This window comes from Dermochelys coriacea, chromosome 24 (genome assembly GCF_009764565.3).
Source record: "Dermochelys coriacea isolate rDerCor1 chromosome 24, rDerCor1.pri.v4, whole genome shotgun sequence".
Taxonomy (NCBI): domain Eukaryota; kingdom Metazoa; phylum Chordata; order Testudines; family Dermochelyidae; genus Dermochelys; species Dermochelys coriacea.
In genome coordinates this window covers 822,997-1,044,643 of record NC_050091.1, presented here as the reverse complement: position 1 = coordinate 1,044,643, position 221,647 = coordinate 822,997, and the positions used below count along the sequence as shown (strand labels likewise).

General features: G+C 56.6%; 9 protein-coding genes and 1 long non-coding RNA gene across 23 annotated transcripts; 4 read left to right on the top strand and 6 right to left on the bottom strand.

Moving 5' to 3' along the window:
• The first annotated feature begins 6,448 nt into the window (after positions 1-6,448).
• Positions 6,449-26,785, top strand: CHRNB2 (cholinergic receptor nicotinic beta 2 subunit). 2 transcript variants are annotated; one of them, XM_038383543.2, is made up of 7 exons: positions 6,449-6,731; positions 15,072-15,217; positions 15,786-15,830; positions 17,728-17,837; positions 18,230-19,226; positions 19,469-19,524; positions 22,429-22,557. In XM_038383543.2, the coding sequence occupies exons 1-7, from the start codon at positions 6,647-6,649 to the stop codon at positions 22,430-22,432; spliced, it is 1,443 nt and encodes a 480-aa protein (XP_038239471.1). In that variant the 5' UTR covers positions 6,449-6,646; the 3' UTR covers positions 22,433-22,557. The 2 variants fall into 2 exon arrangements, with proteins under 2 accessions (XP_038239471.1, XP_038239468.1); XM_038383540.2 differs by lacking the exon at positions 19,469-19,524 and having other exon boundaries at positions 6,450-6,731; positions 22,429-26,785.
• Positions 25,777-55,284, bottom strand: ADAR (adenosine deaminase RNA specific). Of its 5 annotated transcripts, none has more exons than XM_038383187.2 (15): positions 55,096-55,284; positions 43,019-44,385; positions 37,444-37,630; positions 36,670-36,827; positions 36,092-36,233; positions 35,719-35,936; positions 35,334-35,490; positions 34,084-34,255; positions 33,326-33,419; positions 31,396-31,524; positions 30,804-30,937; positions 29,783-29,965; positions 29,185-29,297; positions 28,415-28,542; positions 25,777-27,919 (listed from the first exon to the last, which is right to left on the bottom strand). In XM_038383187.2, the coding sequence occupies exons 2-15, from the start codon at positions 43,744-43,746 to the stop codon at positions 27,679-27,681; spliced, it is 2,784 nt and encodes a 927-aa protein (XP_038239115.1). In that variant the 5' UTR covers positions 43,747-44,385; positions 55,096-55,284; the 3' UTR covers positions 25,777-27,678. The 5 variants fall into 5 exon arrangements, with proteins under 5 accessions (XP_038239115.1, XP_038239114.1, XP_038239112.1 ...); XM_038383186.2 differs by having other exon boundaries at positions 43,019-44,589; positions 55,096-55,274; XM_038383184.2 differs by lacking the exon at positions 55,096-55,284 and adding an exon at positions 50,626-50,693 and having other exon boundaries at positions 43,019-44,589.
• LOC119848017 (basic proline-rich protein-like) lies at positions 54,396-55,232 on the top strand. Its single transcript, XM_038383377.1, has one exon. The coding sequence runs from the start codon at positions 54,396-54,398 to the stop codon at positions 55,230-55,232; it is 837 nt and encodes a 278-aa protein (XP_038239305.1).
• An 8,707-nt stretch (positions 55,285-63,991) lies between the features above and the next one.
• On the top strand, positions 63,992-105,040 carry LOC122457346. The gene is made up of 3 exons (XR_006276849.1): positions 63,992-64,587; positions 67,054-67,132; positions 104,471-105,040. It is a non-coding gene; the product is annotated as an uncharacterized LOC122457346 (long non-coding RNA).
• Positions 89,729-163,045, bottom strand: KCNN3 (potassium calcium-activated channel subfamily N member 3). Of its 9 annotated transcripts, XR_006276848.1 has the most exons (8): positions 162,563-163,042; positions 146,240-146,335; positions 125,573-125,991; positions 110,429-110,570; positions 103,327-103,379; positions 102,428-102,538; positions 99,798-99,956; positions 96,698-97,916 (listed from the first exon to the last, which is right to left on the bottom strand). XR_006276848.1 is itself a non-coding variant. In XM_043501838.1 (7 exons), exons 1-7 carry the CDS (start codon positions 143,733-143,735, stop codon positions 91,884-91,886), a joined length of 1,431 nt encoding a protein of 476 aa, XP_043357773.1. In that variant the 5' UTR covers positions 143,736-144,121; the 3' UTR covers positions 89,729-91,883. The 9 variants fall into 9 exon arrangements, 6 of the variants coding, with proteins under 6 accessions (XP_043357773.1, XP_043357778.1, XP_043357777.1 ...); XM_043501838.1 differs by lacking the exons at positions 96,698-97,916; positions 99,798-99,956; positions 103,327-103,379; positions 146,240-146,335; positions 162,563-163,042 and adding exons at positions 89,729-92,180; positions 95,130-95,199; positions 95,482-95,609; positions 143,472-144,121; XM_043501839.1 differs by lacking the exons at positions 96,698-97,916; positions 99,798-99,956; positions 103,327-103,379 and adding exons at positions 92,008-92,180; positions 95,482-95,609 and having other exon boundaries at positions 162,563-163,035.
• A 9,123-nt stretch (positions 163,046-172,168) lies between these two features.
• Positions 172,169-175,260, bottom strand: PMVK (phosphomevalonate kinase). The gene is given in 6 exon segments (XM_038383203.2): positions 172,169-173,262; positions 173,832-173,961; positions 174,051-174,203; positions 174,290-174,353; positions 175,104-175,197; positions 175,200-175,260. Coding segments are annotated over 6 exon segments (624 nt in total). The 5' UTR covers positions 175,246-175,260; the 3' UTR covers positions 172,169-173,125.
• Positions 175,261-176,948: 1,688 nt separating this feature from the next.
• PBXIP1 (PBX homeobox interacting protein 1) lies at positions 176,949-186,957 on the bottom strand. The gene is given in 14 exon segments (XM_043501834.1): positions 176,949-177,851; positions 178,132-179,243; positions 179,731-179,856; positions 180,218-180,289; positions 180,495-180,518; positions 180,599-180,741; positions 180,744-180,803; positions 181,250-181,367; positions 181,369-181,422; positions 182,492-182,523; positions 182,526-182,567; positions 183,202-183,307; positions 183,837-183,930; positions 186,816-186,957. Coding segments are annotated over 13 exon segments (2,076 nt in total). The 5' UTR covers positions 183,897-183,930; positions 186,816-186,957; the 3' UTR covers positions 176,949-177,724.
• Positions 185,095-187,473, top strand: LOC119848015 (proline-rich protein 2-like). The gene is made up of 2 exons (XM_038383375.1): positions 185,095-185,266; positions 186,485-187,473. The coding sequence occupies exons 1-2, from the start codon at positions 185,095-185,097 to the stop codon at positions 187,471-187,473; spliced, it is 1,161 nt and encodes a 386-aa protein (XP_038239303.1).
• A 672-nt stretch (positions 187,474-188,145) lies between these two features.
• On the bottom strand, positions 188,146-194,178 carry PYGO2 (pygopus family PHD finger 2). Its single transcript, XM_038383201.2, is given in 5 exon segments — positions 188,146-191,201; positions 191,204-191,483; positions 191,485-191,847; positions 192,520-192,569; positions 193,995-194,178. Coding segments are annotated over 5 exon segments (1,278 nt in total). The 5' UTR covers positions 194,161-194,178; the 3' UTR covers positions 188,146-190,782.
• Positions 194,179-195,128: 950 nt separating this feature from the next.
• On the bottom strand, positions 195,129-211,990 carry SHC1 (SHC adaptor protein 1). Its single transcript, XM_038383207.2, is given in 15 exon segments — positions 195,129-197,008; positions 197,516-197,753; positions 197,755-197,776; positions 197,936-198,088; positions 198,091-198,099; positions 198,566-198,626; positions 199,022-199,152; positions 199,155-199,204; positions 199,447-199,596; positions 199,881-199,918; positions 200,280-200,333; positions 200,738-200,857; positions 202,530-202,593; positions 203,331-203,401; positions 208,791-211,990. Coding segments are annotated over 15 exon segments (2,343 nt in total). The 5' UTR covers positions 209,337-211,990; the 3' UTR covers positions 195,129-196,372.
• Positions 211,991-221,647: the final 9,657 nt, after the last annotated feature.

Sequence of the window (221,647 nt, the reverse complement as noted above, 5' to 3'; positions counted from 1 at the left end):
TCCACCATGCAAAGGCTGAACCCAGGCCCGCTGGAGTCCTGGGATGTTTGTCATTGACACCCGTAGGACCATGATCAGAGTTCAGATAGCCACAGGCCACAGTTCTCCATCTGCAGAATGCAGCTACAACCCTTTCTTCCTCTGTTTTGGCTCCTTGGGGCCGGGAGTGCCTCTCACTTGGTGTCCACACAGCTGATGGGTGGGTGCTATGTGATAGAAACAGGTCTGAGAACGACATCGTGGCTAATACTTCTAGGAGCCGAAAGGGTCTTAAAAGAGAAAAAGTCTTAAGCAGGTTAGCCAGCCTTCACGGGAACTGAGCCAGGATTCCACTGAGGGCAACAGGGATGGTGGAGGAAAGTCAGAGCCATACGAGGAAGAACAGTCCGGTAACTCACAGCATGGGCAGGGCAGAGCTGAAGCAGTGGCAGATGAGAGAATCTTACCCTGGCCAGCTGAGACCTGCATTCGGGGGGCAGGGGAGAAGCTGCAGTGGGAAGCAGTGACCTTTGCAATCTAGGGGTGGCACCTCTGCCAAGGAGGAGCTTGGAGAGTGATTGACCTCAGCTGCAGCAGGGTGGAGCTGTGAAGTCACAGGAACCATCCTGGTCACTTTCTTTCTGGGGTCACACAGCCCCCTCAGTCTGAAATCCAGCCCCATTCCAGAAAATACCAGGGGCCAGGGCTCATCACTCCAAGAACATTCACAGAGTTGTGCCAGATCACTGTTGTGAATATCTGCATTGTGGTAGCATCCAAAGACCCATTCGCACCTCACTGTGCTGGGTGCTGCAGTGACAGAAGAGAGGCAGAGGGCTAATGATCCAAAATAGCATCTTTCACCCACACATCCCACGGCACCAAGGCCCAGGTTATATAGCTTCTCTATCCCCTGACATGCAGCTGCCTCTGGGGTGGGGTGTGGCAGCTGTTTAACAGCCACACTGCACAGCAGTTTAGAATATGAGCAAGTGAGGCACACTGCATGCACATGAAGCTACCTGGGATTTCAGGGAGGTAGGAAGCTGCTGTTCTGGTTGGAGTTTATCCAGGACACTGGGGTTTATGCCGAACCCTTGTGAAAAGCATCAGGGGATTTTTAAGACGGAGCAGTCAGGACCTGCCTTTCCTGTCCCAGCCCAAAGACGAAGCCTCTCCCAGCACAGCAGCCCCTTGCCCCATGCTGGGGAGATGGAGCTGTGCTCAGAGCACCCTGCTCAGGTTCTGATGAATGGACCATGTGACGGGTTGGATCACAGAAACCCCCTGGGGGCTGCCACCTGATGTGTCAAGACTACTTCTTCTCCTGCTTTCCTGCCCTAGCAGCTTAGAATTTCAGTGCCCTGCCTGGTTTGAGCCAGACCAGCTAGCCTGCTGCAAACCCAGACCCAGGTCTGAACCATGTCCCCTTACAGCTGTAGGCTAAATTGAAAGCAACTTAAGAAGTGTTCCTGTCTTTAGCACTCAGATGCCCAACTCCCAATGGGGTCCAAATCCTACATAAATCCGTTTTACCCTGTATAAAGCTTATAGAGGGTAAGCTCATAGATTGTTCGCCCTCTATAACACTGATAGAGAGATCTGCACAGCTGTTTGCCCCCCCCCCAGTATTAATACATACTCTGGGTTAATTAATAAGTAAAAAGCGATTTCATTGAATACAGAAAGTAGGATTTCAGTGGTTCCATGTAGTAACAGACAGAACAAAGTGAATTACCCAGCAAAATAAAATATGCAAGTCTAAGTCTAGTAAATGAAACTGAATACAGGTAAAATCCTCACCCAGTAAGCTTCCTTTTACGGACTAAACTCCTTCTAGACTGGGTCCAGCAATCACTCACACCCCCTGTAGTTACTGTCCTTTGTTCCAGTTTCTTTCAGGTATCCTTAGGGGTGGGGAGGCTTTCTCTTTAGCCAGCTGAAGACAAAATGGAGGGGTCTCCCAGGGGTTTAAATAGACTTTCTCTTGTGGGTGGAGACCCCCTCCTCTCTCCTATGCAAAGCCCAGCTACAAAATGGAGTTTTGGAGTCACCTGGGCAAGACACATGTCCATGCCCTGAGTTCCTCACCAGTCAAGCCACATTCCTGGGAAAGCTCAGATGTGGATTGGCTTCTTCAAGTTCATTGTTGGTTTAAGGGCTTCTTGATTGGGCACTTACTGAGAATAGTCTTTTCTCAGGAAGCTGACCAACTGCTTCACTAAAACCTACTTAGAATCAGACCAGTATACAGCAAACATTCATAACTTCAAATACAAAAATGATACATGCATACAAATATGATTAATAGATTCAGTAGATCATAACCTCTATAGAGATATGTTACATGGCATATTTAGCACAAAACACATTCCATTATGTCACATATACATTCATAAGCATATTTCCATAAAGACTTAAGGGGGACACCATCACAGACCACAAGTGCTGAGATGACCTACCATGGTGACAGGGTGACATCTGGTCCAAAATTACCCCCACACTAGCACCAGGGTTCAGCTAGTGTAGCAGAGGGTGCTAACCTCTCACACCCCAGCTAAATAGCATCTGGACCCAGCAATGGGGGCCCTATCCACAAACACCCCTCTCCAGCCCTGCCGCTGAGCAGGTGAATTTCAGTCTCATTCAGCCAAGGCAGCAGGCAGATGCAGGCAAGAGAACAGATGATGTGAATTAGCAGGAAACCAGGCTTCTAAACTGCAGGGCTGATTAATCATTAAATAGTAACTACACCTGTAAACAGAGGTCTGAGCTCCTCCTGGCAGGTTCTGTCCTGTGTCCCAGCTGGGTGTTGGCAGGGCTGAGGGACAGATGGAAAGGCCCTGGGGAGCAGTGGGAGGGCTCACTTGTCCCACCCGAGACTGGGAGACATGGGGAGCTTGCTGGGGTCTCTTCACTGCGAGCACCTTCCCCAGAAAGCAATGCATTTCCATGAGGAACACCCCCCCCACACACACACACCTGTGGCTTATCCCCTCCCCCTGGAACAGCCACCTCCCAGCTCCTCTCTGTGAGAACCGCCAGGGCCTTGGGCTGTTTTTTTCTCCTCAGGACCAGGGAAAATACCGTCACTAGCTCCTTGGGCAGGTCTGCAGTGGGAGCAGATCAGCAGAACTCCTCTGGAGTCAGTGGGGCTTGGCTGGTTTCCAGCCACGGGGGGAGCTGGCCCATGGTCTCCCCTGCGGGGCCAGGTGGCCAGTCCCCTTGCACCCATGTGACGCGGGAAGAAAAAGGCAGGGGGCATCCAGCCGCAGCCAGGGGTTCTAAGGCCGGCAGAGCTGTCTGTGACCACCAGCTCTGACCTCCTGTATAGCATAGGCTGCAGGACTTCCCTGAATTAACTCTGCCTCCAGGCCAAGCGCTGGGCCTGCACTAGGACGTATCGTGTGGGAAAACAGACCAGCTCCATTGAAACCTGCCAGTGACGGAGAATCCCCCTGGCCCTTGGGCTGCTGGGCCGATGGCCAATCACCCTCCCTGGTACAAAACTGCACCGGAATCCAGCCAGCTCCAGCTTCCAGCCATTGGATTGTTCTATGGGCGCCCCCTTACCCAGCTGTATGTCAACACGATTGCAGGTCACATGGTCTCTAGCAACCACCACCGACATGCTTGGTGCTACATGGAGCGTGTGTGTGTGTGTGTGGATGATATTCCATCCCCCAGCTGCGCCACCCGCACGCTTGCTAAAACGAGGTCACAAAGCAGTGGGAGAAAGGGAGGCAACGACTTTGCAGGGTTCAGGGCGAGATTAGTGATGAGGACTGCAGCCACTGGTGAGTGGGGAGGAATGTGCTGCTGTTATTATTGACTGGTGTGGGGGTGTTCAGAGTCAGGGGGCCCTTAGTACAAATGTGGTGGAAGCACCAGTCCCATCCCTATCTACTCTAGAGGTTTCAGGCAGCTTAGCTCAGTGGCTGGGACATTGCACAGAGAAGCAGGGGGCTGGGGTTCTTCCCTGCCCTGTTGGGTGACCTTGGACAAGTTACTTCCCTACTCTGTGCCTCAGTTTCTCCTGTTCCCCCTTCATCGGTTTTGTCTATTTAGATTGTGAGCTCTTTGGTGCAAGGTCTCCATGCCTGGCACTACAGGGCCCTGATCCCAGCTGGGGCCTCTAGATACCACTGAGCAAACCACCCATAGAGACATCCCCCCCCATAGGCTGGTAAGGGAAGCCTGGCCTACAAGGGGTTTGTGCTGGCCCCTGCACAGAGACAAAGCCTGCCCGATGGGCATGAACCCAGATTGGCTCTGCTATTCTGCCTCCCGCACCTTGGCCTGCCTCTCCTCCAGCTCTGCCTCAGTGTCCATCCCCCCAGTATCTGAGCGCTCCCCAGCTGACCAGCCCAGCAGGCTGTTCTCCAGGGGAAATGCTGTAAGATTTGGCTGCACTGTTTCATATGTTGCTTTCAAAGCAGGGAGCATCTCCTGCCCCCATCGCCGTAGCCAGAGCCCTGCGGAGCCCCCCTGTGCTAGGTCCAGAATTACCCTGGGAGGAGGAATGTGACAAAGGGCCAACGAGCTCCATGAGTTACTGCCTCATAAACACACCTCTCGCACCAGAGCGTGCAGCAAACCTCCCCTCCCCCATACACACTCATATTCACACCCACACAATCAGTGATCACACACATAGTAATTGTATGCACCCCCTCATGCAGTGATCACAGGCACAGAGAGTGATCTCACACACGCACACACACATGCAGTGATCTCTCTCTCACATGCAGTGATCACACACACACACACACTGATCTCTCTCTCACACACATGCACAGTGATTTGCACAAATCCATGCAGTGATCACATGCACACACAAACACACATAGTGATCACACACACACACTGATCTCTCACACACTGACACAGTGATCTCACACACACTGATCTCTCTCTCTCTCACACACACACACAGTGATCACACACACACACTGATCTCTTTTCAGAGTAGCAGCCGTGTTAGTCTGTATTCGCAAAAAGAAAAGGAGTACTTGTGGCACCTTAGAGACTAACATTGATCTCTGTCTCTCTCACACACACACACAGTGATCACACACACACACACTGATCTCTCTCTCACATACACACAGAGTGATCACACACACTGATCTCTGTCTCTCTCACACACACACACAGTGATCACACATACACACTGATCTCTGTCTCTCTCACACACACACACAGTGATCACACATACACACTGATCTCTGTCTCTCTCACACACACAGTGATCACACACACACACTGATCTCTCTTTCACACACACACAGTGATCACACACACACTGATCTCTCTCTCTCTCTCACACACACACACACACACAGTGATCACACACACTGATCTCTCTCTCACACACACACAGTGATCACACACACTGATCTCGAGCTCTCTCACACACAGTGATCACACACACACACTGATCTCTGTCTCTCTCACACACACACACAGTGATCACACATACACACTGATCTCTGTCTCTCTCACACACACACAGTGATCACACATACACACTGATCTCTGTCTCTCTCACACACACAGTGATCACACACACACACACTGATCTCTCTTTCACACACACACAGTCATCACACACACTGATCTCTCTCTCTCACACACACACTGATCACACACACACTGATCTCTCTCTCTCTCTCTCACACACACACACAGTGATCACACACACACTGATCTCTCTCTCTCTCTCTCACACACACACACACAGTGATCACACACACACTGATCTCTCTCTCTCACACACACACACAGTGATCACACACACACTGATCTCTCTCTCACACACACACAGAGTGATCACACACACTGATCTCTGTCTCTCTCACACACACACTGATCACACACACACTGATCTCTCTCTCTCTCTCTCACACACACACAGTGATCACACACACTGATCTCTCTCTCTCACACACACACACAGTGATCACACACACACTGATCTCTCTCTCACACACACACACACAGTGATCACACACACACTGATCTCTCTCTCTCACACACACACTGATCACACACACACTGATCTCTCTCTCTCTCTCTCTCACACACACACACACACACTGATCACACACACACTGATCTCTCTCTCACACACACACACACAGTGATCACACACACACTGATCTCTCTCTCTCACACACACAGAGTGATCACACACACTGATCTCGAGCTCTCTCACACACAGTGATCACACACACACACGCGCGCGCATCCCCGTGTGCTCAGCCCCCTGCCAGCCGGGGCGGGGGCCGCCCGTTCCATCGCTGCTCCGCGCGGCTAGCGGGGCGCTCGGTCCCCAGCACCGGGCAGGGCCGGTCCCCGCCCCGCCGCAGGCGCCCTGCGCGGGGAGCCGCTGGCCCGGGCAGCCCCGCTCGGCGGCCGCGCAGCGCGGGGAGGGGAGCCCGAGCGGCTGCGGCGCGCAGAGGGCGGCGCACGGGGGCGGCGCAGGCAGCCGGGCTCTGAGCCGCGCCCGCGGCCCCGCCGACTTCAGCACCCGGGACAGAGCCGCGCAGGGGCGGCGCAGCAGCTTCAGCACCGGGGACAGCGGCCGCTTCGCGCCGGTCTGCAGCCGGGGCCGCCCCTCTGCAGCCCGCGGCCGGGTCCCCGCCGCCCCGCTCGGCCCGGGGCCATGTCCCGCCGCCACTCGAGGATGCAGCCGCCGTCCGCCCCCCTGGCTTCGCTCCTGTGTCTCTGCCTGCTCGGGCTCCTGCGAAGTAAGTGCCCGGCGGGCCCCTGCGAGCCCGGCCGGGCGTGGGGGGCCGGCCGGGCGGTGCAGCCCTGGGCTGGGCGGGGCCCCGTTTGTGCCCGGGCTGGCGCAGGGTGACCGGAGAGCAAGTGGGGGAAATCGGGAGACTTTTCGGGGAGCGGGGAGCGTTGTGTATCTAAGACAAAGCCCCTAATAACAGCCCAGCCCGGTGGGTACAACGGGCCCCTGGGAGCTCCCATTCACCGGCTCCACCGGGGCTGGGGCTTTCGGGCCTTTCCTTCTCTGCGTGCCCCCAAAGGCGGAAGCTCATCTGCCCCCACCAGGCCTCTTCGCCTGCTTCAGTTGTCAAAGTCCGGTTCGTCTACCGGGTTAGTCCCAATTCTGCTGCCCCCAATGCGGGGTGGGCGCGTGTTCTCAGCGGGTGTAAAGGGCCGTCGCTCCAGGGATCTCCCCTGGGCTCAGATCTGTGCACCCCCAAACCGCTGGTCTTGGTTAGCTGCCTGCCTGTGGCTAAAGAGAATGGTGGCCCACGAGCGGCCTTGAATTCTCCAAATCTCCTCAGTCCAGAAGAATTGATTGTCAGGGAATATTTCCAGTTCTAGAGTGTGTGTGTCTAGCGGGTGCACACACACGCCCACCGATACACACGCACGCCGGGGCAATGTTCTATGCCTTTGACTCCACGCAGCAGCCGGCCGTCTCTGTTCAGTTAGGCGGGAGATCATATTAATTCCAGTGGAACAAGGGAGACTAGAAAAAGTCAGATCTCCCTTATTAGCCAGGCTCTTTCAAAGCCCCCCTCCCCCCCTTCAGTAGAAACAGGTCTCAGATCCCACAGCACTGGCTGCTAGACGGACAGACAGAGGCAGGGGTGCATGGAGATTTGAGAGAGACAGACAGACAGACAGTGTTTGGGCCTATGCACTGGGCCAGATGCAGACTCCAGCTGTAGTTCTTGTAGTGCAGGGTGGTGCTTAGCTCCAGACATGTCCCACCAGCTCCTTGCCCTTCCCCCAGCTTTTCTGCGTGATTTATTGCCCTGACTCCCATTAGTCGCAGAGCCTGGGCACCCCGGCATCAACAGTGGGGTTTTGTGTCAACAGCTGTAACACATCGCAGGCATCCGGCTGTCAAGCCACACAAAAAGACAAAGTTACTGACAAGCCCTGCTGGGCCCAGGCTGCTGGGGAACTCTCCCATACGGTGCCGACTTCAAATTCAATTATTTCCCAACCTGAGTCATCCCTGGCTGCCTTGTGCTCCAGCAGACACAGAGGTTTGGTTACACTCCCAGAGGCAGTTATAGCTAAACACGCTCTTCTGGCTGTACATCAATTGTGTGTGTGCATCTTTATTATCTGTCCAGATTCCCCAAAGGTGGCCAACACCCAGCACTCCCCAGCTGTGACCAAAGCAGCTGCTGGATGCTGAACACCTCTGGAAATCTGAGCCCCAGGTGTGTGGGGGTAGGTGCGTACACACACATGCATTTGTAATTGAAAGGCCAGAAATGTAAAACTGAGAAAAGAAATTTTCACAATGCATGTATAGCCTGTGGAACTCCTTGCCACAAGATATAACCAAGCCTGAATGTTTAACAGGATTGCACACTGAGTTGGATGATGACAGCAGCTGCCATTACATTAGACAGGATAAAAATACTGCGTAAGGGCCCTAAATTCTTTTGCATGAGCCACACACTCACTGACGGGGGGCAGGGAAAACATACTTCGCCTTTGGGAAATTCCCCCCCCTGGGGGGGCATGTCTTGCACACTGGGACTCAGCACTGTGGTTGTCTGGTGAGTGAGCTAGGCTGGTTGGGGATGGCAATTCCTAGGTGTGTTGGGTGGTCAGACAGAGCCCATCAGAGTGACAAGCCACTTCCTTCCACCCCAGGCCTGCTCGCTCTGGGTCCCAGAGCTGGGGGCTCCTTGCTCTGTTGCTGGAGGCTGGATTCTTGCCTGGCTCAGTGGGTCTGATCCAAAGTCCACTGCAGTCCATGAAAAGGCCCACAGTGGCTTCCATGTGCTTTAGCGTAGTGCTGGTTGAAGAGCACAGACTGGTGCTACAAACAGCTCCGTCTGATACAGGGCCCCGGGAGCTGCTGAGTTGTTACCCCTCAGCCTGCTGGGGGCTCCTTCCCCCTCGGGAAAGTGGAGCTCTCCTGGGTGTACATTTCCAAGAGCTGCACTGGCTGGCAGTGCTAAGTAGAACTGTTCTCCGAGAAGCAGCTGCACTTGCAGCTTGTTTCTGGAGTGAGACGATGGATGTAGAATCGACCTTCAACCCACTGCACCTCTGCAAAACGTGAGGTCCTCCAGCATCACAGCCAAAAGGGTCTCCAAGAACGTTACAACCCACTAAAATGCGGCTGTGTCTGGGGCAGAAACCAGCGGCCAACTAGCACCACAGTGCAGAAGGGAGGGACATTTGGTCTGAGGCTGCTGCTGCAAACCATGTGCTTACAGAAGTGTGCTGCAGGGACCAGAGTGGATCTGGGGGTTATGTTCTCACTCAATATGCAGTAGAGTGGAAGGAACACAATTTGCCTTGGAGGCGTGAAGTGCTGCGAGGCAGCTGGGCCAGGGTCTGCAGCTGGGACTCTTGAGTGATTAGATATTTCACACCTTGGACATTCAGAACACACCATGCAGGGAGATTCTCCTTGCTCTGAGCTGCAGCTGACGCAGACTAGGGGGATGCCAGGCCCTTTCTTAACAAATGAAAATTTTAGCTTAGCTGCAGCAGGCAGCATCCAGGAGCTCTGGGGTCCTGGGGACCCCCTGGAGATGCCCCTGGCTGAAATACATCCAGTCTTACACTGTGCCCTTCCTGCTTGGCCCTGGACCATGGCAGCCCAGGAGCAGAACCCTTCTGCTCTGCCCTTTTCCTCCTCAAACCCACATTTGCTTCTCAAGCAATTTGCAGGCTAGCCACAGCAAGGGCAGGGTTGAGCAATATTGACCTCCCTGCTGAACTCCACCGGCAAGGCCCACCCAGCTCTGCTGAGGTTTCTGTTTCTTCCTTGGATCAATAGGAGCTTTTGGGGAAGTTTATCGCCTGGTGTTTGACACTTGAGACCAAGGCCTTGGCTTGGGAAGAAGCTCCCAGATGCACTCGGGAGAGGGGGGGCCTAGGAAAAGTGGCCCCTTGCTGCTGGAGGGGGCAAAGCTCAGCGGGCATTCATTCTGCACCTACTGCTTCCCTCTGTGAGCCCCATCCTGCAGCCCTGGCTCACACCACCCGCTTTGGTGGAACCAGCTGGCTCGCAGGATTGGGCCCTTCGTGTTACACAACATGGCCCCATGCAGGAGAAGCCAACTCACTCAGGAAGGGCCCAGCTGAGATGCTGGGGGTGGGAGGCAGGGCTCCCTTGTCCCCCAGGTACCACTGTCCCTCATTTACCCTCTCTTCTGCCCCAGCTGGCAACACTTGGGTGGGGCGGGGTGCTGGAACAGGGCCAGGCCCTCAGGCAGCCTCTGGGTATTTGGCTGTGTCCTCTTAGCCTCTCACAGTCTCGCACCCTTTCCCGGGTTTACCTTCCACCCCTCAGCCTGGGGCTTGAGTGTCTCCGACAGCGTCTCCTCCTCGGCGGGCCTCCCCCTGTTACCCTCAGTCCTAGGCAGGGCAGCCTTCCTCCTGTAGCACGGCCCCATCCCCGTGAAACTTTCCCCTGTTCAGCTCCTCCAGGCTCCGCAAGCCTTGCAGGTGTGCCTCGTTAGTGCATGCAGGCCAAGAGGAGCTCGTTAGCCTCCTCCCTCCCAGCGTGAGGGCAGGTCCCTTCCCAGATGTCCAGATTCCCTCCTTTCCCTCCACTGCCCGGCCCATCCCCCTCCCGGGTAGCCTTGCAGGCTGGCAGGGCATTAGCCAGGGCCAGGCAGGCCAGAGGCTCCCAGATGAAGCCCAAGGGCTTAATTCTCAGTGTTCCTGTCCCTATGCAGGGGGCAGGGCAGGGCGGCAGGTGGCTTCAGGCATAAGTAAGAGCAGCCTCAAGGCTCTTCTGCTCGGCTTTCCCTATGGGTCCCTGGAAGCAGAGAATACCCAGAGTGCAGTGCGCTCAGCAAAGCCCCGATCCATCCCTCTGCTAGGGGCCTGGCTGGGGAGGTGCAGAGCCCCACATGGGGGAGTATGATTCTGAGGGGGGCATTCCCACCCACTTTATGATTTGGAGCCAATGCCCCCTACAGGGGAAAGGCCCCATGTCCCAGTCCCGGTGCTCAGCCTCTCACGGACCACCCCCTTGTGTACATATTCCTGAGCTCCGGTCAGAGCTGGCAGCGAAAATGGGTCTGAGGAATGCAGCTTGTTTCTGTGCCCCTCCCCCCGTCTCTGTCTGGAAAATGCATTTTCGGGGTTGGCATTGTTCCTGGATTGATATTTCAGAGCTCTCGGTACCAAGCCCTCGCTGCACTTTGTGGCCTGCCTGAGCACCGGCCCAGAGACACAGTTACACTGTCAGGAAACGTTTGTTGTGTCCTGGCTTCAGAGCAGAGCGTGATGGATCGTTAGCGATTGGAGCGGGGGCCAGCTGAGCAGAGATTTACCAAGGCTTGTACCAGGGGCATCAGCTGGAAGGGGAGCAGCCATGTGGTTCACTGGCCTAGCCCTCTGGACCGGTACTCAGGCGACACCGGTTCCAGGCCTGGCTCTGTTGGGCAAGTCACTTACTATCTCTGTGCCTCAGTTTCCCCACTTATAAAATGATACTGGCCTCCTGTGCCAAGTGCTTTGAGAGCTACATGTGGGGCAGCCATTCCCTCCAGCACCAAGCACGCAGCCCCAACCAGAGCTGCATCCCTCCCTGCCACTGCTCCTCTCCTGGGCCCTGGAGCTCTCCCAGCTCCCCCTGCTGAGCTGCCCATGTCCTCTGGGGCAGGAGGGGCGGAGGCGTCGCTAGTGCAGCGGGTGCTGGGTCTTACTGAGTGGGGCGGATTGACCTGGGGATGTGGCAGGGGAGTTTACTGGGACTGTCGGATGGGTGATGAGATAGCACTGAACAAAGGCTGGAGGAGGAGCTGGGGGGAGGCTGGGTGAGTCGGCTGGAGGGAGTTTCATTTTTTGGGGTGGGCTGGGGAAGCAGAGAGAGCCCCAGAGCAGGGGTCTAAGCTCTCCACCCCTGAGAAGGGCCTGACTGAGGGGTCCTGTTGATGCCTGCAAGCTCAGGTCTGGACTGTGTTCCCATCGTCTCTAATAAACCTTCTGTTCTACTGGCTGGCTGAGAGTCACAGTGAATGGCAGGAAATGGGGGTGCAGGGCCCCGACCTCCCCAAGCTCCGTGAAACCTGCAGCCCTGCGCTCACCCTCCAACCCCCACAGGGCCAGCCCCGGGGCGAGCTCTGCGCCTGGCAGGCCCCGGGCCAGCTGCCCCCCCTGGCTGAGAGGGGTCATTTTGCCACTGTAGCCTTTGCAGCCTGGCAGGGAGGCAGTAGGGATCCAGCTGCAGCAGCAGCTGGGGCAGATCCTGGTGGGGTGGGGCAGGCTGGAAGGCCTGGTGGGGTGGGGAGGCTGATTGACACTGACAAGCAGCGAGTCTGGAACAAGGGGGGTGGGGGATGCAGAGTGACCGGCACCAAGGGAGGGCGGCGCTGGGCCCCTGGCTGGGGCAGCCCCTTGCTCTGCCTCCCTCTCTCCCTCCCTGGTTGGGCTGCTGAGATTGGCCCCCTCAGCCCCACGTGGGGCAGGATGGAGCGGCTGCTGATGCTGTGGGGGGAGGATGAAGGCTGGGCCCCTTCAGCTATTGAGCCCCATCCCCAGGGTTCTCCCCTCACGCCTGCTGGGGCTCCCGGAGCCGACGACATGGCTGGGCTCCTGCAGAACAGGAGGAGTGACCGGGGGAGGCGCATGGATGGACGGATGGACACACCCCTGCATCAGGCCAGGGAGGAGTCCAGGGTTGTAGAGCAGCCTGCCCTGGACATGGGAACAAGGGAATGAAACCCATAGGCCCAGGGAAGGCGGGAGGGTGAGGCTGGCATGAGGCTGAGTGCAGGGCAGCCTCCGGACCAGAGCCAGCACCTGGACCAAGCACCCCTGCAGCTGGACCCCCCCAGGCACTCACCCTGCTGCCCACTCCCCTCCCCCGGCAGGCCCTAGGCCCCACTCGCTGAGGCTCAGAACTGGGGGGGAGGCCTCCTCCCTGCCTGGCGCCCAGCCTGAGCTTCTGCACTCACTGGGCCAAATCCCCCTGGGCGTAACCCTGCTCCAGGCTGGGTTTGGCTCCTGGGTGATTAGTGATAAGGACGGAGCCGGCTGCGTGGGCTGGCTACAAAGGCAGCGCGTAATGGGGGGCAAAGGGCCGGTGAGCACAGTGCTATCAGTGGCGCCCAGGAGGAGACAAGATGAGACGGTGCCCGAGCGTCAGCCCCAGAATCCACCGCAGGCCCTGACCCCGCGGGGGAGACTCATTACAGGGCCTTTGAAGTGCCTGTCAGTCACCAGCGCCTTCATTCCCAAGGACGGGCGGGCGCCTCGCGCCTCCGGGGACAAACACCCCAAGAAGCCAGGGCTCCGGCTTGGCTCACACAGGAGGATGGGGGCTGATGGGATGGGATCTGTGTACACATGTGGGAGGGCATTCCCAGTCGGGGGGCTCTGAGCACAGGGCACTGGGGTATGTGGGACTGGAGGGGGCAAAGTTGGGGGGCTGTATAATAAGCTGGCTCTCTGTCTAGGTCTGCTTCCTCTCTGTCTGTCTTAGCTGCAGAACCCACTACTGCAGTTATATTAATGGGTCACATTTCTAACTCCCCTTGCATCCCAAACTGCTTTACAGACTGACAGAGGGAACTGGTCACCCAGCACTGAGATGCAGCTGCCTCTGGGGTGGGGCGCACGGGCTGGTTATACAGGGATCCCTCGCCTGGCTCCGAGATGCAGCTGCCTCTGGGCTGGGGCGGGGGGACTGTTTCACAGCCACACAGCAACGCTGCCAAGAGTTTGACAGGAAGTGGCAAATCCTGTATCTAGAACCTGTTGGGGCAGTTTAGGGAGGGCGAAGGGCACACCCCTCACTGAGATTTGGCCGGGACACAAAGGTTCATACCCTGCCGCTCCCTAAAAAACTGCTCGGACTATTGGACCCCTCCACGCCCGGCCCTCCCTGACAGGGGCTGGTGATGAGGGGGCTGTGTCCCAAGACGGGCTGAAGGGCCCCCATAGCTGGAACAAACCATCCAGGGGAACAGCCTGCTGCTCCCCACCCTCACCCCTGCCCAGCCAGAGCTTCTGCCCACAGCACAGGGAGGAGTGTGTATGGTGGGGGTCAGGGAGAGCTGGGGGACTTGGGGGTAGGAATTGCGGGGTGCTGGGGGGCCGGTTCCAAGCTCTCGGCTCAGCCGCTTTCTGCAGCTTTGTTTAGAGCTTTACAGACCATGCTTTGTCCAGCACTCTTGGCGCAGAGGGAGCGGGGTGGGGCAGACAGGTGTCACCTCTTCACCCCCATTTAGCAACCAGACCCCTTGAAAGGCCACTCAGCCCCCTCTCTCCTTCTAGAGGGTTGAGCCCCGGGGGGGGCATGGTTAGCCGAGAGGGGCCAGCATAGCCCCCTCTCTCCTGGCACCAGTGGGGCTAGCAAAGCTGCCTGGGGAGGTTCCTTCACACACACATTGGCCCACCCTGGTCAGGGCATCTTGGCATCGGCAGCAGGGGTCAGGGCCTGGGTACAAGGCCATTGTAAATACCGAGAGAGATGGGCGGCTGCCCTTGTCCCTGCCCCAGCCATGCCATGGTCCAGAGTGTGCTGCTGCCAGGCTCGGAGTTGTCCCTCCTCTCCCCCTGCAGCCCTCGGGGGCTGCCCCATGGCTGGTGCATCTTGCAGGCTCAGCGGTGCGGGTTGTGCTCCTGGCCGATGAACGGTATCAGGTCAGTGTTATTGTCTGGCCTGCCCGTCGGTCTGGGCTCTTCCTGCCAGGGGCCCAAGTGCAGTGCCAAGCACTTGGCTGGGGTTCCGTCCCTCGGGGCAGCGGGGGTAAGGCTGCCATACTTGGACTGAGCTGGGATCCCCCCGCAGTGCTGGGCTGGGCGAGCCGTGTGCTAGGCCCCCCAGGGCACCCGAACGAGCCCTTCCCGGAGCTGGTGGCTGGCATTCCAGCAGCCGCTGCCTAGCTGCCGTCTCCCACCAGCTGACCCTTCTCCAGACACTGCAGCAGGGATCCCCGCCCCCCCCCCGGCCCACAGCGGGGACCTGGGGAGGGAGGAATATTTGGGGACAGACCAGCAGCTCAGCTCCCATTGGCAGGACCCGGCCAGTGGGGGGCTGCGGGCCAGGCCAGGCTGGAAGGGGTGCTATGTGGGGACAAGGAGGCTGGGTACTAGGGGTCTCACCCCTTTATCCCCCCGGTCCTCAGGAAGCCTGGGCACTGACACAGAGGAGCGGCTGGTTGAGTACCTCCTGGACCCGTCCCGCTACAACAAGCTGATCCGTCCGGCCACCAACGGCTCAGAGCTGGTGACGGTGCAGCTCATGGTGTCGTTGGCCCAGCTCATCAGTGTGGTGAGTTTGCTGGGTCTGTGGCACAGTGCGGGCCCTGGGCAGAGACCGGGCGCTGGAGGGGTGGAGGCACTTGGCATGGGGGAGCCGGGCACAAGGGGCTTCCTGGGCTGTGCTGAGCGTCAGTCTCTCGTGCCAGTCACAGGCCGCAAACACCCCCGTCCAGGCACCTGCGTGTGTAGACCCACCACATGGGGACACCCCCGTGTGCAGGGAGACGCTGTCTCGCTGTGCACACTCCTGCATGTGCCCGCGGGGGGGGAGACACGCACGCACACACTCAATGGCCTGCGGCCGGAGCACCCCTCGCACAAATCCCCTCCCAGTGCCGTCTCTGCCAGGTGCTCCCCTGCCCAGCCCGCAAAGGAGGCCAGGCTGCATGGGTGGCTGAGCTGCCCACGTGGGGGAGGATGCGGTTTGACCTCTCCGAGCTCTCTCTCCTGGCTGCCCCTACCCATAGCGGCCAGCCCCAGCCCTGCCTCCTGCTCCCTGCCCCCACGCCATGGTGAGGCCTGGACCTGCCTCCCCATTGCTCCCGACCCTGCTAACGCCGCCTCGGTTCTGTTTGCAGCACGAGCGGGAGCAGATCATGACGACCAATGTGTGGCTGACACAGGTGAGATACCTGGCAGAGCCGGGCAGGGCGGGGATCACCCCTTCCCCCTGGACAGCTCACTCTGCCCCCACCAAACTGCATCCCCTATCTGCCCTCCTCCCCAGCCTCCTGCCTGCTCCAGGAACAAAGTGGGGGAGGGTCCCAACCCTACGCCAAGCAGAGCGCTCCCCAGCCAGTGCCCTGGCCTCAGGCCCCAGCCCCTGGGGGGTGGGGTGCAGGCACTCAGGTGGAGGGAGCCCCAGCCTGGGGTCCCTCCCATTGCCCCAGAGCTGGAGCTGCGGAACCTGGACCGGTTGGGTGGTAGGGGCAGGGCCGGACTTGGCCAGTTGGGCGGCAGGGGCAGGGCAGGGGCAGGGCCGGGCCAGTTGGGCGGCAGGGGCAGTTGGGCAGCAGGGGCAGGGGCAGCAGGGGCAGGGCCGGACTTGGCCGGTTGGGTGGCAGGGGCAGTTGGGCAGCAGGGGCAGGGCAGGGCCGGACTTGGCTGGTGGGGCGGCAGGGGCAGTTGGGCAGCAGGGGCAGGGCAGGGCCGGACTTGGCCGGTGGGGCGGCAGGGGCAGTTGGGCAGCAGAGGCAGGCCAGGGCCGGACTTGGCCGGTTGGGCGGCAGGGGCAGTTGGGCAGCAGGGGCAGGGGCAGCAGGGGCAGGGCCGGACTTGGCCGGTTGGGCGGCAGGGGCAGTTGGGCAGCAGAGGCAGGCCAGGGCCGGACTTGGCCGGTTGGGCGGCAGGGGCAGTTGGGCAGCAGGGGCAGGGCAGGGCCGGACTTGGCCGGTGGGGCGGCAGGGGCAGTTGGGCAGCAGGGGCAGGGCAGGGCCGGACTGGCCGGTGGGGCGGCAGGGGCAGTTGGGCAGCGGCAGGGGCAGGGCCGGGCCGGTGGGGCGGCAGGGGCAGTTGGGCAGCAGGGGCAGGGCAGGGGCAGGGGCAGGGCTGGGCCGGACTTGGCCGGTGGGGCGGCAGGGGCAGTTGGGCAGCAGGGGCAGGGCAGGGGCAGGGCCGGGCCGGTTGGGCAGCAGGGGCAGGGCAGGGCCGGACTTGGCCGGTGGGGCGGCAGGGGCAGTTGGGCAGCAGGGGCAGGGCAGGGGCAGGGCCGGTGGGGTGGCAGGGGCAGTTGGGCAGCAGGGGCAGGGCAGGGGCAGGGCCGGGCCGGTGGGGCGGCAGGGGCAGTTGGGCAGCAGGGGCAGGGCAGGGGCAGGGCCGGGCCAGTGGGGCGGCAGGGGCAGTTGGGCAGCAGGGGCAGGGCAGGGCCGGACTTGGCCGGTGGGGCGGCAGGGGCAGTTGGGCAGCAGGGGCAGGGCAGGGGCAGGGCCGGTGGGGTGGCAGGGGCAGTTGGGCAGCAGGGGCAGGGCAGGGGCAGGGCCGGTGGGGCGGCAGGGGCAGTTGGGCAGCAGGGGCAGGGCCGGGCCGGACTTGGCCGGTGGGGCGGCAGGGGCAGTTGGGCAGCAGGGGCAGGGCAGGGGCAGGGGCAGGGCTGGGCCGGACTTGGCCGGTGGGGCGGCAGGGGCAGTTGGGCAGCAGGGGCAGGGCAGGGGCAGGGCCGGGCCGGTTGGGCAGCAGGGGCAGTTGGGCAGCAGGGGCAGGGCCGGGCCGGACTTGGCCGGTGGGGCGGCAGGGGCAGTTGGGCAGCAGGGGCAGGGCAGGGGCAGGGGCAGGGCTGGGCCGGACTTGGCCGGTGGGGCGGCAGGGGCAGTTGGGCAGCAGGGGCAGGGCAGGGGCAGGGCCGGGCCGGTTGGGCAGCAGGGGCAGTTGGGCAGCAGGGGCAGGGCAGGGCCGGACTTGGCCGGTGGGGCGGCAGGGGCAGTTGGGCAGCAGGGGCAGGGCAGGGGCAGGGCCGGTGGGGCGGCAGGGGCAGTTGTGCAGCAGGGCCAAGCCCGTGCTGAGGTTGTGCCGTGCTCTCCGCAGGAGTGGGAGGATTACCGCCTCACCTGGAAGCCAGGGGACTTCGACAACATGCGGAAGGTGCGCCTGCCCTCCAAGCACATCTGGCTGCCGGATGTCATCCTCTACAACAAGTAGGTCCCACCCCCCAGGGTCCCACCCCCAGCGGCTCCAGACTCTATCCCAGCCTCTGGGCCCACTCACTTTGGCTGAGGGTTCTGCCGAGGGCAGACTTGGCCTGATTTGTGGGGGAGCCTCAGGGGTGGGACACAGGTCCCCTGTGGGAAGAGGCAGCATCTTGTTCCTCCGCTTCCAGCCATCCCAGATCTCAGGAGCTCCACCCAGGCCCACAGAGGAGGTGTAACTGCCCCCCAGGAGCTGGGAACCCAGTTGGGTGTTTCCCACCCCTAACCCCAGGTCCCTGGTGGCTGTTGCCTGGAGAGACGGAGCCCGGCTCCACTGGGCAGAACAGACCTGGTGGGGCGTGAGATCCCTGCTGCCTCACGGCCCTTCTCCTGCTCCCCAGTGCCGACGGGATGTACGAGGTCTCCTTCTACTCCAACGCGGTGGTCTCCTATGATGGCAGCATCTTCTGGCTGCCCCCGGCCATCTACAAGAGCGCCTGCAAAATCGAGGTCAAGCACTTCCCCTTCGACCAGCAGAACTGCACCATGAAGTTCCGCTCGTGGACCTACGACCGGACGGAGATCGACCTGGTGTTGAAGAGCGATGTGGCCAGCCTGGATGACTTCACGCCTAGCGGCGAGTGGGACATCATCGCTCTGCCGGGGCGGCGGAACGAGAACCCTGACGACTCCACCTATGTGGACATCACCTACGACTTCATCATCCGCCGCAAGCCGCTCTTCTACACCATCAACCTCATCATCCCCTGCATCCTCATCACCTCACTGGCCATCCTGGTCTTCTACCTGCCCTCCGACTGCGGCGAGAAGATGACGCTCTGCATCTCCGTACTGCTGGCCCTCACCGTCTTCCTGCTGCTCATCTCCAAGATCGTGCCACCCACCTCGCTGGACGTGCCGCTGGTGGGCAAGTACCTGATGTTCACCATGGTGCTGGTGACCTTCTCCATTGTCACCAGCGTGTGCGTGCTCAATGTGCACCACCGCTCGCCCACCACGCACACCATGCCGCCCTGGGTCAAGGTGGTCTTCCTGGACAAGCTGCCCACAGTCCTCTTCATGAAGCAGCCGCGCCAGAACTGTGCCCACCAGTGGCTGCGCCAGCGCCGGCAGAACCAGGAGCGGGCCAGCAGCAGCTGCTTCCTGCGGGAGAGCGCCCGCTCCTGCACCTGCTTTGCCAACCAGGCCACCATCAAGAAGCTCGGCGTTGGGGACGGCCGGCAGGTCACCGAGGCGGCTGACAGCACCAATGGCTACCGGGAGCGGCCGGGGCAGGCCTCGGCACCCAGCCAGAGGTGCTGCTGCAGGGTGGAAGAGGCAGTGGATGGGGTGCGCTTCATCGCAGACCACATGAGGAGCGAGGACGACCACCAGAGCGTGAGTCGGGGGAGCTGGCAGAGGCAGAGAGGGAAGGGGGGGGCGTGTGTGTGAAAGGGGGAATGGACGCATCTGTGCACGAGGCTGTATATGTGCACAAGCACCCATGGAAGGCTGCGTGGGTGTGCATGGCTGCACACACAGAAGGGTTTGTGTGCCAGCCCGTGTGTGTATATGTACAAAAGCACACGTGTCCCTGGCACTGCCCGCACCAATCCTGTGCATGTCGGTTTCTTTTGCAGGCCCCGCTGCTCTGGAGCTGCTGGTCAGGGCCTCTGCGCCGTGAAGTGATACCTGGGTACGCGCGTGGCCAAGCAGGGTGGGCTCAAGCCTGGGCATGGAGCAGTCCTGCCCCAGACGAGCTGGGCTCCCCCTGCCCCCTTTGCTGCCAAGCCTCGGGCAGAGACAGGGTGGCAAACCCGCCTGCTCGGAGCAGGTCTCTGCACGGACCTCTCCCCAACTGTGATGGGCAAAGTTCATCCCTGGAGTCAGTCAGGGGCCCCCAGGGAGGTGTGAAAGCATTGCACCCCCTGCGCATCACGGTACCCCAGGCAGTACAACAGCCTCCTTCGACTCCCGCAACCGTGGGGTGGACCCTGTGCCCTGGGGTACTGCCCCCTCAGGCCCAGCTCCTGAGTAACTGCAGGGGAGACCCCCCAACTTCCACCCCTCTGTGGGGGAGGGGGTGTTGACCATAATTCACCTAAATGTTTGCACAGGAGCACTGCCAAATTCCCACGATCCCTGCAGGGATAAGCAGCGAGGTGCGCCCACGCCCCGTTACCCCGCTGTGCTGTGCTTGGAGGCCTGGAGGGAGGCGACCCACGAAGGGTGCAGCTTTAGTGCCAATGGGGCGGCAGGCAGAGCTTCTCTCTCCTCCAAGCCCGGCCTGCAGGGCTGGTGGGAAGGAGCCGGCCCTGAGCTCTCAAAACAAATGGCAAGGTCCAAAATCAATATCCTCCTTCTGCTCCGCTGGGTCCCCATGTCGAAGGCCCATGAAATATTCATGGGAGATGCAGGCAGGGGAGGGGGCAGGGAAGCTGGCTGTGTCTCCTTTGCAGAGGGGGAGCCGGAGCCAGCTGGTGGGGGATTTCTGCCAACACACAGAGGGTGGGGGCTTCTGAAATGCAAATGTGCAAAGTGCCGGGGTAACCCTGCGGCTGGATTCCAGCAGGCCCAGCCCCCCGGCCCCCATCCCTTCTTCCTGGGCCTTGCCAGACCATCCGCACCTGCCCCAGTGAGTCACTCCCACACGCAGCTGGAGCGGGTCAGGCCCTGGTTTAGGAGTTGCTATAGTAACCAGAACGGTCTCATTTGAGAGCAGCCTAGCCCACGTCAGGACTGGGGCAGCACCATGAGGCTGCAGGTTTTGGATGAGGGGTGGGTGAGGGCGGGACAGATCCGGGGAGGGAGGCAGCCGCTGCTGTAGGCCCAGCTCAGAGGGGCACCAGCACATGTCACAGCATGGTGCCTAGTCTGAGATTCTGGGATTTGGGGGAGACGCGGGCAGGCCTGGCCTGGCAGGGGAGCTCTAGGCACCTGCGGCTTTGCAATGGGAGGTGGGATTGAGGCACCTCAGCAGAGCCGCGTGTACAAGGGTAGCCCAGGGCGCGTGCACTGCGGGTGGGGAGCATGGGGCGTTGGCAGAGCGGTGGGGGGCCAGTGCAGCCCTTGCTGTGTAGCCCATGGGTTGAGTTCCTCGTCCCTGGAACGATCCCGACTTTAGAGAGGGGAACCAAGAGGCCTCACCAGGGGAAGTCACTTCCCAGAAGTCAGGTGGCAGGTCCAGGGCAGAGGTGGCACTGCCCAGAGCTACACAGGGCCAGAGCCAGGCCTAGAGCTGAGGCTGCTCCTGCCACTTAGCTGCACTCCCCCTGCCTGGACCTGGTTCGCGTTAGCCTGGGCATGCAGCTCTGCCTCCCTGAGCACCAAATCCAGCCCTGGGGAGGAAGCTGCTGGTCCCAGGGCCTGGGGGAAGCGAAGGTGAATCCCGGTTACCGGCCTCCTCTTGTCCCTGCCTGCCTCCAGCCCATGCTGACTTTTGGGTCTTGCTGCGACCTCTCGGCAGCGGGATTAATTCGTTCCCTGCCTGTCCCTCTTCTGAGCTGTGCTGAGGTCCCATCTGTCGCGTCTCAGCCATGCTCCCTGCGAAGCCGAGGCTGTTGGCCAGGGATAGAAATGAGAGCACAACTCAGGCATGAAATTGCTCCCTCCCAGACCCATAGCAAGAGGGGAAAGCGGCACCAAACAGGCGCGCCTGGCCAGGCCTAAATGCTGCTGTACGGGCAGGGGTGAGACAGCAGCTGCTGCAGCTTGCACGGAGTGGGAGGGAGCTGATTTCAGATCCGCCTGTGGGGCAGCACCGAACCCCCACCAGATGGAGAGGTGCCCAGGTACCACGACGATGGGGGCACCAGAAGGGCCCTGGATCCACGGGCTGCCGTGCGAGCTTCCTGAGAGAGGGGTGGATGACAGCTGCACGAAGCCCGGGGCAGGCAGACCCAGCAGGGAGAGCACAGAGCTCTCGGGGCCATTCCCCGCTCTCCTGCCCACCACTCCCTGCCGAAAGCGGAATCACTTCCCACGGGCAGGGCAGTGACACAGACAAATGGCTCATTAGGTCCCATTTCACTTCTCCCAGGTGTTCTGATGCCCAGGTCCACATGCTGGCCTGGTCCCACTCCCGGCCTGGGCTTCGTGGGAGCAATTCTGCGACAGCACCTGCCAGGTCCTCCCAGAGCGAGTCTCTCCTTATCTCGTTTAACCTGTTCCTGGCCGTGCAGGGCTGCCTTCTGTGCCTGCTCCTGGGGGGGCGGGGTGGGGGGTCTGTCCCACAGTCTCTGGGTTGAGAACCCATCTGTGGTCCTAGGCCTGCCGGTCAGAGTCTGAGGCCATCACTGCACCCGCTGGCTCGGAAGCAGAGGGGACAAGCCAGCTGGGGGGCAGCAGGCCTGGTCCTGGTGCTGCTGCTGGGCTCGTGGGCCCAGGTGGGTTGATGGGGAAGGAGGTTGGGCAGGAGCGATGGTGGAGGCTGGACTGGCGCCCTGTAGCCACCCTGTCCTTGAGTCTCTGCCTTTGCTGGGATTGAAGCTCCTCAGCCACACACAGCTCGGCCATGGCCCCATTTCCTCGCCCCACCTAGGTTCAGTGTGTGGGGTGGGGTGGCCGTGCCCTGGATTCTGAACGCGGCGTCTCCTTCCAGGTAAGCGAGGACTGGAAGTATGTGGCCATGGTGATTGACCGCCTCTTCCTGTGGATCTTCGTCTTCGTCTGCGTCTTCGGGACCATCGGCATGTTCCTCCAGCCGCTCTTCCAGAACTACGCCACCAACTCCCTGCTGCAGCTCAACCACGGCCTGCCTAGCTCCAAATAGGGCTGGGGGAAGGCAGGCGGCCCTGCCCTGTGCGTGCGGAGCCATCACCCCCGGGAACGTTCGCAGCCACATGGCAAAGACAGCGGCCTGGTGCATGTTGCTGGAGCATACCGGCCTGGGGGGTTCCCTGGGGCTGGGCCCGGGGCAGTCTTGGGATGGGGGTCTCAGGGCCTTGCTGCTGTTTTCAGTGCTGCCTCCGCCCAAATGCATCCTGGCTCCCGCTGCTGGGGCAGCTCCACGTCCGCCCCATTGAGAGCAAAGCCTCAGGAGCTGACGGAGGAGACCGGCCACGAGCTCTAGACCCAGATCCAGGCAGGGCGCAGCTCAAGGTACCCCAGCCCTTCCTGGGAGGGATGGGACTGCTCCAGCAACTGCACTTGAGGGTCAAGGAGGGCTCCCCTCCCCCCAGAGATTAGTGAGGTCAAACAATCCCCACAGTAGCAAGGCATGAGTGGAGCAGGGTGGTTGATCTCTGCAGTGAAGCCTGCTGCCAGTGTGGCTGGGTGCCATCCAGTCACATGCAGCAGGGGCAGGGCTGGCTGGGGATGCTCCAGCTCAGCATGGCAGGGCACAGGCAACATCAGGGGGTGAACGGGCCCCAGGCTGCATTGAACTGTATCCATGAAAGCTCGATTAGATCATTATAAATTGTGTCCAGGCCCTTGCCTGGTGCCCTGGAGCTACTGAGGACTGGAGTAGGGTGGAGGGAGATGGACAGTGCATGTGCAGAATGGAAACCCAAGGCCAGTGCCATGGTTCCTGGGCAGGCAAGAATTAGTCTCCTGGGGGGAAATTTTAAATCAAGCACCTCCTATAAATAGCGTGAATCCTCCAGGCTGCTTGGAAGGGCACCATGGAGCAGAGGGACAGGCTAAGCACATCATTGTGCTGCAAGTCTTGCTCTGTAAACAATTGCAGCCAGGAATTTCTCAGCTTACCCCCAGCCAGGTGTAAAGGGTCCCGGCCTGCTCCCGAACATCTGACTGCTAGTAGACTGCCACTTCCCCTGGGGGGCAAAGCTGGGTGCAGTGGAAGTGGGACTAGATTTTAGTGATATTTCAAATCAAAAGATGTTTGAGTACAAAGCAGCCATGACAGAAGAGCCCCCGCGGGCCAAAGAACGCTGTCCTGGCTGGTCAGCTGCCCACGGAGCGCTCAGGATCACTGTCCCACCTGCCTGACATCTTCCCCGGGCTCTGCTGTAGAGAGGCTCGGGGACAAGCCCTCTCCCTGCTTTGCACAATGGCAGAATCCAAAGTCCTGGAGACCAGTCGGAGCAGAGCTCTGCAATGCCAGGCTAGCATTCGGGAGCGGGATGGCTCAGAGAGGGAATCCAGCCCAACCTTGCACGCAGCACCTTGGCCCACGCCTGGAGAGAGAAGGCAGCAGCCCTGGGCAGCCAGATGGGATGCTGCCTCCACGTGCCCTAGGCTGTCTCAGTCAGATTGGATGCAGGAAGACAGCTCCCGTTCTCTGCCTATTCCCACCCCTTCGCTTTAAACAGCGGCTCAGTCACGCTTTTGGGTTCTGCTTTTAACTCCCCACTCCCAGACACGGGAGGGGGCAGTACCAGGCCTATACTCACCAGGAACGTAACACAGTCCCTTTATGGCGTAAGCAGCACCACACCACGGGTGGCGGGCAGGGCGAGCTCTGCTTGGGCACTGGCTGGCCGCTTTGAAGGAGTCTCTTTAGCCCCTTTCAGACGTTGTTTATTTTTTGCATCATGTTTTCACTGAGCCATTGACAAGTCCCCCTTTGCTTAGCTTTGAAGGCACCAGGTTTCCCAGTGGTTACAGTGGGACCCTGTGCAGCCACGAGGTATAACCCTACCCTGGAGCAATAGCCAGGGGCCCTGCATGCGCCTTCTGCTCCAGCTGGCTGCAGCCAGGAGCTCCAGGCCTTGGCAGAGTTTTGCTGTTTTCCTCGGTTTTCAAAGTGGCCTAAGCGCCCATCACTGGCACTACACCTCGCAGGCCTGGTCCCCAGAGCCTTCTACTGCTCCGAGCAAAGCGAGAACCAGCAGTGCTCCAGGAAGGGGCTGTACTGTTCTGACATGTAATAAAACTGCTCTTGGGCAGGACAGTCTTTGCCTGAAATAAGCTTGAGCTCAAATGTAACAGCAGCAGCCTGTACTGTGGGGCCCACTGTGGGCAGATGCTGCCCTCCCAGCACTCCCACGGCCCTCCCAGCCTCTCTCCAGTCACCCTGTTAACCAGGAAGGTAAGTCACAGCCACGGCACCGTGTGGATACGTCCTTTGAGTGGTGCACATTAGCAGCACACCCGGCCCTTTGAACCCACAGGGCTGCGACTCACTCGATCAGAGCTGTCTGGCCAAAGGGGCTCCTTCAAGTCTAGCTGGGAGGCTGCATGACAAGGCTCCATGCCCCCAGGGCTCTGGGCTTGCCCACTCTGGCACTGCTCTGGGAGCTAGAAAATTACTCCCCTCCTCACCGGGAGGGGGAAGCCCAACTCCTCAGCCAATCCCCAAGGCAGCCAGGCAAGTTTAGGGGCAGATTGTTAATGTGGAGGATGATTAGCCACTGGAACCAACTACCAAGGGGAGTGGTGGAGCTGATCTGCGGTGGGCTTCAGATCCAGTTTGACATGCATTAGCCAGACACAAGTCACTGGGCGCAATATGGGAGCACTAGGGTGACATTGCCTGGCCTGTGTCACCCAAGAGGTCAGAGTGGATGATCTGATGGTCCCTTCTGGCCTTTAAATCTATGAATCGCCAACTCTCTCTCCTTTGAGGAGGGGGGTTATTCCCTTGCTTCAGCACAGCTGGAGTTACGCAGTTAAGTGCCCAGGGATGGACAGAAGGGTGCCCCAGCTCCAGTGACGGCAGAGCAAGCCTGGGGCCAGGGATAGCATCACTTCAGAATTCACTCGAGAGCTTTGAGAGGGGGAGAGATTTAACCTGCCCCTGCAGAGCTGCTACTCAGCACAGACCCCCCCCCCCCCGTCCGGGGAGCAGACCCCCACCTGGTTACGAAATCAGTGCGGGACATGGTTCAGCTGTCAGCACTTTGTCCAGCTGACGATCAAATAACTCCATCGTTTCCCTTCTGAGCGACTCCATCTCCATGCTTGCTGCCATTTAAATTAACACCAGCTTTGGCCCCACTTTTCATCTCCCAGGAATTAAAACAACCCACAGAATGGAGCTGTCTAACAATACAGATTTTTTTTTTAATTTTTATGCGGAATGTTAGGACTTAAAATCATCAGTATCGAGGGGCCCTTAAAAGCAGACTTACAAAAATTAAAATAAAATAAAAAGGAGGGTTACAGTTCTCCCATGAATAAATGTACATTTGTGTACACTCAGCTCTCCAGAGCCAGTGTGGCAAGAGAAGGAATCTAACATTACAGAAATGAAAGGGGGTGTGGGTAGGACGAGTTTGCAGGAGACAGTCCCCAAATGATGCATACCAGGAAGTGCTCCGACCCTCTGACAGGGCAACTAATTACAAATAAAATAAATGGGGGCAGGGTGGAGACGGCACAAGTCGATGCCAGAACTGTGGAGTAAAAACAGGTCTGGGTCTCTTCAATTACTTCAGAGGGGCAGGCTGCCCTCGGCCTCACCCCCAGCCTCCCGCACTGCAACCCACGCAGCACTTGACCATTCAATTCCAGAGCAATCAATTCGCCCCTTCTCCCAGGGCCAGGCTAAATCAGACTAGCTTCTGACAAAGCCCAGGCCAGCTCAGGTCAAATGCAGCCAACATCTGGAGCAAACTGACCCCATGACCTGGGGCCTCGGATTCTAGGTCTAGCAGGGCAGGCAGGCTGGATGGGACTGGGTCCATTAGCTGGGAGGCCTGTGCTTCTTCCAAGAAAGAAGAAGAAATTTGCTGGCCCTGCTAGCACAGCACCAGCAGGCAGCCCCATGGCCCCCAACCCCCAGGGCAGGCTGGAGCACAGCCACCATTCAGCGTTCCCAACACAGACAGAACCTGCCTTAGAGCCCATCACCCAAGACAGCGGCTTAGATTCCTGCAAACAACAAAGAGGAGAGGTTGGCTGGGCCGGAGTCCTGTAGACAAGACAAAATTCATGACCGTTTCAAGGCACGGTTTGAAAACAAAGAGGCCAGGCTCTAAAAGATCCCTGGTCCCGTTTTGATGCCTAACCAGCCACGGGCTAGTCATGGAACTGGTCTGAAGGGATGTTTGGGGAAAGAAGGAAAAGCTCCACTTCACTGACGTGCGTCTTAAAGTGGTGCCACCTTGCCTGGCAAGTCTCGGTCACCCAACCCACGGGTGTCACTCATCCCACCTCACAGGGGAAACTGCCAGGCAGGGTTTTAGAATGGCCCGTCTCAGCGGGACTCCAGAAACCAAGACCCAACCCTCATAATCAACAGGGTATGTCAGGCGAGGCTACCACACCCAACCCAGGAACACTCCTGCTAATTACAGAGATCTAGATCCGGTAGTACATGCAATCTGCCACTAGCCCTGAGCCACACATGGCTCGTGCTATGCACCCTATAGGCAGATCCCAGAATTAAATAGCAGCTGCAAGAGATCACCTTGTCTTCAAACTGATTTGTGCCCACCCGGCAGGATTGCTGGGAAGGAAAAGTCCCAGGGAGTTTTGCCAATAACTGCAGGAATCATCTTGCAAATCAGAGGGAAGTGTTCTGGGAGAGGATAAGACGCTGGGAAGTACACACATACTATTTAAAATGATCCAATCGAGACAATGCATCTGACAAGCGAAAAGCTGAGTTCCCCCCAACGGCTGTGATGAAGGGATACATGGGAGCGGGATCGCCTGTGGTTTCATTTAAATGCGTGGACAGTGTGGATTCTCTTGTACAAACACTCTCACACACATGCTCGCGTCTCCTCACCACCATGTGCCGATTGTTCACCCACATCGAGAGAATGCAGTATGAACGCCAGAGTCCCTCCCAGCAGAATCAAGATGTGCTGCCAAGATAACCCAAAAGGAAGAGAGACCCAGGGGAATCCACAACCCTAGTCAACATTCCTGGCTCCAGTTAAAAAACAAAAAAAGAAAACAAAAGGAACACACAAACACACACACAGAGGGCAGCTCGTTACGCATCAGAGAGAGAGAAGTTCTCCTCTTCCTGGGGTTTGCAGATCCAGCTCCCATAGCTCATCTCCTCCAGCACCCTGAAGAAATGCCGCTTGGCTCCCTGGTAGGCCACGGCTGCCTCCTTTGCATCCGAGTACAGCGCAAGGCTCTGCACGTCTTTGCGGCCAGCCTTGGCACAGAGCTGCTGGAACAGGGTGAACATGCTCCTCTTGGACACGCGGGACACCTCCAGCTTTGGTCTGGAAAGGCGAAGAACACGAACAGAATGAGAACCCCAGAGAATGGAGGTAGGCCAAGGGGGCAAACAGCAGCTGGGGATGTAGGACATGGCCCTGCAACTGGATCCATGCGGGCAGAGCCCAGTGCTTGGACAGAGTCTCATGGCAGGATCAGGGCTGTAAACCGTACCTGCGGGCAACAACGAGCAAAGCGATGCAGCAACCAGGATCTCAAAATGCTACACACATAGCAGCTACGCCTTGAAGCCCCCTGGAGGCCTCACTGGCAGGACTGCTCCATGCATGGGAGCGATTGGAGCAGCATGCCCAGCGAGTGAGAACAGCTAGCGGATATTCTGTTCTGATTGAGATGAATCCCCGTTTTAGCTGGAGTTGGGGCTCCAGTCCCCCAAGTCCTCCCACACAGCAGGGCACAGCTTGACAACATGGAGAACCGCCCCTTCACAAACTCCCCTAATGCCAGCCTCTGGCAAGGCTTCACAGCTCTTTGCTCACCCGTCCACTTTGCCTTTTGTGCCATCCAGGACTTCCACCTCGCTTTCGTCGGCAAGACACCAGTTCACGCTCGACTCCTTGGTCTTGCCTGTCTGCCTGGCGGAATCGTACACGCTAACTCTCCCCACCTAGATGGCCAGAGGGAGACAAGAGAGTTGGCTCAGCAGAGTGGGGCACATGCACACAGCTGGGAGGGGTGTGTGGTTCTCAGAACTGGTAGACGGGTAATGCAGCTGTGGCCCCCACTAAGCGACCTGCCAGCTGGAGTGCCCAGCAATTGCTTTGCATTCTAGCTTGCCCCATCAGCAAAGCATTTATTTTGTTTCTTAATCTCAGCTACGCCACACACACCCAATTCAAAGACCGCCCAACGACAGCCCCTGGAGAGAGACGGATCATGAGGCTCTGGTTAGATCTGGCATGCATGGAATCTGGAGAGTTTACTGAGTCTTGCCCAGTTACCGTCGTATGCACAAAGGTCTCATTAACCACTCACACCTGGCCAGATGTGGCAGTGGGCTGAAAGATAGGAAAGCACAGAACCAGCCACTATGATTTCTCTGTCCTGAACCCAGTCTCTGGTCCGACAAATACCAGAAAGAACTTAAACTTTCCTGCTATAGCTGGAAGGTGGCAGGGTCACTGAGCATGAACCTTCCAGCAGGTAGTCTGCCGAGTCCCACTAATACAGAATGCACCAGTGCAGATGGCTGGAACCTTGTGCTAAGAGGAGAGAATGGAAACATTAAGAGCTACCAAGCCTACAGTACCTCAGGATGTTTAACACGATATGGAGCCTGGAGACCTGCTTCAAATGTGCTCCCGTCTCTCGACATGCGGCAGCAGATTGCACGTGTCAGGTGACCCTGGCTGTATAGGTAACCTGGGAAAAGACACATGCAGGCATTAGGAAACAGAGCAGCTGCATTGTTAATGGACAGGCAGAAATCTAAGAAGATGCACCGCTCAGCTCAGAAAGCCAGAGTCCGAAAAGGATCAGGACAGCAATTTTCCTATCACTAGACACTTCCTTGGTCATTAACACGTGAAGGGTTCAGTTTTACAGATTGCAACATTTGTGGCCATAAAACATTTACAGGCAACTTTGATCTCCCCCTTGTCTGCACACATCCAAACCAAGAGCCAAGGAGAAAATCCCCATGTATCCCCAAGGTTAAAATCCACAAGGTCCCATGTGTTTCCTAATGGTGCAGCTCTGCTGGAATTAACATTTTAGCCTTCGGTTCCCATGCCCCCTGATGAATTTCTTTCCCATTACTGCAGTAAGGAGGTTACTGGCACTTAGCATACAGAGCCCAGCTGAGAGCACAGTGCGCTCAGCACTGGAAGGGGCTAAGAGTTTCGTACCGAGCGTGACAGAGCTGAGGTACACTGGCTGCATAAAATGCGACAGCAATGCCCCTTGCAGGCCCAGCACATTCCAGCGCAGGATTTTGTCGCTGCAGGACATGGTGCGCAGCCTCTCCCCATGCTGGATCCCATCCCACGTAGGCACAATGTCACTCGACTCCACGGGAATGGTGCCTTCCCCTGCGGGAGAGGAAAGGAAAGGGAATTTGCAAAGAGCCAGCCAGCCCATTCGGCTACAAAACCCCCTTCCACCGAGGGCGCATGCCGGGCCGGCACGCTCCACGAGCTCCCTGAAGTGAGCACGCACACCTCCGAGATGGCATGGCCCCATCCAGACTGAGGACACCACACTCCTGCACCCAGTGCCCTGCGGCCAGGTCCCGCTGCGCAAGCTCTCGCGCCAAGCCGAGGGAGAGATGGTTAGACTAGAGAGAGGCAAGTTGTCACACGGCTGAAGCTCAATTAGCTTGCGCTTGAGAAGGAGGTCAGAGCCACATGAGCATCGGTGCTGGATTCAGACAAAAGCCGAAGCGTGACTTTCCACCTACACAGCCCCTTATCCGTCCCCTTCACCCATCCTCTAACCCTCTCTGCCTTTGCTCACTTGAGCCTAAGGCAGCAACAAGCACAGAGGGGAGAAAGGCCTGTAGGACATCACCTCTCCAGCGCCTAACCCTGCGGGTGCTCAGACTCATGGGGATACATACTAGCCCCCTCCCCATGCCAGATCCACTCTCCCAACTCCTGCAGCTCTCTGTCTGACACAGGGGAGCGGAGGGTCCTTTCCTAGAGAGGTAGCTGTGAAACTCCTAGCCTTTGGCCCCAGGGCTCTGATTCTCCAGATCACGTTACCATGTGGAAGAGCTTAATGGATCTAAGCCCCCAACCTGGCCAGGGGTTACTAGCAGGGAGCACTTCCTGCAGCCGATCCTCAGGGTGACTGGAAGATACAGACGCCAGCATTCTCGGCACTGCAGCATGCTCGGAGCGAGGGCTCTTGAGGCTTTGCAAGACTCACCATTCTCCACCTTGGTGCGCAGTTTACCCTGCTTGGGATTCTCAAAGAGAGGCTGATGCTGGCTCTCCCCCACTGTGCTTGCCTGGTCACTGCAGGATTTATCGAAGAGGGCCCCATCTCCACAAGGCGCCGTGCTAGAAATACACCAACAGCCCCTGCTGAGTTAGCGTAAACCCAAAGGACACGGAAATAACGCGGGCTATGCCGGACTCCTACGCTGGCACAGCACAACAGTTGCTGCACCAGGAGACTTTGTTATCGAGGTTTGCTCAAGTCATTTCCACTCCAGGCCTGCCTAAACATGTGGCTTTATCTTTACTTCCCTAGCTCCTGGGGGCATGGGAGGAGAAATACATTAAAGATTTAAAGTCCTTTGAATGCTATAGAAGAGTGAGGTATCATCAGTATCATCCAGCACTCTCAGAAAGGCATTGCAACTCCTGCTATCCAGCCCCCAAACCTATTGGTACATGGGGTTTGGGAAGGTCAGGGGAGAGCCTGGGGCTCATGCCCATTAGAGGACACAGATCAGCTGGGGTAGAGTAATGGGGCAGCCTCAGTAAAGGTTAGCAGTGCTATGTGCCGTGCAGACCTGACATAGAGGTGAAAGGTCACGTCATCTTTTATTTTCAGCCTGTTTTCTCCTGCTGACTCAAATATGCTCTGTTCTGTGGAGGAGGGATCAGCAGGATTATACTTCATCAGCTCGCTGTAGAGAAACCTGGAAACAAACACAATGGGTCAGAAGATGGCCTTGTTCCAGAGATCAGAACCATCCCAACCCCCACACGTGACTAGAACAGGCAGTGCCCCAACTTCAGTCTCTGATGAAGGTGGAAAAGAGCTTCAGTGAAACACATGATGTGGTTAGCTGTGTCTATTGGTCTGGGTGCATGAGGGCGGGACACCCAGGAGAGGTGACTCTGCGGAGAGTACTTTGGAGCCTGGGAGTGGATACCTGTATTGGCAGCCCCAGCCCAGAAGCCAAGAGCTGAACAGGTAACAGAGATCAAAATCCCCCCAGGTCAGTGGAGAGGGATACTTGTAGGAGAATATGGGGCGCTTACCCGGTTGCTGCTTGCACGTACTCAGCCTGCGGGGAAGATGACGCCAAGACTGCCAACCTAGCAGCTTTCATCAGCATGAAGTTCACGTAAGCCGACAGTCCCAGAGAGGGCTGTGCGCTGGCTGTATCATTAGCACGGCCACAGGAATGGGTTACAATCACCAGCTCTTTTACAGCTACTTTTCTCCAAGCGCAGGGGAAACCTTGAGGTTTCTTACACACTGCCAAGGACTAATGGGAAACTGCAGCTCCGGCACAGTCTGTGTCGAGACCGTCCCAACTTTATATGGTAAGGCAAAGTTCAGCTTGAACCACTTCCCCTGCTCTCACCTTGAAGGGCGTGTGCCGTACCAGAGCTGGTAGAACAGCCTGCCCACCACAGCCCCAGGGGTTAATGGGAATGACAAAGCTGCAGATCACAAGCACACAGTTGCGCTAACTCACTGATCTGCTGGGGACTTGCTCCCCTTGTCCCCAGGGTGGAGGAACACACCAAGTGTGGTGAAAAGCACAGACACAGGTGCAGGCTGTCAGTGAGGGGCTGGCATTGTTTTCAACGGCTGGATGGGGTACAGCTAGGGACTGGAACTAGTCCAGATTCTCTCTCTCGCTATTTAAAAGGTGCAATGCTAAATGCATGAGGGAGGAGAGAGCAATTGGTGTCGTGGGACTTAGCCTGGGCAAGCCTTGCCCAGCAGCCTGGGCTGGGTTTGTTACCCCCTATGGCAAGATCACACCGATAAGGTTTGATGGAGCAATTAGAACTGGAAGAGCCCAAGTGTGTGGGTTGGATCTGAAGAGATGCTCTGACTCAGAAGACAGTGCTCCATCTTTAGAGCCCTGCGCAGATCTGTGGATATAAATCTGTATCTGCGGAACTGCAGGGCTCTCCTGGGAACCACAGTGGCAAAAGGAGCAGAATGTGGGGCCACCGTTGCCAGGAGTCAGCGCCCCACGCCGGCAGCTCCTCTGGCATGGCTGTACCAGATATAAATATATAAATTTGTATCCGCACAAGGCTCTATCCACCTTGGGCGGAGCAGCGCTGAGCTTGGATTGAGATGGTGCATGGCACCGTGGGGCGTGCAGCTTCTGCATGGCTCTCCTTTGCATTGCACATGAGTGTGGCTGCAATCTGATCCCTCCTAGGGACAGTAAGTACTGCCTGGGTGTCCTGACAAATTGCCAACATGCAGTAATGTGGGCAACAGTCATGCTCGACCCTTCCCAGCATCGCTGTGCTTCACAGCCAGATAGATAAACAGCAAGTGTTGGAAACCACAGCTCCTACGCACCAGAGCATTCTCTGCAGAAACTGACACTGGCTGTGCTCCTGGAGAGGGGTTTGCCAGCTAGGCAGAAGTCCCGGGACAATATGGGCAGCTAGGTGTTCCCTTTCATGCCTTTCTCCCGAGACTCCCTCCAAACAGAGAACAAAGATTCCCCCATCCCTCACCTCACAAAGCCTCGTCGGGAAATGATTTCTGCATGGCAGTCATTCACAGTCTCTCCCTTCAGGCTCAGCTCCTCCCCCTTCACGCAGCGATTACCTAGAGGATGAGGGAGGGAAGAGTCTCACAATGCCAACGCACGGGCTCCTCTGAAAAGGCAGTGTTTTATCTCACCAAGTCTTACTGCTCTGGGCTCCTGAGCAGCATGGCCCCAGTTACCAGGGATCATTATCCCGGCCAAGTCAGTTAGAAATGAACAGGACAGAGTTCCACTCCACACAGAAATCGCTTGCCTCTTTTTATGAGCAGCACAAATCTAGATCTACCCAGCTTGATGCGAGGGTCCCTTCAAACCTGGAGGCCTCATTTGCCCATCCTCTGAGAAGCAAAGCAGTGCCAACCACCTAAGGAGAGGGCGATTTAAGAATCTAAAGCTGAGGGAAGCCGTAGGACCTTGTGCTGTTTGACACCAGCAGCGAAAATCCAGGCGCTGATGCACAGGCTAGCACGTAGCAGTGCAAGCAAAGATTATGAGCGATATAGCTGAAGGCACGTTCGCTTTGTTTTGTCCTTTTGTAACTAGATTACTGGTGACAACGTGTGAACCCTGGGAATGTTCTTTAACCCTGTGGGATGCTGAACGGGGACTGTGTCCCACTCTCCCTGAAGGACCCCATAGGACTGGCCAGTGCCTACTTCTAGTAAGAAATGTATCTAGCTAAGGAGTCTGAGTTCAATGCATGCTGGAAGTAGTGGCTCATACCTGTGCCAATGCTGACCACAACTCCCAGGCCCTCTTCTCCTCGCCTCATGATGATTGCAGCCAGGATCTTCCGTCCGAGCAGGCTGTGCTGGATGCGAGCAGTGAGGGCGTTGAAGCGCTGGTGGCTTAGCATAGCTATCTGATCATGCAGAGTACTGCCGCTCACAGGAAGCTGGAAGGGGGACACAACACCAGCATAGCTAAGAGATCACACGCAGGTCATTCATTTACGTAAACAAAGAATCAAGAAGGAAGCCAATCGTACGCAGTTATTCAGTGGGAGGATAGAATCCAGAGCCTAAGGAAAGAGCAGGCGAGTATATAGAGGTGAGTTTGCCATGGGCTAGAACAGCACAAAAGGCCAATGCAGTTTTGGGCTACAAACGCAGAGATTACCACGGCGTGGAGGGGACACCTCCTTAGAGAACTCTGCTGTACACATGCTCCAAATCTCACGCTCAGCTCTGAGCCCAACATCAGTGGATAGTCTTGCTTCCTGACAGCAAGATGGACTGGGGTGAGGAACAGTCTCCCCAGGAAAAGAATGGAAACCCCATCACTGAGAAAGTTTAAAACTGATCAGCAAGAAACAATTCTGATCCAGCTCCCCAGGACTTAGCTAGTAAGACTTCGTCTGTTATTAGCACCTAAGGAATTCTTCCTCTGGGTGCTTGTGGGGAGAGTGTATGGTGTGCACCTGGCTGTCTTCTCTGGCACTGCTCTGAATCCCCTTTTACTAGGCAAGATCTCATCTGCCAGGATCAGCTCTGCAGCAGTAAACACACATCTTAGGAGACTGCAGAGCTCAAAGCAGGACTCAGAACGGCACAGAACTGGGACAGCAATTCTGCCAGAATTAGAGCTTTGTTCACAACTGATGTGCTGTTTTGGAGCTGCCGTGCGATATCTGAAGGTGCCACAAGGCGGTGTAAGAATGATTGAACTTGGAAAGCGGAATCACATTGTGTGCTTACTCTTACCCAAGGGACCATGCTTCAGCTGCTCATGGATCAGAGTTTGGGGTTAGCTCAGTCCAGCACCAGATGCTGGCAGGAGGCAGGGTCAGAGTATGTGTGTGTCCTACTGGGAGCAGCTCTAGCACATGCCAGGAAAGGATGAGAAAGTCAGCCACAAGGATAACAGACCCAGATTGGCTCTACCTTTACAAGTCACTGATCAGCACAGCGCTCCCACCAGACTGAACAGCAGGATGACAAATGACAGCCTAGCTCTGACGAGACACAAATTACCTCTGTGATGTTCAGTCCTTCGGTGTGCTCAGCCTTCTCCGTTTCCCCAATCAGGACTCTGAGCGCTGCATCGGCTGCTTCCTGCTTGCCTTGCTTTTTGTTGTGTGCAGTCACGGCTGGGAACCAACGACCTCCAACCTTGGCTTGGTAGACAAACCTACAGAGGTAGCAGCAGCATGTCACTGGGAGAGCAATGTTTAAAAACGAAGTGGTTTTTATTTGTACCGGCCAACTGTAAGGAGACAGAATGAAGCTCTGACAGTACCTAGCTCTGTTACCAGCTTGCAGCTTCACCAGGAATTTGCTATGCTAGGCAGGAGTCTGTGTCTATTTCAGGACAGCACAGACAGTGTCAGTTTTGTCATGGAGATTCACAGCAACTTACTTCGGATCGTGAGGAGGTCCCGTCTGATCGATCATTTTGAACTCTGCTGCAAACCCGTTGGAACGGGCATATTCCAGCAGGCCACTGACAGGATTGGCATTGAGGTATTTGATCAGCTCCCCAATGCCTTTGGCTGTTGCTGCTTTTGACTCATCCGGATTCAGGGGCTGAGCAACAGGCAGATCCAGGGACGGCTCGCTTGGGACCTCTCCGGAGGGCTAAAGAAGAGTTAGACAAGAGAAGCCAGTTAAATATGTAGGAGTACGTACTACGGCAGGGTAACTGCACACAGCCAGCCTTGGCTACTGCCGGCTGACCCACCTGGGGTAAAATCCTACTGGAAGAAGGAGTAAAGGTGCAAGGGTCTCTCTACCTGTTCTGGGAAGAACTGCCCCCCAGCCTCCCCGCGGAGGATCTTCACAGCAACCTCAGCTGCCATCTGCTTTGCTCCCTTCTTGCTGTTGGCTATCACCGCGGGGAAAGTCTGCTCACCCACCTTCACGCAGTATTTGAACCTGACAGGATGTTACACCATGAGAAGAATGTTAAACCCAGAAGCTTCAGTCTGTTCTTTGCACCAAGTCCCAGTTCAAGTCGGGCTAAAGATGCACGAGGAACATTTCCAAGTTATCAGCAGTTTAAGAGCATCAGGATGACTGGACGCTCCAAAAGCACTGGCATGGCACTGCCATGCACGGTATTCAGAACTGGCCCCTGAGCTCTGAGCCTGTCCTTGGGTTGGAGACACCCAGCCTCCCAGGAGGAAGGCATTCCTTGACCTCTTTCTGGGGTTCACAGGACCTCGAGGGAGCCAGGTCCAGTCGTCCTTGAGCAAGATGAGCACTTAGATAACACAGTGAAGTGTATGGGAACCTGGACAGATGGGGCAACCTGGCTGGTTCCTCTGATTGAAGAATACCCCTCCCCCGCAAGTAACATGATGTGCCATACTTGGGGTCATGGGGTGGTCCCTCCTGGGACAGCAGCTGGAATTCGCACGTGCTCCCTGACTTCTGTCCATATTCCATTAATATGCTGATGGGGTTCTTTCCAGAGGACAAGTGTAGCTGTGCCGCAGCAGATGGAGGCTCTGGTTCTGGGCGTGCAGGCTACGGCAAGAAGCGGAGAGGAGACCAGAGCACAGATCTCAGCCTCTGACAGGTTGCTGCTGTCCGGCACTAGACCAGGGGCTGCAACTTTCTGTCAACTCAGTGATGCTAACTACTGGGCAAAGCCAACCCAGCCAAGAGAATGAGCACCAGACTGCATCAAGAGCATGTCAGCTTCGCATAGCTGGTTCTGCTGCTGCACCCCTTTTTATACTCCTAAGAAGCCACTTTTGCTACAAGCAAGAGAAGCGTGGGGCTCTTGGTGGAACGTTCAGGCCATTCTGGGCAATACCCAAATAGCACCTGAGAGCGCTAATTCCAAAAAGAGAAAGGTGGTGGAGCCCTTATACAGGCTTGAAATAGTTTCCCCACACACAGTTTGGAATCATTTCCTTTTGGGAAGGGACAATCTCTAGCTTGTTTACATCACCCTCCCCTGCCAGCTAGTGCTGGGCCAGCCCGTCCCAAATACTGTCTGCTTTGCGCTTCGTCTGTGAATGGGAAAACTCGGCAGCAGTGGAGGACAGCTCTTTTGGGAGAGCAGGGCTGAGAACACGGGCATCAAGACACTGATTTTAGCCTGAATGTCGCCCAGAACAAACAGCATGGGACTCACCAACTCTGCTTCGGAGCTGTCTGGGACGAATGACTCCTCCCCTTCCATGCCATCCTCCCCTTCGTTCTCAGCTTCGCGCATCAGGATTTTCATGGCGTTGGTAGCTGCCTCCTGCTTGGCCAGTTTTTTGCTACCTGCTTCCGCTGGTGGGAACCGGCGCCCGTTTATAACGGCCTGGAACTTAAATCTTTGTAGAGGAAGAGAGAAGGACAAACATGTGACTGGTCACTCTGGATACCAACCTGCCCCTCCTGCACTACACCTCTAGCACAGCTCTTGGAACTCTAGTGGGAAGGAGCTGCTGGTCCCCACGGTGCAGAAGCAAACAAGCCACGGATGCAGAAGGGCCAGACACACCAAAGATGCAATCTGACTTTGGTGCAAGCCTTCAGAGGCTTCATTTAGAAGTTTACACAGCCTTCCACCGCAGATGTGGTGTCAGAGATCCCAGTGAGTTTAGCCCTAAAGCTGCAGAATGCAGCTGTAGCTCACGAAAGCTTATGCTCAAATAAATTTGTTAGTCTCTAAGGTGCCACAAGTACTCCTTTTCTTTTTGCGAATACAGACTAACACGGCCGCTACTCTGAAAGCTGCAGAATGAGTCTCCTTGGTCCAGAGGCACCAGAGGCCGCATGAGTCATTAACTCATTGGCTGCTCTCACTGCACAGAGTGCAAATCCAAGACAGACTCCTGCATGGGGGAAAGAAAGGTTGAAAGCTGGTCTAGCGGCAGCCTGAATCACCACATCTGTGCCTAGTCACTTTGGGTCAGTTTGTCCCTCAGGCAGGATCTGCCCTGCATGCCTAGAGGGCATTTAAGAGCTGCCAGCCAACTCTCTGCACAGCATCTTTGCCAGGCACTTCCTTGTTTACATCTTTTATCTTTGACAGATGTGTCTGCCTCTCTCTCAGGGGCAGACCCCAATGACAGCTTACGCCAGCTAGATTCCTTTTTGGTACCCAGGCTTTTCAGAGGCGGACTCCTCTTAGGAAAAAGCAGGTTGAACTGCATCTAGGGACAGGTCGTTGGGGCTAAATCCATTCAGACCTTTCCCTAAAGAGAAAGCTTGGATTTTGTCTTTGGGAAATAGGCCGATTTTCCCGTCTAGTAAGCCTATTGACATATTCCAGTGTGGCATAAACGGTGCCTTTCACTGTCACATCAGTGCCCAGGAATGGCCACAATATCAGAAAGTATCCTCAACAGACTAACCGTAAAAGCCCAGAAAAAAATCCCATTCTGTGACTGCAAGTGACGTGCTACGCGCCAAACTGCCACACCAATGAGACACTTGCAGCTAATGACATTCTGCAGAGTAGCTAACAATAGGTTCCAGGAGTTTAAATTCCAGCAGTGCAAATGGTGTTGGGATCAGAAAACAGACTCAATAGCACGAAACCATAGGAAACCTAGAGGACATTTCTCCCCCTCCCCCAGTAAGTTGCTGCTGAGAATTTCCCACTCCTGCACAGAGACTTCAGCTTCTGTTCATCTGTTTTCAGGGGGAACTCTCTCTCTAGAAGTTATCTTCCTCTATTTCCCCTGCCTTTACTGATTTCCCCTCATTTTACTCTTATTCCAGTCCTTCTAGAGGCAACTCTGAAGTCAGTGGGAGTTGCCACTGCGTAAGTGAGAGAATTGGGCCGTTTAGACTCTCAGCTGCTTTTGGTTTCCTTTCCAGCTTAACAATTCAGCAGTGTAAAATACCAGGAAGGTCAGCACTGTGTGTTCCTTTTCTGTCCTGCTCACTGGTGGCTATGGGGTTTCGGAGGGAAAGAGCTGGTTGTTTTGGTAAATGGTCTTTCCTATTTCCTAGTTAAGGGGCCTTGAGTCCTTTGGGTGAGGCACATGAACCTTGGAGGTGATTAGACTAGTTGTCACAGAAGGAAGCATAGCAAATATTGACACACTGGCCCTGCAAATCTAGGATGAGGCAATTAGATTGGAAGTTAATTGAGGCCAAACAGAATCACAGGAATGTGGTGCTGACAGGGACCTCGACAAGTCATCAAGTCCAGCCCCCTGCTCTGTGGCAGGGCCAAGTAAACCTAGACCATCCCTGACAGGGGTTGGTCCAACTTAGTTTTAAAAGTTTCCAGTGACAGGGACTCCATGGCCTCCCTTGAAGCCTATTCCAGAGCTTAACTCCCCTTAGAGTTAGAAAGTTTTTCCTAATATCTAACCTAAGGCTCCCTTGAAGATGAAACCCATTGCTTCTGGTCTTACCTTCAGTGGACATGGAGAACAATTGATCACCAGCCTCATTATATCAGTCTCCACAAGACTGAACATTCCCAGGGTTTTTAACCTTTCCGCATAGGTCAGGTTCTCTAAACCTTTGATAACTGTTGTTGCTCTCCTCTGGACTCTCTCCAATTTGTCCCCATCTTTCTTAAATTGTGGTGCCCAAAACTGGACACAAGACTCCACCTAGAGCCTAACCAGTGCCAAGTAGAGCAGGATAATCAACTCCTGTGTCTTACGTACAACACGCCTGTTAATACACCCCAGAACCATATTAGCCTTTTTGCAGCTGCATCCCATTGATGATTCATATTCAGTTTGTGATCTACTATAACCCCCTGATCCTTTCTAGCAGTACAACCACTCACACAGTTATTCCCCATTTCATAGACATGTGTTTGATTTTTCCTTCTTAAGTGAAGTACGTGGCACTTGTCTTACTTGAATTTCATCTTGTTGAATTCAGACCAATTCTCCAATTTGTCAAGGTCATTTTGAATTCTAATCCTGTCCTCCAAAGTGCTTACAACTCCTCCCAGCTTGGAGTCAACTGCGAATTTTATAAGCATGCTCTCCACTTGATTATCCAAGTCATTAATTAAAATATTGACTAGTATCAGACCCAGGACTTACCAGTGCAGAAACCCCCTAGATGTGTTCTCCCAATGTGACAGCAAACCAGTGATAATGACTCCTTGAGTTCGGTCTTTTAACCAGCTATGCACCCACCTTATAGTTATGTCATCTAGACCACATTTTCCTAGTTTGCTTATGAGACTATCATCAGGGACTGTGTCAAAAGCCTGAATAAAATCAAGGTACATCACATCTACTGCTTCCCCCCCTCCACTGGGCCAGTAACCCTGTCAAAGAAGGAAATTAAGTTGGTTTGGCATGATTTGTTCTTGACAAATCCATGCTGACTATTCCTTACAACCCCTTTATCCTCCAGGTGCACACAAACTGATTGTTTAATAATTTGCTCTAGTATCTTTTCAGGTACTGATGTTAGGCTGACTGTTCTTATTATTCTCCACATCTTATTCCTTCCCCTGTTTACAGAAAGGTATTACATTTGCCCGTCTCTAGTCTTCTGGAACCCCTTCCATCCTCCAGGAGTTCTCAAAAATAATTGCTTATTATTATATTGCTGCAGCTAGTTCCTGAACTACCCTAGGATGAGTCTGATCAGGCCCTGATGACGTGAATACATCTAACTTATCTAAATATTCTTTAAACCGTTCTTTCCCTATTTTGACATGCTTTCCTTCCCCCCAGTTGTTAATCGTATTTGTGTTGAGTATCTGCTCACAATTAACTTTTTTAGTGAAGATTGAAGCAAAATAGGCATGAAGCACCTCAGCTTTCTTGATGCCATCAGTTATTAGCTCTTCTTTCCCAAGTGAAAACAGCGAGGAGTCCTTGTGGCACCTTAAAGACTAACACATTTATTTGTGCATAAGCTTTCATGGGCTAAAACCCACTTCATCAGATGCATGGAGTGGGAAAAAAACAGTAGGCAGGTATATATACACAGTACATGAAAGGATGGGAGTTGCCTTACCAAGTGGGGGGTCAGTGCTAATGAGACAATTCAGTTAAAGTGGAAGTGGGCTAATCTCAACAGTAGAATACCAAGGGAGGAAAAGTTTCAGAGTAGCAGCCGTGTTAGTCTGTATCCGCAAAAAGAAAAGGAGGACTTGTGACACCTTAGAGACTAAAATTTATTTGAGCATAAGCTTTCGTGAGCTACAGCTCACTTCATCCGATGAAGGGAAGAAAAATCACTTTTGAAGTGGTAATGAGGCCAATGTAAACAGGGTGGCCCGTTTAAAACAACTGACAAGAAGGTGTGAGTAACAGTAGTAACACCTGAGTAACACCTTCTTGTCAATTGTTTGAAATGAGCCACCCTGTTTACATTGGCCTCATTACCACTTCAAAAGTGATTTTTCCTCCCTTGGTATTCTACTGTTGAGATTAGCCCACTTCCACTTTAACTGAATTGTCTCATTAGCACTGACCCCCCCACTTGGTAAGGCAACTCCCATCCTTTCATGTACTGTGTATATATATCTGCCTACTGTTTTTTTTCCACTCCATGCATCTGATGAAGTGGGTTTTAGCCCATGAAAGCTTATGCCCAAACAAATTTGTTAGTCTCTAAGGTGCCACAAAGACTCCTTGTTGTTTTTGCTAATACAGACTAACACGGCTACTACTCTGAAACCTTTCCCAAGTAGAGGATCTAAACTTTCCTTCATCTTTCTCTTGCTCCTAATGTATTTAAAGAATCTCTTCTTATTGCCTTTGATGTTTCTTGCCAGGTGACATTCATTTTGTGCCTCTGCCTTTCTGATTTTGTCCCTTCACAAATGTTCTGATTTTGTGCTGTTCTTTTGTACCCCTCAGCAATGTAACCATGTTTCCACTATTTGTAGGATTCCCTTTTGATTTCCAGGTCATTAAAGAGCTCCTGATGGAGCCATGTTGACCTCTTAATGTTCTTCTTATCTTTCCTTTGCATTGGAATAGTTTGCAGTGGAGCCTTTAATATTGTCTCCTTGAGGAACTGCCAGCTCTCCTGAACTCCTTTTTCCCTTAGATTTTCTTCTCACGGGATCCTATCTACCAGTTCTCAGAGTTGCTTAAAGTTGGCTTTTTGGAAGTCCAACAGCCTTATTCTGCTGCTCTCCCTCCTTCCTTTTCCTAGACTCATGAAATCTGTCATTTCATAATCACTGTTATACACATCACCTTTCACCTTCCAAATTCACTACCAATTCCTCCCTGTTGGTCAGAATCCAGTCTAAAATGGGTGTCCCCCTGGTTACTTCCTCACTTTCTGGAACAAAAAATTGTCTCCGAGAACTTATTGGAAATGTTGTGTTTTGCCATATTATATTCCTAACAGAAGTCTGCCTTGTTAAAGTTCCCCATTACTACTAGGTCCTATGTTTTGGATATTTCTGTTATTTGCTGTAGAAATACCTCATCTACCTCTGCTCCTGATTGGGTGGTCTATAGCAGACCCGACTAAGACATCATCCCTATTTTTTAAACCTTTTATCTTTACTTAGAGACTCTCAACTGGTCTGCCTCCCACCTCCTTCTGGACCTCAGAACAAGTGTCTATATCCTTTATGTATAATGTAACCCCCTCCTCCCTTTTCTCCCTGACTGTCTTCTCTGATCAAGCTATGACCCCTATATTCCAGCCATGAGACTTATCTCACCAAGTCTCTGTGATACCAATTAAATCATAATTTAGATTGTACATCTCTTTAATCAGAAAATAATAGCAAAGGAAACCCATGTTCTCTTTCTTACCTTGGTTCATGTGAAGGTCCGCTCTGCTCCAAAAGGGCAAATTCACAGCGCTGGTAAGTGTACTGGCTATATTCGATGAGGCCGCTGACTGGGTTTTTCTCCTGACAGGCAATCAGCTTTTCTAAGGGCGTACACTGGAAAGCAGTATCAAACTGGGCAGCATAGCTGGGAGATGAGGGGGATTCCATGATGCATCTCCACTCATCCGCCTGCTTATTGATGGCATTCAAGTCATCTGGAATGTCATCTGTGGCCCATTTGCCATTTTCAGAGTTGTCATAGTTCATGAAGCGGTATCTGGGCTTCCGAGCTCGCAGGCCTGGGTCAGGAACACTGGTGTCAGTCTGTTCTGTTTGCTCAGAGGCTTGCTGTCCATTCTTTACATTTTCTTCTTCTTCCATCTTTACCTCTGTGAAAGGCAACACACTCTCCTGCAGATCTGGCTCTACGCAGGCAGCTGGAAACTCTGGCTCTGGGGCGGGAGGTGCCATTTCTGTTACTTCACTGGCTTTTACCTTGATCTGCATCCGCTCCCGTTTCTTGTCAGTGAGGGACCATTTTGGGGGGTTTGTGTTCTCCTTGTGGACCTCTCCCAGTTTTTCCAGGGCACTGAGAGTAGCATTAACATCTTTGGCCTTTGAAAAACCAATGTTTTTTGCAAGGTTGTATGCTGTGGAGTCTGTGACATTGAACAAATAGTTACAGATTTTCTCCTTGACTTCAGCCATGATGGGAGATTCGGTACCGTCTTCTGAGCCAACCGTGGAGCTTTCCTTTTCTTGACTCTCAGAAGCTGTGTCTTTGCAATGATTCCCGTCGGCGGTGGCACCTCCTTCGTGCGCGGCCCCTACAGAGCCAGATCTGTCCGCGATCCGCCACAACGGGGGGGTCTCTCCTTCTTTATGCAATTTACCTTCCTGGAGAAGTTTGTACAGATAATGATTGACTTCTTTCTTTCGGGTTTTAAGTTTATGGGCGAGTTCATGAACTGTACAGGACTCCCCCTGCCTAAGCTGCCCTAAAATTGTCAAAATATCTTGCTCCCTGTCTTGCCCAGCAACAGTCAGTCTCTGGAAACTCAGGTTGAAGTGGTCAAATTCCCTTTCTGATTTTCTGTAGTTGTACTGAGTTGGGGGATAAGACGGTAAACTTTGCGTTTGCTGACTTATATACGGGGGTCTAAATCTCCCAGCTGTGCCCCAGCTGTTGTGCCTACTCCCTCTAGGAATTGGTACAGCAGCTCGCGGACCCCTGATGTGTTGCTCTACTTGTGCCCTTTGTTCGCAAAATGGGTACAGGGGAGCTTCAGTGATTTGCCCCAATAGGAACTGTATCTGCTGGTTTCTGAATCTGTCGAGATTACCTCCCTGTGGGACGAGAGAGTTATTAAAAAAGGCTGGATTAGGACTGCAGTAGTTATGTTTTGGGGGTGTTTGATAAGAGCCTTTGCCTCGACCAAAACCTGTGTTCATAGCGTGCTGCTGGAATGCAAGTGTGAATCTGGGCTCTTGCACACCAGAAGAGAGGCAGCTGTGGTTCACTTTCCACTTGCACAATTGCTGCACAGCGGCCTGCCAAAAGGAAAGAACAAGGGTTCAAAACTCAATTACACTCCAAGAGGAGCCCAGAACTACAGTATGACCAACCTCTCCACTCCAAGACAATGTATAACCATCTTCTTGTCTAAGCTTGTCTACAAACCCTGTTGCTATGCTACTCATGCATGCCAGGTAAATGAAACTGACAAAGTGTTTGTCCAAGCCCCTGCCCCAAACACAAAATTGACCTGAAAGGAATTCTGAATGAGCCTAACAATGAGAAACAACTTCATTCTTAAGACTCAGGACTCTCACTGGTTGTTGGATATTTCAGGCTGGCTCAATCATGATCATATTTTGCCCTTCCATTGTGCCCTACATCTAAGGATCTCAGTGCGCTTTCCCAGCACAATTCTCCCATTTCACATATGGGAAAACTAAGTCCCAGAGAGGTCAAGTGGCTTGCCAAGCATTACACAGTGAGTCTGCAGAGCTGGAAATAGAACACAAACTCCTAACTTGTGGCTCAGTCCACAAGAACATCCCTTCCTCCCTTGATAGAGTGTGACCTATTCAGCTCATTCTCTCACTTCACGGTGCTTTAAAGAAATAAGATACATGGGAACCAGATTCCATAGAGGGTTGGTAATAGGATGCAGAGCTTTTTAGGGCTGCAGTTCAAATCCAGCTCACACCAGTCACAAATGTGGCACCATCATTTGATTACAAGTGAATTTTGGTCTGAGTGGTCAGGCTGGAACCAATGATGCACTCGATTTTTTAAAATTAAAGAAAAAGCTAGCCACTATTATTGATGGGATGCTCTAATCCTACCCAAGTGTGACAGTAGCCGAATGTGAACATAAAGGGACAGAAACCATATCCCCAACAGAACGTTTATGCCCCAGATCTTTTTAAGGGAACCCGTGCAGGATTAGAACTAATTACTTACACCCCCACAGAGAAAGCGACCAAATGGGGGATGTAAGTGGATAGATAATTATATCACTTTAAAAATAGGGAGAAAAACACAGGACACTGCAAGTGAGCTAATTAGTAAGTGCTTGCACAACAACTCAGCTCAAGAGTACCCCAGACACCAGCCATATCACTTAGCATCAGCCTTATTGCGCAGAATCAAAGGCCATGTCTACACGTGCAGGCTTACAGCAACACAGCTGTACCGATCCAGAGAGAGAGCTCGCTCATCGATATAATAAAACCAGCTCAACGAGCGGTGGGATGACAGCGCTGTCCACACGACCGCTTATGCTGGCAAAACTTATGTTGTTCAGGGGTGTGTTTTTTCACACCCCTGAGCGACATTGTCGACATAAGTGCTAGTATAGACATGGCCAAAAACGTTCTAAGGCCATTTGAAATTTCACTTGCATTAAACAGTGTCACAAACAGCCCCCGCTTGCATTTTTTCCTGGTCCAACCTATACTGATACCAAGTGATGTGCTCCAGATTTTGAGTGCAGCAGGTAGGAGTGCTACATCTCCTTCTTGTTACCCAAGGGTAGCGAGTATCCCTTTTCCTGCACATGGCAATCACGGTCCTATTAGTTACTAGGACACACATATCTGTTCCACTGGCCAAGTTTAAAAAGAAATCCTTAGAACACACAACACCCCTGGAGGAGGAAGGGAGGGTTTAGAAGTTGCTCTTACCTTGTTGTTGCACAAGCTGACAAGTACAATTCATTTAACTGATCAGAAGGTAAAGACCTGTTCCCAAACTGTAAACTATCGCCACTTCACCTTGAATGGTCCCTTAGAATATGTGCTAATTACTTATGCTAAACTATCTGTCCGATCTTGTACTTAGCTGTGACACTCTTACTGATGAAGTGAGCTGTAGCTCACAAAAGCTCGTGCTCAAATAAATTTGTTAGTCTCTAAGGTGCCACAAGTCCTCCTTTTCTTTTTGCGAATGAAGACTAACAGTGCTGCTACTCTGAAACTCTTAGTGCCATTCCCAGACCTGAAAAAGAGATCTATGTATCTCAAAAGCGTTGTCTCTCTCCCCAACAGTAGTTGGTCCAACAGAAGATATCGCCTGCCCCACCTTGTCTCTCTAACCACAGACACACACTGCTAGGAGGAGTTGAAAGACAACTGAAACACTGACGGGAGCAGCTCTTCCCTGTGCCAGCCAAACAGTCGAAGGCAGAGCTCACAAACGACTGGTAGATACAGAAAAGCTCAGTACCTCTGTACTTTTTACAAACGACAGAAACAGGCTAGTCACCCCTTCCCCTCTGCCCAGCATGGAGCTAACAATGTAATCAGCCACTCGGTCAACTTAAAATGGCTCCAAGTTAAGTTTCAGTTTCATTTTCTTCCAGCTAACTCTCACTTCTCTGTTTTGCCTGGTGTCCTGTTTCACTGAGGGTTGGGCAGCCCTTAGCACCCAGGGCACCGTCTGTTCCATAATCACTACAGGGGAGAAAGGGAAGCTTTCATGCAGAGCCCTCACTTACACCCCCATCTACCCATCTCCTGCTGCAGCTGGCTCTGGTTTAAAACAGTGGCTTACAAACTTTTTACCAAACTGTACTATGCAAAAACAATGAGGAGTCTGGTGGCATTTTGAAGACTAACAGATTTATTGGGCATGAGCTTTTTTTGTTTTAGTGGATACAGACTAACACGGTTACCCGTCTGTACTCCGCAATGACTCCGCAGTCGGGAACCGTCCCTCATTCCTGGGCGCATTCCTGGCCCTCAAAACAGGTGGTTCTAGTTTCCCTTTTGTTAGAACCCGGTGAAGGAAGGGTATGCATTTCTCCACTCCACTTCCAAGTGACAGGAGTGGGGGAGACTTGAAAAGGGCTCTTTGGTGGAAGATTTTGTTTTGCAGGAATTTAAAGCCATAAATCAGATTACTGAGAACATTCCTCTCTCTGTTCCCAGGACATTCGCACCTGTGTTCCTGAACTGTGGTGTGAAGCTGACTAAAGTCTGGCAGGGGTGCTAGGGGCTGAACCGCTCTGACTTCCTCTGTGGCCTTGAGGAAATCGCTTCTCAAGCTATGTCTACACTACATCATTTACAACTGCGCTGCTGTAGCACTTCTGGTGAAGACACTCTAAACTGATCGGAGCCAGCTCTCCCGTCAGCTTAATACCTCCTGCTTCCGTGAGAGGCGGTAGCTAAGTTGGTGGGAGAAGCTCTCCCGCTGACACAGCACAGTCTACACCGGAGCTTAGGTCAGTGTAACTTACGGTGCTCAGGGGTGTTGATTATCCACATCCCTGAGCAACTTAAATTATACCAAGGTAATTTGTAGTGTAGAGAAGGGCTCAGAGCTTGATTCCCTGGCTGTATAAAAGGGTTACATGATTCCCCTAGCTGACAGGAGCGTTGTGAGGATTCATTATGTATTGTACAATGCTTTGAAGATAATGAGTGCCAAGACCGTTAATTACATTTGTAGTTTTTAAGGGCATGTCTACCCATACAGCACTGCAGCACGTCTGTTGAAGTCACAATAAAGCTACTTCTTGTCCCTGATGCTTTCCCTGGATTGCCAGCAATTTCAAGAGCCTGAGATTCTGCCAGCCTTTCCTTTGAAGAGGCAGCGGATCAAGTGGACAGAGCAGTGGGACGTGAGTCCAGAGAACCACTGACCTGCTCTGTGACCCTGGGCAAGTCACTTCCCCTGTCTGAGCCGTCTTTCTCCCATCCCCCACACCCTTTGTCTTGTCTATTTGGACCGTAAGATGTTTGGGACAGGGATTGTCTCTTACTGTCTGTATGCACAGTGTTGGCTCTGATCTGAACTGAGGCCCCGAGACACTACTGTCGGCAGCCTCTATGGCAGAGATCCCCTAGGGGGGTGCAGAGGAATGTTTGGAGGGAGCATGGCGGAAGCACCACCCAGCTCTGCTCCTGGCCCAGCCCCGGCCCCAGCCCCTCGCCCAGGGCACCGGCTGCAAGTCTGCACTCAGGGCATTAGCTGTCAGTCCCGCTCCTAGGTCTCCGGTTCCAGATGTGGCTGCTGGTCCTGGCCCTGTACTGCCCCAGCCCCCAACAGTGGCCCCAGCCTTGGCCCCCTTACCAGGTCCACATGCCTCTCCCAGAACCCGGGGGGGGGCGTGCACTGGAGTAAGGGGGGACATGAGGTAAGAAGTTTGGGGACCACAGCCCTATTGGCAACTGTGGGGGTGCAGAAGAGTGAGTTTTATTTTCCCTCTACAATTTATTCATTCTTTCCCCTTCTAGTGAGCAAACAGAATGGCAGATGATTTTTTCTCTTAAATTATTGAGAGATGGCAGGCACAGAGGGACTGTCGCACCAGATCTGTGGTCCATCCGTTTTGTATCCTGTGTGACATCAGCCTAACCCTGCTCTCAGTAAACCTTATCAGTTAAACAATGGTTGAAATTTCATCCTGACCACAGTTTATGCTCTGAAGCAAGATCAATGGCCCTGGTAACTTTATCTTAGCTAGTATAATGTTAAGTGTTTGATATTCATATAAATATCTAATCTTGTTTTAATCCTGCTAAACTATCTGAATAAATATTGTCCCAACAAGTTCTGCAATTTAATATTGATGTAAAAAAGATGTTCTTTTACCAATTGTAAGGTATGTTGCTTTTTAATTGCATTGAATTTTTCCTTGTTGTGTTAAGGAACCAAGTGAAAACCTAAAGCCTTGCAACAGATATTTATAAATTACTCTTGGGGTGGAAAGCAGCTACATCTCCCTCTCTGGATTAGGAAAGGGCTCTCTTTCACAGTGGAATGATGATGTCTAGGGCTCTCCATCTATCTCCACTCCACTCCCTTCTGACAGCTGACCCAGCCAATCCCTAACCTGCCACCTGCTCAAGTGCACATCATTCTATTCCCTCAGCAACCTGGGGGAACTGTTCATCTCTCCTGCATCATCCTGCCTCTGAGCTGATGTGTTTGGTGCTGAGGGAGGATATGCTAGTGAACGAATGTGGTCACATGGCAGTTCCTCATGGGGCATTTCATAAGGAAAGAGCATGAATTTCTTCAAATCAAAGCCTTTTCCCAGCCTTGATCCCACACCACCATTCTTAATTACTTGACCTGCTTCTTTAGGCACACCCTGGTGACATTAAATGTATCTGCCCCACTTAAACTGATCTGTGCGCCCCACTGTGGGGCAGTGCATGTGTGAAAACCCAGGAACCTGCTCCTTCCATCATAGGTAAGTATATCTGGGTTCCCGCAGATCACTGTGGGGTGGAGGGAGGGAAATGAGCAGGGGAGGGGTGCCATGCACCAGGGAGGGAGGAGAATGAGCAAGGGGAGGGGCAACTGAGCAAGAGGAAGGGTGCAATGCACTGGGGGGAATGAGCAAAGGGAGGGGTGCAATGCACCCTGGGGTGGGGGGAATGAACAAAGGGAGTGGGAAGCAAGAGCAAGCAAGGGGAGGGGTGCCATGCACCTGGGGAGGGGGAGGCAAGAGCGAGCACGGGGCGGGGTGCCCGGCGGGGGGAGGGGGAGGCAAGAGCGAGCACGGGGCGGGGTGCCCGGCGGGGGGAGGGAAGGGGGAGGCGAAGAGCGAGCACGGGGCGGGGTGCCCGGCGGGGGGAGGGGAGGGGGAGGGAAGAGCGAGCACGGGGCGGGGTGCCCGGCGGGGGGGGGAGGGGAGGGGAAGAGCGAGCACGGGGCGGGGTGCCCGGCGGGGGGGGAGGGAAGAGCGAGCACGGGGCGGGGTGCCCGGCGGGGGAGGGGAGGGGGAGGGAAGAGCGAGCACGGGGCGGGGTGCCCGGCGGGGGGAGGGGAGGGGGAGGGAAGAGCGAGCACGGGGCGGGGTGCCCGGCGGAGGGAGGGGAGGGGGAGGGAAGAGCGAGCACGGGGCGGGGTGCCCGGCGGGGGGAGGGAAGAGCGAGCACGGAGCGGGGTGCCCGGCGGGAGGGGGAGGGAAGAGCGAGCACGGGGCGGGGTGCCCGGAGGGGGAGGGGGAGGGGGAGGCAAGAGCGAGCACGGGGCGGGGGCTCCAACGCCCCGGTGCTGCCCCCCGCAGAGCCTGGGATTACGATGGGGCCAGGGCTCCCCGCCCCTCCCAGCGGCCTCCTTACCCCCCTCGGCCGCCGCCGCCGAAGCCGCCTCTATTGTGCGGAGCGAGACCCGGCCAGGAGTGATGACGCGCAATGCGCGCGACCCCCCCGGCGACTGAGCGGAGCCACGTGGGGAGCCCAAACGCAGCCCTGGGGGTGCTGCCGCTGCTCTCGCTCCTGCTCCTGCTCCTGCTCCGCCCAGCGGGGCCTTCGGTTCAGAGCCTGCCCCAACCTGCGAGGCTCCTCTTCATGCAACCCGGCCGCATGGACCGCTGGGTTTCCCCTCCTCGTTAACAAGGAGAGTCGGGCTGGGAGAACATTCTAGCCAGCAGCACCCCTCAGTAAGACCCATGTGACTTGGAAGACTCCCCCTGCAATAGAGCTCCTCTACCCACCCTCCCCACAGTCACCGTAATTCTATTAATGACAGACACACAGGCCCTTCCAGCTAGATACGCTTTGGGGAAAATCCCTGTTTAAGTCAAGACCAAAAAGTCATCCTCACTGGGAGAAACAAACCTCACAGCTGCAGGCTAAGTCTCTCACTAAAAGAGAGGTTTCAGAGTAGCAGCCGTGTTAGTCTGTATTCGCAAAAAAGAACAGGAGGACTTGTGGCACCTTAGAGACTAACAAATTTATTAGAGCATAAGCTTTGTTAGTCTCTAAGGTGCCACAAGTCCTCCTTTTCTTTTTGCGAATACAGACTAACACGGCTGCTACTCTGAAACATTTATTTGAGCATCAGCTTTCGTGAGCTACAGCTCACTTCATCGGATGCAACCAATCAATGCATCGGATGCATCCGACGAAGTGAGCTGTAGCTCACGAAAGCTGATGCTCAGATACATTTGTAAGTCTCTAAGATGCCACAAGTACTCCTTTTCTTTTTTACTAAAAGAGAGAGGGACGATGCAGAAGTGCCAGCAGATTTCACTATCCCATTCCCAAACCAATTTAACATGCCCTTTACAAAGAGCAGGAATAAATCCCCTTCTGTGTCCAGCTCAGCCTCCTTTAGCTGTGGTTCAGATTCCTTTTTGTTTCCCCAGCTTGCTTTTACTCTCACTTCAATCCCACAGCTCAGTTGTTGTTTTTTTTTCCACAGAAGAAGTGGAGCTTGGGAGGCAAGCGACACTACAGATGTCTTAGTTACCACAAATTACTGTCTGTATTGGGCCACTCTCATTACCACTTCAAAAGTTATTTTTCTTCCCTTGGTATCCTGCTGTTAATTGATTTATCTCCTTAGACTGACCTCACACTTGGTAAGGCAACCCCCATCCTTTCATGTATTATATCTGCTCCTGTATTTTCCACTCCATGCATCTGATGAAATGGGTTCTAGCCCACAAAAGCTTATGCCCAAATACATTTGTTATTCTCTAAAGTGCCACAAGGACTCCTCTTTGTTTTTGATAATATAGAAGTTAGAGATGGACAAACTCTCAAGACGCATCTTGTCTTCCCCCAGTCCCACCACCAGCCCTGGGTCAGTGCAGCAGTTTCCCTGTTCTCTGACATGCTGAGCACCAGTGCTCAGCTATGTATTTTAGGAAGCCCATTGTGTTTTATTCTACGTATCCAGTAATTTAAGAATTATCAAGTTACATGAATAATAAAAATATGTGTAGTGTATACTACTACACACAACTTCTATTTATGGTCACCAACAATTACTAGCCTTGGAAATAACTGCTGATCTAGGCCTCAATCAACATATACCTATATTCATCCTCGAAAGGAGTCAATATCTGATTGAGCATAAGCTTTCGTGAGCTACAGCTCACTTCGTCGGATGCATTTGGTGGAAAATCCACCAAATGCATCCGACGAAGTGAGCTGTAGCTCACGAAAGCTTATGCTCTAATAAATTTGTTAGTCTCTAAGGTGCCACAAGTACTCCTTTTCTTTTTGCGAATACAGACTAACACAGCTGCTACTCTGAAAAATATCTGATTATTTCACTATGAACAGATGTGTTCTTCTAATTACAAACCGTTTTCATGCTACAGAAGCTAACGGATTCACCAAAGAACTCATCTGTCTTTCGGACCAGCCATCTTTACTGAGGATAATAATGCTTTACAGGCTCACAGAGGTGTTGTGAGGAGAATTCTTCAGTACCTGAGTGCCACACAAACATGAAAAAAAGAAAAGGAGTACTTGTGGCACCTTAGAAACTAACAAATTTATTAGAGCATAAGCTTTCGTGAGCTACAGCTCACTTCATCATGTCACGAACATGACAGTGATGGAGGCCACAACACTATCTAGATAGGAAAAACATTTTAGCCCTTTTAAAAAGCACATGCCATATAATCAGTCCTATACTGCCACCATCTGTTCATTTTGTAATTTAAAACAAAAAACAAAAAAAACAACACAATCTGAACTTTAAAAGGACAATATTTCATTGCAACAGGTAACATTTAGCTAATGTGTCTCCAAAAGGTCCACTTGAAGAGAGAGGTCCTGGTTTCCTAGCCAAACACTGTGCTTGCTTCCTGAAAGCTTCCACATCAAGTAGAAAGTGACAGCATCTCCCAGTTCTCTCAGATCAAACTAACTGTGTTGGTGTCTACGAGTTTCCATTACTTGGATACATATCCTAACAATAAGATATGATAGACAGCACATTTCCAGGTGGTTACCGCTCACCTAGAAATGCACTACTTGGATCATCTTGTATGGCTATCATGAAACAAAATTTTGTAAAATTGGATATGTAAGTTTACCTGACCTTTCTAACACTGAAAATCAGGCCCTGGATCTTCCTGACAACCAGAAATGTTGAGCATCCAACATCAGCAGTCAAAGTCAGTGAGAGCTATAGGTGTTCAATACTTCTGCCCCAAAACTCTGTTTGAGTTCCCCATATCCTCTTAGCATTCATAAATTATAGGTCTATTACATTCATGAAACCAAAAATAACTCTGAACAAATCAAAACAGTTATGTACATTCAGGAAGATGGACATCCTCTGCTCCCATCTCATAAATCAAACTCTCCCCCAGGGCTTTAAACTCCAGGCCTTCCTTTCTATCCCAACCAAGCAAAAGATCCACTAATGCCCTTGCCTGCTAAGTTCACTTGTATACCCCCAATGGAAAAAAATCACTAGTCTTCCATTCGTCCTTTCAAGATGCTGAGACCTTCGAGACAAAAAGTGTCACTTCCTCCCTCGAAGTCTCTCTGAAAAGCATCCTCTTACACTGTGTAAAAGGGTACTACACAACAGATACGGCAGCTCTGACAGTCATTCTGATAGCAGACAGGCCTCTTCTTCCCCTAAAAGTTAGTATAAAAGTGTGGCAGTTGAACATTTAGGTCTGCCTGGTAGGTTACGTAACAGTCACGCTCTGAAGTAGGCAGCATCTGACTCAGACATTTCAAATATCATTTTAAGTTTCCTCATTCCTAGCAGAGAAGGAAGACCTTTTAATGGTACCAGAAGATTCCCAGGAGGTATTTAGCCATCCACTCCTCCACCCCACCCATCTTTTAGCAGAAACGGGAACATTAGAGTAGTGAATGTAGATTCCCCATCACTGCCCAAGAATGGTCAGATCTAACTCCATAATTTGGCAACAACACTTCCAGTAAGATGAGAGATTTGACAATGTTGCAGGCCTGCAGCAATGGTGAGCATGAAGAACGAACGCAGCGGAGGGTAGAAAAAGGAGCATTAGTCAAACCATAGGCACTTTCACAGGCAAAGCAGTTACAGTAGCCAGGAAGTACCGAACTTCAAAAGCAAGCAGCTAAGAGAAGCGTGTAGGCGCAGTTTGTAGATGTCGGTTTTAGCGGGAAGCAGCGAGGGGCAGAAGAAGGTACTGGCAGCGAAGGAAGAGTCCACACAGCGAGCTGGTAGGAAGCGCAAGTGCGGTGAGCAGCGACGGGACCCCGGGCAAAGGACAGGCTCGGAAGGCAAGAGCTGCCCTGCGGGAGGCAGGGTGTCCGCGGCGCAGGGTCTAGCCCGGGCGCGGCGGGAAGAGAAACGCCGGATCGGGCCGCTGGACCGTCCACAGTCGAGACCGTTCGCGTCTCTCGCGGGCCTCACGGTCCCCGCTCAAGGCAGGTTTCGCAGGCGCTGGGAACGGGACCGCCCCGGACCGACCGGCGGCGCTGGGCGTTTGGGGACGATCCTGAGCGGGGCGGGGGGAGCCGAGCCCGGCCGGGCGGCGCTCAGGCCCTTCGCACGGGGGGGCGCGGCGTGGGGACGAGCCCCCCCCGCCGGCGCGGATCTGCAGGGCCCCAGCAGCCAGGGGCCGGGGATCGAACCCCGCCGCGCGCGCTGCCAAGCCCGGGGCACCGGACGGGGGGGGGAACGAGCCCCCTCCCTGGATATGACCCCTCGCTGGCCACACCGCGCATGCGCCCCCCCCGTGCAGCTTCACTGCGCACGCGCTGCCTCGAGGCGCTTCCCGCTTCTCTCTCTCCCCCCCCCACCCCCGCCGCGTCTCGCCCCCGGCCCGCCCCGCGGCTCCTCACCGCTGCGCCGCTGCCGTCCCGGGACGCGGGAGCCGAGTGGCGCCGCCTGCCCGCCGGGGCTCGCGCCTGCTCCGCCTTCCCCTCCCCCCTCCGGAGACCCCGCTCTCCACAGCGCGGCGGTGCCTGGCGCGGCCTGATGGCGTCACAGCGCGACGGGGGCGGGGGCGGGCGCCGGGATAAAGCACGTGACCCCGCACGCGCTAGGTGATCGGCCGAGAGCTGGACGGGCTGCCCCGCAGGGACCCCGCCCCCTGGGCACCCCGACACCCCACCCCTCAGGAATAGACCCCGCCCCCGGGACACCCCCCGACACCCGCTCCCCTCAGGAATAGACCCCGCCCCCCGGGACACCCCCCGACACCCGCTCCCCTCAGGAATAGACCCCGCCCCCGGGACACCCCCCGACACCCGCTCCCCTCAGGAATAGACCCCGCCCCCCTGGGCACCCCCCGACACTCCCTCCCCTCAGGAATAGACCCCGCCCCCCGGGACACCCCCCGACACCCGCTCCCCTCAGGAATAGACCCCGCCCCCCTGGGCACCCCCCGACACTCCCTCCCCTCAGGAATAGACCCCGCCCCCCGGGACACCCCCCGACACCCGCTCCCCTCAGGAATAGACCCCGCCCCCCGGGACACCCCCCGACACCCCCTCCCCTCAGGAATAGACCCCGCCCCCCTGGGCACCCCCCGACACCCCACCCCTCAGGAATAGACCCCGCCCCCCGGGACACCCCCCGACACCCCCTCCCCTCAGGAATAGACCCCGCCCCCCGGGACACCCCCCGACACTCCCTCCCCTCAGGAATAGACCCCGCCCCCCTGGGCACCCCCCGACACTCCCTCCCCTCAGGAATAGACCCCGCCCCCCGGGACACCCCCCGACACCCGCTCCCCTCAGGAATAGACCCCGCCCCCCGGGACACCCCCCGACACCCGCTCCCCTCAGGAATAGACCCCGCCCCCCTGGGCACCCCCCGACACTCCCTCCCCTCAGGAATAGACCCCGCCCCCCGGGACACCCCCCGACACCCGCTCCCCTCAGGAATAGACCCCGCCCCCGGGACACCCCCCGACACCCGCTCCCCTCAGGAATAGACCCCGCCCCCCGGGACACCCCCCGACACCCGCTCCCCTCAGGAATAGACCCCGCCCCCCGGGACACCCCCCGACACCCCCTCCCCTCAGGAATAGACCCCGCCCCCCGGGACACCCCCCGACACCCGCTCCCCTCAGGAATAGACCCCGCCCCCCGGGACACCCCCCGACACCCCCTCCCCTCAGGAATAGACCCCGCCCCCCTGGGCACCCCCCGACACTCCCTCCCCTCAGGAATAGACCCCGCCCCCCGGGACACCCCCCGACACCCGCTCCCCTCAGGAATAGACCCCGCCCCCCGGGACACCCCCCGACACCCCCTCCCCTCAGGAATAGACCCCGCCCCCCTGGGCACCCCCCGACACTCCCTCCCCTCAGGAATAGACCCCGCCCCCCGGGACACCCCCCGACACCCGCTCCCCTCAGGAATAGACCCCGCCCCCCGGGACACCCCCCGACACCCCCCTCCCCTCAGGAATAGACCCCGCCCCCCGGGACACCCCCCGACACCCGCTCCCCTCAGGAATAGACCCCGCCCCCCGGGACACCCCCCGACACCCGCTCCCCTCAGGAATAGACCCCGCCCCCCTGGGCACCCCCCGACACTCCCTCCCCTCAGGAATAGACCCCGCCCCCCGGGACACCCCCCGACACCCCCTCCCCTCAGGAATAGACCCCGCCCCCCGGGCACCCCCACACCCCACCCCTCAGGAATAGACCCCGCCCCCCGGGACACCCCCCGACACCCGCTCCCCTCAGGAATAGACCCCGCCCCCCTGGGCACCCCCCGACACTCCCTCCCCTCAGGAATAGACCCCGCCCCCCGGGACACCCCCCGACACTCCCTCCCCTCAGGAATAGACCCCGCCCCCCTGGGCACCCCCCGACACCCCACCCCTCAGGAATAGACCCCGCCCCCCGGGACACCCCCCGACACCCGCTCCCCTCAGGAATAGACCCCGCCCCCCTGGGCACCCCCCGACACCCCACCCCTCAGGAATAGACCCCGCCCCCCGGGACACCCCCCGACACCCGCTCCCCTCAGGAATAGACCCCGCCCCCCGTGACACCCCCCGACACCCGCTCCCCTCAGGAATAGACCCCGCCCCCCTGGGCACCCCCCGACACCCCCTCCCCTCAGGAATAGACCCCGCCCCCCGGGACACCCCCCGACACCCGCTCCCCTCAGGAATAGACCCCGCCCCCCGGGACACCCCCCGACACCCGCTCCCCTCAGGAATAGACCCCGCCCCCCGGGACACCCCCCGACACCCGCTCCCCTCAGGAATAGACCCCGCCCCCCTGGGCACCCCCCGACACTCCCTCCCCTCAGGAATAGACCCCGCCCCCCGGGACACCCCCCGACACCCGCTCCCCTCAGGAATAGACCCCGCCCCCCGGGACACCCCCCGACACCCCCTCCCCTCAGGAATAGACCCCGCCCCCCTGGGCACCCCCCGACACTCCCTCCCCTCAGGAATAGACCCCGCCCCCCGGGACACCCCCCGACACCCCCTCCCCTCAGGAATAGACCCCGCCCCCCGGGCACCCCCACACCCCACCCCTCAGGAATAGACCCCGCCCCCCGGGACACCCCCCGACACCCGCTCCCCTCAGGAATAGACCCCGCCCCCCTGGGCACCCCCCGACACTCCCTCCCCTCAGGAATAGACCCCGCCCCCCGGGACACCCCCCGACACTCCCTCCCCTCAGGAATAGACCCCGCCCCCCTGGGCACCCCCCGACACCCCACCCCTCAGGAACAGACCCCGCCCCCCGGGACACCCCCCGACACCCCCTCCCCTCAGGAATAGACCCCGCCCCCCGGGACACCCCCCGACACTCCCTCCCCTCAGGAATAGACCCCGCCCCCCTGGGCACCCCCCGACACTCCCTCCCCTCAGGAATAGACCCCGCCCCCCGGGACACCCCCCGACACCCGCTCCCCTCAGGAATAGACCCCGCCCCCCGGGACACCCCCCGACACCCGCTCCCCTCAGGAATAGACCCCGCCCCCCTGGGCACCCCCCGACACTCCCTCCCCTCAGGAATAGACCCCGCCCCCCGGGACACCCCCCGACACCCGCTCCCCTCAGGAATAGACCCCGCCCCCGACACCCCCCTACCACCCCTCCCCTCAGAATCACCCCTCCCCCAGACCCCCCGCACCCCCCTCCCCTCAGGAATAGACCCCGCCCCTGGCGGCACCCCGACAGCTAATCCTCCCCTCAGGAATAGACCCCGGCCCCCCGGACACCCCCCGACACCCGCGTCCCCTCAGAATAGACCCCGCCCCCCCGGTACCCCCCCGACACCCGCTCCCCCTCGAATAACCCCGCCCCCCGGGACACCCCCCCCGACACCCCCTCCCCTCAGGAATAGACCCCGCCCCCCTGGGCACCCCCCGACACTCCCTCCCCTCAGGAATAGACCCCGCCCCCCGGGACACCCCCCGACACCCGCTCCCCTCAGGAATAGACCCCGCCCCCCGGGACACCCCCCGACACCCCCTCCCCTCAGGAATAGACCCCGCCCCCCGGGACACCCCCCGACACCCGCTCCCCTCAGGAATAGACCCCGCCCCCGGGACACCCCCCGACACCCGCTCCCCTCAGGAATAGACCCCGCCCCCCTGGGCACCCCCCGACACTCCCTCCCCTCAGGAATAGACCCCGCCCCCCGGGACACCCCCCGACACCCGCTCCCCTCAGGAATAGACCCCGCCCCCCGGGACACCCCCCGACACCCCCTCCCCTCAGGAATAGACCCCGCCCCCCTGGGCACCCCCCGCCACTCCCTCCCCTCAGGAATAGACCCCGCCCCCCGGGACACCCCCCGACACCCCCTCCCCTCAGGAATAGACCCCGCCCCCCGGGCACCCCCACACCCCACCCCTCAGGAATAGACCCCGCCCCCCGGGCACCCCCACACCCCACCCCTCAGGAATAGACCCCGCCCCCCGGTACACCCCCCGACACCCGCTCCCCTCAGGAATAGACCCCGCCCCCCTGGGCACCCCCCGACACTCCCTCCCCTCAGGAATAGACCCCGCCCCCCGGGACACCCCCCGACACTCCCTCCCCTCTGGAATAGACCCCGCCCCCCTTGGCACCCCCCGACACCCCACCCCTCAGGAATAGACCCCGCCCCCCGGGACACCCCCCGACACCCCCTCCCCTCAGGAATAGACCCCGCCCCCCGGGACACCCCCCGACACTCCCTCCCCTCAGGAATAGACCCCGCCCCCCTGGGCACCCCCCGACACTCCCTCCCCTCAGGAATAGACCCCGCCCCCCGGGACACCCCCCGACACCCGCTCCCCTCAGGAATAGACCCCGCCCCCCGGGACACCCCCCGACACCCGCTCCCCTCAGGAATAGACCCCGCCCCCCGGGCACCCCCCGACACTCCCTCCCCTCAGGAATAGACCCCGCCCCCCGGGACACCCCCCGACACCCGCTCCCCTCAGGAATAGACCCCGCCCCCGGGACACCCCCCGACACCCGCTCCCCTCAGGAATAGACCCCGCCCCCCGGGACACCCCCCGACACCCGCTCCCCTCAGGAATAGACCCCGCCCCCCGGGACACCCCCCGACACTCCCTCCCCTCAGGAATAGACCCCGCCCCCCGGGACACCCCCCGACACCCCCTCCCCTCAGGAATAGACCCCGCCCCCCGGGCACCCCCACACCCCACCCCTCAGGAATAGACCCCGCCCCCCGGGACACCCCCCGACACCCGCTCCCCTCAGGAATAGACCCCGCCCCCCTGGGCACCCCCCGACACTCCCTCCCCTCAGGAATAGACCCCGCCCCCCGGGACACCCCCCGACACTCCCTCCCCTCAGGAATAGACCCCGCCCCCCTGGGCACCCCCCGACACCCCCTCCCCTCAGGAATAGACCCCGCCCCCGGGACACCCCCCACACCCCCTCCCCTCAGGAATAGACCCCGCCCCCCGGACACCCCCGACACTCCCTCCCCTCAGGAATAGACCCCCCCCCCTGTGCACCCCCCGACACTCCCCCCCTCAGGAATAGACCCCGCCCCCCTGACACCCCCCGACACCCGCTCCCTCATGAATAGACCCCGCCCCCGGACACCCCCCGAACCCGCTCCCCTCAGGAATAGACCCCCGCCCCCTGGGCACCCCCGACACTCCCTCCCCTCAGGAAGACCCCGCCCCCCGGTACAAACCCCCCGACACCCCCTCCCTCAGGAATAGACCCCGCCCCCCGGACACCCCCCGACACCCCCTCCCCTCAGGAATAGACCCCGCCCCCGGGGCACCCCCCGACACCCCCTCCCCTCAGGAATAGACCCCGCCCCCCGGGACACCCCCCGACACCCCCTCCCCTCAGGAATAGACCCCGCCCCCCGGGACACCCCCGACACCCCCTCCCCTCAGGAATAGACCCCGCCCCCCGGGGCACCCCCCGACACCCCCTCCCCTCAGGAATAGACCCCGCCCCCCCGGGGCACCCCCCGACACCCCCTCCCCTCAGGAATAGACCCCGCCCCCCGGGACACCCCCCGACACCCCCTCCCCTCAGGAATAGACCCCGCCCCCTGGGCACCCCCCGACACCCCCTCCCCTCAGGAATAGACCCCGCCCCCCGGGGCACCCCCACACCCCTCCCCTCAGGAATAGACCCCGCCCCCCGGGACACCCCCCGACACCCCCTCCCCTCAGGAATAGACCCCGCCCCCCGGGACACCCCCCGACACTCCCTCCCCTCAGGAATAGACCCCGCCCCCCTGGGCACCCCCCGACACCCCCTCCCCTCAGGAATAGACCCCGCCCCCCGGGACACCCCCCGACACCCCCTCCCCTCAGGAATAGACCCCGCCCCCTGGGCACCCCCACACCCCTCCCCTCAGGAATAGACCCCGCCCCCCTGGGCACCCCCACACCCCTCCCCTCAGGAATAGACCCCGCCCCCCGGGACACCCCCCGACACCCCCTCCCCTCAGGAATAGACCCCGCCCCCTGGGCACCCCCCGACACCCCCTCCCCTCAGGAATAGACCCCGCCCCCTGGGCACCCCCACACCCCTCCCCTCAGGAATAGACCCCGCCCCCCGGGACACCCCCCGACACCCCCTCCCCTCAGGAATAGACCCCGCCCCCGGGACACCCCCCGACACCCCCTCCCCTCAGGAATAGACCCCGCCCCCCGGGACCACCCCCGACACCCCCTCCCCTCAGTAATAGACCCCGCCCCCCGGGGCACCCCCCGACACCCCCTCCCCTCAGGAATAGACCCCCCCCCCCGGGGGCACCCCCCGACACCCCCCCCCCCAGGATATACCCCCCGCCCCCCGGGGCACCCCCCGACACCCACCCCCTCCCCTCAGAATAACCCCGCCCTCCGGACACCCCCCGACACCCTCTCCCCTCAGGAATAGACCCCGCCCCCCCGGGACACCCCCGACACCCCCTCCCCTCAGGAATAGACCCCGCCCCCCTGGGACACCCCCGACACCCGCTCCCCTCAGGAATAGACCCTGCCCCCGGGACACCCCCCGACACCCGCTCCCCTCAGGAATAGACCCCGCCCCCCGGGACACCCCCCGACACCCCCTCCCCTCAGGAATAGACCCCGCCCCCTGGGCACCCCCACACCCCACCCCTCAGGAATAGACCCCGCCCCCCGGGACACCCCCCGACACCCGCTCCCCTCAGGAATAGACCCCGCCCCCCGGGACACCCCCCGACACCCCCTCCCCTCAGGAATAGACCCTGCCCCCTGGGCACCCCCACACCCCACCCCTCAGGAATAGACCCCGCCCCCCGGGACACCCCCCGACACCCCCTCCCCTCAGGAATAGACCCCGCCCCCCGGGACACCCCCCGACAGACCCCGCCCCCCTGGGCACCCCCCGACACCCCCTCCCCTCAGGAATAGACCCCGCCCCCCGGGGCACCCCCGACACCCCCTCCCCTCAGGAATAGACCCCGCCCCCTGGGCACCCCCACACCCCACCCCTCAGGAATAGACCCCGCCCCCCGGGACACCCCCCGACACCCCCTCCCCTCAGGAATAGACCCCGCCCCCCTGGGCACCCCCCGACACCCCCTCCCCTCAGGAATAGACCCCGCCCCCCGGGACACCCCCCGACACCCCCTCCCCTCAGGAATAGACCCCGCCCCCTGGGCACCCCCACACCCCTCCCCTCAGGAATAGACCCCGCCCCCTGGGCACCCCCACACCCCTCCCCTCAGGAATAGACCCCGCCCCCCGGGACACCCCCCGACACCCGCTCCCCTCAGGAATAGACCCCGCCCCCCGGGACACCCCCCGACACCCGCTCCCCTCAGGAATAGACCCCGCCCCCCGGGACACCCTCCGACACCCCCTCCCCTCAGGAATAGACCCCGCCCCCTGGGCACCCCCACACCCCACCCCTCAGGAATAGACCCCGCCCCCCGGGACACCCCCCGACACCCCCTCCCCTCAGGAATAGACCCTGCCCCCCGGGACACCCCCCGACAGACCCCGCCCCCCTGGGCACCCCCCGACACCCCCTCCCCTCAGGAATAGACCCCGCCCCCCGGGGCACCCCCCGACACCCCCTCCCCTCAGGAATAGACCCCGCCCCCTGGGCACCCCCACACCCCACCCCTCAGGAATAGACCCCGCCCCCCGGGACACCCCCCGACACCCCCTCCCCTCAGGAATAGACCCCGCCCCCCTGGGCACCCCCCGACACCCCCTCCCCTCAGGAATAGACCCCGCCCCCCTGGGCACCCCCCGACACCCCCTCCCCTCAGGAATAGACCCCGCCCCCTGGGACATCCCCCGACACCCCCTCCCCTCAGGAATAGACCCCGCCCCCTGGGCACCCCCACACCCCTCCCCTCAGGAATAGACCCCGCCCCCCGGGACACCCCCCGACACCCCCTCCCCTCAGGAATAGACCCCGCCCCCCGGGGCACCCCCCGACACCCCCTCCCCTCAGGAATAGACCCCGCCCCCCGGGGCACCCCCCGACACCCCCTTCCCTCAGGAATAGACCCCGCCCTCCGGGACACCCCCCGACACCCCCTCCCCTCAGGAATAGACCCTGCCCCCGGGGCACCCCCTGACACCCCCTCCCCTCAGGAATAGACCCCGCCCCCTGGGCACCCCGACACCCCACCCCTCAGGGACCCCTCAGGAACAGACCCCGCCCCCCGGGGCACCCCCCGACACCCCCTCCCCTCAGGAATAGACCCCGCGCCTGGGAGCACCCCCCGACACCCCCTCCCCTCAGGGACCCCTCAGGAACAGACCCCGCCCCCCAGGGCACCCCCCGACACCCCCTCCCCTCAGGAACCCCTCAGGAACAGACCCCGCCCCCCAGGGCACCCCCGACACCCCCTCCCCTCAGGAACCACCACAGACCCCCCTGACACCCCCTCCCCTCAGGAACCCCCCAGGAACAGACCCCGCCCCCGGGGCATCCCCCGACACCCCCTCCCCTCAGGGACCTCTCAGGAACAGACCCCGCCCCCCGGGGCACCCCCCGACACTCCCTCCCCTCAGGGACCCCTCAGGAACAGACCCTGCGCCCGGGGGCACCCCCCGACACCCCCTCTCCTCAGGGACCCCTCAGGAAGAGACCCTGCCCCCAGGGGCACCCCCGACACCCCTTCCCCTCAGGGACCCCCAGGAACAGACCCCACTCCCTGCCCCCTTCCCCTCAGGGACCCCCCCAGGAATAGACCCCACCCCGTGGGGCACCCACTGACACCCCTTCCCCTAAGGGGCCCCCCACCCTGGGAACAGACCCCATTCCCTGGGGCACCCCCTGATACCTCCTTCCCCTCAGGGACCCCCCAAAACTGACCCCACCCCCCAGGACACTCTCTGTTGGAATGCCCCTGGGATATTTCCCCTTACCTTCAGGCCCCCACCACCCCCGGTGGATATCCCCGTTCCCTGCAGGGATCCCCCCCGGAAAAAATCCCAACCCCTGGGATATTTTCCCTTTTCTTATAGATCCCCCCACAGGAACAGACCTCCCCAGGATACCCCATCTTTCCCTGTACCTCATGAGACATCCGTCCGTTGATGACGGGCTTCCCCCCATTGTTGGGTGCCATCTCTGAGGTACCGAAAAAGGGTCATGCGAGATGATGCTGAGCCCATAAAATTGGCCTCTGGGAGTGTGTAGTGAGCGTCCTGACAGATTTCCCAGGACAGTGACTTCAAAAAAGGGATGATCCTGGGCCAACCTGGATAGATAGCAACCCTACGCTCCGCACTCCCACAATCCGGCACTCTTCTACCCTCCCTCAGCCCCCAGGGAATGCGCTTGCCTCCCACCCAAGTGGAGCCTGCCTGGGGTTGCATCCCCCCCCACCTCAGAGGTGTGCTTCTAGCCTTCCCCTGCTTCCTGCAACATGACAGGTTGATGGCAGCTTAACAAGCTTTTAAACTGTCAGATGTTTCTTGGTCTTTCTCTGGAGTCTCAGAAGTGAGGGGTCATCAGCGACACTGAATGCACTAAGGATGCAGATAGGGATCAGACATTTGCGTGAGTAAGAACATCCACAGTTACATCAGATAGGATCGATGTGTCTAAGGAATAGAATACCTCTTGGGGCAGGGTCTAAGCTACACAGATTACTATTTCAGAGTAGCAGCTGTGTTAGTCTGTATTCGCAAAAAGAAAAGGAGTACTTGTGGCACCTTAGAGACTAACAAGTTTATTAGAGCATAAGTTTTCGTGAGCTACAGCTCACTTCATCGGATGCATCCGATAAAGTGAGCTGTAGCTCACGAAAGCTTATGCTCTAATAAATTTGTTAGTCTCTAAGGTGCCACAAGTACTCCTTTTCTTTTTACAGATTACTATATTACATATTTTCCACCGAATGCATCTGATGAAGTGAGCTGTAGCTCACGAAAGCTTATGCTCAAATAAATTTTAGTCTCTAAGGTGCCACAAGTCCTCCTTTTTTTTTAAAACTACACAATGGGCTTCTTTGCCCTGTGTTATGCTGGAGGTCAGACTAGATGACTGTAATGCAGCGTTTCTCAAACCTTTGTATGGCGACCCCTTTCACATAGCCAGCCTCTGAGTGCGACCCACCCTTATACATTAAAAACACTTTTTTTTATATTTAACACCATTATAAATGCTGGAGGCAAAGCAAGGTTTGGGGTGGAGGCTGACAGCTCGCAACCCCCCATGTAATAACTTCATGACCCCCTGAGGGGTCCCAACTCCCAGTTTGAGAACCCCTGCTGTAATGGGCCTCCCTCGCCTTAAACTCTGTAAAAGCCAGTTGCTGTGGCCTATGAGGAAGTCTACGAACAGACTATGTTTGTAATTATCTGCTACGTGGTTTCTTGCTGCTGATCCAGAGTTCTGCAGAACAGGAACTTATATCTCCTCTGGCCCCTACCCTCTGTAATCTGGATGTTTCCTCCTTTATTGAGGTCCTGGCTGGGAAATGTTGCAGTCTATTCTCCTCCCCAGTCCCTGTTTAAAAGGCAACTTCCATCCTCCCTTCCCTGAACTTCTGCCGGTAGATGACCCAGTTTGGGATGTGCCTCTCTCCCTAGCCTTCCTCTTCTGTGAGACCGATACCTCTTCTCCCAATGTACAGAGTCACACACTGGACCTTTGACTTTTCAGGGGCAGATGGGATGAATAAATGTCTTTATGGAGGATAGGGGGCCAGCATCTTCTCATGAACCATCCCTGGGATTCAGAGAGAGTGTCATGAAATTTCAAAATCTCATCACACAAAGCACATTCTGATGTTTTGGCATCAATGTGTCATAATGTTTCTTCAAAATGTTATGAAATAGCCAGAAGAAATGTAGGCCTGTAAACTGGGCCTGTACTCAGCCTGAGGAATCAGACAGGGAGCAGCCTTGGATCTAGTGCCGGATACGAGGTTCAGTCCAGCCTCATGTATTAAATAGCGGAATAGCCCTGGGTATTAGAGTGGTTGCTCTCAGGTTCATCCTTCTCTGTGGGAGCCTGCTTTACTGAAAGTGATAATGTTAGACTGGAAAACTGGGTTATCTCTTGAGTGTTTTTTGAAGAGGGCCATGGGAATGTTCAATATTCCGGAGAGCCTAGCTCTTCCTAAAATAGAGTCATTTAGACAATAAGTGTGTTTTACTTATAGGTGTCATCCATTAGGGCGAGAAATAGGCATCTTGGCAAGGGGCCATTTCACTTGTGAGTAGCACGCACTCCTCTCTTTAATAGCGCACACTGGCTACAAGATGGCTTTAGGAAGAATGCACTTTCATGAATATTTTATTTACTGCTGAATTGAGTGAATCCTAATATTGAGGGACAGCCCAGAGGAAAATGGCATCTGGGCCTGACCTGCCTTACTCCTCAATAGACAAAGAAGCAAGATTAAAGTTTTGTGATTACCCAACTGCCTATAACTTCCAGCCAGACATCTGCTACAGAAGGGAAGAAGGGACCCCACTTCAACATCTCCACTGGAAGGGTTGCGTAATGGTCAGTCTGGGAGAGGGAAAAAGTAATAAGTGCGGCAGCTAATGAGGATTCTCCCTTGAATCAGCTGGTTGAGTTGCTAGTTTTGGATTCAAGGGCCCTCTGACCTTGCATTGCATTGCCAGCGTTGTTAGTAGTCTTCAAAGTTCAGAATGCCCCCAGCTCCAGCTTCAGTATGAGTAAAGGCTGCTCATGGCCTAGGTTAGAGGCAACAAAGAGGTGCTAATGAACTTTCGGCTATCTCTAATTTCTATGGTTCCCCCTCCGCACTGAGCAGAGAACAGCTGATGCTGCTGATTTCAGTTCTTAATAAAATTTCTATTTGGAAAAACAAAGCAAAATTAACCACCCTATCATTCTTTTTTTTTCCCCACATCACTTTCCAGGAACATGGAGGCGGACTCATCCATCCTGATTAAAAAACAGCTTCATCCCTTAAATACTGCGGATTCTCCATCTCATAAGGTGAAACCCCTTTTAATTGTATTAGTATGAAAACTAGGGGCATAGAACAGATTGTTCGTGTCTGTTGCATTGTTTCTTTCCTGTAAATAGTTGTATGTAATTTACCATCTGGCAAGGAGATCAAAATATCTAGACAGCAACTACTTTGAATACAGTATGAGTAGCATAAAGTGTAATGGTGTAAGGTATTGTTTTTCCACCTGAAGGGTAAGGTGGTCAGTGTAATGTTTTTGACACCATGTCATGTTGTTGGTTTACATGGGTATAACTGGTAGGCAGTAGTTGCCCCTCACAAGTAATTCAGACAGAGAAGGTAAAGCCGCAGTTCTGCATTGTGTGTGGCTGGACCCCCCACTGGGATTGCTCGGCAGCTCAGGAATCCACTGCGTGGAGCTCATTGTAGGACTGGGGCCTGAGGCAGTAAGCAGACTTTACTGGTAGCTTCAAAAAAGAATTGCATTACAGCTAACTGTGAGCATTTTCCTAAGTACTGACAGCATTTTCATTCACAGGTTTCAGAGTAGCAGCCGTGTTAGTCTGTATTCGCAAAAAGAAAAGGAGTACTTGTGGCACCTTAGAGAATAACAAATTTGTTAGTCTCTAAGGTGCCACAAGTACTCATTTTCATTCAGTTTAATAGAACTTGTCTGACTAGCCGTAGGAGCTCTGTTTGGGGATCCTGGTAAATTGCAGTCAGCACCCTCTGGGCAAGTCATTAATGTGTCCTTGGTATGACTGTAAAAAAAACAGTCATATAGAAACGTAAATGTAATGAACCCCTCATTTTTAGACTTTGTAACTCATAAGTGCACATTGATGCCCCAATGCTGCGAACTCTTATGTATGTATTTAACTTTGCCACCAGGAGTAGTTCCACTGATTTAATTTGGGACCATGCACAGTAGTAATGCTAAGCAGGTGCATTAGTCTTTGCAGGATCGGGACCTTGTGCTTTAGACCCAATGGAACTTATTCTCTTCCTTGGCATAAGAAAAGGAAAATGAAGATTCTCATGTTTCAGAGTAGCAGCCGTGTTAGTCTGTATTCGCAAAAAGAAAAGGAGGACTTGTGGCACCTTAGAGACTAACACATTTATTTGAGCATAAGCTTTCGTGAGCTACAGCTCACTTCATCGGATGCATTCAGTGGAAAATACAGTGGGGAGATTTATATACACACACAGAGAACATGAAACAATGGGTTTTATCATACACACTGTAAGGAGAGTAATCACTTAAGATGAGCCATCACCAGCAGGTAGGGAGGGTGGGGGGAAGGAAGAAAACCTTTCATGGTGATAATCAAGGTGGGCCATTTCCAGCAGTTGACAAGAATGTCTGAGGAACAGTGGGGGGTGGGTGGGGGGAATAAACATGAGGAAATAGTTTTACTTTGTGTAATGACCCATCCACTCCCAGTCTCTATTCAAGCCTAAGTTAATTGTATCCAGTTTGCAAATTAATTCCAATTCAGCAGTCTCTCGTTGGAGTCTGTTTTTGAAGTTTTTTGTTGAAGAACAGCCTCTCTCAGGTCTGTAATTGAGTGACCAGAGAGATTGAAGTGTTCTCCGACTGGTTTTTGAATGTTATAATTCTTGGCGTCTGATTTGTGTCCATTTATTCTTTTACGTAGAGACTGTCCAGTTTGGCCAATGTACATGGCAGAGGGGCATTGCTGGCACATGATGGCATATATCACATTGGTAGATGCGCAGGTGAATGAGCCTCTGATAGTGAGGCTGATGTGATTAGGCCCTATGATGGTGTCCCCTGAAGAGATATGTGGACAGAGGTGGCAACGGGCTTTGTTGCAAGGATAGGTTCCTGGGTTAGTGGTTCTGTTGTGTGGTGTGTGGTTGCTGGTGAGTATTTGCTTCAGACTGGGGGGCTGTCTGTAAGCAAGGCCTGGCCTGTCTCCCAAGATCTGTGAGAGTGATGGGTCGTCCTTCAGGATAGGTTGTAGATCCTTGATGATGCGTTGGAGAGGTTTTAGTTGGGGGCTGAAGGTGATGGCTAGTGGCGTTCTGTTATTTTCTTTGTTGGGCCTGTCCTGTAGTCGGTGACTTCTGGGTACTCTTCTGGTTCTGTCAATCTGTTTCTTCACTTCAGCTCAGGGCTGGGGATCTGAGACAGACACCACGTATCATGAGACTTATGATAAAATTACAAGAAATGACAACACTGGCAAGTGAGGGGTAAGATGCTCCCTTTCTGATGCGGGGGGAGGGGTAGACGGAGCACTTCACACCCACTTTGCACTGGTGTAAGTCACTCCACAGGATGCAGGGCATGGAAGTCTCAAGCCCTAGATCTGTTCAGTTTTTTATTGCTCGTGATCATTCTGTAAATTGAAACAATCTTGATTAATTTAGTGCTTATTTGTTATTCTTAAACCCAACAGAGCCTCTCTTTCCTGCACAGGAATGATCTATAGTCTGCCTTGAAATAATCTATGCTAGGAATTATGGGGCTATAGATCATTATGCAATGTAGACATTTACATGCAATGAGTTTCAGCTAATCAATGGGAGCTCATCCTTAGGTCTCCTTATTTATGGAAAATTGGCTGGATTCCAAACTCCCTTCAATAGGAATGTGGCTCACTGCTCTGCAGATTGCAAGTTGCCAAAGTCACATCTTTAATAACTGCAGTTTTATCTATTTAATTTTAAAAGAAACCTTAATACCCTGTCTGCATTCTGGAGTTATAACGACAAACACTCACTTCTTGTTTGGGAACGGGCTGGGCGAGTGAGTTTATACTGGAGATAAGGAGCTTGCCTGGGGCCAGTGTTTAATAACTGATTAATGGGTCGGAGTACAGAAAAATGTGGGCACGGTGTAGTCATTGAGTCAGTAATTATGGTGGGCTGTTTGGCAGCCCCCACAAACTGGTGGACATTGTTGAAGCACAGGAAGATGACGTGCTTTCATTTCATGCTCTGCATTATCTGCTGAGATTCAGCAAGTGCACCCGGCTGAGGGGGACATGGGCTCAGTCAGCTCTTGGCTCTGTGAGGGTGGGGGATCTGGGGCTGGTTTGTTATAGCTCTATGAAGTGCTTCTTTTTCTTCTTAGTCCTTCCTCCTGGGAGATGGAGAGGTGGGTCCAAGTGGTTTGCTCTCCTAAAAGGTTGCAGAGAGCTCTCCAGAGGCCACACGGTGGCAGCATTTGCTCAAGAAGCAGCTAGGCAAGGAGATTCTGGAACCTGCAGCTAGGGTCTGATTGTGATGTATTGCTTTTAAATCACAGGTTTCAGAGTAGCAGCCGTGTTAGTCTGTATTCGCAAAAAGAAAAGGAGTACTTGTGGCACCTTAGAGACTAACAAATTTATTAGAGCATAAGCTTTCGTGAGCTACAGCTCACTTCATCGGATGCATTTGGTGGAAAAAACAGAGGAGAGATTTATATACACACACACAGAGAACATGAAACAATGGGTTTATCATACACACTGTAAGGAGAGTGATCACTTAAGATAAGCCATCACCAACAGCAGGGGGGGGAAAGGAGGAAAACCTTTCATGGTGACAAGCAGGTAGGCTAATTCCAGCAGTTAACAAGAATATCAGAGGAACAGTGGGGGGTGGGGTGGGAGGGAGAAATACCATGGGGAAATAGTTTTACTTTGTGTAATGACTCATCCATTCCCAGTCTCTATTCAAGCCTAAGTTAATTGTATCCAGTTTGCAAATTAATTCCAATTCAGCAGTCTCTCGTTGGAGTCTGGTTTTGAAGCTTTTTTGTTGAAGGATAGCCACTCTTAGGTCTGTGATCGAGTGACCAGAGAGATTGAAGTGTTCTCCAACTGGTTTTTGAATGTTATAATTCTTGACGTCTGATTTGTGTCCATTCATTCTTTTACGTAGAGACTGTCCAGTTTGGCCAATGTACATGGCAGAGGGGCATTGCTGGCACATGATGGCATATATCACATTGGTAGATGCGCAGGTGAACGAGCCTCTGATAGTGTGGCTGATGTGATTAGGCCCTATGATGGTATCCCCTGAATAGATATGTGGACAGAGTTGGCAACGGGCTTTGTTGCAAGGATAGGTTCCTGGGTTAGTGGTTCTGTTGTGTGGTGTGTGGTTGCTGGTGAGTATTTGCTTCAGATTGGGGGGCTGTCTGTAAGCAAGGACTGGTCTGTCTCCCAAGATCTGAGAGAGCGATGGCTCGTCCTTCAGGATAGGTTGTAGATCCTTGATGATGCGTTGGAGAGGTTTTAGTTGGGGGCTGAAGGTGATGGCTAGTTGCGTTCTGTTGTTTTCTTTGTTGGGCCTGTCCTGTAGTAGGTGACTTCTGGGTACCCTTCTGGCTCTGTCAATCTGTTTCTTCACTTCAGCAGGTGGGTATTGTAGTTGTAGGATTCAGAGTAGCAGCCGTGTTAGTCTGTATTCGCAAAAAGAAAAGGAGTACTTGTGGCACCTTAGAGACTAACAAATTTATTAGAGCATAAGCTTTCGTGAGCTACAGCTCACTTCATCGGATGCATTAATGCATGATAGAGATCTTGTAGGTGTTTGTCTCTGTCTGAGGGGTTGGAGCAAATGCGGTTATATCGTAGCGCTTGGCTGTAGACAATGGATCGAGGATTATAACATTCAAAAACCAGTTGGAGAACACTTCAATCTCTCTGGTCACTCGATCACAGACCTAAGAGTGGCTATCCTTCAACAAAAAAGCTTCAAAACCAGACTCCAATGAGAGACTGCTGAATTGGAATTAATTTGCAAACTGGATACAATTAACTTAGGCTTGAATAGAGACTGGGAATGGATGAGTCATTACACAAAGTAAAACTATTTCCCCATGGTATTTCTCCCTCCCACCCCACCCCCCACTGTTCCTCTGATATTCTTGTTAACTGCTGGAATTAGCCTACCTGCTTGTCACCATGAAAGGTTTTCCTCCTTTCCCCCCCCTGCTGTTGGTGATTGCTTATCTAAGTGATCACTCTCCTTACAGTGTGTATGATAAACCCATTGTTTCATGTTCTCTGTGTGTGTGTATATAAATCTCTCCTCTGTTTTTTCCACCAAATGCATCCGATGAAGTGAGCTGTAGCTCACGAAAGCTTATGCTCTAATAAATTTGTTAGTCTCTAAGGTGCCACCAGTACTCCTTTTCTTATTGCGAATACAGACTAACACGGCTGCTACTCTGAAACCTTGCTTTTTTCTGTAGCACAGCTCCCCCATCCAACTTTCTGTTCTAAGGACAGTTCTAGTATAAGGCTGCCGTTCCTGTAGAGCTTCATTTTAAACCGCTTTCAAGGACACTGGAACCTCCATTCTCCGCTCCTGACATCAGCCTGTTCTCACCAGGCAGAGAAGGGCTGGTGGCCTTCATTTGTAGTGGACCTTCTTTTTGCTCCCTGAATCCAACAGCCTACGTTTTTATTTAAGATGAATGGATTCCTGGGGTGGGTGATGCTGAATTAATAGCCCTGGAGTCTTCTCGTTATCCATGGAGCAGGTACAAACTTCTCCCACACCCATGCACTGTCTTTGCACTGGGTGGATCAGCTCAAGATAGGATTAGTTTTGGCCTCCTGGCAGAGGCTCCCAGCGAGAAGTAAGGGGTTTTGTCACATAGCTCTAAAAACTAGACTGATGTCACTCCTTCATTTCACATGGCCCCCACAACAGGTAGCATTGTCTTCACTTGGGGCCCATGCAAACCAGTGACCTAGACTGGAAAGTCTCCACATCCCATATGCCTTCAGTTCCCCTTTACATTTTTTTCAATATTTGTTGTTGTTGCTAAAAGCCTTGTGACAATATCACAGTGTGTGAGTGAACAGACGTCCAACAGGGTGTGTTTAAGACGGTACCTTTGTTCCAACATGAGCGTGGGACGATTAACAATCCTGCCAAGCAAAGTGTCACAGGTACGTGTCCATTACATTAGCACGAGACACTAGTGAAATGATAGGTGAATGAGCTGGTATGGACCATTAACCAAACAATGTGTAAACTGACTTGTACACATGCACTAGGAGGTAGGTTGCATACAGCAATGTACCACCTGGTCTGCTTGTCCTGTGCAGGAAGAGGGCTGTGGCATCTTGTGTCTGTCAGGAGAGTTTCTGCTGCTTTGTCAGAATGGCTGTCTCCGCACTGGAGGGGAGATGCCTTTCATTCCTAAAACGTGGCGGGAAGGCAGCTCACTTCACCTCCTTGTCCCTTGCTAATGTCGAGAGCGGGGTGGGTTTCCAAGCTTTCTGGTGGGTCCCAGAAATGAGCTGTATTGTCTGGGGCATTGCACAAGCTGTTCCTTTCAGGATTTCTTGCTGTTGAATGAATGATTGAACCTGAACTTTGATAAAACTGAGGCAGCTGCCGTGGCTGTTCTCCAGAGAAGTGTCAGCAACAATTACTCATCTTGCTAGCTGCGGGTGTGGGGATGGAGGGAAGCCAGGCTCCGGGGAGAGCAACAATGTCTGTCCAGCTGTTGGTTACGCACTTGCCTGGTCCGACAGTGTGATGACATTCTCACATTTGCACAGCTTGCCTTTAGTCTATTAAAGTTGCGCCATCGCAAAGCAGATGGGAATCAATTTCAGGAGCCAAAATCTAGGAGCTCCCTCATCAGCTATAGCAGTGGAAGGTGTTAGCATCCTTAGGGCTGTTCCACAAGGAGTACGTCTTAGTACAAAGAGGCATCGGAACATTTTGATTCTCAGGCAGTATCCCTGGCTGACCATCCCTTGACGTATAACACTGGGTAAGCTGCAGGCATAGTCAGATCCAGCTTCGAGTGTTCTGCAGGGCAGGCCAGGGCTGTTCTTATCTAGAACCCAGAAACACAGGGATGCCTAATTGAATTTATAGGATGCCAACTGTTGTAGTATCTAGTTGGCATGTCCTAACCCTCAGTGTGCCTTCGTGAACCACGATCCCAGGCCGCACTGTGCGAGGGGGACTGTAGTCATGCTGGGCTGCCCTTCGGTTTTGAAGAGGAGGGTGCCCCATTTTTATGGAAGTCAGGTGTGGGCCTCAGCATAGGCTGCTGGTGAAAATATTTGTCACCCCCATTGTCCGCTCCTGGCCTGTGGGCCTGGGTCCCGCTCTCTGCTCCAGCCTCTTGCCACTCAGATTTGGAGGCGCCTGCCACAGTGGCACTTGGCATGCATGTCTGTGTGCAGGTGAGGCCCTCCCCTGCACAATCAACTGAGGATCTCCCTGCTTTCCCTGGAACTTTCATCCTATCCCACCAAACCTTCCTGGGAAGTGCAGCTCAGGCCCCCTACCGGGATTCTACCCACCAGGAATCCAGCGTGCAGGTGGGGCCCTCCCTCTGCTACACCCCATGCCCTCCCTGGCCCTGGCGGACATGGGCGTTACCTGCTGAGCTGGGCATCCAGGTGGGCAACAGGGTGGCTCAGAAAACAGACAGGGGAGGCTGAGCCCCCTCTAGCCCTAGCCACCTGCTGCCTATAAGCCGTGGGCTCCTGACACATGGCTGGCACGGGTCTCATTTGGGGATAACACGGAGGCTCTGTGATGGCAGTAGCTGTACTGTCTTGGTGTTCCAATGGCTAAGAGGACTTTTGCTCATCTGGGCCAGGTGGATACCACACTATTTAGTGCTGCTGCTTTCCATGGCATAGGAAAGAAGCTTTCATGCTGTTCCAGAATATTCTATCCCAGTTGAGCTCTGTCAGGCTGTCGCTCAAGAGCATAAGCACCAAGCTCAGGGAAACTGGTAAGAACCAGGGCACAAACCCCAAATTGCCTGGGTGTTCTAGACTTAGATTTCACCAACAAATTATCAAGTGTAAACTTCCCAGGCACCATAACAGCCTAAGTATGGAGCCACTGGCCATCCCCTTGGGTCCTCTGTTCTGTCATGCCACCTACCTTTGTGATAGATGGTTCCTTATACCAAGTATCACAATAATGTTCAGGTTGCTCCCAGACCCCAAAGACCAGTCACCTGTCCTAGGTCGGTTGCACTTTAGAGCTCACACCAAAGACAACACTTGCAGCCAATCCTATAATAAACTATGGAACGATTTGTTATATAAGAAAAGGAAACGAGAGTTCTTTACGAGGTTAAAGCAGGTAAACACAGATGCACACAAATGAGTTCCAATGTTAAGCTTCAAAAAGTACTAAAAGCTTCTATCATAAGCAAGCTCTGTTTTCCTTTAGGGCTAGTCCAGGCTAAGCATGGGAGAGCTGTTGCTTATGCCTAATAATCCTTGCACCCCAGAGTCCAAGCACATAAAGATCCAGTTCCTCCTTGTTAGGGGCTTTTTTTCCCTTTCCCCCTTTCTGCTTCCAGTTGCAAACTCAGCTGATGGAGGAATTCACTTGCAAGTCTCATCTTCATGGGGGAAGAGGAAAGGTAAACAACAGTCTTTGGACCCTTTCAATGTTCCACTCTGGTCTGTCTCGCATTGATGGGCCTTCATGGTCAGGCAGGACAATGAGACCCATTGGAGACTCGCATTTCACACTAGTTAACGTTTCTCTCCTGTCTGGTGATTTACACGGTTGCAAAGGCTTATGGTACAAATGTTCAAATCTTACCGTACAGTGTGGGATACAGACATTATAAGTGACATTAATGCAGACAGCAGCTCACAAGTGTTCAATAAAGTCTAAACATGAAATACATTCTTATCATTCTAATGCCTGTTTTAACACTGCTAACATGGAGGTGAGCCAGACTGGGTATTTGTCAGTGTTCAGTGGAGACATGGGGAGCTTGGCATGGCTGGCACCAGGTCTGCCAGGATCACGGACTCCTCCTTGTAATATCCAGGCCCGCTGGGCAATGGCCTGGGTGCGTGTGCATTGGATAGGAGGCTAAGTGGGGCTTCCTGGGGAGGTGTCTTTGTTCTGCAGGAAGGGTGGCCATGCTGTTTCTCTGGCAGCGCTGGTTATTGGGGGGATTGGTGGTGAAAAGTGGGTCAGTGTCACCCCTCCGGATTACTGTACCTGACACAGCAGTTCCCGGAGAGTGAATCAGTTACACTAATAACCTTCCCTAATCCCAGACTTCATTCAGCTTTTTAATGTGTGTCAGCATATGCTGCATTAATATTCCATCGTGCATTTAGTCTTGAGCCATAACCGTTCTCTCAGGCTCCCCTCCCGTTGTGTGCAGGACAATCTGTCGGAGGAAGAGCGCTGTACTCTGCATTCAGAGAGACTGAAAGGGAGGAGTTTAAAGTAAGCCCTGAAGTGAGGGTGCTTCTGGCCAAACCTGACTCTTTCTCAGTGTGGCCTTCTCTGCTTTGCCAGCAGCACCCCACAGCTCCCTTCTCCAGGCTACCCTTTATGGTTTGGACTCCTGCCCAGGCTGCTGAGCTAAGGATACATGTCTGCTGCCACTCCCACAAGGAAGTGAGATAATAACAAACTAAAACAAAACTCCTTCCTTCCAGATTCCTGATGTGACCTGTCTTATCTGTGCACCTTCTGGACTGTCAGCTCTTTGGGGCAGGATCTGTCTGACCTTTGCTTACAGATAGCTACACCACACTGGCTGGAGATTCATCCTCAGGGGTGTGACTCTTTGATTGCAGTGCAGCTACCCTGGGGGAATGCAGCTCACTGCTCTTCCCTCCTGTTCTGAGCCATCTGCCAGAAGCCCAGCAGCCATCCTCATTTAAATCTACTTTGGCCCAGCAGGGAAGACACCCAGGTCTGAATTTACCCAGAGTAGCCACAGTATTTGCTTGGTATCATCTTGAAGCTCAGCTGAGTGGATTCCCCCCACCTGCCCCATCATATTCCTCAAGAAACTTCAGGAACCTCCTTAAAAGGCCAGGAGATAGGTGGCCCTCGACTCTTCGCTTGTTCATATTTATGTAGCTCTGGAGAGCCGAGAGACGGTATAATGTGTTTGTCTAGCAAGTGAAACACTAGTGCATCTGGGCCTCTGAAAGGTTTTCCCCACATAAAGGAGTAATTTCTGCATCCCATGGGAGCCTATTACACCTTGCTCAGGACTCTCTTATTCTCTACAGATTATCATTTTATAATGATAAAGCCAACAGAAGGAGCCGAGATGTGGATCAGACAGTGATCTGTGCAGATAGAGAGGCAGGGATGGAGATAGAGATGATAAATGGATAGAAAGATAGCTGTTTGCAAACCTCAGAGACTTATGTACGGTACTGTAATTGGATGGCCTGAGCTGATTTCTTTGCATACAACATTTTTTTAATCTGAGAGAGAGAGAGAGAGAAATATGTATTGTTTCTTTCATGAATTCCCTGTGGCAGCTGTGGTACATTAAGGGAAAAGAGAAGGAGAAGAAAAAATAGAGGCACCAGGTGGCTGAATATCTAGCAGCTTAATTGATTTCTCTTTAATGAGTATAAAGCCTGTTGCTCCTGACCAACATCCAGTGCCAGCTTCAGAGCAAGCCGTGTCCTCCAATGGCTTTGGGGTAGCTTGGTGTGTGTCTCAGGGAGGCAGGGGTCAGCACTGCAAATGGAACATTGCAGGATTAAGGACACCAGTGTGGAAGTGGGCTTGTTCTGACACAGGAGGAGAGGTCATTTTGCTGCCTCCTGCTTGTTGTTATCCACCATTCTATCTATCTGGTCTGATCTAATCTGATCTGTTTTCTGCAAGAGGTTGACCCAGGCGCCCAAAGCAGTTTTCTTTTATCCCCCTCTCCAAAGGGACTCTCTCTCCTAGGCTTGGTCTACACTATGAACTTATATTGGTATAGGCGCGTCTCTCGAGGTGTGAGAGAGAGAACTACACCGACCTAACCCCAGGTGTAGATGGCACTAGGTCGATGGAAGAATTCTTCTGTCAGCCTAGCTGCCGTTTTTTGGGGAGATGGATAACCACGCTGATGGGACAGGCCCTCCTGTTGGGATAGGGAGTGTCTGCACTGAAGTGCTGTTGTGATTTAAGTGTAGACATAGCCTTATGGCTCTGGGAACTGGGTAGATCCCATGGGACTTGCATCTGAATTGCTATTTTCTCTTCATGCTCCTCTCCACATCCAGCCCTCCAGTTTTTTTGCTCAGAGGGGTCCTGAAAATTTTTTCTGCTGTAGCTTGTGGTGGCAGGCTGGAGAAAGCGGAGAGCCCCTGCTCTGGAGCAGAGCACAAGAGGAGAAGCAGCTCCGAAGGAGGAGAGGGATGGACATGTTGAAAGGAGCTTAGTGAATGTCAGAAAAATGTGATTTCTTTTAAATCCAAGGGCCATGTTCTGCTCTGGTCAATGCTGATGTGAATCTGGAGAGACTCCAGCTGATCACTCCAGTTTACTCCCGTGTAACTGTAATGAGCAGAAGCCAATTCATTTTCCTTACTTGCCTGTGGCTGTTACCTTACTGTCTGCCAGGAATCATTTGGTGTCGGGGGCCGATGCGTGTATGGCACCAGGTTTGTTGAAGTCAGGAGGTTACTTCTGCTTCCACTGCAGTCCATGGAGAGCTTTCTGCTCATCCCCCACCCTCAGCAATATCCAATGTGATATTCTGTTTCTCTTCGGTAGTGGTCTCTGTTCTTGGTGAGTGCAGAGATGCATCATGCACCCATTCCATCGCCTGCAAGGTGGGGGATCTGAAAATAACTGCATTAGTCATGGCAGTGCCTAAAAATCCCTGAGAAGCTGTGGCTGTGTCACTCCCCGGCGTAGCGAACGGGGCATGCCTACCTTAGTCCTGCTGCACTTCTTTACGAAGGATTTCCCAGTTACAGTAAGGTGCTGTGACACAGATGTGCTGTGGCAGGTAGATTACCCGTGTCCAACCATCTTCTTAATATTTCACCAAGGGGGTTGTGTGGAGTTTCTGCCAAAAGCTAAGAACTGGCTGATTGTCTTGGTTATTGAGAGGGGTTTGTACGGGAAGCAGTTTTAGAGCTGTGTAATGGGCAGGATATGGTGTTCCAAATCGGTTGGGTGTAAACCTGCACCTAAGGAGGGGGAGCCTGAGAACTGACTGACCCAATCTACATGAGAACCATGGATAGCCATCGACTGAGCTAGCTGGTGTTTACTCTCTTGGCCAGATGCAGGCTTCGGTATTTGCCAAGACAAAAGAACCCCAATAAAAGTCTCTGAATGGGGAGCCCTGGGTCCTGGGACAAGAGTCTATAACTGTATAAGAGAAGAAGAAAGAGGACAAAGAGAATCACTTTGCCAGGGGGTTGTCTCATCAGTGGTGAATCCCAGCTTGCTAGACTGGACAAGCACTGTTTAGAACTTATTTGGGTGAATGAGCCAGGAAAGTCACTGGGGTTACTAAGTCCAGGCTATAAACTGCGTCTTACGTTTCCAGATCCTTAGGCTGGCTTACGTTGGAATCTCTCCCTCAAGCTCTGTTAAACCAACGCCAGGTTGGTTTTACTCTAAACCTGCCAAAGTGCCTCATGCTAAGGAGAGTGTCAAACTGGGGGGAACTCGTGACCTGGGTGCCCTGCTTCCCTGGAGGCAGGGTGTCGGTGCAGCTCCCTCTTGCTGTGAGTAGGGGGTAGTAATTCTCCCCGAATGCCTCAGGTAACCCCAAAAGTGACAGATAGACGGACACACTTTCTCTCTCTGTGTCCTGGAAAGGAGACTTAGCATACGAACAGCATCACCACCATAGTGAGACACCTAAGGAGGGTTAATACTTTATATCCTGCCATTGTGGACTGATTAATAAAGAACTGCCTTTGCTCACATGATCACTCTGCCGGTGGTGCAGTGTTCAGGGTACTAGCCTCAGGCTTTCAAGACTGTGAGGTGCTCAGGTACTCCAGGAATGAGGCCATATCTAGCCAGAGGAATAGCTCACAGGATAGGTGAGCACTATGAGTTTTGAAAAGGAAAGTTGTTGTAGTGGGTGCAGTTTTATGACTGTGCTAGTATGGCACCCTTACTAGCAGCCTGCCATCTTCTCAGTATACATGCATAACTTCCATTAGTGTTATTGAGAATAACACGCACATCCTGGGAAAAAGAGTAAATCCTCTTAAATGGAATCAGGACCTGACTGGAGAAATGTTACATCGGGGTGGTTAATGCATAACCCCTGGACTGTATACAACCAACAAAACTTTCCAGTTTAACCTGTACGTGCAGGGAATTTCTGTCCATAGAGATTCGATGGTACAGTTTGGCTCATTTAAGATTGTTGTTATATTTGATTCTATGCTTTCTTTCCCATACAGCGTCACTCCCCCACCAGCACGACCTATTCCGTTGTTCCTATTTTGTGCCCTGGTAATACCGTGTCCCATCGAGTGTCATTGTTCCAGCACGTTTGTGATGCCTTTTGTATCAATATCCTCATTTAATACCAGGAACTCAAGCTCACCCATCTTAGTATTTAGACTTCTAGTAGTTATAGACAGTCACTTATAATGTTTGTCCATATTTAGTTGTCTGTCTTCATGTGATGTAATTGAATGGGATTCTTTTTTTATTTACTGGTTCTCTTCAATTCCTATCTATACTTTATCAACTTCTGTCCTCTCCTCCTTACTAAGATATAGAGTATCCCCTTTCAGAAATCCTCTTGTATAGGATGGCTCTGTCCGAACTGTGTGCTCCTCTGCACCGGACAGCTTTCCCCAGCCCTTAGTTTAAAAACTCCTCTACCACCTTTTTAATTTTACATGCCAGCAGTCTGGTCCCAGGCTGAAATAAAAACAGAGTCCCTATTTCCAGGTTCAGAAAGCCAGTGGGTGAATCGTTGCCGAGAGAACAAAGATCTAGGTTCAGGCATTATTCTCTTTCCCCTTGGAGAGTCCTTGATCCAGAACCATTAATAAATACAGATTTCCTGCTGAAAAGAAAGATTAAGCACATTTTGCCTAATCTCAGTGTGTAATTTCTAGTGGTGTTGGAAAATGCAGCAGAATTAACACAACAGGGCACTGCCTCCTTAATCCCCTGTAATACAGAAAACAAAGTTACATGGTTTTAATCTTCTAAGGAAGTGCTGCAGAGCTTGTTGAGGGTATTTTCACATTTGACAGGTATTAACTGCGGAGTTCTCAAAACCTCCCAGGGCATAGTTTTGAAATGATAAGTGTGTCAGTGGAGGACCTTACATGTCCCAGGCTTCCTCAAAGTATCAATATCTGGGTTACTGCATGAGAGATTCCCACCACGACTGCATGTGTCTAGGTGGATTGGAGAATTTGTGTGTGTGGGTATGAGAATTTGGTCACCTGGCCGCTGCTTTGCCCTGAGTGACTAGGGCTGCTGCTGGATCGTTTGATCCCTTGGGCACTCCTCCTGAGTCAGTGGAAAGATTCCCATTGATTTCAGCAGGTTTTGGACAAGGCCTTTATACCATTTGCTGGACATTGGCTCTGGTATCCCATGCCAGGTTGGGAGGGCTCTGTGTTTTGCTTCTCTTTATCAGTTCGTTCTCTTTGCAGAATCACTTTGGTGCCATCTGGACTCTATCTGGTTTCAAAGACTTTCACTCCAGTTTCTTTGTGAGTAAGGAAGGGCTCTGGCTATTTGCTTAACAGTGCAAAACATACCAAGCCTGATCCTGTTCTCCCTTGCACTGGTGTAAGTGGGTGAGAATTAGGCTCCTTGACAGTCCTGTTTGTATTTGAATGTACATATGGAGTGGGAAAGTCCTGTCTGCATTTCCTCCCATTACAGGCTGAGGGCTTCGCTTTATTCATAACAAGTGCTTTCCCCTTTGTTCTTCAAGACCTGGGCCACGTCTGCAGTGCAGGGACTACAGCACCGTAGCTACGCTGGCATAACCGGTCGGGAAGGCTCAGCCTAGCAGCTAAGCCTGCTCTGCCCTGAGCTACACAGTTTTGTTTTCAGGTGCAAAGTACCTTGCCAGGGCACCAGAGGAACATTGTTTAAAATTCACAAGTTACTATGGCCTATCCCTTCGTCCCTTAAACAAGGATGTAATTGTTGAGTCCCAAAACAGATTCCTAAGGGAGCATTGGAAGGTAGCAGCCCCTTCAAAAGATAACATTTTTGTGGGGGGATGTGACACTGGGTTTCATTCCTAACAGAAGAGACAGTATGAAGTACCACCGCAGTGGTAGGCGGGCTCTGAGTTGAAGCATTAAGCATCTTTGGTTTTATCTGTATCAGTTTGTAATAAGCGTTAAAAAGCTCCAGTGCTCTGGGCCTGTGGAAGGCAGGGAGAAGAATCTTTCTAGTTCAGATTCTGGGGCAGCCTGGTGCTGCTTCTTCTGCCTCTTTGTTCTGTGTTTGCCATCTCCTGCTCAGACTCTTGTTCAGAAAAGATACAGGCTTCAGTCAGATTAGGGCCAGGCTTGGGGAAGCCCCTTCCCTGGGGAGGAAAGTATGCAGTGAAGTGTACAAATGGACGCTGCTGGCTTAAACTGGGGAAGCTGCTGCTTCTGCTCCAGGAGACTTGCTCGGGAAGTTGGGGACTTGTCTCTGGTGTGAGTTGCATTGCTCACTGATGGTGGATTAATGGCTACTACTGTCTGTGCTCTGCAAATGGGTTAATCACTGTGACTCAAGAGGAGGGTTGGACAGCTGGTTAATGCCACTTGCATTTTGGAGACAGAACGGCCACAGGCAAAGTGCCATATTCGTTGTGGCTCTACTGGCGGGAAGCACTACAGTGAAGAAGACAAGGATGGCCTTGCCGTTAAGGCATCGGGACTCAAGGGATCTAGGCTCAAGTCCCAGTTCTGCCACAAACTCCCTGTGTGAATCACTGAATCTGTCTATGCCTCAGCTCAGGAGCAATGCAAAATGGTCTCTTTCACAGGGTACTCATGAACGTCTCAGAGGTACCCAGATCCACTATGGTAACAGGACTGTGAGCACCCAGTCAGGTAGTATGGGGGCTGTCACTTTCCTGGGAAGGTCTCATCAGCATTTTGGAGGCCACTTTAATATATATTCTGCAGGAAATAATAAACCAACCTAATGAAATGTTTCCACATGACTCACTTCCAAAAGACCCACCTTCAGAATGCCACAGCAGGGCAGCCTGGAGAAGTGGAGCCTGATTCTCCCACACGTCCTGTTGCTCTCCCACTGCTGGGCGGAGGTGTCATGATGGAATTCAAAGCCACCAGACCTAGCATTGGCTCTTTCAAAACACAAGAGAAAAAACCTCCAACTTGTTCATAAAAAGTTATTTAAAAAGAGAGAATCATAACAATGTACACTGCTGGGCAGTTTGGCCTTGGTAATAAAAGGCCTTTTTCTGAGCAAATATATTTAAAATCAGAAGGAAAGAACAGAGCTCCAAAGACCAATATGACAGAGGGTTCTGAAGCCTTTATATATGTACGTATAGATCGTATATTTGTGGGTGTGTGTGTGGATATATGTAGGTATCTACCTACTTACACACCCGCATAGTAAATATTTATAGATACTGACCTCTTCAGATTTAAGTCCAAGGCACTTTTTACAGTGAACAGGTTAAAGCCATTAGTTTAAAACATGCCTGTTTCTGGGTACAAATCAGTTTTATGGCAATGCTGTCTGATGCATCTCCGCCCCTCCCTCCCAAGTTTAGGGAGCCCCGGATTGACAGGGACCACGCATATGGTTAGCAGAAGAACTAGGAAAAGTAAGCACTGGATCAAATCCAGCCCATGGATACATACAAATAACCAGACGTGATTCACAGTTCAGGGTTAGTGAATCAGAGTCCACTAAGTTCACTGGGTTGACCTCGGTCGGGGCAGTTCCCCGGTGGAATCCTGGACTGGTAGTTAGCCAAGAAAGGAGATATTTTCAGTAGCAAGCCAGTGGAAACCCTGCCCTGCTCTGTGTCTCACAGTAACTGTGCTGTTAGCAGGGATCCAGAGGCAGACTCTGAAATGAAGGGAAAGCCCTTGAGATGACTTTGAACAGAAGCCGTGAGAAAGCAGCAGACTTGTTGGGTAATGTCCATTCAGGCAGGAAGGTAAAACTGTGAGCATCTTTGTTAAACACTGGGCCAGAGCAAGCATCACGAAAACAGCCCCAAGTCTGACAGAGGGAGGGTAACTAATCCTATATCGGAATAGTTCCCCAAAACGCCCTTCTTTGTAATTCAGTTCTCGTGGTGTGGAGGGGTGCACAGCTGGCTAAGGGGCTGTGGCTGGGAGAAAAGCAGATTTTTGTTCCCCCACCACCTTCAGGGAACTGTTTGTGGTGGTGAAGGATGGTATTATCATCAATGTTTCCCTGTAGAGCCAGGATCCATTGTGGCAAACCGACCCGGAGGCAGTTTGGGCAGGGAGTTGTTGGCTGCCAGAGGAGACAGTGAAAATGGGGTGGGTTGAGGGGAAGCCAGAGTGGAATAGTGCAGAGGGCTTATCCTCTGAGCAATCCCACAGGTCTCGGGACCACTGCTCGTTCCATGGTCTGGCAAACCTGCCCCCATCTCTTTTGCTCTCTCATGGGTTTCCTGCAGGGATCTTTGCCTTTGCAAGGAATAACATAAATGATTCTTATGAGAGTCCCAGGGGCAGGAATGCGCAGTTGGACTTCTCCTCTCGTGCATTCACCTTGACTAATAGTTTGCAGACTGGAAATAGAGGAAAAGGGAGTGAAGGATGTTTGTTGCCTGTGATAGGCTGGCAGCTGTGCATGTCTGAATGGTGCTGAGCCGGGGCAGAGCTGGCGACTCAGCAGAAAAGGGCGTTTGGATCTCCAGATAGATGAAGATGTGTTGGGAAGCATGGGGGGGTGTCGTTCTCCGAATGGCAGCTCGTCACTGTAAGGGTGCTGCTCCGGAGCACTGCAGACAGAGCCCACAAGCAGTGGGGAGGACAGGACAGGACAGGACACTGAAGTACAAGGCGCTGAACAGGAATACAGAACAAAGAGGTTTAGGACCGGGCTCTTTGGCTGATCTGGCTGCTCTGTGCTGCATTGCTAATGCTCTAAAGCTGCTTTAGCCAGCCCAGGAGGGTCACTCCGTTGTAAGACGGAGCTTCTGGCCACTTCCCACTCTGGAGGGAAGGAGTCTGACCTAGGCCCATGTGCCATGGGGATTCTTGGTTGTAGTTCCAGACCCTTGGGGCCATGTGGAGCAAGTGTAAGTTGGAGCAGCCCTAATTCGGTACAGGGAGCCTAGCCAGGCACCAGCCACAGGGGAGTGGAAAGGGGAGAGCTTCACGCCAGCTTTGCACACCCGCTCCGTGTGCAGATCAAGCCCAGCCCAGTTCCAAGGCAGCCATCAGATTAGATATTGGGAAGAGGATGGTTTGTTTGCTTGTTCTGAATACTTGCAAGCCACAAGCATCAAAAACCCAAAGTTGGGAATGGATGAGTCCCTGGAAACTCATAATGTCTCTGTTCTACAATAAGGAATATCCCCTTGTACCACCAGAAAATCAGCCTCTCTCAGAATTTAGGACTCTCTACCAGTGAAGAAATGTGTCAACTCTACCCTGTGGCAGTGTTGTTCTGGGTATCCTATGAAGCCTGGTATCACACTGGCATCTTAGGACTGGCTGCCATATGACCCCAGAGGGTCCTGGCACCATCCAGGCCTGGCATGGCACGTTCGTTTCTGGCTAAGAACATTGAGCAGTGCCTCGGGGAGCTAGTGGTGACCAGGCAGGGCAGCGCCTCTCAGTGAGTCTGGGGGGGTCTGTTTCACTTAAAACAATTTCCCCAGGAAGCAGACCTTATCTGCAGCAGCAAACATAATCTAGGCAGGGCAGTACTACACTATTGCACAGGAAGTCATGTGATGACCGAGGGCGGGGGAGAGACAGAGGGAGGACTTTGTTCACCTCCCCACCCCAAGGAAGTCCTGAACACACATGGTCCTGGGGGTCTCGGGGACAACAGCTGCTGAAAACCAAATTTCTCTGCTGATCTACAGGCCAGGAGTGACACATGGAGCTTCCATGTGCTCCCTCCACCTACCCTGCAGACACACTCTACTCTAGGAGGACATTTGGACCCCCATCCTTTTCTGGGAGCAAGCTGTTCCCAGGTCAGAGCACTGCGTGTGCATACTGGGCTTTTGGCTTCTGTCGGTGGGCACTGAGCGGAGGCTGTCAAGCCTTGTTACCCCAACTGAGCAGCACAGACCGCACCGAAACCCAGGGCTTGGGAGAGGAGCATTTAACTGCTCATTTCACAAGCTCCTACGTCCCACTGGGAAACCTTGAGTTTGCAGAGCTTGGATTTTGCATTCATGCAGTTTGTGGCCTAGGCACCAGGCTCCTGCATTCATCTGGAGTCAGAGAACAAGGGAGAGAAACGGTCTGGCAGGGCATGTTAGGACTTGAATGAGAGTCACTTTAGCTGGTGGAAACTGGTGTAGCTTCTTTGAGGTCAGGAAAACTACACTGGTTTGCACCAGCTGAGGACCTGCATTGAATCTTTTCCTTCTCTGTGTCTAGCGCCTATGCAGTGCATATTAATGGTCACAAACTCAAAGGGTTAGGACTATGTGGAGTCTCTACAAATGCATTGCAAAGGCTCTAATCTGCTGACCATTTGCCTTAGTCCCTGTGTTAAGCTAATACCTGCAGTGTCAGGTACTCAGAAACAGACATTTTGACAGCAGGCTGACACCTCTGCCTGCTAACAAACTAGTTTGATAGAAAAACGTAATGGAAAGTTACAATACCCTTTATAATATAGCAATATATTTCATAGTTAAAATAAACTATTATGCTTTCTCCATTATTAAAAAAAAAAGCAAGCGGTACAGAGGCAAGATGCAAACCCATATTGATGCTTATCATCTAAGTCTGAATACAAACATTTCAGGTTTGAGAGTTGCAAAGAGGATGTTATATCGGTTCTGGCATTCTGCTTCTTTGTGGTTTTTCCCTCAGGGACAGTGCAGAATAGAAGTTCTTGGAGCAAAACTGAGGTTGTGCCAGGAAATGAGATGTGTTGAAGATGGTTGGGTCCTGTATGAGATTCAGAATGAAAATTTCTCTGGGATTAATGAGCCGGAGAATGTTTATTTTTTCCCCTTCCTTCTACTGTATAACGTGGGCACTGGCTGGTTCAGTCTGATTTGCGTGTGGTTTGTCACTACTTTTTGTCGGTAGAATGTCAGCATCTCTTTGGGCTGATAACTATGGTTGAGTTTTACTCCTGTGCTTTTCCTCCCTCAGCCTTAGCTAGTCTCGGTTCTTCCCTTCCTTTGTTCTGGTTCAGTTTGAGGGAGTGTCATCTCTTGGCCCATTACTGCAGGTTCCACAATGCCTTTCTCAGGTGTGTAAACAGCGGTACCCCCTGCCACTGGGAGATGGAGACTGGTTGTTAAAGATTTGCCAATGGGCTGCTCCTGGGGAAATTCCAGTTCAGGTTAGGTGTTTCCAGTATAGGAGATGCCAGTTATTTGTTTATAAAAGGAGTCCTATTAAAGCAGCTTAGTAAATCTAGGAAAACTCACCTTAGTAACTCAAGGTAAGCCTAGGACATTGTGGAAATGGATACTATACAGCAGAACGAAAAGGAGGACTTGTGGCACCTTAGAGACTAACAAATTTATTTGAGCATAAGCTTTCGTGAGCTACAGCTCACTTCATCGGATGCAATACAGCAGAACCTCAGAGTTACAAACACCTCGGGAAGGGAGGTTGCTCGTAACTCTGAACTGTTCGTAACGCTGAACAAAATAGTTTGGTGGTTCTTTCAGAAGTTTACAACTGAACAATGACTTAATACAGCTTTGAGACTTTACTATGCAGAAGAAAAATGCTGCTTTCCCTGTATTTTTTTAGTAGTTTACCTTTAACACAGCACTGTCCTGTATTGGCTTTTTTTTTTTTTTGGCTCTGCTGCTGCCTGATTGCAGACTTCTGGTTCCAAATGAGGTGTGTGGTTAACTGGTGAGTTTGTAACTCTGAGGTTCTACTATATTACTACGGATGTGCCTGTCTCATTAAGATAATCAGTGGCTGGCTTATCCTTCAACTAGCAAAGGCTGCCTGACAGCAATGGCTCTGTAGAATCGTTTAAATGCCACTGCAAACATCATTGCTTTCACTTCCATACTAACTTTAACAATGGTAGCTGGAAACGAGTAAAAATGGGTATCAGAGGTAGAGTCAAACATGCTGTTGCCACTGTCGATTGGATTAACCAGACTGCTGTCTAAGGTGCTGAAATGTGAGGGAATGCAAAATTGATGGGGTGGAGGAATAGTGGTGATTGGTAGTGCAATGGTGACAACTTGAGTACTGGACAAGCCAACTGAATCACAGAACGTGCTGCTGGCAGTGCAATTGAGTATCTGTGTCTCTTTATAAACCAGCAAGAAACTTCAAGATAATAATCAATCCTAATGAAATTACACTGTACTAGACAGTTATGCCTGAAGAAAAATTCTCATACACTACACATGATATTAAAGCTTTCACCGCTTGTGCTTCATTCCTCACTAAAGCTTTGAATCCGTTAGTGATTTGGCATTTTCTAGTCTCATCTCATGCAGTAGGATTTACCAAAATTGATTATTAGGCACAAGTTTCCTGCTGGTGACACTAATCCTTTGCAACTGATACTCCCATTAGTGATCTAAAACTCAAGGGTGTATTTTTCTGTCTCTTGCTAGTCCTTATATCACAGATTCAGTGTAAGCTGCTGTAGTTTAGTCCTCTGTGAACCACCAGAGATGAAGACAACTGTATTTTATAACACTACTTAGCATTTCTAAAGCCTTTCTCATCTCTAGACCTGAAAACACGTTATAAAGATGGATAAGCATTGTCCTCACATTCTTACAGGAGGGGAAATGGAGGCAGAGAGATGAGAAGTGACTTGCCCAAGGACTAGAGCCAGGACTAGAACTCCGGGCTCCTGACTCCCAGTCGAGTGACCTAATGACTGGCCTACACTGTGCCCTGTGTAGTTCTGCACATACAAGGTATTTGAAAGGGGGAGCAGATGGCTACTGTAGATAGAATACCTCCTTCTGGTCAGACTGGAGGGATACTGGCAGTGATCTTAGTGTAGCCGTCTCTCCTCTCCGAATGCTGCACATGCAGTTGGGGCATTCGTGCTGGGAAGAGGGAAGCAAGGATCAAACGATGGCAGCGGAAATGGAAGCATTCCTGAAGTAGGAGAAAGGCCTGATGGCTATGACTTGGAGGGTGACAGGCCAAACAATGGTGTGGCTATAAACCAGGAAACCTCTCCTGCCATGGAAATGGGTGTGTCTGAGCCCTGGTTCCCCACATGGCAATGGGCTTTAAGAGGTGATGGTGATTATCTAATGCTGCCGTACGGAGGAAAGAGTCTGCGATGTCTCAAGATGGCAAAAGATGTTCTGGGTGAGGAGTACCACAGCTATTGGCACAGGAAACCCTCTGAGGGTGGGGCTGATGGAAAGGTATCCATGGTGCCCTTGTTCCTGCTGGCAGTGGGCTGTGTAACATCCTGCCTTGCCTCTGCAGTACTGCTTTGGAGGATGTATAATTTCCCTGTCTTTATGGGGTGGGAAGAAGGAGTATTCCTCTCTCCAACTAGTGATTGTTTTCTAAGTAACTTTCATTGTAGGGCTTGAGGTGCACAACACCTACCAGCAGCAGCAAGGAGAGTTTTGCATGTAAACCCCTTTGCTGATGATAGATCCCTGACTAGGTACCTATGGAATCCAGTGTTCTTTATGGAAGTGAAAGAGTTACAGAGGAGAAGCTTCCAGGCTAAGTATGCCTGGAGTAACACAGTGACTTTCACTACAATTAGCAGACACCGCTGGGTGATGTGTAATTAATATCACAGAGTAATTACATGGTTACTTCATCTGTTTAAAAATATATAAATATCCTCTGCTGAGTGTTCATTGAGAGCAGCCAACACCATCCCCGGAGTTCTAAGAAAGCAAGCCAGCACCTTGCGGCTGCCTGCAAAACTCTGAATAAAGACCAGACAAGGCATTAAAACAACAAAGGCAGGAGCTGGGGCTGAACAAAGAGTTTTTAAAGAAGTGAAAGTCAGAGGGAGAGGGGAACGTTTTAGTCCCAAGGGGAAGCTGGAAGGTGTCCAGGCCCATGGTGACAACCAGCAAGGATTAGTCATCTCTCTCTCATGGACTCTCCCACCGCCAGTGGCAGTAACTTGCCCGTCCAGCTCCACTCCTGACCATTGCTGTTGAAGGCAGCTCCACCACCAGATAGCCATAAAGGGCAGCACCCAGTAGTGTGGATATCTGTCTAGCTGCCTGCGAAGCCAGGCATTGCATCATTTACCCCGGGGTGGTTCTGCTGCTATCTATCAAGACTCAACAGAATCACTGCAATTAATGAGTCTTCTGTTTTAAACTGATGAAGTGTCCTAATCAACATTCTTTTCTGTTTCTCCCCATTAAAGCAACCTCCTGGTTAGGTCACAGCAGTGTTTGAGCTAGTAGAATGTCATTGTTGTCAGCCAAGGGGAAGGCAGGGGGGAGAATTTTTAAATTAATGTCACAATTTAAGACCCTCTCTCTGATTGGCCCTTGGTGTTTCACCTTTCAGTTCTGAAGTCTCTTCAAAGAGTATCTGGATTGGAGAGGTACTGGATTATTTGTCAAGACTATAAATAGTGGCCCTGGTTTGTGGGTGATGCAGGTAATTCAAGATCCACCATACAACTTTTTCTACTTGTCAGAGGGGTTTTCAAGAGGAATCCAGGGTGCCCCCTTGAAAGCCCTGCAGTGCAGTGACCCTTGCGCCAGTCAAACAGGACTGGATGCAGCTCCAGGAGGAACCATCTGGTTCCATTCCACAAAGCCCTTCCTGACCATTGACTAAGCGCACTGCTTCTTCAGCCCTCCCTGCCCCGCTGACTCAGGGTGGAACGTGGATGCCTCGCATGGCTCTACTGGAGTCATGGCTTGACAAAGCCCTAAGTGGGGTGATTTAGTTGGGGTTTGGTCCTGCTTTGAGCAGGGGGTTGGACTAGATACCTCCTGAAGTCCCTTCCAACCCTGATATTCTATGATTCTATGAGTGGCAGTGCATTTTTAAACAATCAGTGTTGGATTGACTTGCAGTGTGTTTCATCAGGGCCTCATTGTACATCTCCCTGCAACCGTCCTGTAATGCAATAAAAACCCATACAAAGCCAGCATGCCCCAGATGCTGTGCACAACACCTGAACACTGCACTCCAGCACGTGGCTTCAGGCAGAATATGGACTCTGAAGAGACTCAGAATAGAGTGAACGAAACACCCTCCCCAAATTGGAAATGTGTGTATGTGGCAGTGTTTTGGCAGGGGATAGGGTGGCAATTGGCCCTTGACCTCAGAGCCTGTGCAAGAAGGCGTGATAGTGGCAGCTCCCCAATGGGGCTGTGCGAGGTGCAGGAGGCAAAGGGAGAGCAGTCTTGGGAAATTAATTGTCCTCCTCCCCCACTCTTCCTTGGCAAGACACGTAACGAACAGGGCTGGGAGGAATGGGGATGAAGGAAGGCCCTGGAGATAAGCAGCCCCTTTGCCCATGGCTCATAGCCCACGCTGTGGAGTACTCTCCCTCTGGTACAGCTCCATTGCTTCAGTGCTTTGGACTTTTTTTTTTTTTTTTCCCCTATTTGAAGACCTGAGATTGAGTGTGGATTTCTGTCCTCCACCAAACACTGCAGCAAAGGCCTTGCCAGAGGCTTCCCCTCACATCCGCTTCCTTCTCATCACGTGTAGAGGCACCGAAACAGAGACTGGATTTCTGGTTCCAAGGCGTTGTTGAAATCCGAGGGCTCTGAGCTAACCTCGGCATTAGTTCAGTCATGCTTTCAGCATTGGCTTGGCCTGGGTGTTTCTGTGGCGGCCAGAGGGCCGGAAGAAAGTTGACTTGACTCTGAAGACCTACAAGTAGCTCTTCTTATCTGTCTTCATAGGGCTTGGGGGCTCGGTCTGCAATTTAGCAGCTGCTTGAACTTGTGTAAGGGGTTGGGAAGGAGGTGGAGCTGACCCCAATCGGACTGTCGGACAGGGGCGTCTGCGGGGTGCCCCCTGCCATACTGATGCCACGAGCCTCAATAACAGCTGCGAGGAGCTGCTGCTGCTGGTGGCGCAGGGTTTCTGCGATGAGCAGGGGAAGAGAGTTGAAGCTAGTGGTGAGCTGCTCCAGTTTGGACTCCAGGCTGCCAATCTGCTTCTCCAAGTCCTCACTCCGGTCATTGAGCTCTGTGATCAGGTCATACATAACGTTCTGCATCTGGGGGACAAAGAAGACATCAGTGGGATTAGTGCAGAGGACACTGACAACCAGAACAAGTGGGAGGTAAAGGCCCCGTTTACAGCTGAGCTGGCACAGTTGGCAAAGGCCTGCAAGAATGGAGTAGCAGCCGGCAGGATGTTGCATACGAGAGACCTGCCCTGTCTCTCTTGGAGATCTGAAATATTTGGGCAAGAACCTCCTTGGTTGCATTTCTGATGGGTGGGGGAGAGCAACAAGCTGGCTAACCCTGGAATGAAGCCTCAGAGGCTGAGAGTTCTGTACTGGGACTAAGAAGAAAACATTTCACCCTGTGAAAGCTAAGTGGCAAACGCTGGATGTTTACTCTCTGTCCCGCCAAACTGTTGGCTGCAGAAACCTTGAAAATACATCTTGTTGGCAAATCCTGGGAAGATGAAGGACAGAACATTCTCCCAGCTGAGGAGCCACTAACCAGCTAATGGCCAAAAATTAAGAAATTAAAACTGGCTGCTGTCTTTTGGGAACGCTTGGAATCATCTGAGTCAGAGCATATAGGACTAGATCTAAATAACAATGCTGCTTCACACTCATGTAGCACCTTCCATGGAAAGATCTCAAAGCACTTCACAAAAGTAAGTGTTGTCTAAGGCGCCTAGAGGTGAACTGATTTGTTCAGGGTCACACACGGTCAGTCAGTAGCAAAGTTGGACTTGCCCCTACTGTAACAAATAGGCAAGGCTGCCTCTCTGGAATCTGGCATGTGGAAATACCAGCTATTTTGGAAATTAGAGTCTTCCATCACATTTGGTCCTTTTTGCTGGGATTTGAGACTCTTGGTGTGGTCTGACATGGGTGCACACACATGCAACCTCAGTGAATTGATTTTTGCACCCCCCCCCAAGCAATTCTGATGATTTCATAAAATAGAGTGGATGGGGGACTGATAGAGACTGAAAGGAAAGAGATGGGAACAGACAAATACAGGTGGTAAAAAGGGGAGAAGAAAGAATATAAGAGGGAAAATTACAGCAGGGAGGTGAAAGTTTGATTAGAGGGAGTTAGGGTACAGTTGCATCTAGCTAAAACAATACTTGTAACAGAAATAGAGCCTTGTGTGAACAGTGAAGCCTTTTCACATGGATACCAGGAAGAGGGAAATCTCTGTTCAGAGACTGAATTTCCATTGCAACAGAGCAAATTGCAACAAAAATGCTGAGTCAATAAGTGAAGATGTTTCCTGTGTAGCGAAGCACAAGCGTATTTCCCAAATCAAGAGAGAAGTCTTTAAAATGAATCAATGACCCGTTAAAAGAAAAGCCGATTATAGGATTTTGCTGTAAGGAGTTTATTCCTTTAACAGGTTTTTACCAGAGAGATGTCATGCCCTTCTATTTCGTTGCCTGGTGACTGAATGCCTGGGGAAGCCTGGACAGAGACGAAAGATGTGAGACTTCTGGCTGGCCCAGAGCATCCCAGTAAGAAAGACATTGATCAGCAGAACATCAGAGTTCACCTCTTGGCTGCAAGGTGCACACACTGGCAGCAGCTGGAACAGTCTGATTTAACTCTTTTCTGGCAGGACTCAGCCTACGCTTGATTGTATCAGATTCTTAGATTTATTTACTAGCAGTGAGAGCAGCCTGTGCAGCTTCGCCTCTGGCTAATGCTCTGCAGCTTGTTCTGTGTTATGATCCATCTGCATGCTGCTGAAATGATTAACCATTATCCCCAGCCTCAGCTATGTCTATCATCCCCACAGTCATTTGCATGTGTTCTGCCTCCACCTCCAGCCCTTCATCTTCTGCACTGAGCCCTGGAGGCCATGAAGACGTCACCTGTGTTTGTACAACACCGAGTACAACAGGGCCCTCATCCTGATTGGGGCTTTTGGGCACACTCATAATACAGTAACAACGAACAGAAGAGGGATCTGCTTTCTGTGCTTGGCCGGATCTTCCTCTGGTTTTAGGATACACTGCTGTGTGGGTAGTTCCTGAATTGCTCGTGGGTAGTTTGGGACACTGATATTTGCATCATAAGGATAATCCCCATTGGGGACCTGCTGTCTTAGCCCATCTCCGCAGTAAAGACAAGCCATTGCATAGACAGCAACCCAGCTACTATTTGTTCAGGAGAGGAAGCACCAAGCTGCTCCCTAAATTAAATCATGTTTTCAGCAGGACACCGCATGTGAAAACTGAGCTCTTAGTCTGGCTCTCCAGCTAGGTTTCCTGCTGCTATGAAATCTAACCTGGGATCAAGATGAGAGTAATTGGAAATAATGTCCTCCGAACTCTGCCAATGGCGCAGCTGGGCGTTCCAGGCTTGGGAGCCTTCAGCTCTGGCAGTTCTTTGAAGACATGCACATTGCGATGCTGCTGTGGCTCCACTGATATTCTGTCTCTGGGATGTTAAAATGAGCCCGTCGTCGGGGGGAGAGAATTTACCAGAATTTTGTCATCAAATGAAGAGCATCTTTGGCTAATGTTTCAGGCTGTCATTTTCAACAGGGCCTGAGCTAGTCCAGCTGTGGATTTTCAGTGGGAATTGGGCACCTGTCTGCCTAAAGCCCCTTTGAGAAGCCTGATCTTAAAAGATTGATCCCAGATCCTGCTTTGCTGTGTGTGGGTTGCAAATGGAACTGGCACACCCCATCTATGCCAGCCGATCCCGTTCCAGAGATGAGGCACAATACTACTGTACCCATCCAACTTCAGCCTCTGTTAGAATCTACACAGCAGCATCCTAGGAATCCAGCCCCAATCTCCGAGTGCAGTAATAGCTACAACCAGTGGCCCTATCTCTTGCTGCAGGGTCTGAGTAATGTCCCCAATTGCCATTTCCAGATGCTGAGTGTTTGACCTTTTGTCTACTGCGTTCAGCCAGCTCCGACCGGTTGATTATACAGTAAATGTAGATGAAAGGCTTGCAGCCCTGTGGGCCTTGGAGAGAACTTCAGAGACTTGCCTTGGAAAGGTCAACCAGTGTGTTGGCCTGGTCACTCAGCTTCCTCTGCTCCATCTTCACACTGCGCAGCCTGTGGAAGAAGAAAATGCTGATACTGCCATGTCCTTTTTCCGTGTGCTGGTCCCTCCATCAGCATTAACTGCTTTGGGAACCCAGCTGGGATTAGCCACACACAGCAAATGGGTCACAAGAGACAAGCAAATTTATAACGGCATCTGGCAAGGAAATGGAAAATGGCTCAGATTTTCTTCTCTATGAACTGAGCTGGAACATCGAGGTCTGGACCATGCTGATCATTCTCCCTCCCACCCCACTGTTCTTCTGTTTGCCATTTGGAGCGGATTCCACTTACTGGTGAATGGCTTGAAGGAACTTTCTCTGATGCTTCCTGACTTTGGCATGATCAATCTTCTTTAGCAGCTTTGTGTGTTTGTAGATAAGCCATGTTTCCCGAAGGACGTTGGCTGCAGCATTCTTGATCTGCAAGACAAAAGCGGAGACCAAGCTGCAGGTTAGTTCCCCCACCTGGCTCAGGGAGCATATGGGATGCAGTATCTTGTATATTAGGCCTGGGGCAATGGTTTGGATTGGTCTGTACTGGTATTTTCTGAACAGAAATAACATCCTTTACAAGGGGATGATCTGGATTACTCCAAGCTGGAATTTAGAGGGACCCAGAGCCTGAATCGCACTGATTGCTTTGGATGATGCTCTGACTGATGTATTTAGGCAGGGCTCTTTATGACCTTGATCCTTCAGGTCCTTCTGGGTTGCACAGCAGGATGCAACAGGCTGTTGTGCTCATCATTGTGGTATCTGAGCACTGAGTGGAGAGCTCTGGATGTATAAGGAGGCACCCTCTGAGTGCCTGTGTCCTAAGGAGTTGGTCCTACAACCTGCTGAGCACCCTCCCATCCCATTAAAGTCAGTCAGAACCGATGGCACTTGGCACCTTACAGGACTGCTCGGCACCTGGCAGGATCGAGCCCTTGCTTGCGAGAGTGACGGGTAAGAAAGAGGGTGGGTGGCAGATCTGAGGTGACATGGGATGAGTGGGCTCCTCCTTATGCTGAGGAGGTGCTTTGCTGGGCACTTCGCAGGCGAAGCAGGAGTGGACTGGGGACCACGTAGCAGAATTCTTGTTTGGGTTCCCACACACTCCCCAGCTTGCTCCTCACTTTTTACCTTGCGCCTAAATGTGCAACAATCTACCCTGTGCTGGGCAGGACCACATTCTTCTTGGAACCAGTTCCAGGCCATCCACACACCACTGAGTCCCTGGCAGCTAAGTTACCTCTAAGCTGCGTGAATGTGCAACAAGCTATCAAGAGGTGCCCAGGTGTGAGAGGCGCCTCTCCTCTGGACCCAGCAAGAGGGCTGGGGGAGTCCTCTCTCCCCACCATAGCCCCGGGTCAGCCTGCACCCAAACCCCTCATCCCCGGCCCCTCCCCAGAGCCTGAAACTCCAGCCGGAGCCCTCACCCGGCCACACCCCAACCATCTGCCCCACCCCTGAGCCCCCTGCAACGTTCTGAACCCCTCGGCCCCACCCTCGCCATACATCACTTCCATTTTGGTGCACATAACAAAATAAATTCCGCACATGGATGTAAAAAATTAGAGGGAACACTGCCTGGCAGATATTTATCCCTGTCCCCGAGAGGGCATGGATTCTGTATCAGCTGCCGGGGTGAACAAGCCTCACATGCAGAGCGGAATCCATCCCCAGTGCCAGCTACCCCTTCCCCACGGTAACCAAACCAGTGTAACAGCTGTTTCACACACAGGTAGGTTTGGTTACACTGGAAATGGGGACAGCACCACAGCAATTTCCTGTACTTATCCCCGATGATTAAAGCCAGAGCTTTTCCCCTTTGCAGCTCCCTCTCCTTGCTATAAAGTCACATATTCCTGCTGAAAGCTCCTATATGCTGGCATGGAAACGGCTAATATCACTCAGTGCCCCACCGATTTGAGACAGACCAACAGGATACAGATGGCTAGGGACAAAGTTTTCATTTAAACACAGACATCTTGAATAATTAGTGAGAAGAGCAGGGAGAAGCATTCCTGGGTTGCAGGCAAGACAAACAGATTTTTAATTAACTGTTACCTTTTGGGTTTTTGCATGTTTTGCTCTGTGTTGGGAGTTTAAGCACAGATAACCACTGCTCAGACATTTCCAAAAGCATTACGGATTGCTATGGTTCTGGGGCAGGAGAACAAAGAGAGGTTGTGAGTACCAGGGGGAATTTTTATACACAACTTTGTGTGAGTAACCAACAGCCCGGGAGACTCAGGTCCTCTGTCTACAGAGCTGGCAGTGCAAGTGAAAGGTTCCTCCAGTCTCTTGGGCCAGTGTGTTGCCACCGCTTGGAAGGACTGACTGCGGGACGGCAGTCTCCATGGCTCACTCCATCTTTGGCCTCTCTGCGGAGACTGCCAACCAGCCAATGGTTTGCTTTTGTTATAGACTGAGACCCACCCCAGCCGTCAGATGTTAGTGACTCTTGGTCACTTGCTTCCCATGTTTACTTGTCTCAGGTCACACCTGAACACAGGCCTGTTCTATCAGTGCCAGTGCTGGCGAGACAATGAACCAGGTCTCTCCTCTTTCTACCACCCCCAAGCACTGCACTTTCCGTACATGGGTTTATAATTAAATTTCACATTAGGCTGGTGGTTGTGCCCAGAGAAATCAAATCCAAGTATTTCTTAAATCAGGACTCCACGTGCTCTCATCATGGCTAGGCAGGGCTGTCAGGAGTGGGAAAACATGATCCTCTGCCTGCAAACACACGCACAAACCAAAGTGCAACACCGACATCACTGAATTTATTAACCCCCCTTCCTGGTGGCTCAGTCTGAGAGTCGCTGCATGAACCTGGCTTTAAGCGTTTGCTGTTAAACTGCAGCTTTAGTGCTTTCTTTGAAATGAATTGGCCACAGTCCACTTGGCACAAAGCCAGCAGATCAACGGCCACAGGAGGAAGAACAACAGGTTTTTAACCACTGTTTGCTTTTTGTATTGTTTATGTCACCATAAATGCCACTGTGGCTGTGGTCTGCTCGCAAGGCAGGCACTCTGTATTCTCTGCACTATACCCCTTTCCTGGCCTCCTGGGCAGCTTGCTCTTCACAAGATATTCTTCCCCTACCAGATACTCAAGCTCCAAATGGGCACCCTGCAGAAACGAATGTCTCTTTGCAATGACACTGGGGCTGGGCCACGGCCACGTGGCCCAACAGGAGTGATGGAAAGGAGGAAAGTGCAGATTTCCTAAGGAAGGAGTGAGGCACCAGAATCTCCCCAAGGCCCCTGGATGATCTAGGGAGTACAACAATTTTATCCCTAAACCTCTCGGGGGCTCCTGGTTTTCCACCAGATTTTCCACTTGGATTTTCTCTGTAGCTGCTTTTGATTTTTGTAGGACCTAGAGCTTATTTAACAAATAAAACATACACAAGGGTTGGGGAATGGGATGGAGAGTGAGTAACATGGGGCACTGCTCTAGTGATGAGAATGGAGAGACTGGAAAGAAAGCTGTAATGAGGGTGCGTGGACAATTAGGCTTCCTCAGTTTTCCTTCCAAATGTCACTTTGGGCATTTGTTGCTTTATAACAGAATCCTGTCTTTATCACCAAAAGGATCCACTGCAAAGTCCTTGGACAAATACATCCCCCATCAACCTGCTGGCTTATTTTTTCACCATGTTTTAAAATCCCTTAAAAATGAGGACAGAGGAAGCTCTTTTGCTGTTCTGACTGCCCCAAGTCCCTGGCTATAATGATCATCATTTCAGTTCTCTGCTGTTTAAGGGAGGTATCTGGTTTTGCTCCTAGATTTCTTCCCCTCTTCAGCAGGAGGGCACTGCATCGCACTCAAGATTTGTGTAACGTTCTTTATCTCTGACAATTTCAATACCCGACCAGTGGTCTCTATCTCCTCCGCGGCAAAGTCTCCACAGGATCCAGACACATTTGAAAATCGAGTTTCCAAGTCATGTCGCTGAGCCAGTTGAAAGTCACTATCATCTCACTGATACAAAAAATTGCTGGCACCACTCGCATTTGAAATGACATTAAGTACAGTCACCACAGAGTATCAAGTCATTATATGCTGCCAGATTCCTAATGCATGCCTATGGCTAGGCTGCTCAGACTGGGTCCTCAGTGATTTTCCCCTCCTCTGAGGAACTCTCTCATTCATGCTGGTGAAATCCAGACTTAGGGCAGGTCTGTACTTACAGTGCTGTACTGGTATAGCTGCACCTCTGTAGAGCTTAGTGGAGACACTACCTACGCCACCGAGAGAGCCTCTCCCCTCGGCGTAGGTCCTCCACCTCCCCAAGAGGCAGTAGCTGTGTGCATGAGAATAGCCCTCCTGCCAATATAGCACCGGCTGCACCGGGGGTGAGGCGGTGTAAAGGGGTGGATTTTCCATAGTTACACCAGCACAAGTTTGTAGTGTAACTCGGCTAAAGTCAGGGGAGTTGCACTAGTGCCACGCTGGTGTAAGTGGAAAGATTAGGCTCAGCGTGCTTTGCAAGGATCATCCACTCTGACTCATTAAAAGTTAATGGGCCAAATTCAACCCTTGTGTAAACAATTTCCCTTTGCTTCAGCTGAGTTGCACCGACTTATACAAGTGTGAACCTGAATACTCACAGCGAGAGGCGCAAGTGTGCTGGCTCCATCCTCTCCTCATGGAGTGGCTCCCTGGCTAGACTCCCCTACAGCTGTCAGAACCTACTGCTACCTGCTGCACTCCAGGCTGACTTGCTCTAGGCATCATTCTAGCTCAACACGAGGGCTCATCTGGAGGCACTTGAAGAAAATGGAAAATGGCTTTAAGAATGAACTCCCCCGGACAGAGGGGGGGTCTGCGAGTGCTAGGCCACAATTAACAAGATCCCTGTACCTCCTGTTTTACCTCTGGAAGGTTCCGTGAGGGGAGTATCCCAGAAATCCCTGCACTGCCCTGAGTGGGAAAAGCTTCTGGCTTTGCAACTTTCCTTCCAGCCCTTTTTGGGATCAGAGACATGGGGCCAAATTCTGTGCTGATGTAAATGGATGAAATTCCACTGAAGTCAACAGAGCTGCACCCATTTATCCCAGCAGAGAAGTTAGTCCAACCTATGGTAAACCCCGGATTTGATGTTCTGTCAAATCCCTCTGCTGGCCACCCTGCCTGGCCAGCATGGCTTTAAACACCACGATGTCCTGTTCACTTAGAGCCAGTTCTTTAGGAGACTTTCCTACTGCTCCTACAGCGAAGGCAGAATAAGTCCTATCAAAGGATTTGAAACTTGCAGTAAACAAAACTACATTTTAAAAGCTATCTATTTGTATGATGGATTCCTTTGCTTAGTACTTGGCTCTGTGCCCCTCTCAGCCCTGTAGTGCTCAGTTACTGTAGGAATCCCTTCTGCCTTACAGTCTGGCTGAGCTTTTTAGATCATGAGATCTTTGGAGCAGGGCCAGCGTCTTCCTGGGTGTCTGTACAGTGCCAAGTACACAGTGGTACCATCCCAGCATAAAGAATGACTAGTAATTGGATGAGCAGCTGTCTGAAATACTGGCCCTGCTGCTGAAGTACAGAGAACCTTGGAGTGATCATTAGGCCCTGCCCAGCTGGGATCCAAAGCATGTAAAAGGTTTCAGAGTAGCAGCCGTGTTAGTCTGTATTCGCAAAAAAGAAAAGGAGTACTTGTGGCACCTTAGAGACTAACAAATTTATTAGAGCATAAGCTTACCTGCTTTTTCAGCATACAGCTCACTTCATCGAACGCATCCGATGAAGTGAGCTGTAGCTCACGAAAGCTTATGCTCAAATAAATTTGTTTGTCTCTAAGGTGCCACAAGTACTCCTTTTCTTTTTTAAAGCATGTAAACAAGCATTGTGCTTCCAGTCAGCATAGGCCTGCTCTGGAGAGATGAGGAGGAGGATTCTCCTCTGAGAGGGGAAAGGCTGCCTGTCTCCTCCTAGGACAGGGTTATTCTAAATCAGCCTGTGGCACTTCCTCTGCTTGGGTGCACAGTTGGGCTTTCCCAATTTTCCTAAGTCCTTGTAAACTAGAGACTTTTGGAGCAGAAGATTGAGAGAGAGCTGGTGTTATCTGCTCATTACAGACTTGACAGCTCCTCTTCCAAGTCTGCACAGCATTCAGACCATGTACAGATTATAGAATTTATTTTCTATTATGTGACAGCAGTTGCCGTGACTCTGTAATGTGAAGTAGGCTGTACTCTTTGTATCGACAGCAGAGGAATATGTCCCTGAACTTTACTTTTGACCGCTGTATATTCTCCTTAAAAAACACAAAAAACCACCACCCTCCGCCAACACAATTTATAGTCAAAGCAAAACAGCTCAACTCTCATGAGTAATTCCCCTGTGAAACGGGGCTGCAGGGACAACTGGGCATGCATTGCTATGACTCCACAATAAAAATCCCTCCATGCTGAATGTAGGCTGCCGAGGATGAAAGCAAGAGCTCTTAGTTTCTAATGATGCTATCAATGTGCGGCAGCCTTACAGAGACCTGTTGAGCACAGCAGGGCTTTGACACTGGTGGTGTTTCAGGATCTTCGGGAAAAATATTCGTGATCTTCATGCAGACAGAAGTGTTGGGAAAACTTGCCACAAAACCTGGCCTTAAATAAACAGCTCCTGACTTGTTAATGTACTCTATTGCTCCATGATGGACACATCTCTGCCTGCTCTACATGAGTGTTTTCCCCTGTGATTGCTGTCTTTGCAGGCAGACCTGCACCAGTGCAGTGGTCTTTTGAGCTCTGGCCCAGAGAGGAGACTTTGGTTTTTCATTTTATCTAGCCACTTCCATAAGGAAGTGAGGAAAATTACCTGGAGTGACCAAGGGGGGAAATGATTTAGAGAAGGACGCTTTGGAGAGGAAAACATTCCTGCAGAAATGTGGGGAAACAAACACTGCAGCATTCCATGACAGTTTTCTGTCAGGGCCCAAGAAAAGCTTATAGTGCAAATGGCCAGCGGCCCCTTTCAACCAGCATTGTTGATGCTTGAGGAGTTTCTGAGTACATGCACGTTTTCTCCTCCCTGATCAACCTCTGGTCTCATTGACTCAGTGATGCCACAATCTAGTTTACAAGATGAGAACTGTCAGGCCAGACTCTCAGCAGGCCTAAAGCAGCATTGTTCCATTGAGATGAAAGTGGATTTACACCAGCTGGTTTAAGGCTTCTCCTTACTGTTATGTTTGGGGATTTTTACCCCAAGCAGCCGTGACAGATGCCCTCCGCCCGGAGCACCTTACCCGCTTCGTCAGCTGTGTGTCCATCATGAAGTTGTGCACATGTTTCTCGGCTTTGGTGAGCTCCAGTTTCCTGGCCACCACGGCCACCACCAGGGCGGTGCAGCCAGCCCCCTGCCATGGGAAAACCAAGGGAGGAGAGAAGAAGGTAAAGAGTTAATCGTAGAGCAGTGAGTGGCCCCCTCCTACTTCCAAAATGACCCACTTGCCTTCCTGCAGAGGGACGCTTGGGATGAAACATTGCAGTGATGGTGCTTTGCATGGCCGCAGCCCCATCCACCCGAGGCTTTCCTAGCCATTTACATACATTAATTAAACTTCTCCCCCCACCCCCTTGTTCAGCAGGTCATATATTTAATTACTCCAGTGAGGAGCATCCCATGGGGTCAGCCATCCACAATGCTGGACATGTGTCCTTGAGCAGCTGCTTGTGTAACTAATGGACCATGCTGCTGGTTGGTAGGAAGTCATCAGGAAACCTTCGCCCTGTCCTGACCCTCCCAGGACACTTCAAAGCTGCACTCAGTACTCCAGCTCAACTGATGCAGTTGGCATAGTGCCACTGAGCTAAGGAGCTGGCCCCACTGCTTTTAGGAGTAGAACATCAGGATTAGGGTGCATTCTGGGCTCCTGGAGGAAGTCTGTTTTGTGGGTTTGAGTGGGGACGAGGGAGAGGGACATCAGGACTCCTGGGTTCTATTCCCAGCTCTGGAAAGGAGCATGGGCTAGTCATCAGACCCAGGGGAACTGGGAGTCAGGACTGCTGGGTTCTGTTCCCAGTTCTGGGTGGGAGTGTATGCTCACAACTAAGCCAGGGGGACTAGGAGCCAGGACTCCTGGGCTCCATTCACTGCTGTGGGAGGACTGTTAGTGCAGGCAACCGGGACTCCTGAGTTTCTTACCCTGACTCACTGTGTGACCTTGGCAGCATATTCCTTCCCCTCAGTTTCCCCATCTGTGAAATGGGAATAATGACACTTACTGGCCTGACTAAACCCTTTGTTATTTAACAAATTCCCTTATGAGAGTCATGAAGGAAGCCCTGTGTATGTCTCCTGTATTAGCCTGCAGGGCCACATGGCTAGGAAGAAGATGGATCAAACACCCCAGCAGGTTTGCAGGCACACTCCCTCACAATCCCTGTTTTCTCTCATGGAGCTTCAGAGAAAAAAAACCTGCCTATGCTTTTAGCACAGCTGAAGCTGGCACCTTCTCCTTGGCTCTTCCTAAGCAATTCCTTTAGAAAAGGCTGCTGGCACCCTGCACATTGGTCTGCTCCCCATTTTTACTACAGTGAGGCTCGGCAGAGAAATGAGATCATGTGAATCACTTTCTCTGTCTCATCCTCCCTCCCCCCCTAAACGGTGACAGCTGGTAGCTCCTTTTTACCAGGCAATTACAGTAGGAACGGTGCCCGTTTGAGTCAGGATATGTTCTATTTGGCAAACTGAGAGCCCAGTTGGGAGCTATTATCTCCTGGATATATTTGGCTTTAAAAGCAAAAAGGTGCCAACCTGAAAGCGTGTGTGTGTGTTTGTGTGTGTCCGTGTGTGTCCATGCTGCCTGGCAGAGACCATGCCCTTGGGGAGCGACTTTTAATTAATTCAAGAGTCATTAATAAACATCCCAGTCTGAGCTGAATCCTGCAGCTCTCCTGTAAGGCTCTGTACGTTCACTTTTCATTCCCTCCGTTCCCTTGGAGTGGAGGTTCTTCTGGTTCACCCAATCTAGCTTGGGATTGGACATCTGCCCTTGGCTGTGAGGCTAACTCGGGACCAGTTCACTGCTGCAAACGATTTTTGGAATTGCTCTTCTCTTCTGCCATGCCCATCATGATGGTATCTGAGCTCTGCAGACCCACCCTGGATGTAACCACCAGGCTGATGTCTTTTACAGAGTGCACATCCGAACACTGCAGATATGCCAGGCATCTGTGCCTGGGGACTGCCTGCCTTCGCTCCTCCAGACAGGACTTTCCATCAGATCAGGGGCAGGGAGTTTCAGGCCCTGCCTCAGATTCACAGTAACTCCTGGTTTCTCTTTCAGAGCTTGGTGGGACATGTGCAGCGCCCCAGGGAGCTTCCAGCCTCTGCCCCTCTGAAAGTCGGACCACAGACTCGCTGGAACCACCGCTTCAACTCCCGCTGGGAGGACTCAGCCTTCACCTGGAAGTGATGGAGGCTCTGTCTGTTCTACATGGACCTGGCATGATTCGTAAGCCCCAGGGTCACTGGGGAAACATTTCCTGCCTTCCCTGGCTTTTGTGCAGTTAATTATCACCCTCCACCCCAAAAGTGACTTCACTCAGGGATGCTGTGTGCATTAGCCTGTGATCTGCAGAGATGCCAGGGGTTGTATTGAGAAGCTGTGGTTAGAATAGGGTGCAGGGGATAACGATAGCCACGCTTCTTACATTTTCATTCTCTTCCCCTTTCATGTTCTGAACAGACAGCGAACTAAACCTCACAACCATGCTGAGAGCGATCTCCTCCATTTTACTGATGGGGAAACCGAGGGACAGAGCAAGGCAGGGACTCACCCAAGGTCATTCAGGGAGTCACTGTTAGTCCAAGGATTAGAACTCAGGAACTCCTGGCTCCGGCATGTGCTCTTTCCACTAGAGGTAACACAGTCTCGCTAATCCTCTAAAGGCAGTGGTCTCCAAACTGGGGTGCGCGAGATGATCCCAGGGGGGTGCAGCAGCAGGAGCACTGCTGCATGGCACTCCGCTGTTTTTGTTTCTTCGGCGGCAGCTCCGCACCTCCAAGGCTGCTGTTTCCCTCCAGTGGCCCACTTGCGGTAAATCTTCCGGTCTTCTTCCGTCAGCGGCGCATCTGCGGCAGGTCTTCCGCTTTTCACCCTGGGGGTGTGTGAGCCAAAAAGTTTAGAGACCACTGCTCTAAGGAAACAGCTCACAGATGGGGAAACTGAGGGTCTCTCCTCTGTTATTCCTGGGTACGTCTACACTGAGTTTTAAAACCTGGGGCAGCAAGTCTCAGAGCCTGGCACTACAGACTCAGGCTCACGGAGCTCATGCTGGGCACTATGAAAAGCTGTGCAGGTGTTCAGGCCTTGGCTGGAGCTTAGGTTGTGAAGCCTGGGACAGTTCCTCAGAGTCTGTGCTCCAGCCTGAGCTGTAATGGCTGCACTCTGTTTTCAGCACCCCAGCAGCCCGAGCTGGTAGAAGCAGGTTCTGAGGCGCAGCTGGCGTTTTGTGATCCATAGGCTGTGCTGACAGGTGGTCCATGAATTGTAATGGCAGGGGCTGCACTGGAGGGCTCCTTGTGGTTCATGAACTGCTGGGGCTCAAAAAACAGCAGGCTTGACTGTGATAGGCAGCATAGGAGGGTCCCCTGTGTATTTCACGGCATATTTAACCACGCTGGAGGGTGCTATACAATCCTCTGGGTCCCAGGAAAGCAGGGGCACTCAGGTCCCCGCTGTTCTGGGCCAAAGCATGCTAAGATCAAACTAGGCCATTGGGTGCCTGTGACAAACTCCTTTTTGAGATGATGGGGGAGGCAGCCAGCTTAACTCCATCATCAGGGCGGCTCTGAGCAGGCAGCTTCCCTGACACCTGGCTCCCTGTATGCTTAGCCACACTCACAGCTAAGCCTGACCCTTGTTGCTTCTGTTCAGCTGGGGAGCGATGCGATTATCTCGTGTCCTCCCAGCTGCAGGAACTCACATGCCAGAAGATGCTGCTTGCTCTCCTCCACTGCGGCTGGCTGAGCAGAGGGGCTGATCTGTCAGCTGTGGCAGGAAGCGCCACGGGCTGTGGCAGGCACTAACAGACTCATTTTCTGGCTGTTTGCTGGGAAGTGTCACTCACATTTCTCCCGTTTGGCTGGCATTACTATGGCAGCAGCCAGATAAAGTACTTTCCCAGGCTAGCGAGTGAGTGCTCCCCCGGGGAGCTGCATTCAAAGTGGCTGAGTGTGCGGCACAGCACAACAGCAGCAGGAGCTAACCATGGAGGCAGGACTAAAACCCAGACACTGAGGGGTAGTTTCTGGCATGCTGAAAATTATCCTTCTTGACAGTCCTGCAAGCCTGGGATTCTAGGGGCAGAAGGAACCAGTTGCTCTCATAGAACTTGGAAAATCTGTGAACTGGTAAGTCAGTGGAGCAAATTCATGCCTCTGTAGTTTGGCACAGTCCCCCAGGACATGCTAGCCCGCAAGTGAGTCCCACAGCCTTGCTCCAGCCTGATGCACTAGATCCCACTGTGCCCACCCTTAGTCCCACTCAGTAGCTAGGAGGAGCAGCAGATGCAGCCCCTAAAGGAGAGGGTCTTGCAAGGGAGGCAGGCAAGTCAGGGCAGCACAGTGAAGAGGAGCAGAGGGATGATGCAAGAGGAACCCTTGGAATGGCACAGAGCTGGGCTTGGAAATACCTGACGCTGTGTGCGCGCTCGGAAATGTGTTAGGGGAGTAAGCTGAGGCCTGGTCTATCACTGAAATGTCAGTCGCCCTACCTCTGTGAGAAACCCACATCCCTGAAAGCATCCGTTCAGCCAACCTGAGCGCCGGTGGAGCTGCTGCAAGCTCGCCAGAAGGATTCTTCCATTGCCTGAGATACAGCCTCACTGAGAGTTGCATTAAATACAGCAACAGGAAAAACCCCTTTGTCAATGGCATGAGTGTCTGTACTACAGCCACAGCATTGGAGTGGCTGCAGTGTAGACGCAGTGTAAGCCTGTCTCTCGAGTTCCCAACTGCTGTTCTGGCCTTTGTGCACCTCCTGTGGGCCTGCATCCAGGGCTGTGGCCACTTAAACCTCCAAGGTATAAGCAGGGCTTAATTGGTGCATAGGCCTCATGGTGCAGCTGCTCAGCACAGGTGGATTTTTACCCAGATTTCGGTGCACCCCACAGTGGTTGCTGGGATCTCTCCTGACGATAGAAAGGAGGAGTAGAGCGAAGACACCCCCTCATCCCCAGCACCCAATGATTGGGGAGGGAAGACTGGGCCAGATCCTGAGCAGTGCCAATTTACACCAGCTGCAGACCTGGCGCTGACTATTGAATGGAGGAGCAGAGACCCACACAACAGTTCCAGTGCTGTCTCTTGGTGGATGTTGTGGCATTTGCCTGGTGACAGTGTGTCAATATGCAATAGTGCTCAGTCAAGATCATGCTGCATCATGGCCCAACAGTGCAGCATGGCACCAGGACCTCCCACACAGACAATTTTGTGCATCTTCATTCAATAACGATCCATCTATCTCTCTGGTGAGTCAAGGTTGTACACCTCCAGCTTCAAGTGCCTCTCAGCTTCTCCTTCAGGCTGGCTTCCATGAGACATCTCCAGCTGGGGAACTCTAGAAGCTGGAACGTATCAAGAGGATTTTGGAGAGGGACCTGGTACCTCTCTCTCAGCTCTGGGAGAACTGACCCCATTAGGTTAGTTTACAGAACACAAACAAAATGAAATATTAATGAAGAGGTGAAAATGACAAACGGAATGAGGGGGTGTGGAGACTTCACAGCTGGCTTTTTGTCGCTCCAAAGGATTCCTTACAACAGCTGGAGTAGCTCCAATGTGATTGAGCAGTTTTAGGATGGAATCTAGTCCCCACAAGTCCACTAGGGATGCTCACCATCTCTGTTCACTGTTTTGACAAACAGCTCTAGGAACCAAGCACCAGCCTGCTCCAGGTGTTGGCTTGTCCTGGAGATAGCTGTACCTGTGATGGGGGTGGGTCACCCCAGCCTCCTGTACCGAATTCACCCATCCTCTGCTGGCCTGGAACCTCACAGTCTGCTTTGCTTCTCTCAGAGTGAGATTGAGAGATGCTCCTCTGCAGGCAATGTCATTGCACTGGGGGAATCAGCCTCAGTTTTCACTCCTGCTCGCTCTGGTACTGCAGCCTAGAGCCGACAGGGCCTTTGGAGGCTGCTAGCTGGACACCGCACTGCTGGGTGCTTTCCAAATGCCTAGCTAGGCAGGGGAGCGGTGCGATGCCGTGAGGCAGCTGCCATGGCGTCTCCTCCTGAAATGCAGAGGCACTCCAAGTGTCTGCTGTGGTGGGTGAAACTCCCTGGCAGGCAGGAGCCACAGTGCTCTGACCCCTGCTTGGTGGCTAATCACCGCACGGTTACTGGGAACTCTGCAAGATGCCTGTTATTAAACCTAGTCACAGCACCTGCACATGCAGGCCTAGTCATGGCCTCCATGGTAACCAAATGGGGAGGCTGCCTTTAAGTAATTACTGTAATCATCCCTGGGAGCCTGGCATAGGAAGGGTGTGGCAGGGGAGGGAGGGGAGAGAAATGACTCAGCAAGAGAGATTCCTTGATGCACAAGGTGGACATGAGGACTAGCACCTGCCTGGGTAACCCTATGGAGCTGTTGGCCTGAACAGGGGCTAAGGAGCAGAGTTCCCAGCATCCAAGCGTACATGAAAGAGGAACAGTGGCTAGTGACATAAATGGCTGTGGGACTCAGACACCGGCTGTAAAACAGCAGGTAGCCATGGTTGGTTAGTTTAGCTTGATTAAGGAAAACGGGGAGCGTTATTTCATGCCAAAGCAAGGATCCTAGTGTACAGTACACAGCGAGAGTCACCCTCGTCAAGGCCCATGGCAGGCTGCTGAGGAGTGAGGTGGCTGGAATAGTTTGCTGTACCAGGTGAGGTTTCATTCCGCTAATAAAAACAAACATTCTCCCCCCGCTTCATTCTGCCAGTAACACGTAGCATTGCAAGGAGGCAGCTCTGCACACTGAGGAAGAGACTCGCTTTCCACATCTTTTCTTGAGCTTGGCCACAGGAGCTGGGGGGGTTTGAAAGTCAGTCAGATGCTCCGCAGTCAGTGCGGGGAGAGAAAGGCAGACGCTTGTAAAAACCAGTGGCTGAGAGGTTGGCCTGTCTGGGACAGCTGCCAAACCCCACTGCTGGGCACTGATCGAGGGATGTTTCTGTCGCACAGACCTGGGTCTCTGCGGAGTTGCTCTGCTGAGATCCAGAAAACTTCTGTCACACAATACTGTTCAGTAGCCTTTCCCCATGGCAGCTGGTCTGTGCCCCAGGCCCCATACTTGTTCTAGAGACTCACCTGTGCCCATTATTTATCCGCAGCTCATCCTGCCTTGCTTGGCATTATCTGCTGTTTTAGAGCCTGCCTGCTTAGTGGGCAGGTCTCACTGCCCCACTGAGGGTTGGCAACCATTGCTGGAGCCCAGTATTCATGAGACACTTTACCCACTGCATCCTTCCCATGCAGCGTAGCTCCGTGCATCCGCTGACTACAGAACTGGGCCCATGGTACTTTGGCAACTGTGTACTTTGCGGGCTGTTCAGGTATCCTGTAACACACACACACTCCAGAGTCGTGTGTCAAGATCTGGAAAACACCTGTTAGATCCTGTCCAAGTGTCATTCATTCCTCAGACAAAGGACACGTCAGATCCATGGAAGCCCAATGCAGTGATCCAGAGACCAGAGTGAGTTCCACCACTGAGAGACGGCCAGCCTGGGAGACCTCCCGTTCGCCCCACTGTCCCAGTGCATGCAGCGGTTCAGATTAACGCTGCGAGTTTTACTTACTATTGATGAGGATTTGACCTCCCCAGCTCCCAGCATCCTGATTGCTCACAGTCTTGCCAGCTTTCGGCAGTAGAGCAGCAGGAGCAAAAGTTGTGAAGTCTTGCTCATGGTCAAACTAGCTGAGAAGCTCCTAACCAGTGGGGAAGGAAGAGGGCTCTGTAAAATCCCCCAAACAAAACCTGCCTTGTCTTGCTTCCGAAGCTGTAGCTCTGGGTTAGACCTTGGAAGGGGCATCAGTGGAGTCCTAATGGAGCCCTATCTAGTCCTTGACTAAAGAGCCTCAAGGAGTGTGTTCGAAAAACGGGAAGGAAATTGAGGCAGGATCTCCATGGCTCAGTATAGGAAGGATCCAGTGGGTGGGTGTGAGGGGCAATCTGCTGGCCCCAGCTCCCCGAAGCTTTACTCTGGATTGTGTACTTTCTCCCCCGGGCCGCTTCCTTGAGAAAACACTCTTACCATGATGCCGGTGAGGAGGCAGATGCCTTTCCCACAGTATGTGTGAGGCACCATGTCACCATAGCCAATGGAGAGGAACGTGATGGAGATGAGCCACATGGCACTCAGGAAGTTGCTGGTCACATCCTGCTGATCGTGGTACCTGCCAAGGAGATGTACACCTCAGTGTAGGAGAAGAGAAAAGGAAAGCAGTCATCTCACAGAACTCTCCCCCTCCCCGGGGTCTCTGCCAGGTCAGATAATGGTGCTTATGGAAATAGGGCCTTGTCTATCTAGTTTCTAGTCCCCAGTGTCAGCAGGCAGCTGCAGAAAACACCAAGCAGCCACTGTATTGTTCCTGCACAATCCATCCCTGCAAAACTGACTGGTCAAAAGGGCATTTTCAGTGGCCTCAGACTGCAATCTTCCCATGCTGGATGTCTGCAACCCTGCCTCTGTATGGCCTCAGGACCACATCTTAGAACCATGCACTGCCATAGCAGCTGGGCTTAAAAAATTACTTGCAGCAAGATATGGAATCAGATAGGCGCACAGCCCTCGCCAGACGTAATTAACCTTGGCCTGAAAGCCTCTGGACTCATCTAGCATGAGACCATATTGCAAAATAGGGAATAAATATTAATAATGCAACAATGTTCCCCAGCAGCAGCAATTTCACAGTTTCCTCATAAGAAACCTCCCATGTGCGCGTGTACACCCCCCCCCCAAAGACTCAGCGGAAAGATTATTTTGCTTTCAGTCAGCGTTGCAGTCACATTTTAGCGAAATACCCTCCAGCTCCATCTGCACCGGGGCCATGCTGCTGGGCAGGGTTGTCTGTCTGAGGGGGAAACAGACGTGACTGAATGGAGAGGAGAGAGGCAGGCTGAGAGCGGCTACTGCTGCTCCGTTCTCACCAGTTGGTCAACCTGTCAAGGTTCCTCATGAACTTTTCATTTACATTTGAACTCACAGCACAATGTTGTCTCCTGCAAACTCGTTATCACCACCTCCCCATGAGCGATGAGACCTCATGAGAACAAATTCCTTCCCCTCCTGACGGAGCTGAAATGCACCTGCGCCGGTTTACACCTTTGATAACGTTCCCTATTTGGGCTCAAGCTGGCATGGAGACTGTCTGCATTACGGGTGTTTGACAGCAATGGCAGCTCGCCTCCTGTGTTCATGTGAAACTGGCCCTGGATTATGGATTTGGCAAGCACATGCCCCTGCAAACAACGAGCGCAAACTAACAGAGTGTGCTGGCAATTTCAACCCCTTCCTGTGGCTTTATACCTCATTTCGAGCTTCTCTGGTTAGCAGCTCGGTCTCCAGGCAAGAGGCTTGTAAAACAATCTGGAGCGAGCAAATGACTTAAGTATCAACCCCTTATTAATGTATTTTTCCTGACTTCTGTTCCTGCACCTACACACATGCGCACCCAACCACTGACTAAGGTTAGGGAGACTAGAGACCCAGTGTCACAGTAACCAATGCCCCCTGCTCTGCTCCCACATCCTCCTGGCTCTTTTCCTGGCTGATCCCTAGGTAAGGGGATCAGGTTTCACTGCAGGAAAACTTATTCCCAATCCTGCAAAGACTTGTGAACGCGCTTTACTCGAAGCATGTGAGGATTCAGTGGCACTCCTAGCCTCAGCTAGTAACTCCAGGGAAACTTTGTAATGTTTCCATTGACACGTTCCGTCCTTTGGACAAAACACCGAATTCTGGTCAGTTTCCTGTCCCTGACAAGGTCAACAAACTCTCTGGCTGGCCCCCAAAGCCTCAGCTGCTTCTCCTCCTGTTCCTGTACAGCAGTGAGGCCTGCTCCTCTGGCCCCCAATCTCTGCAGGCCAGCTTGTCATAGGCCTCTGCCAGATCCTCAGGCTCAGTTCAGGCCAGGCCAGACCATCTCCTTGGCAGTAACTGAGCCTGTAGCCTGGGGGAGATGAACTAGAACCGCTGGGCTGGCTTGGACGGTGTGATCCAGCAGCAGCAATGCGTCAGCGTACACAGCAAAGGACTCTGGTCTGGTTGCTGCTGGTCTCTTTCCCCGGCTGCAGGTCCAGGACACCCTACCGTTTCGAACAACCTAGCTAGGTTTAAGATGGAGCTTGACAAGTTTATAAACAACATTCTATAAGGGGTTGCCTGCGACAGCAGGGAACTGGACTCCATGACCCAGATGCTCCCTTCCAGGCCTATGTTCCAACTGCTCAAAAAACCAGAAACTCCAACTAGTGAGGAGCGGCCTAGCCTGCTGACCTAGTGGGGCTTTGCACTGTCATGCCAGATGGCACCCCCAGCCTTTCACTGCTCTGCCCCAGAAGGGTGCTCGAACCAGCTGCCCCTCTTCCAGCCAGTCTGAGCAGTGCGGACGAACTCCTAGTGGAGGAATCCAATCTAGACCTCTCCAACAGAGGGCAGGTGGCTGGGATGTAAGCACTCCAGGGTGGAGTGTTTTAAAGAGGAGACTGGCGTTGGTCTGCGGGCGGCAGAGGGCATAGCCCAACGTGCAGTTACCGTGATTGCTTTCTGCACAGGTGAAATGGTAGTCGAGACTGGAAGCCACTTCCAACAGGCAGCAGCAACCTGGTGTATATGGAGCCTCTCAGAGGCACCCAGCTTTGTGATGCAGTTCTGAATAGCCTGGTTTCCAGACATGATGAGAACCACAGCTCCTGTTGTCTTCAAGACCCAGCTGTGACTCCATGGTTTCCTTTGACTTCTCCATCTGCTTGCTGTGCTCAAGATGTTTATTTCCAGGCCCCTTTGGAGAAGAGGGATCAAATGCTTGATGGGGTGCTGTGGCTGGATCTGCCAAGGCCTGTTTGCTTCACAAGGGCGGGTTTCTCTCAGCTTCCTTGTGAAATCATTAAGGGAAAACAGATGGAGTTTTTGGCAATTTCAGCCAAATCAATTTGTCCAAGTTTCTCAACTCAAAACTCTCTGGACTGTTATTATTTTTATTTCCCCAAGTCTCCTCATCTGGAGAGTCTAATGAAATATGCAAGCATAAAAAAATGTTGACAAGAATCTGTTTAATATCACATTCCCCACCCTAGTATTAGCATAGAGAGAGGTCTAGTGGTTAGAGCAGGGGACTGGGAGTCAGGACTCCTGTTCCCAGCTGTTGGTGGAGAGTGTGATCTAGTGGTTAGAGCAGGAGACTGGGGGTCCCAACTCCTGGTTTCTTTTGCTGGCTCTGCCACTTGGGGAAGACACTGGGCCTCAGTTCCCACAAAAGGGGATAATGATATTTGGCCCCCCACAGGGATTAATGTTTCCCCACAGTGCTCTGGGATTGAAACTGGAGAACACTACTGAAGTGCAAATTAGGAACAGGGCTATTTGTTTTCTATGTGGATGAGAGGCTTCTGATGTATATAACAGTGCTAGAGTCAGTGCAGTTCCCTACTCCTAAAGTAGAGGGTCGAGGCAAAAAAAGCCTGCTTTGGAGAAGACCAGACTTCCCCTCTCAGTTACAGACTTCAAGTTGCAGTAACAAAGCTGTTCCCGGATGAAAGAGACCACAAGTCATTGGTTTGCCCAGTGCTATTGAGGCAGCCCAATGCAGGGCTCTGAGTGCAAGTCTCTGGAGTACTGTGAAGGCCGCATGCTCCACCCTCGGAGGAGGGAGCGCCTTGCATCATCTGGGTGGCTCTGGCTGATGCAGAGTGGTACTGACAGGCTGTAGCAGAGGGGAGCTGTGTTCAACCGTCTTCCCTTGAGGAAAAATCACCAAGGCGCAGGGTCCCTGGGAGAAGGAGGTGGGAAAACCTCCATGTCCCAAATGCTGGGAGAGATGAGGCAGAGTTCTCAGATGATGCTGGTGGCTTCATTTGATAAAGCCTTATTTCCTGAGCTTGCCTGCGGCCCAGTGTCCCTCTCTCCAGTCCCATAGGAGCTGTTCTGAAAAGCACTTCTGAGAATGCTGACTCCCACTGGGCCAGCCAGCTATCTGGGAATCACATGCTAAGTGTGGCTGACTGGGAAACCAAAGGATGTGAGAAGCCTCCTGCCCTGAGGGAGTTGCTGAAAACAGATTCATAACTTTTTTATCGAAGTTAAAGACAGTCTCCCAGCACAACGTGAAGACAACTGTGTCAGTTGTGGGATGCTAGATTAGAAAAAACAGACAAGCTGCCCCCCGAGTGCACAGCAGCACTCTCTGGGAACCAGAAGGAGACAGGATACTTGTTCTTAAGCAAACGTCTAGGGAGTCAGTGCCTAGCTAGAGGCTGTAGGAAGTCAGAAAGGCAGGTCCCAGAGGCCCCAGCTCAAATCAAAACAAGCTTTTCTCTTGCCATAGTATGTCTCAGATGCATAGATTCCAAAGCCAGAAGGGACCATTGATCATGCAGTCTGATCTCCCGTGTAACACAGGCCATAGGACTTCCCAGACTTCATTCCTCTCTGAGCTAGCGCACAGCTTTTAGAAAATAACAGTGTCTGCCAACGATGAGGCAGTCCAGGAACTCTGCACGGAATCAGGGGCAGCAGAAAGACCCAGCCTTCCCGGGCTGTATTTGCAGAAGGGCAGACAGAAGTCACTGTTGAACCATACCCTGTGAGGAGATCCCAGTGCCATCTATTCACCTCCCTTTCTCTGCACAACCAGTTACATGGGATCAGTATGCAGCTGAGCCAGACTGTGCACTCATCTTGCAGTATCACAAAAGCCAAGCGTGTAGCTGTTGCATAGGAGACTCCAAGGTAAACCCAGGGGCTGCAAGAAGTAGTGTTGTCAGTTCAGTAGGTGGTGCTCTTTCCCTGAGTCAGTTCCAGCTAAGGCCAGTCGATCTGTAAAATGCTTTGCCATCTTTCTGGATAAAAGATGCTATATAAATAGAAGGTGGTGTTAGGATCCTGTACCCCGGGAAAGAAATCTGCCAGCACACTCCTACCCTCTAGACTCAGCATGGCCAGCAGCAGAGCCATAAGCCCTGAAACCCCTTAACCTGAGCGAGAGGGAATAGTCAGTAAGCAGAGTACTCGAGGAGTCCTGGGCTGGAGGAAGCAAGCAGAGTGTCACCCTCAGCGAAGACAATTGCAGTTCTCCCCAACACGTATGCAGCTTGGCTGCTCCGTATCACTCCAGCACAGAGCAGTGCATCTGGTCAACTCCATACATAGCCATGGATAGCGAGATGTTACTGCAGCGAGGGATGGAGGTGGACTTATGAATCCCAGCTTTGTTTGAGGCAATTGCCAATACCATGAATACTACTCCAGCCTTGCTCTCCACTATGCATTGAAACCATCATCTGCTGTTTGTGCTCACACCCTCTCGCAGGCAGATTTTCACTTGGCGGGTTACGTCTTTCTCTGCTAACCAGTCAGCAGGGTCTTCCTCCTCCTGGAAAAGTACTTCCCCTCCATCAGGCAGCTGTGTGCCTCTGATAAAGGGCTTGGAGCTGTCGTCTGCCTGCCACAAGCAGGATGTGAACGGAGGAGCCTGGCTGATGAGAACAATTTGGTGGGGTTCAGAAGGAAAAGGGTTAGGGACAGGTCAACGTACCAAAGTTTTTTTCTTTTTTCCCAAAAAGCACTTTTGAGCAGATGACGCTTGTCCAGCCGGACAGCTGGCATGCACCTTGCCATATGAAAACTGCGAGAGCCGGCTGCAGGACCATGCTCACACCAAAGGCTGATGCAGTTGCTCTGACCTGAGCATTCATTTCCACCACCCGCCTTCCCCTGAAAGAGCAAAGCCAAATGCTGCTACTGCTGCTGGGAGCAAACGCGCCCAGGCTGCTTGGTTTTCTCTTGGCTTCCCTTGACGTTGCTTTCCCGTAGTGCAGGGCTGTTCCCTACCAAGCCTCTGGGACCGTGTGTTCCTTCCAAGGGAGTTGTTCGAATCTCAGCCTCCCCCATGCGTCTGCCCTCTCAGCCCAGTTTGGAAGTGGAGTATCTGAGTGCAAGGAGGCATGTTACTCCTCCTAGGCAATGCCCACAGCGAGCGAGCAACAGCCAGTTCACTGGTTTGTGTAAGTGTCATGGGAGAGGAGGGGAGGGGAGTGACCAGGAGGGAGAAGTGGGCAAACGCAGGGGTGTTGAGGCTGGCAGTGGTGACAGAGCAGAGTTGGCATGGGGAGGCTGAGCTCAGAGACAAGGGTAACAAGTTTCAGAGTAGCAGCCGTGTTAGTCTGTATTCGCAAAAAGAAAAGGAGTACTTGTGGCACCTTAGAGACTAACAAATGTATTAGAGCATAAGCTTTCGTGAGCTACAGCTCAGGGAGCCAAACAACTCAGCTGGGTCTGTCGCAGGTGGATGAATGAAGGTAATGCAATGCCCACCTGGAGAGCACCCAGCCATGCTTACAGGGCGTGCTTCACACACTGTTGAGCAGCGTGTGGCAATTACCCAGCTGCAGCTGGTCACTGGGAACTGACCCTGGAGCTGCCCTGATGCCTTTTTCCACAAGCCAGAATGGATTGGGGTGTGGGGCCCATGGTAGTCCTGTAGCCCCAGAACCGCCATCCCCTTCCCCCCGAGGAAATGGGATGGAACAAGCTGTAGCTGAGTGAGCTATGCTGCAGGCTACCTGGCTCCAAGCAGCTTTTAATGGGTGTGAACTTTCTAGAATGTAAAAAAGTGGGAGGGGTCACTGTGCTAACATATAGGCTCTGCACTCCAGGGATAACTGTTCTGATGGGGGCAAAACATGTGGCCCCCTTAGTAGGGGAGCCAGCAACCTCACTGAGCAGGCGCGGTGTATAAAGCATACTGATGGGTTGCTAAGCAACGCAAAGCTTTTGAAAAACCACAATCCACCCCTGACAACACGCTGGGGGTTGGGATTGAGCAGAGGAGCGGAGCAAGGAACAAAAGGGAAGCAACAGCGAGGCAGAGAAAGGAGAGCAAAGGGCTGTGAAATGCAGAGGGGAAAGGAAGGATGAATGGAGCTGGGGGAAAGTGACCAAGGGACACAGCATCCCATGTGCCATGAATGTTGGGGTCCCCAGGTTACAGGTGCCCACAGCTCCAAAACCACCCCAATCAGCAGAGGCCAAGGACGGATGAGCCACAGAGCTTGGACTCCTGTGTTTAGTCCTAAAAGAAAGAAGCGAATCTGCCGGCACAACCTCCTGCTGTATAGCAAACTGCAGCCATCCCAGCACGAGGCAGTGGTGACAGATTCACACGAGGATCCGGTTCCCCACCCCCCCCCACTCATGCTCTCTCTGTGTGGAGCTCTGCACTGGCAGACACTCCCTGTATCGCAGCTGCCTCTAATGAAGCCACCAGCTCTCCTGGCCGTTATGCCTGGGCAGCACTAGAACAATGTCAGGTCATTATTCTGCGTTCTAACGCCCTCTGCCCACCAGTGTGTGTAGTGGGTTAGGGAGGTTGGTGGGGGCTGCTTGCTTTGCCAACTTGTGTCCTGGCCCAATTCCATCCCCATTAATTGCATTTTGACACCTGCCTTTTCAGTTGGATATGAAGTTATTCTTGTCTTAAAATTGTCATGTAGCATTGCTGCTTCTTGATGGATTCTGTGGGCCACCCTAGAGAGGGCTGCATTCCGGTCTCCGTGGGACAATCCCGGTGTCTCTCAGACCTTGGCCAGCTGTGGGGGCATAAGGGTGCATTTGTTTGTGGTTGCTGCTTGGCTGAGGATAGTGCTGTCGTGGTATGGATCATTACCATGGCTGTGATCTGTAGTAGGGCGCTTCCTAACTTGTACAGTGGCTATTTTTTAGTATTAATGCTTATTTATTTACATTTCATTTTCCAGCCCAATCCCACAAGGGACAGAAACTCATAGTCAGAAGGGCCCAGGGATCTTGCCAGCCCATTTAAATCCCCCAGATGCAGAACCCATAAACCACACCGTCATAGCACCATCAGATAACCATACCCATCACTGCAGCATACAAAAGCTTGGCCAGTCAGGGGGTATGGCACCAGCACTCTTCCATATGACTTAAAGCAATCCAAGTTCCCCTTTAACGGGCCCCAGCAACCTAGATCAGGCCGTCATTGTGCTCTGTAGTGACTGGGCGCCTAGTCCAGGCACCTGGAAAGTGGAGTGAAAGGTCTCTTGCTCTCGGTGGCTCTGTCTCCCATAACCTCCCGCCCAAGGTCCCAGGAGAGATCCTGAAGATTCCCCTACTCAGGCTTGGCTATTGGAAGCACAGAGGCCATGCAGCTGAGGGGCCAGGCCAAACCCGAGTGGTGCTGCGATTCCATGCACAGGTAGCAGTGCTGGGGGGAGTCAGGCAGCTGGGGGGGAAAGGCACTTGAGAGGGAGAGAAGAGGGTCAGTGTCCCCCACTTCAGAGCAGGGGCTGCAGAGCACCATTCAAAGGGCCAGTGAAGGTCCCTGCAGTCCCTGGCACAGGTACGCACAGGTACAGCTGATTTTACCATCTCCATGGCAGGATGGGCTACTTCAGGCACGAGCCTGCGCGTCAGGAGCTGCGGGTTCAGTTCCTGCAAGATCTGGGCAAATCACAATCCCTCTGTGCTGCCGTCTGTAAACTGAGAGAACAATCCTTCCTTTCAGCGTAGGGAGCATGCACAAGTCATCAGGATGGGGCAGTGCCACAGAGCGACCTGGGTCACTTGGTAAGCCAGGCTTATGTGAACAACGTACATCTCGGGATGCTGGTGCACTGCCGAGCTGGAGGACTGTGTCCTGGAAAGTCGTAGGGGCCATGGCAGATAACCAACTGAACGTGAGCTTGCGGTGCACTGCTGGCTGAGCGAGTCACTGTGATAGCGACGTGGAAACAGAAATACTGAACTGGAACAGGACCGTGTCCAGGCCATCAGTGAGACCATTCCTGCAATCCTGGGGGCAGTTCTGGTGTCCACACTTCCAAAAGCATGTTGAAAAATTGGAAGGGATTTATAAAGAGCTACAAGAATAATTCCAGGCCTGGAAAAAACTGCCTTATAGTGAGAGACGGAGCTCAATCTGTTTAGTATAACCAAAAGAAGATTAAGTGTTGATTTGACCATGGTCTGAAAGTATCTACACGGGGTGAAAAAACAGGCTAGTAAATTATTGCTCTTTAATCTAGCAAGGCAGAATGTGATCCTGTGGCTGAAGCTGAAGCTAGACAAATTCAAACCAGAAATAAGGTGAGAGTTTTTAACAGGGAGGGAAATTACCCATTGGAACACCTTTCTTAGGAACCTGGTGGATTCTCTGTCACTTGAAATCTTTCAGTCAGGTTTTGCTGTCTTGCTAAAAGATCTGCTGTAGCTCACTCAGAAGTTATGCCCTGGATAAAGGAATTAGGAGAAGCTTAGACAAATACCTGTCAGGAATGGTCTAGATAATATTGAGTCCTGCCATGAGTGCAGGGGACTAGACTATATGACCTCTTGAGGTCCCTTCCAGTCCTATGATTCTGTGATTACCAGGTGAAATTGCAGGAGATCACAATAACCCCCTTTGGCCTTAAAGATCTAAGACTCTGAGCCATGGCTGTTCACGCTGCACACTCTAAATTAGGGTCCGTCTCTCACTATGGTTCGTACAGACCCTAGCACAATATGGGCACGACCGTAATAGAATTATCATCACCTGGGGAGCAAAAGCACAAGTCCAGGTTGCAAGAGAGTTTTAATGACCTAAAGCACAAGGTCTGTAGGATAGTGCCCATCACGGGTGGAAGGACATTCCTTGATTGGGATCTTTAAACAAAGCTCTAATATCATTATTAGCCCCCTATTTTCACCCCTCTAACTTGCCAATAACTCCTTTCGGTCTGAAGCTCAAACTCCCCCAGCAGATTGTTCCTGTCAAACCCAGCTGAGCCTGGGGGCTGGTGACCCTCCAAAACAGAAACCTGGCATGAGGCAGTTGATTATTGGGGCTTTTGGTTTGCACCTCTGGTGGCAGCAAACCGCAGGGAGCTGAATCAGTGCTGCAAAGCAGATGGCCTGGATTACTTGGCAGGGCTTTGGAGCACATTTTCTTGTTAATAGTGGCTCGGTTCAGACTCCAAGGATGTGATGTGATAGCATTTTGTTCAGTGCTAACTCCAACAAGACATCGAAGGACAACAAGCTGCGTTCTCAGGCCCTAGGCTAGACCCTAACAGCATACAGGGGATTTCACCAGGGCCAAGGATTGGGTCCTCCATGACTCCTCTAGGTGGTTACATTTGTGCTCATATCTGGCCCCCACTGGCAGAGAAAACCCTGGCATGCTGTCTGTACAGACCAGGTTAAAGGCAGAACATGGTTTCCTGGTGTTTTACAGCCATTGCCGGGCATAGCTGCTCCTGTTCTACCAGCGATATGCATGAGCACAGCTCTAAGAGGGGTTTGGTTTGGTTGGTAACACGTTCCAGGAATCCAGACTGAGGCTTCCCTTTCCCAGTGCACCCGCCCCCTGGGATGACAGTGACCCAGGGTACAGCCAGTGAAGTGAATCTGGGCAGGCCCATCTGCACTAGGAAACTCCATCCTTTCCTTGCATAGCAGTAGCAGCGGCTAACTCAAAGCGGGTCTGTGTGGGGCAGGACAGCATCGTCTGTGCATGGCAGTGCAAAGCACAAGGTGTTGATCTGCTGACTCCACACTGACACTGGCTGGAAGCAAGGAGGCCAGAGCTGGATATAGCTCGCTTCATTCTTGACTGTAATATCCCCCAGCTACCAAGCACCATGTGCGGAAGATGGAATCTGCCCAGCCAGGGAAGAGGCACTGAAGATGTGCAGCTGGAAGGTGTCACCTGTCTCTCCCTCAGCAAGCTGGAGAACTGAGTAGCTTTGGCAGGTGCTTTGAGCTAATGAACTGGCACTGCCAGCGCTCTTCCCGCGGGGCTCCAGGAGAGAGCAGCACTCATATTCCCATCCAGTTCCCACTGGGGAGACCCCAACTGCCTGCACTGCAAAGAGGTGAACAGCAGCTGTGGCAACGCTGACAGGAAGGACCTGCCATTGTCTGCACCAGCCCTTTGGAATGACGGTACCCCTAGTACACGAATGACTAGGTTCTGGTGGCGGACTGGCCTGCGGTGAGCAGCCAGCTGTGACAGTACTTTGCCCAGCTGTGGGGTCTTTCATTTAAGGCTTCACCAGCAAGCATTGATTAGACCTCGCAGTGCGAGCTAGGGAGGGACACATGAGGACCCGTCTGCCTACCCTGGGATGCACAGCAGGACAGGGAGTGGAGGGCTCTTGGCCAGGTGGTGACCAGCTGTGGGGAATATCCTTGAGTGCTTACACACCGGGAGCTTAGTCTGGTTCCTTACGTCAGGTCTGGGCTGGTCCTGGTGCTACGTCCCCGGCTGTGTCTCTGGGAGTTAGGAGAGGATTTTGTGAGACAGCCTCCATGTATGGGATCAGAACTGAGCCAGCGAGAGAGATGCGAATGCTACGGAGGGGGCTCTCTGCTGCCCAAACAGGCTGTGCCACTCCTCCGAGCAATGACCAGCTTGCAAGGGTGAAGGCAGGTGCTTCCCAAGGAAGAGAGAAACAAGTCTAGAGAAAAGGAAAGGGAGGGAGAGACCCAAAAATCCAAGGGAGGGAGGGTAGAGAAGCAGCTCCGGGGTGGTTTGAGCAGGCAGCCGGGAGTCAGTGCAGAGGCCTGCGGGCAGCTGGCCTGTGAGTCCTCAGAACGCATCTCCTCACCCTTCATTGGCAGCCCTGATCCTCCCTGCAGACTGACTATGTTGCTCCCCGCTCCAGGATTTCCCCAGCCCACATGGGCTGGACAAGCTCATCCAGGGGGAAGGGAGCAGGGCCCAGGCTCCCAATAGCATTTCCAACCCCGCCAGCCAGAGTCAGCGGTATTGTTAGGCAAATGGCAGGTGCAGGGCAAACATGAAAACGAGGCCACTGAGAGTCCTTCTGATCAATTAGCTACTCTGGCTTCCCAGTGCTTTTATCGCTGCTCTGTATCAAACAGCCCCTGGCCCCCAGCAGCACAGAGACAGGGCCGCCAAACCCCCCTCCCCACTCAACAGGCTGAGGATTGCCAGCATTGGAGCCTCTGGCCTACCCCCACCCCTCCCTCCCTGTCTGTCCATCCATCAGGTACTTCCACAGGCGCCTTACCATAGTGCTGGAGTATCTCGCAGTACCCACCACGACCAGTGCTGTGCTCCCTGCACCCCATGTTCTCCTCTCTCCCCTCCTTGTTTTCTTCCTGAGGTTGGGTTGTTTGACCCAGAACCTGGTGCTGTGGGGTCCTGATCTGACGGGCTCCTGGCAATCCAGCTAACTCATAACCATTGCCTCTCCCTCCAACTAGGTAGATCTCAGCATCGTCTTGGTTACTGGGCAGCCGCCTCTCTGGTCTGGACAAATGCAGTCTGGCCTGCTGAGAGCCGTGCAGAGATAGTTTCCCCAGCCTGTCCCTCTCCCCATGTCACTTCGCTCTCACACCCTACGTAAGCTTCTGGTCTGTTTTCCAGGCCCTTCCCCATCTCTACCCAGCTTCCTATCCTCTCTTATTCACTGCTGAACTTTGGAAGCTTGCCTCTGATTGGCCCATAACACCAGTCCCAGTGCCCACTTATTACATTTTCAAACAAGCCACTGTGTACTTTCTCCTGCGCTGCCCCTCACGACACCCCCAGAGCCCCTTCTGCACCCACCTTCCAGTCCCTCTGCCAAACTCTCCTTTGCTGTGATGCGCACAAAGATCTGGACAATCGGCTACTGGTGTGCAGAGCCCATGGCCTGGCATGTTAACCAGCACTGTCTCACTGTTCACTTGGGCTCCCATCTGCCTGGCCGTCTCCCTCTGGTGTCTCTTGGCTTATATGTGGGTTGGGAGCTCCTTGTGGCAGGGACTGTCTTTTTGTTCTGTGTTTGTCCAGCTCCTAGCACCACCGTAATAATACAGCAGAGGTGGGTGGCCACTTCCAGAAAAGGTTTTCGGGTAACAAGAGGCCAGAGACTCCTCAGCCATGGAGGGAGGCTGGGAAATGGCCTCTCAGGTCAATGGCAGGTGGGGGCACTGCCAGTGAGTTTTGCCCCTCCCCGGTCAATGCCATGCAGCTGGTCTTAAAGAGATGCCTGCAGGGAACTTATCTCCACTGTCTTACAAACATGTCCCATGCATCCAGCTGTGCTCATCTGCCTGCTCTCTTCCCCTTTCTGTCCACCGCTCAGTCAGTTTCCTAGGGCTCCCTTAGTTCCTGAGGGCCCTCAGGCGGCAGCCCTGCCTCAGTTGCCCTACGTGTAGGGGCATGAGATTGTGAAAGTCTTGACAGGGAGCTGGATCGAGGGTAGAGCCTCTGCCCCCGACACACCCCTTGTCACTGCTTGGACAGAGAAGGTGCTAACGGGGGAGCAGAGGGGTACGAATTGGCAGCAAGAACGAAATGGGTTCAAAGAGACAGCAAATAGAGTAGGGTGCCAGCAGAGGCAGCTGATGTGCATGGAGTCAAGGAAAAATCAGCAACTAGGTCCCTCATATGTGCCCACAAATTGCTCAGTGCCTAATTGCTGTCTGGCAAGCTGTGGCACCGTGGGTATCTGACTCACCCCGGGGACAGCCTGCCTCTCCAAACCTGTCACCGTCAGACCGAGGCTCCGGGAAAGCCGCTGAGCTCAGCCTCAAGTGCTAATTCCCACTTGGAAGGGTTTAATTAGGAACCTGCATGGACAGATCTTTGCCATTCTGGGGGAGGCTGGGGAAATGCCAGGCATGCCCTGCAAGATGCCAGCAGCTGTCAGTACCCCTTCCTGTGTCATGTCTAATATGATCCTGCTGTCAAGCCACGTCTCTGTTCTGGCCCCAGAACAACGAGGAGAGCATTTGTGACCCCATAACCTCCCAGTGCCTGTGGGTGGCCTGGCGGGGTTGTGAAATGAATAGGCCGGAAGGAGACATATCCCTGCATCCTCCCTAGGCTAGGAGTGCACTCGCTGCCCCACATTCACACCTTGTATGGGGCTGTCTCCACAGCAAGCTCGAGTCCCAGCGAGACGCTCGCCCAGAGCTGCTGCCTAACTGTGTTGTCATGACAGTTGCTATCAGCGAAGCTAGAGCGAGAGCCCGGGCATTAGGGCTTGGCAAGTTATTTTGCACTTTGTGTGTCCAGCAGCTCCCCCTGCACTATTCCATGGGGTCATTCCACAGGAGACTGCGCCCAGCAGAATGGGGCTGGGCCCAGCCACCTGAGCCAGCCTGGCCTTCGCTGGTGAGTTGAGTGACCCCAGCTGCCCGCACCGCTCCTCCAGATACAGTTTAGGACACTGGAGACCAGTCTCCCCTTGTCACACTTGTGTGACTTGGAGGATAGGCTCTGCCCATTGGTCAAACCGACTGGGAGGATCCGTTGAGTGGGGGTCTGTCGTCCTGCCAAGGACTGCATGGGAGCCTGGCACAGCAGAATGGGGCTGCTGGTGAGAACAGAGAGGGCTGCATGCACACAGCCTCCCTGGGACAGAAGCAGCGAAGCCTGGCCAGGCAGCCCTCCACTGGGTACTTTGGGAAGGCACTGCCCACAGAAACCTGGGTTCCCATTTTCAGAAAGCCATTGATTTATTTTCACTGGCCTGGGCTGTGCCAGCTGGCAAGTATACCTGGACCCCATGATCCCGGGGGCGGGCAGGGGTGTTGGATAGCCAGCTAGCTGTTCTTGCACAGCACCACACCCAAATCCCCTGGGTTTGCTCACATGGCACCCACAAAGCACGCTCACACACAAAATCCTTGGCTCCTGCATCCTGCTCCCTCGGTATATCTACATGGCGAAGAGAACCCCATGGCAGTGAGTCCCAGAGCTCAGGTCAGCTGACTCAGGCTCATACTACGGGGCTGAACTTAGCAGTGGAGACCTTCCCGCTCGGGCTCCGAGACCCTCCCCCCTTGCCGGGCGCCAGCCCAAGCAGGAACGTTACCCCGAAGTGAAAACCCGAGTCAGCTGACACAGACCCTGCGACTTGCTACCCCTGGGTTTTGTTTGTGCAGTGCAGCTGTACCCCAGAGGCTCTAGCAGTGCCTGCTTTAGGGAGGGAGAGCTCTGTATGGAGCCCACATCACTGATTCATCCCTTCATCTCTGGGAAACCTTAGAATTGCCAAGCCACTGAGCCCCTCTCCGGGGCTCTAAACACCTGTGGGAAGAAGGGAAGAGTACCATCTCCTCCCCTTCATGACCTGTGCTGAGGGCGTGCACACCACTCACTGCTCCAAGGAGAAACCTCGTTAATCCAACACCCCCCCCAGCCCGCTCCCGGCTTACCTCTCGCAGACACGGACCGTCCAAGCGGCAATGATCCACAGGGAGATGCTGAAGACCAGCAGCACGGTGCCGGGGCAGATGGTCATGAGAGTCTTCATGACGAAGCGGGTGTTGAAGTTGATTTTGTTGAGCGCCCCGATGCTACGTGACGAGGCGTCAGTGAAGAGCTTGCTGTGCAGCAGCATGACCCGGGCAATCAGGTACAGGCGAAGGAACATTGGGATGGAGAGGATGATGTCCACATCAGCCTCTGCCCTTGAGGGTGTGTAGGAGAAGGCCAGACGTGCTGTCCAGAAAAATTTGTACTCCCCAGGGATGGGGTGTATGGCACAAACCAACATCTCCAGGCTGATGTAAAGGATGCGCTCATAAGTCATCGCTATCCGCCAGTCATCAGCGCCATTGTCGATCACGAAGAGCTAGCGGGATGGAAGGCACTTGATTAGAGACAGTACCCGGTTAGCAACACCCTGCCTTCCTTCCCATGGGCCCAGCCCCTGGGAATGGAGACCGCAGGCAGAGTGTGAGGGAATTCATACTGGCTATGGTACAGGGTCCAGAACCCTAATGTGAGCTCTGGGCGCTGCCCTGACACTCAGAGGCCCTGCCCCAAAGCGCTCACAGTCCAAAGAGTGGGATGGGGAAACAGAGGGGAGGCAGTTTGCCCAGCAGCACCGGTGAAACAGGACCCAGGTGTCCTGACACTGTGTCCCATGCCCAAGCTGCCCCATTTAGGCACAGAGGCTTTCTTGGCTTGACTGGTAGCAGCTGCCCCCATGAAGCCCCAGGACCCAGGTTCTAATCCTACTGCTCACACCAACCTCCTGCTGATGCTTACTCAGGAAGGCAGTGCCGCGGGAATCATGTAAGTAACAGCAGTACATGGGCAAGATCAGGCCCGTAGCTTTTCATCGCCATCCTTGGGCACCTGTGGTGCGTGGAGGCAACTTGTGCTCACTTAGCCCTGCCTGATTGGAGCAGCAGTTGGGTGGGCTGCCACGCGTGTGCCGGACCCGGCTGAGCAGCCTGCGAGCAGAGCTCAGCGGCAGGGTCACTGAAGTCAATAAAGCAGGCTGGAAGAAGGATCAGCAGGGATCCGGCTGAATTGCTGCACTCCAGCATGGGAGTGTGTTTATAAACTCCAGAGCAAGTTCAAGGTCAGGTTTCTCCTAGGGAGCGCACAGACTGGAACCTGGCTTAGGCAAGGTTATTTAAACCAGGATAGAACACTCCAGGGGAAAGCTTTCCCTCTCCGGCTCTCATCCCTGCGTTTCCCTGTTTACCACCGGTTCACGCAGGCACACTGCTAGGGGCGGAGGGGAGCACTTCTCCAGCAGCTTTAAAAACTAAACAAACGGAGTGGGGAGGCTCCACACCAGGTGATAGTGTCTACACTAGCACAGGGGCTCAACCCAACAGCGCAAGCCAGCTGAGTGCAGAGCAACCCTAGCACCAGCACTGCCGGCTGAACTGCCTTAGAACAAGGCTTTCAGCATGCTTAGGGAGGCCAGGCACAGTGAGAGCTTGTGCAAGACAGCCGCATGGAGAGGGGGCCAGCAGCCCAAGGCACTTAGGTGAGCTGCATGCCAGGGCCAGACCTTTGCAGGCTGCCTTGAGGTGGATACTGTCTGGCAGACCTTGGACTGGGCACAGGTGATGACCACCTGCTGGGCTGCTTTGGTGCGAGGGAGTGGCTCATGCAGCTTTTCAGCTGGCCCCATTTGCAGAGGGGCAGCCCCTCTGCGCATGTGGCATGATGGGACTTGAGTAGCCAGGGGCACCACCCAAAACCAGCAGTCCTAGTGGATAATGTAGCAGGAACCACCGGATAAAAGCTCTGGGGATTAGCAGGGGCCGAACCAGAAAGAAATGGAGATTGTGGTCTGCGTCGTGTACCTTTGGCTTGTGAATGCAGGGACAGAGCGCTGTACCTGGAGTGCAGAGCCTGCCTTACCGCTCTCAGGGCCCTTCTCCCCCAACCTCTTGTCCCGGATGCTGGGAGTAGCAAGAGCCACCCCCTACGTTGATGAGCTCGCTGTCTAAACAGAGCACGGGTAGGAGGGGAAACAGAATCCCAGGGAGGGCAGGTGACTTGCACAGGGCCACCCAGCAGGTCAGTGGGAGAGTCAGGAACAGAAGCCAGGTCTCCTGGCTCCCAGCCTCGTGCCTTATCTAGCCCATGGTGCCTCTCTAGAGTGCACAGCAGAGCCTGCAGGGGACCCAGGGCCAACCCGGGGCTACAGAGCTCAGGCCACCCCAGTGCTCTGAGTCAGCCCAGCTGCGTCAGTCAAGGAACTGCCTGAACTGCCTTAGTGCAGGGGGGCTTTGTCCAGCCCCCTTTGCTCTCAGCTGCCTCCCCTCCCAATTCATTTGTTGCTCACACTGTGCCTTAGAATGGCCCAGCCCCCAGCTTCCATGCTGAGCATTGCACTGTCAATTAACATGACTGAATGGCCCTTAAAGGTCCCCTTGTTCCCAACTGCTCATGGATGGGCAAAATCAGAGCAACACAAGGGGGCAGCTAGCTTTTCAACTGCAACATTAAACACGCAGGTTTCAGAGTAGCAGCCGGGTTAGGCTGTATTCACAAAAAGAAAAGAAGTACTTGTGGCACCTTAGATACTAACAAATTTATTTGAGCATAAGCTTTCAAGAGCTACAGCTCACACACCCTGCTGTGAGGAAAGATCCCATCAGTTTCCCATGGCAACAGCAGGTTCATCCTGGGCCAAGCAGTGAGGAAGGACTGGCTAAAGAAGCAGGATCTCCTTGGCTTTTATGGTCAGGCTGGCTTGCGCTGGGGACACCGCACTGGAACGCACCAGGGCTGGAGCCTGCAAACCCTTGTTTATCTGCGTAGGTCTTGTTCCCATGGGGATTGTGAGTCCTGGGCCCCAAGGCTGTCTATGTGGGGCTCTGATGGGTCAGTGCATTATTGTATTCATTAAGCACTGACCATCACTCAACTCCATAAGACACGCAGAGGAAGACTTGGTCTCCGCTCCACAGAGCTTACACTCAAACCACTTCTTCAGCTCCTTTTTCCTAAGTAAAGCCCAGCTCTGCCCCCGTCACTGCCTGGCTCAGCAGAGCTTTGGAAAGATGCAGAGGCTAGGAGACCTATGTATGACAGCCAGGCTGGCTGCTCGCTGCCAGGGCAGACCCTACTTGCTGGGTCTCAGAGGACTGCATCGAAGGGGTTCCCAGACTGACAAAGCAAGGACAGCAGCAGCACAAAGAGGTGGCTCTGGGCTCAGTCACAGGTCAACCAAGCAGGAATCTCCTCCAACCACTGACCCCTAGACTGGAGAACACACTAGAGAACAAATCTGCACAGTGCCCAGGGTGGGGAGGGGGGGGAAGGGGATGGGAACTCCTCGGGCTTTTCCATCCCTGGTTTGTGATTCCTAGCAGCTCAGTAGGAGGGATAGGCACACCAGCCACCCTTAGTCATGGACAAACTCTCTAGCTTGGAGAACTAGGCTTGCCAGAGACTCAAACTGGAGTTATGTTCGCTGAGGCATCATCCCCTCCCCTCTCACTTTAGTTACACATATGTTCCATCACTCTGGGGAAGGGGGGGGTTTGAGCTCAGGGGCCCAGTAGGGTTGTCCCTCCTTTCCCCAATTCTCACCAGCCACATAAGTAATTAGAGCCCCCAAAACTTGCAGTCTAAATAAAGACACAGGGACAGAGGGGAGCACGGAAGAGATTGTCCTAGGTCCTGCAGCAGGCAGCTCCAAGACCAGATCTCAGGCCTCCTGGCCACTGGATTCCCTTGAGCAAATTCTGGAAGATACTGGCTCCCATGTGGCCAGGACCCCAGTCTTATTTCCCCACTTGCCCAGCCAGGGGCAGCGCCTTACAGCTGCTCTGAACAGCTCTGCCTAGGGCTGGATGTGAGCATCCGTCTTGGGAAAACAAACCCACAGGCTGACTCACCCAGCTACTTGGCCTCTCTGCCCTGGTCTCTTTGGAAAGCTCCGCAGCTTGTAGCTGGTTTGTGTAAGCAATTGTTCATAAAAATGCTCCAAACTGTCAGGACGCTGCTCGGGGTGGTAGTAGCTAACAGTCCATTCTTCCCTGCAAAGGGTATGACAAATAAACAGCAACAGAAATAGCCCAAAAGCTGTTTGCCTCCTGGGGTGGGGGGGGGGGTGATTTCGTTTTTGTTGGTTGTAATGTTACTCCACCAGCAGGGAAGTGAAAAGGGGTTGTGTGTGTGTTTGTGGTTTTTTTTTTTTTTTTTTTTTTTTTTTTTTTTTAAAGCTTTTGCCTTTGTAAAGTTTTCTCCAACATGCACGCTAGGAATGCACCATCGCGACCGGGGTTTCCATGGAAACCACATCCAAATTCCAGTAATATCCAAATAGGCTTCCCCAGGATTGCCAGTAGGGAAAAGCGCGAGCACACTTGCCACAGTGGCTAGGAAACAATGATGCAGCTGGAGAACAGGGAAGGAAGAAACCAAGGCGCTCATGCCTCTGTTAAGAAGCACGGGCCTGTAACCATCGGTGTGGGAGAAGTTCCAGTTGGGGCAGCATCCCGGGCACCCGCTCTGGCGTTTGCTGCCACTTCCTGCGTGCCCTCTTACAGCTGGGGATTCAAGCATGCTGCAGTGTCACAGAAGCGCAAACCTGGCTTCTACAGGACTCATCAAGGGATGACTTCTCCTTAGTGCTCGGGGCAGGGCTGTTGAGAGGAGCTTGATCCGAGGCTCCGCTTAGGCCCTTGACTTCACTCTCAGGGAGAAGGGGCCATAGGCATGGGCAGCTGGGCACATCCTTTCAAGCCGACATTGCAGTGCATGCGTCTGCATAAAGCTGGGACTTTCAGCATAACAATAGCTGTTGTACACCCCAGCGGGGGTGTCTGCCTCTTTCAGAGCTTCCTGCACGCTGCCCTTCAGCTCTGCCAGGGTACAGGCAGTTCCTTCTGGGCAGCCTGGAGCCAGCTCCGGGGGCTCTGACCCTCAGAGTGTTTTACACCTAAATCAGTCACAGCCAAGCCCTTTCTGAAAGCCAGCCCTGCCACACGCCTGCTCGCCTTCCACCCAGCATGTAGCAGGCTGAGCCTGTGAGAAAGAAGTGAAGCTTGCTCCACAGGCACCACCTTTAGAGCAGACAATTCATGTGCTGAGGGGTTGGATCCTGCTTGGTTAAAGTCAAGGGGAGCAGAATAGGGCCTGTAGGTTCTGTGTGCAGTGGGATCAGTCCTGATTTCAGCTGTCTGTGTCCACACCCATACAAGCTCAGTGCAGAGGTAACTGCTATGAGCCTTGATTTGGTAGGTGCCAGTTATCCTGATTTCAAGCAGGGTTCGGCTGTGCATTGGGCCAGGCCGCAGAGAATGCACCCGCTGCTTTAAGTGCTCCCAGTTCTGCAAAACCCTCCAGCAGATGCTTAACTTTAAACACAAAAGTGCACAGCTGAATCTGCTCCCCAGTTCCTGGTTAGTTCTCTCGCTTAGTCTGCTGGGGGAGGCAAAGCAGGATGGGGTTCAAAGGCACAAAGGACAGTTTGGCACCCAACTTCCTTTGGAAGCTGGGCAGCTCTCCCTCACGTGCTGTCTTTATCCTTCCAAAGAGCCTGGGCGGTGGAGAAGGGCTCTCTCGGTCCGTCTCATTTACACCCCGTGCCCTTCCTTGGGGGCATGGCATTGTACTGGTGCTTGGAACATGATCTGCATTGAGTCTACTGCTCTAGGTTCTGACACCTTGCTCATCAGCAGGGTGCTGGGATTAAAGAGAGGCCTTTTCCCATGCAGGAGGCTAGGGGTACTATCCCCACAGCACCCCTAGCCTCAGCCAGCCCACCACCAAGCCACATCCTTACAGGAGTGCTATTGAGGCAGGCTCGAACATTAACTGCCAGAGGCCTGAGCAGCCAGCGATGATCCTTGTCCACTGTTCTGGGGGCTGCTGCCAGCTTATCCTGTAGTTAGCTTGCCTAACACTTTCCATCATAAAAGATTCTTATGTCCTTTTCTTTGAGAAGCTGTAACATCTACATTGTTTGCAGCAGGCCTTTGAACTTCGGCAGGGACAAAGCCTTGACACTGGCGCCCTGCCTTTTGCTAGTGCTGGTCAATTCTATTCAACTAAGGCTGAGTTATAAACTCTTTAAAAAGTCACTGTTATCCTTTTCTCACTTGCGTTCCTCAGGCAACGTTGGCAGCCTGCCAGAATAACACTGGCCGCAAATGCTCTACAGAGCTGGGCCCACACTGCAGCCAAAGCAGCAGCAGCACCCATGGCACTTGGAACCTGGGGTAAAAAGAAGTTAGGGCAAGTCCCCGCCATGCTCTCTGCCTCAATTTCCCTATCTGTAAAATGGGTTACCCATCTCCTGGGGAGCCAAGATGCTTACGTGGTTAATGTGCGTCCAACATAGGGAGAGGGGAAATTGTTACGTTTGTTCCAAGCGTTAGTAATCGTATTAGGAGAAGCGGCCCACAATGAGCACCTCAGTTGGCCTTGGCCAATGCCTGCTCCTTGGGTAGCACGGAGCACACACTGGACAAGAGATGCTCAGCACTGCCATTCATGTATTCTACACATCGCACTCTACGTTGTCGGGGGAGGGAAAGGGGGCCCTACTTTTCTCTCCCCCAAACGCCTCTGTTACAGGCCAGGTTCTGGATCAGCTGGCAGCCTATTCTGCTCAAGAACGGATCGCTCTGACCTTAAGAGTGAGGTAATTGGTTCATTAGCATTCTCAGCCTGCAAGCCGTTAGCTGAGAGCGAGAAACCCCAATCCCTGTAGGAGAGGACAGGCTCTCACCTTTGCTCTTGGAAATCAGTGCACATATGCTTCCTGCACTGGGCATCCCTGCTTGGGGGCTGGGGGAGAGAGCAGCAGACAAGCTTCACCCCACGTGACCTAATAAAGTCAGACAGAACAGGCAGATAAGCTGCCTTGAGCTACCAGCCCCCAGCCAGGATTCCCTGATGACAGTCTCAAGAGATGCAGCGTCAGGCCCCTCCATTCAGTGCAACTTCCACAGAACTGGCTTGAATTTGGAAAATTCAAATTGAATTTGGGTCCTTGCCTAGTTGGTTTTCAGACCCCCTAATAGAGAAGGGACATGCCTATATCCCAGTCCTCAGCCAACCTGTGGCCATGCCCTGGAGGTTGTTTGGCTGAGGCCTGGCTCAGCCCCTCCCTCCCCATGTTGGAAAGATGCAACCCTACAGAACCGCTGGCCCAGCCAGGCGAACGTTCAGCACAGCCTGAACCGGAGGTAGTGGGAGGTAAAGTAGCTTCATGTGACTAAACAGAACAAGCAGTTGTGGACAGCCTAATCTCCCCAGCAGTTGCCTTCAGCCTTAAAGCTGCCCCCCCCCAAAGTCCAACAACAGAGAGGGGTCCTCTCACCTGCACCACCAGGTCGGCACTGAGGGCACGGAGGTCACGCTGATGGCAAGAGGGGAAACAGAGTTGGTCTCACCCCAGCTCTGTGCAGGACCTGGCCCATGTGGCTGGGGCCTCTCACTGTTATCAGAACGCAAGTAACACTTGCTGTCAGCCTCTCCTAAGGCAAGGCCAGGTTCCCTTGTCTGCAAAGGTCACAGGCACCAGGCCAACTTTCCTTCTGACGGAAGGAGGGATTCCATCGGATCCAAACTGCAAGGGAGCCAGGATGGTGCCTTGGAGAAGGTCTAGTCTCTCAAGAAGCAACTTGCAGCACCCACAGCCAGTATCCTCACCTGCTCCCCCTGCTCTCAGCCCCTCGTGAGTGACAGGCTCAGCCTGGCACAGGAGACAGGGAGGTGGAAACGCTCATGCCTTGGCCTCGCCTGTTCTTTTCCTCACACCCAGTGGTGGTGGCTGGGTGCTGTGCTGGTGGGAGATGCTCACTGTTCAGGAAGCCGCTCACTCTCATTTTGTTAACTTCGTAGGAATGGAGTAGCAAACGGCCCTGAAACCAGAGTCAAGTACTCCCAAGTTCCCTAATGCGTCTCCGAGCCTACACCATCCATGCCTGCCTGTAGCTGAGCTGCCCATAGGTCACCCATGGGCTGGAGGAGGGGCTCCAAATCTTTCTCCGAGAATAATCTGTCCTCGTTCATCTCCTCCCATTAGGTGTTCATTCAGGCTTAAGCTCCCCTTCCTCCCCCAGCTGTCTTATACCCCAAACCTGGCTTAAAGGGTACAAGGAAAATTCAGCCTCTGATCGGCTGCAGCTGGAATCTTCTTCACAGTGTTCCGCTACGGGATTCTGGGCGAGTGCTAGTGCACCGCCCTGTGCTCCTGTAGTTAGTGTCTGGCTGCTAGGCCCTTCCTGTCAATGGTGCTGAACCAAGCCGCAGGGGCTCAATTCAATCCTCCGGCCCCTCGAAAAAGAGGAAGCACTTGATCCAGTGTCTGGCTGTGGCTGCCTCACTGAAGCCACCTTCACCCCCAGTCTAGCTGTGGGTGCAGACAGGCAAAGCCCTTGGCACCAGGGGAGCTGAGCTGAGCCCCAGGACAGACAAGGCCTGAGAGCATAGGTGTGCTGCCCCCTGACCAGCTAGAGCCCCCAGGGTGGCCAGGGTGCGACAGACCCTTCAGGGCCAGGTAAGCACTCGGCAGTCACACACTATCAGGAGGTCCAGTGGCTGCATGTGCACTGATCATGGCTACAGGAGCTGGCCCATCCCTAAAATGCCGGATGTGGCACAGGTCCCCTAGATGGTGTAGATCAGTATAACTATCTAAGCCAATGAAGTGCCACTAATTTACACCCGCTGAAAATCTAGCCCAGATACTCCCCATAGATTTGAAGACATCCTCACTGGGAACGTGAGCTAAGCCCTCGTGACTCGGCTACCTACCGATTCAGAGTTTATCTACCAGGACCCTCCCCACACATGATTACAGGGTGGCAGCTCTGTGCTTCTCCAGCTGGTGAGAGCCCATCTTGTCTCCAAGGGGAATATCATTGTGCAGTCAACGCCCAGTAGGACAGTAGTGTCAGTCTGTGACAGGGAGCAGGAATATCTCAGCAATAGCCCCACCCACGTTCTCGTTCTAACTGGGCCTTAGAGCTTTCCACTGCCCAGTTCCACCAGGGTCAGGTGCTTCCTTCCCTCTCATTTCCCACAGTGCCAGCTCTTCCTCTCTCTCTCCCCCCACCGTCAGAACGGACTTGTCTTTACTGACAGCTACCAGACACAGACAAACGAGGCTCCCTCCTCAAGCAATCACACATGGGAGCAGCATGCCAAGCAGCCGCTCTGCAAATGGATAGGGACAGCTCAATCCAAACCGACCAGGACAGGGGAGTGCTGTAATACATCACGCCTGGACTCTCACAGCAAACCGACTGACAAACAGTTGGGGCTGGAAGGGGGGAGCCCATTCAGCACCATCCCGCTAGAGTGCAGCTCCCAGTCGTCTGTCCCCCACTGCTGGGGGCACTGCCCCCGGGCAGAGCCGCAGAGGGACGAGGGTGGCTTAACCCCAGGCCCTGGAACACTCTGCAGGCTCCTGGCAGGATCTGCTTTCACCAGGATAGCCAACCCCCTCAGATGTCGTATTTTCATTACAACGGTGTCACTAGGCTGTAGTTGAGCTCAGGGCCCCAGAGTGTTCAGTGCTGTATGTACACACAGCAAGAGAGACCCTGCCCCAAGAGCTCACAGTTTGAATACACAAGACAGAGGGCAAGAGAAAGTAAATGCAATGGCTGCCATTCTACATCTGGAAGATCAAAGGCCAGGCCAGATTAAGACTAGGATGTGCATAGAGGGTTGAAAATTGCAGCCTAAGGGCCTGGGCCAATGTGATAGGAGGCTGCACCAGAGCCAGGAGCTGATTCCAGCTTTGCCCACTCCAGTCTAGTGCTGTGTTCACAAGTCCCTTCTCTTTCCCCTTGGGCTGCCATGCCATCTGCCTCGTAGCTTCAGAGAGTATAAGGACCATTAGATCATCTAGTCTGACCTCCTGCAGCCACTTACTGATGTTTGCTAACTGTGCAGCATTCCAAACTGCCTGGACTGCCAACTAATCCTCCGGCCTGTCCCTCTTCAACTAAGCCGGAAACTCCCTGCTAGGAGCCAGCAACCTGACCTGCAGCAGTGAAGGAGTTAAAGTTATTCACCCTGGAGAGAGGGGAAAGGACCAAACTGACTCCTGGGGCAGGGAGAGGAGAGTTGCTTATTAAAATAAAGAGGCAGCTGAGCATACAGTTTACCATGGGTCATGGCCTCACAGCAAAATAAGACATTCGTACAGCGAAACCATCACCGAGAAGAGGGAAGCTGGTGGGAGCGAGAAAGCTGAGTGTGGGAGGAGACAGGCATGGAGGGAAAATAATGTAGGCAGGGAGGGAGTCCCTCCAGCTGGCGGGGTGGAGGGGCAGTTGGGGGTGCATTGTGTCTCAGACAGTCCAGGACGGAGTCCTCTTTGCTGATGCATTCTGTAAAAAGCGTTACATACAATCGACATAAATCATAATGAATGATAACAGGGTGTATACCAAGCTGGTGGTGTTTGCATGAGAGGCCCCACCCGACTGGAGGTGCTGGGCAAGCGTTGGGTGAGGTCTGCTAATTCCCTGATGCAAGGGGAGGTGACAAGAGGAGATTTGGGACTAGCGCATTAAAGAGGGAGGATCTAGGGTGTGGGCTGGGCAATCCAAAGGGAGGAGCTTCAGGAGCAGCCAGGCCTCGGAGAAGGTCTGAGCTGAGCTTTATGGTACGATTCAGTTTTTTACTAGTGACTAAATCAGGAAGGGGGGTTGTTTTGGATCCTACACAATGTCCTGATTTTGTTTCAGAGCCAATGGGAGAGGCACTGATTCACATCATCATCCCACAGATTTGTAATTTCCAAGCCAAGCTCTAAGATTTGTGGTATGGTGCGATCCATCTTGGGCAGGCCGAGCAGGGATCCCAGACCCTTCCGAGATGATCGTATGCCCCCGTAGAAAGAGCTGCTAGATGGGGATGTGAGGAGAGGCACGTTCCAGACAAATGACCTTAAACAGAGAGAAAAGCAGGGGCCCTTGGATTAGCATCCACAGGAAGCTTTCGGGAGGAACATCCCTCCTGTAACTCCATGTGCCACTGGCATTTGCATTAATCTCCTTAAGCTGTTGCCACAACTCCCTCATGGTCCACTTTGCTAAGGCAATGTCCTTTGTAACCTTGCAGCACTGAGAACTTCTTACCATGTTCTGCACGCTAGCTCAACCTCTCCAGCTGCCTGGCATCTCCTGATGGGTGCACCTCAGGCAGGCAAGCCCAGGGATCTAGCTGCAAAGCACTGATTGAGTGGCACTCACTGCCCATCAAACTCGCTCTATGCTGAAGTGCATGAAGCAGGATCCGAAGAGGCCCCAGCAGCTGTCGGGGCTGCAGATGCAATTATCGGTGTCCGCAGTGAAAGGCAAGGCTGGGTGCCTGGGGAGGTCTCGGCAACTGGGCCCAGGTATGAGTGTCAGTCGAGTGCGAGCAAATGAGTAGGAACGGGCAGCCCAGGGCAGATTTGAGTCTGCGATCACAGCCTGAGCTCCTGGCTTGGCCCAGGCTGCAAAGCTGGGGACTGAGGACCACAGAGAACCAAAGCCCAAGGCAGAGGGGTGGTAGTTATCCAGCCTGCTTGCATCCCCACGGTGACGGGGAGAGAGCTGCAGGCCCTCTCCCAGAGCGCCTCCACTAGCCAGGTCTGGTGGATCAGCAGTGCTTCAGCAGGGCTCAGGGCTAGGTTGGCAGGAGCCCAGCGCTGGGCTCTCTGGAACATCGGGCCCCAGCCTCACACAGGGCCTGGGCCAGCTCCCACAGAAATCAGTGGCAAAGCTGCTGGTGGTTGCAAAGGGAGCAGGTCTATGTCTGTTCTCACACAGATTGTGAGTGAACATACAGCTCACATAAGGGCAGCTAGAGGATTTCTCCCTGCAGGGCTATTCTGATGGCTGGGCTTCACGCTTCTGGATAGTGACAGGCTCCCTTTCAGAGCTTGGCTCCAGCACATCCTCCCATTCCAAGCAGAAGCAGCCATCACACCTGGCCAGACTCGCCCAGGCTGGGGGCTGTTGTCGCTCAGTGGACGAGAACTATAAATTGCCCATGTACTTCATTAAAGCCAGACCCCATGAGAAATGAAACCAGGAGCCCGAGCAGATGCTTTTCATCTGGTTTTCTTGCCAGTTGGGCCTATAAATCCTCAGGAGGAAGACATCTCGGCCTTGCCCCTCCTGCGTCAGGTCAAAGTAACGGTGCGATTCAGCTGCAAATGCTAGGGAGAGCGAGAGAAGTTCCCAGTGCTGTTGGGCGTGCCAGGCGCCACGGGACAGCATGAATGTAACTGGAATAAGACCAAGGTAATGGACAATGGCGGGAGTAGAGCGGACTCCCCAGGCATCACACAGGGATCTGATGAGGCAGAATCTTTGGAGCAGAGTCTCCATGGTGACAGGCCTGTGCTCTCCATTATCCCAGGGAACAAAAGTCCCACTCTTTTCAGCCCCCTCAACGCCAGAAGAGCCAGGGCGCGCCATGGAAGGGCAGGGCATTTAGCACTATTCTGTGCTACAGCATGGCGGCCTGAGGTCTCCCCCTCGCCTGGTCACATAGACCGCCAGTGGCTGGAGCAGGCTGGACAGTGCATGGCCCAGCGTACCCAGTGACGCAGGCTAAGAGCGGGAAGAGCTATCACGATGTCAACTGGACACCATTGCCATGAGGCAGGAACGTTCTTCCATCTGCAGCCTTGAACCTTTGGGGCCTGTAACTGTTGACACTTTCGGTGCTTTCTCCTGAGCATCTCTTGTTGGATGCTGCAGGCAGGATACAGGTTCCATGGGCCAACAGTGTAAAGTTGCTAACCTTACATCAGAGTCAGGCCCACTTCCACGCAGCCTGACCTGCCACTGTGAGAAGCCCCCTGAGCTGTTAAACCCTGGGACTTAGCTCTGGCATTGCTCCAGCACTGCACCAGGGGCTAAGACTTAAGAACTAGCCTATTGCTATGGCACTGCTAACAGCTCTTGCTTGTTCCACCCATTTGTGACAAAGTGGGACTGTTCTTAATGTGTCCTCTGAATACTGATGGGGTGCCTCAATTTCCCCTAGGCATTTCTTAAGTCTCTAGGGGGTGGGATAAGGGGGTGTAATTGTTGCAGAGCAAAGGACCAGTGTACATAACTGGCCAACACTCTGTCTCCTGGCAACTGATGGCCTGGGCCCTTCCCCCTGCAAGGTGAGAGCTAAAGGGTTGGAGAACAAAGGAATCAGGTGACCTCCTGGCCCGGGAAAGGGACAAAGCCCAGAGGAGGTGGTGCTGGAGGGGGAGTCAGTTTGGGGCTGGCTGGGGACAAGGAGCGAAGTGCAGATGTGGTTGTCTGGCTCACTGCCCCCCAAAATGAACCCGGCTGAGGGGTCCTGTTCTCTGTACCTACAAGCTCTGTGTTAGACCACGTTCCTGTCGTCTAATAAACCTTCTGTTTTACTGGCTGGCTGAGAGTCACGTCTGACTGCGGAGTTGGGGGGCAGGACCCTCTGGCTTCCCCGGGAGTCCCGCCAGGGCAGACTCACTGTGGGAAGCGCACGGAGGGGCAGAGGATGCTGAATGCTCTGAGGTCAGACCCAGGAAGGTGGAAGCCATGTGAGCTTTTTGCCCTGCAGACAGTCTGCTCACAGGAGAGGAGACCTCACCAGAGTCCTGACTGGCTTCGTAGGGAGCAGTTCCAGAGCATTGCCCACCCAGGGACTCCGTGACACCATTGCAACAGGGAACTTCCGCCGGCCTGGGCTCCAGCCTTCGGGAATGCCTCATAAAGCCATGACTCCGCTTAGGGAGCTGATCTGCCCAGCCAAACCAAAGGCTTTCCAAAGGAAAGTGCCACCAGCCTGCTGTCTGGGGCACTGAGAACAAGACCCACGCAAAGCCCTCTACACCGGGAAGGGGACTGACAACTGAGGCAGCATGGGATGGCATCCCTCGGTAGGAACAAGGTGGATACGACTTTGCATGGAGCTTGAGCTCTTCTTCAAAATGCTGCAAGAACATTCCTGCTCCCCAGCCCGGGGGAGGGCAAAAGGAGTAATCCCCATTTTCCAGCAGGCACAATGGACCCAGAGTCGACTAAGGCACCACAGTGAGTCTCTGCCAGAGCTAGGAGGCGGACGACTAATTCTGTTCGTTAGCTGGAAGTCCACTGTGCCAGGCACTGTACAAACACAGAACAGTCCACAGGCATTACATTAGAACTCTAAAGTCCTGGACCCAGACTTTATCCACCAAATATCACTGCCTTATCTGCATCTCAGTCCCAAATCTCATACTGAACTTCCTGACTGCAGCTCCAGGCTGAGGTGAGCAAAGACCAATACTGAAACCCAGGCTTCCAGCTGGAAAGCCTTTCCTGAGGGAGGAAAAAAATCCTCCATCTGGGAAGCAATTTCCAAGTGCCCTGTGGACAGACCAGCAAGGGGCAGCCTCTCTCTGCACTGGTGCATGGGCAAAGCTTTTCTCAGCCCTGTAGCGGCTCGTGCCATCCCACTAGGGTTCACAAGACAGCATCGCTATTGGAGCACCAGCCCATTGCAAAGGGACTGGGAAATGCAGGGGGCTGAGCTTTTCAAGAACACTTAGGGGATGTATTAACTTTCATGTGAATTTGGGCAGCTTGGGGTCTCAGCCTCAATGGATGGGACTAAATCAATTCCTGTCAGTTATTAGTAAAATATATAGGCAGCTAGAGACCAGCGTGACATTTCAATTCAGCTCTAACACCTAGAAGTTAATGCTCAGAAAATACGTCCTAACTCCATCTGGCTCTTTATTCAGCCTAAATATGCTGTATGTTTGGGAAACTGCAGATACTCTGTTCCTCTTTGAGGCTAGGATTGGCTGGGAGCTGTTCAGAGAGGAGTTTTTTGCATTTTGCTGCACAATAAGGAAAGAAATTGCTTCCTTGTAGTGGCAGATTTTACACTCCAGACAGGAACATGTGTCACTTAGGTTTACATGTTCTTGTTTGTGGCTGATAGGAAGACACTGACTGGGGAAATTCAGAGATTCCAAGACCATATGAGACCATTGTGATCATCTTGTCTGATCTCCGGTACTTCCCAGCCCATAGCCCTGCCCCCAAGTGATCCCTAGAGCAGAGCTGTTGGAAAACCAGCCACTCGCCATTTAAAAGTTGTCAGTGATGGAGAACACAGCACTACCCTGGGTCAGTTGTTCCAATGATTAATTCCCCTCACAGTTAAATATTTACACTTGATTTTCAGTCTGAATTTGTCTAGCTTCAACTCCCAGCCATTGGCTCCAGTTAGACCTTCCTCTGCTAGATGGACAAGCCCCTCCCCTGATTTAATATTTGTTCCCAGGTAGATCCTCAGATGGGGAATCAAGTCACCCCTGAACCGGCTCTTTGTTCACTTAAGTACATCGACTCAGAGAACTCAATCAGTACAACTGACCAACCAGCCAAACCGCATGCTTCTCCGTTGCTGGCTGGACCTGCAAGGACCCAGCACCCGCAGGAGAAAGTTACAAGGAGATGGACGTCGGTCACAGTTGGTGCTTCTGGTGCATTAGCTACTAGTGCTTGGAACATGGACCTCAGCTGCATGCAGGGATCCAGGCTTGCTCCCCTGTCCTTCAAGTCACATATCCAAGCCCTGGTCGTGACTGACTTGCAGCAATTACAGATATTGAGCAGGAAAGTCAGTATGTTGGCAGAGTGTTTTATTAACAGAAGTCAGCTGCTAGGTCAGGCTTGGGTTTCCTCCAGGTGCTCTTGTGGAAGATTTTTTCCCCTGGCCCCTCTCTGCTGTTCCTACAGGTTGTTCTGACCCCTCAGTAGCAGAGATTCTTTTCCCTTCACAGCTTCTCCACTCCATGCTGTGGAGGACAAACACTGTCTCTGGCTTCCTGCTTCTCCTCTCCGAGTGCCATACAAAGCACACATTGCTGCAGAAGGAACTTGGATAGGTCTTGCTGGGGCTGTTCTCGTTGAGTTGCTTTGAGTTTATGACCAGTAGCCTAATCCCACTGAAAGTTGCCGAGTCTTTGCTGGGCAAATATGAAAATGCCACCTGGAGATGCTAGGACCAAAGATAGGTGTGTGGGTGCCAAACATTAGGCTCTTGAATCCAAGGCCTTGATTCAGAAATCAATGGGAATTTTGCCTTTGTTTTCAATCAGAGGTAGATCAGATCTGTGATGCCCTGTGCCCAGCTCAAGGGATGGACTTTGTGAACTTCTCACCAGAGAGGACAAGCAGGCGTGGGGTGAAGCTTGCATTGACAAAGCAGCCTTGGGGGAGATTATTTCTGCAAAGGCCAGAGCTCTCCCAAATATTTACTTTGAAATGTTCAGCTAGAGGAAAGGTCAGCAACTGCTCATTTGCCAGTCCCTCTGGTGGAGTCGCAGGTCAATCTGTGCATTGCCCAGATGCCTTCTACTGCCAGAGCCCGAGGGGACCCTGGGCGTTTTTCATGACAGTACAACGTGGGTTCTTGCAAAATCAAGCATCTTATCTAGCCTCAGCTAGAAGTGGCCGAACATTCTTCACACGCTGACTGTGCAGTGAGGAAAACAAACTTTTCCCTCAGGGCAGCAGCTTTTACAATTCGTGACAAATGTTGCTCCTGTCAGGAGTTCTCTGTGTGCTTGGCAGTGGGTGATTGCAAAACTGGGGGGAGGGGCGGGGGGCGGCGCAGGGCGCAAAACTGCCAGCTGGACCAGTTCTAATACTAAAGGATCTGACAAGCCGCACTGGAGGTCTAGGAACTGGGCAGTGCCTCTGATTGCTGCTGGCCTGGGACATGGAGCAGCATTGATGGGGTCCCTGTGACATGCAGCCTGAGGAAGAGCTAGCTCAGGTGATTGGCACCTGGTCTGAGTGCCCAAGTTAGCTCAGTTTGAGTGTGAGCAGCTACTCTGCAAAGCTGTACCAAATTACCATGTGCCCCCTAGTGCTACACTCCCCCAGCTGTGGCGCTAGGACTTCTGGGGGCATCTCTCATGGGGTTTTGAGCAGCTCTGATTTTCCTGGTGAATTGTGGGAGAGCTTGTCTGTCCCTGCACACACAGGGGGGAAATGTGGGAAGGCACTGGAGGACTATCATCTTCACTGCAAGCCGGGAGAGTCCCTAGGCAGAATGCAGGCTTCCTCTCATCCCCAGGAGGGCCAGCTAGCTCAGGCTGCGAGCAGCCCGTGAGACCTGCAGCTGCTCTTCAGTGGTTCCATTGCCCTTCTGACCATTTGCTTTTGGAGCCCCCGGGGTGTGGTTCTCCCCACACAGAGCATTGCAGACTGCCAGCCCCTCTCGCAGGTAGCTGTGCTGCTGGTTCTTCCTCCTGGATTTGCCCCAGAACAACCCCCTTGGCTCACTCTGAAGAGATTGCTTCCAGCTTCACTCAGGGGCAAAATCTTAAAACAATAGCACTTAGAGAGGGAGAAATTAAGCCCTAGAGATGAGAGAGGGAGGGAATGTAAGAGCAGGGACTGCTGATGCTCCCAGTGCAGGAGGCCTGAGTTGGCACCACCTCTACAGACACTCATGGGCTCCTGCCACTGGCAAAGGTACATAACACTACAAATAAAAATCAGGGATCTGCAGCGCCTGGGTCAGAGTCTGTACATTGGTGTGGATGGACCTCTGGTCCCACCCGGTCTGCAATCTCTAGGTTCCCAAGCCCGGAGCAAGGGGAGCTTGGTCCCACTGTGTGGGAAGTCTCCATTTACAAAGGGTTAATAAGCTATGGAGATGTTACCGACAGGAGCTGCAGTGCTGGAAATGGGGACAAGACCATCAGTAGCAGGAGCTCCCGAGGGCTCTCAGCAGCCCGGTGGCCTCTGGGATTCTACAACAATGCACAAGACCTGATTAGCCAGTTACCAGCCTGTGCAAACTCTAGGAACAGACCCTTCATACAAAGCACAACCAGAAATTCACCTGCACACAGAGCGTTTTGTTCCACAGAAATTGGGGCTGAGCTGCAGGCTCTTGGCTCAGGCTTGGGTCCATTTCCAGTCCCCCTCTTCGTTTTTCCATTTGGCTCCCATCAGACATTTCCATAAAGTGCCTCCTTGCTGCAGGGGGGCTTTTCTGCTCTCCTAAGAGCTGCCTTGGTGGGGCTATGACCTGACTGTGCTGAACATGGCCAAGTCTTCCGTGAAGAAACATAAAAATGACCCCCAGAGCCCAAGAGAACCCCATCACCAATGCACAGTGTGGGTTTTGTGGCTGCTGAGTCCTGAAACCATGGCACAAGAGGCAACACTAGAGAACAGGGGTAAAGTTAACACTGGTAACCACAGGCAGCACGGCCTAGGGGAGGAACAGCGTTCGAGCCAGGAAGCAGAACTCTGCTAAATACTGGGGTTGAAAAGGGCAGTTCTCTTCCATACCAAGATCAGCCGCTTTGGACCGGCCAGCTTGTCAGGGTTAAGCTGGGCTTTTAGGGGACTGGCGGAGCTTTGGAGCCTGCTGGGACAGAGACTGTGGACGGGGACGTTAGTTTGCTCCCAATCTCTGTCCCTCACTGTCTAGAGCGAATGTGTGTGTTGCTCCTCCCCTTTCACAGAGAGGAAAGTGGCCTCCACAGTAGGCCCTTCCCAGCTACCAAACATGGCCCCAAGAACGTCTCCCTTTTGGGCAGAGCCCCACTCAGCACAAACACGACTAGGCGATGGATGAACTCTTCCCTCACCCAGCCCCAGTTTAGCACCCATCCCCTGGGAGCAAGCGCCTTTCCCACCCAGGCTCCTGGACAACGCGCAAATGCAGTGTCTCATCACACTTTCCTGGGTATGGTTTTATCAACAAAGAAATCCACATCAATGTAACATAGCTCATCTCAGAACTTCTCCCCAAGCATGGCTGTTCCTCCCTCAGGTCTGCTCAGCCCACCCCCTAGATCTTTCTTTAGCAGATGCTGTAATGAGCCCCTGCTAGTCAGCAGTGCTCACTTACTTCTGCTCCAGCAGGCCCTGCTGATGGGGAGAGGGGATATTGCCTGCCTGTTCAGACCCTCACATAGCATATGTGGCAGCATCCCTGCTGGTGAGGCTGAGGTGCAAAGGGGAAGCTGCTCTCAGGCAGGAGCAGCCTGTGCCCTGCAGCATGGAGGAAGTGCTCAGATCCATGCTGACTGGAACAGCAGCGCTGGCCAGTCTCCCCAGCAGAGCGCTGCTCTACAGTGGGCAGGTACTAACTCCTTAAGAAACGTGTCTCAAAACACCGCAGCCCAGGTGCAGGTTTCAGCATCGGGCCTCTGGGGCTGCTCCAGGGAACAAGCAGGCACCAATCTAACTCCTGGCTGTGGTTGGGCATGGGGTTCCAGCATGGAGGAAGGGGGCTACTCTCTCATGGTTCCCATTGGATCAGGCATTAGGCACCTGCATCCCCAGGGCTGCTCTCACTTACGCACCAGCCAGCAGGTCAGTACCAGCCAGGGAGGCCCCAAGGTGTATTGAAGCCTCTTGATGCCCTCTCCCCTGCTGGGTACAGCATAGGATCCAGCCCTGCCCTTTCCCTGACGGCCATATAGTGCTTTGAAGTCCAGGCTGGCCATGTAGAACGGAGGCTCCCCATGTCACGGCCTGTGCAGATGCATTCTCTGCCCCCAAGGCTCACCATTACTTCATTCAGAGTTAGCCTGAGCCCCCTGCAAGGCGCGAGACCTGCTCAGGTAGAAATTAAGCCTGGCAAGGAATCACGCACAGGTCAGTGGAACTCAGACGCCGGCTCTCCCCTGCACAAGGGTCCCTCACCTTCCTGCAGCACCACATGCGATACCACAGCCAGCCTGGAGGAAAGGCTGAGAGCAGGGCAGGCCCAGCCACTTGCAGCTGGACAGCTCCCAGCTAGAGCAGCCTTGGCATTCCCCTGCATCAAACAGCAGAGAATAGGGAAGTCTGGTGGGAAGGACCATTAAACCAGAGCAGCTGAGGCAGAAGTGGCTTCCCAGCCCCTCCACTAGCAAAGCTCCCTCCCAGCCCAGCCGACTCACGGCCTGGCGCCCAGTACAGGAAGTTTGCTTTTCCAATCACCTCTCTTCACACACATTTTCCCCTGCAGGTGATCACACAGTGAGCCAATGGCTGGCCCTGTCAGTTCAATGAGGCCAGCAATGTGGCCAGACATGTGAACCCCCACTCCAGGCACTGCGGGATGAATCCTGCTGCATGTAGAGATTGGGACCATGAAGCCTGCTGCTCCTGCTCAAGGATCATGCCGCTCTTGGATTCCAGGGCAGAGAGCTGCTTTCCATGGCCTCTACCTCCCACAGAACAGCAGCAAGGTTCCTGACAGAGGCTGCGATGGCTGGGGCAGGGAGTTGCCACTCCAGAGGCCCTGGGCTAGTGCAGCTTGTTTAGCACCCAGACAGGCTGTAGGTATCCTCTGGGAATGAGCCAGCATAGCTGGCTCCGTTTCTTTGGAGACCCTGGCCCTTCCCATCTCGGCACTGAGCGGCTGCAGGAGGGGGCCTGCACTGCACTCTCAAACGAGGCTCGGGCTGGCGATCTCTGCAGCATCCCTGTCACTTGTGTCTAGCACAGATGGTGCAAATCCACTCCAAGGGGAACATTCAGCATTATGTCCCCCAACACACACATGTGGCTTCATCACCACCACGAACGCAGACATGCCTTGAAAGGTGCCTGGTTCTCCCCCAGATTCTCCCCTCTGGGGGAGCTCCCACCCCAAGGGGGACCTACCTGCACTTCCCGTGTGTGGTAGGCAATGATCAAGCCCAGCAGGATGACGGTGGACAGGCTGATAAGGCATTTCAGGGCCAGAGAAAACATGGACTCCTGTAGAAGGAAGGCGAAAGCATTAGAGGATTGAGGGCCAGGAGGGGGTCACCCCATCCCCACCCCACTGAGACATAACAGGAACTGGGTCCATGAGCCAGGGCAGACAGGAATGCATTGGCCTTGGAGGCATTCTGCTTTCTCCATCGCTACAGGGGAAACTGCGGGCACATGAATCACCACAGAGCAAGGTGGGAGGTGGAGGCATCTGCCCACCCCACTCCTGTTCCTGAGCCCGGAACGTCAGCATGTGCTCTACCTACCCCTCAACCCACTGCAGGCAGCTTCCCAGAGATGCCCGCTGTCTGGCCCCACCCCCAGCCTCAGCCATGACTGTCCCCCTCTGTACAGCTCCTCCAAGCGTGCCGGCACAGCAACCCCCCTTCTCCCATCTGGGGGTCACACTCCCACTCAGTGATGGGCCACCCAACCGAGAAGAGCAGGGAGCGGAGGCAGAGCACAGAGTGCCCCAGCTGAGAATACTAAACCATACCTGTGCCTCAGCATCCCCTTCTGCCCCGGGCCCTCCGTGTGCGTCACAAGCACTAATTCATGCTGCCCCCTTTTCTCAGGGCAAACTGAGGAAAGATGGGGTAAGTGACTCACCCAGAGCCACATGGCAAGTCATCGACAGCTGGGAACAGAACCCAGGAGTCCTGATCCCCAGTGCCCTATTCTCGCCAATTAGACAACACTGCCCCCTATTAGACAACACCACCTCCGGGCCGCGGTGAGAACCTAAGACTGACCCTCCCTGCACCAACCACTAGATATTGCTCTTCAGAGAGCTGGCAGCCACAGGAGCTTGGCTCGTCTGCACCCCTTGGCACTGCGATAATGCCACGTCCCTTTGGGACAGTGCACGGGCAGCCCAGCACCCAGACCATCTGGCACCGTGGCAGGAGGGGTACAAGCAGCAGCCTGGGTGCAACTGGTGAGCTGGGCTGACAGCCCAGGAGCAGGACGGGGACTCTGCAGCCAGGAGAAATGAGGCAGCCAAATGGAAGGTTCTCTGCAGGTAATGCGATGGAGGCTCAGAGCTGGGACAGGCCATTGGGGATGGCCCATCTGTGTCTCACTGCACCAGCTTGACCCCACCCCCCAATGGTGCCCCTCACCTTCAGACCGACCATTGCCCCACTCCACACAGCCACCCCCAGCTGCGGATCCACTCTAATGGAGTTCAGGCAGCTGGTGCTGACAGCAGCCTGGTGCCTGGGGAACAGTCAACACTGTTTATATGTGAGCACTGGATGCAGCCTCACAAGTTACTGGCCCCCAGCTGTGTGTTTTACAGCGGGAAGTCTCAGGCTGTAATAACACAATCCATCAGCATGGAGGGATGCATCAAACCACCACTTCTTGGCTTGTTTTTGCTGTTGCAATTGGGAGGAAAAAAGATACAGCTCCAAGGCCCCCCAAGTTGAAGCCTCAGAGTGAGAATGACAAGGTGTGGGAAGGGAGCGTCCTTGCATGAACCCTTCCCGTCACATACATCCACCCAGCAGGGACCGCTGGCGGAACTGCTGGTGCACAGGATGCAAAGGTTAGTGCAAAGCTAGTGCAGTGGGTAGGACACTGGCCTGGGGTCTAGTCCCTGGTCTACCACAGAGGCCCTGGACCAGTCAGTCAGTTCTGTGACTCAGTTTCCAGTCTGTAAAATGGAAACATCCCTTCCCTCCTGCACAGAGCTGTGAGGATAAAGGTGCTCACACATGACAACACCTACCAGCATGTGAATGCCCGAGCTTGGGGGTGAAAGGTGCCAACTCCATGCCCCCATGCTGGCAGGAAGGCCCAGGGAATAGGGGCCCAGTGTGTGATTCCCCAATCCTGCTGAACAGACCGTGCCCCCAAGGTTACCAGCTTCCTGAGGCCAAGGACCCAGCTGACCTCAGTCACACAAGCAACAGAATAGTGATAGTAGACTCACTCTCATGCCTTCATCCAGGGATCTCAGCCCTCCTGCTTCAGGGCACAAACCAGCCTCTCACTGGGGGTCAGGAGGGAACGCCCCTGGGGGCAAGTTACCCCACCACTGGCAGGGGGGGGACGGCACCTTGCACCTTCGAAGCAGGTGGCACAGGCCAGTGAGATGGGAACCGCCCAGCCCAGCATCTCCTGTCCCTAGGGTCTCAAAGCCCCACCCCCTAGTGAGAGGGTGGTACTATCGATCCCTGCTTTACAGCTGTGCCAGCATCCCACCTGGCTATGGAGTCTGACATCAGGCAGCCCACACAGCAGCCGCTGCTACACACCAGGCCCACCATCCAGGCTAGTGACACAGTGGCCTCCCATCAGCCACACACTGCTGTATCCCAGAACCAAGGCCCAGAGGACCAAGGAGACTTACAGAACAGGAATCTGACCCAGGTTCCTCAGGGCCAACACCACAAGCCCAGCCATGCCTCTGCATGCCAGGAAGTGGGCCAGGGTTTGTGAGCAGCCACTGAACCAAGGGGTCCCCGGGGAGCCACGTCCCTGTGCCCCCTGGGGCTCAGCAGCTGGGAGCATGATGTTATTGGCATCGATTTGCCATCTGGAAGAGCAGCCCTTTTTTCAACAAGGTTTTTAATCAAATGCTATTGGATGTAATTACGTCTCCCCTCGGCCAGCCAGGAGATTCCACCAATCTGCTGAGTCTCAGCATTAGCTCTGTAATAGGGCATCCTAATGGATGGTCTAATTAGATCTTCCTGCTCATCAATGCTATGTAAATTAAGCCAGCCCTTAGTTGCCCATGAGCAAAGTGGCTGCTTCCAGACCCCAGGTCTCTGCTGCATGGCTTCCCACCCCTCCTCCAAACAGCACTCCCCCAGGGAAAGGCCAGGCAGCCGCACCCCTCCTTTCCTCACTTCCTACCCACTCCCTCCTTTTCCTCTCCACAGGGCTGAGGCATGTGTGTTCATGGTGGCTGCATGAGAAGAGACCCCTGCCCTGTCTCTCTCATTCCCCCTACCCAGCTCTGGATGGCTGCCCCGGGGCTCCTAACTGGCGTCACTGCTGGGCAGTGACTGACCTGGGCCAGCTCCAGCCAACAGCGTGATGGGAAAAGCTGGGTCTTGGCAGCCCAGCGCAGAGCCTGTTGTTAGCAGAGGGCTGGTTCCCCTCCCGTGGGGGGACAAAGGCCAGCAGCAAGCGTTCTATTATTGCAGCCGTCCAGTGATTTCGCCTCACCCACCACAGATAAGAACCCAGTGTAATTTCAGTGCCAAGCAACCTGCCCCTTCCCCCCAGCAATAGGGGGAGCTGGAGTCTGGCTTTTCTCTAATCTCCCCCAGATGCTATGAACACCTGGAGCCCCATCTCCACCTCCCCAGGCCCTCTGCAAACCCCACACCCGCAGCCAGCTGCTCATTTCTCACCTTCCCGCAGCTGTCCCCTGAGGGCTTCTACCACTGCAAGTGTTTATGGCTCAGCAGCCTCCTATTTCACTCCAGCTGACAGAGCCAACATCGTTCAATACTCTCAAGACAAACAAGCTTCTGGGTGCCTTGCTTACAACACTTAGTTCCTCCTATTACGAGCTTACCTGTCCTAGTTGCTGGGAGGGCCCCATGCAACACCTGGCTCTACTAAGCACAGAGCTGGTGTAGTCGAGCACTCCTGCCTGGGGCTTACAGGGGCAGCTGCGCTCGGAGACCCCAGCTGCAGGGTGCTCCCTCCCAAATTCCAGACCCCTACCAGCCAGGCTTGCTCACAGTCACAAGACAGACTAAAGGTGGAAAACAAAAGGCAACCAGCAGAACAAGGAGGAACTGTCCCAGAGCCGGGACCCCGCTGGCATCGGGAACCCCACAGACAGATACTAGCCCCTCCTTATTATCTGCATTGAGGTAGCACCTGGCGCTGCAACCAAGGTGGGGCCCTGTTGTGCTGGATACTGCAGACACAGCAAGGCAGCCCCTGCCCAAATGCTCCCAACAAAGGCAGGGTTATTCTCCCCATTAGTAGAGGTGGAACTGGAACACACAGACTTTCCCAGCAAGGTCAGCATGTCAGGAGCGGAGCTCTGTAGATCATCTATCCCCACCTGTGGGGGTCAAGCACAGGCCATCTGTCCCAGGACACCCACCCAGGGAGCCTGCTAGACCCAGCTTTCCTGAGTTGTGACGCATTAGCCAGAAGACCCTCCTTCCCCTCTCCCAAAAGTGTTGCAAAGGGGGGCAGAGCCAAGGTTAAGTGGGGCATAATCTAGCCAGGGAAAGGGACCCAGGGGGTTGTCAACAGAGCTCCAGGACAGACCCATTGCTGCAAGGGCCTCGGTAGGGGAATCTCCCTTTGCCTTCCCACTGAGCATGTCTCTGCTAGGGCCACTGGTGCTAATGGGGCTGCTTGGGTTCTCTCTGCAGCTGCTGGAGGGGAATTCCCATAAACCCGACAGCAGAGCCAAAAGAAATCAGGGCATTTAGCGGGATTGTTCTAAGTGCCAGGAGATAAAGAGGCCCAGGGGAGAGATACAGACAGGCAGAGCTGCTGAAGGATGAGCAGAGAGCAACAACTGATTGCTCATGGAGAGTTACTCATGGAGCACCTCTCCTTTCCCAGGGAAGTTCCTGAGCTGGCTCCCGTGGGCAGGCTGTGGTGGAGGGTGGAGACTCAGGCAGGGAAGCCCTTCTCTATCAGAGCCCCGCTGACCCCATGCGGCTGTGCTAAACTGTTAAGAGAAATCCCCTGTGGCTCATGAGCAGAGGGGTCAGTAGCATATATGCAGCCATCCACCCTCATGCGGACAGTGCTGGGTGTGACGAAGTGGGACTGTTCTTCATATTTCCTCTCCCCAGTTGTCAGAGTCCCCGGGCCATGCTCTGGAACTTCTCCCTACGAAACCAGGCAGGACTCAGGGGAAGTCTCCTCTCTGTGAGCAGACTGTCTGCAGGACACACAGCTTCCACCTTCCTGGGTCTGACCTTGGAGCATTCAGCATTCTCTGTCCATCCGTGCGCTTCCCACATTGAGTCCGCCCAGGTGGGCTCCTGGGGAAGCCAGAGGGTCCTGCCCCCAACTCTGCAGTCAGACGTGACTCTTAGCCAGCAAAACAGAAGTTTATTAGATGACAGGAACATTGTCTAAAACAGAGCTTGTAGGTACAGAGAACAGGACCCCTCAACCGGGTCCATTTTGTGGGACAGTGAGCCAGACAACCCCCCGTCTGCACTTCACTCCTTGTCCCCAGCCTGCCCCAAACTGAAACCATCTCCAGCCCCTCCTCTTCTTTGTCCTTTTCCCCAGGCCAGGAGGTCACCTGATCTTTGTCTTCAATTCTTTAGCTCTCACCTTGCAGGGGGGGGTGTGGGGTGCTGGAAAGGCCATCAGTTGCCAGGAAACCGGGTGTCAGCCATTCTCTGTGTCCAGACCCCTGCACACACCTGCCCTCTAGGGCTCTGCAACGATCATATACCTTTATCCCACCACCTAGATACTTAAGAACTGCATAGGGGAAACTGAGGCACTCCCACAATATTTAGAGGAAACCTTAAACACAGTCCCACTTCGTCACACTGGGGAAAGGCACAAGACACCAGCTCTGGAAGGCAAACCTCTGTTAATGCATCAGGCAGAACAGCCCAGGCAGCAGTGCCAGCTTCCCTGGTCAATGTGCTTCAGTCTTGCCACGCAGGCACTAGCCTGGAGCTGAAGGAGAGTTCTGCCTCAGACACTCAGAGTCCAACGCCAGAAAGGACCCTTATAATCTGGGTTAACCCGCTGCATAGCCCAAGACAGAGAACCTCACCCAATGACTCCTGCATCCAGCTCAGAATGTCTGGTTCAGCTGAAGCATGTCTGGTAGAAAGGTGTGCAAACCTCCCCCAGTGACAGGGAAAGCCCACAGCCCTTGACAGGCTGTTCTGGCGGTTCATTACCCTCCTGTGGAAAAAACTGCACATTATTTTTAGTCTGAATGTGTCTGGCATCAACTTCTAGTCCCTGGACCATGTTCTTTGGCTGGATTAAGGAGCCATTTATCATCTGACATCTCCCACCCCACTCCCGTAAGTGCCTGCAGATCATGATCAAGTCACCTCTTAACCTTTGCTTTCTTCAGTGAAATAGCTTGAGCTTCCTCAGTCTGGCAGTGAGGCAGGTTTTCCAGACCTTGACTCCTGGACCCTTTCCAACTGTCACCATCCTTTCCAAAGCATGGACACAGTATTCCGGCATTGGCCTCACTAATGCTGTTTACCAGTCATACCACCTCCCTTCTCCACACTCATCCAGCCCAGGATCGCATTAACCCAGCTGCAGCATCTCACTGAGTGTTTCTGCCCATCTGATTTCTACCATGACTCCTTAGTCTGAGAGCCTTCCAACCTACAACCCCTGTAAGTACTATACATGGGACCTCCGTTCTTGGACCCATGCTATACAGCACGGTCTTTGGCTGTATTAAAATGCACGTGAGCCCAGCGCAGCAGGTGCTCAGGTCGCTCTGTGGAACTGGCCAGTCCCCATGGCTACCATGTCTGTCAGCAGAGAAGCCAGTCAGTGGTGCTTTTTAGCATGTTCACTGGCTTGAAACCACCAGCTTGTTTCACATCGGCCACTGAAGAGCATGGTCCAGTGATAGGCAGTGTGGCCTAGTGGAGAGAGCCCAATGGCCTATAGAAAATCCCCCCCCTTCCCTCTTAGATCCTCCCCTGAGGCTTTGCCTCCCCACCAGCATTTCAAAACAAGAGGAAATTGGTCCTAAAAATAACCTGTTGGAACTAGCGGAAGCGATATTCTGGGTGCAGCCTGGCGAACAGGGAGCATTGTTCTTCTGCCGCCCGGCAGGGCCATGCATTGTTGTCAGCCTCACAACTTGGCACTTTCCTCTCCATTGTTTGGGTAAAATAGCTGGTGCCAAAAGGAGGGCTGGAAACCAAACACAGGCTATTAATAGGCAGGCTCTAGAGTACAGCTTGTGCCAAGGCAGCTATAGCGCAGATACTGCCACAGAGCTGCTGCCTCTACCTACCTCTGCGGCATCCAGCCCTTTAGAGGTACCCAGACACCCGGACAGTCCAGAACCTCCCTGGACAAGTCGTTTGCCACAAACCTTGTGGTGTGCAGGTCTAATGTCCCTCCTGGAGACATGGAACCATGGCAAACCAGGACATCTTCGCTACCAAATGCACAGTCCTGGTACACACAGATTGGGATTAAAGGGCATCGGCACAGCTACAGGGACAGGGGGAGCTCAAGGCTGGAATAGCAAGGGGCTGCAGGCTGGGACTTGGGGGCTGGGGGTAGGAGACCCCCAAGACTGGGAGAGCAGAGGGGCTGCAGGACAGAGCTGATGCCTCTTAGAGCTGAGCAAGGAAAAACTCACCCCTCACTTGCTAGTACCATAGATTTGCCCTGACTTGGTGGTTTTTGCATCCTAGCTTGTTCTTTTCAAAAGCGTGGAATGTCAGTGATCAGTCGGAACATTTACATACACAGAGTGATCCAGCCTCAGGCTTCAGGGAGACTCAGCACCTGTAGGGGTCAGGCAGGAATCCCCACTGCCACCTACAGAACTGCACAATGGAATGACTAAAGGGAGGGGGGCTGGGGCTGTACCCAAGGCAGGAGACCACACCAGATGGGCCAGTGCCTGATCCAGTGCCCTGAATCTCATGTCTCCCCATATCAGGAGGGGAAATGCAGCTGCAGCTGTGTAGTGCTGAGTGTGGCCAGCTGCTGTTCCAGCCCCCCCCCCCCCCATGCAGGGCCAGAACCCAAGTTGGCTTAAATCAGCATCATTTAATTGAACCCAGTGCTGGTTTATGCCAGGTCTGGCCCACAGTGTCCAACCAGTCAGAGAAGAGGGACTGGCAGAGGGGCTTTACAGCCAAGTATCATCAGTAGAGTAGCCGGGATCAGGGCCCCATTGTGCGAGGCGCTGGATACGCAGGCCTACAGCCAGGTGGCTGCTATGCAGAGACCACAGCCTGGTGTCATTGTTTCCTTGTTCTCAACTGAGAGCTGTCTGGAGCAGGACTGCCTTCTAGTTTTGCATTTGTGCCGTGCCTAGTGGCAGGGGACCCTGGCCCATCACTGGCTTACACACAAACTTGCACCTGTTTAAATGGATTTAGTGAAACTGGTGCAGCTTTGTGGGTGGACATAGGCAAGCTATCCCTCAAGAAGGGTCCACAGCCCCCTTCCCCCACCACAGTTTAATTCAATCTGTGTGCTATCAGCCTGTAGTTAACCCTTGGAACTTGTGTGTGCAGGGAAGTCTGTCCTGAGAGGCCCTGCCCTGAAGAGCTCAGTCTAGAAGCATGAGACACAGGAAGGGTGGGAGGGGCAGAAGAGGCGCGAAGGGGTTTTGCCCCTGATCACAGCAGGACTCCTGGGTTCTTTCCCCAGGCCCAAGGGGCCCATGGAGTTGGGAATGGCAGTACCAGCAGCAGACAGCCACGCCTCTGACTACACTGGAGCTTGTGCTGCCGTTGTGCACCTGGTCCTGGTGGCTGTCTGAAAGAGGCTACTGGGCTGGCTGGGCTGCTGGCCAGATGTAGGGCACAGCCCTCACATCCCAGGCGCCGATGCAGCCCACAGCTTGCTATGGCACAAGCCATGGTGATGCCTAATGGGAAACCTTGTTCTGAGCAGGTCAGTGTCACTGTGTAAGGATTAACTGCAATTAGGGGTCACTCCTGGAACGGTTCTGCCATCAATTATGGCCAGTTTCAGCCGCTGTCTAGACAGTGTTAGCCTTTGCTGCCGGGCAGCTGGTCAGAGCAGAAATGGCTGTTAGCTGAGGCGCTTTCCCAAAGCAGAGAATACAAACATGCCCAGAAGATTCCGTCAGTGCCAGCTGCATGGAACCGTCCAGGGAGCCCTATAGGAGGCTGGCAGCGTTCATCTGTCGCACTCCACCCTGAACGCAGGAGTGAATGCTGCTAGGAAAGGGTTAAGTGGGTCCTGCTGACTCACTGGGCGGGTGGCTTAGTATCCCACCCAGAGACACAAGGGCATGGCCCTCTGGAGAGAGGGGGATCAAGAGTGCTGGCTGAGTAACACTGCAGGAGGATCCTTAGGGACTGCCAACGGCACAGGGAGAAGAGATCGAGCTGAGCTTGTCGTCAGTAAATGCAAACCCCAGTTCATGCCCAGATACATGGTTCTTACAGGACAGGCTTGGCTACAGCCTGTTAACATGCTGAAATCTTCACTATGAAGAGTCCACAGCGCCCCCCCCCAGAGCCCTCCCGCATTCGCCTGCCATTGCCAAGTCCCACATGGGGAGCACAGCCACAGGAGACTGTCACTATAGGGCGACTAGTGAAATCCTCCTGGTTTCTCTGCCCGTGGGATTCACTGCACCTGGCTCACCTGCAGCCCCTTCCAGATCTGCCCCTCCATCACCCTGCTCTCAGGACACAGGAAGTGGCTGGGATGATGACAGAAGTTAGCCTGATTGAGCACAGTGGCTTTGATACCAGTCTGTCACCACAACAGAGCTCAGTCCAAAGAAAGTGGGTGACCCCAGCTGAGCAAGCATACAGAATCCAGGACACGTTAACATTTCCTTGCCCATTGGAGGAGTCTCTCAGACCGCCCTTCCCTGCATGCATGCTGCTTTCCAGCTTTAATAAAAAGCAATCCAAGCCAAGCTGGAACAGCCCAGGAAACGGAGCAACAATCCCCTTTGCCCCCCTGGGACCACGGCACGACAAGGCGGAAAGGTACAAGACAAACGATACTTTGGGAAAACCTGCCACACAACCCCGGTCTTTATGCACAGCTCCCGTCAAAGCCGGCTCCAGAGGGGCCTGGACAGGAAGAGCTAGTCCTGGCTCCCATGCTCGCTCCCAGGAGCAGGCAGAAACGAGATCAATGCGATTCATCAGCAAGCAGAGCCCAGCTCAGAGGGAGACTGGGGCTTAGGGCAGGTGAGCACCTGGAGCAAGGACAGGCATATGCACACGTGTGTCAGGGGAGGGCGGCTGCATGGCCCCATATTTATATTTTTTTATATATATACATATATATATACATATACATATATATATATATATACACACACACACACGGTGTGGGGCATGGACACCCCAACATCTGGCCCAATCTAGAACAGTCCCCCCCAAACCCATCACTCACCAAAGGGATGGGGGTGCCAGGCAGGCCACTTGACAAGGAGAACTGGAGAGCCTCACACTCAGTTGCCATTGGGTGCATGGAGGGGTCCAGAGGCCCCTCCACACAACCAGCTGCTGGGTGTGATTGGCACATAGCCAAGTCACCCCCAAAAGGCCGCTGCTCTATGGCACAACTGCACCTGGGAGCCAGCAGCCCTGGAGTGCCCTGCCCAGACTCCAAATCCCAGCATGCAGTGCTCCCTCTTCAGCCAAGCGGAAGGCAAGGTGGCACACATGGCATGGTGTTCACAAGCAGTCTTACAATAACACACGCCAGCCCTCAAAGTGGAGCCTGCAAACAGCCCTACAACACCACGCCCTACCTAGAACAGGGGTGCTGTCAGCTGGCACCTAGCTCTTGGCTCCAAATGCCACGCCCTGGTCTGCAAGGCCCTGTCCTCCAGCTGGGGAGAGGCTAAAACAAGCACCTGGCATTCTGCTCTCAGCTGAGGGCTGGAGCCAGGCCAGGCCCCAGCACTGCAGCAGCCCCAGGCTCCTTCCAGCCCCTTACCCGCGGGAGTACAGAATTCTGGACACGGCCAGTGAGCTCCTGATCCTAACACAGTGGGGCCAGGAAGCTGCCTGGTGATATTTAGAGACAAATCGGAGCATTGCTGGAGCTTCAAACAGCAGCCGTAGAGCAGCCTCGACCCCTTTCACACTGGGGTGGGGAAGGAGGGGCCAAGGGATGGGGACACACCGCAGCAGACCCTGCAACCAGGTCCACAACCGGTCTCATTGTGGCAGGGAGTGGTCAGGACACCTCTTGCCCAGGGCAGCCTGCAGACAAAGGTGGCTCAGGAGGCCCCAGGCCTGCGGGTGGGTGGGAGGTGCTGCTCACAGGTGTTTGCCCAGGAGGCAGAGGTGCACAGCTTATACTCTGTTTCCTAGTAGCAGGTGCAACCCAGGTTCCTGGTCTCTGCACCACGGAAAGCACAGCTTCCAGGCCACAGTGCATCTGGACAGCTGGAGCCAGACCCAGCAAAGGGTTCCTCCAGAGAGCTCTGCCAAAGCCCCTCTCTCTGGCCAAAACAACCCCTGCTGGCCCAAACCTGGGCCCCACACCCCCAGCTCTGCCAATGCCCCTCTATCCCCATCCACAACCCCCCGGCTGTCCCAGCACTGAGCGCTCTACAAAGCCCTGGCTGCAACACCCACCATGCTAAGCTACAATCTCTGAAGATCATATTATGACCAGTCAGACCTCTGTTCTGCCCAGATGTGTCAGGCATGGGGGCAGCTCGCCCTGCAGAGCCCTCTCCAGCTTCTATCTCTCCCCTCACTCCTTGGCCTAGCCCTGCTGAGACTCAGCAGGGAGGGGGGCTTCCAGCCAGATGAAGCGCTGCCTTGGGCTAGCAGGCACAAGAAGGAGATTCCCTGCCAGGGGGCTCAGTGGGGAGGATTTATAGCTGGCAAAGTGAGGAAGCATCATGTGCCCCTTCCATGGCCTTTGGGGCCGAGGCTTGTGTGCACGACAGAGCTCATGTACATAGCCAGGAACCGCTGACCATGTGGAGCCAGCTGGAGGGCATCCTGGAATGACAAGCCTCCAAGCCTGGAGAGCCCCTGCCCCTCCTCTGAACTCCACAGCCTCACTGCACTATCTAGGGCACCCACTGGTGGCAATGGGCACTGCCAGGCAAGCACCCAGCACCAGAGGACAGAGCTGCCCGCACGATTAAGGTACTTTGCTAGGTAGGACTGACACCAATAGTTAGCAGAGGCCAAGCCCTCCCAAGCCCCTCATGGGGGAGACGGGGCCCAGACAGCTGGCCACGGGGCTGGGGGAGCATCACCTCAAAGGAAAGCACCAGCCCTGCTGGCGTGGGAAGACAGAGAGAGCAGAGCCAGCCGGATTCCTCATGCCGCAGCCTGCAGAGCCCTGGGATTAAACAGGAGCAAGGTGGATCAGCTCCCACTACCCCACGCTGTACCTCCGTCTCCTGGGCAAACACCTGCGAGCAGCACCTCCCTCCCACAGATTGAAGTCTTGTCCCATTTGCTTCCCCCCCACATTCCACAGATAATTCCCACCCCAACTCCCAATGGCCCCCAGGAAGCGGGTGAGGGTCAGAACACGGCTTGGGGCCCTGCTGTGGGGCAACATGGGGCAGAGCCAGCTCCAGCATCACCTCAAGCCTCGTCCCCACGCAGGGGCAAGTGCTGGCAGAGGCACCACTGGGAGAAATGGATCCTTCCCCCTCCACCTTGCTCCCTGGGGATCCACCACCCACAGGCTCCCCTCCAGCAAGGAGGCGGCACCAGGAACATCCCATTATGCGGGGGGGGGGGGCAAACATGGTGCACTGCAGCTACCCTCCTGGACAGCAACTGGCCAGACCTTTCCTAGCAGCCACACCTACGCTGGGCAAGCCACATCAGGGCCTCACAGGAATAATGCACCAGAAAGACCCAGCAGCCAGCTGGGGGGTGAGGGAGCAAGTCAGAGCCACAGCCCTGGAGTCACCCACTCCTCCACTCAAGAGCCTTGAGCAAACTTAAGTGGAATTAATTCGAGCACAGGGGATCCTACCCCATGCCCTTGGTGCCACGGACCTCGCTGCAGCTGGGGGTGACCTGAACACTCACCCCACCACCTGTATATTCTTCTCTGAAACACACAGAACTAGCCCTGTCCCCCCACCCGCCCCCCAAATCCCTGCATAGCCCAGCCAACAACCCAACTCAGCCATGCTCCACCCCGCAGATCAGTGCCAGTCTCCCATTTGGGTGCCCTATGCACCCACCAATACTGTCAGGCATTTCTCCTCTCCTCCTGATTTTTGGTTTCAAGGGAAATGAAGAAAGGCAGGAGCTGAGTGCTGGAGCAGCCTTTCCTCTTCTGCCCCCCACCGCCCAGCTCCTCAGATCGCTGCAGGAAGCGGAGAGCAGCCCCTTCCCACACAACTCCCTATTTCGCTGCTCCCTCTGTGCCCATGTGACCTGAGCTCTGCCTGACACCAGCCCAGCTGCCTGGCTGCAAACCCCTGAGCAAGAGGTAGCAAGCGTCAAAGGAATGCCAAGGAATGGGACAAGCTGCACAGATCCACACAGCCCAGCGCCTGACCATTCCACCGGCCCCTGCCTGCACTGCACACACCCCACTAGCGTGGATGCCTATTCATTTCCCCTCTCCAGATAGGTATAAATAACATGACAGATGTCTATACAAAGTTATTCATATCCCTGCCAGCGCACAGCTAGAGAGAGAGAAAGGGAGCCTGGGGGGGAGGGGGCACCAGGGTACTAGCTGGGGGTGCCTGTGCCACAGACTCAGGGCACAGAGGGTTCTTGCAGGGGGGGGGGGGTAGTGTGCCATTCACTGCCACATAGAGTGCTGGGAAGCAAGCCGGGACTCTGGGTCTCGCACACATGTTGCTCAGACAGGCTCGTGCAGAGCAGCTTCTAACTACACAGGGATCAACTTTGAGCTGAGGGGCTTGTCTCCAGCAGTTGGTACTCGAGGGCCCTGTTCAGGGCTGGGATCGGCAGGACCTGCTTGCACATGCTGTGACTGTGGCCCAAGCATCCAGCCCCAGGCAGTGTTTTCAAGCGAGGCTGGGGTCGCAGAGCCAGCAAAATAAAATACTTAAAGCCAGATCGTGAGGGGCACTAAGCTCCCAGATTAGGGCAGAGCCCCCATTATTTCAGACCTCTAAGCGCTGGGCCCAGGCGCAGAGCAGCCGCAAGGGTCAAAGGCAGTGCCCCAGGGAGGCCAAACAGCCATTTTAATGGTGCCACCCCCTGCCACAGGCACTGAACTGCTGCTGACCCTCTTGTAGGAGTCTGCAAATCCAACAGCATGGAGATCCCCACCCCCAGGCTCAGCCCCACCCCAGAGACCAGGCTGGGGGCTGCCAGGCAGCGAGCAGACAGATGTGCCCTCAGGGCTGGTGGCTGTTTGCAAACAAGGCCAGACAGATGGAGGAGCCAGGTGTGACCCCTGCATGCCAGCAGTTCCTACAGGCAGCCACCCTCCTCTGGGCCTGAGCATGGGGAGTCAGCAGAGCCCAAGGGAACAGGAGGGAAAGGCACCAGACATCCCTTAGTTAGGAGGTAGCCAGCCCTAGCCCCCACCCGTTCCAGCCTCAGGCAGAGCCCAGAATCCCATGGGGGAGTCACAGAGCTTGACTCGTGCAATGAACCCTGAGGAACCCAGTCCCACCAGCACCACCACTTGCTGGCCCAGTGTATCCACTGGAGCAAAAGGGGATGGCCTTTCCTTCTGGGAACGGTGCTACTGCCAGAGGGGTCCTGCTCCTGGGAGGGCCGAAGGCACAAGGCAAAGGCACATCCCCGCTGCAGGAGAGCCCATGGCAGGACAGCTGGAGATGGGGGGGCAGCTTTGCCCTCACTTTCTAACAGGAAGGAAGCATTTCACAGGGCTCAGCCAGCCCCAGGGTCCAGCTGCTTGGGCTCAAGGCTCAATCCCATGGGGAAATTTCCTCTAAGCAGATAGCAGAACATAGCTGGGCCAGGCCCCCTTTCCCGAAGGGGACAGAGCCAGACAAGGGGAATCCCCAGCCGCACTCAAACAAGGAGCCTCCTGGGCAGGGTCTCTGTACAGCCCCCCACACAAGGGGCCCTAAGGCTGAACCGGGGCTACGAGAATACACACAAGAGCAGGCGTTCAGGAAAAAGCGGCTCTGGGGCGGCCAGTCCACCCTAGGTAACAATCCCACAGGAGTAGGCCATCGGGGCTGCCAGAAGGGATGGGGGTCGAGCTGCGGAGGGCAGGGACCAGAGTGCTCTCTGAGCACAGGGTGGGAACTAAGAACTAAGGCAGTGGCTGGCAGGGGCAGCGCCTGCCCTCCGGAGCCACTGGACTCCCATTGCCAGAGGCATCCCCGGCCCCTGCTCTGCGGCTGGGTTTCACAGAGTAACATGCCAGCCTCACAACAGCTGCGCCCTGTCTGAAATTAGCTCTACTGAAAATCAACAGCTGAGCAGCACCAAGCAGCCCGCCCGCCCACCCCACGGGGAGAGGAGAGAGAGAGAGAACTGACACCAGGCAAATCCCCCCTCAGCCCCACTGTGAACTCAGAGAAAGCAGCTTCTCCCTCCACCCTGTCCCCATCCCCCAGCTCTGGGCTGTAACAAGAGCAAAGCGCATCCAGCCCCCGTGGATCCCGGGGACCCTGGCTCTGCTCAGTTTGTGGGGAGGGTGCCTGTGCCCCAAGTGCCCCTGGCCCCTCCACTCCGCCAGCCAGGGGGCTCGCCTGCCCCCTGTCGGGGAACACCCGCAGCCATGCCCACTGCTGCTGTGGGCGTGGAGGGGGAACACCCTGGGTGCGGAGAGCCAGTGCAGGGAGAGGGAGTCAGGGGAGTGAGCCCCGCCCCAGGCTGCTGGGTGGGGTGGGGTGGGGTGGGGGGGAGGGGGGAGAAGCGTGTCCCTGGAGTGTTTCATCACAGGACATAAAACCTCTCCCTGGAGATTGCTCAGTAACGCCTGGGGGCTCTGGGGCACCCCGGGGAGGGCTGAGACCCTGCCCCCCACCCCCAACTACCGCCTCAGAGCCGCCCCGGGGGGCCCCCCCAGCCCCGCCCCCCGCAGAGCCGCCCCGGGGGCCCCCCCCAGAGTCACACCTGCCCGCCTCTGCCCCGCCCCCCGCAGAGCCGCCCCGGGGGCCCCCCCAGCCCCGCCCCCCGCAGAGCCGCCCCGAGGGCCCCCCCCAGAGTCACACCTGCCCGCCTCTGCCCCGCCCCCCGCAGAGCCGCCCCGGGGGGCCCCCCAGCCCCGCCCCCCGCAGAGCCGCCCCGAGGGCCCCCCCCAGAGTCACACCTGCCCGCCTCTGCCCCGCCCCCCGCAGAGCCGCCCCGGGGGGCCCCCCCAGCCCCGCCCCCCGCAGAGCCGCCCCGAGGGCCCCCCCCAGAGTCACACCTGCCCGCCTCTGCCCCGCCCCCCGCAGAGCCGCCCCGAGGGCCCCCCCCAGAGTCACACCTGCCCGCCTCTGCCCCGCCCCCCGCAGAGCCGCCCCGGGGGGCCCCCCCCAGAGTCACACCTGCCCGCCTCTGCCCCGCCCCCCGCAGAGCCGCCCCGGGGGGCCCCCCAGCCCCGCCCCCCGCAGAGCCGCCCCGGGGGCCCCCCAGCCCCGCCCCCCGCAGAGCCGCCCACCTTGGAGTAGAGCCCCCAGGAGAGCTCGGTCTCGATCACCATGACGACGATGCCGAACATGCCGAAGATGAGCGCGTAGTCGCTGAGGCGTTTGCGCTTCTCGAAGAGCGCGCGCCGGTGCCCGAGCCGGTAGCCGATGTTCTGGTGCTTGCGCTTGGGCGCGCGGGCGAAGGCGCCGGGCGGCGGCGGGCGGCGGGCGGGCGGCGGCGGCCCCTCGCGGGACACGACGATCTCGGGCGGCGGCGCGGGCGGCGGCGGCGGGCCCGGGCCGAAGGGCTGCAGCGGCTGCCCCTCGGGCTCGGCCTCCAGCAGGTTGCGGCGGGAGGCGCTGAGGCGGCTGAGCGGCTTCATGCCGCCGCCGCTGTACTTGCAGGAGCTGACGGCGATCTCGGTGAAGGGGTTGCTGTCCCGCCGCGGCGCCAGCGGGCTGGGCTGCCGGTGCCGGGGGCCCGGCGCGGGGCCGCCCGGCGGCTCGCTCAGGGCCAGCTGGCTGCCCGGGCGGGCGGCGGGCGGCGCGCCGGGCGAGGCGTGCAGCAGCCGGGCCCCGGCCCGCGGGGGCTCCTCGGGGGCCCCCGGCGGCGGCGCCTCCATGCTGGCGGGGGGGGGGCGGGGGCCGCCTCAGCGCGCGCCCCGCGGCGGCCCGTGCCCGGCGGCCTCCCTCCCGCGCGCGGGCATGTGCGGGGCGGCGGCGGGGGCGCGGGGCGGCTGGGCGGCTTCGCCGGGGCTGCGCGGCGGGCGCCTTGTGCTCGCCGGCCCCGCCCCCTCGCGCCCGCCGGCGCAGCCTATTGGCCGCCCCGCCCCGCGCGGAGCCGGCGGCGGGCGGGGCGGGAGTTGTAGTTGGCCGCCTGCCCGGGAGGGGCGGGGCCTAGGGGGCGTCGGCTGGGAGCGCCCCGAAGAAGGAGACGGGAGGGGCGAGGCGAGGGGGCGCATGGGTGGAAGTTGAGCTGGGGGCAGGAGGTGCATGGGGGGGGCGGGGGGCCTAGGTGGGTTGGGTGCATGGAGGGGGTGGGGGGGGCGCATGGGTGGAAGTTGAGCTGGGGGCAGGAGGTGCATGGGGGGGGCGGGGGGCCTAGGTGGGTTGGGTGCATGGAGGGGGTGGGGGGGCGCATGGGTGGAAGTTGAGCTGGGGGCAGGAGGTGCATGGGGGGGCGGGGGGCCTAGGTGGGTTGGGTGCATGGAGGGGGTGGGGGGGCGCATGGGTGGAAGTTGAGCTGGGGGCAGGAGGTGCATGGGGGGGCGGGGGGCCTAGGTGGGTTGGGTGCATGGAGGGGGTGGGGGGGCGCATGGGTGGAAGTTGAGCTGGGGGCAGGAGGTGCATGGGGGGGCGGGGGGCCTAGGTGGGTTGGGTGCATGGAGGGGGTGGCGGCTGGGGTGCGTAGGTGCGTTGGGTGCATGGAGGGGGTGGGGGAGCGCATGGGTGGAAGTTGAGGTGGGAGCAGGAGGTGCATGGGGCAGAGTGAGGGGCACTGCAGTATAGCAGGGACCGAATTCCTTCCCCAAGTGCCCCAGAAGCAGGAATTGGGCAATTCCTGCACAGAGATTTGGGGGAGCAACCAGACCCCTCCTTTTCTCTTTGTTCTGCCCTTCTCCTCCCACTGTGGGATCTGTTTGAATCTGGCCCTGGGGGTTGGGAAGGGGATGGGGGTGACTCACTAACCTCCCCCCACATCTCTTTAGCCCCTTGCTCCAGTTGTGGTCACCCCAGAGTGACGGAGAGGCTGTAAGTGTAAAGTGGCATGGATGTGACCACAGTCACACCAGTCATTGCACAGTAAGACTCCTTAGTCTGAGGTGAGGTAGCTGTGTGGCCTGTGAGAGGCCTGGGGATGCTCCCTCCCCCCATCCATCTATCTCCCATCTGGTCTGTCAGAGGCCAGCATGATCCCCAGGAACTGTGAAATTGGAACTATACTCTTTGGACTTAATGGCTGCAATCATTTGATATTTGGAATGAAACCACAGAAGGGGGTCAGGTTGCCGTAGGGCTAGAGGAAAGTCCATCGGCTTAGAGACCCTTTAGAACATCCCATTCAGCCCCCTCTCATTTACAAATGCAGGTTATAAAGTTATGCTGGAAATTTCATCCCAGCAGGCCCTCACAAGTCTTCTACACTCAGGGTATGCCTTTCCCCACACTTGCAATGCAGTCACTTCTGGGGAGGGGTATGGCCGCATTTTAACAGCATACAGCAAGGCTACACAGCTGTTGAAAGACATCAGCTGAAACTGCAAGGGGATTTTGATTGACGCAGTGTGGGATTAGCCGAGTTAGAATTTGGCTGGGACAAGAGATTTCACAACTTGCCTTCTCGGGAAAGTGCCATGGGATCCCTGTCTGTAGCAGCTGCACCCCGGGTACTGCTTCAGGGGGAACGAGCACCCTCTACTGAATCACCAGCACCATCTTCTCCAGCAGTGCAGGCCGGGTGTGAGTTGGCCCTGTCCTGCTCAGCTTGGAGAGCTGAGGGCAGATCACACCCTGAGTCGAAATGGCTGCTGTGCTTCAAAAATAAGCTTGTTCTGGCTTCCTGCTGTTGGTACCAGGAAATCTGCCCCCTGCCTTTCTCACCTGGAGCCAGTCACGTGCAGATAAGTGAAACATCAATCATGGTCACTCCAACCAGCAGGAGCGTACTGGATTTGCTTTTGCTCAGTGTAAAGGGCAAGAGGACCGAGCCAGGGGTTGGAGAGAGAACACCGTTAGCAAGGGGGCATTGCCTCAGCTGTGAAGCAAGGTAGCTTTCCAGGGAAAGGAAGACACATCTGCGGTCCCTTTCTGTATGTGGCATGCTTCCATCTGCTTCCTGCCTTTGCAATGCTCAGACTGGGATTGCTGGTATCTCATGTGCTCTGCCGTGGCTTTTTCAGTGGCCCGGCTGGACTCTTGGCATGTTTTCTACATGCGTCTCACGGGCGATATCAGGCATGTTTGGGTTGATCTAGCCACGTGTAACTCTGATCCATCTGCTCGGGTACAATGGATGCAGATGCTCCAGCCCCCGTATGTCCATGCAAGGTGCAGGGGAGAGGCAGCAGGCTGCTTTAGTTAAATGCGGCGTTTAACAACCTCAGAGGCCTCCATCCCCTGCTAGTGGTTTGGCTTTAGACGCCAGCCCACTATAATTACATTTTCCATGGCATTAAATATGAATGGTTCAGGTTCTGCTGTTTCCACTCCGGGCTTGATTGTGCCAAGCAGCATTCTCCAGGCGCCAGGATCCTCATCTGGTTCTTGGAGGAATGTCATTTAAAAAATGGCTTTTAATTGCACCTGCTATTAGTTGGCAGCCCCAAGTGAATGGTCACACCCGTCTCCAGGCTGGCACTCCCACTGCTTGCAGTCTGGGATGGCAAACTCATTCCTCATTTGGGGGGGGGGGGGGCAGTAAACATGGGCTAATTCAGTGTGGGGGCAGCTGGCTCATCCAAAAACCAGATAGGTACCCTAAGCACCACCTCTCTCCAGGGCTGATGAACACGTGGTTCTTCGACGACCATCCAATCAGATAAAAGAAACACGGCTCATCATGGGCAAAGTCTGGCTGGGAGGGAGTGGAGCATCCTGGTAGCAAATGCCCGAGCTGCCAACTTCCCAGGTTCCCCAGAGAGGAGAGGATAAGGGATTAATAACGACACAGTGCCCCCCTTCCCATTGGGCCCCGATCCTGCAACGAGTCCCTGCACAGCTCATCACAAGACAGGGCCTTCGTTTCCTGGAGATTAGTAACAACTCAAGGGAGCTTAAAATTAACATTGTTGTGACTGGCTGGCAGCCTGCGTGTGCGCGTACTTGTACAATCCCTGCCCGTTGCTGGGTAACTGTGTGTCATAGGCGCTATACTGTCTCCAGCTGAAGGAGAATCTCCTTCAGGCCAAGCAGCAGGTGAGCTGGGATCTAGAGCATGAAGATCCACGTTCTAACAGCAGTAGCTGCCGTGAGTTGCCCGGGGCCATGGCTTCGTTACGCTGTTTTAAGACCCACACTTCTTTGGCTTTGTTGATTATCTGCAGGTTAAACTCCTGATTCAGGCCCCGATCTTGCAGGCTCTTAGAAACATGCCTGGCTGTCTGTGCTGAGGCCAGCAGAGTACTGGCGTGCAGCTCATGTGTTCATATCTGTGGGATCAAGCCCTCTCCCTTACTCCCTGAGTGCCGTTTGCAGTGCTGCGTGTAGCGAGCCAGGACCCACTAGCCCACCTCTCTCTCTGCCTGCTCTCATAAGCCCCATGCTGCCAGCACAGCAGGGGGATCACCCCAAACAGCCGTTTCCACCGGGGTTCACAAAATCCCACAGCTGCAGCATCACTGGGCCTCTTACAAAACCTCCTCTTTATGCCTAAATCAACCCTGCAGCGCCCCTGGAACATGGCAATCGAGGCCAAGGCTGAGCTCCGAGCAGAGGAGCAGCTGGCACGGAGCATGGCAACACCATGGCCTGTCTGAGGAGCAGGACTCTGCCTCGAGAGATGCCCCTCACCACAAGCTAAGAACATAAGGAAGGAGAAGGGAGGCAACATGCCTATGGCTGAGCTCCATGTCCCTCCGTCTGCCTGGCGCACACGTGCAGGACATGGAGGGCCAGCTGGGTCCAAGGGGCCGCCCCACAGTGGTGCTACCTTAAAGCTCCAGCTTTATCACAGAAGCTGCCCCTAATTGATGGGGGGAATGTCTCCCCTCAGGGCAGCTCACTCCCAAATTGTCCATTCTAGGGGAGGCCTGGAGCATCTGTCCCACTACAGCAGCTCCCAGGCTGGTCGTAACCACGGTCAATACCGGCCTGCCTCTGCCCCATGCCTGGGAATGGGCCCCTCCTGTGGTGCTTAATGAGGTGTGTGGCAACCCCTGCTGGCACATCTGTGCCGAGAGACACTCCCCCCAATGGCCGTAGTGGGGAGCCCTGCCCTACACCCTCCCTTTCCCTGCTTCGTGCCCATTACTTGCCCCATCTGCCAGGCCAGGCGTCTCCTAGTGTGCACTGGCCCCCTCTTTGCTCCACCTGAATGGCAGGGGTGGAGATCTAGGGGGCTGTGCCAGACCCCCCTTCCTGCTGGTGCACCCTCCCATTACATTATGGGGGTCTTTGCTGATCGAGCCCCGTGCCATGCCCCCTCCCCCACCCGAGGCTCCCTCCTGCCCACGCTGCACCTGGGCAGCTCTGCGCTGGGATGCAAAGGCCGTTCGCATCAAGCTCTGCCTCTTCCCGGCACTGCCAGCACCTGTCCCACTGCCCGTCCCCTCCACCCTCCCCTGCTTGAAGCAGACGCTGTGGCTGCCCATTCCCCAGTCAGGGGAGGAGGAGGCAGATGCCTCCCCAGCAGCACTGTATGGCCTCAGGGTGCCGAATGTGAGGAGCCCCAGCTGATGCGTCTGTAAAGGTGAGTTAAAGGGTTGCCACGGAACGGCCTCCTGCTGCTATCGCTGGGGGGGGGGGGGGGACTCAGCCGTGATCTGCAGGAGGCAGATGCCTGCCCATGGGGCTGGCACGGGCAGAAGGGCTGGGCCAGAGACAGAGAGAGTTGGGTGCAGGAGGGAGCAGATGCCAATCCAGCTATCACTAACCAGCCGATACCCCGCGTCCCCAGCTGGCACTAGGGTGGGCCGTTTGTCTGCTGCCCGGGGAGGGGGTCCCTGCATGGGCAGGGAGGGCTCTGTAGCTTGACACACACCACGCTAGCACGTTGTGTCCCCGCCAAAGCCTCTGGGAGGGGAAACAGAGCAGGAGGGGGAGGCTGCAGAGCTGTTAGCAGCCATCCCCCACCTGCCCCCTGCCAAGCTGTCCCAGCACAGTATCCTGGGCTTGGCAAGGGCATGTCTGTCCAGCTATGGGCAGTGTGCGGGGGGGGGGGGGTTTACCCCTCCCAGAGATGGGGCCCAGGCCTCTCCCAAGAGGATGACCCTGCCCCAGGAGGTCCCTGCTCAGTTCAAGGGGCTGCTGCCCCTTTAAAGAGTCTCCCATGGCTGCTGCCATTATATAACATTTCCTCTAATCGCCTTAGAGGTGATTTTTGACAAGGCTGATGGTAGCAGACAGAGGGTGGGGATTATGGGCAGCAGCTGGAGACAGGAGTTATGGAGCCCCTCAAGGCCAGCTCGGAGCAGGGGGCCTGGTCCCCCAGGGCTCCCGCCTGCCCTGACACAGGTCCCACAACCAAGCTCCATGCTGTTGAACAAGGGTTGGCTCCTGGGGGTGGTCTGTGGGGATAGCACGGCTGCCTGTCTCCATTAGCCCACGGTGGGGAGCGCTTACCTACAGTGCAAGCAAACAGAAGCCAGATCAAACTATCAAACACTTGCTGGAAGGTTGCACTGAATTGTGATTTGATTGCTTAGTCCCCAGAGCAGTACACCCAAGAACCCAAAGCCAGAGAGAGACAGAGCAGGCTGCACCCAGGGCAGACACACAACTGACCCTACCCTGGCTGGCTGCCTCTGGTCGGCCCAGATCCCACACTTCCCTGCAGAATGCCACAGGCTGCACAGAGGAACAGGAATCCTCTGACATTTAAAGCGACAGCTTACAATGTCCATATGCCACAGGAACCACCCCACATTTGGGGTTCTCTCCCCTCAGGCCCCTAAATCACTGGCTGTTTGCTTCTGCCTCAGGGACTCATCCACAAAGCTGGGCATTGAACCCAACTCTCCCCTGCCCCAGCTCAGCCCTGAAACCCAGCCCAGCCTGTCTTCACCATCTTGAGAGGGGCTGGCAAATGCAGTCGCCTTGCCCAAGTCCCTGCTGCTTTCCCCTCCTGGGCCTCCAGGCTGCCTTGTTGGGACCCCCCACCCAGGCTGCTGCAGGTGCGTGGGTGGACTGGCCCAGGGGCTGTAGCTGAACGTGGTCCCCGAAGCTCCCCCTGCCATCGGGTGCAGAGACCTTGAGCAACCCCACCACTCTCCTCAGGCTGGCTTGGCTGGGCACCCCAGACCCAGCTGCCTGGTCAGTCCTCCTTCCCCCAGGCTGGGAAGGGGCACAACTGCCCAAGTGGGGTGTGCAGGACCCAAAGCTTAGCCCAGCCCTGCAGTAACCTTATATCCTACCATGGCACTGAGTGGGGGCTGGGCTGTGCTGCTCAGCACCCCCAGCCCAGGGCTCCCCAGCAATGAGAGTGTGGGGCTGGAAAGCTGGGGGCAGCGAGTGAAAGCAGTACAGCTCTCACACCGAGAGGGGCTGCAGGCCCACCCATCCCGCAGCTAGTCCAGCCCGGGGTCTCAAGGCAGCCCTGCTCCTAGACACTGCAGCGGTGCTGGCTCAGGGCTGTGGGAGCTCCCGCTCTCACGGGCTCCCAATGCAGCAACACCCCACAGCAAGGGCACACGAGTCACAGCTCCTGCCAGCCCCAGAATGTGGGAGGGGAGGGAGGGGGAAGAGAGGGCTGCACACCCTAGCCTCCCACCCCCCACCGGGCAGTAGTTAGGTCTAGGACAAGGGCTGCTGGAGTCCAGCACAGAACCCCTGGTCCCCCTTATTACCTCGGAGCAGCCCATGGGGCAGTGTCCTTCAGCCCCGCCCTCACCCAGCCAGCTACTCCACAGGGAAACAGGATTGCATTTGTCAGTTATTAGACTGGCTCATTCTGCTTAGGACGTGGCTAATCCACAGGGAATTGGCTGCAGCAAAACTATTACCCACAGCACAAGGCGCCCAGCTGCCGTGCCCCCACTGCACCGGCCCCAGGAGTTAAACCGCTTACTCATGCACGCAGGGCAGGGGACTCCTGGCTCTCGGAAGGGTGCAGGCTCAGCATGGGGGCTGGGGCAGTTGGAGGGGCTATGGCTCCAGCCTTTGATTTTCCTCCCTACAGATCCAAATAAACCTGCCTCCGAAACCCAAACAGGAACACCCACCCCCCCCAACCTGCAGCGAGGGCTCAAACTTACTTTAACTTTTGTCTGGCCTGGTGACTTCCTAGATCCATGATGGCCCCCAGTCTCATGCCCCTGCTAGCCCAGCCCTGAACCTGCCCGCCCCTTTGCTGGTGCTCCTCAGTCCCAACCCACAGTCCTCCTTGCCCCTCCACCCCCATTATCCCAGCTCAGGCTTTTCCTGGAGCCAAGTGGGTGAGGTGTGGACAAATATTCACCATGGACTAGGGACCAACAGGCCACGTGCTCTGGCCTCGAACTCAGTGCTGGAGACCAACAGGCTAGTGCCTAACACTGATGCCCTCAGGCTGGGGGGCTGGAACTCTGGGACCTAGAGTTTCCCCCCTCCTTTTAGAAAAATGGGGGACCATCGAGTGCAATCACCCCCTGCCCCCGAGCCAGCCAATCCCCTGCCCCAGAGGGGAAAGGCCCCGTGTCCCCTGCCCCACCCCCTGAGCGAGCCAATCTGGGCCTGGAGCTGCATAGGAGCTGGTCCCCCCAATCCCGCAACTACTGCGCCAGTGAGGCTATTCCTGCTTGGAGAAAGCCGAGGCCCGGTGGCTGCACCGTTGACAGGAGGCCACTAGAAGGAGCTGCAGATTCAGCCAGGACGCACCTGGTCCCAGCACCAGCACCGGACTGCAGGTAACCGGGCCAAGGGGCAGGATGGGGCCGTGCTGTCTGGGAAGCAGCTCCCAGCAGGGACTGGCAACGCTCCAGGAACCCGGCTGGCAGCCCGAGCTTGCGGGGGGATAAATGCCACTGAACCCCCGCCCCACCATCTCACCAGGGTTGCCCCAGTTCCTGCCCAAACAGGCTCCTTCCTGCCATGCTGTGGGCCCCAGGCCTTCAGCCCACAGGGGAGAGCCCCCCCATTGGTGAGCCCCATAAGCACAGGGCTCTCAGCCCAGCTGGACCAATTCATGGACCAGTGGAAGGAGACATCCTGTCTGCAGCTGAGAGCACTGGGGGTTGTAATGGGCTTGGTGCTGCCCTGCTTCCTTTCCAGCCAGAGGCACCCCACACTCCCGCCCTTGCACCTAACTCAGCATTGTGGTGCAGTGCCCCCCGCTGGTGAGAGTGCCGCTCACTCACCAGCCTCACAAAATCGTAGGACTGGAAGGGACCTGGAGAGTTCATCTACCCCAGGACTCATGGCAGGACTAAGTATCATCTAGACCAAGGGTTCTCAAACTGGGGGTGGGGACCCCTGAGGGGATTGTGAAATTATTACATGGGGGGGGTCGTGAGCTGTCAGAGGCTTGCTGTGTGAAAGGGGTCACCAGTACAAAAGTTTGAGAACTACTGATCTCGACCATCCCTGACAGGAGTTTTTTCAAACCTGCTCCTACAAATCTCCAATGATGGAGATTCCACAACCTCCCTAGGCAATTTATTCCAGTGCTTAACCACCCCGAGAGTCAGGAATTTTTTCCTAACATCCAGCCTATACCAGCCTTGCTACAATTTAAGCCCAGTGCTTCTTGTCCTATCCTGAGAGGCTAATATCCTAAGAGGCTAATGAGAATCATTTACCTCCTGCGACAGAGAGCCAGCCACCAGATGTCCTTGGGCAGTGCCAGGGAACAGGTTACTCGCCTCAACCCGCAAGCTGCCTCTGGGGAGGGGGTGTGAATGGCTGAACTCTACCATCCAGGCAGCCCCTCCCCCCAGAACCCGGCACCACGTGGGCTGGGATTTCACCCCATTTTCACGCGGTAAATAACGGGCGCACACGGGTCAGCGTTTCTCACCTGTCAGCTTTATTCCAGGGGCAGCGACACCTCATTGCTCTGGCTTCCCTCGTATCGACACCTGTCCTGGCGCTGTGGGCCGTGATTAGCGCACCCAGAGGGGGAGCTACGTTCCCAGCGGGGGTTTGCAGCAGGCAAGATGGATAGGCATGGGCGGCTCCGGGTCCCCGTGACCCAGAAAGCAGTGCAGAGTGGAGCAGGCTGGTATATGGGCACCCACGACAGCCTCCCACCCCGCCTGTCAGCAAGGCACAGATAGCCGCCGCCACATGGGGCACGAGCTGCCTGGGCACAGTGGTGCAGGGAGGCTGACAGCTAAGCAAGGGGCAGTGGTGCTGGGCATCATGGGCAGGCGATGGCAGCCTCAGGCCACGCTGCCAATGAGCAGGGATGCAAAGGGACCTGGTGAGATGGGATCGAGCAGCCTGGGCCAAAGCCAGGGGTTCTCAACCTGGGGGTCGCGAGGTGTCAGCCTCGCACACGGGGTCACCAGAACAAAGCGTTTGAGAACCCCTGACCAGAGCGGTGGGCACTTCGCCCTCTGGGGGCAGACAGCGCAGCTACAGCTTGTTATACAGCAGAGCCCCTGCTCTGGGTCCCACCCAGGGGAGAGGGATTGCCCCGGAAGCTGAAGACAGGGCAAGGGCCCAGGGACCTGCTCTGGGGTCCTCTGTTTGGTCTCAGTGCAGGGTGGTCCCACAGGGCGAGAGGCTGAACGGCACCTGCAGCAGGGCAGAGTGCAAACCCCCTGGAATGGGCTCTGAAAAGACCCACAGGAACTGGCCTTCTGCCCTCATGGAATGGAGTCTGGCCTGGCCCTCCACCTGCAGCGCCTCCCATAGCGGGGTCCCAGCCTGGATGGGGCTTTCTGGACCCCTCCCCCCTGCGACATTTTCTTTGGTCCAAGCCCTGGGCTGCACCTGGCCTCTCCTCCCGCTGCAGGATGCTATAATTTGCTGTAGATGAAGTGCAGCAGCTTCTCCAGCTGGCTGTCCAGGGAGAGCTCGTCCCCGTCGTTGGTGATGACCCAGTCGAAGGTCACGCCCTGGTCCAGGCCACACTCGGACTCTGCGTTGTCCACCCCTGGAGAGGAGCAAACCCAGAGATGTGAGCTCCCTGCAGATGAACTGGGGCAATGGATAACCACCGTCCCCCCGACCCGGCGCTGGCCCCAGCACTCCCAATCCTGGCTGGATGGCCTTGAGCTGCAGCCACATGGGTGAGGGCACCAGCCAGAGACAGCACAGCCAGGCAAACTCTGCGGGGCCAGCCTGGAAAACGGCTCTTCCCTAGTGCTGCTCCTCCTCCAGCCTTGGCTGCTCCACACAGCTCAGCTGGGCGGGAGGAGCCAGGGGGGCAGCAGTAGCTGGGGGTGCAATACAGCCAACCCATGGGAGTTTTGTGCGGTCTCTCTTCAAGCCCCAGGAGTCAGAAAGAATCTCCACCCTCCCTTAGAGACAGAGAAGTGCCCAGACTCATGGTGTGCAGGGAAACGAGACCCGAGTGTGACTGAAAGGCTGAGGCCGCAAGGCGAAGACCCGAACCGCCCCCACACCTCAGCATTTGCTGGTGCCTGGCTCGTGATGGCTGAACTCGGGGCAGAACCTGGCAGTTCTCAGTCGTTGTCGTTACCCCAAGCCGGTGCCACTCACCCACTATGAACACCCAGTTCCTCCTCTTCCTCGTCTCCTCCGTCGCGACCACCCGCACCAGCTGCACCGTGGCCCCGTACACGTCCTGGAACCACTCCACATCCGACAGGCGCCGCGTGTCACTCACCACCTGCGCGGGGAAGGCGACGTCACGGGTGGGCTGCCGGCAAAGGGGAGTGGCTCCTAGTTGCCCCTCTCCCTGGCTGGCCCCCTCCTTACCCAAACGGGCTGCGTTACACCCTCCACCACGATCCTGCAAAAGAAGCCTGGGTCTGTGTTGCGTTTCTCCTCCCCCCAGCGGATCATGTCCTTCCGGTAGGTCTCTTTGTAATCGCTGGCGTCCAGCAAGCGCTGGAAATCCAGCCCATGCTCCTGCAGAGAGAGAAGAGGTGGCCCTGAGCCTGGGCTCAGCTGCTCTGGGTGCCTCCGGGGCCGCAGGGGGGGTGGCAGGGCAGTACCTTGGCATACTGCTCCTTGAGGGGTCCCGACAGCTGGAGGATGGCGCAGACATCTGGCCCCAACCTGCCAGAGGGAGGCACAAGGGGTTGGAGGGTGACGGGCAGTGGCCCCGATTCCTGCCAGGCCCACGGAAGAGAGAGATGCATTTCCCCCCTACCCCAGCAGTTCTCAAACGTTTGTCTTGGGGACCCCTTTCACACAGCAAGCCTGAGTGCCACCCCCCTTATCCATTTAAAACATCCATATAAACACTGGAAGCAAAACAGGGTTTGGGGGTGGAGGCTGACAGCTCACAACCCCCCAGGTAATAACCTTGCGACCCCCCACTTTGAGAATCTTTGCCCTACCAGCACCCCGGTGGTGGAGCAGCTGGGGCTGCTGCCAAGTCAGAGCCTCACCCTGATCGGGGGGGGGTGCCCCTGCTGCAGGTGGGGGGGCCTCCCCAGGGCCGGACTGCGGCCAGCAAACCCCCCCCGAGCCTTAGACCCCCATTACCACCCGATGGGCGTCCCGATACAAGCACCTTGGCTTAGGTGCCCTCACTGCTCCCGCCCCTCGTGCTGCCCCAAATCCCCGCCCCGGCTCCTCCCTCCGCTCCTGAGCTGCGTCACGCCACCAAGGCCTCCCCCGGCCTGGATCGCCGCGAACTGAGCCACCCCCAGCCCCCTACTCTTCTCCCGGCCCGGTCCCGGCTCCCCCCAAGCCTAGCTCCCCACAGCCGGTCCCGGATCCCCCGGTCCGGTCCGGGTCCGGTCCCTGCTCCTCCGTCCGGTCCGGTCCGGTCCGGTCCCTGCTCCTCCCCCCGTCCGGTACCGGTTCTGTATTTCCTCCGCCACGAAGTCCTTGCCCGACTTCCTCTTGCCGCTCAGCAGCAGCACCAGCCGCGGTAGCCCGGCCATGGGGCTCTGACACCCCCGCCCGCGCAGCGCACGTGGGCCCGCCCGGGACAGACCATCCGGGCCGGGGGGGACAGAAGCCGGACTCCCCTGCGTGGATTCGAGCAGCCGGAAGCCCCCCCCTCGGGCCCGCCGTGGTACAGTCCGTTTTCACCCTGCCGCCCACGTGGTGAAACCCAACCCGACCCCCCCCCCCCCGCTGGACATGGGCCGACCCATCCCAGGTGCTGCTGCCCACGCGGGGGAGCGCTACCACTGCGCGCAAGAGAGGAGACAATTATGCATCCCGGAAAGGGGCGGATCCCTGCCCCCTCCGGAGCCCACCTCCCCCAGCACAGCGCCCCCTACTGAGCCCTGCCCCATCCTGAGCCCCCCTCCCCCCAGCACAGCGCCCCCTACGGAGCCCTGCCCCCTCCTGAGCCCTACCCCCTCCCCCCAGCACAGCGCCCCCTACTGAGCCCTGCCCCTCCTGAGCCCCCCTCCCCCCAGCACAGGACCCCCTATGGAGCCCCTGACGCCCCAGCACAGCACCCTCTCCTGAGCCCTGCCCCCTCCTGAGCCCCCCTCTCCCCCAGCACAGCACCTCCTGTGGAGCCCCCAGACCCCCCCAGCACAGCACCCCCTGTGGAGCCCTGCCCCCTCCTGAGCCTTCCTCCCCCAGCACAGCGCCCCCTACTGAGCCACCCTAGCACAGAGCCCCCATGGAGCCCCCTGACCCTGCAGCACAGTGCCCCCTCCTGAGCCACCCTCCCCCGCAGCACAGCGCCCCCTCCTGAGCCCCCCACCTCTGGAAGCTTCTTCCACCACCACGAGGGCTAGAAACTTACTTTTTCTTTACAGGGGGAGGCTGAAGCCGGGGGTCTGTCACTGCAGTGCAGCCAGATGCTAAGGGCCCCTGCCAGGGCTGGGCCATGATGCTCTGGTCCCCTTGTGCCGGGGACTCCGGGGTGGCTGCAGCTCCCTGCCCATCTCAGTCCCAGCAGGGCCTAGCTCCAGCTCCAATGGCCCTGCCCCCTGCCGAGGCAGCAGAGCCATGGGGCAGCCCTTTAAAACCAGCCACAGCTGTGGAGTGTCCAGCTGCAGCCCAGGGCAGCCACAGCGACCCCCATGGCTCCAGCTAGGTGCCGAAAGCAGCCGCCCAGTGCGGCCTGGAGAGCAGGGGCAGGCGCCGGGGCCACGGGATGGGAGCTGATCAAGGGCAGCAGAAATGAGGCTTCCCCACACGAAGGGCCACTGGTGGTGAGAAGCCTCAACCCTGGGGCGTGTCCAGGGAACCCCCAGCCCATGGAGCTAGGAGGAGCCAGCTGTCCCTAAACCCCAGAGGACACCAGAGCTGGGGAGCCAGAGCAAAGGGCCCGACTTACAGGGAGGGGGAGAGCTCTGGCCTGGGGGGCCAGGCTGGACGCAGGAATCCCTGGGTGGGCTCTCTGGCCTGGGCTGTACGGTGCGGGGTGGGGTGGAAGACGACAATGGGCTCTGCTGGGCTGACATGGGGCAGGCTGGCCTGGGGCCCACGGGAGCGGAGGGCCTGGGAGTGGTGAAAGAGGCGTCTCACCGGGCATTGCCTGAGCCATGACTGGCTCTGGCATCATTTCCTGGGCTCCATCGCCAGTCCCCCAAGGAAACGGGCCCCACGGCAGCACTGCCCAGCGAACCATGTGGACGGGTGGGCAGGGTCCTGCCAACCCTTGGAAGCTGTCCCCCCCCCCCAGCACCCCACGGTGCACATAGTCCCGCCCCACTCAACAGTGGCCAGCCTCAGGAGCTTCCCAACAGCAAGTTTATTTGTTTCTAGCAAAGTGCAACATCACACGCGGGGCAGTTAGTGCCGAGGGCGCCTGGGTGGGGAGCAGAGAGGGAGCCCCACGTGGCCCTCCAGAGAGCGTGGGGGGGGATCGGGCATGACTCGATGCCAGGGATGGCAGTGGAGTGGGCACGAACCCAGGCCGCAGCAGGGGGACATCGTTACCAACCAGCAGGTGGGTGCATGTGGGAACTCGGTCCCCACAAACCCAGCCCTGGTCTCATGCCAGGGAAATCAGAGGCCCCTTGGCACCTGGAAGGGACAGAGCAGATGGCAGGGTGCTGTGGGGAGCCCCATGGCACAGTACCAGGGGAAGGTGCAGGCTGTGGGCAAAGCATTCAGGGCCCCTGCTGTCCCAAGAAAACCCCTTAATGCCCCCCATCCCTTTCTCACGGCTCAGCCCCCCCAACTCAGCCATGGGAAGGGGCCCCTCTGCCTGACGGCAGGCACAGGGCATCAGCTGCATTGGCATCTCACTGGGGTATGCTGTTTGCAGAGCTGGTGCGCTGGGCAGGGGCTGACGGCTCTGATCAAACTCTGGCCGTATGGATTTAGAGGGGGCACGACCCTGCTCTGGCATCACCTTCCCCCAGGGGTCACTCCCTCCCAGCCCCCACTAGCCTGGGACATGGCGCAGCAGAACGAACATCGTGTCCCTACAGGGCTCTGGCTGCTGCCCCTACACACTACAGGGCTGGCTGGGGCCCGGCTGGGCTGGCGCCGCCTTCCCAGCTCTAGCCTTTGTCAGGCGGGCTGTTCTCCTTCCTGCGGGGGCCGTCCCTGTCCCGTGGGGGGCCATGCCCACGGCGCTCCTTGCTCTGCTGCTTTGCACACCGCCCCTCTCTCTCCTTCCTGGCGAAGCTGCAAGTCCAAACGCATGGGGTGGGTTAGCAGGGAGCAGAAAGGGCAATGCCCCCCGGCCTCCCCGTCTCTCTCCTCCTCCCGCCCGCACACACCGGGGAGCCCCGGCTCCCCTCCCCTGCATGCACAGAGCCACCTCCACCGCCCCTGCTACCAGGGCTGACGGTGCCACGTGCCCACCTGCGGTAGGGCCCGGATGGGGAGTGGAAAGGGGGCAGGCTCACCCGTCCTTGTCGTAGGGCCCGGGGGGAAGGGGGCAGCGGGAAGGGGGCAGGCTCACCCGTCCCCGCCGTAGTGCTGCAGCACATACTCCTCGAAGTCATCGGCTGCCTCCTCGTTGCCCTGCTCCTGCTCCGCCAGCCCCTCCAGCAGCTCCTCCACGTCCTCCATGAAGTGGCGGAAGTGCAGGTGGTCGTGGGTGAAGGTACCGTCGCTGGCGAAGGCGCCATCTAGCTGGGCTGCCAGCCCCGCGTAGTGCTGCCCCCAGCCCAGCCCGGCCATGTAGCCCTGCAGCAGCTGCAGGAACTGCCCCTTCTGCACCGGTGCCAGCTCGGCTCCGAACAGCTCCAGCCCCTCCTGGCGGGCGCAGTCAGCCACGCCGGTGCAGCCCTGGGGCGCCCGGTACCGCTGCAGGCGGAGTGGCTCCCAGAAGACGTTGTGCTCGTGGGGCCCCTGGAGCACCCCCTTCCCACCGCCCACCCGACGCTGCCCGTTCTGGTCCTTGGCCGGCTTGGTGTCCCGCAGCCCCTGGCGCCTGTGGGGCTCGGGCTGCTCCTGGCGCTTTGGGCGCTTGGCACCATCCTGCTCCCTCCTCTCCCTGCCCCCTGGGTCCCCGTGCCGGCGCCTCCGCTCCTCTCTGGTCTCCTGCCTCTTGTGCCACCCACCCTCCTTCTTGTCAGCTTTGGGTGGCTCCCGCCAGAGGGGGCGGGATGGCTCCGTGGCCCCTCTGCCTTCCCGGCTGCGCCCCGCGCTGTCGGTCTGTTCCAAGCTCTCTGCCCGCTGCAGCTCCTGTGCCAGCCGCTGCTCCACGCCAGCCAGCTCCACCAGCAGCTGTTGCGTCCCACCTGAGCCCTGGGCTCGCTGCAGGGCCTCCTCCAGCTCCCGCCGCACAGAGCCCAGCAGCCCACGCTGCCTGGCCAGCTCCTGGTGCAGCAGCTGCTCCTCGCGGGGCCGCTCTGCAGCCAGCCCCTGCCTCGGCTGCGGGGTCTCGGCCGCACCCTCCCGCTCCAGGCCCTGCAGCTGCTCCCGCAGCTCCCGCAGTTCAGCCTGGGCAGAGCGGTGAGCCTCAGTGAGCCGTGCGTTCTCCCCTGCCAGGCTCTGCTGCTGGGAGCCGACCGACGCCTTCTCCCCCTCGCTCTTCTGCAGCAGGGCCTGGAGCTCGTCTTTCTGCGCCTGCGGACACCGGGGGGGGGTCAGGACAGACGGGTCCAAGCCTGAGGGAGGCAAACCGCCCCCTGGCTGACCCAGGGCACTGCCCAGTAACTCACCCCCCAGTGCCCCCTGCCCATATCTGCTCTGCCTATTGGTTAGGTTCCTCCCACCCAGATACAGCAAATGGTTCGAGCTCTGTCCACACGTCCCCCCAGCACAGGCTGGAATTGCCCTGGGAGCTCAGCCGGGGGGCAGCGGGTGCTGGCCAGGGGCCATCCCAGCGCACAGAGCAGGCGAGCCGGTCACAGACATGGCAAGGGGCGACGTGTCTGCAGGGCGATACACAGAGCTGGCTCCCGGGCACCACACAGACCTGCTGCGGCTCACCCCGAGGCAGCTGAGCGCCCTGGCCCTGCTATGAGCTGGCTCTGCCCTTGGCCGAGAGCTACAGCACAGACAGGATATGATGCAGCCAGTGCCCCTGTGGGGCCTACCCCAAAGCACCCACCTGCAGCTCCGCCTGCATGAGCCGGATGTCCTGGTTCTCCTTGGCCAGCTTGTCCAGAAGCAGGCTCATGGAGTGCAGGCTCTGGGGGTCCCCAGCCGTGTCCAGCGGGGGCTGCTGCAGCCAGTCCTGCGAGCGAGGGTAAAAAAGCTCGACTCTGTGACTGTACCCAGGCATGCGAGAGCTAGGATGCCAGGGTTCCCCTCCCAGCTCTGCCCCAGCCCACCCTTATGCCTCCCTCTTTGTCCTCAGTTTCCCAGCAGGATGGGGCCAGCGGGTGGCAGACCTCACTGCGGCGCTAGCTACCCCAGGGGTGGGAGGGATCTCACGGCGGTATCCCCTGTGTGTCTGGGAAATGAAGGCAAGGATTGCTTGGGCTGCATTTCCAAGGCCCCTGCTCTCCCCAAAGCCCAATGCGGGGACACCCCCCTTGTTCAGCAGTGGGGTGCCAAGTAGTCTCAGGCCTGGAGACCTCCCCTCGCCCACATACCTTCACGCCAGCAGCCAGTGGCTGCTGCTCCCCATCTGGGATTTCCCCGGGATCCATGCTCTCCATGGAGGCCTGGCAGGAAGGAAGGGGAGGAGATTTGAACAGCCGGGCTGGTCTGTGTCTCAGCAGCTCCACCACAGGGGTCGGGGGGTGTCAATGACACGCCCCCCCATCCCCCAAGCGGGGAGTCTTGGGGTCGGAGACAGGCGGAGGCCCGGCAAGCGGGGCTGGAGCAGCGCGGCCTGGCCAGTGAGGGGGAGGCCCCCCCAGTACTTACCATCCCCAGGTCGTAGATGGCACCTGGGGAGAGAAGTAGATGGTGAAGACGACGCCGGCGTCAGCCCCCATCTGCCCCCAGCAAGACGCAGGGCCTCACCTCACGTAGCTGGCCAGGAGCCCGATGGCCAGTAGCGCCAGCACGCCCGAGAGGCATGAATTCACACTGAGCCCGCTCTCCCCATCACCGGCTGCCTCGGCCCCACAGCGCTCAGCAGGGCCCCATGGAGCCTGGCGTGAGTCCCGCGCTGCTGCCGGCGCAGACCCTCGGCATCATCCTCGCTGCTGCTCCCCTCCTCCACCAGCTCCCCTGCAGAGAGTGAGAGGAGCCCACCAAGAGCGCCTCAGGGAGCCCCACCCCCACTGAGCCAGGCCCCGCCCCCAGATGCTCAGCCCCACCCCCACTGAGCCAGGCCCCGCCCCCGGACACTCAGCCCCACCCCCACTGAGCCAGGCCCCGCCCCCAGATGCTCCACCCCACCCCCACTGAGCCAGGCCCCACCCCCCACCACATTCAGACCAGCCCCCTGCTAAGCAGCCCCCACCATTGAGCCATGGTTCCCTCCCACACTCTCTCTCCCCTGAGACAAGCACCTCCTGAGCTGGGGCCCCACAACACTCAAGACAGGCTCCCCACTGAGCTCTCTGCAGAGGGGTGGGGCTGTGCACCAGTCTCTGTGGGTGAGTCCTGCACAGCACCCCTGTGGCCCAACCCTGGAGCCTGTCCCTGGCGCCACCCAGTGACTTGGGACCCACCTGCTCTGCCAGTGGGCGCGGAGCCCGGGGTGTTGGTGTCAGAGCCCAGCTCGGGGCTCTCGGAGCATGGCCACTTCCTGCGCCTAGGATCCATGGCGCCTCGTGGCCCAGTGACACCAAGGCCTGGGGGAGGCTGCTGGGCTTGGGATCTCCTGGGGATACTCCTCAGAGGCCTGGGGACAGAGCGACACTGTCAGGATCCATGTGCAGCCCACCCCCATGTGGTCCCCTCCCAGGACGCAGGCAGGGCACCCTGGTCCCAGCAGGCAGGAGCCCGCCGAGAGACCCCGGGTGGGCTGCATGCCTGGCTAGGCTAGCACCTCCCCCATCACGACAAGGCAGCTTGGGAGCTAGCTCTAGACTCCGACCGCCGACATCAGGGATTAATTAGTTATGATGCATCCTGGCCTCGTTACCTAGGCGGCCAAAGCTAACACCCCCCTTGCCGGGGGACGGATCTGAGCAATCTAACGGCCCCATAACTACAAATCCAGTTGCAGGGCTATAATTCCACCCGTGTCTGCTGTTGCCCAATCTGGTGGGTGCAGGGATCGGGAGCGAGCCTGGATCCCCCGCGTGCAGCTGAGGGCCATGTTCAGGCACTACTAGCTAATGCACCAGACAGCACCAACTCTGACCGACGTCCATCTCCTTGTAACTCTCTCCTGTGGGCAAGTTCCCTCTAATTTTTGACAAGGGCCGTGCGTTGCAAAAATTTCTTCTGTGCAATTGTTGTGTGGGTGGTGTTTCGCCCTGTGCCCGGGGGTTTAGGATCCATGTGCACGCGCACGCGCACACAGCTTAGCAGGAACCGTGCTGCGGATGCTGGGTCCCTTACAGGTCCAGCCAGCACCGGAAGAAGCATGCGGTTTGGCTGGTTGGTCAGTCTGTACTGATTGAGCTCTCTGAGTCGATGTACTTAGATGAACAAAGAGCCGGTTCAGGGGGTGACTTGATCCCCGTCGAGGATCTACTGGAACAAATATTAAATCAGGGGCTCGTCCATCTAGCAGAGGAAGGCTAACCGGAGCCAATGGCTGAGGAGTGAAGCTAGACAAATCAGACTGGAAGTCAGGTGTAATATTTAACTGTGAGAGCAATTAACCATTGGAACAACTGACCCAGGTAGTGCTGGGTTCTCCACACCGAGTGGCTGGTTTTTCTAACCGCTCTGCTCTAGGGATCACTTGGGGGGTGGGTCTCTGGCATGGGAATCTGTGACCCCTCCCTCAGTAAACGTACCTTGATCTCAGCCTCCTCGGGACTGGGGGCGTGTTCAGTTGGGAGCCTTCGCTCTTCCTGCCAGGAGAGGTGCTGGCTGGGGAGAGACGGCCTCTGTTAGCATCCAGCCGCCAAGAGGGAAGCGAGTGGGGAGGCCAGCTTGTCCCCAGTGCCAGGGGAGGGGGATGGATCTAGGGCCCCTCTTGCCCAATGCAGAGCCCTGCTGGGCACCTGAGGAAGCCCTGCACCCCTTCCGCCCCCAGCCAAAAGGGGCCCAGGGATCCTCCCCCTCAGCCCAAAGTGGAAGAGAGAGCTGAGAACCCAGCCAGGAGGCCAGAAGCAACCCATGGGGCCAGGGATGCGCCTGTGTCAGGCAGTGAGCCGGGGGAGCTGGACAGGAAGATGAGAGGAAGAGGGACTGGGCAGGGCGAGAGGGCTGGCGGGGAGCTGGGGGCAGACGGTGAGGGGGCTTGGCAGGGCAGGAGGGCTGGATGGGGGGAAGCCGGAGGCAGACAGTGAGGTGGCTGGGCAGGGCAGCGGGGCCGGGGGGGGGAAGTTGGAGGCAGACAGCCAGGGGGGCTGTGCCATGCAGACTGGCTGGAAGACAGGGACAGACAGCCCAGGGGCTGGGTAGGGCGGGGTGGGGGGGCTGGGCAGAGGGAAGCCAGGGGCAGACAGCCGGGGAGCTGCACTAGTGGGGCTCATCCCATATCTGCTCCGTTCATGCGCACCCTCGGTGTGGTGCCCCTTGGGGAGGGTGTGTCCTGCTGGCTCCTCGTCTGCTGGTGTCTGGGTGGCTGCGCCCAGCTTTGGGCCCACGGTTTCCACGGGAAAACCCTGGAGATACAGAGGGCTGGTTACCTCAGTCCCTACCCGCCCCCCGGTGCTGCCCAGGCCTAGCCCAGCCCTGCCCCGCCCTGCCAGGAACAGGGGGCAGCAGGGAAGACCCTTGGATGCTGAAATGAGAGTTCTTGGGTTTCAGATCCCCACCCCCGCTGCCCCCTGGGATGTGTTTGGGGCCCACGGTTTGGGCCTGGACCCCGTACTGCCACAAACCCAAGGGGGGGCACAACGACACCCCTTGCCCAAGGGCGGGCAGCTTGGAGTCTCCCAAGACCCCTGAGCAGGAGGCAGCAGCTGCTCCCCTCGCCAGAGGGGCAGGGATTTAGGGAGCGCTGGTAAAGGGGGTCTCAGCAGCTGGGTGTTCAGCAGAGGCCAGGGAAAGCCCCCTACCCCCGAGGACCTCTGCACCCCAGGCCAGCGGGAGAAGGAGCAAGAACCGAAGAGAACAGCTTGGCCAGGGCAAGTTCTGGGGCCCCCCCCCTTGGTACATCTCCACCCTGCAGCCCAGGGTCTCGTCCTGTACCCCAGAGCCTGCGATCACCCAGCTGTTATCCGAGTCCCGCGAGTCCGAGTTCTCAGCCATTCCTGCTCCAGTCCCAGGACAGCCTGGATCCCACCTGCAGGACAGAGGGTCAGTGCTGGGCAGCCAGCAGGGACCTGGCTGCAGCGACCTGGGACTACGGCCAGGCCAGCGTGTGAGGCCAGAGGAGAGACACTGCTCAGAGCACATTGGACAGGGACTTTGCCTGGCTCTGGGTACCCAGCTGAGGCTCTGCCCTGGGTGATTTGACTTGCAAAGCAAAATTTGCAAATGGAAACAAAGAGATCTTCAGGCCCTGTTTCCGTGCAGCTTGGCCTCGCAATGGGAGCGGGAAGGCCGTGTTCCCACCGCTGTGCGACACAGCTCCAGGCCAGACGGGAGCCAGGGAGAGACCCCAGCCCTGCTCTAACCACGGCTTTATTTCCCACCCGAGCTGGGAACAGAGCCAGGAGGCTGAGCTGCCAACCCCACCTGCTCTCACTCCCAAATTAGTCCCCTCTTCTTGCAGGGGTCGTGGGGTCAGGGTGCCTGCACTGGGAGGGGCTCAGATTGTGCCCCCCGTGCAGGTTTGGCAACCGTATGATAACACGACCCCTGGTCCCCCAGCCGGCACGGTGGGAGGGCAGCCTCATTCCCCGGGCAGGTTCTGAGGGCTGGAGATCAGGGGAAGGGGCAGGGAGTGAGCCAGCTGCCGCATTCCCTGCCCAGCTGCCAAGGAGCCCCGCGCCACCCCCAGCTGGCACCGGACATGTGTATGAAGCCCCAGGCCTCGACGACAGCTGGCAGCCCAGAGAAGGGGAGGGAGTCCAGGTGCCAGCTCCTCAGACTCGGGCTGGGACTGGAGCTCCTGGTGATTCTAGAGAGAGGGGTCACTCCCCATTGCCCGTCCTCCGAGTTCCCTGCCCCTGGGGCTCTTGGGGATTTCACCCAGGAGCTTCCTTCCCACCCAGAGCAGACCTCACTCCAACTTGCACGGCAGTGAGTCCAAAGCCAACTCCATGACATCACAATTTTCCATGACAATAAGATGAAGTCACACAGTTTTGGTTCACATAAAAGAAAGAGCTGGGCTGGGAGGGAGCCCTTAATAGACACAAGCAGGACAATGTGGCAAGCAGGACAGTGGGGGCTGGGAGCCAGGACTCCTGGGTTCTATTCCTGGCTTTGCTGCCACAGACTCACTGTGTGACCTTGAGGGAGTTCCTTCCCCACCATGTGCCTTGGTTTCCACATTAGTACGATGGGGATAAAGATCCTGCCCCTGTCCTGGGGCAGGTGTGAGGTTTGGGCTCTCCCACTTCAGCACCAGCCCAGGGGAGCACAGAAGAATCCTGGCTGCAGCATGCCCTCTCCAGCCTCGCTCTCCCAGGGCAGGTCACTGAGTTCTCAAGAGAAGCAAGAAGTGCCCCAAGGTGAGGAAAGGAGGAAACCGCTGCAGGTAGATGAGACCCAGCTGGGCCCTGCAGAATGGGGGTGCTGCCTGAGGGGCTCACGGCCCAGCCCCTGGGTGACTCAAGAGGGTCTACAGCAGTGGTTCTCAAGCAGGAGTCCGAGCCCCTGGGAGCCGCGAGCAGGTTTCATGGGTTCTCCAAGCATGGCCAGCGTTAGACTAGCTGGGCCCAGGGCAGAGAGCCGAAGCCCCACCGCATGGCCCTGAGCCGCCCCACCACCCAGGGCTGAAGCCGAAGCTGACAGATGTAGCTTCATGCGGGCCCCTGTGGCATGGGGACCCAGGCAATTGCCCTGCTTGTTACCCCCTAATACCAGCCCTAGCTTTTGTATGCAGAAAACCAGCTACTGTGGCATAGGTGGGCTGTGGAGTTTTTATAGCATGTTGAGGGGGCCTCAGAAAGAAAACGGTTAAGAATCTCTGGTCTACAGCACAGCCGCAAGCATGAGCCAAGCTTCCTGGAGAGCTGCCTGGGGCACCCGTCTCCCCACACTGTCCTGTTCCCTACACAGCCCCCACCCTGCATTCCCCACGGCCCAGCCCCTGCCTCCCCTCCCCCTGCCAATCCCCATGCCAATGACACCAGTTGCAACATGGGAAAGTGACACTGGGGAGCTATTTTTAGCTGCTTTTAATGCAGTTTAGCAGGTGGAAGCAGAGGCGATGACGCTTCATCTGCCCAGCGACTCCATGGGGACAGGACAGCTCCAGCTCAGCACGACGGGCCCCTGGCACGGCTGGGCAGGGGGAAGGGGGTGCCATTCTGTCTCCTGCTCCCCGGGTGCTGCACAGCAGCCATCTCTGCTGGCAGCGCCTCACAGGAAGGAAGTGGCAGAAATGAGTTTATCGGAGCCGTGCGGGTGAGACTCCCTCCCCAGGGAAGCCATGGTAATGGAGCTGGTGCACTGGGGGAGCGATGTGGGGCAGCAGCACAGCCCCAGGGGCTAGCACAGGGCCCGGGCAGGGGCAGAGCGGAAGAACCTGACCCTCGGACGAGACTCTGCTGTAATGTGGAAGGCCTGGCCCAGCGAAGGGAGCCCACAGCCGCACTCGCGCCAAGGGCACCGTCGGGCATCTTGGCCCGACCCTGCTGCAGGGCACTTACAGGGCCCTCCATGAGCTGGTGAATCGAGGGGGCCCCTAGCTAAACTCACCCAGTGCAGGGTTCTCGGCCTTACAGGACCCCCGCTCCCAGCCAGCCCCTCTGCCCACTTGCAACAGGACCCCAGGCTGAGAGCACCAGGCCTGCAGGCGCAGATCCCCCATGCTCACCCCATTGGGCTGCATGCCAGGGCCCACCCAGCTCGGGCTCAGCCACTCGCCCAGACTATCCTGCACCCGCCGGTGAAGGCACCCAACCCCCCTGGGTCCTCTCCGAGCACCAGCGCCCCCGCCGCGCCCCTGGCCAGGCCAGAAGGGGGCTGCCCTGGGAACGGGGCGATGGCACCAGTGGGACCTGCGACACCCCAACCTCAGCCCCCCGGGTCTCCGCTCCCCGCGGCCTCACTGACCTGCTCCGGGCTGGCGGGGGCGCGGCGCCGGCGGGGGGGCGGCTCGGGCTCCCGGAGGGTCCCGCCGCCGGCGCGTGGCAGCAACTTTGTATCAAACTCCGCCAGCTCGCCCCATTCCGGGCGGGGGAGGGCGCACGTGACCTGCGCAGCCAATAGCAGCCACCCCCTGCTCCCAGCTGTCGGGGGGGGGGCAGTGAGGCGGAGACAGGGACCCCCCCCCGCCCGCTCTGCCCCGCCCCGCCCCTTGGAGCCCCCGGCGCTCGGGACGGGGCCGGCCCTGGCACGACCAACCCCTCAGCCCCCGGCCCGGCCCCGTGGGGTTCACGGCCCTTTCCCCCCCCCCCCCCGCCGGCTTCCCCGCCCCCCGGTCTCCCGGCTCCCCAGGCTCAAGCCCCCCTCGGCTTCCCCAGGCTCCCCCGCAAAGCCCCCGCGGGCGAGGGGGGCCGAGAGGCCGCCAGGCAGCGAGAGACCCCGGGCCCCGCTGGCGCCACTTGCCCTGCACAGGCTGCTGGCTTCGCCGCAACAAACGGGCCAGCGAACCGGGCTTGGACTCTCGGGGGCAGGCGAGACGCTACCCGGGGCCCGCCGCGACCCGCTCAAGCGCCAGCCAACGTCCCAGGCTGGGGGGCACTGCGGGCCCCCTCCTGGGAGAGGCTAAGGGAGCCGAATTTCTCAGCTACGGGGGCCCCAGTTCAGCAAAACCAACCCCCTGAAACAGTAGCCATTGGAAAAGGTTCAGAACAGGGCAACTAAAACAATTAGGGTTTGGAACGGGTCCCCTCTGAGGAGAGATAAAGAGGCCACAACTTTTCAGTTTGGAAAAGAGGAGACGAAGGGGGAATAGGATAGAGGTCTATAAAATCATGAGGGGTGTGGAGAAAGTGAAGAAGGAAAAGTTATTTACTTGTTCCCATAATAGAAGAACTAGGGGCCACCAAATGAAATGAACGGGCAGCAGGTTTAAAACAAATAAAAGGAAGTTCTTCTTCACTCCGCGCACAGTCAACCTGTGGAACTCCTTGCCTGCGGAGGTTGTGAAGGCTAGGACTATCGGAGGGTTTAAAAGAGAACTGGATAAATTCATGGAGGTGAAGTCCATTAATGGCTATTAGCCAGGATGGGTAAGGAATGGTGTCCCTAGCCTCTGTTTGTCAGAGGGTGGAGATGGATGGCAAGAGAGAGATCACTTGATCCTTACCTGTTAGGTTCACTCCCTCTGGGGCACCTGGCATTGGCCACTGTCAGCAGACAGGACACTGGGCTGGATGGACCTTTGGTCTGACCCACTATGGCTGTTCTTATGTGTCTCAGACAGACAGACAGACAGGAGTCTGATTTCAAATAGTTTTATAGCTGGACAATACAAAAAGTTTTCCTTTAATGCTCAGACAGTTAAAACGGGGCAAGACTGTGCCCCCGGTCCTGCAGAAAGCTCTGGGAGGTTAAAAACGATTACAAACCACACCAGCAATCACTTTACAAAAGGGAACAAGTCATCAAAACAGCAAAAAATTAACAAACCCAGGAGATTCCCCCAACACACCCAAGAGCAGCAGGGCCCAGCCAGCTCCAAGCCCCTCACACAGCACACAGGCCAGCTGCAGCCCTGTCCAGGGTGCCCAGCAAGGGTTGGGATGGCCCATGGCTAAATACGAGCAGCTGTTAGCCAGCTAGCAGTCCTGCATCTGGGCAATGGTGTACGCAGCTGGGTAAAGTGTGCGCCTACCAACACAGCCCCTGTGCCATGCGCCACGCTGTTCCCAGTGCTTCTGTTCTCAGCTCAGACCACTCACCCTGCCCATTCCCCACCCACAGCTCATGACAGGCCCCCACCACCAGCCTGCCCACCCCCTTCAGCCATTTGGAGCAGGAAGATCCCATCCCATCTACCAGGCCAGGCCGATGGGTTCCCCGCTCCCCACAAGAGTCTCTCTCTGCTGTAACTGGTTCCAGACAGTTACACTCCTACTCCTGGCTTGCTAATCTCACCCTGCACCACTGGTGGGAAGCAAGCTGCCCCCTGCATCGCATGCACCGGCTAAGCCGTGCGCTCAGCCCCGGGGGCTCTGCAGCTCTTGCTGACACCAGAAGCAAGCACAGGGCCCTGAATCTGGGAGTCTGTTCCAGAATCCCCGCTTTGAGTTAAAATTGTGGGAGCCGAGAGAACCTCACAAACACGACCGAGTGCAGCCGCTGCCTGCCTGAGCCCCCACAGGACCTACAATGACAGTGACTGGCCAGGCAGCCGAGGGCTGGTGATCGGAGCTGCCCGGGGAGCAGCACGGTAGGTTGGGAGCCAGGGAGACAAGCCCTGCAACAGGCTACATCCCTCGTATAGAGGGAAGGGAGGCACCTCTGTCCTGGGCTGCTGGCAACCCCAGGAAACCACCTTCACACCCACTGCTGCCTATTGTCTGCACTGAGCCCTAGCCCTGTGTGTGAGAAGGGGGGACACGAGGGACTCTCGGACAGACTGAGCTGACATTGCCATGCCGTTCAGAAGCTGCTTCCACGGGCCTGGGTCCTACTTTGCCAGAGGTGGCCTGCTCACAACATGTGCATTTCCAACCTGTGCGCCCCCCACGCTCCGGGCACAGCAGGACCTGCTGCACCTCGCGGCCCCATAGCCTGCCGCGTGTGACATAACTCACAGTAGAAAGGAGCACGCTGTGTAACCGCCCACTGGCTTTCATGGGCACCCAGGAGGCAATAGGCACCATCCAACCAATGATGAAATGGAGCAGCCCAAAGCGCGAGGACATCGAACGCTGGCTGTGGAGCCTCTTGGCCCACGTCTCCCAGCTGCTCTCAGCAGCCCCTCGGGCGGGAAGGTGACTCGTAACGAAAGCTGGGTCTCACCTAATCTGGCTCCAGGGCTGGAGCTTTACAGAAACCCACAGAGCTGTGCCTCCCAGGAGGGCAGGGCGCCGAGAGCACTGGGGCTTGGGGGGGCGGTCTCGTCGCAGATGCTATTCAAGAGCAATCAGTGACCAGGAGAAGCCACCTCGCGCCTGCAGCAGGCCCGGCTCAGCCCAGCCAGGCAGAGCAGGCTGGGCTGCGCTCCAAGGGGCCTGCATTATAGATACTCAGGACACGTGTGGAATCCCGGCTAGGCGCAAGCACGCGTGCAGGGCACCGGACGCGGCCTGGGGAAAGGAGCGAAAGCTGCCTTCCCGCAGCTCAGACGCACGCTGGCAGCACACACCCTGTGCCGCAGACCCACAGCCCTCCCCTCCGGCAACAGCACAGAGCCGAGTGCGGCTTGGGAAGCGGCAGCTATGGGGTGGGACAGACACCCCTCCCCCCCAGTGCAAAGGGCTCAGTGTGCTGGTTCTGCTACAAGCCCCTACTAGGAGACTGAGCCCTGGCTGTTCCCAGCCCTGGTTCCCAGGGGCAGGGGATCTGCAATGCTGCTCTGGGCTGAGCTCCCAGCTCTAGTGGTCACACCACAGCTCCCCCACCACCAGGACACAACCCCTGCCAGCTCCGCCCCGCTTCTACCCCATAGAGACTGCTCCAAGCATCAGCATTTGCAGGACGCCCCCTGCCCAGGGCTCTCTGTGGGACAGTCGTTTACTCTGCCCCCAGACAGAAATTCTGGCACCATTGGCTGCTCAGCTCGGCCAGTAACAGAGACCTCAGAGCCCCATTCCGGACTTCACACTCTGGGCTGGCAAGCGTGGGGTTAGGTGGGGAGGGGAGGCAGGAACTGGTCTTGCCTCTCCCTCCGATGGACGCTCTGGGTATTTTAAAGGGGCATGAGCTGCACCAGGCCCAGCCACAGAGACGAGCAAGAACAGAGAGGAAACGTTACCAAAGCCAGACACCACTCAACATCGTCTCTTGCACGCAGGGAGAGGGGTGGCTACAAAAGGGGGGGGGGGGGAGGGAGTGGCCCAAAAACCAAACAGGGACCTGTACAAGGTGCAGGTAGCACGGCCCCTCCCTAGCTGGGCCCGGTGCCCGCTCAGCCCTCATTGGCCGCCACCAGCTGCCCCATGCCCTCCCGGACGTACACTGACTGAATCTCCTTGGTCTTCAGGCAGTAGTCGCAGGCCCAGACGGCAGAGGCCTCGGTGGTGAGCAGCCCATAGGCGTTCTCCGTCATGCCTGTGCACTCCCGGTGGAACCACTTCTGGCAGGAGGCCTCGCACAGGATGGCGTCCTGGTCATCGTTCACCTCACTGCGGCAGGCCCCGCAAGGGTACACCAGGCCCGGCGGTGGCTGGTGCCCAGAGTTGCCAGGCGCCTTGCCGGAGGGCGGTAGGCTGTTAGCTTCGGGGGTGCTGCTGCTCCGGCTGGCGCTGCTGGGGGTGAAGCTCGGCTGGGCCCCGTTCACCGCGGCTGGCGAGCCCGAGTGCAGGTCTTGACTGAAGGTGCTGGGAGGGGGTTGAGGTTCTTCCCCCCATCGTCCCCTCCAGCCGGGAAGCCAGGGTCAGCCCCAGTGAAGGGGCTGGTGTTTGGGGGCAAGTTCTGGCTGGGCCGCTGCATGGGAGACTGTCCAAAGAGATTGGCGGGCTGACTGAATCTCTGGGCCATGGGGGGGCCGGCAGGGGGATTCAGGGCAGGCCCTGGTGCCATGTCTCCCCGGGGAGGTTGCCCCATGGTGGGGGAGATCATGGGCCCAAAGCCCCCGACTGGCCCCTGCATGAGCTGCCCTGCGGGGGGGGCTGAAGCTCTGTCCAAGAGGCTGGTTGAAGGGCTGGCTGGGAAAGCTCATGCCACCAGGCTGCACGTAGTTGGGGTTCTGGGGGGGCATGCTGAAGGCTGGGCCCATCTGGCTCGGGGCAAAGGGCGGAGGCTGCCTCCGCATGGCCTGGGGGCCCCCTCCATAGCCTGGTGGCACCTGGGATGTCATGCCCCCCTGCATGCGGAAGTTCCCAAAGGGCACAGGGTTGCCGAGGAATGGAGTAGACGAGGCCCCCAATTTAGATGCTCCAAAGTCATCTTCAAAGGGGTTGGAGGCCACCAAGTGGTCGACCATTGGAGTTGGGGGCGGGGCGAACTCCGAGAGATGGGAATAGGCAGGGCCCTGTGGGGAAAAGGAACAGGAGTCAGTGACGGGCTCATCCATGCAACAATCAGACACGTGGGACCCGGCCTGCCAGAAGCACAAGGCCCTCAGCTCCTGCTGGGGCCAGGAAGGGCCTGGGAGGAGAGAGAGCGAGCACTGGCAGGGCCAAGCCCACTAGTTCCTCTGCATAGCCTGGCAACTGACGGCATTCAGAGCAGCAGGAAGCTGCCCCTCCTGGAGCCTCATGCTACTGGGAGAGGGGAAGATAAGCCCTGGCTGGAGCAGGGACCCTGGGCTCCTAGCGCCATCTGTGTCAAAGGCATCTGAGGCACTGGGATCGTCCCCAGCCCATGGGCACAGCCAGCACTGGCTGCTTTTAAGGATGGGCACCACTGCCCATACAGCCCCCGCTGGCTATGCGCTGCTCCATGGGGGCGTGCATGTCCGTCCATCGGCCTGATGCAGGGCCAGCTCCCTTCCTCCCATAGTACAAGCTGCAGGACACTCCAAGCAGCCCCAGAGTTTGGCTCCAACCTGCTGTGGGTGGGGCTGTCTGTGCCGCCAGAACCTTTTGGGGTCTTTCCCCCAGGTGCCATGCATGCACTCGTGTCGTGGTGCTGGGCTGACCGCCTGGCCCCCATCCTTCTATCACAGGGTTTGAATGCACAGGGTCCCAGCTGTGCCCCCTACCTGAGTGTTGGATTTGCGACGTTTCTTTTCAGGGCTCTTCATTTGCAGACCTGTAAGAGGAAGCACCAGTGAGTGCAGTCAACCCTGGCATGCCCTGAAGACATCCTGTCCCCCCCATCTCCCATTTCCCCCTGACCTACGTACAGAGGGAAAATAAGGACCAGCATCTCCCCCAACCCTGTGCTCCCTGTCTCAAGCTGGCCCTACACAAAGAACAGACACCCCCCCAAACTCTCTTCTCCCATGAACCCTCCCTGTTCTCACACCCGACCTGCTCCCCCAGGGCAGGGCCTGGGCAGGCTCCAAGGCAGGGCAGCGTTTCCAGACCATTAATGATGGGACAGAAGAACTTTATGGCCTAAGAAGGTCATGGAAAACTTTCATCTAGGGAGAACAGGAGCAGCACATGGCCCCAGGACTGAGCTGCACCCATGGCCCTGCATGCACATCCCCGGTTCTCAGCCGTGTGCAGAATGGTTGGCGTCCCGGTCCAGCTCCCCCAAGAGCTCCGTTCCCCGGTGAACGTGTTCCCTTCCCCCACGAAGGGCCAGGCTCCAATTGTGTTCAGCACAACTGTTGCCTGTGCAAGCTCAACCTGTGTGCAAGAAGGGCCGGAGGGGACGGCTGCTGCACCCCGCCAGGACTTAGCTCGGCCTCTGCGAGCCGGCCCTTCCTGCGCTGCAAAAACGCCTGCCAACCACACATGTTCCACAGGCCTGCTGGGCCGTGCCCCGCTGGGAGAGGCCAGGCACAACTCAGCCCTGGGTCCGCACCAATTCACCCCCTGCCTGCAGTCAGCCGGCTTGCGCTAGCACAGCGAGGGAACGGCCAGGCCCCCTTGGAAGCACCATGGGGCAGGGACCCACGGCCCAGGCTCTCCGTGCAGAGCGCCAGACATAGGGGCCAGAAACGATGGAGCCCCCGTGGCCCTGCCCAGGGGAGAAGGGTGCCATACAGACCCCACCACCCCTCGCTACAGCCCAGCATTTACCAGTCCCACAGCAGCCCTGCCAGTGTCAGCGCCCCATATCCCTCAAAGCCCCCCCGACCCTGCCAGCCCCGCCAATCCGCCCTGCCCCAAGTCCCTCATCCCCTTTGAGTGCCCCCGCCTCCTGAACCCCCAACCACCCCCCGCCCCGCAGCCCCAGCCCCCCCGGTTACACCCCCACGGACACCCTGCCCCGCGGCCCCCCCCCCGGTTACACCCCCACGGGCCCCCCTGCCCCGCCCCGCGGCCCCAGCCCCCCCGTTACACCCCCACGAGCCCTCCGCCCCATGGCCCCAGCCCCCCCCGGTTACACCCCCACGGGCCCCCCTGCCCCGCCCCGCGGCCCCAGCCCCCCCGGTTACACCCCCACGGGCCCCCCTGCCCCGCCCCGCGGCCCCAGCCCCCCCGTTACACCCCCACGGGCCCCCGCCCCGCCCCGCCCCCAGCCCCCCCGGTTACACCCCCACGGCCCCCGCCCCGCTCTCACCCCCCTTCCCCTGCTTCCTGCCGGGCCCGCCGGGGGGCCACTGCCCGGTGGGTTGGGGGGCCCCGGCGGGGGCGGCGGGGCCGGGACTCCTCCCTCCAGCTTCTCGGGGTGCGGAGCCGCCATGGGGGGCCCGGGGCTCAGAGCCGGGGGGCCCGGGCTGCGCCATGGCTCCAGCCCGCACGCAGGGCGGCCGCGCCGGAAGCGGAAACTGGCCGGGCCCTACCACCGCGGGAGGGGGGACACACCATTCCTCCCGGGGCGGGCCCACCACTCCGTGCGCGGCCGGCGGGACAAACCATTCCAAATGGGAAAGGGGGCGCCCCGCACAGGCCTGGGATTAGACTGTTCTACACGGGGGCGGGGCTGCTGGGACAGACCATTGCGCGGACTGTTCCACACCCCGGGAGAGGGGGGGCACTGGAACAGACCATTGCGGCTCGGGGAGCCAGGCTGCTGGGGTCTGCTCCCCGCCGCTAGGCCCTCGCCAGGGGGGCCCCAGGGCTGGTGCCAGGTTCCTGAGCCCCCACCCTGGGAGCCGAGCCCCTCGCTGGGGCCCCTGCCCACGGGCACTCCCAAGCTGCGCCCTGCCTGGGGGCTGGAGGGAGGCCAAGCCCCAGGGAGCCAGGACCTGAGCTCCCCCCTTTGCCCCCACTGCTTCCCCCAGGGCCAGGCGCTCCCAGCCCAGCTCTCTGGGGCTGTCCAGCGCCTCCAGCCCGGCCTGGTGCGAGCGGCCATCGCCGGTGGTGGCTGAGCCCTGGCCCCGCTCCGAGCGGCCGTGGCTGGGGGGCAACCGGACGCAGGGCTGGGGCGACGCTCTGCTGCCCGCCCGCTGCTGGGATGTTACCTCATTTGTAGCCGCCAACCGCAGCAGGAGGCACCTGGGCAGGGGGAGATCTCAGGAAGGGGGCCGAGCGGGGCAGTTACTGGCCCTTGTAAAGCTAAGGGTCTAAGAGCATAGGAGAGGGGCTGCTGGGACCCAAAGGGCAAAGCATGATCCCCTGGCTCAGAGACTCCTCAGCCAAGCACACGCCCTGCGTACCCTGGATAAAGAGCAGCTGCTGGACACGGCCACAGCATGCCCCTTCCTGCACGTACCCCCCCCCCGTCAGACGAGGAGCCACTCACAGCCATGCATTAAAGAAATACTAACTTTAATAATAACCATCCAATTCCTTTGGTATAATCAAGACCTGGTAACAAATCAAACCCATATAAAGGAGAGAGAAGGGAGAGGGAGAAAGCAAAACCCTCCCCACATCTGAGCCCAGGCTGACTCCTCCAGGGGGAGCGGGAGGCGTGAGGGGGAGGGTGACACTTTGGCTTCCGAGTATAACAATGTGCATGCAACACTGGGATCCCCACAGTCCGTGCAGACCAGGGTGGGCAGGCTCCATGCCCTGCAGCGAGAGGGCTCACCTGCTACAGCAGCAGAGCCAGGGAAGCCCAGGAGGCTGCTCCCAGCAGACGCTGCTTAGCGCTGGCTGGGGAAACAGCAGAGCTCAGGCCAGTGGTCTTGTCCATCCCCCTGGGACCTCAGCACCCAACTTATCCCCTGATGTGGGGAGTTCTGGTGCCCCCCTTGTGGCTGCCATCTTGCTGGGTGCTACGTGCTTCCTCTGGCTGCGTGGTTGGCCCGGGCCAAGCTGGGGTATAGGGAACTGGCTGTGTCACAGCCTGCCCAAGGGGCAGCAGGGCATAGTGTACAGCACTGCCCCCCCAGAGGGCATGGGGTCAAGGGGCTCTTGCCCTCCTGTGGAGAACCCCATTTACCCCACCTAATTTCCATCTATGCCCCTCCCTGGGACACAGGCTGGAAGTTGCCTTCCAGGATGAGGAGTGGGACAGCGAGCAGCCTGCTGCAAAAGGGGCCACCTGAGCCCTGCTTCCAGCCAGCAGGACACTGGGATGGGAACAGGCCTGGCTGTGGCCTCTGGGAGCCGGCGGAGCCTTGCGTGAGGACAGGGCTGTGCTCCCAGCACTCCCCCAGCAGCCAGGTGGGCTGACTGCTCGCCCCAGCCTGCCCCAGGGCCAGCTGCTTTGCATAAGTATCTGGGACCTGCAGAGGGTCAAGGCACAGAGTTAATACGTAAAGTGATCGGGTACATTCGGTGTGTGGCCGGCCCAGCCTTGTGCTTCGAGGAGCAGAGCACCAGGTTCACCCAGGGAGGGCAGGGGGCCCTCCACTCCCAGCCTCTGGGAAGATCTCCCTTGTTCCCGCCCTGTGCAGCAGGAGCCCTGGCACTGCTCTGTGGTGCGGGTACGGGTGGCTCTCCCAAAGGAGTCACAGAGGTGGTGCCACCCATGGGTGCTGGCCCTTAGGGATTGCAGGGAACGGCAGATGAAAATCCAGCCCTTCCCTGCTGGGGGTGAGCTGCCTCTCAGGGGGGGAGGGGGCCAAGCACTTGGCAACCTCCAGACAGGCAGGCCTCTGAGCCAATAGGATTGAACCGTGACCTTCCTCCCAGAGGCTCAGCAGGTACTTGGAGGTGGGGCAGGCTCCCTCTCACCCACCCTGCCTGAGGGGAAGACACGGGACGAGGGCGAGCGCATGTGGTTGTGATCGGCCTTCGGCGCAGTGCCCGCAGCCGCCCAGGGCTGGAGTTTGGTGCTAGCGGAGGTGTGGCTGGTGCAGCTCCCTGGATGCAGAAACAGGCCCCCTCCCTCTGCCCCAATACCCAGCCCCGGCTCCCCCGGCCACCTCCAGCTCTGCTCTGTCTCTGGGGAGCTGATGTGAGCCCAGGGAGTCTGAACTTCTGGCAGTGAGACGGGGAGCCCCAGGGCCTCCTGGGAAGCAGTGGCTGAAACAGTCCAAGAGCCCTGCTGGCAGAGAGGGGATGAGAAGGCCAGGGGGGGGCCCAGGGGGCTCCGCCGAGGCCCCCGGGTGCCTCACAGTCTCCTCCCACGGGCTGCTGCAGGCACAGCTCGCTGCCTGCCGAGATGATGGGCAGGTGATTGTCCATGTGGTAGCTGATCAGGTGACTGACGCTCTCAAAGCGATGATCCTTCGTCCGCACCTGCAGGGGCCAGAAACGGCTCAGGGGATGGCCAATAAATGGGTGGAGCCAGGAGGCACGTCCGCCCTTTTGTGACCAAATGAGATATGGCAGCACAAACCCCACAGAGACGAGCCAGTGTCCCGTCCTGTCCCGTCCCGTCCCGTCCACACATGCCCCCTTGCAGGAGCCATGACGCATCTCCAGGAGGGCGGGTGACCGTACCCACCTCTGGGGCGGGGTGGCTAAGGGCCCATGGGACTGAGCTGGAGCTGAGCTGGAGCCAAGGCCAGAGCGGGGCAGGCTCCTGTCAATTGTTCTCACATACAAAACCCAGGAGCCCATGGGGGGCAGGAATATGGAGTGCTGGCCCCGTGCCCAGCTGGCACCCCAGGAGACCTGCAGGTAACACTGGGCAGTGGCTTGGCTTTGCTCTGGGCTCCCAGCTCTGATTAGCTCTTCCCCCAAGCACCAAGCCTGTAGGACTGGGGAAGGGAGCCCCGCACCATGGCCCCAGGGCCAACTCACCACTCCCTCAGGGTCAACCAGCAGCAGGTGCTTGGGCTGCCCGCCCTGCAGCCCAGTCAGCACGTACTGGCCCGGTGTGGTGGTGCTCTCCCGCACCAGGAAGTCCCCGTTCACCTTCAGCAGCTTCTCTGCTTCCTTGCGGCTCATCTTCCCGTGGTACCAGGGCTCCCGCCGCAGCTGTTCCTCCATGGAGGCTAGGAGCTGGGCTGGCGGCAGCCCCACCGGCACCGCGGGCGGGACGCAGGGCGTCCTCAAAGGGTTCTGCGGGGGGAGAGGAGCAGGGTTGGATGGACACGGAGCCCACACCCACGCCATGCCCTGAGGCTCTAGCCGGTTGGACAGAGCAAGCTAGGCCCCTCAGCCCAGCAGCCACGCAGAGCTGGCATAGAGGGCCAGCAGGACGGGCCAACCCCCACTCACTCATGTCGAAGAGGTCTCGCTGGGCACTGCCGTTGGCCGTGCCCGGGATGCTGGCGGCAGAGGCCTGGCGCGACCTGTCCAGGTTCTGCACGTTGACGTAGGATGGGTCGTCAAACAGGTCGGTGCGAATGGCTGGGCCGGCGCCGGGGGTAATTTATCCCTTCCTGCAGGGGGGGAGCTGCAGTTAGCAGGGCTTGCCAGCCCGAGACCCAGACCTTCCCCCACCTCAGCTACAGGGTCCAACAGCCCCCCGCTGGGCCTTGGGTTACCCCAGGGACAGCAGCAGAGACCCCAGCTAGGGGGGCAGGAGGGGACCAGCCCCGCACTCTGCTGGGAGCTCTTGATTTGCTCCATGTGATCCTGGCAAACCCAAAGATGATGCAGAACCGGATCCAGGGATATGAAAGCCCTGGGACATTCAGCTCCCTGCCCTGGCACGCACAGGGCATTGGGCCTGGCACCAAGGGGGATGCTCAGAGATTAGCCTGTCCCACTGCGGAGGGCAGTGTGGAGGCAATGCTGGAGCCAGCCCCGCCGAGTGGCGCAGGAAGGCACTGAGCCGTGCCAGGCCATGAGGCCCCCAGCATGTGGGCGAGGGAACCTGTGGCACTGCTGCCTGTGGTCCGGTACCTTGGGCAGGAGGGTGCTGCTTCCGGGGCTCGTGCTCTGCGCTGGACATCTGGCCCACAGGCTGCAGGAGGAAGAGACAAGGCTCAGACTGCTCCCTTCTCCTCCCCATGCCCACAGTGCCCAGCTCCAGCGGCCTCCATCCTGACTATCTGCCACCCATCCTGCACTGACTGGCAACAGGCAGCCCCTTCGGGGGCGGACTGGCCTGCAGATGTCCCCTGTGCATGGACGTACCGTGCTAAGTTTCACCCTGGGGTCTGAGCAGGCAAGAGGGACTCATCAGCCAGGTGGCCCTAGGCCCCCAACTCAACCCTGAGTTGCTTCCCCTCTTTCTGGCCACACCATGGGGATGGCAGCTCCCACCCCCACCTCAAGCTGGCCCCAAGTGTCCCACCCAAGGCCCTGGGAAGGGGTGCAGTGGGACGAGCCGGTAGGAGCGATACCCTCGCCCCCTGCAAGCGATGCTTACCAGCGTTGCCCCCAATGATTGGGCGTCTGTGTCGCGCTGGCGCCGTCACGCAGCCGCATGTCCACCACGCCCCCGAGGGGCGGCTCTTTGCCGGGGAAGTCGTTGTAGTACTGGTGGCTGATGGCTCTTCCTCCTCCTCGTCCCAGGCCGAGCCGTCGAACCCGGCCATCCTAGGGGATGGGCAGCACGGGGTGAGTGGCAACATGCCCCAGCTCTGCCACGCGCCCCCCGCCAGCTCAGTGCCTGGCGCCCCACCCAGGGCACTGGTGTTCCTTGTCTCAGGCCCAGCAGCCCCTGGACTGGACCCAGGCAGCCAGAGCATCCTGCCCAGAGCCCCGCCGTCCGGCCAGGGAGCTCCAGGGGATCCTCACACCCTGCAGCACCCCTCTGAGGGTCTGCTACCCCCCCGTACCTGTCATGGGGCGTTACAAGCTTTGGGGGGTTTTTCAAGTACTGCTTGAAGCGCAGCTCGAAGGCCTGCCCAATGGTGCTGATCACGTCCTGCGCCAGGCCCTCAGGGCACTCCAGGATATGGCAGGCTGGAGAGGAAACAAGAGCAGGGCTCAGAGGGACCCTGCACCACCCCACCCACCCTGAGCACTGCCAGGCTCCCGTTACACCCACCCCTGGCCCACCCAGGCAGCAGGGCCCCAGCAAAGCAACAACTGCTGCTGCACGCCCAGAGCCAGCCAGGGCGTCTCTGCGAGCGCAGCCTGGGGGGCTGCCAACCCAGCTCTCGTGGCCCCAGCTGGCTGGGGGGCAGTGCTGGGCCAAGGCAGGCATCCAGCAGCGGTGGGGTTAATGGCTGCGCCAGCCGGCCAGGAGTCACTCACCTCTCTGATTGACGGGTCTTTGGCAACGTAGGCGACGTACTCTGCAGTTTCCTGTGGGTGAGACGCGCGGGTGAGGTGGCAGCGGCACCCGGAGCAGGGGGCACCACCCCACCTGTCGCCCACAGCCTAGTGCTCAGCACAGCGATGGCAATCCCAGGCGTGAGGCCAGGGTGAAGGGCCGGGGGATGTCCCAAGGCACCAGTCTAGTCCTGCGGAGCGGCTCACCCCTGCTGGGGCAATAACGGGGGTGCTGGCCAAATGCAGAAGCTTGGGTCAGAACGGCACCGCGAGTGGGCCAGCAGTGAGGGACAGCTCCCCCACCCCTCCGAAGGAGCCCTGGGCGGAGGTGGGATGGGGCCCAGCCATCAGCGGAACCTGGACACGGAGCAAAGGCCCCCAGCGGCTCACTCACCGGGTCCCCCCCGGAGGCGAAGGAGATGGACTGCATGTGATGGTTGGCGATGATCTGTGGGGAAGGGAGAGCCATTGGTTAGACACAGCCCCTGGCTGCTCTGCCCACCCAGGGACACCTGCGTGGGGGAGAAACCTCCAGGGACGTGTGGTCTCTGCCTGGCCTTCGGACCCTCCCCACCGCCCCTGGAGCTGGCGGCCATGGAACTGCCCTGCATAGTGCCCTGTATTGCGACGTCATGGACCTGGGTCGAACCAGTGACTCTCCACGGGGGTCCAGCACACGGGGTCCGAGAGGCAGGCCAGGCCTGTGTCCTCCAGGCAGACGGGGAGTGGAGCTGCAGATATGGGGGCTGGGTAGGCAGGGCTGGGAGCCCCACTCCGGTTGCTCCCCCAGAGCAGACAGGAAGTGGAATCTGTGGCCCCACCGAGCCCCCCTCCTCGCCCAGTGAGTCTCACCTGTTTGCAGTCAGACGCCATAAGGTTGAGGCTGCTGGTGGAGATGGTGAGGGTGATGGGCATGCCGGCAAACTTGAGGTTGCTCTTGCCCAGGATGGAGTTCAGTGAGCGGCCGCAGGGCTGTGGAAGCAAAGGATCGTCCGCTAGGGGGATGGGGCCTAAGGGAGAACACCCCTCACTGCCCAGTCGGGCCCCTGAGCGCCTGGGGCTCAGCAACACCAATGCTCCAACACTTCGCATCTACCACCCAAGGCACCCCAGGCTTGGCACGGAGCGACGTGGGAGCCCCTCCACAGCAGAGCGCGCCGAGGCCCTGGGCCAGGTGGGAGCAGAGCTCTGCTCCAGCGCAGCCCAGCCCCTGTGCAGGCCCCACTGCCCCTCACCTTCCAGGAAAGGCAGCAGCCCGGCCTCTCCCGCTCAGCCCTCGATCTTCCGCCGCCCACCCACACTCATTAACCAGCAGCAGGGCCCCCTCCCCCCGTGACTGAGTGGGGGAGGGCTGCGCTGGAGCGGCTGACCTCGCTCCTCCATTAGCGCCAGACAGGGCCGCTATCGATCAGCCCCTGCAGAGGGGGACCTAGCCCAGCTCAGCCGCACCTGCCAACCCACTGCAAGGGTGTGACAAAGCAGGACTGTTCTTAATGTTTCCTCTGAATAGTGTGGGTATGCCTCAGTTTCCCCTAGGCAGTTCTTAAGTATCTAGGTGGTGGGATAAGGGGGTATGATCGTTGCAGAGCCCTAGAGGGCAGGTGTGTGCAGGGGTCTGGACACAGAGAATGGCCGACACCCTGTTTCCTGGCAGCTGATGGCCTGGGCCCTTCCTCCCTGCAAGGTGAGAGCTAAAGGGTTGGAGAACAAAGGAATCAGGTGCCCTCCTGGCCTGGGAGAGGGACAAAGCCCAGAGGAGGGGGGCGGGGGCTGGAGAGAGTTTCAGTTTGGGGCTGGCTGGGGACATAGAGTGAAGTGCAGACGTGGTTGTCTGGCTCACTGCCCCCCAAAATGGACCTAGCTGAGGGTCCTGTTCTCTGCACCTACAAGCTCTGGTTTAGGCCAGGTTCCTGTTGTCTAATAAACCTTCTGTGTTACTGGCTGGCTGAGAGTCCCGTCTAACTGCAAAGTTGGGGGGCAGGACCCTCTGGCTTCCCCAGGACCCCACCTGTGTGGACTCGCTGTGGGGAGCGCTGGAGGGGCAGAGGATGCTGGATGCTCCGAGGTCAGACCCAGGAAGGGGGAAGCGGGTGAGCTATGGGTCCTGCAGACAGGCTGCTCACAGAGAGGAGACTCCCCCAGAGTCCTGCCTGGCTTCGCAGGGAGCAGTTCCGGAATATCGCCCGGGGACCCCGTGACAAAGGGGCAGCCACAGGGGAGCCAGGAGAGGGCTGGAGGCTCCTGCTCCAATAGAAGGGGGGGAGCAGAGGTGTGCACAGGCTCCCTCCAGAGATCCACGGGGAGGGGTGTGCATGTGCCTCCCGCCCCCATCTGCAAACACAAGGGCTTCCCAGCTCCCAGTGCTTCCCCCCCCCAAAAGCCTCCTGCCAGACACCAGCACTGCCTGGCTCCTAGAACCCAGGGTCAAATTCCCAGCTCTGACCCAGCTGAGTGGGGACTGGGGTGAGAACATGAGTGTATGGGAAGTGAAGGAGTCAGAGTCCTGGCCCTTTGCCGTGTGGTCCCGCCATGTCTGCTCCTCGCCCCCACCTCTGGCCCCAGAGAGTCAGTGCCAGGGCTGCCCAGACTCTGGGCCCCCCCTCCAACTGCCAGAGCATGCTGCCTTTACCTGGCCTGGCCTTACCTTCCTCCTCCGGACGGCTCCTTTGGCACTGGGCACCGCCTCGCACACCAGGCTGATCGCCTCCCTGTGGGACCACAGGGCAAAGTCAGGGCAGCCCGGGGGGGGCAGGCCCAGCCACTTCCCCGATGAGCCCCCCACACTATCCCTTCCCCCAGGGCCCGGTGACACACAGACCCCTGAGTGCTGGGTAGGCAGGCACAGATCTTAACCCACTTGGGGAGAGCGAAGCTACCAGGAGACAGGCCCCTAGCCCAGGGCCTGGAAGCGGCTCTGCAAGGAAGGTCGGCCCTGCCCACCAAAGAGGCTGCAGTCGTTCATACACATGAGCCTTGCGCAAAGAGTCGTGGGCTGAGCGCAGAAAGGGGGGAAGGGCTGGGAAGGGCCTGCCATCCTGAGAGTCCCCAAACCATCCTCTCCAGCCAGGGGAGGCATGCGGGCGGGGCCCCCTTTGCCTGGCAAAGGCTGGAGTGAGTGTCTGGTTTCGCTAAGCCCATCGACAGATGCACCGGTCTCCCTGCCACCTCCTATGCAGCTGCGGTTCAGACCCTACCACACTCCTTGGCAGCTGCCACCCAGCAGCACTGGTGGGGGGCACCATGGGACTTGCTCTGGGCCCAGAGTGGCCTGGCTGCCTGATGGGCTCCCGCCCTGCTTCACCAAGCTCAGCTCACCCGCAGGGCACTGGGTCAGAACCCCCCCTCCCGGGTACGTCGGGTGCACCTCCCAGCATGAGGCCTCTCTGCCCACAGCCAGCGATTGTGCCTGCGGGGCTCACAGGAGGCAGGGCATCCTGGGGCTCACCTGGTGACCTGCGTCCTGGTGTTGAAATCCAGTGCCCGCATGGACTGGAGAACTTCCACGCAGCCCATATACTGCGCATGCGAGAGAGAGAGAGAGAGAGCGAGCATGAGACAGCAGGATGGGGTCAGCCCAATAACCCCCCCGCCCTGGGATGGCACAGCCCGGCCCCTCGCGCCAGCCCCAGGGCTGCAATGCTGCCAGGCTGCTCCCTGCACCGGCTCAGCATTCAGGGTGCAGGACCATTCCACAGGGCCTCCCCCAGCCCCACAGCTCCAGATAATCCAACTCCCAAGCACCATAGGGTGAGCTGCAGGGGTGGAACAGGGGAGGGGCTGTGTCTGGGCACTGGCTGGCCTCACCAAAGGCCGTGCTCTGCTCCCCACGCCCCCCGTGGGCTCACATGGAGAGGTGGGGAGCAGAAAAATTACAGCGTGAAAGAACCCTCCCTGTGCTTCTCTAGGGAGGGTCTGGGTTGGTGCCTGGGTCTGGGGCACCATCCCTGAGATGCCAATGCCCTCCAGATGCCCCCTGGGGGATTTCCCCACAGACCCCAGCAAAACTGTGGTGCCAAACTCACCCCTGCTGCAGCTCTTCTACTGCACACACCCAGCCCCGAGCCCCAGGGCAGCTCATCCACTGCACACGCCCGGCCCCCAGCCCCAGGGCAGCTCAGCCACTGCACACGCCCGGCCCCCGGGGAGCTCAGCCACCGCACACGCCTGGCCCCTGGCCCCAGGGCAGCTCAGCCAGTGCACACGCCCGGCTCCCGGCCCCCGGGCAGCTCAGCCACCGCACACGCCCGGCCCCTGGCCCCAGGGCAGCTCAGCCAGTGCACACACCCGGCTCCCGGCCACAGGGCAGCTCAGCCAGTGCACACGCCCGGCCCGTGGCCCCAGGGCAGCTCAGCCAGTGCACACGCCCGGCTCCCAGCCCCAGGGCAGCTCAGCCACCGCACACGCCTGGCTCCCGGCCCCAGGGCAGCTCAACCACTGCACACGCCCCCCCGGGCAGCTCAGCCACCGCACACGCCTGGCCCCTGGCCCCAGGGCAGCTCAGCCACCGCACACGCCTGGCTCCCGGCCCCAGGGCAGCTCAACCACTGCACACGCCCGGCCCCGGGCAGCTCAGCCACCGCACACGCCTGGCCCCTGGCCCCAGGGCAGCTCAGCCACTGCACACGCCCGGCCCCCAGCCCCAGGGCAGCTCAGCCAGTACACACGCCTCGCTCCCGGCCCCAGGGCAGCTCAGCCACTGCACACGCCCGGCCCCCCCCAGGGCAGCTCAGCCACCGCACATGCCTGGCCCCTGGCCCCAGGGCAGCTCAGCCCGTACACACGCCTGGCTCCCGGCCCCAGGGCAGCTCAGCCACTGCACACGCCTGGCCCCTGGCCCCAGGGCAGATCAGCCACTGCACACGCCCGGCCCCCGGCCCCAGGGCAGCTCAACCACCGCACAAGCCTGGCCCCTGGCCCCAGGGCAGCTCAGCCAGTGCACACGCCCGGCTCCCGGCCCCAGGGCAGCTCAGCCACCGCACACGCCCGGCCCCAGGGCAGCTCAGCCACTGCACACGCCTGGCCCCTGGCCCCAGGGCAGTTCAACCCGTGCACACGCCTGGCCCCTGGCCCCAGGGCAGCTCAGCCAGTGCACACGCCCGGCCCCCGGCCCCAGGGCAGCTCAACCAGTGCACACGCCTGGCCCCTGGCCCCAGGGCAGCTCAGCCAGTGCACACACCCGGCTCCCGGCCACAGGGCAGCTCAGCCAGTGCACACACCCGGCTCCCGGCCACAGGGCAGCTCAGCCAGTGCACACGCCCGGCTCCCGGGCAGCTCAGCCACTGCACACGCCCGGCCCCCGGGCAGCTCAGCCACCGCACTCGCCTGGCCCCTGGCCCCAGGGCAGCTCAACTAGTGCACACGCCCGGCTCCCAGGCCCAGGGCAGCTCAGCCACTGCACACGCCTGGCCCCAGAGCTTCTCAGCCACCGCACTCGCCTGGCCCCCGGCCCCAGGGCAGCTCAACCAGTGCACACGCCCGGCCCCCGGCCCCAGTGCAGCTCAGCCAGTACACACGCCCGGCCCCCGGCCCAGGGCAGCTCAGCCACTGCACACGCTGGCCCCCAGGCAGTTCAGCCAGTGCACACGCCTGACCCCCAGCCCCAGGGCAGCTCAGCCAGTGCACACGCCGGCCCCACCCCAGGGCAGCTCAGCCAGTGCACACGCCCAGCCCCCGGCCCTAGGGAAGCTCAGCCACTGCACACGCCCGGCCCCAGGGCAGTTCAACCACTGCACAAGCCCGGTCCCTGGCCCCCAGCCATCTCAGCCACTGCACAAGCATGGCCCCCGGCCCCAGGGCAGCTCAGCCACTGCACACGCCCCCAGCCCCGGCCCCGGGGCAACTCAGCCACTGCACATGCCCGGCCCCCAGCATCGCAAGGAGTTAGTAGGAGGAACGCACCATCCCTTGCAGGGATCAGTAACCCACCCTCTCTGCTCCCAAGACCCAGCCCCCCCGGACCCTCAGGAGGAGCTCTGCACCACCCTGCTAGATGATTAAAAGGGCACAGTTCAAAAGCCTCATTCCCAGGATGGTTTCGGGAGCCCACTAGTGCCCCCTTGGCTTGGCAGAGCCCTGAGCCCTGCCTCTCTTGGCTGATACCATCTGAGTAAGCACTGGCCCTGGGGGTGTTTGCTCCCTGCTCCCTGCCCCCAGCTGGGCTAGGCACTCATGCCAGACACAGTAACTCTCACTTCTGATTACCAAGAACAGAGCTTCTTTATTCAGTGCCCACACCGACTGTGGCCTTGATGGTGGTGGGGGGGTGTCTCTGAAGAGCTAAATTCAGCCTTCCCTATCTCTTACAGTGCTGCGGGGATGGGGGCGTAGGGCTCTGAAGGGAGGCCCCCAGCAAGGGACTCTGAGCAGGGCCCCCTGCGAGCCCCTGCAGCCTGGAAACGGGGCTGTTTAATCCTGGCTCAGGTCACAAGTGAAATGAGTTGTCTGGTCTCAGCCTGGTGCTCCATGTGCACGTCCTGCCCCAAATGCGTTGCACCCACTCAAGACACACCCAGGCTGTGAGCTGTGCCAGCAGAGCTGGGGGGAGAGCAGTGGGCTGCCCGGCAGGAGGGGGCTGCCCAGCAGAGCAGGGTGTGGGAAGCTGAGTCCCCTTCCCTGGTCCTGCGCCCTGCCCCAGCCTCATCCCGTCAAGCCCCAGCCCCCGAGGTGGCTCTCAGCAGCAGGGACCAGGGCAGGCAGCCAAGCTGAAAAGCATGAGGCAAAGAGGAAAGGGCCGGCCCAGCTGGTACGCAGGGAGAAGTGCCTGGCGCTGCCCCACCATGCACAGGGCTGTGCAGGCTGAGCTAACATTGCAGGTAGGCTCCAGCTACACCACCTGGGGGGAGACAGCCAGGAGCGCCCCAGCACCAAGGCTGAGGGTGTCTCTTGGAGCGGAGAGCTGGGATACTGTGCTCTAAGCAATGCACTGGAGTGGCCAACGAGTCTGGCTCGGTGCTGCCCTCTGCCGCTTGGCACCAGAGCCGCGGTGCCAGTGTGGGAGGCTGGCCAGCACATCCTGGGGTCTGTCTCCAAGGCCCCGTGCAAGGTTTAAGCGGCGCCCACAGACTGGTTCTAGGTATTGTGTATTGACATCTCCTCATCCATTACTGGGAGTAGACCACATCCACCCTGACTGAATTGACCCCGTCAGCACTGGTTCTCCACTTGTGAGGTAACTCCCTTCTCTTTGTGTGCCAGTATAGTTATGCCTGGATCTGTAATGTTCACTCCATGCATCTGAAAAAGTGGGGTTTTGACCCACGAAAGCTTATGCCCAAATAAATCTGTTAGTCTTTAAGGTGCCACCGGACTCCTGGTTATGTAGGTGTGAGGCAGCAGGGAGGGGGGAGTATTGACCTGGGAATGTGGCAGGGGAGTTTCACTGGGAATGGGAGACCTGAGAGCCTGTAACCTGAGCCAGGATGGGGAGGGGGGAGGTAACACCTCTGCCCGGGAAACTGGACAAAGGCTGCAGGAGGGAGCCTGCTGGGGGGGGGGTTGGTTTCAGTTGGGTGCTGGGTGGTGGAACGCAGGGAACCCCAAGGCTGGGGTGTAAGCTCCCTGCTCCCCCAGAAGGACTTGACTGAGGGGTCCTCGTTGTACTCCCAAGCTCTGTTTTAGACTGTGTTCCTATTGTCCAACAAACTTTCCACTTTACTGGCTGGCTGAGAGTCACAGTAAACCCTGGAAGAGGGGTGCAGGCCCTGGACTCCCCCAAACTCTGTGACAGTAGGTATGGCTGGGCATCCCCAGTAATACCCATGCTCAGGCACATGGGGCCAAGGTCAGTCCAGTGGATGGCGCAGCCCAGAGGCTTTGATCCCAGCATGGCCAGGCAGCAAAATATGCTGGAAGCTGCAGTCTCCATGGGCAGCTGCGAAGAAGCCCGTTGGATGGAGCGCAGGGGTCCCCGCGTGGAGCCACAGGGGTGCCAGGCACCGCCGGAGGGACCCTCGCTGGGAGCGGGCTCTGGCGAGCTGTGCTGGGTCACAGGGAGGGGAAGGCTCCTGGCCCAGCGCCCAAGGGCCAATCAAGAGGCCGGCGCCAATGCAAGTGAGGGAGTGTGGCAACACTTCTCCATGGAGCAGCTGTGTGGTGGAGAGCTGCCTTGGGCTGCCTGTGCCTCCTACAGCACCCGTCTGCATGGGCAGTTGCCTGGCGGACTCGGGAGGACCCTGACCCCAGCTGCCCCCCACCCCACTCCACTCACAGGGGGTGCAGCAGCCACTGGCCCAGGGCCTTAGAGCCATTAGTGCCCCCGGAGGGGCGGGGGGCCAGCCAGCCTGGTTGAGGTGCACGCAAGGAGAAGAAATCCCCACTGGGCACACAAAGGAAGCAGCTATGTCCAGAGCAGCTCCCCTCCCAGCCTGCAGAGGAGGGGCCCCTGGCAGGCCGGGGTTTGGAGACCTCGGGTGAAGCGCTGTGGCAATGGACACGCAAGTTTCTTCCTCCTGGAGCAGCGGCACTGCAGAGTCACATGGGGCCGGGAGGGGGGCCGGGGACTCACGGGCCGCCCCTTCTATGCAGGCAATGAAAGCGCCCTGGGCAGAGGGTTCAGAGACACTGCCCTGCCTGGCCCTCCCGTTGTCTCCCCCAAGCCCCATCCTGCCCCCGCCCAGATCCAATCCTGGCCTTCCGGGAACCGCATTTCCCCTGGAGGGTAGTGCCCAAAGGGGAAAGTGTCACCTGGGCCAGATTGGCAGGGCGAGCTCCCCACACTGCCCTGCCCAGGGGCCTCTCTGCTGGGGCAGCCAGGGGCGTGGAGCAACGTCCCCTGCTTGGGGGCTGGGACAGCTGCTTAGGCAGTTGGGTCCCTACAACCCAGTGCAGGTGTGGTCACCACCCCTCCCTGTCCGCCCCCCTGCTCCCGGCCCCTTCCCCGCCACGCCGGGGCACCCGCTGCACTCACCCTGACGAGGTAGGAGACGCCGGGGCCCATGACCTTGTCGTCGGGGTGCAGCCAGCCGCGGGTGGGCTTATTGACGAAGCTGCCGTGGCGGGTCCATTCGTCGCCCCCCAGCTGGCCGCCTTCCACCCGCGTCTTCTTCCCGCAGCTCAGCTTGTTCATATCCTGGGGACAGACAGCGACAGGCCCCGCTGAATCGGGGCTGGGGGCGCCCGCTGTAGCCAGCGCCACACCCGGCTCCCCGAGGCTCCCCGCCTCCTTCATGCTGACAGCCGAGAAGCCCCGCAGGCCGAGCAAGTTGGCGGGGTAGGAAAGCTTCAGGTTGGCCATTTTGGGGAAGAAGGAGCACAGGGTGGTGGGGCTGTCCTCGGACTCCGACGAGAGCTCCCCGATGGGCAGCATGGGGCTGAGGGAGGAGGACGACAGGGAACTGGGCACAAGGGACTCCACTGGGGACCCCGGGGACCCTGCGCCAGCCACTGCCTCCTCCAGGGAGGAGACCGACTCGTTCCGGAGGTGGCTGTATTTACTCTTTTGCAGCAGATCCATGCTGGAGGGGCTCAGGCAGGCCAATCCGGCTCCAGACGCTGGCCCGCCCTTACGGCAGGCCCCTGAAGAGACGAAGAGCCTAGGGCAGCCAGCACCCTGTAGAGCAGGAACTCCAGAAACATGCGGCGAGGCCAGCTCCCATGCCAGCCCCCCACCAGCGCAGCATGACCACTGGGAGAGCCGGCCCCGAGCCCCCAGCCAAAGGGACACCGGGTGAGCGTCACTGGGAGCAGGCAGGAGGGAGCAGCAGCGTCTGTTCACAGTCAAAGCTCATCTCCGCGCGACACACAGCCCCCCGTGCGCCAGTGCTCCCCAGGCAGCGGCAGACGGATCCCACCTTGCTACAGTCAATAACAAGCAGTGTGGCAAGGACAGGACAGGGAGGGACACACTGGTGCAGCCAGCTGGAGAGCAACCCCTGCCCCCTGCGCGATTCCAGCTCAGCTGCAGAGAGGAAGCAGGCAGGCTGCTGGCTGCACCCGACGGGGCCCAGTGGGCGAGGCAGCCGGAGCCACAGGCTGAGCCCAGGGCTGCTGCTCCTCCACCTGTCAGGATATCCTTAAGCCGTGCTGCCCAGAGAGAACTGTCCAGTCCAGTGCCCCAACCCTGCCAGCCTGCCAGCACTCCCTGGCCTGCTGCACCAGCCCCTGCCTCCAGCCCAGTTCCTGCCGTCACCAGCTAGCAGGAAATCAAAGGCATGAATATTTAAAGTCCAGAGACAAGGCAGCCACAGAGTGTGTTCCAGCCCAGTCCGGCTGCACTCTGGGCACCAGCCTGGAGCCGACGAGGCCCCCTCCGTGGGCGTGGGGGCCTTGGCCCACGTGCTGGAGGCAGGGTTGCTCCCCTCTCAAAAGCAGTGGGCAGCCACGCAGGCTTGGCGGGGATCCCGTGGGTAAGGCGAGATGCGGCTGCCGCACATGTCCAGCCAGGGCCTGGGGCCCCAGAGAGGAGCAGGGAGCTGGGCAGAGACCGAGCAGGGCTGGGTGCTCCGGATCCGGCCAGGCAGGGCGCAGGGCGCTGGTGCGTTCAGCCAGCCGCAGCCAGAGGTGCAGGCGGAGATTCCCCAGCTGCTGGGAGCTGGGGAGGAGCTGCTGCAGCTGCTGCTAATTGCTGCTGCTTCCTGCACAGAGCTGGCTCTAAGTGACTGCAGCTCCCGGGAGAGGAGAAGGGGCTGCTGCCAATCGGAAGGGCAGTGCTGACTCACAGCCTCTGCCCACAGCCTGTGGGGGGGGGCTCGCTCGCTGGCTCCCTCCCGAAGGGGTGTGGTCGCAGGGAGTATCTAGAGCAGAAAATCAAGGTCACGGCCGTGGGGCGGAGCCAGGGTGATGGCAGAGCACATGGGGGGAGCACAGACTGGGGGTGCCCTCTCTCTGCAGGGACACGTGGGCCTGTGTGCCAGGCGGGGGCACAACAGCTCTCCATGCTCACCCCCTTCCCGCATCCAGCCCAACACTCGCTGTGTGCCAGCTCTCCAGCCTAGGCAGGACAGGTAAAGCAGGGCCCCGTGGCACCCGACTCCAAACTCCCCTTTCCGTGCTGCACCAGACGCTCCGCCCCTCCCCGCTGTGGGTGGAGAGAGCCTTCTACTCTGCAGCACCTGTCACCCGCAGCAGCCATCCCTGCCCTTCCCAAACCTGCCAGTCACTCTGAGCACCAAGCTTGCTCCAGCACTGCGGGTGCTGGGGGACAGCACGCTGGGGCACGTGAGACCCACATTCTCACGCTCTTTTCCTGTCACTTTCAGCCAGGCCCTAGCCACGGGGAGCAGCAGCCCCCCCCACCCACACATGCTGCTGCAGCCAGCCCTGGACATGGCAGCACTGGGCTGAAGCCCAAGGCCTCTGGGGCAGACTCGGGTCGGAGTTTGTATTAACTGAGGAGCAAGAGGGATACAATCAGCAACAGCCCCCAGGGCTACTTGAAAATTGCCAGCTCCCCACTGGGCCACAGAACCGCGTCTGGAGAACACTGAGCTCTCTAACACAGCATGCCTGGGCAAGGAAAGTTTGGGCTGGTGGGCAGTCCTCACTAGTGTTCAGAGTGCACTTTAGGCCACACCGCTCAGAGCTATTGTTTCAGGCTCTCTGCAGACTCAGGACAACAGCTCTGCCTCGGTTCCACGCAAATCCCTTTGTCTGCTCTACAGCCAGAAGGGCTGGAAACACAAGGGGTGGACTCCGTAGCAAACAAAAGGCCCTGGCTCCAGCACTGGACCCAACGCCATGAGATTTCACTGGCGGGTCCCCTTACGACTGCTCTGGCTCTGGATGGAGGCTGAGGCCGGAGCTGAGCCCCGCAGGGCAGGACCGATATTCCTGGGCATGGCCACCCCCAAAGGCTAAGCATGAGTAAACGACACTCCCCAGCCTGACACGTTGCAGGGAAGCACCGGCTCCAAGCCTTGGAGCAGCACCACCACCTTGCCATGGCCATGCCCCCCATACAGGTGTCTGCGCTTCCCTGCCACTGTGCGAGCCCTGGCAGGCAGCCACGAGCAGTGAGGGAAATGGAAGTCTGGCCAAGGCTGGAAATAGCCTCCCAAGCAGTGCGCGCAGCATCGCAAAGGGGCTGCTGCTAACTATAGCAGGGAGGCTCAGCCCGCCTCCGGGAGCCACCAGCACCACAGGCAAGAGTCCTCAGGCACAGCAGTGAGATCCCTGTGTGCCCCCACCCCACCCCCGGGAGATCCCTGTGCACACACCTGCACACCCTCCTCCCGGCACCATTCACCAGCACTCACCAAAGCCTCTCGCACCAGGGAATGACCATTCCAGGGGTCCCTGCACAGTCCGTGCGAGAGCAGAGCTCACCCTGCCTGGGGCCCAGCAGCACTGCACAGCCACTTGAAAGAAATGCAGGAAGCAGCGACCCACCTACCCGGCATTTCCCTGAGCCGAGCCCTGCGTGTTCCACCCCACAGCCGAGCCAGGCTGCATGCTCTTGGCAGGCAATGGAGGGGCTTGCGCCCCCCGGGGGCCAGGCAGCTGTGCACTGCCCTCTGCTGGAAGGGGCCAACAGCCAGCCAATGGAAATGGGGTCAAAGGTCACCGAGCACCAAAGCACTGTGCCCTACCTGCCTATCACCTGGGGGGGGGGCCGTACTCTGCCAGTGGCATCAGGTGCCCGGTGCAGACTAGCCCCAGCAGCAGCAGGAGGGGGACAGAGCAGCCCCCGCCTGAACCTCCCTGCTCTGCGCCTTTTCCACTCCCCCTGGAGCCAAGGGTCTGTTCATTGCCCTCCCCACATCCCTGGAGCAGCTTCCGACAGCACAGGGGCCAGGATAAAAGCTGGCTGGAGTCACGCACAGGAAGCAGCGGCCCATGGGAGCAGGGAGTGAGGGGCAAAGGGAGCAGCTCAGGGCTTTGCCTTAACCTCTTCACTCCCAGACTGGGCAGAGCCCCCGGAGCACAGGGGTGGGGGAGCAGGCATGGGCAGCGAGGGCTTGGCGTGGGGCTCTACGCAACTGATCCAAACGAGACCTGAGCTCCACGAACTCACTCCTGATCTGCAGGTTTCCCCAGTCCCGATCCACAGCCCCTGCTAGCCCAGCCGGGCTCCCCTAGCTCTGCTGGTACCCCTCAATCCCAACTCGCAGCCCCTGCTAAACCAGCCGGGCTCCCCCAGCTCTGCCGGTGCCCCTCAATCCCAACCCGCAGCCCCTGCTAGCCCAGCCCTGGGCTCCCCCCAGCTCTGCTGGTGCCCTTCAATCTCGACCCGCAGCCCATTATCCCAGCCCTGGGCTCCCCCCAGGCTCTGCTGGTGCCCCTTGTGACACAGTAGGGACTGAGTGGGGCGGATTGACCTAGGAATGACAGGTTTCAGAGTAGCAGCCGTGTTAGTCTGTATTCGCAAAAAGAAAAGGAGTACTTGTGGCACCTTAGAGACTAACAAATTTATTTGAGCATAAGCTTTCGTGAGCTACAGCTCAGATGAAGTGAGCTGTAGCTCACGAAAGTTTATGCTCAAATAAATTTGTTAGTCTCTAAGGTGCCACAAGTACTCCTTTTCTTTTGACCTAGGAATGTGGCAGGGGAGTTTACTGGGACTTTCTGTATCGGTGATAAGATAGCAGAAGGTGACTTCACTGGCAGGGACAATACCTGAGCCTGTAACCTAAGCCGGGAGGGTGGTTGGGGCCTGGTAACACCTTCTGCTCCAGAAGCTGGACAAAGGGGAGGAGGAGCTGGGGGGAGGCTGGGGGAGTTGGCTGAAGGGAGTTTCGGTTTTGGGGTGGGCTGGGGAAGAGGAGAGAGCCCCAGAGCTAGGGTCTAAGCTCTCTACCCCCCAGAAGGACCTGACTAAGTTAGGGTCCTGTTGATGCCTGCAAGCTCTGGTCTGGACTGTGTTCCCATCATCTCTAATAAACCTTCTGTTCTACTGGCTGGCTGAGAGTCACGGTGAATTGCAGGAAGTGGGGGTGCAGGGCCCCGACTTCCCCAATCTCTGTAACAACTAGTGGCAGTAGTGGGATCTACTGCACCCCGTGGACAACGAAGAGGGAATGACAGGGACAAGGCGTGCTGAAGAGTCGGAGAGGAGTGGTGTTCGGGGGGCAGAGGAGCTACGCTTAACCCCTGGGAGTGTGTGTCCAGCGAGAAGGATTGCTGCAGTAACAGGGTCCCCGTGGGGACTGTGGTGAGCAGTCTCAGGGGAGGAGAAGTCTGCAGCTCGACCCTGGCAAAGAGGTGGTGACCTCGAGAAGGGCTGGCACAGAAGGGGAGCACCTGGTGTCCTCCTGGACACCGCTGCTCCAGCAAACAGGCCTGCTTGTGGCCAGCAGGAAGATGTTTGGGCTGACTCCCGAGATGTACCGGAGAAGGTTCTGGAGTCAGCGTAAAGCCCTGAGGGCACACATCTACAAGCTCTGGTCTGGACTGTGTTCCTGTCGTCTCTAATAAACCTTCTGTTCTACTGGCTGGTTGGGAGTCACGGTGAATCGCAGGAAGTGGGGATGTAGGGCCCTGACTTCCCCAATCTCCATGCCACCCCTCAATCCCAAACCACAGCCTCTGTTATCCCAGCCCTGGGCTCCCCCAACTCTGCCGGTGCCCCTCAATCCTGACCCACAGCCCCCTCCTATCCCAGCCAGACTCCCCCAGCTCTGCTTTTGCCCCTCAATCCCAACCCGCAGCCCCTGCTAGCCCAGCCCTGGGCTGCCCCGCACAATTCTGCTGGTGCCCCTCACTGCTGCCCTATGGTCCCCCTGCTAGAACAGTCCTTGGTTTCCCAGACGTGGAGCACGGGTTACATGGACCTGAGCCAAACTGCAAAGATTTAGCAAGAAGAACAAAGTGGGCCTTGGATGGGACTGGACAACTCATTTCACATGTGATGTGGGCCAGGCAGAGCCACTCCTGGCGAGCATGGATGCTCCTTGGTCCTCAGAGTCCCGTTTACGTGAGCGAGCACTTCAGCAGAGACAAGCGGTCAAGCTGGGGCTCCACCAATATCTGCCCCAACACAGGGAAGCATGCACGGCTCCCCCAGCACAGCCCCCAATGGACAGCTGGGTAAACCACTCCTAGTCATCCGCTGAGAAACCGGGTTAAAACACACCCCTGGCTGCGTCTGGACCAGCGGCCCCAGGAGCAAGGCCCTCGTGCCGGGAGTGACAGGGCCGGCTGCAGGCAGGTGTGGGAAGTAGCCCGGGCTAGCACATGCCAGAAAGGGAGAGTCTGCAGCCCGTGTGTGGCGGAGCCATTAGCGAGGTTTAACTGCAGCACCACAGCCGCGGGTGGGGGAGCTTGAGAGGGCAGGGAGCCCATGGCTAAGAGGGAGTTAACTCAGTGCCCCACGGGAGAGCCCAGGATGCTGCAGGGAGGTGGAGGCAGAGCTGCTCTCTCCCAGCCCTGGGATGATGCAGGGACAAGGCCAGGGGGACGGAGAGCCAGGGCCCTTGGAGAGCCAGACCCTGATCCCTGCCCAGATCCCTTGAGACTGGGAAAGCAGGTGGGCCAGGAGCCTGGGCTAGAGAGACACATGGGCTGACCCAGCCTGTCAACAACTGCGGCCAGGTGAGGCCTAACTCTTCTTCAGTCACCAGTGCCTAGGGAGAGCCCTCCCTGCCAGGCACATGCAGCCTGCCCAGAGCTCCCAGGCGGCAGCATGTGGCCAGGAGAGAAGCCGGCCCCAGGGCTCTGCGGGCTCACTGTGGGACCAAGGCCTGTGCTTTCCAGCTACCCTGCCGCACTCCTGGCAAAGGCCATACAGCAGGGCCCATGCAGCGCGGCCTCAGCCAGGCATCATGATGCAGGGACCCAGAAGGGAGAAGAGTGCAGCCCACGGTATGTGTTCTCTGGCTGTCGGACTCCAGCAGAATCCAGCCCCTTCCAAAGCAGCTGCTCCATCCCAGGGTTGAGCGCGCTGGATCCCATTTCCGGAGAGCTGGGGGGAAAACAAGCCCTGCAAAGAGCCCTCCCCACAGCCAGCGAGCAGTCCGAGAGACATCGGGAGACTCCTCCAGCCCTGCCGAATGCTCTGAGGAGCAGAGCTCACGGGCCGGGGGCCCTCGGGTCCGTGCTGGATGCCTCCCAACTCCTTCTCTGGCGCGGCCACACACAGTGGCTCTGCCAGGACCTCCACCACAGGGTCCAGCACCCGACGCCCTCCTAGGAAATATGAATCTGGGAGCTGAGACCGAGCTTTGGAGCAGGCGAGCAGCTTGGGAGGAAACCCACGCGGAGCCGTGCGCACACACCGACACCCAGAGTCAGACAGAGACAGTCTGTGCGAGTTCAAGAGACACTGCACCAATTCGTGCTTCCCTCGCTGACGTGCCCACTTGCTCACTCCTGCAACCAGGAGACATGGCTACTCGTGGGCAAGCCATTTGTTCTCGCCCAGAGCTGACACAAGTCCTCTTCGACAGGCAGACCCCCGGCAGACTGCGATCCCAACGTGCAGCCACATGACAGGCTGCGGACGTGCTCCCTGCGGGCAGGGCGTGCGGCTCAGGAAATGCACCAGAGAAGGGAGACGTGCAGGAAGGCAGGCAGACATTCGGCCAGCGGCAGGTCCTTTCCCAAGTGACACAGCAGAGGCACCGACAACACCGCTACCAGATCCCACGGGGTGAAAACATCTGTGTCCCATCTCCCAGATCTCACGCACATGCCAGCCCTCTCTCCCTCTCACACACGCAGGCTCCCTGCAACTCTCTGCAACAGCAGGAGCCGTGCGTCCAGGAATGGCTCCTCACCACCAAGGGGGACAGAAAATTGTGGGACCCCTAGGAGTCACATTCATGGCCCCCTTTGGGATCATGACACCATGGTTGGGCACAGCTGCTCAGTGAGAAACACACCAGAGCCCAGCAAGAAGACGCAGGAGAGGCCAGCGGGGACCAGCAGGTCCGAGTGAGAGAAGGAAAGTCTGGTCCATCACCAAAGCCGCCTACCCACCACCACAGGCCCCGAGAGCCGCTGGCCTTACCACGTACTCCATCTGCGCCGCACACAGAGAGCAGAGCTGCAAAGCCCCTCTTCGTAGAGTCCAACCTGCGGTTCAGTGACAAACAGGGAGTTAGCCAGCCTGGCCCAGCCCCTGAGGAGGCTGCCGTGCACTCAGCACTGACCGGACGAAGTGAATCACTTGCCATGTCTCTTGGAGACAGCCCCACCATCGGAGCAGCCTCTTTCCCCGCTGACTCGCTGCTTGGCTCCGTCCAGCCAGGCCTGCCGCAGGAGGTCACTACGAGCCGGGGAAGAGACGGTGTCTGGCTGCTGGGGATCACACAGGGGAGCCCCTGGCACTGGCTCCCTGCTTGCTTGGGAGGCCGCCTGGCACCCGCTTCCCCTGAGGAGGCATAGCGGACAAGTGTGGGAAGTTTGGGGTCTCAGCCAAGGTGAGCCTGGCTCCATCTGCCAAGAGATGCCGGGGCCTGGAGCAGCCGGGGTGCGGTGGGGAGGTGAAGGGACGCCTGGGGACGCTGCTTGCCACACACACATCCAGCCAGCCCCTGGGAATCTCCCTTAGAGGATCAGCAAACCCAGTGAGCCACTGAGACGACGTTAGAAGCCCATATAAAGTGGAACAACCCAAGGGGCACCAGACCAGAGCAACCAAGCCCAGGGATTGCCCGCCTCCAGACAGAACCTTCTGTGATGCTGCTGCCATGGGCCAGACTGAGGCACCCTACAGAGAGAGGATGGGCTCTTGCCCCCACAGCCAGGGAGAGCCAGGAGCCTTCGCCGGCACCTCCATCCAGGAAGGGAGCAAAGCAGTGGGGGCCCGTGGCTGGGTCCCAGCAAACAACCAGGGCTACACCTAGTCCCGGCCCCCTCATAGTCCACACATCATGGGGTCTCCCCGAGTGCCAAGGTGAGTGAGCCGCCCAGGCTGCTGCTGGAACTCCCCAGGACACTGCAGCTTTGCTGGGTTAGTGCGCCCCCGGGGGGGGCCACGGCAGCATACAGAGCCCATGGGTGGGGACTCTGCACTCACCTCCCGAGGAACCACCCCTGTGGGCCCAGCCACTCCTCCGCCTGGGGGAGCAGCACTCGCCCAGCCAGTGCCTGACTCTTGCCCACAGCAGTGCCCAGTGAGCTTGGCAGGCAGAGACGAGCACAGGGCATGGGAGGAAGGGGTCGGAGGAAGGCCAGGGAAGGGGAGGAGGTTCCAGGCCCAGGGAGAACATGGCCAGGGCAGTGGGCACGGCTCCTTCTGTGGCCCAGAAGCGTCTCAGTCAGCTCCAAGAAGAAAGGAGGACTTGTGGCACCTTAGAGACTAAAATTTATTTGAGCATAAGCTTTCGTGAGCTACAGCCCACTGCATCGGATCCTGGCCTAACCGCCCCTCCTCCCTTTAGCCAGGAAACTCCCCTCCAAGCACAGCAGGGAAACAAACCCAGTCTACTTCCTGGTAGCACCTGGGCCCGGAGACATGCAGCTGCCCGGGCAGCCCGGCCCTGGTGTGGGTGCCTGGGCCCCACTGAGCGCAGCCACAACTATCTATCTGGGTTCTTCCCAGGGGCCCGTCTGCAGCAGAGTTGGCCCCTTGCTCCCTGGAGATGGGCCAGATGAGGGACACTCCTCCAGCTCCTCTGCGCAGACCCTGGGGACATCACAGAGTCCCGGACAGGCCAGCCAGGAATAGATGTCATTTGCCCTTTGACCCCGGGTCCGAGGGTAACAGCTCATTTAGCATGAGCCAGTGTGAGAAGTTCATAGCTAGCTGAGCCTTCGGCGGGGCTGGGGGCACTCGGCTCCACTCCAGGGCACCCAGGACCCAGTTAAAGGACACATGGGGAAACGTGCCCCAGAGGGAGGGGAGATGGTGGCACAGCCACTGCCAGGGTGGGACATGGGAGCTTGGAAGAGGCGGCATCTGGGTGAGCCCAGGAGCCTTCAAGATACCCCAGAAGTGCTGGAACGAGGCGATGCCCGGGTAGCCCCCAGGGGCTCTCCGACCAGCCCAGCCAAAGGCCCCTTCACACAGGAACACCCCCCCACATGCCCCCTCCTTCCCCAGGCTACAAGAGCTAAAGGCAGCTGAGGGTAAACCCTAATCAATCTGCGCTGGCAGCATAAAGTCAGGGACTGCTGGTGCCACCACCCCTCCCCCAAACAGCACATCTGGCCCCCCGGAGCTGGGTTGAGCCCATTCCCAGACGCGGGGCAGGCACCAAACAGCACTTCGGCCAGAGGCTGGTGTGGTCTCTCCCCTCAGCCTTCTAGACGGGAAGCTCTTTGGGGCATGGGCTGCGTCTACTGAGCACCCTCCATGGTATGGGCACTGGGGCAACCCCCAGCACGCAGCCCTGGACACACACAATGCCAAACCATTTTGGACACCTGAAAAGTTGAGCGCCTCCTACGAGGCAGGAGAAATCCGCTTTCAAAGCCTGCGTCCTTGAGGTTATTTCAGTCCCTTTCTTCTGCTCATAATGGCAGAGACAGCGAAAGGGCTTTTCCCATCCAGGGCTGGATCCAGGCTCTGGTTGGCCCAAGTGAACCAAAGCCCTGCTCTTCGCAGGGCAGGGCTACCCCTTCCCGCTCACGTCTTCCCTGTGAACCAGAGGATTAGCACCCCGGAAATGGAGCAAGATATGCCCTGGAGTCCAAGGCCCACATCTGTTCTACCAAGCTACGAGCCACAGCTGGGCCCACCTGGTTCTGCCAGAGCGTTCAGCCTGCTGGGACCATGAAGATACACAACACAGGAGGCTTCTCTGCAGCCTAAATCTCATTTCCTATCAGCCATTTCCTGACTCAGCATTTCGGCACACATCATTTGGCAGCCCACGGGGTAGAAGCTGGGTCTGAAGAAAGCAGCACCTGGCACGCAGGTTGGCTGGGCAGCTGCCGTGCAGTGCAGCGAGGGCAGGGGAGTCACGCCAGCAGCAGGCTCAACTAGTGGCTATTTCCCAGGAGGTTCACTCAGGGAGGGCCCTGGGACTAGAGAGGCCCAGATTATTTCCCTGGCCCGTAGGGGAAGAGTTCAGACATAAATAAATGTGAGTACAGGCCAGCACTGGCTGCCACTCGCAGTCATTAGGGCCTGGGCAGCCAGCAATAAATCACGTGGCAGAGCCGCCAGGCACAACACAGGCAAGGCAGTGAAATCTCAGCAGCTTTGCCAGCAGACCTGGTGCCCTTAGAGTGATGCTCACCCCCTGTCACTCCAGGGCACACTCCAAGCTACCTGCGCAGCAGCAACCAGGGGGATCCCAAGTTGGGACAGAGCACAGCACAGATCCATGCCCAGGCTCAGGTTGGAGGCTGTTGTGCACTGGAGGGGGAGCAGAGATGGGAGGGGAAGCATGAGGGAGCGTTGGGCTTTTGGAGTATTCCTGCTCACTGCAGCTTCTGATGCCAAGACCTCGGCGAGGTTCTTAAAATACTTCCAGAGGGGAGGCTCTGTGAGGCTGGGACACAAAGGCAGCAATTTAGGTGATAATCCAAGTCCCTAGCAACAGAACCAGTGACTAATCCTACTTGCCCGCTCTCCCCACCGCACACTGTAATTTACCAACATCAGCTACAAAACCCAAAGTTTAAACAACACTCATATTCTGACAGCAAACCACAAGAGGCAGGAAATTCACAGGCTGGGTGAGAACCCAAGCTGCATTTATGCAACACGGCTGGGCTCGGTGATGAGAGAACGCTGCACTTGCAGCCTGAACTTGGCATTTCTGCACTGGCCTCAACAGCACCAGCCCAGTCGCCTCTCAAGATGAAGAGTCCAGCCTGTGAAATATACACCCAACAAGCAACAGCCCAGTACATGTCCCTGCACAGAGTCTACGCCCTTTGTTTACAACAGCGTCTAACACAGCAGGAGGGGTCGATCATTCTTTTGGTGCATAAGGCCCGAGTGCCTGAAGGGCCCTGGGCAACAGATGAGCCAGACCGTGCCAAAGATGACGAAGCCTGATCAACGGCAGGCCAGACGTGACTCTAAAACCCTCCACAGGAGACAAACATTCCAAGGTCTCGCTGACGGGTGAGCATTCCGCACAGCTGCCACGCCCACAGGGTCAGCAGCTGCAAGCTCCCCACGGTCAGACAGTTAAATCCCCCCTGCCCTGCCCCCTGCCACGTCATGGCGTTAGAACACACAGCCACTGCTTGGGCAACCCCTTGGAGCCCCTTTGGGATCACAGGCTCTCAAGCGCACTTCCTTTGCTCACACTAACATTGGCCAACTCTGCACAAGAAGCGGGCTCAAGCTAGCGCTGCGCAGGGACCAGAGTGATCTGCCTGGCACAGCTACCTGCAGTACTCGGCTTTACAAAGCACCAGTGCCCAGTTCCCAAGGCCACGCACCTGCCCGAGCCACTGCTGAGACCTTCCCAAACAGCTCCCAAACTCAGTCAAAGCTCTGCAGCTGAGCACGTGATGGGTCTGCTCGCCCCAGAGCCAGGTGTTGAGACGAGGGATTTACCGTTTGGACACGTTACCCTTCGCCCCCCCAAGAGCAAACCAGAGCTACTCAGTCTGCCAGCACAAGCAGGGAGAGGCAGACTCCTTGCAGGCTGGGATGAGGAGAGGCTGCCGGCAAGCAACAGGAAATGAAGAAACACCAGGAATGTTTCCAGCCGGGGGAGGAAGGTGAAATCACAGCTGGACAAAGGTTACCAGGGATGTAAACACCAAGTGGGGCCCCCAGCCCCGCTTCCTGTGGGAAGGGGGCGTCTGGTGGGGGGAGCCAAAGGAAGCCACACGAGGCACAGTTACAGCTAGTCACAGCTTCCCGTCCTTTGGCTCCACTGCATCCAGGCTGGGACTTGAGAGCAATACCGCCCTGCAACCCACATGGGAAAAGGAGCGACTTGCTCCCACACCCCGTCCCAAGTGGAACCCAGTTAC

Coding starts and splice junctions, on each gene's coding strand:
- LOC119848017 (XM_038383377.1), top strand. CDS start 54,396: ATGTCGGTTTTAGCGGGAAGCAGCGAGGGGCAGAAGAAGGTACTGGCA.
- KCNN3 (XM_043501838.1), bottom strand. CDS start 143,735: ATGGGGTTCTCTTGGGCTCTGGGGGTCATTTTTATGTTTCTTCACGGA. Junction 125,992..143,471: donor ACAAAACGCTCTGTGTGCAG/GTGAATTTCTGG, acceptor CCATCCCGCTAG/CTCTTCGTGATCGACAATGG. Junction 95,610..102,427: donor ACACACAGCTGACGAAGCGG/GTAAGGTGCTCC, acceptor TTTGTCTTGCAG/ATCAAGAATGCTGCAGCCAA.
- CHRNB2 (XM_038383540.2), top strand. CDS start 6,647: ATGTCCCGCCGCCACTCGAGGATGCAGCCGCCGTCCGCCCCCCTGGCT. Junction 6,732..15,071: donor CCTGCTCGGGCTCCTGCGAA/GTAAGTGCCCGG, acceptor CCCGGTCCTCAG/GAAGCCTGGGCACTGACACA. Junction 15,218..15,785: donor TGGCCCAGCTCATCAGTGTG/GTGAGTTTGCTG, acceptor TTCTGTTTGCAG/CACGAGCGGGAGCAGATCAT.
- LOC119848015 (XM_038383375.1), top strand. CDS start 185,095: ATGGGGATAAAGATCCTGCCCCTGTCCTGGGGCAGGTGTGAGGTTTGG. Junction 185,267..186,484: donor GAAGCAAGAAGTGCCCCAAG/GTGAGGAAAGGA, acceptor TCGGCCTTACAG/GACCCCCGCTCCCAGCCAGC.
- ADAR (XM_038383186.2), bottom strand. CDS start 44,490: ATGAACACAGGTTTTGGTCGAGGCAAAGGCTCTTATCAAACACCCCCA. Junction 35,937..36,091: donor GGCAGTTCTTCCCAGAACAG/GTAGAGAGACCC, acceptor ACTCTTCTTTAG/CCCTCCGGAGAGGTCCCAAG. Junction 28,543..29,184: donor ATCGTGTTAAACATCCTGAG/GTACTGTAGGCT, acceptor CTGGCCATCTAG/GTGGGGAGAGTTAGCGTGTA.